The sequence below is a fragment of the Myodes glareolus genome, chromosome 4 (genome assembly GCF_982192425.1).
Source record: "Myodes glareolus chromosome 4, mMyoGla1.1, whole genome shotgun sequence".
In the NCBI taxonomy this organism is placed as follows: domain Eukaryota; kingdom Metazoa; phylum Chordata; class Mammalia; order Rodentia; family Cricetidae; genus Myodes; species Myodes glareolus.
In genome coordinates this window covers 105,049,753-105,304,963 of record NC_142029.1, presented here as the reverse complement: position 1 = coordinate 105,304,963, position 255,211 = coordinate 105,049,753, and the positions used below count along the sequence as shown (strand labels likewise).

Below are 255,211 nucleotides of genomic sequence, written 5' to 3'. Positions count from 1 at the left end.
TAACTCTTTCTGTCTCAAGGCCCGCAAAGGAAGGGAGAGCTCGCAGCATCACCCCAAAGCCTGTCCTTTGGGACTCCACTTCTTCCACAAGCCTCACCTCAGACCCCCAAACTGTCCTAGCTAATTCCCTACTCCTCCACTAGTCCACATGCACCTTGGAATTTGGAATCGAAAGCCTGGTACCATCCTTAAACTCTCACCATGGATGCCAAACACATGTCTAGCCTTCCATCCAACTTTCGTGTACAACCATGTGCTTGTGTGTGTGCATGGGGTGGGGGTGTGCACACGTATACACAGTCTCTGGGGATCAGACAGACACTGGCCGTCTTTCTCTGCCATCTTCCATCTTACCTTTTGTGGCAAGGTCTCTCATCAAACCTGGAGTTCTCCAGCTTGGCTAGGCTGGCTGGCCACTGACCCCCATGGGTCCTCTGTCTCTCCCTCCACAGGGATTGCATTCCAGGCAAGGGCTGATGCACTCCGGTTTTTCTATGGGTGTTAGGGATCTGAACTCAGGTCCTTGGATTCAAGTCCTCACGCTTATACAGCAAACCCTTGAGACTGAGCCATCTCTCCCCCTCAATCTCTATTTTTCTTTCCATTCTATGGAGTGGAGATGGAATCCAGTGCTCTTATTATATGAACATTCTACCACTGAGCCACACCCCAGGCTGTCCCCCAAGCTTTTAATCCCCAAAGAAAAAAATTGGCTTCCATCCCTCCATTCCTTCTGCCTCACCCTGAGATCATTCAAGGGAGACACCCACCCCAATTCTAAACCTTCATCAAATGAGACTTCCCAGGGTGCCCAACCCCAGAGAGCCAGGGAGCATTCTGCTCTGCAGCTGACTGGCACAGACAAGCAGGAGTCAGGGGAATTCGCCCAGGGAAAAATCTAAGAGATGAGCCTGTTTCCAAGTGCCACTCACAGGGAACTGGGAGGTGCCAGACCAGAGAGCTCACTCCCAGCCTGGGTTCCTCAGACAAAGAGTCTCTGTCTCTGGGGAGAGGGGGTGGGGCCCTGTGTGGCTGGAAGAGATGGGGTTCCCTACTGTAAAGGGAGAAGAGAATCTTCTCTCCCCAGAGACAGCCTTTTCTAAATAAAAGGTTATCACAAGACCCTAGCCCTGGCCACCTTGCTAGAAAGTTCTTCCGGTAGTCTAACTTTTTTTCAACATTTATTTATTCATCGTGTGTGCACGTGCATGCATGTTCTATGTCACAACTCTCCAGGATAGTTAAAAGACAGTTTGGGGAGTCAGTTGTCCCTTCTTCTACCATGCAAGTTCCTGGAATGGAACTCAAGTCACTGGGCTTAGCAGCAGAAACCTTTATCCACTGAGACATCCGGCTACCCCTCGTCTCACTTCTTGACATCTAACTGACATTTTGAGAGGAGGGGATGCTGGGACAAAAGCCAGGCCTTGTGCACAAGTTGTGTCTGCTCTTGCTCTGACTGACTTCTGTCAGTGAAGACTTCCAGGAGCTCTCTTTCTCTTCCCCTGAGCAACTAGACCTTTGCCGTGCAGAGACAGTAAGAAAGAGCAGTTACTCACTCCATAAGCTCACTGACACGCCATAAGAAAGCTTCTAGACTCACTTATAAGCCAAGCAGCAGGGGTATGGCCTGTGATCCCAGCACCTGAGAGGCCGAGAGTCTCAATTTCAAATCACCGAGGCTACAGAGAGGGACCATGTCTCCAAAAACACAAAAATGTTGGAGGGCTGGTGAGAGGGCCACAGGGTGAAGATGCTTGTTGTCAAGCAGACAACCTGAGCTGGATCCTTGGAACCCACAAGGTAGAGGAAGAGCGCCCCCACACCTGCCCACTGATCTCCGTGTGCCTGCCATGGCATGTGGACACTCACACTCACAAATAGATAAGTGTAGTTTTTCAAAAGGAAAATGACCGGGTACAGTGGCTGAAGAATGAGTGTGTGTGCATGAGTGTGTGTTCATGAATGTGTGTGCACTATTAGGGCTGGCCTTGAGCTGCAGCTCCATTTATGTATGTATATATGTACGTGTGTACGTACGCATTTATAGTTGACACAAGTTTGGACTAAACTGCCCAGCCTAAAGGAAAACAACCACTGTGCATGGTGATTAAAGGCGCACACCTTTAATCCCAGGACGCAGGAGACAGAGGCTGATGGATCTCTGAGAGTTTGAGACTAGACAGTCTAATATCAATTCCAGGACAGCCAGGGCTACATAAACCCTGTCTCAAAGAAAAAGAAAAAGAAAAAGAAAAAGAAGGAAGGAAGGAAGAAAGAGAGAAACAAACAAAGAAAGAAAGAAAAAGAAAACAATCAGTCTATACTCTATGTCTTAAGAAATTTCCTTTCACCGGATAGTGGAGGCACACACCTTTAATGCTAACACTCAGGAGGTAGAAGCAGGCAAATCTCTGAGTTCAAGGTCAGCCTCGTCTACAGAGTATGTTTTAGGACAGGTAAGACTACACAGAGAACCCCTGTTTTGAACAACAAAATTTTTTTTAAAAAAATTAAAAAACAAACAAACAAGTAAATAGACAACAATCCCAGACTGTCCATCCTCTTGCCTCAGTTTCCCAAGCCAGTGCTGGAATTACAGGCCCTTCAAGAGGAAGCATCTGCTAGACCAGAGTTAGAGCTGCTGAGTTTGACAGAGGCTGCTGCTGCCTGTCCAGGGCCAGCCTCTGCCAGGTCCTCCCTGGACCTCTGGGGCTTAGGAGAGAGATGAGCTGAAGCAGTAGGTCCAGTGGGGTGGGGGAGGGGCCGTGCAGGTGACGTCACAGGTTCCTGAGAAGATCAGCATGGCCTCCCAGCCTCGGAGTGTGCTCATCTCTGGCTGTTCTTCAGGGATTGGCCTTGAACTCGCTGTTCAGCTGGCTCATGACCCCAGACAACGTTACCAGGGTAAGCACTAGCTCCCTAGGACCCACAGTTTCTAGTACTATCTCTATTATCCCAGCCTCCTGGGGTAGGCTGATCCATGGGCCTGGGGAAGAGCCTGGACACACGGAGGGAAGCCCTCTATTACACTCACTTACGTAACTCTGTCATCCCATATATGTTTCTTTTTCTTTAAGATTTATTTATTTGTATTTTATGTGTATGGGTGTTTTGGCCTGCGTGTATATCTGTGCACCACATGTGCACCTGGTGCCCAAGGAGGTCAGAGAGGGTGCTAAATACCCTGGAACTAGAGTTAGAGACAGCTGTGAGCCACCCTGAGAACTGAACCCCGGACCTCTGGAAGAGCAGCCAGAGCTCATAACCTCTGAGTCATCTTCCCAGCCCCTCACATGTATTTCTTGAGTACTGAATGACAGATAGGAAATGTTATGAAGAAACTGTGTATGTGCACATGTGTGTGCGTGTGTGTGCGCGTGCATATGTGTATGTCTGTGTGTGTGTGCATATGTGTATGTATGTGTGTGTGTGCGTAAGATGTAGACCAACTGGTAGTGTGTTTGCCAAGCATGAGCAAAGCCCTGGGTTCTATGCCCAGCTGTAGTCGCAGCACTCAAGAAGTAAACAGGAGGATCAGGAGTTCAAGGTCAGCCTCAATTATACAGCAAATTCAAGACTAGCCTGAGTTTACAGGAGACCCTGTCTTGAAAGGAGAAATTAAAAAAAAAAAACAAAAAAAAAAAAAAACAAGAAAACAAATCAACCCCAAGCCAGGCCCATGACAGGACACACCTGAAATTCTACTACTCAAGGAGTTGAGAGTGGAGGATTCTGAATTCAAGGTCAGCCTGGTTCACATAGTGATACCTATCTCAAAATAAAATAAGCGCGCAAACAAAAAACCCTCAACTCTAGATAATGTGCATTAGGAGAGGGGAGAGGAGAGAAGTAATAAGATTTTAAAAAGAAAGGAAGGGAGGAAGGAAGGAAGGAAGGAAGGAAGGAAGGAAGGAAGGAAGGAAGGAAAGAAAGAAGAAAGAAAAGGAAGAGAAATGCAGGCTTGGAATGGTGGCACAGGTCTGTAATCTTAGCATTCAGAGCAAAGGCAAGAGGATCGTGGTAAATTCAAGGCCAGACTAAGCCATATAACATGAGTTTGCCAAAAAAAAAAAAAAGAGGAGAGAGAGAGAGAGAGAGAGACTGCAGCATGCCCACTGCATGCCCAGTGGTAATAGAGCCAGGCATGGTGGCACAAGCCTGCAGTTCCAGCACTCAGGAGGCAGAAACAGGGATCTGTGAGACGGAGACCAGCCAGGGCCCAGAGCGAGCATTGACTGCTCGTGCAGGGCATCCAAGTTCTACTCCCAGCACTGACACGGGCTTTCAATCATCCAGGACCCCAGTTTCAGAGCATCCAACAGGCACAATACAGACAAAAATATTCATACACATAAAGTAAATAAATAAATCTTGGGGGGGTGCTGTTGGAAAGAAGCTGTCCTAGAAGACAGCTCAAAGGAAGCAGGCTTCAGCAACCAAGGATGGTCACTGACAGTGTCTGCACTAAGCCGGATTACAGTTCCAGGATGAAACTCTTATTGTCTTAGAGTAAACCTGACCTTGGGGCCTTAAAGGAGCCTTTAACAAGTGCAGCTGTGCAGTTCACGACTGCGCCATGCAGGCCACCCCTGGATCCTCCGGCCCACAGTATGTGGGAGAGGAAGCTGGCAGGCATCATCACTCTAAAGCCAGCTGCCAGGGTGAGGACATCACCCCAGTTGGCAGAGTTGATTCTCCCAGCCTTCTGGGTTAGAGGTGGGCACAGTATGAGAGCAGGAATTTCCCCTGTGAGCAAAGCTGCATCCCTGTAGGTGGGTAGACATCTCCTAAGGGGCCTACGACGGGGCTCAACAGGTGAAAAGGTGCTTGCCACAGAGCCAACCATCTGAGTTCAATCCCTGGGATTGAACGTGTGCGGTGAAAGAAGAAAACCAATTACTAAAATTGTCCTTTGAGCTATACACACACACACACACACACACACACACACACACACACAAATAATATACAAAATTAAAACTTTTTTCTGGTTTCTTGAGGACAGGATTTCTCTGTGTAGTTCTGGGTGGCCTGAAACTCACTCTGTAGACCAGGCTGACCTCAAACTCACAGAGATCCCCTGCCTCTGCCTCACTGAGTGCTGGTGTTAAAGGCGTGCACCACCATCATCCAGCTAAGTACTTTTTTTTTTTTAAGAATAATATTGCTAAAGAGGGTTCGGTTTGTTTTGTTGTTGGTTGCATCCTCTATGTGTGCACACGCGTGTGTGTACATGTGTGTATATGCTGGAGACAGAATGCAGGGCCAGTTGCATGCTAGACAATTGCACTACCCCAGCTGCATCCCTAGTCTTTTGTTTTGTTTTGGAGACACCACCTCACTAAGCAGCCCATGTTGACCTTGAACTCAGGACCCTCCTAACTCAGCCTTCTGAATGTTGGCAGAGGAATGCTTAGCACAAAAGTCCTAGAGATAGCCTGACAGTTGTGGCTCACATCCTTAATCCTGGCACTCGGGAGGCAGAGGCAGGTAGATCTCTGAGTTCCAGGGCAGCCAGGGCTACACAGAGAAACCCAGTCTTAAAAATAAAAATCAATCAATAAATAAAATAAAATAAATTCAACAACAATAGGTCTGAGAGACAGCTCACTCAACAAAGTGCTTTCCACACAAGCATGAAGACCTGAGTTCTATCCCCACACCTGGGTAAAAAGGCCAGGCTCAGCATTGGAGAGGCAGAAGGAGGTGGAGCCCCTGCAGCTCAGCCAGTAGTGAAGCTAGCTTATTTGATGAGTTCCAATTCAGGAAGAGACTGAGATGGCGAGATGGCTCACAGGTAAAAGCATCTGCCTCTCTTCACTCTCCAGAACCCACAGTGTAAGGAGAAAACTGATCCTCAGTTGTCCTCTGGCATCTATGCATGTGTGATGGCCCATGCACAGCACACACACACACTCACACACACACACACACATACACATTTAATTTGGGGAGGGGGTAGGTGTCTTCTAAGGAATGACACCCAGGATTATCCTGTGGCCTGTACATACACATGAACAGACACACACGGACACACACATCCTACAGAAACACACAGGGTAAAGAAGCCCAGCACCTGTCCATTTCTGCTCTCTGCCTCCAGTGGTGGCCACCATGAGGGACCTGGGGAAGAAGGAGCCATTGGAGGCAGCTGCTGGAGAGGCACTCGGGAAGACGCTCAGCGTGGCCCAGCTGGATGTGTGCAGTGACGAATCAGTGGCTAACTGTCTGAGCCACATTGAAGGAGGACGAGTGGACGTGCTGGGTGAGACTTGGAAGGTCCTGGAGTCACCCACATACATTTATCAACTCAAGTATTCACCCTCAGCATGATGACAGCTTCTAGCCCTGGATAAAGGGGTAGACCAGTTGGCCAAGAGTCAGGAGTACCAATCTGCTAATTAGAGATGCCAGACTTTGGGGGAGGGCCTCCATGGGAGAGACATCCTCACACAAAGAGAAAACCATATGTGGTTGGGAAAATTACTTCAGTGAGTCACCCAGAGACAGGAGGATGATGAAGCAGTCACTCATGTCCCTATGGAGCCTGCTAAGGCGGGTGGGTCTGGCCATCTTGGTGCAATTTTGGGGCAGACGGGAATTGCTCATGGATGGATGACAAAGATTTGGTTTCCAGTAGATCTTCTACCCACTCTCTCAGATCCAGAGGCCTGTATAAAATCCAAACTGCCTGCCAGGCGGTGGTGGCCCACGCCTTTAATCCCAGCACTCGGGAGGCAGAGGCAGGCAGATCTCTGTGGGTTCAAGGACAGCCTGGCCTACAAGAGCTAGTTCCAGTACATGCTCCAAAGCTACAGAGAAACCCTGTCTCAAAAACAAACAAACAAAACAAAACAAAAAACCAAATGGCTTAATACCACCTAGTTCCACATGTCTCCTCCTAGACTTGTTCTGAGGACTCAGGTCCTGGGGGTGACCCGAGCAACACTCTCTGTGCACCCCCTTAGTGAACAACGCAGGAGTAGGCCTTGTGGGGCCCCTGGAGGAACTCAGCCTAGCTACTATGCAGAACGTGTTCAACACCAACTTTTTTGGGGCTGTCCGTCTGGTCAAAGCTGTGCTTCCAGGAATGAAGAGGAGGCGACAGGGCCACATCGTGGTGGTCAGCAGTGTTATGGGGCTTCAAGGTGAGTCTGGGGCCTCCCCATCCAGGATTTCATAGTCCAAACAAACTTGTCTTGAGAAGGATTCTTCTCTCTCTTTCTTTCTTTCTTTCTTCCTTCCTTCCTTCCTTTCTTTCTTTCTTTCTTTCTTTCTTTCTTATTTGTTTTAAGACAGGGTTTCTCAGTAGCTATGGATCCTGTCCTGGAACTTGCTCTGTAGACCAGGCTGGCCTCGAACTCACAGAGATCCACCTGCCTCTGCCTTCAGAGTGCTGGGATTAAGGACATGTGCCACCACTACCCCACTTGAGAAGAATTCTGAAGCCCAGAAAGGAAATGTTCTGGGATTGATTTATTTTGTCTGTCCTGGTGTAAGAGTAGGCAGTAATGGTATGTATGTCACAGACAGTCATCCACATCCTAGAATCAACTCCACTTCTAGATATACCTGACACATCCTTCCACTCAAACCCCTGAAATCCAAAAGACAAAAGCCCCCATTAGGCCATTGAGATGTATATAGTGTTAGAATCCTGAGACTCAGCCGAAAAGACAGAGATCAATTTGTGATGCCTGCCACCTACTTGCTATCTGTGCTCCTGGGATCTTCTGCCTCCTCAAATCCTTCTTGACTCCCTCCCTTCCTCATCCTGGACACACTCTGTGATATGACTCCTTCCCCAGCCACGCTCTAATTGCACCTGCAATGGAGAAGCAGTAACAAGTCGCTGTGTCCATGCACCGTGGGGATGCCATAAGGAAAAGAACCATTCAATAGGGAGGGAAGGAGGGGAGCTTCCTGGGAGCAGGTAGGGCTGGAAGGCGGTGACACATTATCCAGAACAACCTCGTCCTGATGCTATTGTACCCATTGCACAGTTCCTTGCATCCATGATTCTGTCCCCTTAGCCAATGCTCAAATCCTCCATGCTCTGTGTTCCAAAGACCTCATCACCCTGGGACTCACAAAGTCTCTCACTGGCACACACAACCCTGAACCCTTTTCCCTCCTCCCCTTTCAGGTGTCATGTTCAACGACGTCTACGCGGCCTCCAAGTTTGCCCTGGAAGGATTCTTCGAGAGTCTTGCTATCCAGCTGCGTCAATTCAATATCTTGTGAGTTGGGCACCTGGGCAGCCACAGGGAAAGGGAGACAGTGAAGGGGGTGGCAGGCCAGTTAGTAGAGCCAGCACTAATGAGACCCAGTCCACTCTGAGGACAGGCAGACAGTTAATGGTGGCTTGGGAGAAAGAGACATTTCTTCAGCCATGTGCTCACTGGTAAGGAGCCCACAACCCTGTGAACAGTCCCTCACCCACGCTCTATAAGCAACCCCCACAAAACTCACTGAGTCACAAAAAAGAGAAAAACATGAGAGTAAAAGGGGGCTGGGAGGAGGGAGGGGTCGGCAGGAGTGGAAGGGGGTGAGAGAGGGTGAAGACAATCAAAGTACATTATGTACATAAGATACCCATTGTTAGCCAGGCGTGGTGGTGCACACCTTTAATACCAGTACTCAGGAGGCAGAGGCAAACAGGCTTCTGTGAGTTTGAGGCCAGCCTGCTGGTCTACCCTCCTAATTCCAGGACGGCCAGGGCTGTTACACAGAGAAACCCTATTTCAAAAAAAAACAAAGAAAAAACTAAAGAAAGGGAAAAAATGGAAATTCATTATTATCCATAATTAATATATGCTAATAAAACCTTTTTTCAAAGTGGGAGGAAGAGAGAGGAAGGTGGGGGAAACATGCTGAGAGGGAGACTGGGCTGAAGAAAGATGAAGTAATACCAAGAGGCCGTGCTGAAACGTAATAACAACAGCAGTAATAATAAATATGAGGGAGGGACCAGAACTTTGGCACACAGTGTCCCAGCACTCAGGAGCAGAGACAGGCATGTCTCTGTGACTTCACAGCCAGCCTGAGCTACATAGTGAGTTCTAGGACAGTCATGGCTACACAGTGAGACCCTTTCTCAAAATACCAATAACAATGACACCTGGAGAAAAAAAATAAGTGGAAAAACCAGTGAAGGAGTTTGCTGAAGCCCTGCATCCATATCCTGGCCCTCCTCCCAGCATCTCAATGGTGGAGCCAGGCCCAGTCATCACTGACTTTGAAGGAAAACTCCTGGCTCAGATTTCCACAACGGAGTTTCCGGACACTGACCCTGACACCCTGGGCTACTTCCGGGACTTGTACCTCCCAGCCTCCAGGGAGCTCTTCCGCTCTGTGGGACAGAGCCCTCGGGATGTGGCCCAGGTGAGTGGACAGACGCTGTGGCTCAGGATGTTGGACAGTGGTGTAAGTCCTAGAACTCAGGGTCCCCTCCTACAGGTCATCGCTAAGGTCATCGGTTCCACCAGACCCCCACTCCGAAGACAGACCAACCGTCGCTACCTCCCGTTGACACTGCTGAAGGCCGTGGACCCCTCTGGAAGCCTGTACGTGAATACTGCCCACAGCCTCCTTTTCCGCTGGCCTCACCTTCTCAACCTTGGTCTTCGATGCCTGGCCTGTGGCTGCCTCCCAACACGTGTGTGGCCCGGATGAGCAGAGCAAAGCTGACCCCTTCCACCCTGGACAGCAGGGCTGTGCCCCTAGATGATACACACTGACTTTTTCACTCACCCAGGCCCATGGGGGAAGAAATGTTGACAAGGTCTCACTATGTAGTCCTGGAACTCACTATATAGACCAGGCTGGCCTCAAATTCACGGAGAATGGGCTGACACAGCCTCCCAAGTGTTGAAATAAAAGACATACACCACCACACCCAGCTAACATTTTTTTTTTTCCAAAACAGGGTTTCTCTGTAGCTTTGGAGTCTGTCCTGGAACTAGGTCTTGTAGACCAGGCTGGCCTCGAACTCACAGAGATCCACCTGCTTCTGCCTCCTGAGTGCTGGGATTAAAGGCGTGTGCCACCACCACCCAGCCAGCCCAGCTAACTTTTTTGTTAATATGTAGGCTGGCATATGTGACACGGGTGCCCTCAGAGGCCAGAAAAGGGCATTAGATCCCCTGGAGCTAGAGTACAGTCTGTGTGAGTTGCCCAGCATGGGTAGGGAGCTGAACTTGGGTCTCAGAGGAGCCTCTTAACCTCTGAACCACCTCTCCCACCCATGTGTATGTGTGTGTGAGTGTGTATAAAGGTGCTCATGTGTGTGACTATATGTGGATGTATGTGCATAGGCACCTATGCACATGTGTAATGGCTTCTTTCCCGATTGCTCTCCACCTCACACACGGAGGCAGGGTCTCCCAGCAGCACATGATCAGGTGTGGCGGTACAGATCGACAATCACAGCACTCCAGGATGTAGAGACAGGAGGACCAGGAACTCAGGACCATCCCTTTGATCTTTAGGCTTAAAGGTGGAGGTAAGACCTCCACTTGAACATCATTACCATCCCAAGGGCCTCCACACTGTCCCTACTTGACTTTATCATTCCCCACATTACCCATTTCCAGGGTGCTGTGGCTCTCCACCTGAGACCCTGAAGGGTATGTATATGCATAGGGCTGTCGGGGTGACCCAGGGCAAAGACACTTACCACCCAACCTGACCACCTGAGCTCAATTCCTGGGACCTACATGGTAGAAGGAGACCAACTCCTGTTAATTGTCCTCTGACCTCTACATATGCATCGCAGTGTTCATGCATACAGGCCCATGCATGCACGTGCACACACACACACACACACACACACACACACACACACACACGTGCACACACACGGAAGTAAAAAAAGAAAAAAGTGTAATTTAAAATTCACTGAAAAAGGAGTCCTTGCAGTTTGGGATCCGGTGGGAGGCAGAGGGGGTGAGGGGGTTCAGGCTGTAGCTCTGCATCCCTCTGGATTTCCTGTGGCTGAGGCCATGGGCCCCTGGACTCACCATACATTCCTATGCTGCTGAAATCACACTGAGTCAGACTCAGCTGCAGAGAGGGGAGAATCCTCATCGCTAAGAGTGGTAACAATACAAACAAACACACAAGGGGAAGCTGGTGTTAAACACTGGCTGGATGCTATTGCTGACCCAACAGGGAGACTGGCCCGAGTTCAGACAATGCTGGAAACAGGCCCACACTCGGTTCTGCATTGCTACACTCCAGCAGCCTTCCAGACCTCCTCAGCTTAGCCAGGGCAAACCCATCCTTCAGCCATTCAGGCTAAAAGTCACCTGAGTTTCTCCCTTGACACTGCAGCTATGGCTTCCTCCCTTGCTCTCCCTCCTTCCCGCCCTTCCTTCCATCCTTCTTCTTCCCTTTTCTACTCTTTTTTATCCACTCTCCCCACTCCCAGGAGATTCCAGCATGCCAATCTTGTGCTCTAGCACTGAGCAGCCCTCTACCAGCCTTTATTATTTACTTTTAAATGTATTTATTTATTTATTGTTTTCTGTGTATGAGTGTATGTAGACATGTATATGCACCAATTGCATGCACTGCCTGAGGAGGCCAGAAGAGGGCGCTAGATATCCTGAAACAGGGGCTACAGGTGGTATGAGTGCTGGAAACCCAACCCGGTCTTTTGCAAGCATTGCAAGTGCTTTTAACTTTAAAACTGCCACACTTTTCTGCTGTGGCTGAGTCAGGAAAACCTCTCCTAAGGAGCTGCGGCACAGTGCCAGCAAACAGCAAGAAGCTGTGATAAACTCTGTGTGTGTGTGTGTGTGTATGTGTCTGTGTGTCTGTGTGTATCTCTGTTTGTGTCTGTGTCTGTGTGTGTGTGCCTGTGTGTGTCTGTGTGTGTGTCTGTGTGTGTGTGTCTGTGTATCTGTGTGTATCTCTGTGTGTGTCTGTGTGTCTGTGTGTGTGTGTCTGTGTGTGTCTCTGTGTGTATGTGTCTGTGTGTCTGTGTGTGTCTGTGTGTGTGTCTGTGTGTGTCTACTGTGTGTGTGTCTGTGTCTGTATGTGTGTGTGTGTCTGTGTGTGTGTTTTGTCTAGAATTCCTTTTCAAGCCCTCCCAAGTCCTACATGGATTCAGTTGGCCATGTGGGTACCACTTTGTTGGGAGAGGGAGCCACCTGTTTGTCCCAGAGGCCCAGAACCAAAATAATCACACAGAAACTGTATTAATTAAATCACTGCTTGGCCCATTAGCTCTAACTTCTTATTGACTAACTTTTACATCTTAATTTAACCCATCTCCATTAATCTGTGTATCACCATGAGGCAGTGTCTTACCGGCAAAGATTCGGCATGTCTGACTCTGGTGGCTTCATGGTGTCTCTATGACTCTGCCCTTCTTTCTCCCAGCATTCAGTCCAGTCCTCCCCGCCTACCCAAGTTCTGCCCAGCAACAGGCCAAGGCAGTTTCTTTATTCACTAATGGTAATCACAGCACAAATGGAACTCCCACATCACCTCTCTTTTCTGTTTAAATAAAAAGGAAGGCTTTAACTTTAACATAGTAAAATTACATATAACAAAACAGGTATCAAGCTAGAATTACAGTTACAATATTTATATCTACTTTATCTTTTATCATAACTATAACTTTTATCATAACTAAGGAAAACTATAACTATCTATTCTTTAACTCCATCGAAGATTCCAGAAGGATATGATATTACCTAAGTAAACAGGAAGTACATTATAAACAACTTCCAAAACTCTAGAATTGACAGAGACATTTCACTGCCTGGATAGTCACCCAAAGTCCTTCTGTATCATTGGGGCATCCATCTTCAGCCCACAGGCCCATAGTATTCAGAAGACTTTTCCATAAAGCAGGAAATTTTAAAGACAGTTCAGTCACTTTCTTCTGTGTCCTGCAGAATGTCTCGCAGACTCTTTCATGAAGCAGGAACCCTGAAGGATCATCTCACCTTTAGGCAAGTTTAGCAGTCATTTCTCTACGGGTCCTGCATGTTCAGTTAAGCAGTCCAGGCAATAGCAGTTTCTTGCCCGAATGGATCACCAACACCATAAGGAGTGTCTTCGATGCCCATCTTCCTCTTGATGTAGATTGATACTGCCAGGAGCAGATGTGTCTCATTGTCATAAAATTCCTAACGTCTTAAAACATTTTAAATGCCATATTCTGAAGGTCTCTGAAAGATTTGAAGAATACCTAACTAATTGAAATATATCTCTACATATCTAGAAAATGTAACTAACATGCCTACAGTTTTGACTATTATTTAGATGACTATCTATTAACCTATTTTCTTAATTATGCATTACATTTTTAAATTAACTACACAAACACAATATCTTGATCAAGGGCAGAAATATACATATACAGCCAATAGCCTTTAAGATAACTGCCCACTGGGTGTGCCCTCTTATACTATTTATGCCGAGGTAAAGCATGCATCTGGCCTCTTTTCCAGCTGCAGGATTTGGTTGTTTTTCTCCTTCCAGCAGAGGATATTGATTTGATATAGATGTGAGTCTACCCCTAAGTAAATAACCATCTATTATTCTCAATTCTGAGCTAGTGTGGGATTTCTTTTAAGCGTCCATCTTCATCTAACCACCGAGCCAGTGGTTCAGTTGTTTGCCTCAATGCAGAAGGCCCGTAACAGCCATGTGATACTCCAGGGAAGCCAGCGTGAAGCCAGCAGCCCTTCAGGGTAGAGGCGAGCTTCAGAATGCTCACACAGCAATAGCAAAGGCAAAAATCCAAGCCAAGTTATCTCATGAACTCTGGCACTCGAGTGAAATGATGTGTTCATTCTAATGTTTATATAACAGCAAAAAAGCACCCTGGAGACAGTCCATTGATCCATCAGTAGCAAACCAGCCCCAGAAATGATTAGACAAGACGGAATGCATTGCAGGTTTGAAAGAGAATGAAGAAGCCTGTTGGGGCTTCTGCAGAAAATGCTCCAAGATGCCTAGTCAAGAAAAGAACTCAACAGACTAGCAAGATGGCTTAGCTGGTAAAGGCACCATTCACCGAACCTGAGAGCCAGAGCTCAGTTCCTAGGACTCACGCTGCAAATGGAGACAAGCAACTCCTGCAGCCGTCCTATGACTGCGGCAGTCAAGGTGTAGCAAGCTCACACCTACCTACCCCCCGCGTGAACAAACACGTTTAAAAAGAAAAACAAGAAATTAAGTTCCAAACTTGTTGTGTGGTATGCTGCTCTCAGTGAAAGGGTTTAAAAGAATGTATTGTTTTCCATTAAAACATTCTCTCCTAATAATTTTAAAAATATGATAAAATATTCACAATGTAAAATTTACCCTCTGAATTTTCGTTTCTGAGTTCAGAGTCTCACATAATTGAGGCTGGTCTCTAACTCCTGATCCTCCCACCCCTACCTATACATGCTAGGATTATAGGCCTGGGCCACCACACCCAGCTTTAATCATTTTTTAAAAAATGATTTGTTTCTGTGTGCTGGTGTTTTTGCCTGCGTGTATATCTGTGTGATGGTGTCTGATCCCCTGACACTGGAGTTACAGACAGTTGTAAGCTGCCACGTAGATGCTGGGAATTGAACTCAGGTCCTCTGGAAGAGCAGTCAGTGCTCTTAACTGGTGAGTCATCTCTCCAGTCCCCCGCTTTAGTCATTTTTAAAATTAAAAACAAAAGCTCGGCGGTGAGAGCACTCATTGCTCTTGCAGAAGACCAAGGTTGGTTTCCAAACACCCACGTTAGGCAACTTAGGATCATCTGTAATTTTAGCTTCAAGGGGACAGCACCACATGTATACACACTCACACACACACTCACTCACACACACACACCAGCCACACATACAAATACACAAATAAAATAAATCTTTTCTTAAAAAAAAAGTATATCACAGAGTAGAGTTCCTTTCATTTATTTAGTTTTGGTTTTGGGCTGTGTGTAGTGATATTTCATTTGTAATTTAATAAATAAAGCTTGCCTTAAGATTAGAGAGTATGCCAGGCGGTGGTGGCGCACGTCTTTAACCCCATCTCTAGGGAGGCAGAGGCAGTTGGATCTCTGTGAGTTCGAGGCCAACCTGGGCTATAAGAGCTAGTTCCAGGACAGGCTCCAAAGCCACAGAGAAACTCTATTTTAAGATTAGAGAGTAAAACAGCCACCCTGACCAGCCTTACACGCCTTTAAACCCAATAACCACACTAGTTTGTAGTAGTGCATGCTTTTAATCCCAGCCCTAGAAAGGAGCATAAGACGGAGGAGACAGCTCTCACACAGTCTCATTCTGAGATTCCTGGAGGCAGGATCGCCATTCCAGACTGAGGTCGAGGTCAGAGCCGGTGGCTGATTGTTTTGCTTTTCTGACCTTCAGGTTGAACCCCAATATCTGTCTCTGGATTCTTATTAGTCATGCTACAGCTGTGTGTTTGTGCGTATGTGTGTGTGTGTGTGTGTGTCCTTATACATGTGGAGGTCTATGGGAACTTCTGGCATCTCTCCTCTCCTTCTGTCTTGTTGCTGTGTGCTGTATTCGCCACGCTAGCTGCTCCATGAACTTCGGGGCAGTTCTCTCGTCTCCGCCTTCCACCTCACCATAGCCGTGCTGAGATGACAGGTGAGCACCACCGCGCCTGGCTTGTCACAGGAATTCTGGGGACTGAACTTACTCTCTAGGCTTGCAAGGCAAGTGCTTTAGCCCATGGAAACGTCTCCCTGGCCCTAGGGTTTTGGTTTTGGTTTGGATTGGGTTTTTCTTTGTGGGGAGGTGTTTTCTGTTTTTGTTTTTTCAGAGAGTGTCTCTGTGTAACAGACCTGGTTGTCCTGGAACTCAGTTCGAGACTGACCTTGAGCTCAGAGATCTGCTCTACCTCCCAAGTGCTGGGATTAAAGTGTGCACCACAAGGCTCAGCTTTTTTTTTTTTTTTTTTTTTTTTTTTTTTGGCCTTAGATTTGTAGGTGTTTGTTTGTCCATAGCCCAGGATGGCCTTGAAATGACTATATAGCTGAAGATGTTCTTCCTGTCTCCATTTCCTGGGCGCCAGGACTAAGGTGGGCACGACCATGCCTGATTTATTCAATATTATGGATAGAATCCGTTTCTTTAGCTGTGCCAAGCAAGCACTTCGCCAGCTAAGCCACAGCCCCAGCTGTTCTAGGACAGAGTCTCACTACGTATCTCAGGCTGGCCTTATTCTCATGGTGACCATACCCAGCCTTTTCTCAGGTCTTCCATTGGCAGTTACCTCAGTGAAATAAGACCACCTTTCTTCCCTCTCCAACGCCTTCACTTGACACACATGTTAGCTTTTCAGTCTTTGTATGTATAAATAAGATGTGTCTGTATGTGGGAGTGCTCCCAAGCACCACAACACACATGTGGAAGTCACTGGACAATTTCGGGTGCCAGTCCTCAGCTCCCAGCTTGTTTGGGACAGTCTCTTGTTCACCACTGCCAGTACCAGGCTGGCTGACCCTTGAGCCTCAGGGTTCCCCTGTCTCCAGCTCCACTTGGTGTAGGAGTGCTGGCTACAGACAAGCTGGCTTCTTGTCGATTCTGAGGGTCCAAACTCAAGTCCTCACGCCTGTGTGGCAAGCACTTCCCCATAAGCTTCTCCTCATCCCTGAGATGTCTCCCAGACCCCCAGACCTCCTACCTTTTTTGGGGGGAGGGAGGTGACAAGGCTTGTCTTGTGTATGTTGCCTAGGTTCAGGAGATTTCACTGCCTCAGCCTTCGCAGAGAGCTCATGAGTGTCACTTCGCCTGCTGACCACTGTCTGATCCCAACCTAAATGCTGCTTCCCCCAAGAGGCCTTTCTTGACTACCCAAGGTGCACCAAGCTGGCAGGCCCCTCTGTTCCCACCGCTTCGTACTCTGTCGTCCTGACAGGTGTTCACACCCAGAAGGACAAACGCTAGACAGACAAAGTCAGTTCTGAATCTTCCGTCTCTCTCCCAACACCAGGTCAGTGTCCGCAGAGGTGAGGCAGCCAGACCAGCAGACAAAGCCTTGAGAAAATTAAAGATAGTGATCAGATGCCCTCAGGAACTGTGTGCCTTTGTGTTATCCCAGCAGTGGGAGCTGAGGCAGGAGGATTGTGAATTTGAAACCAGTCTGGGCTCCATAGTGAGTGTAAGGCCAGCCTAGGCTACAAAATACAAATAGAGCCGTGGGGATGGCTCGGTGAGCATTTGTTGGAATCCCGAAGACCGGTATTTAGATCCCTGAACTCACACGGTGCGGGCACAGTATTAACAGAAACAACTGCAGTTCAGGAAAGAAGCAGGCACAGAGGTCCATCCCAGCACTCAGGAAGTAAAGGCAGGAGGGTCAGGAGTTCAGGGTCATCCTCAGCTAACAGAGTATGCTTGGAAACCACAGAGCACTCTTGATGGGGTCCACCTGGCAGAAACCTTTCGCTGGGCAATGGTGGCGCACGCCTTTAATCCCAGCACTCGGGAGACAGAGGAAGGCAGAACTCTGTGAGTTCGAGGCCAGCCTGGTCTACAAGAGCTAGTTCAGGACAGGATCCAAAAGCTACAGAGAAATCCTGTCTCAAAAAACCAAAATAAAATAAAATAAAAAGAAACCATGCCTTTCTGGCTTGCCTCAGTTCCTTATCTATAAGCTCAAGACGTTGCTAGGAAAGACTGCTCTGTGCTGGACCGACTAGATGTTAAACCAGTTATCAGCCCTTGCCAATTACACAGATACTGGTAATATCTTCTGGCCTCCTGAAGCCTGCCTAGCCTTTTCCTGGGAAACCCTGGGCTGAGTGCCCTGGAGGAGGCAGGCGCCCCCGGTCACTCGCGTCTGCTCAGATAAGTCTTTGCAAGGCCAATCCCCAGGTCCGGGGAGGGGAAGGCGAGCTGCAAGGCAGTCGCAGCAAGCAGCTGCTCAGGGCAGGAGGCCAGCACCGCCTTGCTAGCCAGCAGCATTCCTGCGGGACGCAGGAGCGAGGAGCCCTGCCAGTCATCGGGTCGCTCGCGCCCCCTCGTGGCCAGATGTGGACTTGACCATTTGTAACTAAACCCCACCGCCAGTGGAGAGGTTGAGGCTGGAGGACCACTGAGAGTTCCAGGCCAGCTACCTAATGAGGCCTTGTCTCAAAAATCAAAACACCAGCGAGTAAGTTGTAGGGCTGTGGCTCAGTTGGTAGGCAGCCTGCCTAGCAGGCCCGAAGTCCTGGGTTCCATGCCCAACGTCACATAAACAGCCCGGCGGTCCCAACCTACAGGAAGCGGGGAGATCCGGAGTTTAAGGCCAGCCTAAAATACATAAGACATATAGTGAGTTTGAGGACTCACATGGACTCTCTTTCAAAACAAAAACAAAGGCTGGTGAGTGGCCAAGGGGTGAGAGTGTCTACTGCCAGGCCTGAGGACCTGGGTTTGATCTCTGATCTCTGAAAGAAACAACTCCTGTGAAAGTTGTCCTTGGCCCTTACATGAGTGTGCATACACACACACACACACGCACACACACACACACACACACACACACACACCAGGCAATTCTATACCAGCCCACAGCCCGGATTCCAAAATGACCAGAGGAGCTACACCTTCACCCCCTTCCCCTCCCCCTCCCCCTCCCCCTCCCCTGTGTTCGTCCCTGCACCTGTCCCCGTCCCCCAGCCCCCATCCCTCCCCCACCCATGTGTGCGTTCCCATCATGACGAACTGTAAACTGTAAGATTAAATAAATCCTTTGCTCCCAAAGTTGTTTTTGATCCTGGTAACAGAAAACAAAGAAGAACACCTGCCCACCTCAACTCTGTGAATTCCCTCTTCAACCCAGTATCATTAAGGATGCTGTGTGGCCCTGGGCATGATGATCAACCTCTCTGTGCTTTGTTCTTACATACACAATTTATAGCAAGTACTTTATTCATCTGAGACTCAGTTCTTCCTCGTCTGTAAAATGGGTGAGTAATGATATCCTCATTCATTAAGTTGCTGAAACAACTAAAAATAGAAAAATAAAAAGAGGGAGCCACGTCTGTGTCAGAAATACACAGGACCTGGTATTTCTGTCCTGCTCAGTGCTGTCGAATGATTCAAACTTAGGTCTTGTTTACTTTTCCCATTGCTATGATGAAACATGTGACAGGGACTGTCTGTCACCTCTCTGTGGCTGTGTGAAGACATCACAACCAGATAGGGACTGTCTCTCAACTTTCTGTTGCCGTGTGAAGACATCATGACCAGACAATGTACAGAAGAAAGAGTTTGCGAGGGCCCCACAGTCAGTCCAGGACCACAACGGTGGAGGTAGCACGGCAGCAGACAAGCAGGCATGGCACTCCAGCCGCAGCTGAGAACTTACATTCCTAAGTACAAGGTGTGGTTCTCCAAACCTCAAAGCCTGCCCCCAATGACACACCCTTCCAGCAAGGCCACACCCTTAATCCTTTCCAACTTTCTACCAATTGTCAACCAAGCATTCAGATAAGGAAGGAGGGTTTAACTTGGCTCACAGCTCCCAGAGACAGTCCATCAAGGCAGAGGGTGTGGCTGCAGAAGCAGGCGGCTGGTCACACTGCACCCACAGTCAGGAAGTATAGAAGGAGCGGTGGGCTGCGTTCCCGCCTGGCTCTCGCATGGCTAGCTTTACACCCAGAAATAACAACACACAAACTATATTCATTTAAACACTGCCTGGCCCATTAGTTTCAGCCTCTTATTGGCTAATTCTCACATCTTGCTTTAACCCGTATTTAGTAATCTGTGTAGCACCATGAGGTGGTAGCTTACTGGGAAAGATCCTAACCTGCGTCTGTCTCGGAGAGGAGAGTCATGGCAACTGCCTCACTGCCTCCTTCCTCCCAGCATTCTGTTCTGTTTACTCCGCCTACCTAATTTTCTGACCTATCGAAGGGCCAAGGCAGTTTCTTTATTAACCAATGACAGTAACACATAGAGAGATGATCCTCCTCCATCATGTCCCCTTTTTCTGTTTAAACAAAAATGAAAGGCTTTAACTTTAACATAGTAAAATTACATATAACAAAACAGTTATCAAGCAAGAATTACAGTTACAATATTTATATCTATTTTATCTTTTATCATAACTAAGGAAAACTATAACTATAACTACCTATTTATTCTTCAACTCCATCAAAGACTCCAGAAGGATATAATATTACCCAATTAAACAAGAAATAAGCAACTTCCAAAACTCTAGAAATGACAGAGACATCTCACTGTCTGTACAGTCACCCTAAGTTCTTTTGTATTGTTGGGGCATCCATCTTCAGCTTACAGGCCCATAGTATCCAGCAGACATTTTCATGAAGCAGGAAATTTTAAAGGCAGTTCAGTCATTTTCTTTTGTATCCTGCAGAATGCCTCGCAGACTCTTTCATGAATCAGGAACCCTAAAAGATCATCTCACCTTTAGGGCAAGTTCAACAGTCCTCTCTCTGCGGGTTCTTCATGTCCACTTAAGCAGTCCAGGCAAGAGCAGTTTCTTACCCAAATGGCTAACCAACTCCATAAGGAGCCTCTTCAATGCCCATCTTCCTCTTGAAGTAGCTGGTACTGTCAGGAGCATACATGTCTCATTGTCATGAAAAGCCCTAACTTATTAAAACATTAAATGCCATATTCTGTAGTCTTTGAAAGATATGAAGAATGCCTATCTAACTGAAATATATCTCTATATATCTAGAAAATCTAACTAACATGACTACAAGCTTGACTATTATCGAAGATTATCCATTAACAACCTATATTCTTAATTATACATTACATTTTTAAATGAACTACACAATCACAATACCTTAATCACGATCAGAAATACATATATACATATAACAAAATTAACCTTAAATTCTTATCAGTAAGGCAAAATTTATACCAATGTAAATTATTCATATCTATATCATATCCCCCTTTAAATGTAAAAAATGGGCATTGGAGAGCATGTCCTTAATCCCAGCACTCGGGAGGCAGAGGCAGGTGGATCTCTGTGAGTTTGAGGCCAGCCTGGTCTACAGAGCAAATTCAGGCCAGGCTTCAAAGCTACAGTGAAAATCTGTCTCAAAAAAATAAAAACAAAAAAGAAACCCTAACTAAGGCGCCAAGGGTGATTCCTTGAGAGCCTAGGACTGTCTGTCAATGGACACAAATGTTCTAGAACCTCCAAGAGTAGAGTTTGACGTGCTTCAAACAATAAACAGTGCTCAAAATCCATGCGGAAGGAGAGAATGGGCTCCAGCTAGCTAGCTGTTCCCTGGCCTGTACTATCGAGAGAGAGAGAGAGAGAGAGAGAGAGAGAGAGAGAGAGAGAGAGAGCTGTGTGTGATGGCCCTCTCCTTTAATCCCAGCATCTAGAAGCCTGGAATAGGAGGATCCTGAGCTCAAGGCCAGCCTGCTATCCACCTGGCTTCTTAGGATCTAACTTGCTGTGAAGATGTAATTTGTCAGACAGCTGTTGAACCCCAGTTCCCCAAAGCTGCAGTTTGCTAGCTCATCTGTGTTGTCTCTGTGGAGTATGCAGGTGTGTGCACATGTGCATGTAAGTGGAGACCTGAAGAGATCTCATATTGCACTCTGCTTTATTTTTAAAACTACATTTCTGCATGTATTTGTTCATCATGCACACCTGGGTGGAATTCGGCGGATAGTTTGTGGGAGAGAGCTAAGGCTGTCAGTCCAGCAGCAAGCACCTCTACCCCCTGAGTCACACGATCACGTGGAGAGGAGAGAGGGACCTTCACGAGCCGATTTTCTCCTTTCACCTCATGGGTCCCAGGGACCAAGCATAGTTCTTCAGTCTTGCTGACAAGTGGCTTTACCTGTAAACCACCTCATTGGCCCTAGGCCCAGCTTCCCCAGCTTCTTTCTTTTTTGTTTTGTTGTTGTTGTTTTGTTTTGTTTTGTTTTGTTTTTCAAAACAGGGTTTCGCTGTAGATTTTAACCTGTCCTGGAACTAGCTCCTGTAGACCAGGCTGGCCTCGAACTCACAGAGACCCACCTGTCTCTTCTTTCTGAGTGCTATGAATAAAGGTGGGCGCTATCAACAGCCCTGTCTGTCTGTCTGTTTGTTTGTTTGTTTTTAAGGAGAGATTTACACAGCCCAGGCCCATCTTCTGCCTCCAGCTCCAGCAAGTGCTAGGATATGGGCTTTTTTTTTCCCCATCAACTCACTGTGAGCTGTAAGATTTAAGGAGGAAAAAATACACCTTGGGCTTTTAAGTTCTCAGGAGATGTCCACACTCACAGGCATGCTTTCATTTGTCACATTCATGGCTGCATTCCCGGCGTGCTAAGCAGATCCAGACCCAAGAGAAAATTCTTCTGGACAAATGTACACTAGAATTGTTTATGGCCATCAGACGCCATGCAAGAGGCAAGGCCGTTCGAGCTGAGACTAAACCGGCCTCAGTTGGTAGTGACCCCCATCATGCGGGGTTCTGCCCCCAGCACTACATCAACCCTTTGTCGTGGACATGCCTGTAATCCCAGGATCAGGAGTTTAGGGTCATCCTTGGCTACATAGAGATTTCAAGGGTAGCCCTGAGCTACATGATAGACAGTCTTAAAACTAAAATAATAATAATTTGTCCAAGCTGGCAGACAACACCTCAGACAGAATTTCTCTGCAACTCCAGCTGTGTCCAAGTCAGATCAGCATTCTTTTTTTTTTTTTTTGAAAGTAATTTTATTAAATTATAAAGAGTTTCCATTTACGCCCCTCCTCCCAACGCCCTCCCAAGATCAGCATTCTTTAACACACACACACACACACACACACACACACACACCAGCCAGCCAGACTTTCTGGGCCAGAGCAAGGCTTCTTCCAGGAGCGTGTCAAGAGTGCTATCTTTTCCTCCCTGCCTTTAACATACACCATTCCCTTTCTGGGAGAGGAGGATGACATAGGTCAGGAACAATGGACCTGATTCACCAAGAGCAGCCATAACCAGCAAGGAGGGGGAGCCTAGTGGACGCTTGTGGGTGCAGTAATTAAAGGCCAGCTCAGCAAGGGCGGTGTGGGTGCGCGCGCATGCGCATGTACTTATGCCCTGCTCTCCGCCTCAATCTTTTTTGGGGGGGAGGGTGCATTCAAGACAGGGTTTCTCTGTAGCCCTGGCTGTCCTGGAATTTTCTCAGTAGACAGGCTGTCCTCAAACTCAGAGATCTGTCTGCCTTTGTCTCCTGGGTGCTGGGATTAAAGGCGTGCTCTACCACCCGACTCCACCTCACTCTTTTGTTTGTTTGTTTGTTTTGTTTTGTTTTTGTGTTTTTCAAGACAGGGTTTCTCTGTAACTTTGGAGCCTATCTTGGGACTAGCTCTTGTAGACCAGGCTGGCCTCGAACTCACAGAGATCGGCCTGTCTCTGCATCCCAACTGCTGGAATTAAAGGCGTGTGCCACCACTGCCTGGCCCACCTCACTCTTGAGACAGAGTCTTGAAGCATGATCCTAATTAGTCTTATTAAATAAAAACCCAGAGTCAGATATTGAGGGTTAAAGCTGACAGATCAGAGAAGCAGAGCAGCGGCCACTAGACTTCTTACCTCGACGAAATCTCAGACCGGATGGGACCTCCTGACTCTATGAATACTCAGACTGAATCAGGGAGATCCTGTCTCCTCCTGTCTAGTGCTGGGATTAAAGGTGTGAGCCTCCCATGTTCTGGGATCAAAGATATGAGCTACCACCACCTGACTCTGTTTCTCTTTTAGATGGGTTCAATCTCGGGTAGCCCAGGGTGACCTTAAACTCCTGATCTTCCTGCTTCTGCCTCTTAAATGTGCCGGGATTAAATGTGTGTGCCACAACTGCCTTGCCTTTATGATTAACTAGTGGCTTGTGTAATACTCTGTCCCGTCCCTTTAAGAGACAAGCCTCGCCCACCCACCCCCATGTCCACCAGATCTTCCTTCCTGCCTGCAGCCTGACCCCTTCCTTACTGTCTCTCTCCCAAACCAAAGAGGCAAATGCTGCCATGGCTCCTCTCCTCTCCCCCACTCCCTCTCCTCTCTCTCTCTTTCTCTCTCTCTCTCTCTCTCTCTCTGTTTTTTTTCCTGGTCCCACTTCACTTCTCCCTCCCTCTCCCCTTCCCCTCCATAACCCACTAAATAAATATCCAACCTCAAACTCTGCATGGCGTGCCTATCCATCTTGGTCTCTCACCTGCCATGTGGCTACCTTCGTGGCTGCCATGGTCTCATGCCCACTGCCACCACTGGGGTCCTGCAGCGGGGAGTGTTTCAGCCGCTGCGCCCATCGGAGATCCACAGCATCTTATTTTTACCCTAACAGCTTAGCTCTGCCCTCTGACCTCCAGGCAAGCTTTATTTGTGTGTCTTTTGAGGCCACTCTCAGTTCCCTCAGACCCCTCGACTTTTGCACCTATTATTCTTGCCCCCTGGAGTCTCCTGCCCTCCCTTCAGCCTGAGGCCCTCCCTCTTAAACCGTACATAGTTTCACACAACCCAGCCTGTTCTGTCCTGGAGCTCCAGGTGATGATTTTGAACTTCATTTTATTTTTGTTTTGAGACGTGGTCTCCATCTGGGATGACCTTGACTCATAAAGATCCACCGGCCTCTGCCTTCTTGCTGAGTAGAGGTGCTGAGTACAGGCGATAGCCACCACGCCCACTTCCGGTGCTGCTGAGGCTGGAACCCAGGGCTTTCCGTGCGTAAGCAAGTACTCTACCTATTGAGCCGAATCTCCATCCCACAGAAGATTTCTTAAAATTCTTTATTATGCCTGTTGTGCGTGCTCAATGGCACTCATGTGGAGGACAGAGGGCAACTTTCAGAAGTCCTCTCTTTCCATCACGTGGGGCCTCAGGCTTGGTGACAAGCACACTGACTGCTGAGCCATCTCACTGAACATGGGGAGGTTTTGATCCATGTGTCTGAGGAAGTTCGATGGCCAGAGCTCCTGAGCCAAAATGTCTCTCAAGCCTGGAACTGCAAACCTGGATAAAATGCTTACTGTGTCCTGTAGGATCAGCTCCCACAGAAACATAACTGCCACCCAGTCCTGCGGGTGGGGAGAGGTGCCACTCGTCACTAACAGACAATCCTAGGAGAGCCCTGAGGTCAGTGCTCTGTCACCACATGGCTCCCTGCCCACGAGGGGATAAACCATCATGGCACTCTGACTTCCCCAGACTGGGTCTTATCTCAAGGCAACTGTCCCCAGCACACCCGGAAGGTCTCATAAGACAGAGCGGCAGCCCCTAGGTCCCTTCTGTTGGATTTACAGTTGTTACCCTACTAAGCTGCTTAGAAATTAACTCTGCCAAGATGAGCCAATGTCAACCATCCTGGGCCATGTCTTGGGTGCACCATGAACCAGCCCTGGATCCTGGACCTCTTCCTGGTCCTCAAGGGAAGCCCCTTGGACCACACTCAACCACGGTGTGTAGCAGGCAACTCACCCTGGTTTGACTCTCCAAGCACTGAGTTCCTCTCATGATGCTTCTGTCCTCTGACAAGTAGGTACCTCCTGGTGACTGACCCCCAAGTCATGAAGGTCAGCAGTTCTGAGAACCCAGTATCCATGCCCAGTCAGACTCCAGGAGACACCTCTTGAGGTGACTGTCATAGTGTAGGCTGCTCCCATGAGGAAGACAGTGCTGTCCAGGCTTCTCACTGTCAGTGGAAAATGGTTTCATGGTTCAATTGCCCACTCTGATGGCTCTTCTTGGTGGCCAGCTTGCCTACATCTGGAATTAACTAAAACCCAGTGGTTGTGCACACCTTTGAGGGATTTTAGTTCTTACTGAAATCATTTGAACTGGGAAACCCACTGCTAATCCTGATCTTTGTAATGGGAAGATCCACACTGGACTGGGCCACGCCTTCTGCTGGCAGCCTCTGTGAATTACATGGAGGAAAGAAGCTCTCATTCTGCCTGCTTGCTCTCACTGGCAAGTCCATTCCTTCGCTGACATTAGAGTCTACTTCCTCGGGATTCTGCGACACCCAGCATCATGAACTGAGTGACTACTGGATTCCTGGACCTTCCGTTCATAGGTGGCCATTGTTAGATTAGCTGGACTACAGCCTGTAATTCAATTAAACCCCCTTTCCATATAGATAGAGATTGATTCGATAAGTTCTGTTACTCTAGGAACCGTGAGTGACACACCTGTGGTGGTTGGTGACTCTAGGTCAGCAGAAAGATTAGAGGGGCAGACACTAAAGAGGGCTTCCCCCAAGGGATGCATTGTGTAATTGGTTCATAGCCTGTCCATTTAGAAATGACAAGTCCCTTCAAGCTGGCGCTCCCAGAAAGGCTGTAGCCTCCCCCTGTGACGTCAGCTTCAGAAGCTGAACTCCCTCCCCTTTGACTGAGCATCCTGTGCAATGAGTAACCCATACAACTCTGCACAGTAACCTTGTTTCCTCTACTGGCTATTTTATATATATTATGTATACAATAGTCTGTCTGTGTGTGTGTCTGCAGGCCAGAAGAGGGCACCAGACCTCATTATAGATGGTTGTGAGCCATCTTTGGAAAAGCAGGCAATGCTCTTAACCACTGAGCCATCTCTCCAGCCCCCTCTACTGGCTATTTTTGTGTCAACTTGACACAAGGTAGGGTCATCAGAGAGGAGGGAGCTTCAAACGAGAAAATGCCTCCATATGATCAGGCTGTAGGCAAGCCTGGAAGGTATTTTCTTAAGAAAGCAGATTGAACAGGTGGTGGTGGCACAAACCTTTAATCCCAGCACTCAGGGAGGCAGAGGCAGGCGGATCTCTGAGTTTGAGGTCAGCCTGGCCTACAAGAGCTAATTCCAGGACAGGCTCCAAAACTACAGCAAAATCTTGTCAAAAAAAAAAAACCTTTTCCCTTAGAGAGAGAGAGAGAGAACACTCCAACAGAACTTCAGGAAATATCTCTCTCCAGCTCCCTGAGGGACTGGTGTACCCCCACCCACCCACACAAACAAGGACAGCAATATGTCAACATCCTAGTGACCTGGAGGCCTAGCTCTAACTCCTTGTCCGTAGAAAAGATGGGGCTGGAGTTCTGCCACACTGACAGATGGGTAAGGCCACCTGCACCCCTGGACATGGGGAGGCAGAAGCTCTGTCTTAGTCTGGGTTTCTATTACTGTGAAGATGGCCACAGCAACTGTTATTAAGGAAAGCAGCTAACTGGGGCTGGCTTACAGTCCAGAGGTTTGTCCACTATCATCACGGCAGGAAGCGTGGCAGCACGCAGGCAGACGTGGTGCTGGAGAAGGAGCTGAGAGTTCTACATCTATCAGCAGGCAGCAGGAAAAGAGAGTGACACTGGGCCTGGCATGAGCTTCTGAAACCTCACCCAAAAGGCCCACCTTTAGTGACACACTCTTCCTAATAAGGCCACACCTACTTCAACAAGGCCATATGTCCTAATCCTTTTAAATAATGACACTCCCTATGAGCCTATGGGGCCATTTTATTTAAACTAACACAAATTATCTTATGTTATAAATTATATTATCTCAAATGCCCTAAAATCCTCACCAGCTCCTAAATTCTCCTTCCTCTGCCCGTACTCTAAGGGGGCTGCCCCCATCTCCCTGAGGCCTCTCTCCCTCCTGTCCCCTTTCCAACATTCAGAGTCATCCAGTCTATCTTAGTTAAGTAGCTGGTGCCTACTGTGAACCACAGAATATCCCGTATCCAGATATTTCACACTGGACATCAAGGTGGCCCCGGACAGGGAAAGAAGGGACTTATGAACTGGAACTGAGTTGTGTGCTGGAGGCACAAGCCATCGAGACCCAGCAGAGGACAGTTACAAGGCCTGGCCCTTGTACCAGCAGAACCCAGAGGGAGCCACTGTGACCAGCCAGACCCTGATGGCCAGCAAAGGCCAGCAGTTTCCACTTGCAGAAACTGATCAAGTGGGAAGTGCCCTCTATTATTTTAGGGAACTGAATGCGCACCGTACCTCATTCCTCTCCCTGCAAATGCCCTGTGATGAACTGCACATGGCAGCCTTGCTCCCAACAGACACCCCCAACTGCTTCTCTTCCCAAGATCTGGCCTAAGGCTTTGCTCCTAGGGAGGAAGACCCCAAGAGAACCCAAGGAACCAAAAGCCTTGTGTACCTCTAAAACACTTCACCATAGGAAGTCATTCTATCTTCTTAACTCTCAACTTTCTGTCACAATTTAGGGGCCTGGACCATAGAGGCCAATTACCAAAGTGCAGACAGACAGACATGTGAAGACCAGGAGAGAGATCAAGGGAAGCCACAGAGGAAGGACAGCGAGGGGACAAGTGGCATGCTTTGGGCACCATCGTTTGTATCGTGTCCAGTGTGTCCATCTTTTGAGGTCCTGTTAAAGCCAAACAAGACATAATTCCTCCTGGGCAATGAGGCATTGGTGTTGGCATCCACATCTGGTAAGTCCCCTTGATCCTCTAGAGGACCACCAAGAAACTGGACCGCGGGCTCACTACTGTTACAGTGTGACTGGACTGTCCCCCTGAGTCCCCTTGATCCTCCACCCACTAGAGGACCACCAAGAAACTGGACTGCGGACTCGCTACTGTTACAGTGTGACTGTGGAATGTCCCCCATGTGCTCACGCACCAGAATTCTGGGCTCCAGCACATCTGAAGGGAGTGGGTCACTGGGGGATGAGTTGTTCTGCAGGCTAAAGCCCCACCCTGTTTCCTGTGCAGTGTTCTCTGTCACCTGTCCACCATGACAATCTGTTCCAGACCTGAAGTCCACCATGTGCTTCTTGCCATGATGAACACATCTAAAACTCTGAGCCAAATCAACCCATTCCTCTTTAAGTTGCTCCTGTCTCAACAAGGACACCTGATTCCTGTTGCTGTGGCTAAGACAGAAATAGAGATGGGAGGAGCATGCTCTTCACTGCTGGGCCGTCTCCCCAGCCCCATAACCCCGTATCAGTTTTTAAAAGCCACCTTGGTGTAATCATGCTAGGTATGTTTTCAAGGTCAAACAGATAAATTTTAGATAGACAGGTGGTCTTCAAACACTTCAAAGACACACAGACTATGTCATTTAAGATGTTTTAATAACATGAGGCTTTTCATGAAAGTGAGATACATCTGCTCCTGGCATCACAAAAAGAGAATAATGGGCATCAAAGACCCCTATGTAGTTGCTTTTAATGTGGCAATGCTAGCCAAGTAGGCAAAGAAACTGTCCTTACCTTGACTACTGGCAGTACGTTGTCCAAACTAGACAAGCAGGACACAAAAGAAGGTAACTGCCAAGACAAGGCAGGACAGTCCTTCAAAATTCATGCTCCACAGAAGAGTTTATCAGATAGTCTAGACCTGTAGAGCAAAGATGGATGCCCCATTGCTGAATAGAAACCTTGGGTGACTGTCCAGGGAGCCCGCTGTCTCTGTTGTTTCATAGTTTTGGAAGTTGCTTGCTCTGCACTTCCTTTTTACTCAAGTAATATATGCTTCTTGGGTCTTTGATGGGGTTGAAGACAGAGTTTTCCTTAGTTTTCAGGGTAGAAAGTAAGTTAGGTACAAAACTGGACTCAGCAAGATAGGATAGTTAATGGAGTATTTTCTCTAAATTTGCCAAAAATAAATAGACTGAACATTGTGAATGTAATTCTTACCTGATATTAATTTTTTTATTGTACACTGGTGTTTTCCTGTATATATTCTGTATGAGGGTGTCAGATTCCCCAGAACTAGAATTACAGACAGGTGTGAACTGTCATGTGGGTGCTGGGAATTGAACTCAGGTCCTCTGGAAGAGCAGTTAGTGCTCTTAACCATTGAGCCATCTCTCCAGCCCTAATTATTCTTATTGCATATAGTTTCACTATATTAGAGTTAAAAATCTTTCCTTTTATCTAGAAAAAAGAGGGGAAATGTGAAATAATCTTTTTGTACAACATGAAGATATCACTCTGATTGGTTTAATAAAAATCTTTTTTTTTTTGGTTTAATAAAAATCTTAATAGCCAATAGTTAGGCAGGAATTCCAGGCATAGGAGACACTGGAAGAAGGTGAAGTCACAAGTGGATGCAGAGGGAACAGACATGCAGAAGGAGAAGTAAAAGCCATGAATCATGGGGCAATATGTGGATGAGTAGAAATGGGTTTATTTACATTATAAGAGCTAATGGGACAAGCTAAGCTATAGGCTGAGCTTTCATAATTAATAATAAGTGTCCACGTCATGATTTGGGAACTGACTGGTGGGACAGAGAAAGACTCAATACACCTTGGCCTCTCTCAAGGCTGCACTGCTACCAGGAAGCCTCCTGCCTCTACCACTTGAGTACCGGAGTTACAGGCTCCTGCTTGTGCTGGTGAAGGATCCTAAGACTCCAAGCATACTAGACAAGTATGCCACCCACAGAGCCATATCCCAGTTCCAAGCGTGCTAGACAAGTATGCTACCCACAGAGCCATATCCCAGTCCCAGGTTCATGTTTTGAATGGAGTGAGGTCCAAACATCACCCTCTGAAATCATGAGATCATAGGTATCTCCAAGCCATCAGGAGACACTCCGATCTCCAGGTGTGTCTTCAACAAGCCAGTGTACGGGCAGGAGCTGGCCATCTTCAGGATCTGAGTGGATTCCCAGCAGATTCCATCCAGAGCTCACGCTGAGGGTGGAAGTGACTGAGTACTGACCTTCTCCAGCCTCTGCCTATCACATCTCAATTCTTTAGCCATAGACCCTCTTCTCCCGGTCCTGACAGGTCAGGAGGCCTGGGCTGACCCTTTGCAGGAGGACATACTGATTTCTGTGTTCCACAGTCCCAAAAAGAACTTCATCAGGGCTGGGCAGTGGTGGCTCACACCTTTAATCCCAGCTGGGTGTGAGGGCTAAAGCCGGAACTAAAGAGTTTGAAACCTGAATTCTCCATGTACAAACTGTATTGAGTTTTGGTTCATTAACCTTCAATTCCTTATCATACGTGGTTGTTTGGGGGAAGCTGTGATATTGTATAGAGAGCTAGGAAGGAACCTAGGACCTCTGCACATACTAGGTGTGGTAGTTTGAAAGAATATGACCCCCCAAAGCGAGTGGCACTATTAGGAGGTGTGCCTTTATTGGAATAGGTATGACCTTGTTGAAGGAAGTTAGACACTATTGGCAGTAGGCTTTGAGGTCTATGATTAAGCTATGTCCAGTGATTCTGTTCATTTCCTGTTACCTGCAGATCAATATGTAGAACTCTCAGCTCCTTCTCCAGCACCATGTCTGCCTACACACCACCATGTCCCACCATGATGATAATGGACTAAACTTCTTGGTGCGGGAGAATTGTCTGTATTCTGTCAATCATGTATTTTAATAAAACGCTGATTGGCCAGGCAGGAAGTATAGGTGGGTCAACCAGACAGGAAGTAGAGGCAGGGCGATGAGAACAGGAATATTCTGGGAAGCAGGAAGCTCCCTCCGCCATTCCTGCGCAGACCACCAAAGAGGCAGCATGTAACTTGCCCAGCTGAAAAAGGTACCAAGCCATATGGCTAACATAGATCAGAATAATGGGTTAAGATAAGTCATAAGAACTAATAAGTAGCCTGACCTAATGGGCCAATCAGCTTTATAACTTATAGAGATCTCTGTGTGATTGAAATCTCTGGGACTTGCCGGCTGTGGGATACCGGGCGGGAACAGAAACCCCAACAAGCAGGCCCCTCATGTTACAACTTCTGAACTGTAAGCCACCCAACTAAATGCTTTTCTTTATAATAATTACTGTGATAGCCAGGCAGTGGTGGCATACATATTTAACCAAGACTTGGGAGGCAGAGGTAGATTGACCTCTGTGACTTCAAGGTGTGGTAGCACACACCTTTAATCCCAATGCCTGGAAGGCAGATCAAACAGGTCTCTGTGAGTTTAAGGTGTGGTAGCATACACCTTTGAGCCCAGCACTGGGGAGGCAGAGACAGAAGGATCTCTGTGAGTTCAAGGACAGCCTGGACTATAGAGTTATTCCAGGACAAAGATATACAGAGAACCTGTCTCAAAAAGTAAAAGTAAAAATAAAAGAAATAGAGATTAAAATAAAACCGCACAAAGATGGAAAATACACAGAGAATCTTGATACTGTATGTTTTTATTCTCTCTTTGAATTGTTTAAATGCGGAGGAAGGAGCAACAGCTGCTAAAAGATATTTGCTTATAAATGCTGCTGAATTAATCGAAGATAGATATATTGACAATACCTTGGCTTCAAAACTGAAGTCAAAAGGTATGCTACTTTGGAGAAGAGATTTTGCTTTTGTTTCCACAGAAAATGAGAGGCTGTGGATTCATTCTGAGTTAAGAAAAATCTAGTTTAATCAAGGAAGACCACCTGAGAAATCCCCGGTAGGAACAGATGGCCCGGATGTCTGAGTCCTACATTCAGAACTGATTCAAGACTGCTGCCTGAGATGATCAAGACTCACAGGATACTCCAGTCGGGACTTGATTATAACTCTAAATTTTCTTTAGGTCCCCATAAGATTATCAGTGCCCCCAACCAGCAGGAAGTAGCCCAAAATACTATGCCTACATTCCCAACAATTGGACTGTGGGTATTTTCCTTTGTTTAAAAAAAAGAGAGAGGGAAATGGTGTGGGAGAATTGTCTGTATTCTGTCAATCATATTTTAAATAAATGCTGATTGGTCAGGCAGGAAAACAAGAGAGGAAGTAGAGGTGGAGCAAAGAGAATGGGAGTATTCTGGGAAGCAGGAAGCTCCCTCTGTCATTCCTGCCCAGACCACCAAAGAAGCAACATGTGAGCTGACAGCTGAAAAAGGTACCAAGCCATATGGTTAACGTAGATAAGGATAATGAGGTAATATATGTTATAAGAGCTAATAAGCAGCCAGAGCTAAGGGCCAATCAGTTTTATAGCTTATGGAGTCCTCTGTGTGAAATCTTTTTGGGACATGCCAGCTGTGGGATACCATGTGGGACATAAACCCCAACAAGCAGGCCCCTCATGTTACAAACCACAGCATTTGGAAGGCAGAAGCAGGCGGATCTCTGTGAGTTCGAGGCCAGCCTGGTCTATAAGAATTAGTTCCAGGAGAGGATCCAAAGCTACAGAGAAACCCTGTCTTGAAAAACCAAAACAGCAATAGAAATTCTAACTAAAACAGAAGTTGGTACCAGCGGCTGGGGTATTACTGTAATAGGCCTGGCCATGTTTTTATTTGAAGGAATATTGGCCTTGGGACTGTAGATTAGAAAAGCAGTTGAATGTCTTAAATGCTATTTAAGGGGACATACTTGTAGGAGCATGCAGAACAGTGGTATTGAACAAGATTTGATGAACTGTGGGGGGATTGCTAAAGACATCTCAGAGAAGGAGAATTTTAGTATGCTGACTAGAGATCGTTCTTGTGGTATTTTTTTTTAAAGAAAGTATCTGCATTTTCCCCTTGTCTGAAGAGTCTACCTGAGGCTAAAGTGAAGAATTTTATATTAATTCTGTTGGCACAGGAAATCTCAAAACAGCCTAGTATAGACTCTGTCTTGTAATTATCAGTGGTAACTCTAATGAAGATTTATAATGAAAAGCAACAAACTGGGGAGGATAAATTACAAAAAAATAAATTTTGAAGAGAAAAAGAGCATCAGAAAGTGGAATGGAGCTAAGTCCTGTGTTTCAGGAGATAAACAGATTTAAAAATGAGATAAGGAATTGGTGACCTAGGGCAAGAACCCACCCAACTAAATTTCCAATTTGTGGAAAAAAGCTGAAGAAAAGCTTAGAGCTGGGGGATGGGGGATGCATACCTTTAATCCCAGCCCTGGGAAGGCAGAGATTGGTGGATCTGGGTTTGAGGCCAGCCTGGTCTACCAATCCAGTTCCAGGACAGCCATGCTTAGGCAGTGAAGGAAACTATCAAAAATAGAAAGTTGGTGAAGATGTAACTGAATGAGGGGACCATGTTCTAGTCCCAGCAAGCAGCAGAACTTGACAGCTTTGGCCAAGTGGTTCTGGCTTTAACAACAGAAGAAAGGGGGTATGGAAGATTCCTCCACAGCTAAGAAAAGTTGCTGAGGCCAGACATGTGTCAGGAGTGTCCCTGAATGGAGGCCTAGAGAGATAGACCATTGCATGAAGCTGTGAAGTGAAGTCTGTATTACTTTGGAGAACCAAAGAAGCCAGAGATGCCAGAGTTGTGGAACTCTGCCAAGGAGAGTTGCTAACAGGGAGTGGAACCAGCCCAAGAGAAAGAAGTGTGTTGCAGTCAACAAAGATGAAAAGAGTCAGAGATCTGAAGAGCGTTTCAACATCAAACATGAAGACACAAAGTTTGGAGTTAGCCCAGCTGGTTTTTGGTCTTGCTTTTTTTGGTCCAGTATTTCCTCACTATGTTCCCTTTTCCACCTTTTGGAATGGTAATGTATATCCTGTACCTTTATATGTTGTAAGTATGTGATTTTTTTATTTTGATTTTATAGGGGATTACAGTTAAGAGATTGCATGAAACTTTAAAATATTTTTGGAGGCTATTATAGACTATGGGGTCTTTTGAAGTGGACTGAATTCATTTTTACATTATATTACGGCTACGAGTCTTTTGGGTCCAGGGAGTCGAATGTGGTGGTTTGAAATAAAATGGCTCCCAAAGAGAGTGGCACTATTAGATGTGGTTTTGTTGGAGTAGGTGTGGCCTTGTTGGAGGAAGTGTGTCACTGTGAAGGCAGGTTTTGAGGTCTCAGTTCACTTCCTATTGCCTGTGGGATCAAGATGTAAGAACCCTCAGCTCTTTCTCCAGCATCATATCTACCTGCATGTCACTATGTCCCACCATGATAATGGACTGAACCTCTAAATTGTAAGGCATTCAATGAAATTTTTTCCTTTATAAGAGTTGCCATGGTTATGGTGTCTCTTCACAGCAATAGAAAAAGCCCTAAGATAGTAGGCAAGTGCTCACCACTGAGCAACACATGTAGTCAGCCATTAGCACTTTACTTAGAATACAGACTCCACCCAGACACACTCTGAGCAGCCCCTCTCCTTCTCACCCTCCCTTCCTTCCTCTCACCATTTTGCCATCCCAGCCCCAACTGGGTGCCTGAGAACATTTCAAAATTCAGGTGAGCGTCTCTGGAATGCTCCAGGGATCATCTGTGAATCTCCACACACAGAAGGGATACCGAGGCTCAGAAGCAGACATGCCTCACAGCCTTTATTCTGATGGTCCTGAATGAAGGGATTAATTTGTGTGCCCAAAGATGGTGGAGATGCAGATACTAGCCCCTCTGGATCTTCTTTTCCCCTTGAGGGATCTCTTCTAGCCTCCTCTTTCTGACTCTCTAGAATTTGATTGGCAGCATCCAAAGAGCCAGTGGCTTCCTGGAGACACAGCTTCCCACCATTCAGATAGTATTTACTGCAGCTATAACCTCGTTCACACTGGTGCTTAGTCTTCCAGCCAGCTACCACTTGGACAGCTTCACCAGCCATATGGATGACTGACCACGCTAAAAGTCAACAGGGTGGGTACAAACACGGCCTCAAATACAGCAGAATTTGAGTTACCAGTGTTTAGTAAGAAACTGTTATGTGCCAACTCAAGCTCAAACGCCAAGAGACAAAGATAAGTAAGATAAGGTACTCGCCTACACACTAATGCTTTGCACAGTGAGACAAATGGTATCGTAGAGCAGTTGATTGACAAGCGGGAACTAGGAGGTAGCTTTGGGTCCACCCAGGTGATATGGACTGGGGAAGCCAGGGACTGGGAATTAACCAAGGTGTTGGCACACGCAGACCCGCGGCAAGGCACAAGAGCTGTCCGAGGTCCTGAGCAAAGTCACAAAGTGAGTGTTAAGGCAAGGTGCCCTGTGGGAGCTGTCCGCAGTGCTGACAATGATATTGAGAAAAAGGGACTGGCACAGGTGCTAGCTCACCCAGGCTTATCTGAAGGAAGTTACCCACAGTTCTGTACAGGGCACTGAGTGGGGACCTAGAGGAGCCTGGCTTTGGACACCTGACAACCCGGTGGGGATCCATGTGCTGAGGACCTTGGGGAGAGGGGCAGGGTGTGGTAACTGAGGTGCTGGTGTATCTCGAAACTCACATGACTGTCTGTAGAGCTGAATGCGGCTTTGGGAAGTGGGGTTGGAGTTGCCAAATTGCTGAGGTTCCCAGTCCAATGTGAGGGTCTCTCTCCATGGTGCTGAACTGCGGAGAGCAAATATGGTGCTCATGTGACCCCAGGCCCAATACACACTGAGCCCTTGAGGATGCCTGACAGAGGCATGGTAGGATGGGTCACTGTTTGTGGTACTGAGCAGCTGTCTGTGTTCCAACACTCAGACCCCCATGATGGCCCTTGAAGCCTTGATCCACTTCAGACAAGCTGTCCCCTTTGAGGGTGCTGAAATCAATGTCCTTGTCAAAAATCAATGTCCCCAACAGACCCTTAAGTGCTCAGTGGACCACTGACCACAGAAATGTCTACCAGCAGTGATTAGCAAAGATAGTGTTCTGAGGGATGAACACGCGCTCCACAAAAACGTGGTACAGGGGCAGGGTGGGGCAAGAGTAATGTCCCTGCCATCCTTCCACCATAAGAGGACAAACCACGTACAATTTTATCATCTGTCAACACGTCACATCATGTACCCTGCTGGCACTTTCTGAGGCTGTGCTAAAGCCCTAATTTTGAAAATTCCCACAGCCCTTGCCCGCACAGAACATACAACCTAGAAAAGCATTACAGTCCATTATTAATAGATTCTATCTGAAGCATTCTAAACACAAGAACACAGGAGGAAATCATGTGGGTACAGGGAGTAAGAGCACTTCCATGACTTCCATGATCTGATTCCATGAAGCCTCGGTCATTTCCCAGTCTGGTGACAGGCCTGTCACCCCACCTATTTGGGAGACTAAGACAAAAGCATCACAAGTTCCAAGCCAGTCTGGGATTCAAAGTGAGTCCAAGGCAACCCTGGGCATCTCAGTAAGACCTTGCTTCAAAATAAAAGAAGCTGGGGTGTGGTTTAGTGGTGGAGTCCCTGCCTAGAATCCCCCAGTGAGGGGCTGGAGTATGGCTCAGTGATGGAGCCCCTGCCTAGAATCCCCCAGTGAGGGCCTGGGAACATGATTCTGAGAACCAACACTTGACTAGTATGATTATGATGTCCTGGGTCTGATCCTGAGCACCATCAAATGAAAAAGGGAAAATAAAAAATAAAAAGTTTCCATGTGAGAAAGGCAGAAATGAAGAAACTCCAGGTTGGGGAAACAATCAAAGGTCAAGCCCCCGTGAGGGCTTTTCTCCTCTCTGTACCTACCTTTCCCTCAGTTCTAAGCTGAGGATGAACTACAGATCGAGGCCAGTGGCAGGGGCAAAGACACATCACCATCCTGTGACACCGCCACCCCTCAGAGTGCTCACTGCCATAGAGCGCACCGTGATCTGAAGGTGAGCTCAGCACCACGTACCTGCCCCAAATCCCCAGTGCACCCTGAAAGACTTGCCTAGTATTCATGAAGGCAACAAAGCAAAAACAACCGAACAAAAACTGTCATAAACTTAGGAGGGCCGTTAACAGCAGGGTCTGTCCTCACTGCTCTATAACAGGAAGACCAAGCTGCAGGCATTGACAGTCAGTACCTGTAAGGGCTTGCTCCTCGGTTCACAGATGCTTTCATTTTCTTTTCTTTTCTTTTTATCTTTTGATTTTTTCCAGACAGGTCTCATTATGTAGATTTGACTAGAACTTGCTCTGTAGACCGGGCTGGCCTCAAGCTCACAGAGATCCTCCTGCCTCTGCCTCCAGAGTGCTGGGATTAAAGGTGTGTGTCACCATGTCTGGCTTTTTTTTTTGCTTATATTCTTTCACTTTTTAGTATTTTACACACGTGTGTGTGCGTTCATACATTTAGAGGTCAGAGTACAACTTCATGGAACAGACATTACTCAAACCAGCTACATCACCAACAACCCCAGCCAACACAGCAATGGCGCACGGTCACTGCGTCTGTGGAACTCTGCACGATGTGCAAGTGGCCGCACAGGTCGGATCATCTCTTTTCCTGCTGCTTTGCCAGCTGGTGTCCTCCCCAGCAGGTGTGCGCTGCTTCCATGCCTTTGGAAGGACCCTGGTAAATCATGTACATTTAATTTTTCCCAAATATGTGATTTGTCTGCCCCTCCCCTGCCTGAAGGGGCAACTTCAGGTCAGGGGACACTGCTCTGCAGCATCACCGGACAAATACCTGCAATCCCAGGTTGAGACAGGAGGACTGTAAGGCCCCACCTTTTCTGTGGATACCCACACCCGATCCAGGCGCGCGCTTTCCCGAACTCGGCCGAGAGAATGGACGATTGTCCTGAGGGTTAAAACAGACACACACAAAAGAGACCTTGCTCACTTACCAAAGAGTAAATGGCCACTTCATTAAACTCAAGTCGGGTATTTATACTAGTGGGCAAGAGTTCAAAACGGCAAGGCCTCCTCCCATCAGGAGCAGGAGAAGGAGATTACAGGTGCCCAGCGCCTCAGGCAGAATCAGCTGGGAGGGGCCAGGTGTGTGGGGCCCACTGCTAGAACCTTGATTACAGGTGGAATCACCATAACAAAAGAGAGCCAAATTCTTCCTAAACTATCCCCTCAAGCCAGTGCTAGTGCAGAATCTCCAGGGAGCCAGAGGTCAAACTGCCCTGCGAATTGCCAGGAAGAAGGGAAAAAGACCTTGGTACCTACAGAGGACTACTGAGAGTTCAGGGCCAGCCTGAGCTGCGTAGGGAGAGATCCTGTTTCAACTAAGAAGGGCTCAGCCACAGAGCATGACTGAGAGTCCACCTTGCTGCCATCTCACTGGGTTTCTTCTATTACAGAAAAGAAGAAAGGAAAACTTTTCACCTCTGAATAGAGACCAAGCTGGAGCCTGACCTGGGCTGGCAAAAGGATTCCAAGATCTGCTACCCGCCATCCTCCGCCTTCCCAAGGTCCTGAGAAGCAGGTAGAGTCCTGCAAATCTGCCTGCCCCACACCTGTGCCCCCACCCTGCTCTCTCTGTCACAGCCGGCACACCTCATAGCCTCACAGGTCCTGCTCCGACAGCTCTGCCCCTGCTCTCCCGCAGCACATGCTCCTGCCCTGGGATCTTCGCTATTCTGTCTTCCAGGCTTGCTCTCCCTCCAGATCTTTGTGGCTCCCTCTCTTCCTCACTTCTCTCACGAATACCTCAGAACGATCTCCAAAACCCACTGCCCTGCCCAGTTCTTTCATCTTTTTTCATCTTTAGAAGGAGTGCCATTCTCCATTCTCTCTCTCTCTCTCTCTCTCTCTCTCTCTCTCTCTCTCTCTCTCTTTCTTTTTTTTTTTTTTTTTTTCGAGACAGGGAGCCTGTCGTCCTGGAACCAGCTCTTGTAAACGAGGCTGGTATCAAACTCACAGAGCTCCGCCTGCCTCTGCCTCCCGAGTGCTGGGATTAAAGGTGTGCGCCACCACCGACTGTAGTGCCAGTCTTATTGTGTGCTGCAGTGCAATGTGGAGGTCAGAGGACAGCCCTGTGAAGTCAGTTCTCTTCCACCTTCACTGGGTTCCATCACTCAAAGCCATCTTGGCAACCTTGCTACAAGTGACTTTACCCACTGATGGCCTCTCCATGTTCTTCCTTGTCCAAGTCTGATCCCAAAAGAAGCATATGTTAAGCACCTACTGAATACCGGGCTCTAAGCAATACCTGTTCTAAGCAAGGCTCACTGCCTTTCAGGAGAGAAAGTGACTGGGGTTGGGTCCTGGGGCTCAGTTAGCAGAGCACTTGTCTAGCATGCCGAAAGCCATGGATTACACCCCAGCACCAAATAAATGGGGTATGATAGGCAGTGAACCCTTGACATCCCAGCACTTGTGAGGTAGAGGCAGAGAGATCAGAAACTCAAGGTCACCCTCAGCTACATGTGAGTTCAAAGCCAGCCTGTGCTCCATGAGGTCAAAAGGGAAAACGGGAGTGAGCCTTGCACAGCAATGGCCAAACCCGAAGATCTGAGAAGCAACGTGATTGGAAATGTGGAGAGAAGGTGCAGAGGTGTGGGAGGCCCTCCAGCCTCCCTAGCATCAGAGCAGCCTCCCTGAGGAAGGATGACAGCGATGTTTGGAGGAGCAGCCGCACGTGAGGCAAGAGCGCACTTTGGTGAGTGTGGGTGGGTAGTATGGCACAGACAGGCTCTATCAGGCCAGACAGCAAAACCATTCGCCACTCTGTGCCTTTCCCTAGAGCAAAGGTCAAGTCAGAGGCTATGGAGACCCCTGCCTTGAACCCCCACATCTCTACATACTTCAGCTCCAAGCCGTCCGCAGGGCAGGTAGATCCCACGTGTGTGGAGAGGACCATGCCAGCACTGTGTCCTGTCCAGGAGCAGACCTTGTCATGCCACACCATCGGGAGAAATTCATCACTCCCGCCCCCTGCCGGGACTCCCTAGGATTGCAGGAACAGGGCCTGCAATCACATCAGTGGGAAATCCAATCCCAGTCCTCGGTTCCATCTGTCAGTCACTGGACTGGGGTGCCAGTTCTGCCTGGAGTGGAGGCACAGGCTGTGCACTGGACAGCTCCAGGGGATCTCATGCTGGTGGAGATGATGTGTGGGTTAGGACTCAGTTATCCAGTAGAGAACAGTGAACAGGCAAAAGGGGGCATTTCCCCCAAATCTCCAGTCATAGGGGCTAGTAGCTGGGAGACCAAAGAGATCTTGTAGTGGACATACTCCATTGGTGAGTTTCTTGTGTGCGTGTGTGCTTACACGTGTGTGGATCCATGGAGCGGGGAGTACATGCGACTTTGGAGGCCAGAGGTAGGACCTTTCTCCTAACCCAGAGCTCACTGGTCCTGGCTAGTCCAGCTGGCCAGCATGTCCCCAGGATCCTACTCCTGCCTCCTGAGTTCTGAAATTCAAGGCATCTGCCATGCCTACTTCACTTTTGAGTGGGTTGTGGGGATCCAGCCCTACAGTTTCCATGCCTACTTGACAAGCCTTTTACTGGGGGAGTAAGCACTCCAGCTGGAGGAGCGGGACAGATTATCAGGGTGCGGAGGGCCTTCAGGCTCTCCTTGCCTATTCTCCCATCTCCCTGCCTCCCACCCACAGGTACATTTACTTCTTGGGCAAGAAGATAATTCCTCATGCATTGGCCAACAAAGGGGATGGGATGTGGGACCGAGGCACTGTGGACCATCTCAGAATATGTGACCACCATGACAGAGGAAAATGGGGTCCCTCTGTGAGGCTCTTAGTCTCATTAATAAAAGAAAATTAAGAGCTGGGCAGTAGTAGTGCACACCTTTAATCTCAGCACCAGGGAAGCAGAGGCAGGCAGATCTCTGTGACTTTGAAGCCAGCCTGGTCTACAGAGTGAGTCCCAGGACATCCAGGACTGTGACACAGAGAAACCCTGTTTCAAAAAAAAAAAGCTGAAAAAAAAAAAAGAAGAAGGGGGTATTTAAGAATGGGTTCAAATGGAAGCACAGGACAGTTTGTGCGAGGAGGAACCCAGTGACAGTCAGTTGCGGTCCAGAGGAGGAGGCTGGAGGAGAGAGGGGGGAGCTTCAGACGAAGTAAGGAAGATGATGCAAATGTTGAGGGGAAACTCCAAGGTCCAGAAAAGTGTGTTGAGAAAAGACGTAGAAGAAAGGTTACGTTTTTCAGAATAATCTAGAAAAATGAAGTCTTGATCACTGCTGTCTGGCTGTGAAGAGACACCACGACCACAGCTATGAAGAGACACCACGACCACGGCATCTCTCAAGAAAGAAATCATTTAATTAGGGCTGGCTTACAGCTTCAGAGGTTTAGTCTCCTCTCATCATGGTGGGGAGGATGGCAGTATGCAGGTAGGCATGGTACTGGAGAAGTAGTGAGAGCTATATTCTGATCCTTAGGCCGAAGACAGAGACAGCAACACTGGGCCTGGCTGGGGCTTCTGAAACCTCAAAGCCCACCCACAGTGACACACCTCCTCCTTCCCCAGAGCCCACTGGGAACAAAACAGGCAAACACATGAGCCTATGGGAACCAATCTCACTTGAAGGGCCACAGCCGGCAGATTTGGACCCTACGTGACTGCTGTCCATGCGCCCTAGGGGAAGGGATCCTGGGAAGGAAAAGTACTAAGTGTCCCACGCACCTCTGGTGAGCCCACCTTCCTAGGTGTGGTACCTCAGCCAAAGTGACTGAACCAAGCCAGCTGAAGTATTAGGTCTCCACTGAGGCCAGACTGTTAATACTGAGTCCTGAGGCCAGGGAGGGAGAAGGAATTGACTTGACCTTAAATAAAGACTACAACTGGTAACACCCAGTGCGGACAGTCCACTCTGCCCCAGTTTTCAGTGGGTGTCAGGTATGATGTGCCTGTCACCCATCACGGTCTCACATGGTCTGGACTTACCAGGCCTCCTCCGTGTCCTTCCAACACCCCTATTGATTTCAGCCACAAACCCTTGCACGCACTGTCCTTCTGCCAGGTACACTTCTCGGCCCATTGCATCAATGGGGCTCTGCTCGAAGATCACCACTTCAAAGTCCTCTTTCCCTTTAAAATCTAGGGCCTCAGTGGGAGAGCCCCTGCCTAGAGTCCCCCAGTGAGGGGCTGGGGTGTGGCCCACTTATAGTGTACCTAAGTAGCCTTTGTGAGGTCTTGGGTTTATACCCAGCCCTTTAAAAAAAAATGTAGGCCACACATACCTGGCTTTCTTGTTCTCTCACGCTAGATGTCCTGTGTGCTTTCTGCTGCTAATAACTCACTGGCAGAGACTGCCTAAGTTAGACCACAGATTTATTTTGGCAAGGAGGTTCTGGTCCAAGGTCAAAGAGCAGGTGCCCATCTGGTAATGGACTCTCTGTTGGCTGGATTCCCTGGTGGCTGGGGCATGAACATGTGAGAGACGGTAAAAAGGCTCGGCAGGTAAAACTCCTCTGCCGGCAGACAGGCCTGAGCACCTACACTCAACCCCATGTGGTAGGAGAAAATTGACTCCCCCAAACTTCCTGACTCTCATACTCCTGCCATGGCACACTCATAACACAGTCAATGTTGAAAACAAAAACAAAAAAACCTCTTTAATCCCAGTGCTCGGGAGGCAGAGGCAGGGGGATCTCTGTGAGTTTGAGACCAGCCTGGTCTACAGAGCGAGTTCCAGGACAGGCTCCAAAGCTACACAGAGAAAAACCCTATCTCAAAAAAACAAGAAAAAAAAAACACACACATCAGAGACCAATTGGTTCAAATGCCTCACCTGCTATAAAATAACCCATTAATTCACACACTAATCCATGAAAATCATAAAAGGATTGTCCCGCAGGGCCCTGATCCCTCCATCTTCCTCCCATCCTTCCTAAAGATAAAGATTCTCACTGAGCAGGCTAGTTTTAAATGCTCCCCCCTCCCACTCAGCCAGTTCAGTGCTGGGATGGCACCCAGGGCTCCATGCTATGCAAGGGCTTTCCCATTGAGCCCAGTCCCAGCCTGCAGTTTCCTTGTTCACCAAATTTACCTGAGCACAGACCTGTACAGGTTCTTCCCTCTCTGCCTGGAGATGCATTCCGAGAAAAGTTCGATGGAACAGAGCTGGCAAAATCCAGACCACAGATGTGTGCGCTACCAGGGGCGTTCGGCGTGTGTCTAGTTCCCAAATCTAGGGTATTCTCTGAGGAGCATAAATTAGATTCCTACTTGGTTACTCCTCACCTCGTAAGCGTCATGGACATAACATCATACTTGCTAATTTTTTCTTTTTGTCCTTTTATTTTTTGTTCTTATTTTTGTTTTTGTTTGTTTTTTGAGACAGGGTTTCTCTGTGTAGCCCTGGATGTTCTGGAACTCACTCTGTAGACCAGGCTGGCCTCAAATTCACAGAGATTCCCCTGCCTCTGCCTCCAGAGTGCTGGGATTAAAGACGTGCGTGGCTAACCACTGCCCGGCTGATACTTGCTAATTCAAAAACCATTTGGATTTGTCTCATTGAGTTGTTCTAGCTCCAAACCGAGGAATGTCACACAGAAGTCAGCTGATAAACATGTGCAGTGTGTGACTGGCATGGCAGTACACGCCTGAGATCCCAGCACTGTGGAGGTAGAGGCAGCAGGATTGGGGTTCAAGGTCACTCTCAGCTACACAGGGATGTCAGGCCATCCCAGCTTATGTGACACCCTGTGTCAATGAAAAATAAAGACATAAAAATAAAATTTAAAAGATTATAAACTCATCTGGGCAGTGGTGGCTTTAGTCCCAGCACTTGGGAGGCAGAGGCAGGCGGATCTCTGTGAGTTCGAGGTCAACCTGGTCTACAGAGTGAGTTTCAGGATGTCCAGGGCTACATAGAGAAACTCTGTCTTTCAAAAAAATAAAATAAAATAAAATAAAATATTAAAAAATAAAAGATCATGAGCTCCAAAAAGCAGAAAGCGACCATTCTGAGACAAGCCCTCACCATAGAGCCTAGGAATCTCCAAATAAACAACACCCCTTATCCAAAGCACGGAGCTGTGGCAGCCACCTGTGAGCCAATTACACTAATGTGTTTGTTGGTGGCTGCCTTGTTCATCACTTTTGGTTTTTTCAAGACAGGGTTTCTCTGTGTAGCTCTGACTGTACTGGAACTCTCTATAAACCAAGGTGGCCTCAAGCTCTGCCTCCTGAGTGCTGGGATTAAAGGTGTGCACCACCGTCTGACTCTGATTTTTGTTTCTGACTGGCACATGACTCACATTTCTTGGGCTACAGCATAATATTTGACCACCTGTGAGTATGGACTAACATGGAAACAGAGTGCTAGCCTTCACAGCAAACAGATGTTTCTTCCTGTGACCTGTGAGTATGGACTAACATAGTAACGGAGTACTAGCCTTCACAGCAAACAGATGTTTCTCCCTGTGAGTCTGCAGGCCTCTTAGCTATTTTGAAACAGTAGTCAGCACACTGGAATTTATTCTAGCATGCTAAGAGCAACACTGTAACCCGTCACCAGTCGCTTCTGCCCCCCCTCGCTACAGTGTCTCAATCATTTTTTCAGCATCCACTGACTTAAGTCGGAGAGCTGATATACTTTGACATAATGTCTACCAGTCTTGTCCCTGTTACAGCTAATAACAAGACTTCCTCTTTTTTGTGGGTAAGTAATATTACATGGTGTACACAAACCACATTTCCTTTATCCTTTACCTATTAATGGACATGTAGGTTGATTCCATATCATGGCTTTTGTGTTGTGAACAATGCCACAACGCACACAGGAATAAGCATCGGGCTTTTTTTGGGGGGGGGGGATTCAACCCCTGTACTAAAAGAGGCACAGAAGAGGGTTGCCGGAAGGAAGGGATTTGAACCTGGGAAAAAACCCAGGCCTCTCAAATCTGGGGACCCATTCTCTGCTCCAGAAGTCCATAAAGCTTGACAAAGAAAGTTTGTTTTGTTCTGGAATATTTTCCTTTTTTAAAACAGGGTCCACGTGGGCCAGGACAGTCATGAACTCCTAATTCTCCTCCCCTACCTTCCAAATGCTAGTGTGACAGGTATGTGTCATCATACCTGGTTTGCATGCCCATTGTACAGAGGAGGAAACTGAGGCTTGGGGGGACCTAGGGAGAGAGATGCCACAGGGGTCAGAGCCTCTGAGCAGAGCATAAGCGCCCCCAGGGTCCTAAGAAGCTTTGGGTTCCGAGTGGGAGGAGCATCGCGGGAGCACCGAGACCCGCGTCCACGCGGTGCGGCCCCGCCCCCACGGGGGACGTGAAGACGCGGACCCCGCGCAGCGTGGGGACATGTGACCGACTGCAGAGGCCGCGCGCTGCATCCCCGGCCCGGCCGCGCTGCTGCGCAGGACGCGGGGAGGCGCGCGCCGAGGCCTGGGAGCACCGCCCGGGAGCACCGCGAGGCGCGCGAGCAGACGCACAGCCGGACGGCCGGGGAGGGGTCCCCGCGGGGACCCCAGCTTCGCGCAGAAACGAAACCGAAAGAGGGGACCGAGGAAGGCGGAGCCGCGCCGGCGCCACCCAGCCCTGCGGGGCCCGGACCCGGGCGCGGCCAGGTGTGCAGCGGCCACCATGGCTCAGGACGGCGTGGAGGTAGGACATCCGCGCCACCGGCGACAGGCCGCGCGGGGAGGGCTCCGGGGACACCCCGACCCCCCGGGCCACCTCCCTCCTCCATCCCGGGCTCAGTGGGGCTGCAGGGTCAGAGGTCGGAAGGAAAAGGGGTAACCTGGCCTGCATCCCACCAGACCTCATATTCGCACCCGGGAGTCTTGGACGCGCTGCAGTCCCACCATCCCCCTCCCCACCAATGCCTGGAGAACTTTGGATTTTTCCAGGAAATGGCTTAAAGGGAGGGGGGATGGGGATGCAGAGGCCAGAAGCCTGGGTCAAGTTCAGGAGAATGAAGGGGCAGGCGCTGCTCCCCCGTCGCCCCCCACGTCAGAGTTCACCCCCCTCCGTCCCAGTTGGAGAAGAGCGTCAGGCGCCTCCGGGAGAAGTTTCATGGAAAAGTGTCCCCCAAGAAGGCAGGGGCTCTTATGAGGAAGTTTGGCAGCGATCACACCGGAGTAGGGCGCTCTATCGTGTACGGTGAGTCAACCCAGGGGAGAATACTGAGTGGGTGTGGTTTAAAAACCGCTGTAGCGACCCTGGCCCCCCTAGACGGAAGGCTCTTCATCACCTGGAACTCCTACACACCCTTCAAGAGCCCTTCCCATATTTTCCCACTAGGTGTCAAGCAGAAAGATGGACAAGAGCTGAGCAACGATTTGGACGCCCAGGTAACCTGTCCTCCCTCTCTCCCCCACAGGAAGGGGAGAATCCCTCTTCTCTCCAGCAGAAGGAACAAAACCACAGCTGTGAGAGCCCACCTCCCTATGTAGGCTCCTTCCTTTTCCCAAGCAGTAGGTGCTCATTCTGTGCAGGTTATCTCAAATGGAGGAAACTGGACAGTTGGATAAGGAGGTCCTGGCTGCTGAGGAAGGCTCAAGGGAATTCTGCCTTGCTCTAGAAGAAAAGCTGGGCCGGGCTGGGGAGGAAAGAGACCCCGATGGAGAAGGGGTGAACGCAGTCGCTTCTGTGGCTGGTATTCCGTGTATTGAACTTGCTTGAAAGACAGACTAGTTTTGTTTTGTTTGAGACAGGGTCTCACGATGAAGCCCTGGACTGTCCTGAAACTCACTTATAGGCTAGACTGGCTTTTAACTCACAGAGATCCACCTGCCTCTGCCTCCCGAGGCTGGTAATCAAAGACCTGCACCACCATGCTGGGCACCTAAAAGCATCTGACAGATCATATTCTTTAAGCTTCGGTCTATAAACAATATAACAAATTAATAATACTAGAAGGAAGTCACCTTCACGGAGAGCACCTGAGGGGGCAGACCTCCAGGCTTTGGTTCCTCTCATACCTATCTGTCACACAGGGTCCCTGGAGGCAATCCTATTACACAGGACAGCTCAGGGTCGTGACTTTCACCAGGGTCTGGGAACCAGCATTTGGCTTCAGTGATTCAAACTCTAGCCTTGTGTAATGAAGTTTGGGCCCCGAGAGGCCCCTCTGTGAGGACCCACGGAGAGAGAGGGGCTTGCCCACAGTCCCCATCTGGGAGCAAAAGAGCAGCCATTCAGACTTGCAGCCACATGGCTGCAAGCCCCCGAACCCAGAACCTTTTAAAGGCTTGTGGCCAAGGAGCTGAGACGTGGCTCAGCTATTAAAGCACTTGCTCTCACAGGGGACTTTAGTTCCATTCCCAGCACCCACATAGACGGCTCACAACTCCTTCGGGTCTGGGGGATCTGACACCCTCTTCTGACCTCCATGGGCACTGCACATGTGTCTCTGTACACAGGGAGACACACATACACATTTAAAAACTTGAATCTTTAAAGCCACGTGACATCAGAGGTCAGGTGTCATGTGTGGCCTCTGCAGATCGAGAAGTCATACAGGACTGAGTTGCATGGGCCACGATCACTGACTGATTTCAGATTCTGGGCCATCTCAGAAATGAGACTAACAAAAGTATTCACTTTATTTATTTATTATGTATACAGTATTCTGCCTGCATGTATGCCTGCAGGCCAGAAGAGGGCATCAGATCCCATTATAGATGATTTTAATCCACCATGTGGTTGCTGAGAATTGAACTCAGGACTTCTGGAAGAGCAGCCAGTGTGCTCTTAACCACTGAGCCATCTCTCCAGCCCAAGTATTTACTTCTTAAGGATATCTGGGACATTGTGCTTTTGTCTAGGCTTCTACTTGGGCCTTCATGCATTGTAGGCCATGCTGAGCCATGCCCCAGCCTTCGATTACCTGTTGTTCTCCTTCCTTGCCCTCCCAAGAACTTGAATGACTGGATTGTGCTACCAGACCCAGCTCTGGTGACACAGAAAAGCTCTCAACACAGGCAATAATGTTTCATCTTGGCTGCATCTATATAGAGCCAGGATCCTGTCTCCAGTCCAGGAGCCCCACGCAGGCTCCTCCCCCATTAAACACGGGGATAGCACCCGCAGAGCCTTTCCAGTTTCTAAACTCTCCTTCCGTGTCTCCCCTCAGGACCCACCCGAGGACATGAAGCAAGACCGAGATATCCAGGTGCGTTGGCGGCTGGGCTGAGGCAGGGTGTGGACAGGGAGGAGATGCAGGATGGATACCTACCCATGGTGCCCCAGTGAGAGTGTTCACAGTGGACTCCAGAGGCAGAGGTGACCCTGTCTGTCCCCATTCATCCATGTTGCAGGCAGTGGCCACCTCTCTGTTGCCCCTGACAGAAGCCAATCTTCGAATGTTCCAAAGAGCCCAAGACGACCTCATCCCTGCCGTGGACCGACAGTTTGCCTGCTCCTCCTGTGACCACGTGTGGTGGCGCCGTGTGCCCCAGAGGAAGGAGGTGCTGCCCAGACTTATCCTGATTCCCTGCTACACTCCACTCCTGATCTGACTCTGTGTGTGTGTGTGTGTGTGTGTGTGTGTGTGTGTACATCTCAAGACCAGAGTTTGATGGTGGTGTCTTTCTCAGTTGCTCTCCCCTATTTTTTGAGATGGGGGTCTCTCACTGAACCCTGCAGCTCACCAGTCCGTTAAGGGGTTTGCTGCATGGCCCAGGAAGCCTCCTGTCTCAGCCTCCCCAGCACTAGGGTTGTGTGCAGTTAGCCATGCTGCCTCTTACATGTGGCTATGGGTTTGAACTCATGGGTAAAGCTCTACCTACTGAGCCAAATCGCCACCTTTTGCGTCCATTTTTAGTTTTTTAGGTTTATTTTATGCATACTGGTATTTTGTTCACATATGTGTCCCTGCACCACAGTGACACATGGGTGCTGGGAACTGGACCTGGGTCCTCTGCAGGAATAACAAACCATCTCCCCAGCCCCCTTTTCTGCTCATTGAGAGGGTGTCCTGTAGCCCAGGCTGGTCTCAGACTCAGTGCGTAGCTGAGGATGACCTTGAATTCCTCATCCTCCTGCCTCCACACCTGGTTCACATGGGGCTGGGGGCAGAACCAGGGGCTCCCCGCGTGCTAGACAAGCCCAACTTCAATATTCAGCTGAACCATTCATTTGAGTCACTGACTTGAGAAGTCAAACATTTGACTTTGACAGCTGGGGCAGAAATCAAACCCAAATCTAGTTTCCTAACCTCTTTTCTTTTTTTCTTTAGATAGGGTCTCTCTGCGTAGTCCTGGCTGGCCTGGAACTCTCACGACCCACCTGCCTCTGCCCAAGTGCTAGGATTAAAGGTGTACACCACCACGCCCATTGGCTCCCTAATCTCTTGATAATTAGTATGCTTCTGATAAGGGCTGAGCTGCGGCTCCAGTAGTCTGCTAGCAGAGCACTCCTGAAGCCCACATATGAGGCACAGGGATGTAGCCTGGCATCCAGCTCTTGAGCGATGGAGACAGGAAGGTCAGGACTTCAAAGCTAGCCTGGGCCACGTGAGACCCTGTCTCAGCCCTGCACATTGGCCCTTCCCTGCCTTCTCAGGTGTCAAGGTGTCGCAAGTGTCGGAAACGTTACGACCCAGTGCCAGCCGATAAGATGTGGGGCCTGGCCGAGTTCCACTGCCCAAAGTGTCGACACAACTTCCGGTGAGGGTCCTGTCCCACCCCAGCCCACCCTCGGCCCAGTCCCAGCCTCGTCCCCTCCTCCTGTTCCCGGGGGAGGGCCCAGCTGCCCCCATCAGCCCCTCACAGCCCTGCTGGCCCCCAGGGGCTGGGCACAGATGGGGTCCCCATCACCCTGCTACGGGTGCGGCTTCCCTGTGTATCCCACTCGGATCCTGCCCCCACGCTGGGACCGTGACCTGGATCGGCGCAGCACACACACCCACTCCTGCTCAGCTGCAGATTGCTACAATCGGAGAGGTGAGGCCCTGATGTTCGACCTACATTCTGCATCCCCTGTGCACCGACCCCTGGCTGCTCCCTCCTTCCCTGAGTCCCCCATAGCTCCCTAGAGCTGACTGCTCCCCGGCTCCTCCCATGAAGTTCCCAGCAGCTCCATAGTGTCCAGCCTATGAGTCCCATGGTCCCCACAACCTGTGAGTCCGTTTTTGTGGCCACATTCCTACCTCCCTAAAGAGTTTGAACACCTGTAAATTGTAGGACCTCTGATCCCTGTGTCCTACGGCTCCAGTGGGTCCCTGCAGAGCCACAGACTCCCCTCACCTCCAGAATCTCAGCAACTCTCCTTCCCCTAGAGCCCCATGTGCCTGGGACGTCCTGTGCCCACCCCAAAAGCCGTAAGCAGAACCACCTCCCCAGAGTGCTGCACCCCAGCAACCCTCACATCAGCAGCGGCTCCACGGTGGCCACATGCCTGAGCCAAGGCGGCCTCCTGGATGACCTGGACCATCTCATCCTGGAAGACCTAAAGGAGGAGGAGGAAGACGAGGAGGATGGTGGGCCCCGAGAGTGACCCTGACCAGACGCACACAGGAACGACAGACACGGTGTGTGGACACCTTGTGTTGCTATAAGATACTGTCTCGAGGAGATAGAAATAACCTTGGGGGTACTAATGGGACAGTCACAACCGCACAAGCCGGGTCAGCATAACAGCCTTCTTCAGAGAGTACGCCCCACCGCGGAACTCGGCCCAGTAGACCCCGTCCTGGTAGCGGCTCCGGTAGTGACCTCCATGGTACCACACACCATTAAGGTTGGAGTGGGCACAGGCGTGGTACCACCAGCCCCCACGATGGTACAGGGCACAGTTACCTGAGGGCAGAGACAGAGTTTGTGTTCCCACCAAAATAAAGTCTCTACGAGCACTTCTTTGTGCAAAGCTTTTGCAAGCATCCCTCAACCTTCCCTATCTTATTGAATAGAAGCCCTAATCCTCCATCTCCTCGCCAAGATAAAAGGCTCTGGCTTCTCACTTTCTTCTTCAAAGTAACAGCCTTAATTCCCTATCTCCTTACCAAAATAAGAAGAGGGCTTTTCCCATACATTTTGCAAAGTAATCTATTATTCATTCCTTTGTGGGGGGGCTTCTCTTTCCAGATGGTTTATCCCAGGTGGACTGGCACACACCTGTAATCTCAACATGTGGGAGGCAGAAGGAAGAGGGTCTAGAGTTTCAGACCAGTCTGGGCTCCATAGTGAGATCGTATCTCAAAAATAAACAAACGTGGGCTAGGATATAGCTCAGTGGTAGTGTGCTTAGATTGCGGGGTCGGGCAGCTCTGTCCCCACCGAAAGAAGCTTAGCTTCCACTCAGCCCTTCTCACAGTGCATGGTCCCTAGGTCTTAGTCATCAGAGAAGGAATCGGGGCTCCCTGCACCCCTGGCCTCCTTATGCTGAAGAACTTACCTTGAGATAGGGCACCCTGTAGCCTAGGCTGGCCTTGAACTCCCGCCCCTCTGGTCTCCATCTGCTAGAGCTGGGACTCCAGCTCACCAGAAGCAAACCTGACATTTAGGTTTAGTGTAGGTACCCACAGAGGCTAGAAGTATTGGATCTCCTGGGACTAGAGCTACCCAGTGGGTGCTGAGAACCGAACCAAGGAGGAATAGTTTGTGCTTTCAACTGCTGAGCTATCTGCACCTCTCAGAAGGGAAAATTTGACTTTACCGCTTTTCACCCTAACCAGACTAGCAGTCCCATCTTCCTGCCCTCCCACCAGAATAAAAGTTCTTACCAGAATAGGAGTCTCGGTCCCTGTCCACAGTGCTGAAAGGTTTGTCGTTGTGCCAGGAGAGGGAATCTCCGGCATCGCCGTGGTACTGGCCAAGCCGCAGACGGTAGTGGTCACTCTCAGGCTCCAAGGAGAAGCTGTCATAGTGGGCACGTGCCCCACGGCCCCCCCAGTCCTCTAGGAGTACCAGCAGCTCATGGTCCCCACGGCTGGTCACCTGATGCACGGGTTCCAAGCCCAGCCAGTATTCCCCATCTGGCCGCCCAAAGCCCGCCTGAAAGGGTGGGAGGAACAGGTCAGGATGGGGTATCCTCAGCCAGCCTCCGCACCCCTGCCACAAGCACCCACCTTGTAGTGCTGCCAGTTGGTGAAGAAATTGACTGAGCCATCTTGCCGCCGCTGGATGACGGTCCAGCCTCCACCTTCCCGCTGCTGCTCACACCACACAGACACCAGGCGCCGGCCCAGCCGCAGCTCATAAACTCCGCTCTGCCTGTGCCCTGCCCCGTGAGCCTCTGCACAGTCCCTCCACGGACCTGTGACAAGGTATAGCCTGAGTCAACCAGGCCCTTGCTGGATCAGGGCCTGACTTACCAGTTCCCTTACCCAGATAAAAGCCATCTTCTGTCTCCCTCTGAGGAAGAGCCATTTCCTTACCGTTTCTTCTCTCAAAAGTCATGGTCCTATGGGCCAACTTCTCACCAAAGCAGAGTCCTAACCTCGCATGCCCTCATAGAATAAGTACCCATGCCTATTTTCTCCTCTTCCTACTTCTCACTATATTAAGAGGACTGGTTGGGGCTGGAGAGGTGGCTCAGTGGTTAAGAGTACCGGCTGCTCTTCCAGAGGACCCAGGTTCAATTCCCAGCACCCACATGGCAGCTCACAACTGTCTGTGACTCCAAGATCTGAGACCTTGACACAGACATACCTGCAGACAAAACACAAATACACATAAAAAATAAATTAATTTAAAAAAAAAAAAAAGGACTGGTCTTGTTAAGTTTTTGTACTGCTGGGAGGCAACGGAAGACCTTGGTGCTCTGCCAGTGAACCACATCTCCAGGCTGTTCTTGTCACAGGCTAACAGTCCTTTCTTGTCCCCTCATTTCCCCTGGTCCCCACACTATGAGGCAAATCCTAACTTTTGAATTTCCATCTACCCAGATGGCACTGGAACCCCTGGGTCATCATCTCACGCACATCCCAGCAGGCCTGCCTTGACTTACCCACTGGCCTGGTGGAAACAGCAAGGTGCCCAGTAGGTAGGGGAGGAGACGGGAGCTCCTGCTGCCTCAAGTTCTGATCTCTCTGGCTCTCTGGGGTTCCGTGCAGCCTCCTGCTGGTGTTGCCAGCACTGCCCACTAGATTCAGAGGAACCAAAGGCACTAGAGGCTGTGGCAGGACCTGGGACCATATAGTCAGACATAATTAACCCCTCAGCTGAGGAGGCCAGGCATCCCCTGGCATGGGAAGTAGGGGGACAGGCAGGGTCAGTAGAACAAATCTCCCCACCAGATAAGCAGAAAATCAGGCAGGGCAGTGCCTCAGATTTATCACCACCTACCAAATGCCTAATGCTGGTGAGGCCATGTGTAAAGCATGGACGGTAGAGAAGGGCATTGGTCTCATGCTCTATCCTTCCCTAGAGATGGGGTCTCTCACTGCACTTGAGTTGGCCTGGCATCCAGCAAGCCCCAGTAAACCTTCATCTGCCCACAGCCCTGGAGCACACACATGCAGGACCCCATAGCCCTGGGACACACACAGGCAGGCCTACCACAGCCCTGGGGCACACACACACACATATACAGGCAGGCCTACCACAGCCCTGGAGCACATACATGCAGGCCCACCACAGCCCTGGGGCACACACACACACACACACACATACACACACACACACACACACACACACACACATACACACACACAGAGGCCAGCCCACCACGGCCCTGGGGCACACACACACACACACACACACATACACACAGGCCAGTCCGCCACGGCCCTGGGGCGCGCACACACACACACACACACACACACACACACCAGTCCACCACAGCCCTGGGGCACACACAGACAGGCCCAAGCTTTCTGTGGTTCTGAGGATGGGAGCTCAGGAGTGTATGCTCGCACAAAGTGCTCTTCTGAACTGTTTTCCCAATCCTGCTTTGTTGTGTTTGGCTTTTGTTTCAGAAAGGGTCTCACTCCAACTGGCTGGCCTGGGACTTGCGACACCCTCCAGCCTCCGCCTCCTGTCCTAGGGATTACAGTTGTTCCACGCCTGCCTTTACTCTGTGCTCATACACTCAGAGAAAGCTGGACGATTCCCACTCTGCTGTCAGTCACAGCTCCACTGCACACACCTGCTGAGTTCCAGCACATGGACCTTAAACAATGTAGGAAAATCTGCAGAACCATCACGAATCCAAAATTCAGGGCCAACTCTGGGGGTGTGGTTGGTCAAGAGTAGAGCAGTTGGCTCACATGCAGGAGGCCGTGGACACAACAAAACCACCAGGGATGAAAAACAGCCCAAACCAGGCCTGTGGTCAAATGTTTGTCATTCCAGCACTTAGGAGGAGCGTGAGAATCAAGGTCATCCTCAGCTACCAAGGAGTTAGAACCCAGCCTGGGCTACATGAGTCCATCTCAAATCCACTTGATCTTAGCCAAAAGGCTGAGAAACGGTGTGAGTCCATCTCAAAAAAAAAAAAAAAGAAAGAAAAGAAAAAGAAAAAGAAAAAGAAAAAGAAAATCCTGATGACAGAAATGGCCCAAAGTTCAGAAGCCTCATATAGTTACAGGGCTGGATGCTGGCTCAGCAGTTAAGGGCACTGGCTGCTCTTCCAGAGGACCCAGGTTCAACTCCCAGCACTCCCAGCACCCACATAGTGACTCACAGCTGTCTGTAACTCCAGTTCCAGATCGCTTCTGGCCTATCTGGACACTACATATCCACACGTGGTGCAGACATACATATGTGCAGGCAAAACACCCACATACAGGGCTGGAGAGATGGCTCAGAGGTTAAGAGCACTGACTGCTCTTCCAGAGGTCCTGAGTTCAATTCCCAGCAACCACATGGTGGCTCATGGCCATCTATAATAAGATCTGGTGCCCTCTGGTGCCCTCTTCTGGCATACAAGCATACATAGAACGAATGTTGTATACATAATAAATAAATAAACCTTTAAAAAAAAAAAAAAACACCCACATACATTAAATTGTAAATGGCTCAGTGGTTAAGAGCACTGGCTGCCCTTTCAGAGGTCCTGAGTTCAATTCCCAGCAACCACATGGTGGCTCACAACCATCTGTAATGAGATTTGGCGCCCTCCTCTGGCGTGCGGGCATACATGGAGGCAGAATGTTGTATACATAATAAATAAATAAATCTTTTTTTAAAAAAGTATCAAAAGGTAGGTGGTGGTGTTGCACGCCTTTATTCCCAGCACTCGGGAGGCGGAGGCAGGGGGATCTCTGTGAGTCTGAGCCCAGCTTGGTCTACAGAGCGAGTTCCAGAACAGAAAGGGAGGGCTATGCCGAGAAATCCTGCCTCCGAAAAAAACAAAAAAAAAAAGAATATGCTCTCCTTGTGTATAGTGACAGTGAGCATGAGCCTCGGAGCCTGCGAATATCCTTCTGTGGGGCGGAGAAGGCTCTCCCCAGCCATTCACCCGGAAGAGCAGTGGGTGGCGCCGCAGGCACCGTTTCAGATTTAGGACCAGAGATCGCGCGCCGGAGGTACCTGCTGCTGGCCCCGGTCCGCGTCGACGCATGCGCACTGCAGGCGGCCCAGGAGGCGGCTGTGTTGGCTCACGAGCTGCGCATGCTCGCGGAGCTGCGCGTCCAGCTGCTGCAGGAGCGCCGCCGTCCGGCGCGCTTCGGTCTCGGCGTGCAGCGCGCGCTGCGCGAGCAGACTGAGCGCGGCAGCAGGCTCCGCCCCCGGGTCAGGCTCTGCCTCCACCTCCGCCTCCGGCTGCAGTTGCGCGCGCAGCTGGCCCAGGCGCGTGTTCAGGCCTTGGCTGTGCTCACGCAGCGCGCGCACCTCGCCCGCGAGCGCACCTCCCTCGGCCGCGCGCCTTTGCAGCGCGCGCAGCAGCTCCTCCTGGCGGCCCACGCGCATGCGCAGCGCGGCCAGCTCGCCGTCGTGGGAGGCGTCGGCGTTCCCGCAGACCGCGCTGGTCGCCTTCTGCGGGGTCAGTACCAGCGTGACGCGACATCGCGCGGCACCTCCACGTGCCCGCCAAGCGCCCAGCAGGAGTAGCAGCTGCAGCGTGCGCAGCCTGGCAGTGCCCATAGCCACCTGCAGCGGAGAGGGAAGGAGGCCGTAGTATTTTAGCCCAGACTGGTCCCAAAGCTCCCAAGTACCGAGGAGGATCATGAAGTCCTGATCCCCGAGCCTCACCTCCCACAGTAGTCCTTTGCTATACAGCTGAGCTGCAGCTCGTCGCGCAGATTCTCACACAGAAAGCAGCATCTGTGTACGCCCAGAATCCCTGCCACCCCCGGTTCCGGACACCTGAGCCTGGTCACCTCTGTCCTCAGAACCTTCGGTGGCTCCCATCTCAGGAGAAAACCGTGTGTGTGTGTGTAACCCTAGGCCTCACTTGTGCTGGGCAGCTCATTTCTAATTTGAGACATGCTATCACTATGTAGCCCAAGCTGGTTCCGAACTCGTTAGATGGCTGGTGTCTGCCGCCATGCCACGCTCCACATCGTGTCAACACCAGGTTAATATTCATGGCTCCCCATTCCTGCCCTGCAGAGCGCACACCAAGGTTCCCCATGCCACACCCCAAACATTCTGTCACACACACTTGCACCTACTCAGAAGATAGCAAGACTGCACAGATATTAGGGTTAGACCTCATTTTCGATTCACTGAAAAGAACAAATAGCAAGGAGGCCTGTGAGGGTGGCATAGAAGTGAAGGAGAGTGAACAGGAAGCCGGGAAAGCCAGGAGTGAAAGGCCTCTGCTCTAAAGCACTGGGAAAGATGGAGTTTCTGAGATAGAGACTGGGTGCGTGCACTAGCTACAACAGCCCCTCGTCATGCAGGAGCTCCTAAGCACTGACCAGGGTCTTCTCTTTGTCTGGCACATGTGGCTGCCTTCTCAGGCAAGCCTAGAATTAAACAAGAGGCCTGGGGACCCCCCCCCCGACCCCATATCCACATCAAGACCAGTCTAGACAACACAGCTACCCCTCACCGCTTCTACCCGGCTCTCACCTCTCACAGCCCAGACGCTGACTTCAGTGAGGTCTACAGCAAGCCCACAAAATCTGAGGAAGACCTGAAGGACTAGGAGGGCCTCTGAGCTGTGTGGGTAGAGGAGGCTGGAGGGACAGAAGAGAAGGCTTGGAAACCACCCATCCCCCAAGTCTAGGAGTATAAATATTTAGTATTTGTAGTGTGAGAACCCAGACAGAAAAGCCAGATCCCCTTGCCCAGGCCTCCAGAGTGTGATAACAGGGGCCACTGCCCTCCATGAATTTCCTCCTTTCAGAGGCTCACAGAGCATGGGAGGCCCTGTACCCCAGCAGACCTGTGGGATCCAGACTCAAACAGCTATGACAAACTAAAATCAATGAGCAGCCTGCCTGGTGTTGGGGACACCCTTAGGGAATAAAGCTTGTTCCTCCATTTAACCCTAGCAGCCAGGGCTGGGGTGTGACTCAACTGTAGAGCCCCTGCCTAGACTTTCCCAGTGAGGGGCTTGGGTGTGGGTCAGTGTTAGAGCCCCTGCCTAGAATCCCCCAGTGAGGGGCTGGGGTGTGGGTCAATGGTAGAGCCCCTGCCTAGAATCCCCCAGTGAGGGGCTGGGGTGTGGGTCAATGGTAGAGCCCCTGCCTAGAATCCCCCAGTGAGGGGCTGGTATGTAGCTCAGTGGCAGAGCACTTGTAAGGTCCTGGGTTATTACCCAGTACTGAAAGAAGAAAGCAGAACCTCAAGATGCGGTCGGTGGTACATGCTTCATCACTTTACCTGGGAGTCAGAGGCAGTTGGGTATCTGTGGGTTCCAAGTCGGTCAGTGAGCCCCTATCTAAAAAGGGGGGGATCTTAGGTCAGGATTGATGTGAAAAGAAAAGAAAGAGGAGCCCAACCTCAGTAAAAGCACACAGCCCTTACTGCAGAAGTGGAGACTGCCAAGGGACAGGGGCTCGGGGCTTTGGAGGCAGAAGAAAGACAGAAGTTTTATCTGTGTTTGCAGTCTTAGGCCGAGAGATGCCAGCAGATGCTTTTATCACGTGCTGACTTTGTCAGGTTTCTCCTGGCTCCTGACTGCAGATGTTCTCATCACTATGTAGGCTTTCTTGTCAGACAAGGTGTTCTTACTGGTATGTGCCGCGAGCTCCCAGTGCTATTATTAGTATGAGCAGGGAATTTCTAAACAATCTGAGGCTCTTCGTTTTAGATTATGAAGAGACACTATGACCAAGGCACTTACATAAGAAAGCATCTAATTGGAGGTTTGCATACAGTTTCAGAGAATGAGTCCATCATCATGGCAGGGAGCATGGTACTAGTCAGAGAGACATGATCCTGGAGCAGTAGCTAAGAGCTCACATCTGATTCACAAGCAGGAGTAGAGAGAAAAGCACTGGGCCTAGAGCAGCCTTTTAAAACCTCAAAGCCCAGCCCCAGTGACACACCTTTTCCAACAAGGCCACACCTCCTAATCCTTCCCAAACTGTTCCACCAACTGGGTACCAAGCATTCAAATATATGAGCCTTATTCAAACCACCAATCATTAACTATTTACTGGGTGTGGTGGCACAAGTCTTTTATTCCCACCACTCAGGAGGCAGTCAGGTGGATCTCTGTGTGTTCCAGGGTAGTTAGGTCTACATAGTGAGTGGGACCCTGTCTCAAAAAATAAAATGAGAAGGATAAAATCGCTCACATTCCTGCACATACTGCACACCTAAAAAAGAAAACAGCGCCAGGAGGTGATGGTGCATGTCTTTAATCCCAGCACTCAGGAGGCAGAGGCAGGTGGATCTCTGTGAGTTCAAGGCCAGCGTGGTCTACAGAGTGAGTTCCAGGACAGCTAGGGCTGTTACACAGAGAAACCCTGTCTCAAGAGAGACAGAGAGAAAGGAAGGAAGGAAGGGAGGGAGGGAGGGAGGGAGGGAGGGAGGGAGGGAGGGAGGGAGGAAAAAAAGAGAGAGAAAATAGCTTGGGCCTGTGTAGCCACACTTGCCTTAGTGTCATCCAGTCCAACACACAGCACACACACTGCACAGCACACACTGCACAGCACACAATACACAGTGCACACTGCACAGCACACACTACCCAGCACACTTTGCACAGCACACACTGCACAGTGCACACTGCACAGCACATACTGCATAGCACATACTGCACAGCACACACTGCACAGCTCACACTAGTACAGCACACACTGCACAGCGCACACTGCACAGCACACACTGCACAGCGCACACTGCACAGCACATACTGCATAGCACATACTGCACAGCACACACTGCACAGCGCACACTGCACAGCACATACTGCACAGCACATACTGCACAGCACACACTGCACAGCTCACACTAACACAGCTCACACACTGCACAGCACACACTACATAGCGCACACACTGCACAGCACATACTACACAGCACACACACTGCACAGCACACACTGCACAGCATACACTGCACAGCACACACTACACAGCGCACACACTGCACGGCACACACTGCACAGCGCACACTGCACAGCACACACTACACAGCGCACACACTGCACGGCACACACTGCACAGCGCACACACTGCACAGCACACACACTGCACAGTGCGCATACTTCTCACTCATCCTACTACAAATTCTGTTTTTCTCTCACACAGTCACATTTTCATGTCAAGCCATGCAGTGACAGACCAAGAGCAAAAAATCTTTATGGTCAGTTCCTAGAGACAGATTCCACTGTCAGGACCCAGGATCCCCCCACTGAGCAAAGTGGCTTCTCCTTGCTTAGCAAGGTCCTCAGCTCCCCCAACTGAGCACACTCCAGGGCCAAGAGAGGAAAAGACTGTTTCACACTAGAAAGCACCAGCCAGTTCTGGGCTACAGCAGGAACTGCACAGCCTCTTTGCTTCTTCATTACCAACAGAGAGAAGAAACCTCCGGAGTCACAGGAGAGGCCTAAAGGACCAGAGAGCTGAGGAGGCAGCAACAGGGCTCAGATGGACGGAGACAGGGACGGGAGAAAGAGGGAAATTTAGAGAAAATGAAAAGGGACAGTTGGGGATGCTGTTGTAAGGGGAGGGGTAAAAATAGGATGCTGGGTAAAGTGGAGAGGCAAAATAGGTGAAGAGGGAGAGTTAGATGCAGGCGCCTGGGAGGAGACAAGATGCTAAGCCTTAGGATGAGTGTCCCTCCCTTCACTGAAAGGTTATTTGGGGGCAAGGAGGAAGAAGTCAGAGTCCTGAGGCTAAGATGGTGGGTAAAAATGGAAAGGGAACTGATTTGAGATTCAGAATTCTTGGCTTCCAAAGAAAGCTTTCACACTTCCACCCATCTGCAGACAGGGACTCTAGGGAGCAGAGGTGGCCCTCAGGATCTAGGAGACAGATGAGGGACCACTCAGGGCTCAATCCATTGACTAAGCCCCATATGCCAGGGACCAGTATATCCAGGATCAGTATGGTATCTTTATCGAGGGCAGGGAGAGAGGACATTTAGTTAGGGAGCCTCAGAATAGAGGAAATGGTTGTTAAAAAACAACAGATGGGGAGATGGATGCCAGCAAGAAGCCTTACTTGGCAGGAGGATGCTGAGTGCAAGGCTAACTTGGGTTGCATGGTGAAAGAATGTGGAGGAGAAAGGAGAGACAGGAAGGAAGAAAATGGAGGAAGGAAGAAAGAGAATATGAGGGAAGAGCCAACCTAAAGATGTAAGGAAAACCATAAGGGGATTAAGGCATGTGCCTCCACTACCCAGTTCACTTGTTCTTTTAGAGGATGCAGGTTCAATTCCCAGCACCCAGCTCCCTCTTCAGGACGCCCTCTTCTGGCCTCCCCAGGCACCAAACATCGAAATGGTACACAAACATCCATGCAGGCAAAATGTCCATACACATAAAATAATAATAATTTAAAAGATTTTGAGCGATCTGGCAAGAGGACTCAGTGAGTAGAGCATCTGCCACCAAGTCTGAATACCTGAATTCCATCTCCAGGCCTCACATGGTGGAAGAAGAGAACCAATTGTTACTAGTTACCCTCTCACCTCCCAATGTGCGCCTTGGCATATGTACCACCATAGATAAATAAATGCAATTTATTTGGGAATGGAGCAGACATGGTGGTGGTGTACGCCATTAATCCCGGTGCTTGAAAGACAGAGGTCGGCGGACCTGTGTGAGTTGCTCAGCATAGGCAAGCGGATCCAGAAGGAGGTAAAAGGAGAGAGAGTCGCACACCTTGCAGGACTGGGATTCTAATACTAAAGAGACTCTGCGGCCTCACCCCGGCATGGTATCTCTCTAGCAGTCCATGTGAAGATTTCCGTCTTAACTCCCCTAAGAGACCTAGCACTAAAGCCCGCGGAGTGACGACACCGGCGGGAGCGCCGGAAGTTGGAAGATACGAGCCACGCGGCACCGGAAGTGAACCACACAGAGCGTCTTGCGTCGGAAGTGAGCAGTGTGCGCCGGAAGCAGCTTCAGAAGCAACCTCGTGGAGGAGCTGGCAGCATGGGGCAGTCGGGGCGGGTGAGGCGCCGCGGCAGCGGCGGGCATGGGGTGCAGGTGGGGTCGCGACCGAGGCCGGGGCGCTCACCGCCCGCCTGTCGCCCCTGCAGTCCCGGCACCAGAAGCGCGCTCGCGCCCAGGCCCAGCTCCGCAACCTCGAGGCCTACGCCGCACAGCCGCATTCGTTCGTGTTCACGCGAGGCCGGGCGGGTCGCAGTGTCCAGCAGCTCAGCCTGGATGTGCGGCGGGTGATGGAGCCGCTCACCGCCACTCGTCTACAGGTCTGCATTCCCCAGCTCTCCACACTCCAGTCCCGGGGTTCGACTTCGCGGCGGCTGGAGGTTGATGGCTAAATTAAGTGGCTAAATTAAGTAATGCCTGCTTTCCACGTGGAAGGCTTCGGCTGCATCCCCAGCACCGCTTGAACCGGGCATGATGCACAGCCGAAATCGCTCGGGAAAAGAAACTAGGGGGCTCTTACGTTAGAGGCCAGTCGTGGGTACATAGTGAGGTCTTATATGTAAAACACAAAGGCACAAGGCGTGGGGGCGCAATCGAGAAATAACTCGGCAGCAAAGGGCTTGCTGCTAAACCCGAGTTTGGTCCGCCTGACTCACATGGTGAAGGGGGTGAACCAACTCCCGAAGGTTGTCCTCCTGGCTCCACCTGTGCGCCCTTACACGATTGCACGCAAAATAATACTTTTTAAAATTATTTAAGTGCTGGGCTCAGGAATACAGTTAAGACTCGGTACCCCCGGAAAGTTGGGGGGTCAGAAATAACATCTTAGAAGCCCCAGTTTAAGCTTCTTTGCTCAATAAGAACTATCTGTATCCATTCGTTTTTGTAATTATCAGGTTCGAAAGAAGAACTCACTGAAGGACTGTGTGGCAGTGGCCGGCCCCCTCGGGGTCACACACTTCCTTATCTTGAGCAAAACAGACAGCAGTGTGTACTTGGTGAGTGGGCACCATGCCTTCCCCCCCTCGGCCCCAGCTGCTCCTGTCTCGTGATGAACCCCCTGCCCTGAGCTGTAGTGATGCTGGCTTCAAAGTAAACGCTCTGAAGCGATGGAGCAAGGCTTCCCCCCTGCCCTATCCAGAGCCAGAACCCTCCACCCTCACCTATCCTTTCTCTGACAGAAGCTGATGCGCCTCCCGGGAGGCCCCACTTTGACCTTCCAGATCAACAAGGTGAGGGATAGTGGTGATGGGTGAGCTCAGCTTACGGGGAGGGCCCTGGTCACACAGCACAGATGGTCCTCAGCCTCTCTACCCTCCCTTCAGTACACACTGGTGCGGGATGTCATCTCCTCCCTGCGCCGACACCGGATGCATGAGCAGCAGTTTAACCATCCACCGCTTCTGGTGCTCAACAGCTTCGGCGTCCAGGGCATGCACATCAAGCTCATGGCCACCATGTTCCAGAACCTGTTCCCGTCCATCAACGTGCACACGGTGGGCCAGATCCGGGAGTAACTAACATTACCATAAATTCAAAGGCAGGGCTGGGGTTGGAGTGAATCTGTTACTGAGACACAGGTTCTTCTGTATCTCGGATCGGATTTGAATTTCTGGCCCTCCATCTCTTGCATGTACATCTTGAGTGATGTATGACTGGCTTTGGGTGTTGGTGATCAAACTTGGGCTTAGTGTATGGTAGGCAAGCATTCTACCAACTGAGCCATGTCTTTGCCCATTTTTCTTAACTCAAGCTGGGCTTAGACTTGTAATCTTACTGCCTCAGCTGCCGTGCTAGCAGGGCTAGAGTTTCAGCTGCTAAGCCCCGGCCCCAGTGGTTCTCAAATTAAGTTAATTATAAGGTCCACTTAGAAGTCTGAAGGTTGGCTTTGATGCCTCATGTGGCCTTGACTTTTAGCCCGTGCTCCAGTCTGTAGACAACTGATTGCAGCCCCTAACACCTAGGGGCATCCCTAGTGCTCAGAGTCCCATCTCCCTCGCCCCAGGTGAACCTGAACACCATTAAGCGCTGCCTCCTCATTAACTACAACCCGGACTCCCAAGAGCTGGACTTCAGGCACTAGTGAGTGTTGGTGGGAGGGACTGCGGTGGGACACCCCATGCACTTGATGAGAGCTCTGCTGCTGAGACCATGTGATTGCTCAGACTCAAAGTAAACGCCCTGATGCATGCACTGCAGGGCGAGGGCAAGAAGCTGGCCTTGGACCCTGTGACTCTTCACTCTTCCCTCTGTTCTCCCACTGCAGTAGCATCAAAGTGGTGCCCGTGGGTGCGAGCCGGGGCATGAAGAAGCTCCTGCAGGAGAAGTTTCCCAACATGAGCCGCTTGCAGGATATCAGTGAGCTGCTGGCTACGTGAGAAAGGCTCTGGGTGGGTGGCAGTTCCAGCCCAGGGGATTTAGAGCTGGCCCGTGGAGCACTCGAAGTAACCTGCTGCCCTCACAGGGGTGTAGCACTGTCAGAGAGTGAGGTGGAGCCAGATGGTGAGCACAATATCACAGAACTACCCCAGGCTGTGGCCGGCCGTGGCAACATGCAGGCCCAGCAGAGTGCCGTCCGACTCACAGAGGTGAGGAACAGCTCATGGCAGCTTCTACAGACACAGCCCTCAGTCTTGAGGCCAGCCTGATTCTCCCATGCATGTATCTCCAGATTGGACCCCGGATGACACTGCAGCTCGTTAAGATCCAGGAGGGTGTTGGGAACGGCAATGTCCTCTTCCACAGTTTTGGTAAGGGGACAGGGTGAGGCCAGCCTTTGGGAGCAGTACTAGGTCCCGCTGTGATCTTGACAGGTATGTCTGGTCTTCCTCACAGTGCACAAGACCGAGGCAGAACTGCAGGCCATCTTGGCAGCAAAGGAGGAGAAGCTACGACTCAAGGCCCAGCGTCAGAACCAGCAGGCTGAGAACCTACAGCGCAAGCAGGAACTGCGCGAGGCCCACAAGTATGCAAAGGCCGTGGGCAGAACGCTGGGTTGGCGCCTGTGCAAGCTAAAACCCTTGTCACTCTTGTCCTCCAGGAAGAAGAGCCTGGCGGGCATGAAGCGAGCCCGGGCAAGGACCGATGGGGACAGTGATGCCGAGGACCCTGGGGCACCTCCAGAGGCAGTAGGAGCAAACCAGAATGAGGAGGATGAGGATGATGCTGAGTATTTTCGCCAAGCTGTGGGCGAGGAGCCTGACGAGGGTGTGTGCAGGGCTGTGCTGGTGATACCTGAGGCCCCTTACTTCTTGAGGACCCTGACCATTTCTCTCCCTACAGACATGTTCCCCAGAGTGGGCAAGCGGAGGCGGATGGGAAGACCTCCAGGCAAGAAGCAGCGTGGGAAGGAGCAGAGGCCTGGCTCAGGCAGGGGTCAGGGTGGCAACTGGCGGCCTCCGAAACCAAAGGGCAGATTCCAAGGAGTCAAGACCAAGCTGGGACCCAGAGTCAGACGGCAGGCCACAGGTCGGCCATCAAGAACCTGAGGCTGCTTGGCAGTGGATGAACCATAGATGCCCCAGATTGGGGCGTGAGAGCTGCCCTGGGCTCCAGTGTAGCCCGGTTTCCTTTCATAAAGGAGCTATTCAGTTCTTCCAATAAACTTGAACTTGGCACTTTTTGAGTCCACTCTCTGATTGGGGTGGGGACAGGGCTAAACAGTACTTAGTTGTGACTGGCCAAGAGACAGGCCCGGCCCAGATGGTACAGGGAGGAAGTGGGCTAGGTGGGAGGTGTCACCCTGACTGGCTATGCAAGTTGAGATGGGCCAGTGGCCACACTGCTGGGAACCCAGGAGGTGCCTGTGTAACCCAGAGCTGCCACTGTGAGGACCATGGCCTCCCTCTCAGGTAAGCTAGCACTCGGCCAGTTAAGAGACAGGTCTTTAAGCAATCTGCGTCTGCAGTAGGGGCTCGGGTGGCCAGAGCAGTTCCTCTGCACTATGTGTATTGCTTTGAAGAGGCTGAGTGTTCAGGAACAATGCAAGGCTCTGTGGAATTGGGCAGAGTTGTTGGGAAATGGTAAAGTTATGAGTGCAGCCCCAGCTGGGATTTGGGTACCCTCTGGTTGACCCCACAGCTGGTTGGTGCCAGCAGGAGGGCAGTGTGGTGAGAAGAGCCCTGGGTGGTGATGGCAGGATCTTGGGGCTACCCCAGTTTGTCTCAAAATCAGACTGAGTGTGACCCTGACCCATCCCACCTGAAGCTAGGCTGGCCCTTGCAGGTGGTGATAGGGACCTGTCAGGCTGCATTTGCAGAGCAAGCCTACACCTGCTTGCATAGGAGCTGGCATGCATGCAAATGTTACTTCTGCCTACAGATACCAAGCCCTGCCTGGACAAATATGTGGAAGCTGCCGACCAGCAGTACAGGCGCTTTCAGGAGGGCTACCTCTGGGCCATCCTGATGGCGGAGTTCCTGGTGGCGACGGGGGGCAATGGCCTGGCCCTGTACCGCTTTATCACCAAAGAGCAAAGGCCCTGGCACCCAGCTGTGGTGTTCTCCGTACAGCTGGCAGTCAGCAACCTGTGCTATGCACTCACACTGCCTCCTCTGGCAGCCTACTTCTACCCACCAAAAAACTGGAGCTTTGGGGAGGTGGCCTGCCGTCTAGAGCGCTTTGTCTTCACCTGCAACCTGCTGGGTGGCATCTTCTTCATCACCTGCATCAGCCTCAGCAGATACATGGTGGTTGTACACCCTTTCTTTACACGAAGACACCTGCGACCCAAGCACGCCTGGATTGTCACTGTTGCCAGCTGGGCCATGGCCATCCTGCTGGCTGCCCCCATGCTTGGCTTCTCCCACCAGAAGGAACCCCAGTCAGGCCTTGGGACATGTAGTAGGCTCAATCCTGAGGCCTGTGTCAAGTGCCTGGGAATGATGGAGGACAGCCAGCTAGGGACCTTCAGAACCTACAGCTTGGTGCTGGCATGCCTGGGTGGCATTCTGCCTCTGCTGCTTACACTAATGGCCTACAGTGCACTAGGGTGGGTGGTACTACACAGCCCAAGCATGACCACAGCCCAGAAGCTGCATGTGGTAGTGCTGGTGACCAGTGGTGTGGCTCTCTACGCCTGCTCCTATGTGCCCTACCATATCACACTAGTGATCCATGTGGACGCCATGTTGCACTGGATGGCTCGCTGCCCCAACTTCACTAGTGTGTCACAGGCTGTGGCGGAGCTGGACCTGAGGGCCTTTTTTGGCTACCAGACAACACGCATCCTTGTGCCCCTGGCTACATGCATGCACCCCCTGCTCTACATGGCAGTGGCACCCAGCCTAGACTGTCACCCATGCCACCGAAACCCTGAGGACAAGAGCCCTCGCCAAGACTTGCCTGTAGCAGGTACAACCACTCCCCAAAGCTAGCTGAGCCCATGACCCATCTAACTGAAGCCTCCTCGCCAGAAGATGGTTGCAGTTGCGACAACAGCCCTGAAGTAGCAAGGGTACCCCCACTACCTCCTCACCAGTGGAGGCTGCCTCCCATCCCTTTACAAGATCACAGCCTGAAGGAGGGGCCAGATCCACCCCCGACGGGAGACCCATGAGAACAAGCAAGACATAAGTGTGTTTGGTGTCTGTTTAATGGAAGCTTCCTGTCCCTGAGGGTCCGGGCGACAGCAGCAGGCAACAGGTGTCTTATTAGTTTGTTGATGGCCTGGAAAGAAGGGAGGTGGTAAGGATGCAGGTGGGGACTTGTGACCCTGAAGGGTACCTGAGACTCCACACTCATACACCAGGGGAGCCCAGGCCTTGCCCACTTAGGAACAGTAGCATCAAGTCTGGCAAAGTTTTTTTCCAGAGCACAATAAAGACTTTCCTTCAGACAGGCCTGGCAACCACATAACTAGGGCAGGACCCACAGTGGGCTAAGGAGGATGTGGGAGAGGGGAGGGGCAGGGAGGATGTCTTACTTGGCCCATTCGACATTGAGGATGAGATGGTCGTAGCCAAATCCAGACACCCCTGCAATGGCGCGGGCAGCATCTTCCCGACGGTGAAAGCTGATAAAAGCAAAACCCTGGGGGCCAGGGGCAGAGAGTTGGGGCAGGAGGATAAAAAGTGGGTCCCAGGACCCCTATTGTCCAGCCACCCATTCCCCAAACAAGTCCACCCACCTTAGACTGGCCAGTGGTCTTGTCCTTGGCCAAGTATATGCGAGAGATGGAACCAAAAGGCCGGAAGAGTTCCTGGAGGTCAGTCTCACGTGTGTCCTCAGACAGGTTAGTAACACGGATGGTGGCATTGTCATCGGCTTTGTGGGCAGGGCAGGGTGAGGTGGCAGTGAGAAGCATGCCATAGCTAGACCCCACGCCCACAAGGCAGGATAATTACAGGGTGTCTAGTTGTCTACTTGCTACCTAGGCTACTCCTAGCCTCTTACCTCTGCGGTTAGGCTGCATGGACTCCCCACGGCGACTGGCCCCATCCCGGAGACTTGGGGGCACATACTTCCCTGTCTTGTTCTGGGCAGCCTGCACAGGCTCCAGCTCTGGAAAGCAGTGGACAAAGTCACATTCATCCCAGCCCCAAGCTATAAGCATCCAGTCATCCTTTGGTGACCCAAAGGTTGCAGCCAGAAAGCTAACAGCCTTCAAAGTCTCTGCTGACTGCATGGTTAAAGTGAAGAAGCCCGAGGGCAGACGTGGTCCTGGCACCCATAGCGCAGCACGGCAGAGCCCCACAAGCTAGAGAACACCAGTCTCACAGCACAGACTGCAAGCTGCTGATGGGAGACAGGCAAAGCTCCATGCAAGTCACAGGGGCAGCTACCCACAAGACACATCAGAATTTCAACCTCCAGAGCACATGGGTACTGCCTACACACACACACGCACACGCGCACTAGACTAAGTCACCAGCCACACCTATATAGGAACCACCATGCCCCAAGCAAATGAGATGTCTATGAGGGCGCCCAGACATAGGCTGCTCAGACCTGACCACAGAGAAAGAAAACAGCACACTACAAAAGGAGTAGCTGAAGCCCCTCCCAGGTATCCTAGGTCCACACCTCCCGGCAGCTTCTCCTTCTCCCCAGTGGACAGGCCCAGCTGCTCAGCCAGCTCCTTCTGCATGGGCCCCAGTGTGTCCTTGTAAGGGCAGCGGGTGGTCCAATGGTCGCCCTTGCAGATGCGGCAGGACACAATTTTCTGGCCCTTGAGCTTGTTCATGGGATCTTCCTCCTCCTGGCAGTTTAAGTCCTGGTGGGGAATAGGGAAGGGTGGCTCAGAGGGAGCTGCTGTGCCCACCCCACCCCCACTGCATTTCTGGGTCTCCAGCTTCAGCCCTGCTCACCTCTTTGCTAGTGATAAATGTCATGGAGACATCATCACTGACTGTGGTGGTGGCCACATTGGGCCCTGGTGGGTCAAACTCCGAGTTGCCAAACTTCTTCCAGTTCTGGGCTCACAGAAGGGTGGGGAGAAGTTACGAACAAAGGAAGGCAGGACTCCACAGTGTACCCCAGACAGACAACCATATCAGGGCCTCAAATCCTGTGATAACGGTGACAATTCCCACTTCCTGAACCAGGCATGGAGGCACACAACTGTCACCCTAAGTCAAACATTCCAGGAGGCAGCAGGGAGATTCAGGAAGGGGTGGCACACAACTGTCCACTGGCAGTTTCCGGACAGGTCCATGGGCCAGCTCCCACCAGGGATGAAGCTGGAGGATGTCCAGGAGTCACGCAGATCACAGGAACCTTGAGCTAGTTAAACCCGAGACTCACCCACTTCCTGTAAAACGGGGACCACAAAGCTCCCTGCCTCCCTAGCCTGGTCTATACCTCGGAAAGCCAAGTTTTGCTAACTGCCTGGCATGGAGCCTTGCTCTCAGTGCGTGGATGTCTTTCCTCCAGAAGCCCTTGCCCCTTGGTTAAGGGTTAAGTGGAGCCTGCTTGTTCCGTAAGGTAGACAGGACAAAGGACTAAGAACCTAAGTCAGGACCCAGGAGGCTGAGGCAGAAGCATTTAGAATTTGAAAACTACACAACAAGAGCCTCTCAAAAATACACCACAATGAAAAGCTGGCCAATAAGGCATGTCCTTTTAACCTCAGTGCTGGCCAGATAGGAGGCAGAGATGGCAGGATCCCTGCGGATAGTGGCCAGCTAGCCCAATCTAGTTTCTGATGACAAAGGACCATCACAGACCAAGAGGAATGAGCTGGAGGAATGACACTCTACACAGGAGCACACAAAAATAGGGAGGGGGTGGTCTAACCTCATCTACTCCTGGGCCCTAAACCTTACTTAACTCTATATAACTCCTTGAGTCAGTCCTGGGGACCCTGTCCCCCGACACACACCAAAACGAGACAGGAGGGTCTCACCTTTCTCCTGGCCACAGCCTTTGATGCCTTCCGGGTCTCAATCCTGAAGGTTCTGACAATCTGAAAACGGAAAGAGGAGCACCTCCAGAATCTCAAGGTCTTTCTCGCCAACCCAATCAACACTCATCTCTTATGACCAATCTGACCCTGAGGACAAAGGCACGCTGACCCGCTGTGGCCACCTGAACCTCACCTTGAACTTCTTGCCATCTTCATCTATCTTGTACTCTGTCACCGTCTTTATGTTTCCGTTGATGACTTCCTTGGGAGGTGGCAGTGGGTCTGTGGGACGATGACAGAAACTGAGTCCTGGGTAATGGGGACTGGCTGGAAACAGGCTTGAGAGTAGAAAGGGAGGAGGGAGATGGCAGAGATGGATGGCGCTCACCTCCGGGCAATAACTCAGGCTCTGGACTGGTGTCACCGGTGGGCAGAGGGATTCCTTTCAGTAGCTCGCTGGTGACACACTTGTCTGTCAGAGAGAATGCAGGGAGGAGGAAAAGTGAGCCACAGGGCTGAAACTTTCAAGCCAAGGTGGGGGGACTTTGGAGACTCTGTCCACTCCGGGGACAGAGCGCGGGAGGGGCCCACAAAAGCTCTCACCGTCCTCGCCTTCCTCTTCCACCTGGTCGGCCCAGCTGGGCTTCGAGCTGCGGGGACACGAGATCGGTGAGCGGGTCCCGGTCCCCGCGCCGCCCAGACCACCAGACACCCAGAGCTGCCCCCGCACCGCCTCTTTGGAGAGCCCGGTACCACCCCATGCTCACTCAAAATCGCCAGTCGGCATCGCGAAGTCTAGCTCCACGCAGCTCCCAGCCCGGGTAGAGAGCGGAAGCACTGGGAGAACGAAGCTTCCGGTGCTGCCGGTGCAGCCTAGAGCGGTCAGACCGCGGTAGCCACAGCGCCTCCCTGTGGACAAAGGTGGACACGCGCGTCTCGTGCACGCAAAGCTGGAAGAGGTCCAGGACAGAGCATCCAGAAATTCTTAAAAATATTTTCATCCTTTTTTTGGGTGATGGGACTAGAAGTTAGTGTCTCACTCTACAGCTAGGATAGCCAATAATTCCCGCCAGTCTCCTGCCTCTACCTCCAAAGGGCTGAAATTATAGGCCTGCGCACTACATCCAGGCTGACCTTGAACCCGAGGCTTGCCTCAAACTCCTGGTGTACTGTAGCCAGGCACAAACTCCTAGCTATCTTTCTACCTCACCCTGGTAAGTGCTGGGAATACCAAAATGAAATTATCACATCTAAAGCTGGTTGGTTCTCTCCGTCCTCCAGTACTAGGGTTTCCAGCCACCAATAATCCTCAAAGTAGGGGAGGTGGAGGCAGGAAGATCCTGAGTTCAAGGCCAGGCTCAGCCACCTCCTGGATTCCAGGCTAGCCTTCTCTACGTGAGCCTCTGTCTCCAAAACTAAAACGCTGGAGTCTTGCTGTGCTGCCCGGCCTTGCCTCTGAACTCCTGAATGCGAGTAATTCACAAATAGATGGGACTACGGTTGTGTGTCAAGAAGGTTCTTGCCAGACATTGGTGGCTCAGGCCTTTAATCCTAGCACTAGGGAAGCAGAGGCAGGTGGATCTCTGTGAGTTCAGAGCCAGCCTGGTCTATAGAATGAGTTCCAGGACAGCCAGGACTGTTACACAGATGTGCACAGAGAAACCCTGTCTGGAAAAAACAAAAAGAAAAAAAGAAGAAGGCTCTTGCTCCATACTGTTTGGAGGATACCAACATTTTGGTTTGGGTTCAGAAAAATCAGACTCAGACCGAACCCCTTTGTCTGTGCTAGGGCATCATTCCTCTGGCCTCCTGGGCTACTGTGCTTTCTTTTCTCTGTAGCATTCTAGGTTTTATTATATAATCTCCGTGTGTGTGCGTGTGTGGTTTGAAGACACCACACACATGCTTGTGCCACAGCACACATGTGGAGGTAGGAGGACAATTTGCAGGAGATCTTTCTGTCCATTGTGTGGGTCCTGGGGATTAAGCCCAGGTCTTCAGGCTTGGCAACAAGTCTCCTTAGCTGCAAAGACATCTTGCAAGCTCTACTAGTGTTATCTTATTTTTAAAACTTTTTTTAAAAAAAATTTATTTATTATGTATACAGTGTTCCGTCTGCATGTATGCCTGCAGGTCAGAAGAGGGCACCAGATCTCATTACAGATGGTTGTAAGCCACCTTGTGGTTGCTGAGAATTGAACTCAGGACCTCTGGAAGAGCAGCCAGTGCTCTTAACCTCTGAGCCATCTCTTCAGCCCCTCTATTGGTGTCATCTTTTTTTTTCCTTTTTTGGTTTTTCGAGACGGGGTTTCTCTGTAGCCTTGGAGACTGTCCTGGAACTAGCTCTTGTAGACCAGGCTGGCCTTGAACTCACAGAGATCTGCCTGCCTCTGCCTCCCAAATGCTGGGATTAAAGGCGCGCACCACCACCGCCCGGCTATTAGTGTCATCTTAAACTAATCTCCGGTACTAAGCTCTTGTCCTTCCACAGAACTACACCCCTAGAACTCTGGTATAATCTTCCTTTACTTGATGCGCTGCCTATAGGAACATGCTTTCCAAGAAGTTCTTTCTTTGTTTGTGATGCTAGTAGGGATGGAATGCAGGGAGTTGGGTGCACTAGTAATGACCTATATTCTCAGCATTTAGAAGTTGTATCTTGGGGGCTGGAGAGATGGCTCAGAGGTTAAGAGCATTGCCTGCTCTTCCAAAGGTCCTGAGTTCAATTCCCAGCAACCACATGGTGGCTCACAACCATCTGTAATGGGGTCTGGTGCCCTCTTCTGGCATGCAGGCATACACACAGACAGAATATTGTATACATAATAAATAAATATATATAAAAAAAGAAGTTGTATCTTGGAGCCATGTGTGTGAGTGTGTATGTGAGTGTGTGGGTGGGTGTGCGTGTGCATGTGTGTGTGTGTGTGAGAGAGAGAGTGTATGTGGTCACAACAGTGGTGCATGCTTTTAATCCCAGCCCTTGGGGAGGCAGGGGCAGACAGATCTCTGAGTTTGAGGCCAGCCTGGTCTACAAAATGAGTTCAGAAAAGCCAGGGCTACAGAGAAACCCTATTTTGAAAAACAAAACCAACTAAACAAAAGCAAAACAAAAAAAAATACTACAGAAATACAAAATTCAGACAACACAACAAATGTGATTTTTTTTTCTTCAAGACAGGGTTTCTATGTAGCTTTGGAGCCTGTCCTGGAACTCACTCTGTAGACCAGGCTGGCCTCGAACTCACAGAGATCCTCCTGCCTCTGCCTCCTGAGTGCTGAGATTAAAGGTGTGTGCCACCATCGTCCAGCTACAAATGGGAAAAAATTAAAAACAAAATTTAAGAAAGAGTTGACTCAGTGGTTAAGGTCACTGGCTGCTCTTCCCTCCGACCTGGATTCCATTCCCAGCACACAGATGGTTAGCCATAGTTCTAGTTCCCTCCGACCTGGATTCCGTTCCCAGCACACAGATGGTTAGCCATAGTTCTAGTTCCCTCCGACCTGGATTCCGTTCCCAGCACACAGATGGTTAGCCATAGTTCTAGTTCCAGGAAGTCCAGTGACCTCACCTGGCCTCTACAGGCACCAGGCATGCACATGGTGCACTAACACACGTTCAGCAAAACACCCACACACATAAAATAACAATAAATTTAAGAATACAAACATAGGGTACTGCTAAGATTTTTCCTGGGAGTCAACTAGCAGTTTAACTTCTGAGCAAACTGTGTGCAAATCTAGGACGTGAGAAGGCTGTGCAGTGAGGTGTCAGGAGGCCGAGGCAGGAGCAGGGAGAGTGCAAACGCTGCTCGCACCGTAAAGTGAAAACCTAATCTGGGGAGCAGAGTCTTGCATAGCCCAGGCTGATATCAAGCTACCGATCCTCCTGCCTCCACCTCCCCAGTGCTGGGATGACTGGCAAACAGCACAACTGGTTTATTCAGGGCTAGGGATGGAGCCCAGAGCATGATGGAAAAGCTGTCTTAGTGGGGTTCCTATGATAAACACCATAACCAAAAGCAATTTAGGAAGGAAAATGTTCATTTTACCTTACAGCTTGCAGTCCTTCAGCGAGGGAAGTCAAGGCTGGAACTTACGGCAGGGGCTTGGCGACGCAAGTGAAGCAGAGGCCATGCAGAGTGCTGCTGCTTACAGCCTGCGGCACACACCTTGCTGAGTTAGCTTTTTGGTTTTTGTTGTGTTTTGGGGTTTTTTTTGAGACAGGGTTTCTCTGTGGAGCCCTGGCTGTCCCGGAACTAGCTCTGTAGATCAGGCTGGCCTCCAACTCACAGAGATCCTCCTGCCTCGGCCTCTTGAGTGCTGAGATTAAAGGCGTGCACCATCATGCTCGGCCAGTGTAGATTAGGCTGGTCTCGAACTCATAGAGACCCACATTCCTCTGCCTTCTGAGTGCAGGATTAAAGGTGTCTTCCACACCCTACCCTTAAAGGTTTTTTCAGGAGCTGGTTCTCGTCTTCCATCGTCTGACTACCAGAGCTCCAACTCAGGCCATTAGGATTAGCTGCAAGTGTGTTAGCCATCCTCAAGGACCCGTACCATTTTCTTCCTTCACCCTGGCTGAAGCTCACCGTCATCTTGGCACTGTGATTTATATTTGTGGAGGCAGATTTGAGGCTTGAGCTTTTTGACTCCAAACCTGGCTGCCTTTCAAACCACTCTCTTTAGTTGGCGGGGAGGGGGGGACAAAGGGAGGGGGACAAGGGATGGGACACTTTATCTATAGGCACTCCAGAAGTGAAGGCAGGAAGATCAGGAATTCAAGGCCAGCCTCAGCTACCTAATGACTCTGATAACAGCCTGGGCTACAGGAAACTTTACCTCAGAAGCAGAATAGAATTCTGCAGCATTTACAGGGTTTTTGATGATGTCTGGGATCCTGTGGCATTCCACCCACTTCTAGGTATTTGCCTTAAGAAGCACCAGCTACACTGGACGGTGGTGATACATGCTTTAATCCTAGCACCCAGGAGGCAGAGGCAGGCAGATCTCTGTGAGTTTGAGGCCAGCCTGGTCTACGGAGCGAAGAGCAAGTTCCAGGGCAGCCTCCAAAACTACAGAGAAATCCTATCTTGAAAAACCAAAACCCAAAAGCCAAGAACAAAAAACAAAACAAAGAAGCTTCATCTGCTGGCAATGCTTTGCACACTCCTCTGCCATACACTAGATATATCCTTTGGAACAGACAGAAACACACAGCTAGGAATGGAGACTCAGACCTGTAACCTCAGCACTGGAAGAGAGTCTGAGGCAGAAGCATTAATGCCAGCTTGACATCATCCAGGATTACACAAATGAACTCCAGGCTAGCCTGAACTACAAAGTGAAACCTGTCTCAAAACACCGTGATGAACTATCTCAGGCCATTGCTCACATCAATGATCCCAGCACTCAGGTCAAAGCAAGATCACTTCATGTTCAATGCCCTTTGAACTTGCTACAAAGTGAGAGCCTGTCCCATGAAAACAAAAGAAGAGGCCTCGAGATCACCTGACCTGGACAGTGATGGGAGGGAGGTCCAGATCGAGGCTCAGGATACATAGAGCAAGTGGTGGGTCAGCTATGACCAGGCTTTCAAGCCGCTGAAATGAGAGCAGGAAAGAGCGGACCAAGCAGAAGGCTTCAGTGTGCCTTCAGGACAAGACAGGCACTGCAGACAAGCTCTTGGCAGCTCTGGCAGCTAAGCTGCACAGGACTGGCCTGGCCACGGTCAGCTGTGGATGAGGAGGGGCTCCTCTGCAGCCCTGCCCTTCCCGCGGAACTACTGGCAGATAGGGATTCTAGAAGTCGCCAACTTGGGTTGTGAGCCCAAGGGTGAGCCCACCAGACTCCAGTGAATCGTCCCTGCTCCGTGGTGACAGAGATAGCCCAGGTTAAAACCAGCAGGTCACAAAATAGAAAGTCATGACAGTGGGCAGGAGAATGAGGGAGTAGTAACAAGGATGGGAGGCAGGTGACCTAGAACACATTATACATGTATGAAATTGCTGAAGAGCAAACTTGAGGATCCCAGTTCAGATCCCCAGCACCGTGTAAAAGTCTGGTCATAGCTTCCTGGATCTACAAACCCAGCACCAGGGGGCAGGCATAGGAGGATCTCTAAGACTTGCTGGCTGCCAGTGTAGCAAAACCACAGTGAGCTCTGGGCTCAATGAAAGACTGTTTCAAGGAATAACGTGGCGAGAGACAGAGAACACTTTCAGCCTCTTCTGGCTTGCAAACATGCATACCTGTAGGCACACACATCATACATGTACAAACCAAAGAGAAATGGGCCATCCAAAGCTGCACTGGAAATACTGAGTGTCCTACCCCTTTACAAGCGACCACCCCCAAAAAGGAACAGTGTGAATCAGCAAACTTAGGGTACAGTAGCAGGTTGTTATGTTAGCCAGGAGGTCCAGGCAGGAGAGGTAGAAGTCAAGGCCAGTTTGGGCTGCTTGAGACCCTATCTCAAAGTGTTTTGCTTCAGTGTATATATGCATGGGTGCTGTACCCAGAGAGGCCAGAAGAGGGTGCCAGAACCCTGGGACGAGAATTACAGGTAGTAATCCATCATGTGGGTACTGATAAGCAAAAATGGGTTCTTCTAAAAGAGTAGACAGTACTCTTAACTCCCGTGTCTCTCCAGCCTCCACCTCTGTGTTCAGTAGTTTTGGTTAGTGGACACAAGTTTCTTCAACAGGTATGATAAACAAGTTATACTTAGGGACAATTGGCAGGGTCAGGAAAGGGCTTGACACTGTTCCTCTTTAATGACGCTAAAGTAACTCGTGCACTTCTCTAATGCTGAAGACAAGTTCACTGGTTCACAAAGACTACTCTCAAGCGGTCAAGGTGACTCAGCCAGTACATTAAGAGTTTGCCGCTAAGCACAATGCCCCAGTTTGTGGTGGAAGGAAATCCCCAAGGCTGTCCTCTGAAGTCTATATGTGCACCACAGAACACAAGGACACGCTGGCACACTACGTTGCAACAGTTGAGCATGGTAACACACACCTTTAGTTCCACCTTTAGAGGGGAGAGGCAAACAGATCTGAGTTCAAGACCAGTCTGGTCTATATAGTGAGTTTCCAGGCCAGCCAGGGTTACATATTGGGGTCCCCAAAAAATGCAATTAAAAGCTGCCAGGTATGACAGTACATCTACAATGCTGTGCTTGGGAGGCAGGGGCTGGCAGATCTTCTGTGGCCAACCTGGTTTATACAGAGTTCCAGGCCAGCCAGGATGCAGTGATTTGAATGAGAATGGGCTCATATATTTGAATGTTTGGTCCCTAGCTGGTGGAACTATTTGGAAAGGATTAGAAAGTGCAGGCTTATTGGAGGTATGTTGACAGAGGTTGCTCATTTGTTCCCAGCCACACAGACCCAAAATAAGCACACAAAACTATATTTACTGTAATACTGTTTGACCAATAGCTTAAGCATATTTCTAGCTAGCTCTTACATCTTAAATTAACCCATAATTCTTGTCTGTTAGCCTCATGGCTTGGTAGCCTTTATCAGTGAGGCATTCTCATCTTGCTTCCTCTGTGTCTGGGTTGTGACTGCAGACTGAGCCTTTCCTCTTCCCAGAATTCTCCTGCTCTGGTTGCCCTACATATACTTCCTGCCTGGCTACCAGACAATCGAGTTTTATTAAACCAATACAAGTGACAAGTCTTTACCATTGTCCCACAGAAGAGGTGTGTCAGTGGGGATGGGCTTTGATGTTTCAAAATGTCACTCCAGGCCCAGAGTTTCTCTGCCTCCTGCTTGTGGATCAAATGTTAAGTTCTCAGCTACCATTCCAGCACCATGCTTGCCTGCTGCCCTGCCATGATGATCAGACTCTGAAACTGAAAACAAGCCCCCGCTTAAGAGTTCTGTAAGTGGCTTTGGTCATGATGTCGTCACCTTGTTAATAGGAAAGAAAGACATGGGGCTACATAGTAAGATACTCAATAATAAAACAAAAACCTCTGTTCTGGGGTAAGATAATTCAGTGGTTGAGTGCTTGATGTACAAGCCTGCCAACTGAGTCCCTAGAGTCAACACACACAAGTTCCACCAGAGTGTACTTCTCAAAATTGTTGAGGGTTTCTCTGTGTAGCCCTAGCTGTCCCGGCACTCACTCTAAAGACCAAGTTGGTCTTGAACTCAGATGTGCCTGCCTCTGCCTCCTGAATGCTGGGATTAAAGGTATGCACCACCACCACCCAGTTTAGAAAAATTTAGAGCTGGAAATTTGGATCGGTTGGTAGTGTGCTTGCCCACCATGGGTTCTATCCCCAGTGTCCTGTAAGTTAGAGGTGTTAGTGCAAGCAGGATCAAAGTCAATCCAAGCTATGTGACACTGTCAAACTCAGCACTATCTAGCACTGTTCTGATCAGGGATCCTAGACTTCTGGTTTCTGTTCCTGGAAACAAAATCTGAACTTGAGCTCTGAAGGGAAGAATGTTCGGTGGTTCAGCCACGCAGCCCACCTGCATGCCTGAGCTAGGCCAGTATGTGTGGAAGTGACAGCTTGTATTGTCCATTACAAGAAAGCAACATGGAGGTGACCCTTGCAACTTCACTTTCAAGGGAAAACGGCCCATGGTGTTGTTGAAAGACAGTAACTGCTCCTTAGGGGCCAAGAGGCTTTGGTTTCTATTTACACAGTTACCCCACCTCCAATTATCTTAGCCGGGTGTGGTGGCACAGCTACAAACACAGGGTTTGAGGAAGGTGAGGCAGGACTGAGCTCCAAACTAGCCTAGGCAACTTAGTGAGGCCTGAAGATTACTGCTAGATTTAGTACAGTACACCAGCACTATTGGAAGGCAGAGGCAGAAGGAGTGTCACAATTACTATGCCAGTCAGAGCTACACAGTAAACATAGTGGTCAGACATGGTTACAAAATACATCAAAAAGAAAGAAAAAGGTATGCCTAGTGACTCGGAGTTTCCGCAGACATTTCTGAGCCAGATGAGAAGGGCCTACAGGATACTCTCAGAAGTTCAGGTCATACCTGATTGCTCCTGAGGCGTTGAGTCACTTTGCCCCTTGGCCTTGGCACATTTGTGACTCATGAAGTGAATAGTAAACTGACAAACACACTTGCATTTTATAGTTGACATTTCCTAAGGATAAACTGAAGATCTGTTCTGTAGAATCAGTACATCAAGTCAGACCACCCAGGCAGGTCTTAAGCCAACTGGAGCTCTGCATAAGGGCAGACAGGTAGGGCTCGGAGGGCAGTTCAGCTGTGGTTCCTCTCACCTGGCACCCATCCAGGTATAATGTCCTCATGATCACAGGACGGCTGTGCATTACCAGACACCACAGTCAACAGTCAACTCCAAAACAAAAGGGATAAAGTAGGCATGGAGATAGGCAAAAATCAATTTTTTTAAAAGATTTATTTATTACATATACAGTGTTCTGCCTGCATGTATGTATGCCTGCACATCAGAAGAGCACAAGATCTCACTATGGATGGCTGTGAGCCACCATGTGGTTGAGGGGAACCGAATTCAGAACCTCTGAAGAGCAACCAGTACTCTTAACCTGAGCCATCTCTCCAGCCCCCAAGACCATTTTCTTTTTCTTTTTCAAATTTTTTATGATTTATTTATCTTTTTATTTTATGTGCATTGGTGTGAAGGTGTCAGGTCCCCTGGAACTGGATTTTCAGACAGTTGTGAGCTGCCATGTGGGTGCTGGGAATTGAACCTGGGTCCTCTGGAAGAGCAGTCAGTGCTCTTAACCGCTGAGCCATTTCTCCAGCCCCAAGACCATTTTCTTAAGAGGCTTTCTGGAAAGCCTTATTAGAAAGTTCCCTTTGCCTCTCACTGTCCAAAACTGAGTCACAGAAATGCATCCCGAGAGGTAGATATGCATCTCCATGTATGCCTTCAAGCCAGCGGTCGGTGGGGAAGCAGTGAGAGAAACCACCTGGGTGCTTTATAGAAGCGCTTTATTTGAAGAAATATTACAACATATAAAAACTACATCAAGTCTTGTTTGCCACCTGCACAGTGACAGATCTGATAGAATACAGAATTAAAAACCAAAAAACTTTAAAATCCAGAATGCACAAAGTACTGCACGGCTTGGTCACAAAGCAAACCTCACACAAACAGCTTAGTGTCAGCCATGGCCACAGACACTGTGCACAACATTTCAAATGCTGGGGCTCAACAGGTTAAAAACATCAGTGCATATGGGGCTCTGGGCGAGAGCAGGACTATTCCGTCTTGGCAGTCTCCTTTGTAACTGCAGCTGGAGAGAGGAAAGCAGAAGTTACCCTGAGCACACAGTGGCATGCAAGCTCACGGCTGGAGAACTTGCAGCAGCTGACAACGGCACCGAGACCCTGGTGGCTGCTGACCATGTCAGTCAGCCCTCGCTTCCACTGCTCTGTCCTCACGTGGAGCCGGGGCTGTGCCCAAGTCCCAGGGCCTAGCGCTAGCTGCCCATGAGGAAAGTGCACATACCTGAGGCGATCTCCTGAGCTCTGGCCAACATACAGAGCTTTATCTCAAGGCCAATGGCTTTGGCCAGTGGTGGTGGCACGGCGTTACCCACCTGTGGAAAGAAAGAGGCAACACCAGATTGTCATTGGATGTCACTAGTTGCCTGCCTCAGCTCTGACCAAGGCAGGACGGTGACCTGGACATTAGGGACTCAGTCTACTCAAGTGGCACAGGCCTTCCATTGTGATGCCCTCAGACCCACAGTCCACTAACAGGGAGTTTTTTGCTTGTTTGTTTACTGTTTCAAGACTGGGTCTCTCTAAACAGACCAAGCTGGCTGGGAACTCAGATCAATCTGCTTCTGCCTCTCCAGTGCTGGGATTAAAGGTGTGAGCCACCACACCTAGCCGACAGTAAGCTTTTAAAAGGCTTTAGGAAAATCTGGAAGCAAAACACAGAGCCACCCAAGCCCACTTTGATTCCCACTAAAAGCCAAACAAGGGCCTGAGGGGGCATGGGGCTGGTCTGCATGGAGCCCAGGCCAGGCCAGTATCTCTGATGTGCCTCTTTCTTTCAATAGTAGTTCCTAACTAGGGATAGCCAGCCTGGGAATGACATTTGTGCTATTGTGTTGCTGCTGATGACCCATACTCTCAGTGACACAGCCGGACTCACAAGCCCTGGGCCCCACTCCCTACATGAGAGCTGAGGCCTCTTGGCAACAAGCTCTTGTGCTGGGCTAACCTGCCGGTGTCTGTCCAGGATGTTGCCGAAGAACCGGTAGGTGTCCGGAAAGCCCTGGGAGCGGGCACACTCCCGCACGCTCACCACCCGGTGCTGTTCTGGGTGGAGCACACGGCCCTGCTTGCCCATTGGCTCAGGATTGGTGACAGTGGTGCTGAAGAAGCCATCCCACTCCAGGCGCCCATAGAGGCCGGCCCAGTGGTTGTGCCGGTTCCCAGTGTGCGGCAGGCACCAGGGGATGAGGGTGTTGAACTGCCTGGCCGCGGGGTCGCAGGACTTGCCAGCTGCAACAGAATACTGTGCTATAGCCAGGGCTGGTGCCAGGTCACAGGGAGACTCAGATTCTCTGGGGCACTTACCTCTGTGCAAAGGGGCTTCCGGGGGCTGGGGGAGCTCAGATGGCTGCCTAATCCAGGCACAGAACATTTGGTACCCCTTTGCTAAGGCACAACTGTTTAACCCCACCCTGGCACCCATTTAGTAGCACCCAGGCATGGCCAGGGCCTCTGGGTAACAAGCAGATGTGTCAAGTGGGGACTGCTAGGGAGCCCTAGGAAGCCACCCTGCTAAGCGGCCAGACCACACCACACTGTAGTCATGGAATCCACGTTTGTGGGAGACAATGAGTGAAAGTGGGATGACTTAAGCCTGGGGTCCCACCTTCCACACAGGAACAGACCCCACGCATTGCACCAGTGCTGCTGCGGCCATTCTTCTTGTCATGGAAGGTGTAGCGCAGCTTCTTGGTCGTGGTGCCATCTGTCAGCAGCACTTCTATATTGGGCAGGTCACGCCAATCCGATCCTGGGAACAGTGGAATGTTCCGCATGCGGGCAGCCACCAATGGGCTCATGTCCTAGAACACAGGGAGTCCCAGCTGAAATCCAGGTCAGCAAGCACAAAAGGGAACCAGAGGCTCAGATCCTATCAGGAGGAGACAGCGACCCAGCCCTAGCTGTAGAATGGAGCCAAGGGCATGCCTAGAGGGACATCTGAGAAAGATGCACAGGACAAGGGTCCAGTGTGAGGTCAGCCAGGGAAGCACACAAAAGGTGCGGTCCAGTGTATTAGTTCATAGGGAAAAGCGATTAGCAGGTGTATTAGGGGAGGTACTTGGATGCTTGCTGCTCCCGTGCCACCTGAAGATAACACTACTGCCCACGGGAGTGGGAGACCTGAGATGTTGAGCCTGCAGGCCTGTGGAGGTGCGAGCAAGCTCAGAGAGAAGTCGGGCCAGGCAAGACCCAAGGAAGCACCAGACTCAGGGTGGTGTGGAAGGTTCATATATGTTTTATGCAATTTTACTATGCTAAAGTTAAAACCTTCCTTTTTACTTAAACAGAAAAGGGGAGGTGATGTGGGAGTCCCTTCTGTGTGCTGTGATTACCATTAATGAATAAAGAAACTGCTTTGGACCTGTAGCAGGGCAGAATTTAGGTAGGCGGAGAAGACAGAAATAAATGCTGGGAAGAAGGGCAGAATCAGAGAGAAGCCATGGAATCGCAGGAGACAGATGCTGGGAACTTTACCCAGTAAGCCACAGCCACATGGCAATATATAGATTAATAGAAATGAGTTAGCCAATAAGAAGCTAGAGCTAATGGGCCAAGCAGTTGATTTAATTAGTAGTTTGTGTGATTATTTTGGGTTTAAGATAGCTGGGCGGCTAGGAACCGCTACCTTGCAGATATGATCCCTGAGGATGGGCTGGTAGTGTGTGCCCCGCAGCTGCCTCTGGAACCAGGACTGTGGCTCTCCATTGTAGGAAATCTCAGGTGCCGAGGCTCCATTCTGGATCTCAGGGAGGTCGGACATGGTATCCCGCACCGTGATGGTTCGGAAGGGGCCGGAGGTCAACCTGGAGCAGAGGGTGCCCTCTTAGGTATCATGCAGGCAGTCTCTGCTGGATTTTAGGATGTGAGGGGCAGCTGTAGTATGTGCTCTACTCAAGCCAGCTGCCTGCAACAAGGCAGAACTTGAGGCTGGAATGGCATAGACTTGCAATAGCATTGAGCTTCCAGATAGAGCCTGGCACAAACTTCAGTGACCCAGGAATCATGACCCACTGCCACTGTCCCCGCACTTGGTGTGCTGAGTTCAGCTCCTACCTGGTGATGTTGCTAACAAACTTCTTGTCATCCACCACAACACTCAGCTGGCAAGCACGGGGTGCAAACACATGCAGAGGCTCTGGAAACAGAGGCAGCTTCTCTCCTGGGGCTGCAGCCAAGATGATGGCCCTTCTCCGCGTCTGAGCCACACCATACTGTCCAGCCTTTAAGAGGGAAATGGAGACAGGTGGCATCAGGCAGTGTCTGCCTAGCTGGTCTCCATGCTGAGAACCAGGACTGGGAAGCAGGTAATACATCTGCAACTCATCAAGTCGACACTGCAACTGACCAACAAGAGTGGCACTTGGGCCACACCATTTGCAAAATTCCCAATTTGGTTAAATGGTCACCAATCCTTAAGACTACAATAATTTGAATTTCCAGAATTTGTAAGCTCCCTGCCACCCCAATTCTGTCAAGCCCAGCCCCCCAAAATATTAATCCACCACCTGTGTTTTTGTCTCTCCCCTCTTCTCACAGCAACTCGTGGGTTTGAAGGGGATGGAAAGACCTCTGGGTGACCAGCTGGAAAGCCCCAACCCCAAGTTTGCACTGGATTCTCGGAATCTCAGCTTCTGCTGCGGGGCCACTTTACCTTTCACTGACCTTACATCTGCGCAGTTATTGTCACTGACAGCCCCTTAGGGAACACTGCAGAAGTGGTAAAGGCAACGGGAAGCCGGGTGCCCCCACTCCCTGACAGTCACAGGCCTGCTGGCGAGCAGGTCTAGCTATAGGCAAGGGGTAGGAATGCAGCACTTGCCCCATGCGGGCTCTTGTGACTTCAGCACCCATTGGATGCTTGAGTTTGGAATCAAGGTTTCATGTAGCCCAGGCTGGCCACAAACTTGCTATGTAGACAAAGATGACATCTTAGAAGTCCTGATCCTACACCTACTCACTGCCTACTTGTTGGGATGACAGGTATGTGCGACCATATTTGGGCTAGTGGTGATGGGAAAGAAACCCAGGCTTACTGAAGGTTACTAAGTGCGCTACCAACCGGGCCCCAACCAACCCTGTTCACTTTTGGCAAATGTGCAGTTACCAATGTGTCACTTGTGAGTACACTACACTTAGTGACAGCCCAGCTCTTAATCTTGAGACACTGGCCTTGAACCCATGATCTTCTGCTTCAGCCTTTTAAAACTGGATGACAGGCCTGTGCCACCATACCTGGTTACCCCAGGGTTTTTTCTTCTTATAAGACAGGGGTTGTTCTTAGGCTGGGCAGTAGTGGCACACACCTTTAATCCCAGCACTCAGGAGGCAGAGGCAGGCGGATCTCTGTGAGTTCAAGGCCAGCCTGGTCTACAAGAGCTAGTTCCAGAACAGGCTCCAAAGCTACAGAAAAACCCTGTCTTGGGGGGAGGGGGGCAGAGAAGGTAGGGTTTCTTTGCAGCTCTAGCTGTGCTAGAAATCGCTCTGTAAAACTCGGATTTACCTACCTGCCTCTAGTGATGGGATTGAAGGCAGGCAACACCACACTGGCTGACCCTATACCTTTTCTGTCTGAGCTGAGCTGCCTCTATCCTCACCAACACACTAGTGATCACGCAGCCCTCTGCTACCCACAGCAGGCCTAAACACTCTCCCGGTTACTGATGGGGGGCAGTCCAGGTGACTGCACACAGGAGGCCACTTCTGTCCTCTGCCTGCTGTGTAATGCCCACCTGCAGCACACCAAAGGTGCACTGGTAGCCCATGCGGACCAGGCAGCGCAGTGTGAGCTTCAGCACCATGGAGCGCTTGAAGGACACAAAGTTCCTGACATTCTCCAACAGGAAGAATCGTGGCCGGTAGTAGTCGCAGTAGCTGTGGGGCAGAAAGGACAAAGGTCACAGTCTCTCACAGACCCTAGGCATCTCCCATCAGAGAGGGGCTCCCTCCCACAAAGTTGCATCTAGCCGAGAGTTGCCCCAGACAGCAAATGACAGAGGGCTGTCCGTGCTTACCTGAGGAAGGAGACTACCAGGGAGTTTTTGAACTTGGAGTAAGTACGGGAGTTGAAACGGTTCATGCCGCTGAAACCTTGGCACGGTGGTCCACCACATAGCATCTCCACATCGCCCTTCTGCGGCAGCCTCTGGCCCAGCGAGTTGGTCACCTTGCCAGACATGACCAACTTAAGCAGCACATTGCAGTCCTCTGTGAACACCGTGGAGCCAGGGTTGTTCAGCCGAAATGCCTGGGCTGCTGGGTCCCACATCTCAATGGCCCACAGTGTCTCAGAGATGCCTGGGAGACAGAGCAGAGTCTGTTTTCATTTGCTCAGACACGTCATAGGCGCCTTACCTCACTTCCCCAGAGGCAGGTCAGTGTCAGCACAACCAGCACCCACCTGCTTGGTGGAATCCTTCTGACAACCCTCCACAGCCAGAAAACACATCCAGAGTCCGCAGCTTGGGCAACTCGATGGCTGTCTCGGGCTCTCTGGGCTCGGACACCTGACTCTTTGCCTTCCCTTTCCCTGAAGGAGAAACAGGCTATCAGCTGTGAGAAGGGCCCACCAGAAGGCTCTCCTCAGAGGCTTTTTTCAGGAGACCTTGTCTTTGTGACTTAAGAGCAGCCTCTTGGGAGACCTTCCCGACTCAGCCTCCCAAACATGGGCAGAATTTGAGAGGTTGAGGCAGAAACTTCAGGGTTCCGGGCTAGCTTGGACAACGTGCAACCTTGTCTCATGAAAACCATACACATAGGGGAGTAACAGATGGACACACCTTTCCCCTTCCCTTTCCCTTTATTCCCAGGGTTGCGGGCGTGGTTTGGAGGGTCTTCAAAGCTTTTGCTCTTTGCATTGTAGGCCTGCACAGAGACGAGTCATATTAGTTAAGGAACACACGGACCCCCCAACAGCTTAAGAACTTGATCTGACAATCTTACTCCCTAGGAGGACCACAACCAATCAGTCACCAACAAAATCTGATCTTATTATTGAAAAGAGACAAGACTGCAGCCAGCTGGTCATGGTGCTGACGCTGAGGTCACTCCACACTACAGAGAGGCTGTCTAAAATCACTTCTATTAATCTTCTCATGGTCTGCACCAACATCTGCTACTTAAAGCACCCAGAGCATACATTCAAAGGAAAGGGAGGGCATTATGGGAGCCTGCTGTCCTATGTCACATAAACTTGCACACACAGAAAAATGGACACTTAACACAACATTGAAGAGTACTCCAGGTACTCAAATGGGTCTAGTACAAGAGGGTCTTGGATCCTTTCTCAAAACCATGGCCACTACCTGGTCACAAGAGACAGAGACAGAGTGTACTCTTCCCAAAGAAGGGGACCTTCCCAACACATACCAAGACCCAGGTATGGTTGGTAGAGGCCTTCAAAACAGTCCCTCAGATGAATTTTAATGTTAGTAAAATGTTACACTCTCAATTTTTACTCTTAAATCTAGAACAGCCAGGGCTACATAGAGAAATTCTATCTCAAAAACAAAACAAAAACAAAGCTAGGTAGTAGTGGTGCACGCCTTTAATCTCAGCAGTCGGGAGATAGAGGCAGGTGGCGCTGTTGTGAGTTCGAGGCCAGCCTGGTCTACATAGCGAGTTCCAGGATGGTCAGGACTATTATATACAAAAATCTTGTCTTGGAAAACAAAAACAAAAACCCCAAACCAAACCCAGAAAAGCAAAAGCTAAGCAATGAACTCCAGAACCACCTGCTATCACAGGCCTGTGTCATGTGCCGACATGGCATGCAGCTCTGTTAAGTAATGTGCCCTATGCCTTGGGCATCCACCACCAATCTCCTTCTTAACACCCAATCCTGCCTCCCAACCCAGGGCTTTGTGCATGTTAGGCAAGAGTTCTACTGGATCAAGCCATATCTCCAGCTGTCTTGTTTTCTTTCTGGTGTGGGAGAATTGTCTGTATTCTGCCAATCATATTTTAATAGAACGCTGATTGGCCAGGCAGGCAGTATAGGCAGGAAAGCCAGACAGGAAGTAGGGGTGGAGCAAAGAGACTGCAGGAAGCTCCCTCTGCCATTCCTGCACAGACCACCGAAGAGGCAGCATGTAACTTGCCCAGCTGAGAAAGGTACTGAGCCATGTGGCTAATGTAGATAAGGATAATGGGGTAACATAAGTTATAAGAGCTAATAAGTAGCCTGACCTAATGGGCCAATCAGTTTATAACCTAATGTAGACTCCGTGTGATTTTTCTTGGAGACTTGCTGGCTGTGGGGTACTGGGCGGGACAGAAACCCCAACAAACAGGCCCTGTCATGTTACATCTTTCAAAGTCAAAATCCTACTCCTAAGGTTCTACAGAGAATTCAGGTGGTGGTGGCACATGCCTTTATCCCAGCACTTTAATCCCAGTGAGTTAGAGGCAGGTGGGTTTCTAAGTTCGAGGCCAGCCCTGCCTACAGAGCCAGTTCAGGAATACACAGAGAAATCCTATCTTGAAAAACCAAAAGACTATACAGGTTGGGCAGGGCGGGTACCACAAGCCTTTAATTCCAGCAGCTGGAAGGAAAAGGCAGGTGGATCTGTCAGTTCAAGGTCAGTTTGGTCTACATATCAAGTTTCAGGGCTACATAAATATATAGCTAGACCCTATCTCAAAACAAACAAAAAGCAAACCCACTGCACATCAGTTGCTTCCTTAGTCTACCTTGTATTTCCTTTCCTAAGAAAAATCCGGGACCAAGTCTAGCTCTATCTAGCCTATTACTGAGCTCTACCCCAGACTGAGCTGCTTTCTTGGGCACCCCACTCTCGCACATTTGCCCCTGAAGTCTGGCTCCACCTCAAGGAAGTAGAAGCGGTCAGGGCCCCCCTGTGAGTAATCCTGGATGCTTTCAAGCAGGTCTTCCCCGTACTCCACAGTACAGCGGCCTTGCACATCACTGAAGTCTACCACAGCTTCCTCGTCACTCCAGTACAGCAGGTTGATGTCTGAATGGTAGGTTGCTGAGGTGGATTTGTGGGTGTTCTCAGGCCTGTAAAGTGGACACCAGGTTAAGTATTACTTTACCACTAGTTTATAATCACAGGTCAAAGCACCCTCATCTGCAATGCCCGGAACCAGCAATTGGGGAGTTGAGTGCGACAACAGGGATCTTGTCAGTCTTGTATACCTCAAGGCCTTTATTTTTTGAGACAGTGCTTCCCAGGCTGACCTTCAACTCAGTGATCTTCCTGCCACAACACCTCAAGTGCTGGGACTACTACCAATCCAGTCTCCACAGGACATCTTAGCATTTTTTAAAATGATTCATTCATTCTTATTCAGTGTGGACGGGTGCTCTGCTGGCTTGTATGTCAGTGCAACAGGTGAGTACAGTGCCCATGGAGGCCAGAAGGGGGCATCGAGTACCGTGGAACTGGAGTTAGACAATTTTGAGCCACCATGTATAAGTGCTGGGAATTAAACTTATTAAATCTGAAGCACTGAGCCATCTCTCCAGCTCTTACATGGCATTAAGTAACACTTGAGGTAGGCCCGTAAGAAAGGTCAGCTATATAATTTAAGTACTTTGGTTTGGGTATGCTCAACCTATAAACAGCATCATGGATCACACATCCCAGTTCCATCAGCATGGTGACCACCACCCTTACTTGGACCCAACCCCACAGCAGGAATGGAATTCCTAGGAACCAGATCAAGGATGCTCTGCTTCATCCTGCCCATCAACGCTGAGTGCCCCATTCTTTTCTAACCACGTTGATCATTACAAAGACTCCAGAAAAAATCAGGTGTAGTAACAGGTGCCTATTATCCTAGTACTTGGGATGCTGATACAGGGGAATCTCAAGTTCTATGTATGCTGGTAAAACAAGCACATACAGGTCATCTGGGCCAGTTTTCTTTCACCGTAGCCCCCTTTCTACTGCCTGGTTGAAACCGATCTTCAAACAAAAAAGCCATACTTTCCTGAGTGCATGCACAAGTACATAAAGTGTATGTGGAGAGTTTAGTTAAGCCAAGGGCTGGAAAAACCAACAAACAAAGAAACAAAGAAACAAAACAAAACAAAACACAACCAGTAAAGAAGGTGCAGAACAGAGGGACTGAGAGTGGTGGAGACCAAACAGGAGACTGGTTTGGGCAAAGCACCCAGACAAACCAGGACACACTCTCTGCCACTCTGCAGCTTTTGGTACTTGCAGCCCACAGTACCCCACATGCTAGACACAGGCTCCCAACTTAGCCACACCTACATGCACCCCAAGGCCACAAGTATGCAATACACCCATGCCCCCAGGATAACTAGAAGCAGCCTTCACCAGCTGAGCCTTCTTGGAAGGGCCTCCCAGCAGGCAGAACCCACACCGACCTGTAGAACTTGTTGAGCCTGATCTTGATGTCTGCTTCATTGGCCTTGCCATTCTTCTTGCCACAATGAATTGCTTTGATTCGGCCAATGCGATAGGGCTCAGGAGCATCCAGGTTGCTTCCTTTGATGTAGTCAGAATACTTGCGGTAATGCTCAGGGTACAGGTTCTCATCCACAGGTTCCTTCTTTGAACGTTTCAAGGGGCTAGCCAGCTTGATGCTGCAGAGAGGAATGAAGGATATAACTGAGTTCGAGGCTTAAGAGTCCAGACGACAGGTTGGAGTGAGCCGATTCCTCATCATGAGCTGGTATAGTCTAGTACCATTAATAAAAGATATTTCAAATGAAATCTGTTTAAAATACCGCTCATCTCCCAAATCTCAGGGGGCTGTGGCTACACGTGCTTGTCATCCCAGGATTTGGGAGACAAACTGACTGAAACAGGAGGCTCAGGAGTTCCAGGTAAGCTTGAGCTACCAATTAAATTTTAGGTACCTCCCAGCCATGTGGCACCATGTACTTACTGACTGGTATGTGACAAGGTCTGGTCAGCAAACACAAGTTGAAATGGTATAGGAAGGGACATTGTACTAGGGGAAACAGCAGCTTCTAAGACGGCACAGTTACCATCTCCCCAGGTGTCAGTCAAAAGCACAACCACTGTGTTCTGAGAAGCCCTGGGACTTGAGGACTCACTGTGGCATGATGTCACTTCCCTGACTACGGAGTATCAACGCACATGTGATGTGAAGGATGGAGTCTTGAGAAAGCTTGAATTTGGCCCACCTCATAGCAAAGCTACTCTACCCACAAGGACACAGGAGGTGATCTTCCAAGGTGGCTCCCACTCTGGCTAGCAGTTGACTTTTGAGTCCTAGAGGCACCCCTGAGTGCTTAAGTGTGGCCTAATTGGTGTGCTTCTAGGTGGTAGGTGACACCACAGGGAACAACCTGTAGAGGACACCAAGATTGGGTAAAATAACCAACACCATCAATGTAGAAATATCCACTCATTCCTTAGTTCCATGGGTCACAGCAACTAAGCAAAATTTGGGGACTTAAGGTTTCACCAGACACTAGAAAAATGGATCCTCCAACTATAGATACTGAGCTATGTTCGGAAACACAAGCTGCAATTCCAACTTGTTCTAGTGCTTAGGATGTAGAATGGATGAAAGGTGGAGATGACTTCTGACATGGAGTCTGAGGTCGTTCTGTTCACAGATCTCATCCCACAGCCCCGGATAGAGCACTGCAGTTCTGGCAGGCAGAGCCCATCAGCTTCAAGGAGAAAAAGACTCAGGGAGGAAGCCTATGCCCCAATGCCTCAGAGCTGCTCAGGCGCAGAGCTGAGGCAAGAACTGACGTCCAGCACTGCAGGTCTCAGCCAGACTCACACACAGCTCAGATGGAGAAAGACCCGAGGCAGTGTGCGTGGTAGCACTACCAGCACGTGACAGGACCTTCACAAGGAGAGGCCTAAACACTGGCTTAAGGAGAGCAGCTGGAAAGAACATAAAGCCAACTGACAGGTATGGACCATGGATGGGGGCACTCACTTGAAGGTAAAGGCCTCAGGAGGCAGGTACACACTGTCACCCACTCGGTAGACAACACCATTCTTGGTGATAGAACTGCAATAGAGCCGGCCATCCACCTCATCAAGTTGCTCCAAGACCTTGGGCATTTCTTTCTGTCTCAGCTCACCCAGCCGGATACAGGACAGGCAGAACCTGTAGAAGCCAAGGGCAGAAATTCAAGGCTCTGAGGTGACAGAACGGTACTGTAGCAGCCACTGAAATCCGAGAGGAGAAAGTATCTGCAGATGTCTGGAGAATTGCCCCTTATGACCAAAGACAGAAATTAATACTAGCCTAGCAAACAAGCCAGGGGCTGTGTACATCAACAGCAGGGTCCTCGGCCAGCACATGCCCAAGGCCCAAGACTACAACCTAGCATCACAAAATGAGTATCCCCCCCCCTTTCTCTTTTTTTGAGTCAAAGTTTCTCTATATAGCACTGCTGTCCTGGAACTCACTCTGAAGACCAGCCTGGCCTCGAACACATATCTGCCTACCTCTGCCTCCCACCTCCCAAGTGCTGGTATTAAAAGCGTGTACTACCACTGCCCAGCAGAAATGACTATTTTTAAACAGATGGTTATGCTTGCCTATGACAACCCCCAGATAGTTCATGTTTCTTAAAAAAAAAAAAAAAAACAAAAAAAAAAACAGGGTTTCTTGGTTTCTCTGTAACAGTCCTGGCTGTCTTGGAACCCACTCTGTAGATCAGGCTGGCCTCAAACTCGGATCTGCCTGACTGTCTCCCGAGTGCAGGAATTAAAGGTGTGCACCACCTGGCCACACATTTTAAACACATCCACAATGTCAGGTCTCTTTGATCAGCAAAGAACACAACTGGGGCCAGGCAGTGGTGATGCACGCCTTTAATCCCAGCACTCGGGAGGCAGAAGCAGATTGGATCTTTGTGAGTTCAAGGGCCAGCCTGGTCTACAAGAGCTAGTGCCAGGACAGGCTCCAAAGCTACAGAGAAACCCCGTCTCGAAAACGAAAACAAAACAAAAAACAATTAAACAAACAAGAACACAGCTGGGGAATAAGTAAACGTTTCCCTGGAAACCGGAGAGAATGGATGGAGCAGAGAAGGCCTACAGTTGGTGCGCACACTCACTTGTGCTTATTGTCCTCTGTTGGCTGGGTCTTGGGAGGGGATTCAAACCTTGCGTAGTCCTGGTTGTACCACAGCTGGTAGAAATAGGTCTTTCCATCATCCTCAGCCCTTGGCAGCATGGTCTCAGGATCCATGCCTCCCTGTGGAAACAAAATCTGGTCAGCCTTGGCTCCGACCGGTCGGGTGGAGTATGGAGAGGAGAGGAGGTACTCACCTCCATGGCCCAGTTTTCAGAGGGCGCTCTGTAGACGACCTTGACCTTGCTATGGATGTAGGAGAGCTGCATATTCTCACACTCGCCCACCAGGAACAGCTCCAGCGGGTCGGAGGTGGCTCCAAGGACTGTGTCTGTCCCAGCACAGAACCAGTGTGCATGAAACATCTGCCCATTCTTGTCTTCCCACAGTGCCGTGACCCTGCAGCCGCAAGACAGGACAGGGAATAGATATCTCACGTAACCAGCAGAACTAGACCACACAAACCCTTGGGTATCTTTTGGTTTCAGTCTGACATGAAAAAGCAGGCATTCAAATCTGGCAGAAGGACACACACCTGGCTAGATATAGTGGCTTGGAGGAATCATCTGGAATGACAGAGACGCAGTCCCCCACCTCCAGTGTCTCTTCATCGATGCACACCTTCTGATAGTAAGTCCTCTTCTCTTCAACCTGAAACCAATCTGAGCTTGGGTGAGGGTCATGTTCAACATTTCCCCTTTCTGTGAAATTTACTTGGGACTAGGGGTGTGGATCAGCAGTGCAAAGAGCACTGACCAGACGCCAGGCTCTGGACTCCACCCCAACCACCCTAAAAAAGTGGAAACACAACTTATTTGATAAGTCATGAGGGCTAACAAGATGGCTCAGTGGGTAAAGTTTTGTCACTAAGTTTGACCTGAGTTTGATCCCCGAGATCCACTCCATGGAGAAAGGACTCATGTAGGTTGTCTTCTGACAGTCATGCATGCTGTGGCATGTGTACATCCACAAATAAATGGAATGAAATCAAGAAAGCCGAGTGTAATGGTACACATCTTTAATCCTAGCAGGCCTACCTAGCCTACATTAGGCCCAGGCCAGTCAGAGCTACACGGTAAAACCCTAACTCAAAGAAAAAAGGTATGAGTTGCTGGGATTGCTAGCATATGCCTGTAATTCCAACACTTGAAAAGCTAAAAAAATGCAAAGGATCAAGAAGTCCAGGGTTCAGCAGTGAAAAGTACTTTTTGCTGTTACAGAGAACCTGGGTTCAGTTCCTAGCACCCACAGTGGCTCACAACCATTCATGACTCCAATTGCAGGGGATTCCATACATGCACATGGTGCATGTACATACATGTAAGACAAAAGAAAAATCTGTATAACCTTAGCTGTCCTAGAACTTGCTCTATAGACCAGGCTGGCCTAAGACAGATCTGCCTGCTTCTATCTCCCAAGTGCTGGTATTAAACAAGTACACCACCACCATCCGGCTTAAATTATTTGAAACTTTTTGTTTGTTTTTTGAGATAGTCTCTGTAGCTCCGATTGTCCTGAAACTCATTTTGCAGATCAGGCAGGCCTCAAACTCAGATCTGCCTACCATCCAAGTGCTGGGATTACAGGCGTGTGCCACTACAGTCCAGTTTAATAATTTCATCTTTTTTTAATATTTATTATGTACATACTGTTCTGCTTGCATGTTTGCCTGTATGCCAGAAGAGGGCACCAGACCTCATTATAGATGGTTGTGAGCCACCATGTGGTTGCTGGGAATTGAACTCAGGACCTTTGGAAGAACATCCAGTGTTCTTAACCTCTGAGCTATCTCTCCAGTCCCCAATAATTTCTATTAAACTTGGCATGGTGTTGCACGCCTGTAATCCCAGCACTCAGGAAGCAAGCAGATCTGCGTTAGAGGCTAGCCTGGTCTACACAGGCAGTTCCAGGACAGTTAGGGAAACCCTGTCTTAAACTAAAACTAAAACTAAAACAAAAAACAAAAAACAAAAACAAAAACACCCAAAAAACAAAACCAAAAAACAAACAAAAAAAACCCACAGAGCTGGAGAGATGGCTCAATGGTTAAGAGTATTGCCTGCTCTTCCAAAGGTCCCGAGTGGCACATGTCTGTAATCTTAGCAATTGGGAGGTCGAAATGGAACAGTGTAAAGTGTAGAAGTATATGGGCTGCCTGGGCTACAGAGGCAGCTCAGGATTTACCAGTGAGGCTGAGGTGTGGCTCAGTAGTAGAGCTCCAGTCTAGAGTGCCTGAGGCCTTGCATTCTACTCCTAAGTACGGGAAAGGGGGGAATGACAGCAGCTGGGTTGCAGCTTGCCTCTCACAGGTGAGCCTGCGGCTTCCTGGCTTCAGGGCTAGGCTCAGGCGTGCAGCAGCATGCAAGAGGAAGAGGCCTCACCTTCAAGGGCTGTCCGAGCCAGGAGATGCGATCCTTGTTCTGTTTCTTTTTCTTCCCTTGATGCATCTTTTTGGGTGATGGCACCTCTGGGATGTCATCATCAACTTCCTCGTCGTCATCTGCCTCCTTCACGGCCAAGTTGGGACACCTGCAGAACACACTCTGCCGTCAACCCCTGGGAAAGCATCCTGTCAGCCCCACACCATGTCGTTGCCTCAGCCACCCGGACTTCTGCTACCAGAATAGAACACAGCAAAGCCTACCTCCTCTTGAGGCAAGCCTGTTTACTCCGCCCAGTGCCACCAAACTTAACCATATCCTTGCAGGCTTTGCACTTCCCACACTCAGGCTGCTGACAGACCTGAAAAATAATAAAAGGGTGGATCAAGGAGCCATTCATAGGAAGGAATTTTGTTTGGTTTCTTGTTTTGAGTCAAGGTCTCTCTACATAGTTCTGGTTGACCTCAAACTCATCGAGATCCACCTGCCTCTGCAGACAAATGCTGGGTGGGAATTAAAGGCATGTGTCACCATACCCAGCCCAGAACTTTCAAACTATGCATGCTCAGGGTCAGTGAGATGTTTTGGTGGGTAAAGGTACCAAGCCTCCTAAGCTTAGTTCAATGCCCAAGACCCACAGTAAGACTAAAACTCCAAAGTTACTTCCAACCTCCACGTGCACACTGCAGCCTTTGTGCTGAGCACTTTAGACTTTTCCCGCACATTCCCTAAGCTTGACAACTACTCAGACTTCACCTGTGTCAGGTATCAGGTCACCCAGCTATGACTTAAGGTCTTGTGACAGATATGGACAAGCAGCCCTGCTGAGGTGTTACAGAGCTACCGGTGTCCCACCTGCCTCCAAGGAGTCACCAACAAAACAACAGCACGAGAGTAAGGTAACCAAAAGGACCCAGCTCCCTTGTTCAGAAAAAAAAAAAAAAGGTGAGGACGGGCATCCTGAGGAGGCCTACCATGAGAAAAGGACGATACTACTGTGGGCATAAGATCAGTGAGGCTGTACCACATCCAGGGAAAGTCAAAACAGTAAAGTGCAAAAATACACCTGAGTTGTGTCACACGGTTAGGGTGACTCCCTCTAAAGAAAAACCCAGCAGTCCCTTGGGTACTAAGAATAGCACATAACAGTCTTCTCTTCTCACTCAGAGCTCTCAGGACGCTTAAGTTCCTTTGATAGCATAAGATAAGGCATCTTCCAAAAGTTGGTGTTCGGACAACTGATCTCACAGGACTTGGCATGCAGTACAATACCCAGATGCTCAGTTCTCAGGAGGCAGGGGAAGGAGCACCAGCAGGTTCAGGACAGCCTTGTCTACAAAGCTGCCTCAGAATACACATGCAGGCCATGGTTCAGTATATGGTCTGCAGCCCAGGCTGACCTCAAACTCATTGAGAATGACCTTGAAATCCTGATCCTCACTGTCCTCACTGCCAGGATAGGCTTATGCCTCCAGCTTAATCACATTATTTGAGGGTTTTGGTTTTTTTTTGTTTTTTTTTTTTAAATATGGGGTTTTGGGTTAATGTGACACAGGTTGATTCCGAGACCATTTATACAAAAAGTATTCACAAGAACCAGCCATGGTGGCATAGGTCTATAAACCCAGCTTTTGGAAGAATAAGGTAGGATAGAGACTCCCAGGCCAGCCTGAGCTAGATTAAGACCCAAGTCGTATCAAGAGGCCTTCTGCAGCCACAAATCTAAGCCGAGAGAAACATGTACTACTGCAGAAGCTCTAGCAGAACTCCGGAGTGTGATGTGGCCTGAGGGTGACTCTGGCTCTTGAGTCAGTCATCTCTCAGCACCCACAGGACATGGAGGTAGAGCTAATGTCTCTCAGGAAACCAGGCAATGTAGCCAATGGCATCCACCCAAAAGGCCCAGGACACTCTTGTTGACTTCAACCCACCCGTCCGGCAAGGCAGACGGCTCCCCTAGAGTACTGACTCCTAAACATCTAAGGAAGAGCCAAGGATGGCTCATGGGCGTGGCTGTCCTCACCTCGCAGACGCCACAGCGGCGGCGCTTACAGGCGTTCTCCTTGTCTTCCTTGTCATCCTTCTCGATCTGCTCTGAGAAGAACGTGTCAAAGATCTGGTAGACCAATTTGGTGGTGGTGGCTTTTGTGGGTCCTTTGTCCTTCTCCTTAGTAGAATCTTTGAGGTTATGGCGTCTCTCCGCTCGCCTGAGACAGATGGCCACCATTTTAGGGAACCAGACATAGACTGCCTTCTCTGGTCTCAAGTCTCCCATCTGATTCTTGCTACATCCTTACCTCTGTCCCAGAGTGACCCCAGCCAGCTTGATCAGGGCTCTCATGCAGGGAGTCAAGAAGATGGGAGTCTCATCACTGTCCTTGGCATCATCGTAACTCTCCACCTGGTTCACCACAAACTGGGCGTGGCGCAGCAGGGAGTCCTCTGTGAACCGGTTCAGGTTAATGGCAGAAGGAGGGACAGTGGTCTTTGGGGAAGAGGAAGAAAAAAAAAAATCAGATGTTTCTAATGTTTTGCCCCCATTGGGAATTCTAGGCAGGAGCACTACAACTGAGCCACGCCCCCCAGGCCTGTTGCATCAATCTTCAATCAAGATTCTTCTAGTGGTAGCGGAAGGTTCTGATTCTGAATGCAGTCTTCTCTAGCATCAACTATGCTGTATATATGTGGATCCAAACCCTTCATAAAGAAGGTAAAGCTCTCACCTCGATCTTATTTATTAGGTCTTCATAAACGGCGTGAGGATTGCTTTGCAGGAACTCAACCACAATCTTACTGATGTATATTTTCTCCTGCATCAGCCCAAATATTGGTGCATAGTCTGGGCTGGGTTCCATCAGAATGTATTCCGCAAATGCTAGGAAGAACAAATGACTTGGTTTTTAAAGATAGTCCAATTAGGGTGATTATGAGCATTTCTATCTCCTCCAGCACCTACCACTTATGCAGATGGCTGTTTGGTTGATTTAATGGGGTCCTGTCATGCTGCCTAGGCTAGCCCCAACTCCTCAATTTCCTGAGTAGCTAGGACAGCAGTTATCTGCTATGTCCAGCAGGTAATACATTTTAAAAAGCTGTTTCAGAGCCAGTAAAATGGCTCAGCAGATAAGGGCACTTTCCTACAAGATTGACAACTTGAGTTTGATTCAGGGCCTCACCTCACATGGTAGAGCGAGAGAATCAATTACTACTGATCCCACACGTATGCTGTGGTGCACACACTCACCCACACAATAAATACAAAGAAAAATTTAAAACCATCTCAATCTGATGGCCTCCAGGCTGAACACAGGCAAGTATGTGTCTTCTAAGCTTCCAGAACAATATAAAATTTAAAACTCCACAACCTAACCCACAAGAATCCAACTTCTCGATTCGCTAAGGTTCACCTGGGCTTGCAGGAACCAGGGGAAATGAGTCAGCTGAGATCAGCACTCATCTGAGTTGTAAACACCTGACTGTCATACAACTGGAGGGTCAGCTTTCAGGCCAGTAAAGATGAACACAGGTCACCAGGTCCTCCCTGTGCCTGATGAGACCTCGCTCCAAGGTCGACCAAGCCCAGACAGGCCGCGGTTCCACAACACTTGTGACTAGGCAGACACTTACGGGTGCTAAAGCCAATGAGAGCCTTTTCTCCACCATCAAAACCAGTGATCCACCATTCATTGATCGGCCCGAGGTTTTTGCAGTTAACACCACCTGTGGAAGAAAAGTCTTGCTAAGAAACAGACTAAACATGGTGACTTCACAGTTCTCACTCCAGCTAGAAAACCCAGCCAGCATGCAGCCTCTTCACTTTGCTCAGTTAATGGCAGGACTTTGAGCTCTCCTCTCAAAACAGTACTTCCCATGGGTTCTATCTTGCCTCCCAAGTTTTGTTTGCTTCTTTAACAACCCTTGAACATTGCACATACCTTTACCATTACACGTACCTTCCACAGATGGATTTTCATCATAAATTGCTTTGGCACAACCAGAAAAGAAGAGTTCAATGTTCTTCTCAATAAGACCAGTGTCGACAGGACACAGATGACCTCTATTGCAATATACACTACACAGGCAACAAACATTACTTCACCACCCAGCTCCGTACAGAGGACCATAAATCACCGTCAGATTCAAGGTACCCAGACTAAGTGAGGGTTCTGGACTCGGCAATGTCCACCATCCAACAGTGTCTCACACCACTCTTGTGTGACAAATACCACATACCAAAAGGTCAGAGGATTCCCACATGCTGGAGTTATAGCTGGCTGGTTGTGAGCTGCCTACACAGATATCAGCAACTGGAGCTGACTGCAGATTTATCTCTCCAGACTAAAAAGAACCAGAGTACCAGTCCTAATCCTGCATAAGATCTGTTCACTGGCCACACTCAGCCAAGGGCTACACACCCTCAGCCATCTTCCTCCACCAGAAAAAAAGGCTATGCAACTGAGTGAAGGAAAAGCCTGGCTTCAGTTCTCTGAGAATGCCACAGTGGGATTTACAGCTGACTGTTATCTACAAACAGTCTTCAACTGGCCCCATAGGTCTACTGCCTATTAGGGCAAAGCCCTATAGATCACTGGCAGATAGTGATCTACCATGTTCCATTGGTAGGGAGAGAGAGATAGCCACTAACCAACATGCAGGGAGTATTGCCACAGCCACACCCAGGGATCTTGATCCAATGGTCCCAGAAACTCCAGTCCATGGTGGGTTCAATATCTAAGAGCACCCAGGAATGATGACTATTGGGACACCAATGGGTGCTCCTGAGGGGATCCCTTCCACCACATACACCCAGAAGGACTTGTGAGTTCAGCCTCATCACATCTGGTCCTGCTTCTCCATCAGCCACTCTGCCCATAGCTAGTGCAGGGCTGGCAACCTCTGAGCCCTCTCACTGGTGTTCTGTGACCAGAAAAGCAAGGGTCTGAAGTGCTATGTCTATAGACTTGGCATCCTGCACAGATCTGGTCGTTGTGTGAGCACAAGGACAAGCTTCAGAATAGCAGGAACTAAAGATTTATCATTTGAAGTTGTACCAACCAAAGCAGCAAAACAGGTCGGGGGCGGGGGGAGGGTCCAGGGTTCAGTCACTGCCTAGAGCACAGGAGGCCTGTGTTCTATCCCTAGCACTGTGAAAAAGTATTAGAATTGCCAACAGAGCTAGGCTTGGAGCCAGAGGCAGGTAGACCTAAGTTTGAGCTAGCTTGATCAATTTAGAAGTTCTAGCCAGAACGACACAGTGAGTTCTAGTTTTGTTTTGAATAAAATTAAGCTTAGTTGTAGACACATGAAATGACAGGAGGGTGTTCAAAGTCAGTTGGGCGACACAGTTAAAGATCCTATCTCAAAAAACAAAACCAGGGCTGGAAACATGGCTCAGCTGTGAAGGGCTTGCCTGATGTAAATGAAGCTCTGGTTTGCACAGAGGACTACACATCTGGGAGCATTAGCACAGAAGGCCAGGAATTCAAGGTCATTCTGACTACTTATCAAGTTTGAAGCTGGCCCAGGCTGCAAAAAAAAAAAAAAAAAAAAAAAAAAAAAAAACCCGGAAAACAAACAGCAATAATGAAGTTTTTATTTGTGGCTGAAGTCTATTCAATCTTAATTAGCTTCTTAGCTATTGTCAAAAGGAGGGCAGCTTGAGAAGCACTATGATTAGAACTAACGACTACGCTTAGATGCCTTGAACCCAGGTGTCCACCAGTAGAACACACCCACAGGGCATGGCGGTTACCTGAAGCAGGTCACCCTGTGCTGGGGAGATGACTCGTAGCTTTCAAATCCAGACGAGTTGGATTCATAGATGGACAGTTTCTCACTGACCAACATTTGGAGTTCATCCACCTGAAGGACAAGGGTCGGTGACATGGGCATACCAGGAGGCAGGAGAGGAAAGGGTGAAGGTAGAGCACGGACTCACAGCATCTGGGAGGTGTTGCTGGTACTTCAGATCAGGGTCATCTAGGAACTGGCCGCACTGGGGGCACCGTGGTGAATCCGTCTGTGGGAAGAACAGGTACGACCTCAGGGCAGCTCTCCAACATCTAGGAACTGCTGTGCTGTTGCTGGCCAAGTTCCTGGAGGTACCCTTACCTTTGGGGTCACGGCTGATTTAGTTCGAGACGCCTTTTTCTCCACTCTGGAAGAAGCACAAGGTTGCTGGCATTTCATCAAACTGGAATACACTACCCACCATCAGCCCTGCACCAGCTCTTCCTAAGCTAGCCCAGGCATGCTGGTGCCAATATCCACAGTGACCATCATGGTACTGAGGTTGCCCAGCAGAAGCAAAGTGCCTGGCTTCCACTCCGATCCACAGAAAGTTAAGGCTGGTGCAGCAGTTCACTGAACAGCCTCCTCTCACCCCTCTCTAGAACTGCCTAACAGCATCACCTGCTCTGTAAGGGAAAGTGAAGTGCTTACGGTTCTTTGGGTGTCATTTTTCGTCTCTTTTCTTCCTAAACAGGAGCAAGAAGAACAGAGAGTCAGGACCCCTTAGACTTGAATGGCACTTTAGATTAAGAACTTCCTATACTGCCAGATAGTGGTGGTGCACACCTTTAATCTCAGCACTCAGGAGGCAGAAGCAGGTGGATCTGAGTTTGAGACCAACCTGGTCTACAAAATGAGTTCCAGGACACCCAGGACGAGAAAGACCACCCCCTCTCCCCTAAAAAACTTCCTATATGTGACTGCCACAAAACTCAGGAAGAAAGCTGGTAAAGGGTCAGGTACTGAGACCCAAATCACACCAATGTCCAAATCCCATGAAAAGCCTGCCCTAACCAGTACTCAGAAACCTAAGGCAGGAGGACCATGAGCTGGAGGCCATCCTCAGATACTTGGCAAGACCCAATCTCAAAAGAAAAAAGAGCTGGGTGGTGGTGGCACACGCCTTTAATCCTAGCATTTGGGACACAAAGGCAGGCAGATCTCTGAGTTTGAAGCCAGTCAGGCAGGGCTACACAGAGAAACTGTTCTGAAAAACCAAAATAAATGAACGAATGAACAAATAAAAAGCAAAAAACCAAAAACAAGAATAAATAAGCCTACCTCTCATATCAGGGCCAGGACCCCTAGGGAGGTGAGTGAGGTTTAGCAAGGCCCCAACAGCGAGGTGCTGATCCAAAAGACATGCCATTTTTATTAGAAGGACAGTAGAGTCCAGTCTCTCCTTGTACTACACAAAGCTACGTGTGGGCAGGGCAACACTGAAGTGCTCTGGGAGCCAGAGCAGTCTCTCTAACAACTAACTGTGGGGTCCTCCTAAACATGGACGTCTTGAAACCACAAGCTTCAAAAACTACATGCATTACTGGAGATGCCTATCGTAGGTAGGCTGAGAAAGGCAACATATAGAATTACTTCCATTTAAAACAACTTTCAAAATGCAAAAAGGCAAGTCATGTTGCTACTTTGAGATAGCATCTCACTATGTAGCCCTAGCTGGCCTGGAAATAAGTCCCTATATAGTCCAGGCTGGCCTCAAACGGAAGAGATCTGCCTGTCTCCTGCCTCTTGAGTATAGAGTTGTGGCTACTCTGTAGGTTAGAACAGCAACTGTAAGTAAAGGAGCTGGAGTAAACTCTGGTACCTCCTCCCATACAATGTCAAATCTGTTAGAGCCAAGGTCTCACACTGCTCTCCCATCCCTAAGCATCCTAGCTCCAGAGCACTGACACTCTGGGTTATGGTTTCCACAGAATCACTTGGAAGCAGCACTATTCTCTCCGACACCTAAATGTGCCCCTTGTCTAGGAAAGATGGTAGGTTAGTTGATGTGTGCGCTTCAAACCAACCTCTCATGAAACTGTCAAGTCTTCAATTAAATTTTAAAGATTGTCTGGCTATATAGCACAAGGTGACATTGAATTCTAGATCCTTCAGCCTCGGCCTCCTGATGCTGGGATTATGGGTATGAGCCACCTTTCCCTGCTTCCCCTGTGCCATTTTTACAGTTTGAATCAGGACCCACACAAGAGATAGACAATGCACCGTGACAGTACCTTCAGATGGCTATGATGGCACCATGTGATAACCACAGGACCTATGTGTTTCAAATAAGTAATCCTAAATTGTGGAAGGCAGTCTGGTTTCCCAGGTTCTGGATCTGGCCAGTCCTGTCTCCTACAGATACAGAGCTGCTGGTTGTTTTTTTGGAATTTGGGAGGTGGCACCATCTAGAAGCACAGTGACCAGAGGCTGTGGGTATGTCTTACTGGCTGACCTGGGAGCTCACTATGACCTCAAACTTAAAGTGACCCTGTCTTTGCCCCTAGATGCTTTGAAAGCAGTCATAGCTCCATGTCTGGCTCCCTCTCAACCTTTCACTTTCCCTTTGCAGAGCCTTGCATAGGCTACGTGGTCCCCGGAGTGGCCTTACTAGCAACCATGGAGGTTTGACCCCAGACACCAACTATCTCAAGCAGGGAGAAAATAAACATGGCTCAAGCTGCCAAGACAGGCTACGCACAAAGACAGCAGTTTCAAATGAACTCCCATAAACAAGCAAAGGAGAGAATCGACTTCTTGCACTCCGCAACTTCTACTCAGTCTTAGACAACACTAAGACACTAGGTGAAGATGGTTCATGTCTACATCCCAGCAGTTAGATTGACACGGGACTGAGGTAAACCTGGACTACAGAATAAAACCTTGTTTCAAAAAGCCAAAAAGAACAAAAACATTGCGTTAGAACTGACAGTGTGGCTCAAGTAGCAGAGCGCTTGCCTAGCAGACACAAAGATTTGGCTCTCGTTCCAATACGTAAAGACAAATGATATGGGAAGCTGAAAGAATGGGCAATACACTGGACAAAGTCCACAGTGCCAAAGCCTGGGCTAAAAACCTCATCACAGGGGGTCACTGACTCACCACACCTCCAGAGTTCCTAGAGAGCAGCCAACAGCAAGAAACAGGCCAGAGAAGAAGACAACTAAGAAGCTCGGAAAACCCAGGACACTTTCCATAAATTGGAGCCTGTGCTGAGATCTTCTACCATTATTTGTAACAAACCTGAGCCACATAACGATGCTCCGATCAGCTATGGACAATCTAGAAGACAGTGATACGTGATCTGTGACTATATAGCAATCTGCAGCATCTTTGTTTTTGTTAACTACAGAAACTAAAGTTTAACTTCTTAGAGAAAAAGTTACCTAATGGCTAATTTCCTGGAACATATTCAGGTCATTAGGTAGCATGAAATTAATTGCATATAGTCTAGATCTTTTTTCTTTTTCCTCCCCAAAGACAGGATTTGGTATAGCCTTGGCTGTCCTGGAACTTGCTCTGTAGATCCAAGTACTAAGATCAAAGGTGGGCACCACCACTGCCCGGCTTTTGTTTTCTTGGTTTAATGTAGTTTAGATCTTAATGTAGGTCACAGCTCATGCTATAAAAAAAAAAACAGTAGACAGGAAGCAAGTTGACATGGTACACACCTGAGTTCAACACCGGGGGTGCTAGGCTATGTTTATAAGGAGACCTTGTCTCAACAATACCAATAAACCCTGGAAGACTACGATCCTAGCAGACTAGACATGTGCTGGGGTTTTATGCACTGTGGTACTGTGGGTCTATTCACAAGTCCTTCCCTCTTAGAGATTTTAAAATTACATTTGTCTATCTTGTGTGTGTATGTGTATTGTGTGGGTGTTCAGTTCATGTGTCATGGTATGCATGTAGCAACCAGAGGATGACTTCTGGTGTTTGAAGTCAGCCTGGGTTACACATGCAGATCCTGATTCTAAACAAATGTGAGGCTAAGAGTTGTCTCAGTGGTTAAGAATACTGTCTGGGGCTGGAGAGATGGCTCAGGGATTAAGAGCATTGCCTGCTCTTCCAAAGGTCATGAGTTCAATTCCCAGCAACCACATGGTGGCTCACAACCATCTTTAATGGGGTCTGGTGCCCTCTTCTGGTCTACAGGCATACAGACAGAATATTGTATACATAATAAATAAAAAAATATATATTTTTTTTAAAAAAAGAATACTGTCTGTTCTTTCAGAGGACCCAGGTACAAGTCCTAGTATCCACACCCAGTTTTAGGTGAAATGACACCCTCTTCTGGCTTCTGTGACCACTGAACAAACATGGTATACAGATATACGAGCAGGCAAAACACCTATACATGTACAAAAATTATTTTTGCTTCGTTTTTCAAGGCAGAGTTTCTCTGTAACAGCTCTGGCTGTCCTGGAACTTGCTTTGTAGACCAGGCTGGCCTCAGACTCAGATCTGCCTGCCTCTGCACCACCACTGCCCAGCTTTTCTTTTCTTTCTTTTTTTTTTTAAAGTTGAGAAACAAAAGAGCCAGGCTCCTCTTACTTACCGTTTCCTCTTCATCTCCTTCCTCAGACTCGGAAGCTATCTGCTCTGATTCTGCTTCCTTGGGTCTTCGTTTGGTGGCTCTGTGAATAAGGTACATTAGCTTTGACAACCCAACTCCAGCATAACTATTCTGAAGATGACAGATGAATACCTCCCCATCAAAGAGCAAAACACTGGCAGTTGAAATAGCTCAGAACTTAAGACACCTTACAAGTCTAAGGATCCAAGTTTAATCTCCAGCATCCACATAAAGCTGGCAGAGCAAGAACATGCCCACAATTCCAGTGCTGGAGAGGTAGAGACAAAAGGATCCTTGGGGTTTACTAGTCAGCTAATATAACCATCTATAAGCTTCAGTTTCGATGGTGTGTCAACCTCTTGACTATACACAAGTAAACATAAAAACACTACCATGTATGGTAACTCACACTTGCAATCTTAATACTTAGAAGGCTAAGGCAGAATCATGAATTCTAGGCTGGCCTAAGTAACACAGTGAGAGTTTGCCTTAAACATCCAGTCAGAGACATAGCTCAGTGGTCAAGTGTGTGGTAGCATTAGATTCTCAGTACTGAAGAAACAAAACAAAAAGCAAGAGGCTGAAGAAATTGCTTAGTAGTTGAGTCCAGGCATGGTGGTCCAGACCTGTAATCTCAGCCCTGGGAAGGTGGAAGAGGCAAAGGACCAGGAACTCATGGTCAGAATGGGCTCCATGAGACACAGTAAAACACTCCCAAGCCCCAAACCAAAAAGTCATGAAGACTCTCAGGCAGGATTCCTTTGAAAGGTCTGCAGATGGCCTGGGGGACCCCCACGGATTAATGAGCAAAGTGATGGAGCTGAGCCCCACACAGCTGGGCGGGTGTGGCTTGGCCTCTCAGACTGTCAGTCAGTTCTGTACTTCTTCCTAGCAGAGCCTTTTGGAGTTAACACGACAGCAAGACACAAGCACTTTTGACACTTACAGATCTCTGGGTTGACTTCTGGGCCTGGGCCTTCTTTTATCCTGACAGTAGAAAATGGAGGAGAGGAGGGGAAACATTATTTCAGAGGTTAAGCAGGGTGACTTCAAGCTCAAGTGTGCAGGGTCAGCATCTTGGTTCTGAATACCAGGAGACATTCTCTCCTGGGACCAGAGGCTAAGACTGTGCCCCCCATTTCCCCAATACTGGAAATCAGCAGGCACTAAAGAACTTTCTAAAGAACTCTGTAAGCTAACACTTGGAGGAAAAGCAGGAGCCTCCTTATGCCCAAGTCAACATGGACCTTGCCTTAAAACAGAAGCAAAAGAACCACAGCTGAGAGCAGTTGCATCCACCTTTAACCATCACTTGGGAGGCAGACACAGGTGATCTCTGAATTTGAAGCCAACCTGATTAACACATGAGTTAGTCTAAGCCAGCCAGGACTATATAGTGAGATTCTGTCTCAAAAACAAACAGGGTCTAGAACTCCGTGAGTCAAGTGCCTGCCAAGCATGCAAGATGTCCTGGATTCCACCCTCAGCTCAGTATGAACTGGGAGTGGTGGCACAGACCTGTGATCCCATCACTGAGGGCTGCAGTGGGGGACAGGCGAACCAAGAGTTCAAGGTGATCCTTGGCTACATAGCGAGACTGTTTAAAATAGAACAAAAAGCAAAAACAGGAAGTACACATCTAGACACAGTCCAGCAATTTCTGAGCACACAGAGTGCACCTCACTGATGTACCCATCCGGGTGAGTGGGTCTAGCACATCAACTGAGTGTTAACCTCAGCCCTCCCTTTCCACAGGGCAGCTGTGAGGCACTCTAGGCTAGGGACACACAAGCTTGAAGCCATTCTGGTTCTATAGCAAGAACCCATCCCAAACAAAGCTTAGCCAACAAGATGACTTGGCACTCGCACATAAACCTAACAATCTCAGGGCTCCATACAGTGGGCAAAAAACCAATTCCTACATGCTGTCCTCTTGAAGTCTACATGCACCCACACAGAGAAAATAAAATGGATACAAACAAAAGCTCCCTGACAGTGACCCACTTGCATCTGGGCAAAGAAAGGGAGGTACGGAAGCATTACTACACCCTGGGGTGACTCTCAGCAGACAAGCACTGAGAACTCACACTGGTTCAGTCTCCACTCTAAATCTCAGTGGAGGAAACCAGGTGGACATTTCTCAAACATCTTCTAAGGTGGAGACCCAAGACATGAGTGTGTGACCTCATCTACTGCTCTAGAGTTCCATAAAACAGGAACCACAAACTGAGTGTTGTACCCTTTCAGATGCCTTGGCACCTCGGGCAATCAAGTCTTCCATGTCCTGGAGAATCAACCAATCGCAGGTGCAAGAGGCTCAGAAAACTATCCTCAGCCCACACAGACTGTCCTTGCCATGTTCACTAAACAATACTGTAACAGTAAAGCAAACAGTATTCTGAGTACTAGGTAACACACATGCACTAGAGGAGATTTGTGGAGGTCATGAGGACCCAGGCAAACACTGGGTTGCTCACACAACAACCTCAATACATTTTACAGAGAATCCTTGCATCACCTTTCGATTGTATGCTTTAACATCAAATGGAGGATTTTTTGTTGTTTTGAGACAGTCTCCAATAGCCTAGGCTGGCCTTGATCCTCATCTTTAGCTAAGGAGATGAAATTCCTACTCCTGTCTCTATCCCCTTGATGCTAAGACTACAAGTGTGCACCATTTTCCCAGACTTGTTTTAGGTTGTGAGGGTGCTCAGGTAAGCAAGTAGAGAAGGGGAAAAGGAGGAGAGTCAAGAATTCCATTTAGGACTTAAGGGAGAGGGCTTGTTGAACTAATAAATCAAGACTTCAACTCTAGGTGGACCAGGTCTCCACAGGTCCAGGCAAATAGGCTCAGACATTCAATGACAACCAACACCCAAGGGAGACCAGGCAAATCCAGAGTAACAAGTGAAACGGATAGATTCTGCGCCCAGAAGCCTGCCCAGCATCATCTCTACCAATCCAGTAGGAGCACAGGCAAAGCCCATTTAAGTTAGATAAGGACTCTGCCTTTTCTTCTTCGTCATCGTCCATTTCCTCGTGAGTTCCTGGTCTTGCTTCTCTGTCTGGCTCCTCCCTTGATCTCCGCCTTAATGATCTGCCACATAAAACAACAGTAAAAGAAAAACTCACATGAACACTGGTGACCACGACTCTAGGCACCATCCAAGTAGGGATGGTTTAAGCGACAACCTCTCAGAGTTCAAGAAGAGGTGATCTTTCCTATCCTCTACCTGTTTATCCTTTATATGACTTTATATTATATATTTTTTTGCAGAATTGGAGCTTAAGCCTAGTTCATCATGAACTGATGACAAGTACTCAACTGGGACCCACAGGATGGCTAAACAGATAAAGGATTTGACACACAAGCCTGATGATCTAAGTGTGATCCCCATAATCCACCATAGTAGCTGTGAACTGAATCTGGAGAGCAGCCCTCTTATCTCTGCAGGCAACCTGTAGCATGAATACTTTCAAATGTACTTGCACGCACATGCACGAGTGCCCTGGATCTATGAGTCACACCCCTCAGTTCTTTAGATTAAGACGAAATCATCAGTAGGCCTCTACTGGCACTCTGCACCTGCCCTGAACACTACTGAGATGAAAAGACTGGAGTGTGGTCAGCATCAGCAAGCACAAAGGCTGGCCTCAGAGTCTAGCTGTCACCTTACTCTTCAGTAGCAACCCCACCCTCAGGTCAGATATTTTGCTGTCCTCTGGACCTGGGACTTCAATATTTGCATCACTCAAGTGGGTATTAACAGAAGCTTTAAAAACAAAAACAAGATCTAATCTACATGGGTAGTAGAAAAAGACAAGATCTTCTGAGTAAATTGGGAGCATGGGGACCTTGGGGGAGGGTTGAAGGGGAGGGGAGCAAAGAAAATGTAGAAAATGTAGAGCTCAATAAAAAATAAAAATTATTCATAAACACAAAAAAATAAAAAAATGAATTAAAAAAAACAAAAACAATAAAAAAACCCACTATCTCTGAGGTTGGGAAAATAGCTCAGATAAGGACTAGAGTTCAAATTGCCCAATACACTACACAAACACTGGCTGTGTAGAACCCATGGTTTTAGTGTTTAGAAGGCTGTGACAGGGGAGCCCCAGAGCAAGTTGACTCATTAAGGTCAGTCCTACCAGTGACCCCTAGACTCAATCAAGAGCTCCTGCCTGAGTGAACAGGTGCAATAAGGAAGACACTTATACCGGCCTCTGGCTACTACATTTCATTTGCACACACATGCCCACATGTAAGACATGTGTCAAAAAAGAAAAAGGATTACCTCTATTTGGATCTAGTGGAACCAGCCTGCAATCCCTGCATTCCAGATGCTGAGGCAGGAGGATCAAGTCTGGGGCCAGCCTGGGATACACAGGAGAGCCTATCTATTAAAAACATCCAAACAAATTCACAATGAATAAATACTAAAAGACCAGCACTACTTGCTTGTGCCTATCCACTGCCTCAAGAATATGCTCAGGTGACATTTACGTCAGCCCACTGTCCCTGTCAGGACCAGGTGCCAGCTAGCAAGCCTCAAGTGAGCTCAATGAATGCTTAGCTTTAGGCTACTGAGCTTTGAGACTATCAGCCAGCACTCTGAGTACAAGCTAACTTATATAACCACTCACTCAACCACATGCATGGAGGCAGTGTGACTATGGAGGCAAGACCTGAGTTAGAAGGTCAAAGGCGACTATGTCAGTCTTTGCTAGGGTAGTCAGACATTTTGTTGTTGAGGCATGGAGTCTATGTAGTTCTGGCTGGCCTGAAACTTTGCAGAGATCCACTTCTGTCTCTGAGTGCTAGGATAAGAGGCATGCACCACATGTTCCTATTTTCCTTTTTTTTTTTTTTCAGACAATGTCTCACTCTGTAGCTCAGGATGGCCTCGAATTCATGGCAACCTTCCTGCCTTAGCTTCCAGTCTCCCAAGAAAAGATTACAGATGTGTCCCACTATGGCCAGCTTCATTTGACTTTAGTTATCTGTATAATGTGAGTGCAGACACATATATGGAAGTCAGAAGACAACTTTCGGGAGTGGGTCTCTTTGTATTGTGTGGGTTCCAGGGATTGTCTGACTTCTGTTACAAGCACTTAGTCTGATGAGCCATCTCACTGTGCCTCATCTATGTTTCAGCTATTAATAATCTTAGGCATGTGGGTATTTTGTCAGCCTGTGTCTGACCCTGGAACCTGGAGTTAAAGGCAGTTGTTGGCTTCCATGTGGTTATCAGAACAGAACCTGGGCCCTCCAGAAGAGCAGCTAGTGCTCTTAACAGCTGAGTCATCTCTCCAGCTGCCTTGTTCTGGCTTTTCTCAGAACTTTCCACAGACCACCAAATACAACAGTGAACAGTACCAGCCCCTCACTTGCAGCTGTGATACTACAGCTGAGCATCATTACAGGGCACAGAGACACGCCAGCTGCACTTACAGTTCTCTGGTTTGACGCCGGAGTCTCCTGTCATGTTCCTAAAACAGAATAAAAGAGTTGATAAAAAAAACCAGTTTGGTCTACAAACTGAGTTCTGGTCAGCCAGATATACAACATACACTGGCACTGGTGGGACACTGGCACCACTACCACAAAAAATGCCAATTCCCCAATTTGTTCTGAATTCCTGCTATGGAATTAACACACCTGCAGTAATCCTACCGGATTCTAGTTAGTGAAGTTGGTAAGATGAACACTTAACCAAGACCACTGTTTACGACAGCTCCCTCTGGAGTCCAGACCACACTTAAGACTTGTCTTACTCTGTGACTGAGGAGTCATACCCAGGCTCTAAGGTGGTGTTTTTCTTTCAACCCTCACATTAATCCCACATTAAAGTATCTTTATAAAACCTCAATTCTGCTTCCTTAAAGACTGCTTTCATGCTTTCCCCTGAAAAAGTAAAAAATTAAACAATAAAAAAAACTTTTAAAAATAAATAAATAAATGTCCAGCTGGGTGTCAGTGGCACACGCCTTCAATCCTAGCACTCGGGAGGCAGAAGCAGATCTTTCTTGAGTTCAAGCCCAGACTGGTCTACAGAGCTAGTTCCAGGACAGCTAAGGCTGCACAGAGAAACCCTGCCTCAAAAAACCAAAATAAAATAAAGTAAGAAACAACTGTCTTTTCTTTTGGTGGAGTCAGCAGACAGCGAAGACATTCTGGTGAGACAAACCCTGGAGGGGAGGGAAGAAAAACTAAAGCAAATCCTGGACTGGAGAGGTGCTGCGGTGCACACGCACACATACATACACACAAAAGTAAATATTTTTAAAAGGCTAAGGAAATATCTCAGCAACTAAAAGGCTTGTCACAGAGGCCTAATGACCTGAGTTGTTCTCTGAACACAAGAAAGCCAAACCCAGGGCCAGTGAGAAGGCTCAGTGCTAAAAGCACTTGCTGTCTTGCTTGATGACCCGAGTTTGATATCTGGGTCCCACACGATGAAAGAGAATTAACCCGGGCTGGAGAGATGGCTCAGAGGTTAAGAGCACTGGCTGCTCTTCCAAAGGTCCTGAGTTCAATTCCCAGCAACCACATGGTGGCTCACAACCATCTGTAATGAAATATGCTGCCCTCTTCTGGCCTGCAGGGACATATGCAGGCAGACCACTGTATACTCAATAAATAAATCTTGAAAAAAAAAAAAAAAAAAAAAAAAAAAAGAGAATTAACCCAAAAAAGTTGTTTTTCGATTTTTGATATCCACATGTGTGGACCCACAGACACAAAAGATAAGTGTAAAAAGAAAATCATTTTTGGTTTTTTTTTTTTTTTTTTTTTTTTTTGCTTTTTTGAGATAGTGTCATGTAGCCCACGCTGGCCTTGAACTTGCCATGTAACGAAGAATGACCTCTACCTCCCAAGTACTAAAGAGTATAAGTGTGCCTGGAAACTTTCTGTCGTTCTTGGGGATGATGAAACCCGAGGCTGTATGTAGGCCAGGCAAGGCCTCTGTGTATATAAACCTTATCCATGTCTTACTGCTAAACCTTCATTATTATTCCTCCCAGTGCGGGCTTGATGGAAAGAAGTGAGCTCATTCCAGCCAAGGGGGCAATGTAGACAGGCTTTCTTCTTGTTTATGATACTGAAGGATGGAACCCAGAGCCTCAAGCACGCTATGCCAAAACTCTGCCACTGAACCAGGACCCAGCCCAGGAAGGCAGCTTTGTATTTGATGGTGCTATGGAACCTCCAGCATTTCCTATTGCTCAAAAAGGAGACCTCCACAGAGACTCAGTCAAGGCTTCCTAAACCAGCCGAGATTCACTGTTGCTCTCCCCACCCCCACCTCATTCCAGAAACCAGAGAAACATGCTCAAGGAAAGAAGGTGGTGCACGGGCTTTACCTGGTCGCCTTGCTTTTCCCGACACGAGTGGGTTCCTGGTGTTACACTTTCCGGTTCCACTACAGAAACTCCAGCACCACTGTTAGGCAAAGTAGACTATTATATAGGCAGGAACCAAGAGCTCAGTCCCCAGAAGCAGCTTCATGAGCCCAGCTTCCTACACCAAGAGTAATCGTACCCCAGGACAGTTGACAGTCAAATGTTGTCTCACCATCGAATACTGAGGGAGACCTTTCAACTCAGGTCTCATAATACCAGGAGACCTCAACTCCTTCTGGGATGAGGGAAAATTCTACATGAATTAAAAGATTAAATACTTTGTTTCCAAATTCAGCATCCTCAACAGGATTATAGTTGCCAAGGAAACTTACTACAGAACTCTTTAGCTTTCAGAAAGTAATTTCTATAATTGAGACAAATCAAAGAGGAGATCATAAGGATGCTTACCGCTCTGTGCTTGTAACTCTGCGTCTCTTATCCTGGGCAGAGGGAAGAACAGAGAATAAGACAATGTTGATTTGAAAGGTAGATCGGGGTTGGGGATTCAACTCAGGGGTAGAGTGATTGCCTAGCAAGTGCAAGGCCCTGGATTCTGTCCTCAGCTCAAAAAACAAACAAACATAAACAAAAACAAACCAAATCAACTCCCAACCACAGTTAGACAGAGGGATAGAGGGGTAGAGCCAAGTAGGTTAGGCTAGCCCATAACTACAACCCAGCACTCAGGCAACTGAGGCAGGGCAATCACCATAAAATCAAGGCCAGCCTGGATTATCCAGTGATATCCTGTCTCAAAAAAAAAAGAGCAGGGTGCATGGAGAGATGACTCACTCACTAAGCATGCATTCTGTTCTTTCAGAGGACCAGAATTCACTTCCCAGGACCCATGTCCATGGTTCACCACCCCAGGAACAAGCTCCAGGGATCTGGCATATCTAGCTTCCTTGGGCACCTGCATGCATGTGCCCATACCCACACACAAAAACCACAAACACACACATAAAAATCCCCACCATCTGGGATAGCGGTGCAAATACGCCATCCTAGCACTTGGGAGGTGGAGGCAGGAAGACCAAGTACACACAGTTCAAGCCCACCCCAGGCTATACAATACAAATATTTGTATACATCAAACACAGGGACCCTGTGTGTAGTTGAGTACAGTGCTTACATGGGTGAAGCCCTAGGTTTGATTCCAACATGAAAAAAACCAGAACTCTGCCTCCCGATGCCTTCAGACCAGAACCACAGCATCAGCTGTTACAGGACTCCAGCCTGTTGGGCTACACTGCTATTTTCAAAGCCATCAGGCGCTAGCACAAGAGCACACTCCATCAACAGCCCTGTCCCACAAGCACTGAACACCCCTACTACAAGGAATCTGTTTAGACAAACCAGCTTTTGCCAATAAACTCATCCAAGTTAAATGTCCAGAGTCAACAGGACGGCCCACCTGGTCTCTCTCCTCTGCAACAGACTCATCTAGGATTCTCGTCTCAGACTCTTCCTTGGGTTTCCGTTTAGTGGTGCTGTCACACAGTAAGGAGACTGTTAGTTCTGAGACACACACACACAAACCCAGCCATCCACTGCCTTCAATAACTTTTCTTTTACAAAAGAACCTCTTGAAGGCACAGTTTGTCTTCCCTGCCAGGAGAGGCCCATCTTTCCAGGACTGAAGAGTTTCTTTTAAAGTTACTTGTGTGATTTGAAATTGTGTGCATGTACTCTTGGAGGTTAGGAGAGTATCAGGTACTCTGGAGCTGAAGTTACAAGTAGTTGTGAACACACCAGTGCCCAACATCCATATATTTGTTTTTTTTTTTTAAATCTTTTCATTTCATGTGTACAAATGATTTGCCTTCATTTTTTTTTTTTTTTGAGACAGGGTTTCTCTGAAGCCTGTCCTAGAACTAGCTCTTGCAGACCAGGCTGGTCTCGAACTCAGAGATCCGCCTGCCTCTGCCTCCTGAGTGCTGGGATTAATTAAAGGTGTGCACCACCACCACCTGGCTGCTTTGCCTGCATTTGTGTCCACGCACCACACTGGGTAGTGCCTGTAGAAGAACGGAGAGGGTGCTGGATCCCCTGAACTGGAATTAGCTGGGTGCTGAGCCCTGAACCCTGATCCTCTGCAAGAGGATCAGGTGCTCTTAAGCACTGAGCCATCTCTCCAGCCCCACACATGTATTCATATACATTTATAGTGTATATGTGTTATATGCATGCATTTCTGCAATGTGATTACCCATTTTGGATTGGGTAAAGCTATTCTCTGCTTTTTGAGAGACAGTCTCTCACTGATCATAGAGTTCACCAGCTTAGCAGGACTATCTGGAAAGTCAGGGCCCAGAACCTGTCTCCGCCCTCTCCGTGCTAAGATTGCAGACATGCACTGGCATTCCTGGCTTTTAATATGGTGTTGGGGATCTGAAAACACTTTGTCTACTAGATCACTATCTCCAGCTTTATACTTGAAATTTTTTAGTGTGTATGAGTGTTTTGCTTGCATGTACATCTGTGCACTATGTGTGCCTAGTACTCGCAGAAGTCAGAAGAGGATATCATATCCCTGAGTTAAAGATGGCTATGAACCACCATGTAGGTGCTAGAAATTAAAACCAGATCTTCTGGAAAAACAGTTGCTCAGCTTTATATTTTCTGAGGCTGATTCAAAGGACAGAATCACTTTTGTCAAAAATCTGTTATATCTCTTTGTAAAATGAGAAGCCAGCTGGGTGGTAGTGGCACATGCCTTTAATTTTAGCACTCAGGAGGCAGAGGCAGGCAGATCTCTGTGAATTCAAGGCCAGCCTGGTCTACAGAGTGAGTTCCAGGACAGCTACAGCTAGAGAAACCCTGTCTCGAAAAAAAAAAAAAAAAAAACAAGAAGCCATTGCTGTCTAGACCCATTGCTCTGAGACTTGCAAAGTAGCAGGCAAAATTCTAATGTTTCAGAGAAACACTGTATGCTGTAGAGATGGTTCAGCAATTAAGACCACCCAGTGCTCTTGAAGGCTTGAGTTCAACCTAGGCCCTGGCTGTCCAGTTGGGTGATCATGTTGAAGAAAGGCATACACATAACATACCTACACTATGAATGTACACAATGTATGGATGAAGCTGGAGAGATGGCACCTGCTCGTACAGAGAACCTGGGTTCAGAGTCCAGCACCCAGCAGCTCAGAACAATGAACAACTCCAGTTCCAGGGGATCAGCACCCTTTCCTGACTTCTGCAGGCACTACACAATGTGGTACACAGACACGTGCAAAATACTCGCATACATAAAATTAAATCTTAATAACAAAACATGGATATGTCTATATAAATATGTCCATATGAAGTTGGTTGGTATAGCTTTGTGAAGATTCCAGTACTGGAAAAAACAAAAAGTTCACAAAAATCATGGAAACACTATTATGCTTTATTTTTCTATTAATGGGTGATGAGTATGAGGGTTCTTTGTTGTTTTGGTCTTTAAATTTTATGTGTATGGATGTTTTGTCTACATGTATTATCTGTGCACCACAGATGCACCACAGTGCGTAAGAAGGCTGGAAGAGGACTGGAGTTGCAGATGGCCATGAACTATCATGTGGGTGGAGGAAATCAAATCAAGGAAACTGAGCCAGTGCTCTTATCTGCTAAACCATCTCTCCAGCACTGAGCACTAAGGATTCTTATACTATATACTAGAATTTTATGTATGCTTTAAGTTTTCTCAAAAAGTGAAAAAAGACGAAGTGTTTACAAGTAATGTTTGACAATGTCTACAGGACAAAACCTGCAAAATAGACATTTATGTAGGGCTGCAGCTCAGTGGGAAATCCTCCGCCAGAAATCCCTATGGGGGTAGGGGCATGGCTCAGTGGTTCCTAACGTGAACCAAACCCTGGATTCTATCCTCAGTACTAAAATAAAGGTTAAAAAAAAAAAGGAAACGAATTATGGAAGCCATTCATATTTTTCCAAAATTACCAGACCCCAAGAAATGGCTAATAGCCCCTTCATTACATACTGACCCCTTCATGAAGTGAGATGTGATGGTGGTCTGTCTAGTGGTTCTTCTCATAGCCATGGAGCTAGATGAAGCTTCAGCTGTTTAAAAACAAACGAGAAAAAGGACATGGCATTCTTCAGTGAGAACAAATGACTACAGAAGGCCAAGGGCTGCAAGAATACACACTTCTTGGCTTTCAATCTAGACTAAATTGCATACCAGCTTGCACATGTCAACAGACAGTCCCGTAGAGCTGCCATTGTCCAGTATCTGATGATAGCATACAACCCAGGGAAAGAAAGCCCAGAATCCAAGAATAATTTATGGTGACCAAGCACCATGTCAAACCATTATAAACAATAAAATCCCTAAACTGAAACCTCATTCAGGGTCCATCTATAAGAGTCTAAGATAGGTAGAGGTGCACAGAAAATAAACCAGAGGCTCGGTGCAGCTCCATGGCAAAGAACCTGTACAGCATGCACATTGCTCTGGACTCCATCAACAACACCACCATTCCCCAAAAGAGAAAGGAACAGCTGGGGCTGGGTGGATGTGCCCTTCCCTAGCACACTGCAGGTCTTAGGTTTCATCCCTGGCACTGCGAAAGAGACAGAGACAGAGACAGACAGAGGACAAACAGATAAGGGAAGGAAAGTTAAAACACTTAACCAGAGAATAAGGGTGCAGCTGAATGTCAGCATGTTCAAGTGTTCACAGGGCCTTAGGCTTCCTTCCCAGCACCAGAAACTAACAGAAACAAACAACTAAAACACATGCATGCGGTGCATGCTCACAGGCTCCAGATGGAAACAAGTGAGACAGGCAAGGTAGCAAAAGCTTATCATTCCAGCACCCAGGAGGCTGAAGTAGGAGGGCAGAGTTTAAGGTCAGCCTACGCTATATAGACAGGCAAACAGCTGTAAGTCACGATGCCACACGTCCTTACAATCGGCCTCACTGTCCAACTCGCTTCTCCTGGGTGTCCGAGGCTTGGGCTTGAGTTTGGAGGATTGTTTTGAATCTGCCATTTCTGCTTTCCGGCTTGGCCGGCTCCCGTTGGCTGGACAATCGTTGACTTTCCGAGTGAGAGAGTGAGTTCCGTTCTCCAAGGACAAATCCTTATTTAAAAGGGATTTCACTTTAGCCAGGTAGCCCTCCTACAACAGCAAAGGAATATTTAGTAGGAAGACATCACAGTGAGACAAACAGGAGCCTCTGCCTCCCTAAAAACTGGAAAACAAACTTACCTCAGACAATTCTTCTTTATGTAATTTGGTTTCCAAGTCATATAACTGGCTCTTTATTTCTGTTTGCAGGAATTCATGCAACAGGTTCAATTTCTCTTTCACACACTCCTGTGGAAGGACACAGCTGAGGAACCCCCAGACTCCCAAGACAGCAACTAACAAACTCATAGATAAGCCACTTGGCCATCCCAGTGGCTGGGTGCCGACAGCCCTGGCTCAGCCAAAAAAAAAAAAAAAAAAAAAAAAATCAAGCTAGGCACAGTGTAGAATGCCTGAGATCTCAACACTCAGGAAGCGTAGACAAGGAGGGTTGCCAGTCTAATTTGAGGTCAGTTTAACTATCTACTAAGTTCAGGGTCAGCCCAAGCTATGGATCAAAACCCTGCCTCAGAAATGAACTAACTAGGGTCTGGGGCGATAACTTGGTCATTAAAGCACTTGTCATGCAAGCACGAAGACCAGAGATCAGATCTCCTGTACTAGCATAAAAGCTTGGCAGAATTCAGCACTCAGTAGGCAGGAAGGGGATCCCTAGGCCAAGCTTGGCTACTTAAGATTGGTTGAACCATGAGTTCCAGATTCAGTGAGTCTTCACCTTAGCAAATAAAGTGGACAGTGATAAAGAAAAACATCTGACATCAACCTCTGGTCTCTACATGCACATTCATTCACCTGATTGCATATAGGCACCATATATATGCAAGCACATGCACACATAGTACATATACAAGTGAATACTTAAGGAAGAGCAATTACCTTTTCTGTTAAACCATCTCTTTCCAAGTCTTTGAGCCTGAGTAAAGAAAATGATACAAAAATAAAATAAGCAACTTTGTTTACCTCTGAGAAGCAGAAGGGGCAGGAGAACTCAAAGTCATCTTCAGTTATACATTATGAGTTTGAGGCTAGCTTGGACTACAGAAAACCCTGTATCAAAGTAGAGGGGCAGAAAGTACAAGAAAGGAAATGGGGAACAGGTCATACATAGTCAGGGTCTTTCCTGGATGACCTACAACTTTTTTCCCAACTGGGTCTGCCACAGCATGAATGAGGTCAGCAAGAGTCATGGCGGCACTGTGAGGACCAGCCAGTTGATGCCTCCTAAAGGCCAGGGATAAAATGGGGAAAATGAGGTGTCTAGGGCATCAGGCATGCCCACTTACAGAGGCGCTGGAGATGAAATCTGATAGCTCAGATGGTGAGCTGAGAATGCAGCTCAGGTGGCCTTTGATTCCATCCCAATCACCACAGGGGGGTGGGGGGTGGGGGTAACGGACACAACACGACACCAAAGCAAGCTAAGATCTCAAAGAGCTCAACCTCCAGAATATGTACCTCAGTTTGGAAGTACAGAATTCTCTTGATTTATCTGAGATGAGTTGTTGTCAGATTACTGACTATCTTGCCTCTCTGGTCAGGGACCACTAGAAGAAAAAGCCACAGAAGAAGTGGTAGCCTGTGACCAAGCCTGGGGACAGTGGAGGGTGAACAGGTTTAACCGCCATGGACAAGAGCCAGGCCCGTGCCAACTCTGCCCCATTCCAGCAGCCTTGAAGTCTGGGTGCTCAGTTTTCAGTAGCTAGAGGGCAGATTCAGTATTCCCAGCGGCAGCTGGACCAGGGGCACTGTGGTTACTCCAGCTACTGGCAGACCCTACTTTGTTCCTGGTCAGAAGCTGGGTAAGTGGACTAATATCAGCAAAGGGGTTTTCCCTTAGAAAAGATGTTCCACACCATGCCAACGATACTTATGGTTACAGTTAACTAGAGTACAGCAGGGACTCCAGCTCTGGAGAGCTGGGGCCTTGAGAATGCTTGTCCAATATGCATATTCTGGGTTCAATCCCAGTATCCAGTAACCCAGGAATGATGGTGCATATCTGTGAGCCCAGCTCTTAGGAGTCAGGGGAAGGAGGTTCAGATGTTCAAGGCCAGACTAGACTATAAAATGAATTTAAGAAAAGCCTAGGCTCCAGGAAACTAAAAATAAAGAAAAAGGCTCTGGAATGGCTGTTTTTCCAAAGCTCAGATTGGAGTGTGGCAGAGTGCTGCCTAACACACAAAAAGCCCCGAGTTCTACTACAGCACCCAAAGGAAAATAATCCCTCCAGGCTCAGAGCCCCACACAGGCAAAAGTCATCCCACCCTACAGTCACTTGGCCAAAGGCAAGACTCAAAGAAAGGCAGCTGCACGGTGGACGTTTGTAGCCAGAGGCATAAACACAGCTGCTATAGCAGTGCATGTGACTGTCACTTTGGTGCCCCTCCAGATGCTGGGGTGGAACCCAGTAAGAGATCTACCACGAGTCACACTCCCAAACTAGTTACTCTCCCTCAAAATGGAGACAGGACACAGCGGCTGTGGCCAGCTCAACAGTCCTAGAGCGGAGATTCTACCAGGTAAGACTCAATCAAGCCTGATGGTACAGGCCTGGAATCCTAGCACACCAGATGGAAGAGTTCATAGGATCAAGTTCAAGGCTACCCTGTGCTACAAAAAGCAGTATGTCTCAAAAAGAATGAGAAAGTCCAAGTGGAGAACTCGAAACATCTTCACTCCATGTTGACCTGACAGGCCATGATCCATTCCTAACCACTTCCAACAGTTTAGCCACCTAGGGAAGATAAAATACACATAAACCTTTGAAAAAGTAGGCAGACATAGCCAGGAACAGCAGCACTGAACTGCAATCCCAACACTTCAGAGGTAGAGGTTGGAGGATGGCAAGTTCCAGGCCAGCCTGGATTTTAAGGCTCCATTCTGTCTCAAACATAATGTAGGGCCCCAGAGGAAGGTTCAGTAGATAAAGGCACTTTCTGCAAGTCTGACCGAAGTTCAACTCCAAGTGGAAGGAGAGATCCAACTCCTGAAATTGTCCTGACCTCCACTTATGTGCCCCACACAAGTCACACACACAATAAATCTAATTTAAAAAAAAAAATCTAATATAGCCAGGCAGTGGTAGCATACACCTTTAATTCCAGCACTCAGGAGGCAGGGGCAGGTGGACCTGTGAGTTCTAACAGAGTCCCAGCAGGACAGCTGCTTCAGGGGATACCCAAGAAACAGCCATTAACAGTGCCAGACAGAAAGAAGTCCGGAGAGGACCCAACAACAAAAGCTCAGCAGCATACCATTAGAAGAGCCATGGAAAGATAGGACAATATTGGAACCACGATTTTAGAAAAATTAGTCCAACATGAACTACATAGGAGTTTGCAAAGGTTAACTTATTTCAACATCCTAAACCAGAAATGCTGGTCTGAGATACAATTTGGCAGCAGAGTAGAGCCTACAAGACAAGCCCAAAGTTCTAGAACTCCACCTTTTCTGTCTGCTGCCGGGGATGAAAGCCAGGACTTTGAGATGTGCTAAAGACATAATTCTCCCTCTGAGCTATACCCCTAGCCTCTGGCTAAGCAGATGGGGGAGGCCATCTGATGATAGATAGCACCTTGAGTAGCAAAATGATGTCCCTCTCACAAGATGCTGCTGCCCTGACCCCAGGACCTGTGACTCTTATGTGGCAAGAGCAACTCTGCAAATGTGACTAAGATTCTAGAGCTTCTGATGGAAAGATGGGAAGATTACCAGGGACAATCAGCATGGGCTTAGTCTAGTCTGGGCTCCCTCAGCACAGAGCTTTCCAGCTGCAATGCAGTCAGAGAGACAAGGACACAAGGACGTGGCCCAAGAGGTTGACTTGGGGGGGTGGGGAGAGATAGGAGTCAAACAGCCAGACAGTTTCAGGAGCTGGAGACAGTCTTCAGTTTAGCACTGACAAAACAGTGGTGCACACCTGTAATTTCAAAGGCCCAGGCAGAACATCACAATTTCCAGGTACTCCCAGCCACATAACAAGTCTGGAGCAGGCTGGTGAGATGACTAAGCAAGGACCCAAGTTAGGGGCCCAGAACCCATGTAAAAAACTGTGACGAGAAAAACAACACTAGGTCACCAAATCTAGTCAAAGAGGTGAGCTTTAGGCTCAGTGAAAGACCTGTCTCAATAGAGTGGAGACAATTTTGAAAGACAACCAACATTGACCTCTGGCCTGCCACACAAGTCTGAAATCTAAGTTTGATCCCCAGAATCCATATAGAGGTGGAAAGAGCAACAAAGCCAACAATTTGACCTCTGTCTTTCATGTACATACCAAGGCAGCATAGCATCCCCCAGACTCACTATTGTAACTGTAACTTCAAATTTTTCTAAATCAAATAAAAATTAAATTAAAATAGTCCTCGGATGTCTATACCGGTATAGCTACATTCATACATACACATATACACAATAAAGAGAACTAGCCAGGTGTAGCAATACCTGTCAAAGTAAGCACAGGGTTGGAATAGGAAAACTGAGTTCAAGATCAGCCTGAGGTATATAATGAGACCCTGTCTTAAAACTTAAACTACAAGAGCTAGTTTCAGGACAGGCTCCAAAGCTACAAAGAAACCCTGTCTCAAAAAAAAAAAAAAAAAAAAAAAAAAAAAAAAGCAGAGAGAGAGATTAATCAAGTACCCCCCAGACTTGCAACAGTTATAAATTACCAGCTCCCCAGAGAGAGGACACATTCCTGCCTCAGTGTGTCCAGAAAGGACCCCAGGCTAGGAACATTTTGGTTTCTACCCCATACCTCCCTCATTTCTGACCCTCAGAACCACACAAGAGACTGATACTCTTTGGTCCAAGGTGTGGCTCAGATGCATAGCACTTGCCTAGCACGAATCTACAGCCAGTACTAAAAGCAGGTATGAGAAAAAAAATGAATAGGTCACCTCAACACCAGATAAAAAGATCTAAAACTAAACCAGTCTTGGCAGCTCATGCCAAGAATCCCAACAGCACTCAGAGGCTGAGGCAGGAAAGAGAATTCAAAGATAGTTTCAAACAGAAGGGTTAACAGGTTCAGACAAACAAAATCTAGGCAAATCATAGAAAAGGGCTAGAGCATTCCACAAGCTTGGCATAAAAAGCCGACCCAGCTGACCGCAGTGCACTTGAACAGATGAGCACCTGGAAGGCAGAAGCTCCCTGCGCTCTGCTGTGAAGGCCCAGGGTGGAGGCCTCCAGACTGCTGCTCTAACTCACTCCCACCAGGAGCTCAGCTGCTCTACAAAACTACCAGGAGTGATCAGCCTCATTTCTTAAATGGCACATTAAATGATAAAATATCTGCCCTGGGTTCTAAGCCCGGTGCCCCCCCAAAACAGATGGGGAGCCCTGGAGATAGGGCTGGGTGATCAATAGCATGTACTGCTCTTATAGAGGACCTAAGTTCCCCACCTGGGTCAGGGGGCTTGCAATGTCCCCTCCTTAACCCAAGTTCCAGGGATTTGACACCTTGTGGTCTCTATGGGCACCTGCATGCTCATGACACACACACATACATGTGAGTAAAAATAAGTCTTTAAAAAATGGACACAGACAGGGCACTAAGAGATTAAGATGACAACCACACAGCTGTAAGGGACCGCACCAAGGCCTTAAAACACCTGTCAACCAAGTGACAGTGTTCCAGACCTGTGGTGAGCTACACCCCCTCTAGCATAGAGCTGACAGACACACACATAGGTCTGGGTTCAACTTCAGCACAGCAAAAATAAAATTTAAATTACAGAAGAACTCAACACTTCCAACTTAAATGAAGCCAGGCTGTATTATCTTTCTGAGGAGTGACCTTAAGGCACTGAAGAGGGAAAGTCAGTGAGTAAACCGCTTGCCTAGCACACCTGAGGCTCTCAGTTCCATCCCCTGTACCACATAACCGGCACACATGGGTACTGCCACCTGGAAGTGGAGGTAGGAGGGTCAAGAATCCAGGTCATCATCTACACAGGGCGGCTGAGGCTAGCCTGGGCTACCCAATTGTCTGAAAAACTCAATAAAAGGACTGGGGCAACCTATGTTGGAGAGGATGTGGGATAAAGGGAACACTTCTCCAACTGCTGGTGGGAGTGCAAACTGGTACAGCCACTTTGGGAATCAGTATGGTGATTTCTCAGAAAATTAGGAAACAACCTTCCTTAAGACCCAGCAGTATCACTTTTGGGTACATATCCAAAGGATGCTCAGTCGTACCACAAGGACATGTGCTCAATTATGTTCATAGCAGCATTGTTTGTCATAGTCACAAACTGGAAACAACCTAAATGCCCCTCGACCGAAGAATGGATAAGGAAAATGTAGTACATTTGCACAAAGGAGTACTACACAGTGGAAAAAAATAATGACATCTTGAAATTTGCAGGAAAATGGATGAATCTAGAAAACATATTGAGTGAGGTAACCCAGACCCAGAAAGACAAATATATGTACTCATGTTCATAAGTGACTTTTAGACATAAAGCAAAGAAAAACAAGCCACAATTCACAATCCCAGAGAACCTAGACAACAAAGAGAACCCTAAGATAGACATACATGGATCCAATTTACATGAGAAGTAGAAAAAGACAAGATCTCCTGAGTAAATTGGGAGCGTGGGGATCATGGGAAAGGGTAAAAGGGTGGGGGGGAGGAAGAGAGGAGAATATATAGCTCAATAAAAACAAATTTTAAAAAAAGGACTGGAGAGATTAGTAAAATAACTGTCATACTAGCACATAAACCTGAGTTTGAATCCCAATACCCACAGAAGGCCAAACATGGATGGAGAACGGACCTCTGGATTTGCAGGCCAGTCAGACTAGGTTATGAGCAATCGGTCTCAAACAAAAGGTTAATTATCCCATACTCAGATACAGGTAGGAGAGTCTATAGAGTTCCAGGTAGGTCTAGTTTACATATTAAGTTCTAGAATAGCCAGGGTTACATAGGAAAACTTTGTCTCAAAATAAATAAGATTGAAAGCAAAAATCCAGTCTCAGGGATCCACTGCCCTCTTCTGGCTTCCTTAGGCACCAGGCACATAAACTGCACATATATACTCACAGGCAAAACACCTGTTCTACCTACCCCGCCTCTGCACACACTCAGCATAAGGTAGAAGGCAAGAAACCAATTCAAAAAGTTAAAATGTAATTAAGTTGGGCATGATTGCACATGCCGTCTTTAATCCCAGTATTTGGGAGGCAAAGGCAGGTATACAGGAGTTTGAGGGCAGTTTGGCCTACAAAGAGTTCCAGGCTACTAAAGGCTACATAGTGAGACTCTGTCTCGAAAGAAAAAAAAACTTAAAAGTAGATGAGATGGCCCATGAGTAAAAGCACCCGTCGCCAAGTCTGACTTCCTGAGTTGTTGTCGTCCTGACTTTCAACTCCAGGAGTCCCGAGAACTGCCTCAGGAAAGACCTTCACATGTGCGCATGAACACAGCAAATAATAACTGTGACTTGGTGAGAGGGATTGGTCGGTCTGACAAGCTCAGTTTGATCCCAAATCCACATAAAGGTAGATGATGGTATAAACAAGTCTAACTGCCACACTCATGCTGTGGTACATGTGCATATAACGAAATTAAAAAGTACAGTTGTCCTTATGCCCGCCCTTATGCTGTGGCACATGCACATTAGAGACACACCGTTCATACACGAGTTTAAAAAAATAAGAGCAGGTCAGGCATGTAAAGCACACCTGTCAATACAGTACTCAGTAGGCACAAGCATCGTTAAATTCAAGACCAGCTGAACTACAGAGACTCTGCCTTGAAAAAATGTATAAAGCTGAAAGAAATTAGAACCCCGAGTCAGTAAGGAGGTCTCAGCTACGGAAAAGGCGCCACCTTGTTCAGGAAAAGCCTGAAAGGCATGATTTTTTTGAAACAAGGCTTTGGTTGAACTCTAACTAGTGGCCCTCCTGCTTATGCCTTCTAAGGGCTTAGGTTACAGACCATGTGCCACCACACCTAAGACAACCAGCTCCGGCAGAGTGCCCTCTGACTTCCACATACAAGCGGTAACATGTACCCACACACATATAAATAAAAGTTAAGACTTAGAATCCAAATGTCGAAAACACTTCATTTTATGTCTGTCAGAACTATGCAAACCAACTGTCATTTAGGCAGGTGCCATTTAAATACAGACTAGCAGCATGGACAGAAGCTTCTGCAGGCCTAATTCAGCTCCTGACTATGCTACCAGAGGGAGACACCTCTTCACACTGTAGATTATATTTTGCTACTACATTTCCCTAAATCAAGCAAAGTTAAGCCAGGTGTGGTGTCAACAGTCCTGTAACCCCAGCACTTGGGAAGTAGATACAAGAAGATCAAGGCTAGCCCGAGCTATACAAACCAGCCTGAAGCTAGCCTACCTGGGCTAAAGGAATCCTTTTCTGGGGAAAAACCACAAGTGAGCAGATGAACAAAGACAGGAAAGACAGTAAGGGAGGTCATCTCACTGTTTAAAGAGCCATCAAGGACTTTAACTATGTATTTTTGGTAGAAAGGTTAAATTGTAAAAGGAAAAAAGTCTGTTGAGGGGTGTCACAAAAGCTGCCTATTTTTATTTATCTCTCTAACAGTCAAAAACAGATTCAACCTAAACCATCATGGTGGCACATGCCAGTAAATCCCAACATTGAGACAGAGGTAGGAAGATGGAGAGTTCCAGGCCAGCCTGGGGAACTCACAAAGAATCCTGTCATCTCCCCCCACCACCCAAAGAGAGAAAGGGCTGGAGATGTAGCTCAGTGACAGAAAACTTGCATGCACAAAGCTTCAGTTCCAACCCTGGGAGCAAGCTGGGGCGCGGGCGTCTGACAGGAAGGGGAATTTCAGACATGCTCCTTTCTCCACAGCTCGACTAGGAATGGCCTGGCATGACCGCTGTAAACAAAACCCATGGAAATCAACAGCACAAGTAGGTCGGGTTGGAATACATCCAGAGCTGGTCCGGGCACCCATGACCAAGGCACAGCGGCACGTGGGACAAGTTTTCAGAAACGAACTGACTGATGATGTTCTTCTGGAACAGGAAGCGGGATCCAGCGTTCCCGCCAATCCCTGCGCACAGAAACACCCAAAGAGGCACCATTACCCAGGGTCCCTCACTGCCAGTGACACACACTGGACCGCTGGGAGGGGTGGGGGGAGATTCACATGCACTAAAATGGGGGGTGGGGTTACTTGCCATCCCGCACTTAGAAAAGGCACTCGGAGTACGGAATACACACACGGGACAATGTAAAAAAGCTTCCTCAGTGGTGGTAGGATCGAACGAATTGGTTCACAGCGGCTACAGCCAAGGGGCTGGAGCCGAGACAGCTCACTAATGTTACCATACATCTCTCCCTCCCCATGATACACACTCTGGACAGGGTCAAACGTTTCCTCAACTGCTCGATTGCTCTGGGATCTCAGGCCCTGGTTTATGTCACTGCAAAAGTGGAGGGCCCATTCCGCACCATCCCTCTCCTGGCAGAGTCTTTTGGATGGCTCCAGGATCTCAGGGGCTCCTTTACTTTAGGATAACAGCAAAACAAAAACCCACGTGGGCTGCAAGCTGCCCAGGCCCGGTGCTGCACCGGGAAAGAGCAGCTCTGAGGACTTGACAGCGGGGTACGGAAAGAGGGGATACGCCGAGGCAGCGCTCCTGCACCAGGGCGTCCGGAGGACCCTGCGGAACGACCCTGGGGTGGGCACGGCGAGAACCACAGGGCACCGGAAGTGGAGGCCGGAGATGGGGGGCAGTCTGGGGGTGTCCACAGGCCGCGGGGAGAGGGACATTTCCTGCATACCCAGGATCCTGGCTGACCAAAGAGGAGGCACCCTGGAGGTGCCCCAAGCCTGCTCTATTTCACGAGGCTAGGAGATACTCTCGCCTTTCTCCCTCGGGCTTCCCAGTCAATGGACTCGCCAGCAAACCGGCCCCCACCCATTTTGGCGCCAAGAGCCTGGAGGACTCCCGACCGGAAGCGCGGCCCGCGCCAAGCACTGCCACGCGCATGCGCGCCCCGGCTGTCAGCGGCCGCAGGGCACCCTGAGATGCCTCCACAAACGCCTCGGCATCGGTGTAGCCCCCCACCCCCACCCCGCGTGGCACCTACCGCCTGCGGACATGATCGGGCAGCGAGCCTGCCGGGGAGGCGAGCGCGGGCACTCGGGCCGGGGCTGTTCGTGCTGGCATCTCGCAGGTCGCAGCCGACAGGACAGCTCTGAACGAGACCCCGGCTTTTTCGCGCGCGCGGAAACCAACTGGGAGGGGGCGGCGCAAGCGGAAGCAGCGTGTACCACGGGCTGAGGGGGGGGAGAGCGCGCGGGGCGGAGCGGGCGCGCGTGCGCAAGACAGGCACACCGCACACCTCCTGGCTGCAGTGGTCTCTTCCGCACCTCGGCGGGCACCCCCACACCCCCCACACCCCCACCCCCCCGCCCCCCCTACCCCCGGTGAGGTAACTCAGCCCTTGAGAGCGGGTAGAGATTTCTTTGCTTCACCCACATCCAGCCACTCAAAGCCACTGTAACTCCACTTCCAAGGGATCCTACGCCCTCTTCTGGCTTCTGTGGGCACTGCTCTCACAGGCGCATACACAAACACATAATTAAATAGAAAAATCTTTAACAAAAGGCCTCACAGCTAACCCAGTCTTCACCCCTTGCCCTTTAAAACGATCTTGAGTACACCATCTGAACTTATCCTGCGTCCTTATCTGCCAACCAGGCCTGAAAGCACCGCCTTGAAAATGGAGTTCACAAGAGACTTTTAAATCATATGCCAAGGATGTAGCATAGTGGAGAGACCAGGAATCATGTCCATAGGCAACCTTGAATAAAATAACACAGGGAAAAGATAGTCTCTTCTATTAACCTTCCACATGCTGTGAAAAGATCGGGAATTTATAGCCTAGCAATACTTACCTAGCAAACCCCAGAGCCCTGAGATCCTTCCCCACCACCAGATGAATAAACAACAGAATGAATAGGAGGAGCTGGAAAATGGCTAAGAGAACTGATCCTGACCCTTATCAGTCTTCCTCTGACTAGATATGCACTTTGACATCACACATCTACACAAAAATAAATTTAAAATTTTTATAGAACTTTTTTTTTAAACAAAGTTAGCAAACTAATTTATTTACTTTTGGGGTTTTCAAGACAGGGTTTCTCTGTGTAGCAGCTCTGGCTGTACTGGAACTTTCTTTGTAGACCAGGCTAGGCTCGAACTTACTGAGATCCACCTTCCTCTGTCTCCCCAGTGCTGGGATTAAAGGTACGCACTACCACATCCAGCCAAAGTTAGTTTTAAAGACCCTGAGACAGGCATGATGGCAGACATCTATTCCAGCACTCAGAAACTAAGGTAGGAGGACTGAGAGTTTGGGGCCAGCCTTATATGGTGAGATTTAGGCCAGCCTGGGATACATACTAGGACCCTGTCTGAAGGAGAAAAGAAAAGAAATCCTGCCAAGCACACCTTTAATCCCAGCACTCGGGGAAGCAGAGGCTCCAAAGATACACAGAGAAACCCTGTCTTGAAAAACAAAAAGGAAAAGAAAAAAGCAAAGAAAGAAAGAAAATCTGTTTAGTTCCAACATGATGTCCTTAAGAGGACACTGAGCTATGGGGGCTGGAGAGATGGCTCAGCGGGTTAAGAGCCTGGACTGCTCTTCCAGAGGACCTGGGTTTGATTCCCAGCACCCACGTGGCAGCTCACAACTGTCTGAGCTAAGTGAATAGAAAAAGGACAAATACATGAAGCTACATGAGTGAACTTCCTGGGTAGCGAGACTCTTAGAGAACAAAGATGACGAGGGATGGGGGGGGGGGGAACTAGTGTAAGGCCTACAGTGTCATTTCAGAAGAGGAAAGGTTCCAGGAACCATAGTTAAACACCACAGAACCACACATTCAGCCCTAAGGGGGAAGATGGTGCATACCTGTAAACCCAGCACTCAAGACCAGAGGAAGGAGGCAGTCCTGGAACTAGCTCTTGTAGACCAGGCTGGCCTCGAACTCACAGAGATCTGCCTGCCTCTGCCTCCCGAGTGCTGGGATTAAAGGCCTGCACCACCACTTGCCCGTCTTTTTTTTTCCTGGCTTCACAGCCATGTCTTTGCATTTTATAAAGGGAAACTTGAGGCCCAAACTGGATCAAGATGTAGAAGTAGGTTTACAATCTTGTAGTACATATTCTTCCTGCTTGATCTTGGATGGATCAGAAATATCACACAAAGGACTAGATGTAACTCAGTGATAAGAGCCTTTACCTACTGGATTCTGTTGCCAGCACACCTAAAAGAAACCAGTCTCCTCTACACACAGCACCCACCCCCACGCACACACGAAGATTCCAGTGGTAAGTTCCCAAATAAAGGGATTTTTGAAAACTGCTTTTAAGCTCCAGGCCGTGGTGGTACACGTCTTTAATCACAGCACTGGGGAGGCAGAGGCAGGTGAATCCGAGTTCGAGGTCAACATGTTCTACAGAGTGAGTCCCAGGACAGGCTCCATAACTACTGAGAAACCCTGCCTTGGAAAGCTTAAAAAAAAAAAAAAACAGGCTAGGGAGGCAGAGGCAGGGGGATCTCTGAATGAGTTCAGGCCATCTTGGCCTACTACTGAATTCCAGGACTGCCAGGACTATTAAAAGGAAAACAGTCCAGGGGCTGGAGAGATAGCTCAGTGGTCAGAGGACTCGGGTTCAATTCCCAGCACTCACATGGCAGCTAACAGCTGTTTGTAACTCCAAGATCTGACACTCTCTCACAGAGATACATGCAGGCAAAATACCAATGTACATAAAATTAAATAAATAAATAATTTTTTAAAAAAAGAATAGGAATGACCCCAACAGACTCATGTGTTTGAATACTTGGCCCCCAGGGAGTGGCACGTGGCACAATTAGGAGGTGTTGCCTTGTTGGAGGAACTGGGTCACTGAAGTAAGATTAATTTAAAAAAATAAAAAAAGGAAAACAGTTTAAAACACAGAAAACTAATCACACACCTTATCTCCAGGCTTGAGTAACTTGTCCAAGTCAGAAATCCAGAGGTAGCCAAGTCCCTTGGAGTTCGCTGGGCAGAGCCACCTCCCCCTTGAGGGCCCCTTGAGCAACCCCAGAACTCTGGCGTCACAAACAGTGACTCCAGAATCTGCCAGTTTTATATCAAAGAGTCCTTGAGTCAGCTGGCACATTGCCTCTCCAGGTGCCCTCCCCATCCCTAGGCTCCTGGCCTTCCCACTGATGCCAACATGGAGGAAGCTGTGAAAAGCCTAATGCAGAACATCTGCCCTTCTTTGCTGCACCTGAACGGCTTCTCGGAGCTCACAATCACCCCCTCAGCTCCACGGCAGCCCACAGACCTGATTCAAAAGCTAGCTACAGCCTATAGTCAGAACTCCTCCAAATTCAGTGATGGGCCTATGGGGACAGAAAGGGCTAAAGAGACATTTCACCCACAGTGATGGTAAAAGGTTCAACTGCCCAAACTCATTAGTCATCACAGAAGCAAAACTCAATGTGTCCCCTCCCCTCAAAGACACACACACACACACACACACACACACACACGCACACGCACCTGAGAATATGTCAAAGAGGAAAATTTCAGTGTTAACACATCAGAACACTTCCCTAGCCTTACAAGAAGTCAAAAACCAGTACAGCTGGGCGAGTGAGCTGACTTGGTGAGTAGGAGCACTTGCCATGGAGCCTGGAAACCTGCATTTGAGCCCTGGAACTCAAGTCAGGTGGGAACAGAATGGACTCCCGAAAGTTGTCCTTTGACTGCCACAGATGTGTGCCATGGCATATACAGCGCACACACACAATTAAAAAGTGAGGACCAGCAAGACAGCTCAGCACATAAGGTGCCTGCTGGGGCACTGGCTGCTCTTCCAGAGGTCCTGAGTTCAATTTCCAGCAACCACATGGTGGCTCACAACCATCTGTAATGAGATCTGGTGCCCTCTTCTGGCGTGTGGGCATACATGGAGGAAGAATGCTGTAAAAAATAAATAAATAAATCTTTAAAAAAAATAAAGGTGCCTGCTGCCAAGCATAAAGACCTGAGTTTAATCCCTGGAACCCGCAGGGTGGAAAGAGAGAACTGACTCCCTCCTGCTTGTGTCCTCGGACCTATACACACACATGTACACACTGACAAAAAAGTGTGATCATTTTTTTTTTAACTGAAAATTTTATTCTATTTATTTATTTTTGGTTTTCTCGAGACAGGGTTTTTCTGTAGCTTTGGAGCCTGTCCTGGAACTAGCTCTTGTAAACCAAGCTGGCCTCAAACTCACAGAGATCCGCCTGCCTCTGCCTCCGAGTGCTGGGAATAAAGGCGTGTGCCAACACTGCCCGGCAGTGAGAATTTTAAAGAGCTACTTTGGAAGCTGGTTTGGTAACGTCTGCTAATGTTCAGTGTGCTCCCACCCTAGGACCCAGCAATTACGTGCCTGGAGTACGTGCATAGGAACTGGATGATACATGCAAAAATGTTCAAAGCAGTCTCCTTACAGCAGTCCCCAACCCAAGGCGATTGCTTCATCACACAACAGAATGTGGTATCTCCGGGTGGTGATAGGCTGTTCCTTCAGCAGCAAAGGGAAACCTGGAACTCGCCATGTAAGATGCTATACAGCCAAGGGTGAGCCTCCTACCTCACCTCCCCTGTGCTTCGAGGATAGGCATGCACCACCATGCCTGGCTGATGCAGTTCTGAGGGTGGGACCCTGAACTTTGTGCCTGCTAGTCAAGCGACTTACCCACTGAGCTATAGCCCCAGTCCCACAAAATTTTTCACAAAGGGAGAAAGCAGCAAGTAATTTACAATGCGCAGGTCCCACAGGTGATGTTACAGATACTAACTCTGCCTGTGAAGACTCCAGAGCCCTGGAGGAGAGAGGGCTATGTGTCAATCAAGTTCTTCGTAAGCACCCAGACCTGCCTTCTGTGCCATCCCCAGGTGTCTTACGTGAGTGTGGCAGAGTGGTTGTTTTCCACAATGTAAAAAATGGAAATGATCCAAACAGGCTGGGTGTGTTAGTGAGTAGAGCACTTGCGTAGTGTGCGGGAAGCCCCAGGTTCCGTCCCAGCCCCACGTGACCCGTGGGTGGTGGCACAGTGCATAATCTCAGCACTGAAGGGTCGGGGAGACAGGAGAATCGGAACTTGAAAGTTTTTTTTTTGGAAAGTTTTTCTTGACTAAGTAGCACTCGGGAGGTAGAGGCAGTCGGATCTCTCAGTTTGAGGACAGCCTAGTCTACAAACTGACAGGACAGCCAGAACTACACAAAGAAACTCTGTCTTGAGGGGGAGGCAGAAAGTTATTCTTGACTAAATTGGGAGTTCTAGGCCACCTCAGGTTATAAGCTAAAGTGGATTTGACCTATGGGTAGAAGTTTGACAATCTCTTTGCAGGAGTAGGGCACAGCTTCAGTCAGAAGCACATACTGGAGACACAGCTCTGGGGTACAGCTCAGTGCTTACCTAGCACATAGGAAACCCTGATGGCGGAAATCAGAGAAAAGACATAGTCAAAATTTATGGTGCACAGGGAGAAGTTAGGGCCAAGCGCACGCCCCAGAACTGCGTTTCTGTAAGTCTCCGACACTGACCCCCAAGGTTTCCTCACCCACGCTAAGTGCGGCATTCCTTCCTACTTACACAGGGATGTTCTCTCAACACCTGGACCCAGAGCCACGGCCCTTGCCCACTTACAGCTCTAGACAACAGCAGCCATAAAGTGCTCAGAGTGACCCACCTTCTGGAAGACGAAAGACACGCAGCAGGTCTGGTTCTGAGCAGCAAAGAGTGATCGCAGTGTGAGAGCTCCGGCGTTGAGATATAAAGCCTATTCCGCTTCCGCCCTGGCCATCAAAGTAGAGGGCCTCCATCTGCTGTCAATCATTGAAATACGTGGCCCAGAAGAGATGATACTCTCTAATCAGGGCATTGGGGATGTTTCTAGAAGTTTTCTCCACTATTTTCCTCTACAGTCCCAATCTTGGCTTGGAAACCCTAGGTCATCAGAGCAGAGAGAGATAGAATGGGGACTGGAGATGCCCTTCGAAGGAGGGCTCGCCTGGAATCCCCAGGGCCATGTGTTCCACCCTCAGCACTGCTTGGGGATACATGTCCTTCCAACACTGAGAAGGGTAGACTGGCAAAGAGTTGGAAGACATTCACAGTAACATAGTAAGCTTAAGGTCAGCCTGGGCTGCATTCACAGTTATGTAGTAAGCTTGAGATCAGCCTGGGCTACATAAAATTGGAGTGGGGCTGGAGAGATGGCTCAGCTGTTAAAGGCTAGGCTCACAACCTGGGGGCACCAGGTGGGGTGATGCACAGGGGATGGGAAACACAACAAACTAAGATAAGTGTGACAGTTCATGCCTGTCCTCCTAGCATTTAGGAGGCAGAGGCAGGAGGATTATGGGTTCAAGGCCAACATAGCAAAACTGTCTAAAAAGGGGGGGAGCATTGTCAGGTGGCCTGCCTGACGCCTTCTTCGGCTGTGAAAGGCTGTAGGCAGTCTCACAGCACAAATGGCTAGAAGAAATGGATCACATGAGACCAGCTTCCTAAAGGTCAGAAAGCAACTTTTGAGAGCTGGTTCTCTCCTTCCACCATGTGGGTTCTGGGCACCAAACTTAGGTTGTCTTCTTTGGTGTCTACTTTACCTGATGAGTCGCTTCAACTGACCCATGCTAGGTTTATTCAGAGCTGGGGATTGAATCCAGAGCCTTGTGAATTTAAGACAAACTATCAGCTGAGGTACCTGCTCCTCCAGCCTCTGCCTACCAAGAACTGGGATTACAGGTGTGTGGCCGGCACACCCAGCTGTTTTATTCTATTTTCTGATTTTCTATTTATTTTTATTTTATGTGTTTGAGGGCTTTGCCTGCACATATATCTGTGTATCACATCCATGCCTGTGTCCAAAGGGGCCAAAAGATGGCATCATATCTCCTGGAACTGGAGTTACAGCCAGTTGTGGGCTACCATGTGGGTGCTGGGACCTACATCCCAGACCTCTAGAAGATGTCTTAACCATGGAGCCATCTCTCCATCTCCTTCCAGTTCTTGGTTTTGACAGGGCAAGTAGTCCCTAATAAGACTCTGAGGGAGCTATGTGGTGGTGGCTCAGGCCTTTAATCTCAGCACTTGGGAGGCAGAGGCAAGTAGATCTCTGAGTTTGAGGCCAGCCTGGTCTATAGAGCAAGTTCCAAAACAGCCAGAGTTACACAGAGAAACCCTATCTCAGGAAACACACACACACACACACACACACACACACACACACACACACACACAAAAACAAAAACAAAACAAAAAAAACTTTGGAGAGAAAATGGCAGTGTTAGTGATCTAAATTTTAGAATTTTTAACCTTTGTGATCAAGTGGGAACCGACCAGGATGCTAATCACATGATGCTAATTACCAAGAAATTCACAAATCCAGAAAATGCACATTATAGATAATCGACCGAGGGGGGAGATTCAAATGAAAAACTGACAGGGAGGGCTAGGCAGGTGGCTCAGTGGTAATGGCACTTGCCACCAAGACTGAGGGCCTGAGTTCAGTTCTTGGAATCCACAAGGCTGAGGGTGAAAATTTACTCCCACAAGTTGTCTTCTAGACCACACACATACATATGCACACACGTATGCACACAAAATAAAAAAATTGACAAAGAGGCCTCTGAAACTCTTGGGTCAGTCATAGTTATCATTACAAGGGGTAGACAAACAGACATCAATACCTTCTAAACATGTCTCCAGAACCATCTATGATAAACTGAAGCCCAAAATAATATCTGGTTCTAACCCTGCTTGGAGGGCTAAAAAGTAAACTAAACGGCATAAGGGGTGGCTGTTGGCCAGGTTCTAAACTATGACAAAGTCTCAAATTAACCTAGTCATTCCACAAATTAATTACAAGACTGGAGGGATGGCTGAATGGTCCGGAGTGTTAACTGCTCCTTCCAGAGAACCTGGATTCACCCTCCAGCACCGACATAGCAGCCCACAACCATGTACAACCCAAGTTCCAGGTATTCTTCTGACCTCTAGGACACTAGGCACATGGTACAGCTATTCATGCATACAACACATCCAAACACAGAAAACTAAACACACACACACACACACACACACACACAAATCACAAAGGGAGTGGGGAAGCTGGAAGGTCCCAGGAGCTACAGGTTAAACAGAGTCCTTGATTAAATGCTTTGTGAAGACCTTGTTTGAATTCTGGTTTGTTTGTTTGTTTGTTTGTTTTTGTTTTTCAAATTCAAATCTAAAGAAGAGAAGTGGAAACCAGAACAGACAATGATGTCTCAAGCTACATTCTCAATCGGTGGGAGGCAGAAGAAGGGGGATCAGGAGTTCAAGGCTAGCCTGGCCTACTTTCCTCTTGTTTTGTTTTTGAGACAGGGTTTCTCTCTGTAGCACTGGTTGGCCTGGAACTTGGTTTGTAGACCAGGCTAGCCTGGAACTCACAGAGATCTACCTGCCTTTGCCTCCCAAGTGCTGGGATTAAAGGTTTGCACTGCTATGTCCCAGAAAAGCCTGGGCTACTTAATAAGAGACCCTGCATCACGAGAAAGAAATGGGGAAAGACTGTGGGAGGAAAGGAACCTGACACACATGAGAGCAACTTAAACTTTTTGGGGTTTTTTTTTCTTTAATTTATTATTCTTTGGAAATTCCCCAATGCATAAATGTTATTTGATCTCTGTCACTCTGAGACCTTCTCTTTTCCTTCCCGCTCCTGCTCAGTCCCCCTTCCCAACAAGTCCACAGGGGGGTTTTTAATTCTGATATTTTAAAAAGAAATTTAAGGGGGCTGGAGAGATGGCTCAGCGGTTAAGAGCATTGCCTGCTCTTCCAAAGGTCCTGAGTTCAATTCCCAGCAACCACATGGTGGCTCACAAACATCTGTAATGAAGCCTGGTGTCCTCTTCTGGCCTGCAGACAGAATACTGTATACATAATAAACAAATAAATAAATATTTTAAAAAAAGAAATTTAATTAGGATCAAAGTGGTAGCGCAAGCCTTTAATCCCAGCACTTCAGAGGCAGGTGGATCTCTGTGAGTTTGAGGCCAGCCTGATCTACACAGTGAGCTTTAGGACAGTCAAGGTTACACAGAGAAACCCTGTCTCATAGAAAAAACAAGCAATATTTTCATTCATTAGGCTCTTTATTGTGGGAGGACATGGAGATCAGAGGAGACCCCACTAGAGTCAATTCTCTCCTCTAGCACCACGTGGGTTTTAAGGATGGAACTTTGGTCATCAACCTCCGTGACAAGTGCCCTCACCAGCCAGGTGAGTCATCTCAGTTCAGTTCTTACACACTTTTCTTTCTTTTTTTTTTTTAAATAAGTTTTATTTATTTATTTATTTTATTTATTATGTATACAATATTCTGTCTGTGTGTATGACTGCAGGCCAGAAGAGGGCACCAGATCCCATTACAGATGGTTGTGAGCCACCATGTGGTTGCTGGGAATTGAACTCAGGACCTTTGGAAGAGCAGGCAATGCTCTGAACCTCTGAGCCATCTCTCCAGCCCCTTACACACTTTTCTTTCTTCTTTTTCTTCTTCTTCTTCTTCTTCTTCTTCTTCTTCTTCTTCTTCTTCTTCTTCTTCTTCTTCTTCTTCTTTTTTTTTTTTTTGGTTTTGTTTTCAAGACAGGGCTTTTCTGTGTAGCCTTGATGACCTAGGACTCTTCTGTAGACCAGGCTGCCTGTCTTCCGAGGGCTAGGATTAGGGGCATGTGCCATGCTTGGCCAATTCTGATACTTTTGATAAGCATAATGCTGGTATTGTGGTTAAGCTTCATTTTTTCCCCCTGTGTTGATATAAAGCAAACTATTGAAAATTAAATGATCTCCCTTCTCATGTTTGCTTCTGAATAATGAGGAAGACTAGGCCTAAGCAAAAGCTGGTGAGAAAGGGTGAGAGTGAGCTGAGTCATATAGGAAGTTGCACCCTAAGGAGATCTCACCGCAGGACCCTTCACAATTATGAACAAGGAAATAGCAGCCCCAAAGGGGAGTAGACAGACAGACAGACACTGACTCAGCTGAGTGATCAGAAGAAATTGGTTTTTCTGGTGCCGAGGATGGTAAAGGACGGCAGCACACAAGGCCAGCGATGGGGCTGTCAGCGGTGCCTCTTGAGCACCGGACACATCCAGGAACTAACAGACTTCTGTTTTTCCAATGTGTCAAGGCCGTGAAAAACAAGAGGACAGTGATACTTCCAACTGAAAGAGACACTGGACACAAGGGTGACCTGATCATTAGAGAGATCATAGGTAAAATCTGATGTAGTCTGCAGATTGCTGCACTTTAGAGTTATTGGGGTTTTGTAGAAGAGTGTCTTGTCCTTCAGAAGCTCACAGAAGTATTTACATTGAATAAATAGTTGGGTGGATGAATGGCTGGCTGGCTAGATGAAAGGGTGGATGGATGGATGAACGGATAAGCGTGCAGGTGGAGGATAGAAGAATAGATAAATTGATTGTAGGTGTATGGATAGATATGGAAGGAAGGATGTGTGGGTGGATGAGTGGATAGATGGGTGAATAGAGGATAAAATTGTTAGTACTTTGAATCTCTTTTAAATATGAAAAAACTCACTCTTCCTGTCATTGAACTCAGTAGGATTTGCATCAGTAATTGTCAGTTATAGCTGTGTCTAATTTAGATGCCACTGAGAAAAAGAACTAACCTCCAAATCATGAAGCAAAATTCAGAAATTACTATGTCATCATAACCATAGCGATAGCGATAGGTGTGATAGACTCCTGTTGCTATGATAATACAATGCCAAATGACACTTGTCCAGAGATCTGTGCATTCCAATACACGGGTAAAGGTTGCAGGTGCAAGGCCCTGAGTTCCATCCTAGAACCCCGATGTTGCACCAGCCAGATGGCTCAACAAGTAAAGGCCCTTGCTGCTAACTCTGACAACCTGATTCTACTCCCCAGGGCCACTTGCTGGACGACAGTGACTACTGCTAGCTTTCCTTTGACCCCCCCCACCATGCCACTGTGGCATGCATGTGTTTGTTCACTTATCTAAACAAGTAGATGGGTGAAAAATATAAGACAACAAAAAACCTGATACAAATGCCCACACATGCTAGTTAGCAGGAGGCTGGGAGAATAGCTCAGCAGAGCACTTGCCTAGCATGCCTAACCCCTAAATACAATTGTCAGCACCAACACACGTGAGCACACAACACACACACACACACACACACACACACACTGGTTGACGTATCACTTGTAATCTCAGTACTTGGGAGGCCGATACAGGAGGATTTCTGGGAGTTTGAGACCAACCTGGGATACATAGTAAGTTTTCAGCTAGCGTGGGCTACAGAATAATAGTCTGTTTCAAAAAAGAAATTTAAAAAGTTAATTGCAATTTAAAATTCAACCTTCGCTTTGTACTAACCACACTTTAAGGATCCTTGAACCACATTGCTCAGGACTAAAGAATGCTTGTATTTGTTATTTTATGTATATGAGTGCTTTGCAGCATATGTATCATGTACATGCCTGGTGCTTATGGAAGGCAGAAGGTGCCAGATTCCCTAGAACTAGAGTTACAAATGGTTGTGAACTATCATGTGGGTACTAGGAACCAAAACTAGCTCCTCTGAAGCCCTCCCTACACCCTGCCACCTCGTGCTAGCGATGGGCCCTTGGGCCTTGTGTGTGCTCAGGGAGAGCTGTGCTATGGAATTGGAGCCCAGCCCAAGATCAGTTACGGGAGTGGCTATTATGGTTAGATACTTTTTCTATCATGTACCACCATGTCTGGCAAAGTCATACATTTTTAAAATTAAAAATCTATGGTTTTAGATGGTAGTAGCCTTTAATCTCAGCACTCGGGAGGCAGAGGCAGATGGATCTCTGAGAATTCAAGGCCAGCCTGGTCTACAGAGTGAGTTCCAGGACAGCCAGGACTACTAGAGAAACCCTGTCTCAGGAAAAAAAAAAAGTGACTTTCTAAATGTATAACATTATTTATTCGGTTTGTGTGTGCTCAGGAGCAAGCATGTTAATAAAGTCAGAGGACAGCTCATGGAAATCTGTTCTCTCATTCCACCATGTGGGTCTTGGGATTCATGCCAATCACCTTTACCTACTGAGCCATATCCCTGGAATGTGTGTTCCCTAGGCAGGGTTTCTCTGTGTTGTCCTAGAACTAGCTCTGTAGACCAGGCTGGCCTTGAACTCACAAAAATTAACCTGCTTCTGCCTCCTGAGGGTTGGGACTACAGGCGTGGGCCACCCCTGCTGGGTTGATGTGTTTGTTTTCATATGTATAGGTGTTTCACCTGCACACACGTCTGTGAACCATGTAGGTGACTGGTGCCCATGGTGGCTAGAAGAGGGTTTTCGATCCCCTGCGACCGGAGCAACAGGCAGTTGTGAGTCATAGAGGTGTTGGTAATCAAAATCCGGGTCCTCTGGAAGAGCAGTCGGTGCTCTTGGTCACTGAATCAGCCCTCTTCTGGTTCTCCTTTAAAATTATTTGGAATGTTTGGTGAAAGCATGTTTGTGGGTCAACTCAGACCTTCTGGATCTAAATTCTTCCTAAGTAGCTGATGTTGGCCTTGACCATCTGATCTTCTTGCTGCCACAACCTGAGTTCTGCAACTAGAGGCCACCATGGCCTGTATACACAGTGCTGGGGATGGAGTATCACGGCTGGCTAGGTGTGCCATCACACACGGCTGGCTAGGGGTGCAGACTCAGATCCTGCTGCTTGAATAGCAAGCACTTTGCTGAGCCACCTCTCCACCCCAGCTGCTCCTGTTCTAATGGGAGAGACAAGCAGAGGAGGGTAAGGAAGGGAATCAGGTGTGTTCAGGGACGGCTTCTCTGTGGAGGTGGCATTTGATCCGGGCCTAAATAGAGAGCACATGTGGATCTGGGGAGAAATTTCAGACTACACCGCACATTTCAGTTCAGTATAGTAAACTCACACTGTGTGTGTGTACGTGTGTGTACTAAGTGCAAAGCCCTGGGCTTGATTCCAAGCACGAGAGAGAGAGAGAGAGAGAGAGAGAGAGAGAGGGAGGGAGGGAGGGAGGGAGAGAGAGAGAGAGAGAGAGAGAGAGAGAGAGAGAGAGAGAGAGAGGTCTTTAACAAGGCTTCTAGCTGGAGGCTAGAGATCCACCCAGGACACAAATGCAGCCAGTGGAAGGAAAGACAGGACAGACATGTACAACCTGCAGGGTGCATGCATCTCAAGATAGCTACAAATGTAGACCTATGCAAAATCAGCAACAGACCTGAAGAGATGGCTCAGTGGTTAAGAGCACTTGCTGCTCTTGCAAAGGACATGGGCTCAATTCCCAGCACCCACCTCAGGCAACTCACAACCACCTATAACCCCAGCTCCCACACAAACTGTTATCTCTGGCCTCCTAGGCAGCTACATTCATATGCTCTTTCAAACACACCAAAAAAAAAAAAAAAGAAAAAGAAAAAAAGTTTTAAAAAGAAAAAATTTTCAATATCAGAAACTTACTTAAAACATATTTTCTTTTTCTTTCTGTTTGGATTTTTGAGACAGGGTTTCTCTGAGTAGCCCTGACTGTCCTGGAACTCATTCTGTAGACCATGCTGACCTGGAATTCTTGAGATCCACCTGCCTCTCTGCTCACCCCCAAGTGCTGGGATAAAAGGTATATGCTTCGGCCGCCTGTTTTTTGTTTTTTTTGTTTTGTTTTGTTTTTTGAGACAGGGTTTCTCTGTAGCTTTTTTGTAGACCAGGCCGGTCTCGAACTCACAGAGATCCGCGTGCCTCTGCCTCCCAAGTGCTGGGATTAAAGGCGTGCGCCTCCACCGCCCAGCCTTTGGCCGCCTGTTTTATTTTGCATTTTTTAACAAGTTGTTGGCTTGGTTCTAGTTCATGAACTCCGGCAACTGTCTGTCGCAATGTCAGAAGGCTAGACAAATCTGCAGGAGGACAGAGGCCACAGGCCTGCAGCCCACTGGAATTTCGCCTCTCAGGACAATTTAGAGATGACCACTGTTGGGCAACTTCAACCCTGTCTGGGACTGGAGCTGTGTTAAAGGCCTTTCTGTGTGCACATGCCTGTGCCAAAGTGCTCACGTGCAGGTCAGAGGACAACTTGCAGGAGTTGGTTCTCTCCTTCCACCGTCGGGCCCCAAGGATGGCAGCAAGGCCCTTACCTACTGAGCAAGTTCACCAGCCCGCCTTGGTCTTTGTTTCTTCCTTGAACTATCTTGAAAACACAGAACACTTTATAAACGTTCCTGTCATCCTCAAGCAGGAGCCATGCTAATCTCTTTATTGTTCCAGTCTTAGTACATGTGCTGCTGAAGTGGACACACACACACACACACACACACACACATGCACGTTTTAAACAGGATCTTGGTATGTAACTCAGGTGAGCCTGGAACTCGGTATGCAGTCTGGGATGGGCTCGAACTCCAAATTCTCCTGCCTTCATCTTCCCAGTGCAGGGATTCTAGGTGTGACTGACCACATCTAATTTAGATCCCCCCCCGCTTTTGTGTGTGTGTGTGTGTGTGTGTGTGTGTGTGTGTCTGCATACACCTGAGTTCACAGGTGCAGGTGAGTGTGTAGAGGCCAGAGGTTGACTTGGGGTGTCTTCCTCTATCCCTCTCCTATTTACTCAAACCAGGTCCCTATCACAATTTAGAGCTCACAGGCTAGGCTGGTCTGGATTAGCTAGCTTGGTTCCCCACCCCCACCCCCGAAACTGTCTGCCTCTACTAGAGATTAGAGGCAGCTTCCAAGCCCACCTGGCCCTTATTACCATGAGGGTCCTAGAGATGCAAACTCAGGAGCAGCCGCTGAGCCTCACCTCAGCCCCAGATCCAGCCTTAGAGAGCCGTGCCTCTGGCGGTGGAGGAAAGATCATCCCCTGAGCCATTTAGAGAAACAGAAAAAAACAAAAGACAAACGGAAAAAAAAAAAAAAAACCACACACACAAAGAACTAGATGGTTGAGGCTGCAGTGGACACAGCTCATGGAGCAATGCTTACCATGTGGGAAGCCCTGGGTTCCATCCTTAGTAAAGCATAAACCAGGTTTGTGGTGTAACTCCAGCTTGGGAGGTAGAGGCAAGAGGATCAAAATTTCAAGGTCAACCTCAGCTTTTGTGTAGTGAATTTAAGGCCAGCCTGAGCTACATAAGACCCGGTCTTGGCACTCGGGAGGCAGAGTCAGGTGGATCTCTGTGGTTCAAGGCCAGCCTGGTCTACAAGAGCTAGTTCCAGGATAGGCTCTAAAGCTACAGAGAAAACCTGTCTTGAAAACAAAACAAAATAATAAACAACACACACACACACACACACACACATCACAGTGGTAGACTGCTTGGCCAACAGGCTTAACATCCCCAGTAGCAGGGGAGGGAGGAATGAAAGGGGCTGAAGAGATGGCTCCAAGGTGAAGCACACTTCCTGCTCTTCTAGAGGACCTATGTTCTGTTCCCAGCATCCACAACAGGCCGATTACAACCACCTGCAATTAGAGCGCTAGAACATCCAATTTTCCTGGCCTGCTCAGGCACTGCATGCACATTTAAATACCAATAATCTCCACAAACACACGCACACACACAATTTAAAATAAAATAAATCTTATAAATAAAAAGAAGTGTTGAGTGGTGCACACCTTTATCCCAGCACTCAGGAGGCAGAGGCAGGTGGATCTCTGTGAGCTGGAGGCCAGCTACAGAGCGAGTTCCAGAGGACAGTCGGAGCCGCTACACAGAGAAACCCTATCTTAAAAAATCAAAAGAAGGAGAAGAAAGAGGTGAGGTGGCGGTGGTGGTCAGTCAGGACTTGGGAAGTAGGAGTGGCTGGGCTCCGAAACCACCTCTCCAATTCCGCAGGCTGTGCACAGACTGGGAAGGGAGAACAGCCCCATCTCACCTGCTAAGGTGTGCTTTTGAAGGAAACCATGGAGGCCCTAGGCCTAATGAATCACTGTGAGGAGCAAGACAACCTCCCAAACAGCCCCAGGGAAAAGATCAAGGCTGGTTCCTGAGTTCTCAGAAGTTACTGAGTACAGGTCCAGCTCAGCCAGAGCTAAGGGTTGGGATAATGGAAGAGGCTGAGGTGCCTTGGCAGTTGATGCCCTTACCAGACCAAGGACACCGATAGGAAGAAATGATTCTCTCTCTCTCTCTCTCTCTCTCTCTCTCTCTCTCTCTCTCACACACACACACACACACACACACACACACACAAAACCCATTAACTGTAAGCAGCAAGAGCAATTGAACTGTTTATTGGCCCAGATCTCCAGCACAAGGGGGATACTTGGGAAACCAAATGAGGGGAGACACTCCCAACTGGCTCCTTGCATCCCAAATTTCCCCTTCCTCAGCCTTTTCTTTCACAGATTTCTTTGAGGCAGAGATTTCTATGTGTGGAAGAGATGAACCAGCAATCCCCAAGGAGCCTGTGCATGGCCAGACACCCCCACCCCTATCTCTCCGACAGTTTCAACTTGGATATGAACAAGAGATGTCAGACAGCACCCACACTGGGATAGGTCACAGACCCCACACACTGGCACACAGACATATATAAATACAGTTTGTACCGTATGACTTTCTATTTCTCCACAGGATTTAGCAAAGTCCTTCAAGGGAAGGTTACATATGAGTACTCGGGAACGTCCTTGGCCACCTCACACACAGTCTCTGTTAACTATGTTATTCATGATAACTTGCAAGACAGGTGTTGGTGGTGCACCCCTGTGATTCCAGCATTCAGGAAGTAGAGGCAGGAGGATCAGAAGTCCAAAGCCTTGGCTACATAGCAAATTGAAGGCCAGCCTGGGCTATATGAAACCCTGTCACAATTTTTAAAATAACAAAGACAATTTACAAGTGGCCACATTGGTTCAAGGCTGCCCTGCCTTAAGGGACCTGGTACATGGGGTAGGAAGAAAGTGGGGAGATGGGAATAGTTTGTGGGGAGGAAGGCTAGATTTGGGGATAAGAGTTCCAAGAATGACCAATACGTCCCCTAGAGTTTTCTCACTTGAAGACCAAAACCTCCTGCCCCACATTGATTTCCCCAGCCCTCAACTGATCAGATCCCTCTGTGTACTCCAACAGAGCAAGTAGCCAGGAAGGTCTGAGGATGGAGGCTGGGATTCCAGGCTCCTCCCCCCGGCCACCACAGTGGTTTCCTTTCCCCGAACATGAAAGGAAAGGGAAGAGACAACTGAGTTGATGAAATTGGGGAAGCTGTGGATTTAGACCTCAGATAGACAGGGAGGAAGCCTTGGGTCCCCTGGGGACAGTGTTTCCACAAGAAGTGGCCTAAGGTTATCTATGGAAGGTGGCTGGAGCTGGGTGTGGTGGTACATGGCTTTAAAATCCCAGCACTCAGAAGGCAGAAATGGGTGACCTCTCTGAGTTCCAGGCCAGCCTGGATTGCATAGCAAGTTCTAGGCCAACCAGGGTAACATGGAGAGGCCCTATTTGAAAAGAAGGAGGCAGGAAGAGAGCCAGGTAGCTGGAAGGTAGGACAGGATGCTGACACCCTTTGTACCAAATGCAAATGCTCCAGCCCTAATTCAGCCTGCTGTCCCGCGAGACCCTTAACAGTCCCCAGTCACGGTGCTGCAATCTGTTTAGTCAGCGCCTCCGTTGGCCACCTGATCTGTGAGCCGTGGTCAGTTCCGCTAGGCCTGTGGCGCTGAGGGACACATGAGGTCACCTGGTCTCTCCTCACAGAGCTCTCTGTAGCTTGGTTATATCTGTCAGTTCACCCCTTCCCTTCAGACCACCGTGTTGCCCTCCAGAAACGTGGGTGATGTAGGCATATGCAAGCCCCTCTCCAGTGAGCTGGAGCTGCGGAGGGGCAGGAGCCGGTGGCCTGGGGTCCCACCTCGACGACCTGTCACCCCCTTCCCCCGCCGCCAGCACTGCAGGGGCCTCAGCACCTCCCTCCGAAGGTCCCGGCTACACCATGTATAGATGACAGGGTTGAGTAGTGAGTTGAGGGTGGCAAAGGCAAAAAAGTAATGGGCTTTGTAGAGGACAGGGCAGGCCCGGACGGGACAGGTGAAGTCTAAGAGGAGGATGCTAAAAGCTGGGAGCCAGCAGATGATGAAAACACCTAGTACGATGGTGACCGTCTTGAGCAGGGCCAGCGTCTGGGGACCAGCAATATCGGCATGGCTGGAGCGGACGACAAAGTAGATTCGAACATACAGTGCCACGATAGCCAATAAGATGACAGAAAAGATGGTGACCACACAGAGCACATACTGCTTGGCATAGAGAGGCAGGACAGTGGAGCAGTCCTCCAGATGGTCTAGACAATTCCAGCCCAGGATGGGCAAGCCACCCAGAATCAGTGACATCAGCCAAGAGGCTCCAATGAGCATCAACATTCGACAGCTTTTGTCACTGCCATAAAGCTTGACCTTGGCGATGGCCACGTGTCTCTCGATAGCAATAGCCAGGAGGCTGAAGACTGAGGCAGAGAGAGTGATGAAGGCTGAACCCTCTCGGGCGAACCACTGCAAAGGAGTCAGTGACAGAGTGACAGGACCCGAGAGCAAGGTGTTGGCCACGAAGGCCACACCTGCCAGCAGGTCGGAGGCTGCCAGGTTGCCAAGAAACAGGTACATTGCTGAGTGTAACTTGCTGTTCCTTGCCACTGCAATCAGGACCAGAAGGTTCTCCACCACGATGGCACAGCACAGGAGGATGATGAAGGCCGAGGCCACCTTGCGGGAGGATGTCTCCTGCATGTCCAGCGTCTCTTTGGTGTAATTGTAGTGTTCCACAACCTTCTCAGAATTGAGGTACTCTGAGTATAAGCCACCCATGGTGGGGCTCAGTGGCCGGCTGGGGCCATGGGGATGAGAGCTGCAGAGAAGAGGGACAGAAAAGGGACAACAGGTTAGAGCTGTGGCCTGGACTACAGAGGCTCAGGGTCTAGCCGAGTCCTCACAGTGATGCCAGGAAAGCTGCATTCATTACTGTCCCCCGCCACCATGTGACAGACAGAATGCTTAGAGAAATTAGTTCATTTTTTCTTTTTCTTTGTGTGTGTTTTGTTGTTGTTTTCGAGACAGGGTTTCTCTGTGTAGCCCTGACTGCCCTGGACCAGGTTAGCCTTGAATTCAAAGATTCACCTGCCTCTGCCTCCCAAGTGCTGGATTAAAGGCATGTGCCACTGTGTACAGCCTGAAATCATATTCATACAAGTAACATTATCTGGACTGAACAGGCTGTGTTTATATATTTAGGAATATATATATATATATATATATAGAGAGAGAGAGAGAGAGAGACATGAATTTGAAAGAGAAGAAGTGGTTGCAAGGGAAGGGTTGGAGGGATGATGGGAAGGGGGAAAATGATATAAGTTTTTATTTAAATTAATAAAAACTTATTTTAAAAACTTTTTAAAAAGTCAGGCATAGTAGTGCGCTCAGAAGGCAGAGGCAGCCAACCTGGGTTATATTACAAGACTGGGGTATATTTCTCAAGAAGAAAGAAAGGAACTGATAGAAGATTCTGGGGACTTCTAGCAACCTCTCTGCCTTCTATAGAGCAAGCCTGAGGTAGGGCTTGGGCAGCTTGTCACTTCTGTCCTACACACAGGCGCCTCAGGCTTCTTGCCACCTACTGACCTGGGTCAGCGAGATTCTTACTACCGGCAGCACCAATCCCTGGCCATTACCACCCACTGCCTGACTCCAGGATGGCTCTAAGCCTTGAAGCCATGGGCACACCCAAAGATAAGGACCTGGGGAGACACCAGGACGGCCCTGAAGTCCAAGCCTCCCAGAGCTGCACTATCTTGAAGGACATAGACTCTAATGGCAAGACAGAATTCAGCTGTTCCTACTCCAGCTCAGCTGAAGGCTCAGCCTCTTGATCTCTACATCTCAATAATGGATACCAAAAGGACCCTTTCATAAGGGACGGGGAAATCCTTTTCAAGGGTGTGTGAGACCTGGGTGGTGATGTGCACCTGTAATCACAGCACCTAGGGGCTGAGGTGAGGGGATGGCTAGAGCCCAAGAGTTCACAACCAGCCTGGGCAAGAGCAAGGGCAGACAGGACTCTGGTTACATGAGAAATGGCTGAACGGGTAGAGACACTTGCTGAGCAAACCTGACGCCCTAAGCTGGATTCCCCAAAGTCATGGTAGAAGAAGAAGATAACTGACTCCCCAAAATTATCCTCTGACCTCCACCTTGGGTGCCTGCGGCATGGGCGTGCCCACACACATATACATTATGCCCCCCCATAATAATAAACATAAGAAACTTTAAAAAGAAAAGGCAAGAAGGGTAAAAAAGGAAGGAGAAAAAAAATTGAAAGTTGCACAGGGGCTGGGGAGACAGCTTGGCGGGTAAAGCGGCGCATGCCGTCTACCATGAAGACCTGAGCTTGATCGCCACATTGAGTAAAGACAGCATGAGGACAAGTGGATCCCCCTGAAAGCTCAAAGAAAAAAAAAATTTAAAAAGAAAAGGAAAATATACATGCAGGGACTGAAGAGATGGCTCAGTAGGTAGAGTGCTTGCCTTGAAGAATGAGGATCTGAGTCCAAACTCCAGCACCTACCAAAAACAAAACAAAACAAAACAAAAAAAACCCAAGGGTGATGGCTCAGACATGTAACCCCAGCACTGGGCAAGCAGACAGGAAGATCCCCGGGGTCCACTGGTTGGTCATTCAGCCTAATCATCTACCTGGAGTTTCAAGCCATTGAGATATCTCTCTCAAAAACAAAGAAAACAGGGTGGAATGTAATCTGAGGAGCAATAGGTTAACTCGTCCTATGCCCCCACCCCATGTGTGCACACACGTGTACATGTACCTACACACACAACACATACAGAGAGCACAGGAAATATCATACAAGCTTTAGCTAATGTCTTCAGCGGCCCCTTTCCCAGCACACACAAGCTTTGGGGCTGCCTCCATCTACTCGATATTCTGAAAAGGGATGCTGACTTAGCCCCCGCCCCCCCACGGAAAAGCCCCACTCCAACAGCCGGTTCCCATCCCCAACTCACACTACCCAAGGACACTAGGTCCCAGGGGGGTGGGCAGAGCGCTGGCACCCCCTCCAGTGCCAAGATGCAATCCAGATGTGTCAAGCCTCGGGAACAAACAGTGAGGAGCCCGTCATATCCGCTGTGGACAAGTCTGGGGGTGGGAATGGAGAGAATGAGGAGGGTCTCGGAGGTCCTGGCTAAGAAGATGAGGCAGCTGCTGAAGTCACGTGAACTGTGAAGCGCCCCCACCCCCGCCCCGCAGCAGCCTGTGCAGAGGGGCCAGGAGGGGGGTTAGAAATTTGTTTCCATGAAAGTCTGAGTCACCCACCCCTCCTCTGCAAGGAAAATTGAGCTGAGCCGGGGAAGGGATAGGGGAGGGGACCTGTGTGGGCAGAGAACATGAGATGCTGAGCACACCATGGTCAGCTACAGAGGGGTAGGGGGAATCTAGGAGGGGCTGGCTCAATGTACAGAGAAGGCTCCCTTCCTTGGTTACAGGGAGGGGCCACATGCTAAGAACTCTCCCAAGTCTAGGCTTGGAAAGAGGCCTGACAAGGGCCACGTGTTTCCCAGAAAGAGCACCGTTCCAGAAGCTGGCTGGTAGAGCCGGTTCCTAGTGAGCTCTGAGGATGATGGGGGTCTTCCGGGGTCGCCCAGACATCTCCTTTCCCGGATGCCCCCTCGGTGGGACACCCTGGCCTCTGAAGGGGGTTTACAGACACAGCTGCTCCCCACCCCCTAAGCGAGGGGACATCCGTCCTACTTTGGGAACAGAGAAGAGCTTGTACGTGTCCTCGGGGACAGCTGCCCCACCCTGATCTTCACACAGAGGCCCCTTGTTTCCCCTGCCTGGACAGAGCCCCGGGTGCCCCAATGCCCTCAGCTCGTCGCAGCCGGTCCCAGGCCAGTTTGGCCCAGGCCACAGCCTTTTTTACAGAGCCAGGTCTTCAGGCCGAAGCAGCCTGGAACCTGATTGGCTCGTTTTCAATCCCAGGGTGCATCCTCAGCATCCGATTGGTCCAGCTGGGGGCGCTCTGGGAAGAATCTTACAGTGGTTCCCTTTTAAAAGCTGCTGGGACTCTACTCTTCAGAGTGATTGTCCCTGTGGGGCCAATTTGAACCAAAGCCTAACCGCTGGGTCACCCTCCCTCAGACGCCTCTGGGCTGCCCTGATCATCTGGCCCTTCTTGGGGTTCATTATTGAGAACCAACCCCCCTTTCAATTGCCAGGCTAGTGGGCAAGAAGCCCAGGGTGTGCTCCGTAGCCCCCCTCTGAGACTCCCAAGGATGGCCACCACCCGTTCTCCAGTCTGGCGGTGTAGAAGAGAAAGAATTACGGCCGTTTCCTGCAGAAATAAATGTGACCAGCCCCGCCCGAACACCCCAGGGACTGACCAGAAAGTCTATCTTCCCGGGGGCGGAAGACACTGAGCGCTATACTCGCAGCTGTGCAGAGGCTAAGACTGCACACACAAATACACAGACACACACACACACACATGCACTGTCCTAGTAAGGAGGGGGAAAAGGGGTCCAGGCTGTCTCCCCGGTGTCCTCTTCCCTTCTAGAACCTTTCTAACCAAAGGGTTTAAGCGGTTTAAGGACTCCCTGAAAGAGGAAGCTGGGCCCAAGGGCTGGAGCCTTGGAGGAAGAGTCACTCTCCAGGCGGATAGAAGTTGGCCTGGCCTCCTCCCTTTGTTCAAACTCCAAGAACCAGCTAAACCTCAAGTCTATCCTCCTGTCGCCCTCCACCACAGCGGTCCAGACGGCTTCTCAGGAACAGCGGAAGCTGCCACTAGACTCTGAACTGAAAATGAGCCTGACCAGGTGGTTCGTACCTATAATCCCAGCCGCACAGGAAGCTGAGGAAGGAAGCTGGAGAGTTCAAGACCAACCTGGGCTACATGACGAGTTGAAGATTAGCTTGGGTAGCATAGGGAGATCCCGACTCAGGTAGGAATGAAAGGGAAGGGCTGGAAGATGTTGAGATGGCTCATTGGCTAAAGGTACTTGTCACCAAGCTTGAAGACTTGATCCGGCCCCAGGACCCACATAGTGGGAAAGAGGACTGCCTCCCAAAAGTTATCTTCTGCCTCCACACTCATGCCATGAAGCATACATGCCCATATAGACATATAGACACACCCACCAAATAAATAAATGTTACCTTTAAAATGTAGGTATATTAAAAAGCTTGGTGTGGCACTTTTAATCCTAGGATTTGGGAGAAAGAGGCAGGTGGATTTCTGTGAAAACGAGGCCAGCATGATCTACAGAGTGAGTTTCTGGACAGCCAGGACTACATAGTGAGACTCTGTCTATAAATAAATAAAATTAAGAAGGGGAGCTCTGTGTAAGCCAGGGGCATAACATCATTTTGAAGCCCTGGGTTCACACAAGAACATGCAGGGAAGAGGGGCAAGTGAGAGGTTTTGGGGAGAGAGAAGAGAGCTATCCGGACATGGCTGCTTAGCTACAGATTAGGGGAGAGGAAGGCTAGAGGAAGGCCTGGTGGATTAGTGGTTCTGCTCCTCTCTCTCCCAGCTCCACAGTGTTCACCCATCCCTCCCCAGCAGAGGGCCAAGCTCAGCCAGGCACTCACCTTTTCTTTCTCTTGGTTGCTGTGTGGTTGTAGCCCCTCGCACACAGCTGCTGCCCACCATGCCTGCAGGGGAGAACTGGCTGAACTGAGACCTTCATCTTCACCCCCCACCCTAGACATTCTAAGGCTCCCTGGGGCTTCAACAATGTAGCTCCTGCCCTCAGGGATATGCCTCACTAGCCTCCTAAGGACCATTTGAGTCTCTACCTCAGGCCCTTCCCGTAGTTTGGTAGTTTCTATTGGTATATCCACAGACACCACTCTCGTACGTACGTACACACACACACACACACACACACACATACACACACACTTTTTCCAGCAAACTATCTCATCTTTGGATTTCATTTGAATGTCACTTTCTAGGTCTTCAGGAGCTTCTCTTTTGGTTTTGTTTTTAAGACGGGGTCTTAACTGCATATCCCAGACTGACCAGGAACTCACTATGTAGTCAGTCTGGCCTCAAACTAGCAAGGATCTTCCTGCCTCAGTATCCAGAGTGTTGGGATTAAAAGCATGGGGCATCGTGCCCAGCCCAGCCCACCTCCGAATCCTTTCTATCAGAGCATCTGACTTTATCATCAGAAACTATCTTGTTTTCCACGTACTCCATCTATCAAGTTCGCGCTCAGCCTCTTCGCCAGATGCAAAGTAGGCAGAAGCGAGAATGAATGAAAGGGCCGCAAGTTGGAGGGCTCCCATGTGAGCTTGGGGACATCTTAGTCCCCTAGCAGCACCCCAACTCAACCACTAGGCGAAGAAGCCAGGCCCGTCTCCATAGCAACGACGGTAAGACCCGCCCGGCCCAGGCAGCACTCTCCAGCTCCTTATCAGGCCGAGGAATGCGCGGTATCCACACTCTCTCGCGCTGGGGCGGCGCCATCTCTCTCCCGAGACCCCGACACGCGCTCGCAGGATGCTCCCTTCCCCGCACCAGGCAACAGGGGGAGGCGACACCTCTGCATCCCAGCAGAGGGCCCCCACACCTAGATTCCCCGGGCACTGGAAGAGGGGAAGACCCAAGCAGCAACAGCTGCATTCCCCGCCACCACCACCCCCACCCCCGCAGTGATGCTCCACGTCCCCGCCACAGGGGACCATGGGCTCCGAGAGTGTCGCCTTGGGCACCCAACAAGGATAGAAACAGGGGTGAGAGGGGAGGTGGAAATCCCCGGGTGAGTCAACCGGTGCCGGAGAAGGGGGCAAGGTCCCAACGCTGTGTAGCCCGCGACAATGTGGACTCCACACCACGCGTGCCCTCTTTTATCTCACGCCCCATTCCTGGGCTAGGATAGAAGAGGAGGCGCCTGGACTATTTACTACTGTTCCTTTCCTTCTGAAACAAAACAATGCTCCGGAAAGGGAGACCAGAGGAGAGGGGCAACTCAGGGAAACTGAGGCAAAAAACTAGCCTCACAGGTGGTGGGGCGACGGCCTACCCTGGGGACCCCGCCCATGGACTCCGAGCGTCCCAGCGTCCGCCTCTCGTACGTAGCACCTTTAGACCTAGCTCAAGCAGGAGACGAGAAAGGATGCTGTACCTCTCCCCAACAATCCCACTGCCCCAAAGCCTGCCTCCTGAGAACCCCATCCAGTCTTGCAAAGTCGCCAACCCAAAATACTCGGATTCCGCCTTTCTCTTCAGCACTAACTTCCTGCCCCGAAGAAGGCGGGGAGCTCCGTCTGGGGGTGCGCCACTGCACTGAGTAGGTGGGAAGCTGCCTAGAGTGGTGGATGGACACGGACGCACAGTGGGTGATCGGTCCCCTCGGTGCAGCAGAGCCTGGAGCAGAGCGTGCAACGCCTGCATGAACGCCTGACCCCGGGCTGGGCCCCCAGCTCGAATCCCCGCAGTCTCAGTGGACCGCGGCCCGCCCAGATCGGAACCTCCGCTTTGCCCCACGAGCTCACCTGGCTAGGCCAGCCGGGGTCCCTGCCCTGGCCTGAGTGGCCTTGGCGTCTGCGCCCCGGGACAGCCAGTGACTGGATTTGGAGGCTGCTGGTTGGGCTCGGTCTACGTCCCGTCCCGTAGTTGGGGACCCAGGACAAGAGGGAGGCGGGCAGAGCCGCCTCCGGCCCCCACTCCCTGCTAGCCCCGCCCTTCTCTCCTCCTCTTTCCGGCGGCGACTTGCAATGAATTCCAGATGTGGCCCGCCAGTCAGCCAGGGCGCGCGCTGGGGAAGCGCAGGGCCCCTTTGTCCGCACAACCCCCTCCCCGCCCCTCCCAGCCCCCACCCGTGAGAACCGCCGCTACATGATGTCACGACCCCGTGACATCACAGCTCCCTTAACTCAGGTGATCTAGACCTGAAACAACTGTGTTCCATTTGGAAGTCACTCAAGGCTTTGCTCCAGGCTCATGCCTGGGACCTGGAAATAGGAAATCGTGCTTGCTGTACGAACTGGGCAGTTCAGGATTAAGCACCTACTATGTATTCCTACAAGAAACAAATTCCTACTTTGTGCCATGCGCAGCACAAAAACTGTTTCATTGGCTTGTTAAGAGCCCCAAACCCCAAATGTGCCATACGGTGGCACCTGGAACCGGGGAGGTAGGAGGATCAGGAAGTTCAAGCTTGACCTCGATGTCTTAGCCAGGACAGCCTTGACAAGTGGGACCCTCTCTGGAAAACAACAGACTGTGATGTAGATTCAGGTGGTAGAGTGCTTGCCTAGCATGCACAAAGCCCTGGGTTCTGTCCTCAGCACTGCCTAAGCAGGGCATGGTGGCTTGGGCCTCTAATCCCAGTGCTTTGGAAGTAGAAACAGGTTTGTTCTGGAGTTCAAGGCCAGTCTTGATTATGTTACTTGATCTTGTTGTCTCCTTCCCTCCAAACATCTCAGAGTGAAAAAAAATCCAAAATTAAGAGTAACAGCAGGTCAGCTATATAGCTCACTAAGCAGGGGAAAGTGCTTGCCGGGAAGCCTGACCTCAGTTCAGTCCCTGGAAGCAAAGTTGACCTCTGACCTCCACAGGACACGGTGGTGGTGGCGGCATTGCTGCACCTGCATTCGCATACTGCTATATGTACAATAACAATAAATACATTTTAAAAACAATAACAGGCTGCTGAGCTATCAGCGGGTAAAGACTCTTGCTTGCCAACAGGCCTGAGTTTGATGCCTGGGACCCACAACGTGGGAGGTGGTGACCAATCCCAGCAAGCTGTCCTTGACCTCCAAGGTCAGCTGTGGCACCTGCACAGACCCATGTGCATACACACATACACAAATAACAAAGTTAAAATTAATAACTTTTAAATGACACATGAGAGACGGTTCAGTGAGCACCCACAGTCCTGACAACCTCCGATGACTCCAGTCCCAAGGGATCCAATGCCTCCAGCCTCACGGGCACCTGCACTCACTTGCACATACCCGATGCACACGCATACACACAATTACACGTAATTAAAAAATAAGCACAACAAAAGGGCAAACTGCCCACCTAAACATAAGCTTCATAAGAGCAAAGAATATCTCCCCCCTTGACTTATTTAATACCGTGACCCATAAGTGCATCAAAACACTTGTGGCCAGACATGGTGGCACACTTTTTTTCTTTTCTTTTTTTGGATTTTTGAGACAGGGTTTCTCTGTGTAACAGTTTTGGCTGTCCTGGAACTCATTTTGTAGACCAGGTTGGCCTGGAACTCACTGAGATCCACCTGCTTCTTCTGCCTCCCGAGTGCTGGGATTAAAGGCACATGAGCACTACCTGGCTGTGATGCACACTTTTAATCCCAGCACTCAGAAGGCAGAGGCAGGTGGCTCTCTGGGAGTTTGAGGTCAGCCCGGTCTACAAAGCAAGTTCCAGCCAGGACAGCCTGGGCGGCTACACAGAGAAACCCAGTCTCGAAAAACCAAAAAAGAAAAAAACTCTAAACCAAAATAAACAACAAGAACAAAAACCCAACCATTGTGGAGGCATGTGGCTCAGTGTTACAGTCTTGCCTCTCATACACAGGACCCTATGTTCCATCTCCAGCACCACAAAAAATAAATAAGTGGTGACCTGTGTGCAAGTCTTTATAGTCCCAGCACTTCAGTAGGTGGAGGCAGGGGGATCAGGAGTTCAAGGTCATCTTCTGTTAGGTGGCAAGTTGTGGTGTTCAGGACTTGCTAGATTGACTAAGACTTTTAATAGGGTGGTAGACATGGAGGTGTGGCTCAGGGCTGGAGCCCTCCCTACAATGCATAAAACCCTGGATTATGTCCCCAGCATGGAAAATAGGACAAAATGAAATAAAATAAAGAGGTACCACTTGTACAAGTGAAAGAGTCTGTGCAGTTGCCATCTGAATACTCCAGTGCTTCAAAAGCTAAAGGCTGAAAGCAGGTCGGTGAGCAGTGTGGCACTCCCTGTGCCCATGGACCTGTGATTTGTGTAAGAGTGTAAGTGGGAAGAGTCCACAACTGTACAGGAAAAAGAAAGTATTCAATTTCCTGGAAGAGGAACTGAGAGACTGAAGCTAGGAAGGGAGGAAGTCAATTCTGCCTGCATTATGGAAGTCCTTTGTGCTTGCTGGCCCTGCTGACAAGTGCATACATGTTATATTCCAGCAACAAATTAAGCTAACGAATTGAAGGCAGCCTGGTACTCAGGAGAGGATGGGAAGTTCCACTCCCAAGCTTCAGTAGGAAGGATCTGAAGCTGGACTTGGCTGCCTGTCATCCCAGCACTCAGGAAGCAGAGAGGAGGGTCAGGAGTTCATCCTAGGCTACAAACCCATTAGGCGGGCACCATCAGTCCCTGTCTCAAAAAAATAATTAGGGCTGCCTTGATGGCTGCCGATCTTGACAACCTGAGTTCTAGCCCCAGGACTCACATGGCAGAAGGAGAGAATCACTCCTCCAAGTTATTCTCTGACCTCCACACACACTAAGGGGAGACAGAGAGAAAGAGGGAGAAAAAAGAAGGGCTAGAGAGATCGCTCAGCCATTGAAAGCCCTGGCTGATGAACTTAGTTCAATTCCCAGCATCCACATGACAGCTCACAATTGCCTACAACTCCCATTCCACGGAAGCTCATGCCCTCTTCTGGCCTGCAAGGACACTTGCACATACATGGCGCATACACATACATGCATGCAAGACATTTATACACAGAATAAAAACCAAATCTTTCAAAACATTCAATCAATAAAGATGTTTTGTTTTGTTTTTAATCAGGAGGCAGGTTAAGTGTAGCTCAGCAGGGTGCTTGGCACGTGCTGTGCGGTGGGGGGGGCTTGCTTTCATCCTCACAGAGACTGGCGCATAAATAGTGAAGTGAAACTGGCATGGGGGATGATGGGGTGGGGGGGACGGGGACGGGGGTGGGGGTGGGGGACGAGACTGCAGACTAATCCGCATTGTTTCTCCTCACCCCTGAGGGGACTTACAAGGATGGTATAAATACACCCACATTTGCCTGTGAACTCATGCAAGGGAAAATGCAGCAGACACTTGTCACGCTTGTTGCCCCAGGACGGAAGCTAAGGACAGGGAAACCAGCAGAGAAGGAGCCACTTCGCCTGAGGACACTAGAGGACCTTTTCATGGCCACCTCTGTAACTCCAAACTTTACACATGTGGGCTGACAAGATGACTCAAAGGTAAAGGTGCTTGTGACCAAACCAGACGACTTGAGTTTGATCCCCAGGACCCACGTGGTTGAAGAAAAGAACCAGCTCCTGGAAGCTATCCTCCACCATCACACCATGGTACATATGTGGGCATGCACACATGCATAAATAAGTGAATGTAAAAAAAATTTAATGACAAAGACAAAGAAAATTATGAAATCATAAAAGACAAAAAGCAAGTACTAATCAGACTCCTAGTTGCAAAATATCTGCAGCAATCATGATTAAAAATAAACATAAATCAATAGCTTTTCTGCAGTGCTGGGAATGGAACGTAGGATCCACTGAGCAACCCACCAGACCTAGTAACAGTGTTCATATATTGTCATTTAACAAAGTGAGCATCCTAAAACTGAAGAGAGAGCTTGGTGCTTAAGAACACTTGCTGGTTTTATAGAAGACCTGAGTTCAGTGCTCAGTACTTACACCAGGAAGACCATAGCCACCTATGGTTCTAATCCCAGGGAACTCGGTGCGCTCTTCTGATGTCAGAGGGCACCAGCACATACTCACATACACATAAATGTGTTTAAAAAATTGAGTATCCATTTTATGTAAGGTTTTGACACAGGGTCTTGCTATAGTAAGAATATTTTATTTTATTTTTTAAAAATTTTTGCTTATTTATTATGTATACAATATTCTGTCTACGTGTATGCCTTCAGACCAGAGAGGGCACCAGACCTTATTACAGATGGTTGTGAGCCACCATGTGGTTGCTGGGAATTGAACTCAGGACCTTCAGAAGAACAGGCAATGCTCTTAACCACTGAGCCATCTCTCCAGCCCCCAGTAAGAATGTTTTAATGAACAATGAAAGAGCTGGGGTAAAGCTGATTTAGGATATGAGAAGCCCTGAGTTCTATCCAAAGCATCACAAAAATAAACAATAAAGAAATGAATATTAAGAAAAACAGTATTGGGAGATACTTACCAAGGGAATGGGAGAGAGGACAACACAGAAGAGGGAGGAGGAGGATAAATACCCTAAGAATGTTTGAAAAAGCCATAGAGAATCATACTATTTTATGTTTACTTACAATTATGTGTGTTTATATATGTATGTATATGGTTTAAATGTAATTACAGCACTTGGGGTGACAATGTTCCCCCCAAAAGTCATAGACTAAAAATTAAATTAAATTAAATTTAAAAAACAGTGCCAGGTGTGGGAAATCTTCCTTCAAATTGTTGGTCAGGGGAGTCCAAGATACCCAAAACTTTACAGGCTACTGCCATAGCCTTTGGTTGCTGCCCAGATCATGAAGACAAGTCCCTATTGTAAGCTACATTTCAGGCAGAACTTGAAGGAATCAAGCTGGAACTGACCTAAAAGCCTCCTCCCCGAGGGCTGGCTCTCACAGTGCAGGGATTGATGTGCAATCAAGAGTCCTCCCCAGCAGTGAAGCCTCTGAGCCACAGCAACGAGGGGATCCCCAAGATCTCCTGTAGGTGCAGTAGCGGCAGAGGTAAACAGTAGCCATTTAATTGTATTTAAGGATCACTCAACAGGAGAAAATTCACCTGGTATAAAACCTAGCCTATCACCTGGGTTTGCTGAGGTCACAGACCCTAGAGGACCGACTGCTAACAGTCTCCTAATTCAGTATCATTTCTAACTCCTTTCTTTTGTGGTTTGTTTTGTTTTTGTTTGTTTGAGACAGATTTCTCTGTGTGGCCCCCGGCTGTCTTGGAATTCACTCTTTAGACCAGAGCTGGCCTCGAACTCACAGAGACCCACCTGCCTCTGCCTCTTGAGTGCTGGGACTAAAGGAGTGTGCCACCACCGCCCAGCCCTAACAGCTTTCTAAACACTTGGCCTTCTACCCACAGAGAATACCTCACCTCTTTCCAAAGAAGCTGCTTCTTGCCGTTGGCAGAGACCGTCACAGAAAACCACAGCTGGTCTAAGTGCAGAGAACAGCTGCCCTCAGAGTGCCAGCCCCAATTCAGGTATCGACAGCACAATCTCCACCTCCAAAGCTCTGGGGACACTGGAGAGAGGGAGTGGGAAGACTGTGAGAGTCGGAAAACCAGGACATCTACTGAGAGATAGTGTCAGCCATATATGCCAGGGAAGCTGCATTCATGAGATCTCAGTCATAAGACTTCTAACCACACAAGGACAACCCCAGATGATAGTGTGGATCCTCCAGTAAGGTGCTAGCAACAAGGCTCAGTGGGGGAGCATCTGCCTAGAATCTTCTAGTTGAGAGAAAAAAAAGTCAAAGAGTTAGTGCTTCTAGACTTTATTTTTATTGATTGATTGATATTTTGAAACAGAGTTTTTCTATGTAACCCTGGCTGTCCTGGAAGGTTCTAGACTTTAATCCTTGCCCCGAGTGAGTTCCAAGTCTAATGTGTTATCTTACCCCAGAAACTCCAACATTCAAGGAGGCAGAAGCAGAAGGATCATGGATTTGAGGTCAGCTTGCAATACACAGCAAGATCATGAAAGAGTGTGTGTGTGTGTGTGTGTGTGTGTGTGTGTGTGTGTAAAAGCCAGTCTTGGTGCAGTACTCAGGAGATGGGGGCAGAAGAATCATTCTGGGATACAAAAGACCCTGTCTCAAACAAAAACAGGGGACTGACTGGGAAGATGGCTCAGGGGTTAAGAAAACTTGCTGGTCGTATATAGAACACAGGTTCAGTTCCCAGCACCCACTTATCAGTTCACAACTTTCCATAACTCTAGTTCTAGATATGATAACCTTTTCTGGTCTCTGCTGGCACCAGGAATGTATGCAATACACAGACAAACATGTGGGCAAAACATTAATAAAAACATTCATAAATGTTGAAAAAAAGAAAAAGAAAACAAGATGAGCCAGAAGGTGGGGGCTCACGCCTTTAATCTCAAAATTCAGGAGACAGAGGCAAGTGGACCTCTGAGTCTGAGGACAGCCTGGTCTACAGAGTGAGTTCTAGTACAGCCAGGGCTACAAAGAAAAACGTGTCTCAAACAAGGATGAAAGATAAGAAAAACAAAACAAGAAAAGTTAAACTCTCTTTTTAAATTTTATCTATTTTTTGTTTTGTGTGTGTATGTGGGTAAATGTGCTCTAGCAAGCATGTGCTACGGCATGCATGAAGGTCAGGTGACAGTTGTGCACATGTCCATCTACATGAACAAGTGCATCATGTGTATCCTCTGCCAATGCAGACGTGTTGCCAGGAGAGGATCTAGAATCCAGGTGTTAATCAGAGGGGAGAGTTATGCAAGAAATAAACAGCCTGGGTCCTGTCCTTGGAGAAAGCAATTTGAACCGATATGTCATACTTTGCAGGAACCTACAGCAGGGAGGAAGTACCCCCCCAACCATACTGTTTCAGCAGGCTCAGCAATCTACTAACTCCCTAGAGATGGGGATGGGGGTGGGGTGGTGTGTGTGTCAAGGCAGAGGACATACCTGGCTGGCTGGTTGTAGACTTTCAGACAAAGGTGATATCCCCAGGGAAAGGCAGCCATTTCTCTGGTCACCTTACCCATCTTCCACGTGACCTGTGGGTAACTCAAGGTCTCACACAAGTCATCAGGAAGAGACTTGAGGACTGAACTTCCGGGTAGTTTAAGAAGGTCAGAGAGGGAGCTGGGCCTTTTCCAGGGGCCAGAGTGAAGGAAAAGGAAGTAAGCGGGACTCTGTCCATGGAGACCTTTCAGACGGGAAACAGAAACCAAGAAGAGCTTCCAGAAGCTTCTACTAAGCCGGCACCAACAGTATTAGGAGGTAGGTTGTTAGGTATCAAAGGATGACATTCAATTCCTGATCCTTCTGCCTCCACCTCCTGAGTGCTGGGATCACTGGTGTGCCCCACCAAGCCCTGTTTATGGGGAGCTGAGTATTGAAACCACAGGTTCAAGCACTTACCCACTGAGACATATCCCTAGCCTGCCTGCTATAAATTTTACCTGCTTGCATGTCTATGTATCATCTTAGTGTTTGTTGCCCACTGAGGCCAGAAGACAGGGTGGGGATCCCCAGAACTGGAATTACAGGTGACTTTGAGCTACCACGTGGGTACTGCAACCTGAACCCTGGTCCTCTCTGAGAGTAGCCAGTACCCTTAACCCCTGAGCATCTCTCCAGTCCATGTGTTTTGTTTTGTTTTGTTTGCCTTTGTGTTTTTGGAGACAAGCTCTTCCTAGGCTGGCCTCAAACACACAATCCTCCTGCTACTTGGGAAGGCAGGTCGAGTGCCCAGATAAAGGGGTCTTATTCTTGTCTTTCCCTAATTTTATTTTAATTTATTTATTTTTCTTTTTTGATTTTTCGAGACGGGGTTTCTCTGTGTAGCTTTGGAGCCTGTCCTGGTTGGTACTCACGCTGTAGATCAGGCTGGCCTCGAACTCATAAAGATCCGCTTGCTCCTGCCTCCCAAGTACTAATATTAAAAGCATGCGCCACCACCTCCCGGGACCTAATTTTATTTTTGAGACAGGGTCTCTCTACATAACCCTGGCTATTCTGGAACTCTCTATGTAGATCAAGCTGACATTGAACTCACAGAGATCCACCTGCCTTTGCCTCCCCAAAGGTGGTTAGGCCTGAGCCAGCTCACTCAGCTTTGTCAAACCCCATTCTGCCCATCCCCACCTACTTTTTTGTTTTTGTTTTTCAAGACAGGGCTTCTCCATTAACAGCCCTAGATGTCCTGGAACTCACTCCATAGACCAGGCTGGCCTTGAACTCACAGATCTGCCTGTCTCTACCACTGAGGTACTGGGATTAAAGGTGTGCACCACCGCCCGGCTCTCCCCCATTTTTGGTTATCACTCCCCTTTGAAGATGAGGAAAACTGGGGGCTGGAGAGATGGCTCAGAGGTTAAGAGCATTGCCTGCTCTTCCAAAGGTCCTGGGTTCAATTCCCAGGAACCATAGGGTGGCTCACAACCATCTGTAATGAGATCTGGTGCCCTCTCTGGCCTGCAGGCACACATGTAGGCAGATATTGTATGCATAATAAATGAATAAATATTTTTAAAAAAAGATAAGGAAAACTGAGCTAGCAACATGGCGCACCTGGTAAAGCATTTAATCCTCATGCTTACTTACTTTAAGCCTGATGGCCTGACTTCCATTCCCAAAACCAAGATGGTGGAAGGAGAGAAACACAAGCTGTGCACTGACCCACATGTGCCCTGTGACAGGCGTGTGCCTGCATGTGGCTCACATGCACACACTGAAAATAATAATAAATAAAATGAAATTTTGAATTATGTGGTTCGGATATGTTTGGGTGAATCTTTCAGGGGTTCATTGTGAAAACTTTTGGGATTGTGTCAAAAGAGTAGACAATCCTACTGAGGTATAGGTGTGACTGGTGGGTGGTGACTAGGATTAGAGACTATGTTAGGGTAGAGTCCCCATGAGTGAATTGGAGTGGCTTTATGAAAGGAGAGAAGCAGAGCAAATATCTCAGCAGTAGAACTGACTAGACTCTCCCAGTGAGAGCTCCAGGCAGAGGCCCTGCCTAGAATCCCCCAGTGAGGGGCTTAGCTGTCAGTGCTCTTAACCTCTGAGCCATCTCTCCAGCCCCTTGTGTGTGGCTTAGCTGTGAGCAAAAGCCTAACTTGTGTTAATGCCTGGGAATTACCTGCCATATGAAGGTTTAAAAAAATGAAGCAAGGGCTGGAGAGATGGCTCAGCGGTTAAGAGCACTGCATGCTCTTCCAAAGGTCAATTCCCAGCAACCACATGGTGGCTCACAACCATCTGTAATGAGGTCTGGTGCCCTCTTCTGGTCTGCAGGCATACACGCAGACAGAATGTTGTGTACATAATAAATAAATAAATATTTTTTAAAAAAAAATGAAGCAAGAGGAGGAAGAAGAGCAACCAGTAGAATGGCGCACATTCCTGTCTCTCACAGCCAGGTCCCCATTTGCTAGGACTCCATCATTCTGCAATTCCTGTACTTGGGAGGCTGAAGAATGACTGTGAGGTGGGTCCCAGGCTAGCTACATAGGAGATCCTATCTCAGAAAAGTAAAATAATAAGGGGCTGACAAGATGGTTGAGCAGGTACGGAGTTTGTGGCCAAGTCAGACAGCTACTCAAGACTCTGGGACCCACATAGGGGAAGGACAGAACTTATTACTGCCAACTGCCCTTGACAGCTACATACGCTGTGGCAAACACACACACACACACACACACACACACACACACACACACACACACACAAATTCTGGCTTTGTAGAAGACCCAGGTTCATCTGTAACTCCAGATCCAGGAGATCTGATGCTGTCTTTTGGTCTCTGTGGGAACCAGGCACATACACGGTGCACATAGAGACATGTAGGCAGATATTTATAATATAAAATGAATCTTTAAAAAAAAATAGAAGAAGAGAAGGCCATTATCCCATGGAGAGCCTGGCTTTCACCCTGACCATGAGCCAGAATGAACTCCTTTCTTATATGGAAGAGCATCTGCATTGAATGAACAAGGCCCTATGTTTGGTCTCTAGCACTGAAAAGAAAAGTCATCCTGCCCTAGATAACCTGTTACACTAACCTCACACAGAACAATACAGTGGGTTACACAGAGGTGTTGGAGCCACGGGATTTTCTCTAATTCACCATCCCTGACTAACTGGCTGTCCTCCCGTTTACCTTGCTTCCTCACCCAGGTCTCATTTGGTGGCTCCTGTCCCTCTCTCCAGGGAGATGTAATAGGAGGGCAGGGTTTAATACTCAGGACCACATGAGGTCACAAAGAAACTATGGGATGTTCTTCATAAACTAAGTTTTATGGCCAATAAACGTATGTATTTATTTAGAGACAGGGTTTCATTGTATAGCTTTGGCTGTCCTGACACTATGTTGCTTAGTGAAAACGTTCCCTGGGAGATGCAACACATACATCACTCACCCCAGACAAGGAGTACAAAATAGACTAAAACCAGATACCACCAAAATCCAACTTCGTGCACCAGTGAGTTTTATTGGGGATATTTAGAGGTATATGGGTGAGGGGTTACTTACAGGAACAGAAATGACTCCAAAACAGCTGCATCACCAAGACCCACCCCAGCACACACAGCTGGGAACCTGGAGCACCCTGCACAGCCTGCAGGCAGCTGCACAGGTTGGAGAGCATCTTTTCCAGGTGCCCAGGTGGCCTAGACCTCTTCTAGGCAGCTGGGATGGTTTCTGCTTCTCCCCTGCGGCTGTTCTGACCTCAAGTCTTCTTTGCAGGTCAGTTTCACTTTGTCTGAGTTTTTAGTACCTGGAAAGGAGGGGGCCTGGTGAATCTTGTCAGTTTCAGGGATGTCCTGAAGCTGTTGTGAGTTGTTTATCTTCCCATTTATGGTGCTTCCTGCAAGATGGGCTGTTTCAATCTCAGAGGAAACTGTTACAAAATATGTGGAGACCAAGTTGGGCTTGAACGCTTAAAGATGGGCCTGCCTCTGCTTCCCAGTGCTAGGATCTAAGGTGTGCACCACCACACCCAGCTGGCGATTAATCAGGATCACTCAGGAGACAAACCTCTGGGCTCGGCTGTGAGGTTTCTAGGCTGGATTAATTGAGGAGGGAAGACCTGCCCTAAATGTTGGTGTCACCATCATTTGGCTGAGACTCTGAACTGAATGAAAAGAAACCAAGCTGAGCACATAGCTCTCCTGTCTTTGCTCCCTGACTGTGGTTTCCTCAAGCCCCTGCCATGGTACCTTATCCACCACCACTACAGATGCACCCTCCTGCTGGGAGTCAAGACAAAGGCTTCCTTAAGTCACTTTTGTCGGGCATTCTCCCCAGTAAGTCACATGTTGGGAATTACGTGACTTCTAAAGTCCCATCCCAGGCTCAGCTATCACGAACTCCTCCAAATCATGAGGCCTGAGCCTGTTTTCCATCCTCTGTGCGGCTCCCAGCCCTCCTGCCCTGCATTCTGTTTTTTCGGTGGGAGGAACTGGCTGGAGATGACTCTCTACTGGGTCATCCCAGTCCCAGTTTGGGGAGACAGGCCCGGGGCTGCAGAGAAACCTTCCAGATGTCGGTCTTGGCGGCTCCAAGGCTGAAGACGTCTCTCTCAGCCAGCCATGGGCTTGGTGCCCATTTGCAACGGAAGAGTGGATGGAGGGGAAGGTCTGGGTGGAGATCAGTCTGCCACGTCTGCACCAGATGTGTTCTTGGACCCGAGAGACTAGAAAGGGTGGGATTTTGTGTTCAATCCCAGCGAGGCGTGGGCAGTAGGGGAAGCAGGGACATGGTTCCCAGTAAGGCCCCACCGTCATTACACAAAAACAGTGGAACTGAAAATGGCTGGCACTCTGTGATCCCGGGACTGAGGAGACTGAGGAAGAAGGGTTGTGAGGCTGAGGCCAGCCTGGGCTACATACAGAGTTCACGTTCAGATCTTGCCTCAAAAATTGAAGAAAAAAAAAAAAAAAGGACAGAAACTGAGCATGCTGGCGCACACCTTTAATTCCTGCACTTGGGAAACAGAAGCAGGTTTATCTCTGTGAGTTCGAGGCCAGCCTGGGCTATGGCTATATAGTGACTTCCAAACCAGCCAGAACTACACAATGAGACCTTGTCTCAAAAAAAAAATTTTAAAAAGTTAATGCATTTTCAAATTTTTATTTGTGTGGTTTTCCTAGGTGTGTGGGCACTTGTACCACAGAAGAGCTTGGCTGGAGTTGGTTCTCTTTCCACCAGTGGGTCTCCAGGCTGGCAGGCAAGCGCTTTACCCGCCCGCATCATCTTACCGCCACAGGAACACCTGGCTTCCCGAAAGCTCCGAGCCTTTTAAAAGCAGCCTTGCCAGTTGCTCAGACGCAGCTAATGGAAATGATTATGCAAATAAGTGCCCCCTCCACCATCTTCGCTTCTTGGTCTGAGGGAGCACCTCCTCCCCAGGTTTGGCACCCACAGACGGAGCCCAGATCAAACCCGCAGCAGGTGTTCCCTGTGGTTGATGGGGGAGGGGAGCTTTCAGGCCAAACTGCCTCCCATCCATCAGACTCACCCCTCCTATCTAATCCTAACTCCCCAGGGTCTCATTTCTGATCTCTGGTTTTCATGTAGGCAGGATACAGGGAGCTGGGAGAGACCAGACCTTGTTGGGGGGTGCCTCAAGCTTCCAGTTAGCACCCCTAAATTGCTATGATGTCACCAGACTACACAGATGGACACTTCCTATGAAGTCAAGTAGGTTCTGACTCACACCCACTGAGCAGAGGCCATCTGTATTTGAGCCTTTCACCTCAGGTCAGGTCTGCTTGCCGCTACCTTTAACCCCTCTGCTCTACCAGGCTTGGGCCAAAGCGGTCAAACTTTGAGAAAATCTCTCTCTCACCACCTCTTGTTTTTCATTTGTTTATCTATTGATCCATCCATCTATCCATTCTGCTAGGCCAACTGGTTAGTGAGTCCTGGGATCTTCCTATCTCCACTCTCTACCAACATTGGGATTCCAATCATGTACTAACACACCAGCTTTTTACGCGGATTCCGGGGATCGAAACTCAGGTCCTCGTGCCTTGGACCAGGCATTTTACCTACAGAACCAGAACCGTTGCCTCTGCCCCTATTTAATGCTTGGTGGGTTTTTTTGTTGTTGTTCTGTTTTGTTTCCTAGCTGTCCTAGAACTCTCTATATGACGAGGCTGGCCTCAAACTTATGGAGATCTACCTGCCTTTGGCTCCCAAGTGCTGATGTTAAGGGTATAAACCACCATACCTAGCCATATTTATATGTTTTTGAGACAGGGTCTTGTGCAGCCCAGGTTGGCCACAAAAATCACTATAGCCAAGGAGAACTTGGAGCTCTTGGTCTTCCTGCCTCCACTCCCATGTGCTGGGGTTGTAGGGCTGTGTGACACAGTGTCCAGTTCATGGGGGCTGAGGATGAGCTCAGTGCTCACCTCGTGCGGGGAAGGCCTACAGTCTACCAGCTAGGACACATCCGCAACACTTACTAGTATCATCACATCTTTATCTGGTTTGCTTTGGTTTTTCGAGACAGGGATTCTCTGTGTAACAGTCCTGGCTGTCCAGGAGCTCGCTTTGTAGACCAGGCTGGCCTTGAACTCACAGAGAACTCACAGGCTCCAGAACTCAGCCTTCTGAGAGCTGAAATTAAAGGTGGGAACCACTCTCACCCAGCATTATCAATGTATTTTTAAGTGGCATTTCTCATTTTGTTCTGTTCTGAATGGATTTATCATTTGATGTGTGCATGTCACTGCGCAGGAGCAGAGCTCAGAGGATGTCTCACAGCGCTGTTCCTTTCCTTCTCCACGTGGGTCTCAGGGATCAAACTCGGGTCTCCTAACTATGCTCCCTAACACTCCGAGCCATCTTCCTGGCCCTTATTTTGGTGTTTTGAGACATCTCAGGTAGTCCCAGCTGGCCTCAAACTCACTGGGTAGCCACGGTTCTAGGCTAGGCCCGGAATTTCTCATCCTCCTGTCTTTATCAAGCTTGTGGGTACAGGTGTGCATCACCACCCTTGTTCTGTACTGAGCACCAATGGGTGCCATGCACCTGCCTTACCCACCAACGGGTACAGTCTTAGAAGAAACAAAATCCCCCATCTTGGAGAAGCTAATTTCCTAGTGGCAGAAAAAAAAAAAACAACAACAACAACACAAAAAACAGAAACAGGAACAAGGAATGGGGCAGTGGAGCCAGTAGTGGTGCATGCCTTTAATCCCAACGCTGGGACACAGAGGAAGGCAGATCTCTGAGTTCTAGGACAACCAAGATTGTTACACAGAAAATCCTTGTCTGTTCTCCTGACGCACACCTCTAATCCCACCACTCAGGAGGCAGAGGTAGGAGAATCTCTGTGAGTTCTAAGGAGGCCTGGTCTATATAGAAATTTCCAGAACAGACAGGAATAGAGACCACTGTCTCAAAACAAAACAAACAAAAACCAGAAACAAGCAAACAAAAAAACTAAGCAAATTTAATGTTAAAAAACATCATATCAGTCAGGCAGTGGTGGTGCACACTTTTAATTCCAGCACTTGGAAGACAGAGATAGGCAAATCTCTGTGAGTTTGAGGCCAGCCTTGTCTACAGAGAGAAATCCAGGACAGGTACCAAACTCTGCCTCGAAAGACCAAAAACAAAAACAAACAAACAAAAAACCATCAAATCAACCCCCCCCCCCCAAAAAAAAAAGAAATTCCAAGGCATCATTGGATAAAACGTAATGAAAATCCTGGAGAGAAATGCAGCACGAATTCCAATGAGGGCTGTAGCAGAAGGGAAGGGAGCTCTGTCAAGTTGGCGAGGTTCCAGCCATTAGGGAGATTTGGCGTGGAACTGCTCCAGGTGGAAGGACCTCATGACCAGTGTAAACAGTGAGGTCGGAATGTTAATGGCAGCGGTAGGTGTGGCTGCAGCACTGGATAATGGGCTAGAAAGTGGGAAGAGGTGACGACAGAGCCCTGGGGTTGGAGCAAGGAGCCCTGAGTGATCTTGAGGCATTTGTGGACTCCTCGAGGGAAAGGAAGGTTCAGAGTAAGGAGAGAGGGGAGGGAGGACTCCGGTCTCAGCAAGGCTCAGCAGGGGAGGCTTTGTGAGATTAGGAAGCAGGGGCTGGGGCTATGGCTCAGAGTAGTGCCAAGCAAAGGTGAGGACCTGATTTGAACCCCCAGGACCCACCTGAACATAAAGTGGGTATGAAGACCTCAGAAAGCAGCGACAGAGCATTCCCAGAGCAAACTGGCCAGGGAGATTAGACTTATCCAGGAGCTCTGGCCTTGACTGACAGATCCTGCTTCTATAAGGTAGAAGAGCCAACTCTGCATCCACAGACATACACCCTGCCCACCCACCCACACATACTTTCAAGTACCCACACACATGTCACCATGCATAAACACACTAAAAATTAAAAAACAAGCTCAAGCTTGCAACTTTTTTAGAGCCCCCCCCCAACAAGTGACATCTTCCCCACCCCAGCCCCATTTGTCTCTTTGTATAGGAGGTCAGGGCCAGGCTGGACATGGTAGCAGCGTACAGCTTTAATCCCAGGATTTGTAAAGCAGAGTCAGACAGATCTCTGTGAGTTCTAGGGCAGCCTGGTCTAAAGAGTGAGTTCCAGGACAGCCAGGACTATACAGAAAAAAGAATTGTTTTGAAAAACTTAAAAAAAAACAAAACTTTGGGGCTGGAGAGATGGCTCAGCGGTTAAGAGCATTGCCTGCTCTTCCAAAGGTCCTGAGTTCAATTCCCAGCAACCACATGGTGGCTCACAACCATCTAAAATGAGATCTGATGCCCTCTTCTGGCCTGCAGGCAGACACACAGACAAGAATATTGTATACATAATAAATAAATAAATATTTAAAAAAAACGAACTTTAGAGTTATTGTGTCAAAGTTCATTTGAGTAAGGTGCTTGTCACCAAAGCATGACCCGAGTTAGAGTCCCAGACCAACATGGTGGAAGGAAAGAACTGTCTCCTGCAAGCTGTCCTCTGACTCCATAGAAATCGACCTGCCAGTCGGGCGGTGGTGGCACACTCCTTAAATCCCAACACTCAGGAGGCAGAGACAGGCAGATCTCTGTGAGTTTGAAGCTAGCCTGGTCTACAGAGTGAGTTCCGGGACAGGCTCCAAAGCTACACAGAGAAACCCTGTCTTGAAAACCAAAAGAAAAAGAGATTGGTCTTCCTTTTTGCCTTTGAGGGGAATGCCATGAAGACCTGTATCATCACACCTGTCTTTATTTCATTCCATACATTTATCTGTATGGTGTGTGTGTGGTCTGACTTGATGTACACACATGAGCATTTATGTGAAATCCTGTCTCAAAAATAAACAAATAAGTTGGAAGGTGACTGAGGAAGACACTGGATGTCAACCTCTGCCTCTACACACTGATGTGTGCACACCTCTAAACACACAAGGGCATCTGAAGGTGTATACCTGCACAACCACACACAGGGTGCATACAGTGGTTAGGAAGAGAGACTCGTGGCTCTTTATGGTGCAATCACGAGCACATTAGAAAAGAGAGAGAGTTTTCATTTTATCGCTGCGGTGCTGGGCTTGAACCCCAGGGCCAAGGCTTCCCGCATTCTGAATTCATGTTCTTTCTATGTTGTTTGTGTCTGTTCTTTATTTGTGTATGTACGGGGGGGGGGGGGCAACATGCCAAAGTGCACACATGGAGGTCAGAGGACAACCTGAAAGAGTCGGTTCTTTCCTTCCTATCTCATGAATCTAAGGGATCAAGCTCAGACCATCAGGCTTAGCAGCTAGCTCCTGGACCTGCTGCGCCTCCTTCCCTGCCCTGGTTTCTGGTTTTTGAGACAGGTTTTCAGGCTGCAGGCCATGCTGGCCTCGAACTTGAGGCAATGCCCCTGCCTCTGTCTACCAAGTGGTGGGGTGACAGGTGGGCACCGTCACAGACAGTTTCTTTTGTAATTGTGCAGTAGTGTTCTTTATCAGGTGTGTTAGTATTCAGGCTTCTGCTCTGGCCCACCCTTGTGCTTCTAACAGGCCACATCCTCAGCTGTAGCCACGAAGAGCTCCTCCTGTGCACATTCACTGTGCTCACTTTTAAAGGGACCCTGCCCATCTCCCATCTCTCTCCCATTCTCGGTCTGTCTGTCTGTCTGTCTCTCTTCTTCTCTTCTGCCTCTCCTGTCCCCAGAAACCCCTCCCCTCCACTTTTTTTTCATTTCCTTTTCCCCAATAAAGAATCCCCTCCATGTGAGTTCTGTTGCATGGCGTCTGTCTCTCTCACACCATTTTTTTTCCTAAATTATAACAAGGTGTGCAAATAACCAATGAACACACAAAACAAGCAAGACATGCTAGTACATGACTGTATCCCAGGACTAGGGAAGTAAAGGCAAGAGCCTTTAGAGTTCAAAGCCAACCTGAGCTAAACAAGAGACTGTCCAAACATACAGACAGATAACTACAGAGAGAGAGAGAGAAAGAGAGAGAGAGAAACATACAAAACAAGTGAAATCCTACAAAATGAAGAATTAAAAAGCTTTTTGAAAAACATTTTTAGAGCTGGGTGTTGATAGTGCACACCTTTAATCCCAGCACTTGGGAGGCAGAGGCAGACAGATCACTGAGTCTGAGACCAGACTGGTCTACACAGGAAGAAAAGAAGAAAAGAAACTAAAAATACATAAAACAAAATAAAAACCACAAGATAAGCTGGCAAAAAACTATATGAAAGTGTGCTCATTGTCGGTAGTCAGATGCAAATCTAAACCACAAGCGGAAAGCATCACTCCTCAGATAGCGGGCCTTAGGAGAAAACATTAGAGATCAAGAGACCTGCTGAGGATGCAGAGAAAGGGGAACTCACCAATGGGGAAAATGCAAAGGAGCAGGGCTTCTATGGAAAACAGAGGGAAGGTTCCTCAAAACACTAAAAATAGCATTAACATATGACTTTGCTATCTCACACTGGGTACATGAGCAACCAAAGAGAGCTTGCTATGCCAAGGAGATCTCCAAACTTCGATGTCTATGTCTATTTATCTTTATTCCTTATCCTAAAATGCATTTTGTTTTTTTTTTCAAGACAGAATTTCTCTATGTAGCTTTGGAACCTATCCTGGAACTCACTTTGTAGACCAGGCTGACCTCAAACTCACAGAGATACTCCTGCCTCTGCCTTCAGAGTGCTGGGATTAAAGGCATGAGCCACCATCTCCTAACTTCTCCTTCCATTTTTATGTGGTTTCTGATGGCTGTTTTTCAGGCTGGTATAGCAAGTGCCTTTACCCCCTGAGTCATTCGCTGGTGTTCTCTTTTTCTCTGGGGATGGGGGCCCAAGGTCTCATGTAGCCAAGCCTCGCCTGGGATTCACTATGAAGCCAAGTCTGGTCATCTTTCCTCTGCCTCTAGAATTGTCAGGCTTGCATCTCACCCAGTTTATGCAGTGCTGGGCATTGAACTCAGAGCCTTCATGTATGTTAGGTAGGCACTCGAGCAACGAATTATAAACACTGTGCCAACTGAGCTGTTTCTTCAGGTTACTTTCATATTTATGGCAGCCAGTATGTGATGTCAACTGAGGTGTCCTTTGACAGATGAATGAATAAAGAAAACGTTAGCATAGGGTATGGTGGCACAGGCCTGCAATCTCAGTTATGCCAGCCGGTTGACACGGGGGCAATACAATCAGGAAGCCAGCCTGGGCTGTATAGTAAGCACGAGGCCAGCCTGAGAAACTTAAACTTTGCAAAGCTCTGTCTCAAAGTAGACATTAAAAAGGACTGAGAAACTGTGAGGTGGCTCAGGCAGTAAATTGCTTGCTGTGCAGGCGTGAGGACCTGAGTTCAGATCCCAACACCCACATAAAAAGTCAGGTGCATAAAGAAGATGTGCTACATTTACATAAGAGTACTACAGCGGTTAAAAAAAAATGGCATCTTGAAATTTGCAGACAAATAGATGGATCTAGAAAAAAACATATTGAATGAGGTAACCCAGACCCAGAAAGACAAATATACCCAGACCCAGAAAGACAAATATACTATGAACTCACTTATAAGTGGCTTTTAGACATAAAGCAAAGAAAAGCCAACCTACAATTCCCAACCCCAGAGAACCTAGATAACAAAGAGAACCCTAAGAGACACATACATGGATCTACATAGGAAGGAGAAAAAGACAAGATCTCCTGAGTAAATTGGGAGCTTTGGGGTCACGGGAGAGGGTAGAAGGAGAGGGGGGAGGAAAAGAGGGGAGTGGAGAAAAATGCATAGCTCAATAAAAAATGAATAATAATAATAATAATAGTCAGGTGTAGTGGTAATGCTTGTAGTCCCAGCATTGGGCAGGCCGAGACAAGGAGAACCTCAGGCTCACTGGCCAGTCAGCCTTGCTGAATCCAAGAGCTCATGCCTCAAAAACTAAGGTGAAGAGTTGGGCATTGGTTGCACATACCTTTAATCCCAGCACTTGGGAAGCAGAGACAGAACTCTGTGAGTTCAAGGCCAGCCTGGTCTATATAGTAAGTTCCAGGACAGCCAGAGCTTTCATAGTGATACTCAGTTTTTGCACATGCATAAACCTGGATTCAGGCTATCAAGAGGGCTCCACAAATAAAGGTGGTTACTGCCAAGTTTGACATCTGAGTTCAAGACCTAGGACTCCCGTGATAGAGGGAGAGAACCAGTTCCCACAAGTTGTGTTTTGACTTCCACCCACACGTATGTCCCAAACCCAAAAAAGTAAACAATAAAAGCAAACCCCCAAAACACTGGGTTCCAGGGCCAATGAGATGGCTCAATGGATAAAGGAGCTTGCTGCCAAGTCTCACAGCCTGAGTTTGATCCCTAGAACCTACATGGAGGAAGGAAAGAACTAACAAACCAAAGTTGTCCTTCTACCTCCACATGTGTTGTTTGGCATACACGTGTGTGCACGTGCACACACTCGCATGCACACACACACATCCCCCAAACTCTTTGGCTAGAACCAATCATTCTTTGTAGTGCTAGGGTTTGAATCAAGGACCCCATGCATACTAGCCCATCACTGTGTAATAGTCAATTAGGAAATTTAATAATATATCCTAGGAATGTCCATTAAATATATCAACGAGCCTGGGTAGGGGGCCTTGGAGTCCAGCCTTAGCACCACATACACAGGGCACAGTAACACAAGACAGCCCTTCCAGTCCTGGGGAGGTGGAGACGGAAGATCAGTTCACAGTTGTTCTCAGCTACGTAGTGAGTTCCAGGCCAGCCTGGGCTACATGAAACCAGTCTCATAAGAAATAAATTAATAATAGATTCAGAAAGAACAATCACAAACCACCACATATTTAGCTCAATAATTAAATTCTCCAGAGGCTGCCTCACCAATGTGTCCTGGCTCTTGTTTGTTTTTATTTGTTTGTTTGTTTTTAACTTTTGTTATGTGTGTGGTCGAATTTGGGGGTTTTGCTTTGTTTTGTATCGTTTGAGACAGAGTCTCTGTGTATAGCCCTGACTAGCCTGGAACTCGCTAAGTAGACCAAGGTGGCTTGAACACACTGAGATCCACCAGCCTCTGCCTTGATCTTTTGTTTCTGATCACAAGGCCTCTCAGTATTAGAATCACTAATGCTGGTTACTGAGTTTTCATCTCATGCCAAGAATTCCACCCTTGGTATCCCTCATTTCACTAAAGTCTCAGCATTTCCCCAATATTCAGGAGATGGAAAGGTGGTTGGCCCAGAGATCACTTGTTCCAGTTCTAAGCTCCGTCCAGACCTCACAGTGGCTGGCAGTGGGCCATGTGTGAGCTCTTAGCGCCCTCTGAAGGTCAAATGCAGAACAGAGACAAGATAAGCTTGAAGAGGACCTTAGTGAAGTGATACAGATCTGTTCATCCAATGACTTCTTTCTGCCGTGGGAGAGTCCTGGGAAGTAGAGGGGCAGGATCTTGGATTAGATATTGGGCGGGGAGGGGGTGGACACACAGAATTGATGTGAAGAATGGAAGGGATTCCAGAGGGTTATGATCAGCCCTGGAATCTAAGTAGGCCTAAGAAATAGTGGGTGGAAGGGCTGGCTCGGCAGTTAAGAGCACTGGCTTCTTTGAGAAGACCTGGGTTCAGTTCCCAGCACCCACATGACAGAGATGTCCATATCATAGCTTCAGATCCAAGGGATCTGATACCCTCTTCTAGACTTCAAGGGTAACAACCAAACAAACACTGACATACTTGCAAGCAAAACACCCACACACATAAGATAAAAACTAATTTAAAAAAAAAAAAGAAAGAAAAAGAAATACTGAAAGCTTTCTGTCTGGAGTCTTTAGGTTTGGAAAGAGGAGACACTGGAGGTGGAGGCAAGAGAATCAGAAGCTCAAGGTTATCCTTGACTACACAGACTTCAAGGCCAGGCGTCAGACCCTATCACACCCCAAAGGTGCGGGGTGGGCATATAAAATTAGCATTGGCAATCCAGCACTACAGAAACTGAGAGAGCTAAACTCTCAACTCAAGGTCGGCCTGGGCTACACAGAGGAGCCTTGTTTAAGGGAAAAAGAAGAAGAAGAAGAAGAAGAAGAAGAAGAAGAAGAAGAAGAAGAAGAAGAAGAAGAAGAAGAAGAAGAAGAAGAAGAGAGAAGAGAAGAAGAAGAAGAAGAAGAGAGAAGAGAAGAAGAAGAAGAAGAAGAAGAAGAAGAAGAAGAAGAAGAAGAAGAAGAAGAAGAAGAAGAAGAAGAAGAAGAAGAAGTTTTCCAGATCGCTCAACAGGTTAGGTGTCTTGCTGCCAAACCAAGGGACCTGAGTTAAGTCCACAAGGTAGAAGGAAAGCTCCAAAGCTCCAACTCCCTTAGTAGTCCTGACCACCACACACATACCCCCCCAAAAAAGAAATTTAAAAGTTAAAATATACATGGAAAAGGAAATGTTATTTTCTTGGAAAAGGAAATAATAGAAGTGGATGTTGAGACACACCCTCTTTTTGTTTGTTTGTTTTATTTTGTTCAATTTTCCAGAAAGGATCTCATTCTCACTGTCCTAGAATCCACGACATAGACTGGCTGGCCTCGAACTCACAAAGATCTGCCTGGATTAAAGGCGTACAACACTACACCCAGTCTGGCACACATCTTTAATCTCAGCATTTAGGAAGCAAAATCAGATGGCTCTCTGAGTTCGAGGCCACCCCGGGCTTCATAGTGAGACTGACTCTGAAAGACAAACACCAGTTTAGACCAACAACGGTAAGACGGGGTTAAGTTAGACGCTGAAAAAGTTGTAGTCAAAATAAGGAGCGTGGCGGGAAGTCTTGTCCAAAGTCTGTCAAAAGATTAACATTTAAGTGAACCTCATTGGTTAACTCCCAACGCCGCGCTCCGTAGGGTGGGGCTGCTGGTGTCAGTGGCGCTCACGGGCATCAGCAAAACTGCGCGTTCTAGAGCCGAGGGCCGCGGAGTCGCATTCTTGACGTCTGGCGGCGCAGCCTGACGTCATCAGTACTGGCCGCGAGCCTCCTTGGGGCTCGGGAACTCCACTGAGATTTGTCCCGCGATGCTGCGATTGTTTCGGGCCGCTTCGCAGGCCTGGCATCGACCCTCTGACTCCCGGGTAGGGTGCCAAGCTGAGGTCAGGGTCGGAGGTCAAAGGTTGTGAACTCTCAGGGAGCACTTCTAAATAAACGCCTATCATTTTCCAGGTCCTCACCTCGCTAGCGGAACACTCGGCAGGGCCAGCCGAGAGCTCGGAGTCGGGGGTTAGCGCGGGTGAGGCGGCCGGGATCACAGCTTGGCACAGAGTTGGGAGGATGCAGCGGAAGTGTTGATTTTTGTTCCTGACCCGTGCTCACTCATTCCCCGACCCCCAGGTCTCCTAAGTCCCGTGTTGCGAAAGTGCGAGCTCCGGGTCCCCGCGCACCGGCGCCCGGTGCAGGCCTGGGTCGAGTCGCTGCGTGGCTTCGAGCAGGAGCGGGTCGGTCTGGCGGAGCTGCACCCGGATGTGTTTGCCACAGCGCCCCGGTGAGTGCAGGCTGCTGTGGAAGGGCTTTGCCTCGGTTTCCCTGCCACAGGGCGGGAGGACAAAGGACGTAAGTAACCCTACAGCCACCTTGGGCTGTTACATCCTGCCATACTCTGTGGTGCTGGGTTCCCCTTTTAGCAGAACTCAGGAAGTGGGTTGATGACTAGGTAGATTAATTTAACACACACGAAGTTCTCTAGAAACGTTGACTATTAGAGCAGCAAGTGCTCCAGCTGTGCACGAGGCCCTGGGCTCCCTTCCACTATTCTACACAACTGTCATAGGAACCCACACCTCTAATCCCACCCAGCACGGTGGAGGTGGAGATAGGAGCATAGAGAAATTAATAGTCAAGGTGAGCCCCGGGCCAGCCTGAGCTATGAGACACCATAAGTAAAAATAAAAATGCTAAGTATCGTTACATGAATTAACGTTTTCAAAAATGGCTGGGAAGGAGGCCAGACTTAGCCGAGTGGTGGTGGCACACGCCTTTAGCATTCGGGAGGCAGAGGCAGGGAGATCTCTGTGAGTTTGAGGCCAGCGTGGTCAACAGATCGAGCTCCAAGACAGCCGGTACTACAGAGGAACCGTGTCTTGAAAAAAGACCGGACTTGTTGGCATGTGCCTGTAATACCAGCTCGGGAAAGGCTGAAACAGAATTTTTGCACCATCTAACTGTAGTTTGAACCAGTGCTCACTCCTGGATATTGAGCATCAGGCAAACACGTGATGCACATATATACCTATGTATGCAGGCAGGAGACACATGCGTGTCCTAGTGCTGGGATTAAAGATGTGTACTGTCAGGCCAGGCTGCAACTTCCCACCATCTCCATGATGAACTTGGGGCTTTTAATTTTTCCCCTTTTTTGGGGGGACGACAGACATGTGTGCCACAGTGTATGTGTGGCAATGAGGAGACAGCTTACAGGAATTGGTTTTCTCTTTTCCTCGTGTGTCTGGCTTCGCTGCAAGTGCCTCTATCCACTGAGCCGTATCAGTTGCCCGCAGATTGCTTTTCCCACCACATTGCCCACAGTGGACACTGGTAGCATGTGATTGGTGAAGCACAGTTAGTGATGAATACTTAAGTGACATTACCAGGCTTACTATAAAGGGCGGGGGAGCCTGGTCAGTAGGCAAAGCACTTGCACACAAGTCTGAGTTTAACCCTCAACCCACATAAAGTCAAGTGTGGTGGAATATGTGTGTAATCCCAGCACTCCCGCTCACATATGGAAGGTAGAGACAGGAGTGTGCCCAGAAGCTCCAAGGCCAAGTAGCCTGACATTAACATCAGCAAACAAGAGGACCAGTACCTAGGATTGTCTTTTGACTAGGCGCGCGCATGCGCGCGCGCGCGCACACACACACACACACAGACACACACACAGACATCTATAATGCTGGTAAATCTCACCTGTATTTCGGAGTTCTGTATTATATGTTGCTTTTGTTTGCTTAAAAAATATTTGAGCCGGGTGGTGGTAGCACATGCCTTTAATCCCAGCACTCAGGAGGCAGCGGCAGGTGGATCTCTGTGAGTTGGAGGCCAGCCTGGTCTACAAAGGGAGTTTCAGGACAGCCAGGACTACACGGAGAAACCCTGTCTTGAAGAACCAAAAAAAAAAATGAGATTTTAATTTTATATATAGTGTTTTTCTGAATGTGTATGTGTACCACATGTGTACAGTGCCCTCAGAAGCCCAAAGAAGGAAGGGGTCAGGACTGGAGTTAAAATCAGTTGTGGGCTGTTTTGGGTGCTGGGAATTGGACCTAGGCCCTCTAGAAGAGCAGCAAGTACTCTTAACCACTGAGCTGTCTCTCCAGCCTCCCTCCCCTCACAAGGTTGGATACCTTGAGCTTGAGCCTGCTGGATCCAGCCAGGATGAGAGCATTTCAGTGAGAGAGCCGGTATAGAGGTTCTGATGTTCAGCTCCACTCTTTTTGTTTGTTTGTTTTTGTAAGTTTGGAGCCTGTCCTGGAACTAGCTCTTATAGACCAGGCTGACCTTGAACTCACAGAGATCCTCCTGCCTCTGTCTCCCAAGTACTGGGACTAAAGGCGTGCGCCACCGCCACCACCACCACCACCCTGCCCTCAACTCCACTGTCTCCCGGCGGGAGATGGAGTCTTACCATCAAGCACAGCCAGGCCTTTAGCTTTCCATCTTGTTGCCTTAGCCTCTTGAGTACCAGGAGGTGAGGCATAGCCACCAAGCCTGACTGACTCCATGGTACACAGATGGGCTTGAGTTGGGGCGGTGTCCGCTGTGGTTATCACAGAGTGGAAGACATAGAGTCCTGAATGCCCAAGGAAGAGCCAGAATTCCTTTACTGGGGTGCAGGTGTGGGAGAGTTTCAATTGGGGTGTCCCTCTTAGATCTCCCTTCCCTTTTTCCAGGCTGGATGTTCTGCACCAGGTTGCCATCTGGCAGAGGAACTTCAAGAGAATCGTGAGTGTCCTGAGTAGCTGGGCAGAGCCCACTGGGCTCAGAGGTGTGCGAGTGTGCTCTCTGGAAACAGCCCGGCTCAAGCCTTGTCTGCCTGTGCCATTCAGAGGAGGTCACTTCTCAGGTCATATCTCAGCACCCATCACTGTGGGTGTTACGTTAGTGAGTCTGCAGCACAGCAGACCCCTGCCCACTAGTGGGAGAGGTGAACAGAATCAGAAGTTAGACTGGGCACACATCACCTTTCCAGAGAGAGGTCCTTAGTGCTGTGTACTGGGTGATGAACCTAGAGCCTCAAAGGTTGGGTGGGCAGCTTCTCTGTTAATAAGCGCCCCCTCACTTGCTACGTCACCAGCCCCTCGTTAGAGTTTCTAGACAGGTACTCTACTGCTGAGCCATGCTCCAGCCATAAAGGGACATTTAACACACTCTACCTACAGCCTGACTTACCTAACTGGCAGGCAGTGCAGCTGGAGTGAGGTTAGTGGGGACGGCATGCCTGAATACTCCGGAAAGGACCACACAGAGCCTAGTGTTACTTTTATCACTTTGTCAGTGAGAGGAAGAGCTTTGTGCCAAGAACATTCAGGAGTCAACAAGGGAGTCAGATGTGATGGCCAAGCCTCTAATTGCAGCACTGCCACAGCTGAGGAGGGGAAATTGAGCATACAGAGTCTGGGCTGTATGGGGAGGCCTGGGTCTCAGCCCAGCAAGCTAGCACACAGAAACGTCAGGTGCTCTGTGAACGAGGTCCCATTACTCCCCCATTCCCTCCCTAAGACAGTCTTTGCTGCCATTTGTCTGAACCTCATCCCCACTCTTGTACTCACAGAGCTATGCTAAGACCAAGACCAGGGCTGAGGTGAGTGGTGGTGGCCGCAAGCCCTGGCAACAGAAAGGCAGTGGCCGTGCCCGACATGGCAGCATCCGTTCCCCCATATGGCGGGGAGGTGAGTGGGACCCAGTTGGGAGGGATTCCCAGATGACCCTTTACATGCAGGTGCCCACAGCTGCCATGACAAGGGACCCCTGAGTGCCCAGCTTATTAGCCCACTGGGACAGGTGACACTGGACTCAAGCATGTAGAGCAGTGAGGCACAGAGATCTGAGAGCCTTGCACCACCAAGCCTGTTGGTGCAGTGCTGGGGGTGGAACCCAAGGTTGTGTGCACACTAGGCAGGCCCTCTCTAACTGAGCTACAGCCCTCACCTCCTTTAATAATGTGGTCGTGCATTTTTTCTCTTTTGAGGCTGGGTCTTGCTATGTATCCCAAGCTGGTCCTGGTATTGAACTCTTACTCTCCTTCAGTTTCTTGTAATCGAGTTGGATGACTATCTTCATGCATACCCACAGGCCCTCCTCCCCACTCTCTGTCCAGTCTTTCTTGTCCTTCCCAGCTCCTCCAGCTCCTGTTTATTGCCCACTCCACCACTCTGTCTCAGGCATCAGGCTGATTTCTGACCTCCCAGCCCAGCAGTGACCAGCACCTGATCACATGCCACACTGTCCCTGCAGGAGGCGTAGCCCATGGTCCCCGGGGCCCTACAAGTTACTACTACATGTTGCCCATGAAAGTGAGGGCACTGGGCCTCAAGGTGGCCTTGACTGTCAAGCTGATGCAGGTATGGTACAGTACAGCTGGGAGTGAAAACAGCTGGCGCCTGGCAGTCCTAGTACAGAGCCCAAAATTCTATCTTTCTCCATAGGATGACCTTCACATCGTGGAGTCTCTGGAACTGCCCACTGCAGACCCTCAGTACCTGACAGAGCTGGCCCAGTACCGCCACTGGGGGAATTCCGTGCTTCTTGTAGACTTGTGAGGGCACAGGGCAGGGTGGGGAAGTAGGGGCCAAGTTTCTTGTGTTCTGCCTTGCCAGACTTACCCTCTTAGCATCCATGTGTTCCAGGACACATGAAGAGATGCCCAAGAATGTTGTGGCAGCCACCTCCAGGCTCAAGAGCTTCAACTTGATCCCTGCAGTTGGTGAGTGATGGGCCCAGCCCTCACCCCCACAAGCCCTCACCTGAGAACCTTGGAGCAAACCAGCACAGATGCCACTGTTACTCTTGGACAGTTCAAACCCTGTACGGTCACACCATGACCGAATGTCATGCCTAAGAATTTACCATTTAGTTTTTGTGCTGGGGTGGAAGCCAGGGCTCAGGGCCAGGCATGTGCTCTGCCCAGTGCCACTCCTCCATCCTTCAGCTGCCCCAACTGAAAGAAGCCCTGGAAGGTCATTATCTGCTAAAGTCTCTTCCACACATAGCCTGCAGGGGGCAAGCATGAGCACCTGGGTGAGAGCTGGTTTCCCCTGTCCGTTTTTTTCCTCCCCTCACACGATGGTGCCTGCTGAGTCTGGTCTTCCAGTGATAGAGTATGTTTATCCACTTCCCTTGTTCTCCTCATTGGAATGTGGCATGGGGGGGTCACAGTCAAATACTGGGCTGATGTAAAGGCAGGTAGTTCCTCAGTTCCTTTTTCAGTGGGATCTAAAGACTAGCAGTATACCCTAGAGGAGGGCAAGGGCTCAGGCTTCAGATAAGAGGGACTTGGTCTGAACTAGAGGACAGCCACACCCTGACTGTGCATTCACATCCCAGGCCTGAATGTGTACAGCATGCTCAAACACCAGACTCTGGTCCTCACCCTGCCTTCCATCGCCTTTCTGGAGGACAAGCTACTCTGGCAGGATTCAAGATACACTCCGCTCTACCCCTTCCGCTTGCCCTACAATGACTTCCCCTAACCCTGCCCTGGGCACCTAGAGGCCCACCCCACTTGGGGACCAGGTCAGCACATCATCTGTCCTGCAAAAAAGCTGTTCCCTGGAAGCTGCTGGGTCCTGGTGCCAGGAGCAGGTAACTGGATAGAGCCAAGATGAATGCCTCCCGGGGATCTTTTGCCACATTAAAAGTAAACCCTGTTGTTCACAAGACTTGGAAATGGAGCTGGTCACTGCATGTGGGATTCTGTCAGCGCTTAGGCTGTTAATCCAGTGCTGGGCATCCTAGGTGCCTCTCCTCCAGGGCTCACATCCTGCTCTGATGGCAGCCTTGGGGCTACCAGTATATTACAATACAATGTCAGGAGGAACTTCTTCCTGCTGAGGCAGATGCTGGGAACATGCATGGGTGCCAAGCCAGCAGCCTGCATTCACCTCTAGGAGGGTCTGCCACCTGTGTGCCATGTGGGTTTCCTCTAACAGCTTTCTTCAGGCACAGAATCAGACAAACCAACGTCATGTGTTCTTGTGATAAAACAAACAAAAAGTTTAAAGACACCATGCCGGTATTCTCAGTTTTGCTTTTTGTTGTTTTTATTTTTCAAAACAGGGTTTCTCTGTGTAACCATGGCTGTCTTACTCTCTAGATCAGGCTGGCCTTGAACTCACAGAAATCTGCCTGCCTCTGCCTTCCAAGTGCTGGGATTAGAGGCATATACCACCACTCAGATATATTCTCAGGTTATTTATTTATTTTAAATTGTGGACTGGAGAGATAAATGGCTTGGCATTGAAGAGCACTGGGTACTCTCCCAGAAGACCAGACTTGGAGTTCCAATACCCACATGGCAGCTCACAGCCATCTTCAACTCCAGTTCCAGAAGGAGCTGGCACAAGGCATAAACAGTACATGGATATGTAGACAGAGAACGTAAAGTAAGTTAAAAATTAAAAGGGCTTAAAAGAAAAAAAAATTTTCCCCTGTGGTCTGTGTCTAGATGGGCGCTCTAACCCTAAGCTACACCCTCTGCCCCTCACTGAGTTTCCAGGCAGGGCTGTATCTCCCAAGTATAAAGACTCCAGGTACACATGACTATGCCTGACTTATTTTTAGCAGAGAACATAGGTTTGTCTATTTTTATTTATTTTTCTATTTTTTGGTTTTCGAGATGGGGTTTTTCTGTGTAACAGACCTGGCTGTCCTGGAACTTGCTCTGTATACCTCAGGGCTGGCCTCAAACTCACAGAGATCTGCCTGTCTCTGCCTCCCAAGTGCTGGGATTAAAGCTGTGTGCTACCACCACCTAGCGAACATAGGTTTATAAAGGAAAAATGAGGACTGGAGAGGTGACTCAGCTGTTCAGCTGTTAACAGCACTGGCTGCTCTTGCAGAGGACCCAGGTTCGATTCCCAGCACTCACACAGACATGCAGGCAAAACAGCAATGCACACAAATCATTTAAAAAGAAAAAATGAGAAGGAACTCCCAGAGAGAGTGGGAAGGGTCCCACAAAGAACGGTCAGCACTGTCTCTAAACTAGGACCAACATTGACTAGGACTGCTTTCTGCTGGTGTATGTACAGCTAGACAGCCCAGTCACACTGAGACTGCCAGCCCCTTTCTGAAAAAGTAACCATGGGATCTGTTACTAGAAAAACAGAAGCTTGTGTGGTATGCTGCTCTAGTGTAGCACTTGAGAGACTGAGGGTGGAGAACTACAATTTTAAGGATAACCTGGGCTACATAGTAAGGGCAGGCAGGCATGGTGGCACACACCTGTTAAGTGTCCAGCACTTGAGGCAGAAACAGGAGGGAAGGTTGGAAAAGTCACCCTTAGCTACATAACTTGAAGGGCTACCACAGACCCTATTTCAAAAACACTAACAATGCTGGGATGTGGTGGTACACACCTTTAATCCTAGCACTCAGGACACAGAGACAGCCTGGTCTACAAAGCAAGTTCTAGGACAGCCAGGGCTGTTACACAGAGAACCCCTATCTCAAACAACATCACGTGCCCCAATTCCACTGAACAGGTCACTGGAATAAGTTACAGGTATGCTGATGTTCGCCCCGTGTGTACTGGCCACTACTACAGTTAGAGGATCTGAGGTGGAGTGTTCCAGCCCAAGGGGACAATTGTACCTTGACACAGATGCAATTCCTATGTTAGAACTTTAAGGAAGCAATAAGACCCACCACCACCCACAGGGTTTCCACAAGGCCAGAACCTGTCCCTCCACACTGGAGACCCTCCACAGCTGTAGGAGACAAAGGCATCCTAAGAAAGCAGTGCGATTCCTAGAATGAACTTTGAAGTCATTAGGATGTAGCCAGGCAAGCTGCTGAGTGCACTTGGGAAGTTGAGGTGGGAGGGCCAGGAGTTTAAGGTCACCCTGAACTACATAGTCTGAGTCTAGCAGGAGCTACATGAGACTTTGTCTTAAAAAACAAAGCACCAGAACTGGGGAGCAAAAACTGGGCTGGCTCAGGCTCCAGGTAGGAGGACAAACCGTGTTGGGGTGACTGGGGAAGCATGGTAGGCTGAGGGAACTGCAAGGTGTCCCCAGCAGAACTCGGAAGATAACGTCATGGACTAAGGCTGGAAGCTTCAGTACATTCCTTGGTTTGTGTGAGAACATTGGCACCAGGGAGGAAGTCATGCCCTTCCTGCAGACTGAGGCACAGCGCAGGGAAGGAAACTACAAAAGAAAGTAATTGTAGAATGTGCTACTCCGAAGTACGTCCCTATCGCCACCTCGGCAAAAGGCCCTCCCAGGATTTCAGACTAGGACCCAGGAATTGCCCTTGGCTCTACTCACAAGCACAAATCCAGTGGCTCTAGCCTGGGAATAGATCTAAACCCAAGAGATGTTCAGTGGACCACACAGGCAAGGTCACATATATGCCAGATTTGCTTCTAACTGTCCCCCCTACCCCGAGACAGGGTTTCTTTTAGCCTCGGCTGTCCTGGTACTCGCTCTCGTAGACCAGGCTGACTTTGAAGTCATGGAAATGTGCCTGTCTCGGCCTCTCCAGTGCTGGAATTAAAGGCATATGCCACCACCGCCCTGGATTTTTTTGTTTTTCTTAAATGTGAGTGCTCTTGTCTGCATGTGCACAGACCTGCCAAAAGAGGGCACCAGATCTCATATATGGTTATGAGCCACTGTGTGGTTGCAGGGAATTGAACATAGGACCTCTGGAAGAGCAGCACTGTCTCTCCACGCTCACACCTGTTTTCCTTTTTTCATTACAGGGTTTCTCTGTGTAGCCCTGGATATTCTGGAACTTGCTCTATAGACCAGGCTGGTCTTGAACTCAGAGATCTGCCTGCCTCTGCCTCCTGAGTGCTGGGACTAATAGGTCTGTGCCACCACACTGGCCCAAGGCTTTGTGATTGTTAAACAGTCACTCTACTGAGCTACAGCCCCAGAAATACTTTTTTAAATTATTGTATTAGATTAATTCTATTTCATATGTGAATGCTTTGCCTGCATGTGTATCACTGTCACAGTAGAGTTGTGTTCTGCTTGTCACCGCTCAGCTGAGCATCCCAGCAGGATTTTCCAATATTCTGTTCAGGGAACGATGGTGCCCTGCACACAGTAGACACCACTTAAACAACTATACTCTTAGGGCTGCAGATGGTAACTTGGAGAGCTGGAGGCTCATGCACATGAAGTAGGGGCACCAAAAGAAAGATCCACTCCGAGGGTTTTCCCAGACCTCCCTAAGGTCACCCTGGCAACTCTGCCACGGTTGTTCCGGGGCGGAGACTGAATGCCCCCTCTCCAGCCCCCCAAGATCAAAAGATCCCCGTGGAAATTCCTTAGGAATGCCCAGGCCGGGGGCGTGGGTTGCGGAGTGTCCCGGGAGCTGCGGTGGCAGGAGGAAGAGCACGCTCATCTAGACCTCTCCCTTCCGCATCTGCAGCACGACCTCCTGGCCTAGCTCAGGTCTCCACGGCAACTGTACCCGAGTCCCACAACAGGAAGCCTCCTCGGGCGCCTGAGGTCCAACGCAAGCCCCTGAGTTGGAAGACTGGGGTTCAAGAGTTCTCTCTTCGTCAGCTTTGGAGTTCAGGGTCCGTCTCAGTTTCACTGAAGAGAACAAAAGTTAAAATAACCAAGTGTGATGAAGCACGAGGCAGAATCCGGAGTTCAAGATCTTTCTCAGCTACGGAGTGTTTGAAGCCAGCTTGGGCTATTTGACGCCCAGCCTCAAGAAAAGAGATGGTTTTGTAGGGGAGAGATGAGAGGGGAGGAGGGAGAGAGAACGAGGAGAGGGAGAGAAAGAGAGAGATTGGAGAGAAAAGAGAAAAGGAGGGGGAGAGGAAGGAGGGGGGAGAGAAGACTCAGTGGGGGGTTGGGGGTCAGGGATGAAGGGGAGGCCAGGTCCGTCTCTCTGGGAGGGGCCACCTCTCCCCTTCAGTTGCCATCAGTTTCTCATCCAGCCTGGGAAAGGGCGGCGCAGGGCTCTATGCCACAGGACCAGACTTCTTCCTTCCTTCTAGGGGAGCTGTCAAGACGCCACAGAGGTCAAAGTAGAAAGGGGAAGCGAGGCCTCGGGGGCGGGGGCGCCCGTGGGTGGGAGGAGGGACGCGAGGACTGCACTACGCCTCTCTGGCAGGACTCACCACGCCGGATCTGTCCGGTCCTGCTTGGACCGTTGCTCCGAAAATCTCTAGTGCCAACTAGGTGGGGCATGGCCGTAAGGAGAGGGGCGTCTCTGGATAGACCGCGTCCCCAAATGGTTCCAGGGAGCTCTTACCCTTGGCTAAGGATGTCTGATGGGTTAAAGGGGCCTGTAGGAGCTGGAGGTTCGGGATTTACCTGCCCAGCACCGAGCCTCAGTTTACCCCCTCGAGGGGACAGTCCTCCAGGGAACTACGCATTAGTTAACCAATTAACCTGGAGGCATGACTCCAGGAGGCCCGGAGCCTTCTCTCCTGAACGCACCTTCAGTTCGCTGACACCCTCTCCCTCACACACACCCCGCCCCCAACATGTCATTGCTTCAGTTTGGAAATTCCTGGGCCACGAGAGCCAGCGAGGCAGGACCACCCCTCTCGGTCAGGGCCAGGGCACTGTCTCCATCCGGAAATACCGAAGTCCTCGTTCAAGAGGGGAAGGCGCGAGGTTTCCGGGAAAGTGGCCCCGCCAGCACCGCCCCTCGGTCCCCCGTGGCCAGCGACTATAAAGGACCGCACGCGGTGCAGAGCCTCAGTCTGCACCCTGTGCTTGTGCCCCGGACGCTGCTGCTACCTGCGCTCTGCCCTGGCCTTGCTATGGCTCCCACCCTGCCTCTGCTCCTGGCCCTGGTCACCGTTGTGATTCCAGGTGAGTCCGAGGTGGGGTCGCTTTTAGGGATTAGTCTCTGGACTCCGGGTGGAATCTGCTCTCCCTGGCCAGCGGAACAGCAAACCGGTAGTAATTAGGTGGCTATTAACGGGAAGTGGGAGTGGAAGTGAAGGGTTGAAAACTAACAGCTTGGAGTTCGAATCCCGCGAATGGGTTACAGAACACAATTCTGTCTGTCTGTCTCTCTCTCCCTCTCTTTCTCCTCTTCTCCCTCCCCTCCCCTTCCCTTCTTTCCTGTTTTGAGAATGCCACCAAGACATTTAGCCTAGGCTGGCCTTGAACTCTCAGTCTTCACACACACACACACACACACACACACACACACACACACACACACACACGTTTCCCCCTTTAGTCTGGGATCATAGATAGGCTCGAGACACACCACTCCTCCATAAACTTGTCCGTTTAGAACCTGGATCCTGGTCTGTGCAATGGGAACTGTGGTCACCGCCCTTGTCGTGGGACAGTTAGAATGTGGCCCAAGTGGGGAACCAATAGTTTGTGGAACCACCAATACGAAGCTGAGCCTTGAGGTCCGGTTGCTCCCCACAGTTACTCTGTTCCTCATCCTCACCCTTGGGGAAGTCCAGGCTGCTTCTGCGCTGGGGAATTCCAGGGTTTGTGTACTCAGGAGGCAAAGGCTGAGAAGTGAGGTGGCTCAGGACTCCCCACTGTTGCCCTCCCCTGCGGCTACCTGGGGGCAGCACCTACCTCCTCCAATGAGAGGAAGATTCAGAACTTGCTCTGCAGCTCACAGGAGGCTACTGATCTGGACTCCCAGAATCCATTACTCCTAGCTGGATCTTTTTAGCCTCAGGGCTCTCCATGGAACCAGAGGTGCCTGAGAGAATCTCCAACTGGATGGAATACCGCCACCCCAGACTGCTAATCACAGCACTGGAATCTTTGGGGCGGAGGAGAAGCTTGAGCTCAGACACTTTTGTTTTAATTCCCCTCCCCCAGGCAGGGTTTCTCTGTGTAGCACTGGCTGTCCTGGAACTCACTCTATAGACCAGACTGGCCTCAAACTCAGATCTTCCTGCCTCTGCCTCCCAAGTACTAGGATTAAAGACATACTACTTTTCAAAGAAAGAAAATCCAGTGCTTGGTGTTGGGGGAGAGGGGAATTTCTGTAGCCAAGGCCACCCTTGAGCTCCATCTGTAGCCTAGGATGACGTTCAACTCCTGATCCTCCTGCCTCTACTTCCTGAGTGCTGAATTACAGATGTGTGCTGCTACACCCATGTTATGGGTGCTGAGGATGGAACTCGGGCTTCAGGCATGCCAGGAGGGCACTCTGCCCACTCCACCCAGTCCCACCAGCCCCTCAGCACCCATAATTAGTTACCTTGTATACTCAAGCATGGCTGCATCAAGGGCAAAATCCTGCCTGACTCAAGGCTGCATATCTAGCACCTAGCTCTGAAGTTACATGGCTGAACCAGTTTATCATCTCTCCTTTTTGTTCCAGGGCCTGGTGGCGCTCAAGTATCCATCAACCCCATAGAAGTTTTCCTGCCGCGGGGTGCATCCCTGCAGGTGAACTGCTCTTCCTCCTGCAGTGAGAACCTCAACCTGGGCTTGGAGACTCAGTGGCCCAAAAGAGAGGTAGAGAGTGAACTCAGGTGGAAGCTGTTTGAACTGAGTGACATTGAAGAAGACAGCAAGCCCCTGTGCTTTGAGACCTGTGGCACCATCCAGTCATCAGCCTCTGCCACCATCATCTTATACTGTGAGTGACAGGGCCAGGGGTGGAGTATAGGGAGACCCAGTGGGGACATGGCAACTGGCACCAGCAGACAGCCCTGGAAAGTCCCGCTGTCTCTTAGAGACCCTTTTAAACTTCTGCAAGGAGAGTGTACCACAGGAATTTAGCACATTCCAAAACCCCACCATTTGATGTCCGGATTGTTCTGCTTTTTTTTTTTGTTTTGTTTTGTCTTTATTTTTAATTATTTCTAATATTTGGGGTTTTAAAAAGTAATTTTTTAAAGCCAGGTGGTGGTAGCTAGTGGTGCATGCCTTTAATCCCAGCACTAGGGAGGCAGAGACAGACTGATCTCTGTGAGTTCGAGGCCAGTTGGTCTACAAAACAAGTTCCAGGACAGTCAGGTCTGTTACATAGAGAAATCCTGTCTCAAAAAACAAAACAAGACAATATTATTTCATGTTCATTGGTGTTTTCCCTGCATGTATATCTGTGTGAGAATGTCAGATTCCCTAGAACTGGAGTTACAGACAGTTGTGAGCTGTCATGTGGGTGCTGGGAAATAAACCCGGGTCCTCTGGAAAAGCAGCCAGTGCTGTTCATCTCTGAGTACTCTCTCCAGCTCCTGACATCTTGCTCTTCATGTATGTGCCTCGCAGGCACCCAGATCATAGGTGTGTGCTTCCAAGCATGGGGGCTGGATGTCAGTTCTTTACACAAGATCCGTATGTGTCCTGTGACCTTCACAGTCTTGGAAATCATTGATGCATGGATCCCTCCTACAGGGAACAAACGGGTCAGGCTCTAGGGTTGTTCTGTCCCTTTAGGCTGAGGATGGAATCATCAGGCCTTGGCACTCAGCCAGGTCTTTACTTTGTCGCTGTGCTCTACCTCCAATCTGTAGTACAGTTGTATCTGAAGGTCAGACAATCACAAATAGAGAGATGGTGAGATTAGTTTGATTTAGACGGACCATGGAAGAGTATGCAACTCTATAAAAGAATGCATAAGCACCTTCCTGCTCGAAGGAATGGTGTACCTCAGAAGGAAATGGGTGCTGAGGAAGAGCGCCGTGACGGTTTCTGTGTTCAGGAGCAGTGGGGGCAGAATGGCAGAGGCCATATTTATACATGGAACCCAGTGTTCACAGGCTAGGCTAGCACTAACCACCAACCCAGCTCCCAGCTCCTCTGGGTATTCTAGGCTGGGGTTCTTTCCCTAAACTGTGTCCCTACCCCCTAACTGGGGAATTCCAGGCAGAGGTTCTACCCAACTGGCTCTGGAATTAGCACCAAGGAACTGGGTGACCATTGGGCTCTTGGCGTCGTGGTTTATTTGTTGACCCTGTCAGTTTCCCTTGGGTAGCTCTGACATGAAGAAGCCTAAAGGCCATAATCCTAGCAGTATCAGGACAGAAGCCTTTGGGAAATCTCAGCGTGTGGTTTGGAGGATGGGGGAGTATGTGCCAGTGCTGCCCTGGAAGAAGGGAAGTCCCCAGGCTTTCCTGGTGGTGGCCTTAGGAAGTTCCTTTGAAGAGCTTTTCCAGGGTACCTGGTCTTGGAAACCCAAGGCTGGGGCTGGAATTCTGTCTCTGCGACCTTTCTGTATCTGTTACTTTGGCTTACTTTTCAACTGTGCCTTAATTTCTACCCTGTGATCACAATTAATTTGAGCCAGGTGTGGTGGTTGCACACCTTTAATTCCAGTACTTGGGAGGCAGAGTTCAAGGCCAGCCTGGTCTATATAATGATTTCCAGGTCGGTGGGGGGCACCAACAAACAACTACAAAACCCAACTGCACCAGGCAGAGGGAAGAGCCCAGAACAAGGCTGGAGTGGGGGAGAGAAGACTGTGCATGGGTAGGTGAGTCAGGTGCTCTCCGGAGCTAGCACGCACTCCCAGGAGAGCCATGAAGGGTGTGGAGCAATCTGGTTAGCAGAAAGCTGGATTACTGGAAGCTGGGCAGCAGTTGGCATCCAGCCTCAGCCCGTCTGCACTTGCTGCTTGTGATTGCAGTATCCAAGATGGGAAGGGCAGACAAATATTTGAAGAATGGAACAACTAGGCCTTGGTGAGAGACTGAAGCTCAGAGTCAGGAAGTAATGTACCTTTATGTGTATGGTTGTTTTGCCCATAGGGAAGTCTGTGCACCAAGTAAGTGCCTGGTGCCTGAGGAGGCCAGAAGAGGTCGCCAGATTCTCTGGCCTTGTGAGCCACCATATAGATGTTGGGTTCCCTGCAAGGCCTGCCTGTGCTCTTAACCACTGAGCCACCTCTCCAGCCCTCAGAGTCAACCTTTGGGAATCTATTTTCTCTTCCACCATATGGATCCCTCAGATTGAATTCAGATCGTCATGCTTGAGTGAGAAAAAAACCCTTTACCTTCTGAATAATTTCTTGGCCCGTTCCTCTTTGAGATAATATATGACGTAGTCCAGGCTAGGCTCCAGCTTTATAGGTAGCTGGATGACCTAAACTTTTATTTGTCGTATTTCTTGTTTGTTTATTTTTTGCTTCATTTGTTCGTTTGTTTGAGACAGGGTTTCTCTGTGTTACTGCTCTGGCTCTCCTGGAACTCAATTTGTAGACCAGGCTGGCCTCAAACTCACAGAGATCCACCTGCCTCTGTCTCCCGAGTGCTGGGATTAAAGGTGTGTTGTTCTTGTGTATGATGTGTGAGTGTAGAACTGTATGCCATGTGCACATGTGGAGGTCAGAGGACAGCTCTGTGCAGTTGATTCTTTTTTTTTAATATTTATTTATTATGTATACATAATTCTGTCTGCGTGTATGCCTGAAGGCCAGAAGAGGGCATTCTGGCCACCAGACCTCATTACAGATGGTTGTGAGCCACCATGTGGTTGCTGGGAATTGAACTCAGGACCTTTGGAAGAGTAGGCAAAGCTCTTAACCACTGAGCTATCTCTCCAGCCCCCTGAAGTTGAGTCTTTCTGTTCACCTTTACATGGGATTCAGGGGTTGAACTCGGGTACTCAGGCTTGTGTGGCAATCAGTTTTATCCTCTGAGCCATCTCCCTGGCCCATTTTAATTTATTTGTGGGACTGGGAATGGAACCCAGGGCCTCCTGCCTGGTAGGCAAGCCCTCTAAGACTGACTCACTCCCCCCCCCCCCCCGCCAAGAGTCTGATCAACCTCTAGCACACCCAGGTGCTTAGATTTCTATTTATTTGCCCAATGTTCTGATGCTAGAAACTGGAATTTATCTCAAATATTGCTGGGAAGGTTATTGTCCCTGTGCAAACACTCCTGGCCTCCTCCCTAGCTTTCCCCAAAGCTCTCTGCATTCCCAGCTGCTTAGATGGTAGGGTGTGTTTTGGGGAGACTGAGGTCATCAGACAGGTGTGGTCTGCAGTGGTTCAGCTTACAGGATTTCTAACCCCTTGTCTCCCTGCAGCGGTCCCAAAACATGTGGAGCTGGACCCTCTGCCCACCTGGCAGCAGGTAGGCAAGAACCTCACCCTGCGCTGCCTGGTGGACGGTGGGACACCGCGGAGCCAACTCTCAGTCATGCTGCTCCGAGGGGAGGAGGTGCTGTACCGGCAGCCAGTGGATGTGGACCGCAAGAACCCCAAAGAGATTACAACCACGGTGCTGGTGAGCAGAGATGACCACGAAGCCAATTTCTCATGTCGCACAGAACTGGACCTCAGGCCACTAGGGCTAGCGCTGTTCACAAATGTCTCCATGACCAGGCAGCTCTGGACTTTCGGTGAGGCTCTGGGACCCAGGGTTCCTACACAGGGTGCAGGTGGGACCTTGGGAAGAAGCTGACCCTCGGTGAGGCTCTGGGACCCAGGGTCTTCCTACACAGGGTGCAGGTGGGACCTCGGGGAGAAGCTGACCCTCGGTGAGGCTCTGGGACCCAGGGTTCCTCCACAGGGTGCAGGTGGGACCTCGGGGAGAAGCTGACCCCTGCAGTGGTGCTGAGAAAATGGTGATCTTGTCAGTGGAAGTTTTGGGACTGGCGAGATGGCTCATTGGGTGAAGGGTTTGCATCCAAGCTAGATGACACGAGTTCAGTTCACAACTTCCAAAGGAGACAACTGTGATTTGGCCTCCTCAAGTGAGACGTGTCCATGTATACACAGTAAATACATTAAGTAAATATAAAGAAAAATGGGGGACTGGAGAGATGACTCAGCAGTTAAGAACACTGCTCTTCCAGAGGACCCAGGTTCAATTCTCAGCACCCACATGGCAGCTCACAACTGTCTGTAAACTCAGGTTCCAGGGGATCTGACCTTCACACCAATGTACATTAAAGAAGGAAGGAAGGAAGGAAGAAAGGAAGGAAGGAAGGAAGGAAGGAAGGAAGGAAGGAAGGAAGGAAGAAAAATGGGTTTGTGGGTGGCCATTGCTTTCCCTTATGTCTGTGTTCTCTCTTAAGATCTTCCTCTGACCATCCCGAAGCTTGACACCCCTGACCTCCTGGAGGTAGGCACCAAACAGAAAGTGCTCTGCTCCCTGGAAGACCTGTTTCCTGCCTCTGAAGCCCAGATATCTCTGGAGCTGGGAGGCCACACACTGATCTCCAAGAGCAGAAACCACGGAGACTTGGTGTTAGCCACGGCCTTGGTGGAGGTGACTGCAGAGCTGGAGGGAACTCAGCAGCTGCGCTGTGTTTTGGAGCTGGCAAACCAGACCCTGATTGCGGAGAGGACCTTGAACATCTACAGTAAGAAGGGGTGGGCTTAGTCCAGAGATAGCTTGAGACTTGATACCAAGAGTAGGGCCCAAAGCAGAGGATGGACCCAGTGTAGGCGCCCAGGGGTGGAACTTCTGGGGCCGCAGCCTAGCATAGGTTAGCCCACATGGGAGTCAGGACTGGGACCAGGGGCACGACTAACGCAGGTGAAAGCATTTTCAAGAGAAAGACCTGAGGCAGGGAGTAGTGACACACACCTTTAATCCCAGCACAGGAGTAGCAGAGGCCGGTGGGTTTGTTATGAGTTCGAGGCCAGCCAGGGCTGCACAGTAAGACCCTGTCTCCAAAAACAAACAACAACAAAAATATGCTAGGCCTTTCAAAAGGGGGAACCCGGTCCACGAATGTCCTATGCTGGAGGTTGGGGCTGACACTAGAGGGGGCCAGTGAGCCATCAAGGGCTGGGTTTGCATTGGGCGGGCTCTCGGTGTGTCCTTCCCACACAGGCTTTTCAGCTCCTGCCTTGACCCTGAGCCAGCCAAACGTCTCAGAAGGGAACCAAGTGACTGTGAGTTGTGAAGCCAGTGGTGGAGCGCTGGTGGTGAATCTGACTGGTGCTCCGCTGGGGACCCCGTCCCCGAAGGTCGAGTTCCCGTCCCCGAAGGTCGAGTTCCCGCTGACAGCCAGAGCTAAGGATGACAAAGAACAGTTATCTTGCTCTGCTACCCTGAAGGTGGCTGGGCAGGTGCTGTTTAAAACCCGGACCCTGGAACTACAAGTGCTGTGTGAGTGGGACTGCCCGGTGGTAACTGCGGTCCCCTAGTGAGTGGGCCTGCCCGGTGGTAACTGAGATCCCCTAGTGAGTGGGCCTGCCCGGTGGTAACTGCGGTCCCCTAGTGAGTGGGCCTGCCCGGTGGTAACTGAGATCCCCTAGTGAGTGGGCCTGCCCGGTGGTAACTGCGGTCCCCTGGTGCCCCAGGTGCCTTCTGAGCCCTTCCTGGCCTGTGTCCTCACATGATCATTTCTCCAGATGGTCCCTACCTGGATGACAGTGACTGCCGGGGGAACTGGACCTGGGAAGAGGGGTCTCAGCAGACTCTGAAATGCGAGGCCAGGGGGAACCCACCCCCCCACACACTGAACTGCAACCGGAAAGGAGATGGAGCCCCACTGCCCATCGGGGTGGTGAAGTCTGTCAGTCGGGCGATGAATGGCACCTATGTGTGCTATGCTGAAAGCTCCCGTGGAAATGTCACCAGGGACGTGTTCCTAAGAGTGGTCTGTGAGTGTCCCGGGGTATAGGGCTGGGTGAGTGGTGGGCAGGGTGCCAGGTGCTTAATCCTTATCATCCCCTTCTGTTGTTACTACACAGACTACGACCCTACCCTGATCATCATTTTGGTGGTAATGTTGGTCACTGTGGTCCTTATAAGCACGGCAGTCATATACTTCTATAACCGCCAGAGAAAGATCAGGATATACAAGCTACAGAGGGCGCAGGAAGAGGCCATGAAACTCAAGGCACAAGCCCCGCCTCACTGAGCCACCAAGGACACCAACACCTCCCTGGCCCCCCTCTGCGGGTAGCAGCTGGTGCTGCTTTTGAACAGAAAGGTAGACAGATAGTGTTGACCCACCTCCTCTGGTTGTGACAAGACAAGATGGTGGCCTGGACATGCACCAATCAGACCTCCTTGGCCTCACACTTGGAGAGGAGGGAGCAACATCAAGGGCGTGGATCTGTGACCTGGACACACCCACAGCCTTGCGGGCCTTCAGTAAGGAAATGCTGACCTCATTTCTATTGCCTATGCTGAGGCCCTGCCTAAGGAAGAGTGATATCCAATAGACACAAGCCGGAGTTGAAACAAAACCATACTTCCTCTGACACAGGAACTCTTCATGATGATGTATTTATTAATTCAAAGTTTTACTTGCTATTTATTGAGTACCCTACACAGATACTAGAGCAGTGAGCAGGTGATCACATAGGTTCTTGTCTGGATCCTATTGCAGGGGCTGTGCACACAACAGAGCCTGGAGAAAGACTCACATGGGGCTAGGGCTCCTCTGTTGGTCAGGATGCGTTTCCCAAAGGAGCTGTCACAAAAATACTAAGTGGACTAGCAAGGGTTCCCTGCTCATAGGCCCACCCACATACATTCCGGTCTTTGCTCCCCATGTCAGCCCCCCATACCTAAATATGGATGCCTACCCTTGGCAGCTGAACACTGGAGTCTCATGCTCATGAAACTGTGGTCAATCCCTGCATGCCCCACCTGGCTCCATCTCAAAGGGAAAGCCTGGAAGAAAATGCTGCAACCACTTAGGAGGGTCCTTCCTGCAAGCTGGGGTGGGACAGTAAGCATCCCTCCCAGTTCAGAAGGCTTTCCTTTGCGGTGATGAAGTTTTATGTTGGTCTTAGCCACTTGTGAGTTTGAGGACAGGTGTCACTTCAGTTACCTAGAGCTCCCTCTAAGTATTCCTGACTCCCCACTTCTTCAAAGTTACCTGTTACCCTAACCCTGAGTCTGCAAACTAGCTTTTTGTTTGTTTTTTTCTTCGTCTTTGTTTTTTGAGACAGTGTCTCTGTGTAGCCTGAATGTCCTGGAACCTGCTATGTGGAACGTGCTGGCCTCTAATTCACAGAGATCTGCCTGCCTATCTCCTGAATGCTGGGATTAAAGGCCTGAGCCATTACAACAGCCACTGAAATCTATTTAATGACCTTTTGGAGCTTAAGTGAAAACTAAAGCCCCAGTTCAGAAAAGTGCAATGACTTCTGGTTAACTGTGGGGTCTGATGTGTCATTTGGGAGGCGGTGTCTTCAACAGCGCTGCTGGGCCCACTCTGGGGCGTGGCCAGGGAGTCTTATCTCCAGGGCCAGCTGAAACTACCCTGGTCTCCCAAACGGCACCGCGGGTTTTGTGCCATGGAGTCTGTCCTGCTCCTGTCGCTTTTGCTGGTGGCCGCCTATCCGAAGGGTGTGAGCTCCCACCATGAGTGGAGGCAAAGCCCTCCCACGCCTTCCGGGACCTCAACGCCTTTCTTGGTGCGTTTAAGCCCGGAGCTGGAGGCTGTGCCTCCCGGGGGCTCGGTGTGGCTTAACTGCAGCCACAGCTGCCCCCTGCCGGTGCGTTCCAGCCTGCGCACGCAGCTGCGGCAGGGAAAGACACTCAGTGGATCGGGTTGGGTATCTTACCAGCTGCTGGATGTGAGGGCCTGGAATTCCAAGGTGCGTTGCGTCGTCACTTGCGCTGGAGAAACGCGGGAGGCCACCGCCATGATCACCGCTTACAGTGAGGGATACCGGGGTTCAGGCCGGGGTGGGGAGAGGGGAGAAGGGTGGAGGAATGGGATAGTTGGCAGTTACTTTAGGAGGTGTCTGCGGGTCTTACCCTTCTTGCCTTAGAACGGCCGAGAAGCGTGATCATGGAGCCTCCGGTCCTAATGGGCCACAAGTACACTCTACGCTGCTATGTGATACACGTATTCCCCGTGGGGTTCTTGGTGGTGAGCCTGAGAAGAGGTGGCCGGGTGGTTTATTTTGAGAGTCTGGAGCGCTTCACCGGTTCAGATCTGGCTAATGTCACTTTGACCTACGTGATGCGGGCAGGACCCAACGACCTCTGGCAACCACTCACCTGCCATGCACGCCTCAATCTCGACGGGCTAGTCGTGCGCAGCAGTTCTGCACCTGTTATGTTGAAGGTCCTCGGTGAGGCACCCTGCAAACTCGGGGAATTGGTGCTGGGAAGGGGATGTTGCCACCCCAAGAGGGCCAGCAGAACAGGGGTGGGCTCCATCCACGCTTGGAGGTCCTCAGACCTCCTCGTTCCTGATTTTCACTCCCGCTCCCAGCTTTGAGTCCAGTCTCCAAAGCCTTGGCTTCTGCCTCCATCGCAGCCCTGGTGGGGATCCTCCTGGCTGTGGGGACTGTCTACGTGCGCAAGTACCTGGCCGTTCAGACTCAGTTATAGACGGGTGTTCGATGCCTGACAAGAGGGAGGAAAAAGAAGCCCAGAGCAACTAATTCAGATACTCTTGTTGTTGAATCAATAAAGCCTTCTTCCTCAGTCTTTGTCCTACGGTTCTTGGAGGAAGTGGTTTCATTTTTAGGGAACCCTGACGTCTCCGAACTACTTGTTTATGGGCTGAAGATTTGTAGCCTAGCCTTGGTTTCAATACCCGGTACCGGAGGAAACAACATCTCGTGTGTCTCAAGGCACCTGAAGTTTTTCCTTCAAGACCGGCTTGAGGTCCCAGAACCCGAGTTCCTCTCCGCGTTCAGTCTAGCTGGAATTATCCCTGCAGGGCAGAAGGGCTAAACTGGCCTCTCCTCCAGGCCCTGAGTTGGGGAGGGAGGACAGGCTCTTAATATGGCCTTTTCTGATTGGCTCTGCGGATACACACCATAGCTCTGATTGGAAGCTAAGTTTCCCTTCTCTTCTTCTCCCTTGCAGATCGTGCGCGTAACTGAGGCCAGTGGGTGGAGCTAGACCTGGTCCCCCGGGTTACCATTAATGAAGGGGGAAGGGAAACAAGATTGGGCGGGGTCTCCTGCACCGAGTAGAAGAAGCAGATACCCAGATTGGAAATCTAGCATAGCAACAAGTTTGAGATGATTGCTCAGGCCACATGGACTGTCACAGACTTCCATCCTGGCAACGCGTTTGTTGTCACCGAGCCAGGCATGCATCAGGGGAGGGGTGTCAAAGCTTAAAGACAGATGCGAAGTCACAAGTGCCCCCAGTTGATCTTCTGGTTCAGCTTGGATTGCAGAATCTCGAGCACTGGTTATCCAGCAGGGGCTGCGGCGCCCATGGCGAGGAATGTGCAGATGCTCTCCTGAGAGACTCGGTTCACAACAGCATTGTAGACACATTCCCGCTGCACGCTGGGTAAATACAGATCGTGTGCCGAAACCGACTCTAATTTAGACGCCCGCGAACGCGGCGCACACGCACACGTGTCTGCGATTCGCGGGCACTTGATCCCCCCCCCCCCCCGCCTCGGTCGCCGCGTGCACGGAGGAGGTCCTAGGCTCCCATCCTCAATCTGCTGGAGGTCAAAGCTAAGCCTCAGTTAAGGGAGGCTTCCCCACACCCTCCTCTTAAAACCACCTTTTCGGCATACTACGACTTCCCAAGATTTTACAAGCAACCCACCGTACACCTGCTCCAAGGGGCGCTGGTGGGAGGCCGGAGATGGGCGTGGCCTGGAACCCTAGCGCGTTATCCCAGAATCTATACCTAGGATGGTGGAGTTTGGGCAGGGCCTTATAGCATTCCTCCCCTCCTTCGCCACAGATGACGCGGGAGAGTGTGGTCGCCCCCAAAAGGCTTTAGACCATCAGATCGCTCCACGCAGACCCCCTCCTCCTACGGGGGACCGCTCCTGCCTGGTCAGCTAGTGTGCTCTAAGCAGAGAGCAGCCCGGTGCGTGCTCGCCTCCCGGCAGTTCGCCCCCCATCACCGCCTCTGCCACCGCCCCCTCCTTGGAAACCAAGTTACCAACGTTTAAACCAATCCCTGGGCGCAACTCTGCCACCCCCACACTCCACCCGCTGCGCTGCGCCGTCCTCCCAGCCCGGCTCTCCATCACTCGCTCTCCCCTTGCCTCCTGCGTTCTCCCCTCCCCGGCAGCGGCGGCGATGCCGGGGCCTTCGCCAGGGCTGCGCCAAGCGCTTCTCGGCCTCTGGGCGGCCCTGGGCCTGGGGATCCTCGGCATCTCAGGTAAGAAGAGCCGGCCCGCGGAGCCAGGTGGACAAGGCGGGGGCGGTTTTGAAGGACCCGAGAGGGCGGCCGGGTGTCCCTCCAGGCTCCGCCCTCTTCATGCTTCCCACGCTTCTGCCAAAACTGGAACCCGGGGCTTCTCCCCATCCCTCCTCCACCCCAAGACACCTCGATCTTTCAGATCCGAACCCAGCACCTTTTCTGGATTCGGGGTTTTGCACCTAACCCCGCTCAGGAGACGCTGTGACTTTCCTAGTCTTTCCTGCTCTGTCGTGCCCTATGGTTCACGGACTGGCGTCATCCCTATTCGTGATCCTCAAAGACCCCCATCTCCTCAACTGTTATGACTCAGAGGCTCTGTAACCCCTCCACTTGTAGCCCTGGCAACCAGCTTTTCTGGGGCTTTTCCCGCGATTCTTTCCAGGAGTCCAGCCTTGAGGCTTTCTGTCCAAGTTACTCAAGTTTGGGGACAGTCTCGTTTAAGCCTTTGACTCAGTCTCCACGCTTTCGCCCCCAGCCTCAGTGTGTCTCCCCACCCCCATTTCCTGACGATCTACCAGAGTCTTGAGACTCAGTTGGTTCCCCATCCCCCCCAACTGGAGTCTCCTCCTCCCCACTACTGACGTGTGCATCCGAGACCCCATTCTCCCCGCACCGAGTTTCCCCATCTGTGCCTTAGAAAGCAAGGCTTCCAGAAATGCCCCTCTCAGAGTGTGCCAGCCTCGAAGCTTGAGTGGGATGCGGGACTCCCGTGCTGTTTCTTGGCGGTGGCCTCTCCTCGTCCTTGCTGAGACCCCTGATTTGGGATATAGGGGCGCTAAGATTTCAGAGAGGGGGTCCCCAGGCTGAGCCCGCGTTTTCCCGGGCAGCGGTCGCGCTAGAACCTTTCTGGGCGGACCTTCAGCCCCGTGTGGCGCTCGTGGAGCGCGGGGGCTCGCTGTGGCTCAACTGCAGCACTAACTGTCCGCGGCCGGAGCGCGGTGGCCTGGAGACCTCGCTGCGCCGGAACGGGACCCAGAGGGGTCTTCGCTGGCTGGCTCGACAGCTGGTGGACATCCGAGAGCCAGAGACCCAACCCGTCTGCTTCTTCCGCTGTGCGCGCCGCACACTACAAGCGCGTGGGCTCATTCGAACTTTCCGTGAGTTCTGGGTGGTCACGCCCCTTAGGTCTCTGGACCTCCCATTCAAGCTCCGCCCACCGGCCCTCACTCCCTCCTTTCCACGCGCAACCGGGTGAGTGTTGCAGCTCACTAGAGCCGAAGTTTCGGTCCCTTTCAGAGCGGCCGGATCGGGTAGAGCTAGTGCCGCTGCCTCCTTGGCAGCCCGTGGGCGAGAACTTCACCTTGAGCTGCAGGGTTCCGGGAGCAGGACCCCGAGCGAGCCTCACGTTGACTCTGCTGCGGGGCGCCCAAGAGCTGACCCGCCGCAGTTTCGTGGGCGAGTCACCCCGAGCGCGCGGCGCGGTGCTCACCGCCACAGTCCTGGCGCGCAGGGAGGACCACGGGGTCAATTTCTCATGCCTCGCCGAGCTGGACCTGCGGCCACACGGCCTGGGACTCTTCGCAAACAGCTCCGCCCCCAGACAGCTCCGCACCTTTGGTGAGTGTAGACCCTAACTGACAGGTTTTAAGAAGTTTAGGGGCAGCCAGGTGTAGTGTCGCACGCCTTCAGTCCCAACACTTGGGAGGCAGAAGCAGAGGTAAGTCAGATCTCTGTGAATTTAAGCCCAGCCTGGACTACACAGCCAGGGCTGCCTGAAGTTTAGCAACTACCCCTTACTTTCAACAGGATTACTAGCTTAAGTGTTTACCTCTGTGGGCTTTTTTGTTTGTTTTTTATTTATTTATTTATTTACTTATTTATTTATTGAGAGAGAGAGAGAGAGAGAGAGAGAGAGAGAGAGAGAGGGAGAGAGAATACACTCCCCACGGTGCATGTGTGGAAGTTAAAGGACAACTTTAGTGAAAGTTGGTTCTCTTCCCCAATATGGGTCCTAGGAATCGAATCAGGTCGTTAGGCTTGGCGTCTGTATTCGCTGAGCCATATCGCTGGCCCTTTTGTATTTTTGATGAAACCAAACAGTGCTTACAAATTGCTTGGTCCACACTGAACGCCTAATATATAAGCTCGAGCTCCGGTTCTTTGTCTCCCCCAGCCCTGCCTCCAATCCCCCCGAGCCTAGTTGCTCCCCGATTCTTAGAAGTGGGCTCAGAAAGGCCAGTGAGCTGCACTTTGGATGGACTGTTTCCTGCCCCAGAGGCTGGGGTTTACCTCTCACTGGGAGATCAGAGGCTGCATCCCGATGTGACCCTCGATGGCGACAACCTTGTGGCCACTGCCACAGCTACGCCAAGCGCAGAACAAGAAGGCATCACACAGCTGAAGTGCAGCGTGACCCTCGGGGGCGAAAGCAGGGAGACCCAGGAAAATCTGACTGTCTACAGTAAGGAGAATCGAGGATGGGGTTCAACTGCCGGGTCTGGGACCAGAGTCTCACGAAGGCAGAGCCTGTAAAGTGGGCGGGGCCTCCACACCCGAATTGGCAAGGCGGGAGAGTTCCCGGGCAGGAGCTGAGGGAAGCTAGAAAGGAATAGATGGGGAGGTGTTGAATTACCTGAGGAGGCGTGGCCAGTGAACCCCTCCCAATGCTTCACCCCCCCAGGCTTTCCTGCTCCACTTCTGACTTTGAGTGAGCCAGAAGCCCCGGAGGGAAAGGTGGTGACCATAAGCTGCTGGGCTGGGGCTGGAGCCCTTGTCACCTTGGAGGGAATTTCTGCTGCAGTCCCGGGGCAACCCGCTGAGTTCCAGTTAAATGCCACAGAGAACGACGACAAGCGGAGCTTCTTCTGCGACGCTACCCTCGAAGTGGATGGGGAGACCCTTAGAAAGAACCAGAGCACTGAGCTTCGTGTCCTGTGTGAGTGGGTATTCACCCTTTCTTTATGATCTCCAAGGACAATACCGTGGGCCCCATCTTTAACCGTACTGTATTTCCTCTGCCTCTTGCTTGCAGATTCACCCCGACTGGATGACTCGGATTGTCCCAGGAGCTGGACATGGCCCGAGGGTCCAGAGCAGACCCTCCACTGCGAGGCCCGTGGGAACCCAGAGCCCTCGGTGCACTGTGCGAGGGCTGATGGAGGGGCAGTGCTGGCGCTCGGCCTGCTGGGCCCAGTGACTCGAGCCCTGGCAGGCACTTACCGCTGCACAGCGGTCAATGGCCAAGGCCAGGCAGTCAAGGATGTGACCCTGACTGTGGAGTGTGAGTGGGGAGAGGTTGGCATGCGCATCTCTTTCGGGAAGCTGGCCTACAGAGAGGGAAAGAGGTCCATCCAGCTCCAGCAGGGATTGGGAGAACACTGGAGGGAAGTGGTAGGGTGTTCATAAACTTGGTTGTAGAGCCTGGCACAGTCTGGCAGTCAAAACTGGGAAGTGTACCTGGGAAGGTCCCATGGGCACTTTGTGGGAGTCAGTCAAACTGCACCCTGAGACCTCAGGAAAGGGGCCTGACCACCTGAGTTTCTCTCCAGAACCCATGTAAAGGTGGAAAGAGAGGACCGCCTCACACCTCCATGCATGGGCTGGGTAATGCTTTCCCATACAAATATCAAACAGAGTAAACAAATAAACAAAACAGGACTAAGGAGACATGGGGGAGCCAGTAGTGGCAGAAATCTTTAATCCCAGCACAGATCTCTATGAGTTCGAGCCCAGCCTGGTTTACACAGTGAGTTCCAGAACAGCCAAGACTACACAGAGAAACCCTATCTTCAAAAATAAGAGCGAGAAAGAGAGGGAGGAGAGAGAGAGAGAGAGAGAGAGAGAGAGAGAGAGAGAGAGAGAGAGAGATCTCCCATGCAGGGTATAGCTTGTCAAACCCTTTGTGGAAGCAGATGGCAGAAAGAAGGCTCATTGGGGGAATTCGATGAGTTTCTAAAGCAATAGGTAGATTGCTTTCTTAGCATGTATGAAGTTCCACCCTCTGCATGGCATAAAACCCAGAACTTGGAAATAGGAGGCAGGGTGAACAGAAGTTCAATATAGTCCCCAGTTACATGAATGTTCGAGGCCAATCTGAGCTATAGGTCATCCTGCCTTACAAAACAAAATCCGTTCCAGATGCCCCAGCGCTGGACAGTGTAGGCTGCCCAGAACATATTATTTGGCTGGAGGGAACAGAGGCATCGCTTAGCTGTGTGGCACACGGGGTCCCACCACCTAGCGTGAGTTGTGTGCGCTCTGGGAATGAAGAAGTCATGGAAGGGCCGCTGCGTGTGGCTCGGGAGCACGCTGGCATTTACCGATGCGAAGCCATCAACGCCAGAGGATCAGCGGCCAAAAATGTGGTTGTCACGGTGGAATGTGAGTAGGGGTGGCTGGAGAGAAGAGCAAACAGGTATTCTCTGTCCTCAATGTGAACTCCCATTTCCCTGCTTCCTAGACGGTCCCAGTTTTGAGGAGCTTAGTTGCCCGAGCAACTGGACGTGGGTAGAAGGATCTGGAAAGCTGTTTTCCTGTGTCGTTGATGGGAAGCCAGAACCACGCGTGGAGTGCCTGGGCTCCGAGGGTGCTAGTGAAGGGGTGGTATTACCCCTGGTGTCCTCAAACCCTGGTCCTAGAAACTCCATGACCTCTAGTAACCTGTCACCGGGCATCTACCTCTGCAACGCCACCAACCGGCACGGTTCCACAGTCAAAACTGTCGTCGTGAGCGCGGAGTGTGAGCGGGGAGGGGGGGGCAGGTGGGCGGGAAGTACGGGGTATCCCACGGTCCCTCCCTTCCCTGACGCCCCTTATTTTGATGGTTGTTCTGCAGCGCCGCCACAGATGGATGAGTCCAGCTGCCCAAGTCATCAGACTTGGCTGGAAGGAGCTGAGGTTACCTCGCTGACCTGCAGTGCCAAGGGCCGCCCTGCTCCTCGGGTGCGCTGCTCCAGAGAGGGTGCCGCCAGGCTGGAGAGGCTGCGTGTGTCCCGAGAGGATGCGGGGACCTACCACTGTGTGGCCACCAACACGCATGGCACGGATTCACGGACGGTCACCGTGGGTGTGGAATGTGAGTGAGGATAGCGCTGAATGGAGGCGACTCAGACCACTAGCAAGGCGCCCGGAGGGCTGGGGATATAGTCCAGTGGATGAAATGCTCAGTTAGCACACACAAAGCTATGCGTTCTACTCCCTGTACTCTTTAGTTCTAACACTTGAGAGGGAGAGGCAGGTAGATATCTGTTCCAGAACAGCCTGCTCTCTGTCCAGGACAGCATGGTCTATGTAGAGGCTACACCCTCCCCCCTGCCAGGATTACATAGATTCTCTCTAGCTCTACCTCTCTCTTCCCCACATCAGCCATGGGAGGGGAGAATGGCAAACCCATGGGAATTCAGAGGGACTGTTTTCAGTACCGCTCAGTAAGAAATAAGCACTTATGTTCCCACAGTAAGGTAGGTAGGTGGTGCGAATGGGACTCTCATAGGAGGCAGCGGTTTTGCCCACCCATCCCAGGAGGGGTGGTCTCATACTGATTCTGAATATCCCCATCCCGAGGATGCTTGATTAACGCCCAGTGCTGAGCAGCCTCTTTGTGCCCCTGCAGACCGGCCTGTAGTGGCCGAGCTGGCGGCCTCGCCCCCAAGCGTGCGGCCTGGTGGTAACTTCACTCTCACCTGCCGTGCAGAGGCCTGGCCTCCAGCACAGATCAGCTGGCGCACGCCCCCGGGGGCTCTCAACCTCGGCCTCTCCAGCAACAACAGCACGCTGAGCGTGGCAAGCGCCATGGGTAGCCACGGTGGCGAGTATGAGTGCGCAGCCACCAATGCGCATGGTCGCCACGCGCGACGCATCACTGTGCACGTGGCCGGTGAGTGGAAGGTTCCTGGGGTGGAGGTGGGGCAAGGGACATGCAACACGGAGTGACCTAGGCCTTGGGGTGGCTGACCCTGACTCTACCTCTCGGTATGCAAGACCAAAGAGGGCCAAATGTGGAGGCCAAGGGCCCTAATGGATGGGGCTATTGGTGACAGGTTAGGGGAAAGAAGTGGAAGCAGAGAGAATGGACAGGAGGCAGGACAATGCTGCCCACCTGTGTGTGGTGTCCCATACTGGAGGGAAATACAGGAAGTGGAGGCAGAATGATTCCAAGGTTAAGGTCGTCATCCTTAGCCATACAGGGAGTGTAAGGCCACATAAGACCTATCAAACACACAAAAGGAAGAAAAAACTTCCAAGGACAGACCTGGGGGTGGGGGGAGTCGCATTAGAGTGGGTGCTAGTTGCTAAGAAACACTTGACCCAATTCACTCTCCACCATGTCACTGCGGAGGAACTGGGGTCAGAGATGTCCTCAGATGGTGACCCCAATTCATGTCTGTCCTGGGGCTGGGGTCTATCAGAGCTAGAGGAAGGCTGAGCTGGTCTCTCCAGGTTGTCCCCTTAGGGGAATGGGAGGAGCTGAGTAATGAGGACAGTGTAGGTGCTTCAAGGGCTTATAATCATATGGCTTAAGAGGGTGTACATTGGCATTTTGGGGTTCCCCAATGCTGGAGAGGCCTTCTTGGGCCCCTTCTGTCAGGCTGCAGTAGCAGGTGCATGGGAACTGGGGGAGAGTAGAAGCTTGCCCACCCTGGCGAGGGTCTGCACCCACAGGTCCGTGGCTGTGGGTCGCTGTGGGCGGTGCAGCAGGGGGCGCGGCGCTGCTGGCCGTGGGGGCAGGCCTGGCCTTCTACGTGCAATCTACGGCCTGCAAGAAGGGGGAGTACAACGTCCAGGAGGCCGAAAGCTCTGGCGAGGCCGTTTGTCTCAATGGCGCGGGCGGGACCCCGGGAGCTGAAGGCGGAGCTGAGACTCCAGGCACTGTCGAGTCACCTGCAGATGGCGAGGTCTTTGCCATCCAGCTGACAGCCTCGTGAGCCCCTGGGGGGCCTCCCCAAACACCAGGGTGGACGTATGTATTGTTCGCTCTCTTTAACTATTTATTCAACTCCAGGGGCATCACCTCCATTTTCTACCCATTCCCCTCAGTAAAGTTTTTATAAAGGACTCTGGATCTCTGTCTGTAATATATAGCAATGGAGGTTGAATTCCAATCTCAAGGGACATATTAGATACATATTAGATATATGTTATATATGTGTGTATATTTTTTTGAGGTTGGCCTGAAACTTCTCATGTGGCTGAGAAGGTCTTTGTGAGATCCTTCCGACTGCAATTCCAGTGAGCACCACCACGCTTGGTTTTTGAAGTCCTGGGAACAGAACCATTAGCTCCCAACATGCTCCATCAACCAAGCTCCGCTACATCCCCAGGTTTTTTTTTTTTTTTTTTTTAAGACAGGGTCCTATGTAGTCCAGGTTGGACTGGCACTCCCTCTCTAGGTGAGGATGACCCATCCTCTCTTGAACCCATTCTCTCTCCTCCACCTTTTGAGTCAGACCTCAAGAGTTATTCATTAAGCTAATCATGGTGGTGCACACTTTTAAACCCAGCATCTGGAGGCAGAGACGGGATCTCTGTAAGTCTGAGGCTAACCCGATCTACAAAGCAAGTTTCAGGACAGCCGAAGCTATACAGAGAAACCCTGTCTTGAAGAAACAAACAGACAAGCAAACAACAACAAACAAAAAGAGAGTTTTTGAGGGACTGGAAAGATGCTCAGGTTAAGAGTGCATACTGCTCTTACAGAAAACCCAAATTCAGTTCCCAACTCTAGGGGGGGTCCAACGCCTGGCCTCCACCTGCACTGCAGTCGTGTGCCCTCCATAGGCAAACACGTACATATACACATAGATAAAAACTAAAAAACAGTTCTTCATTCGGAGGACTTCTTTTATTTTTATGAATGCCCATGTTTCCAGTATATTCCAAGCCATCTCTGCATCATGAAACCTGGAGCTGATGCTTGACCTCCTATACAGCCGCCAACAACAAAAGGACACTTGGGTAGGGTGGGGACCAGCTCCTTTTCCGTCCCTCCCACTTATCTCTTCCGCCCAGTGGCTGCCCTCTGATCTCTCTGCTCTCCAAGGTGGGACTGAAGGTAGCTCCACCAGGCCTGGTTATGGTCACAGCCAGCTTCCTTTTCCAGCATCTGCGCTGCCATCTCACCCCTTCCCAGTGGCCTGTAGATTTCCGGCCTGAGTAAAAGACTAAAGGTGTCCGTGCAAGTGTGAGTGACAAGCCCCTGTATCCCTGGCACTAGAGACTAGAGACAGGTGAATCACAAATTCAAACTAGCACTTGGGTAAGTATCCAGTTGAGGCCAGTCTGGGACAAGAACCTTACCTCAGAAGCAAACCAATGGAAAATGTTACAGGGGCTCAGTAAAGTAGTTGCCACAGATCTGAGTTTAGTTCCCAAACCTCAAGTAAAAATCAAGGTGGATGTGGGCCAGTCACACAGTTTGGTGGGTAAAGGTACCTGCTGCACAAATCTGGCAACCTGAGTTTGATCCCTTCTACCATAAAAAGGTAGAAGGAGAGAACAGACAGCACAAAGGTGTGCTCCGACCTGTGAACACACTGTGGCACTCATGTCTGCGTGTGCGCGCGCGCGCGTGCACACACAGCAATGACACAGGTTGTTTCTCCTGCCTGTGTCCACCTGTGTCTCCAAAGTGTCTCTCGGACTTGCCCCTCACAGTCCACAGCAGATGAGCACGCACAGTTATCGCTGCCACCCCCACAGTGCAGCTCCTCCCCTCCCCCTTCCGGAGCAGAGGCAGAAGGCAAGAACAGCTGGGCCTTCTCCAGCAGCCTCCTCCTCAGTTTCTGCTCCCTGAAAAGCAGGAACACAGCTCTGGTGAGGGAAGTGGTCTAGGCAGCTCCTATCTCCATTGGTTGCGCAGATGCAAACATTTAATCAGCAAAGATGAGAACAGGAAGCAGGGCAGGAGACAGCGAAGCTATGCCAGGGACACAAGAAAGACAGCACAGGCTAAGTGAGAGCCCCTGCCAGGCTCTCCTCAACCCCTGAATTAGCTATTCAATCCTAACTGCCTCCCTAAGCTTCCTTGAGTCCTGTTGTCCAGGGCAGTTCCTGTTGGCCTTTTTTTTTTTTTTTTTTTTTTTCTCTGAGACAGGATTTCTCTGTGTAGCTTTGACTGTCCTGTAACTTGCTTTGTAGACCATGGTGGCTTTGAACTCACAGAGATCTCCTGCCTCTGCCTCCCAAGTGCTGGGATTAAAGATATGCACCACCATGGCTAGGGAGCTGAAATTCCTAAGCAAAAGACTGACAGAGACAAATTGTGTGCTGAGGAGCTTCTGGAAGGCTGTAAGCCCGAGGAACAGTTCACTGAACCGTGATGGAACAAGACAGGTGAAGACGGTCAAGCCTGCCCCAGGGGTGGGTGATTATCCCCCCCAGACTAAGGAGTGTACATTTCTCTCCAGCAAAAGGTTATGTTAGGGGTGGAAATGGTTTGCCCAGTCAGGAGCTCCCTGAACAGCCAGGAATGATGAATGGGGAGGCCACAGCCACTGTGCCAACCCAGGAGCCTGCGGGTGCAGCAGGGGAAACCTGGACCACATTCACCTTTGGTCCTGAGTAGGTCTAAGCAGATTAAGACTTGGTTAGGGTGGAGAGATGTGGTGGCCCTGTGGAAGAGCTCTGGGCTATGGAAAGGTAATGGCTCAGCGAGAGTGACCGAGGGTTACAGAGCTAATTAAGTTAGTGTCTCCTATCCATGCTTTGTACCCAGCCTTGATCTGTGAAGGAAGCAGCTGATAAAAATGGATGATGGAACCTTTTTTTTTTTTTTTTTTTTTTTTGCTTTGTTTGTTTTGTTTTCGAGACATGGTTTCTCTGGAGCTTTGGAGCTTTGGAGCCTGTCCCGGAACTTGCTCTGTAGACCACGCTGGCCTCAAACTCACAGAGATCTGCCTGTCTCTGCCTCCCAAATGCTGGGATTAAGGTGTGCGCCACCACCGCCCGGCTTGGATGGAACCTTTCTGTGCTGTTGTAGACCTTGCTTATGTTTGACTTTAGTGTATTCCTAGGTGTGAACTTCTGAGATCACCTGACACTTGCTGAGAACAGGTGACAGCAGACTTCCAGAGTGCTTCACCACGGTTGTCTTTGTAACCCCGCTGTTTATTGTGCGACGGGGGTTCGGGATGTTGCCTTGTCTCTAGAGGAACAGAACTTACGTGTGCGTGTGGCTATATATAATATACACACATATATAAAGGAAATTATTGGAATCCAGCTAGTCCAGCAATGGCCATCTGTCTGAAAATAAGGTCCAAGAATCCAGTAGTTGACAAGACTGGACATCTCAGCTGGTCTTCAGTATATTCTGGAATCCCAAAGAAGTAGGCTCTAATGCTAGTGAAGGAATGGACTTGCCAGGGAGAGTGAGGGCCAGCGGGCAAAGACAGCAAGCTTCCTGCTTCCATGTCCTTTATAGAGGACATGGCCCAGATTAAAGTTGGATTTTTCCTACTTCAAAGATCTGAATTAAAATTGGGTCTTCCACTGGGCAGTGGTGGCGCATGCCTTTAATCCCAGCGCTTGGGAGGCAGAGGCAGGTGGATCTCTGAGTTAAAAACCAGTCTGGTGGGCTGGAGAGATGGCTCAGCGGTTAAGAGCATTGCCTGCTCTTCCAGAGGTTCTGAGTTCAATTCCCAGCAACCACATGGTGGCTCACAACCATCTGAAATGAGATCTGATGCCCTCTTCTGGCCTGCAGGCAGACACACGGAGAGAATATGGTATACATAATAAATAAATAAATAAATATTTAAAAAAAAAACAGTCTGGTCTACAGAGTTCCAGGACAGAGCTGTTGCACAGGGAAACCCCTGTCTTGAAAAACCAACAAACAAAAAATCCCTCACAGGTGTGTCAGTCATTTAGGTTTTAGTTGACTTCTAAGAAAGCATCACAAGTTCACTTCTTGTCAAACTGACACAATCATATCTCCTTATGGCTTGCTTGATTTTCAAATAAAAACAGTAACCATGTCATAATTATGCTTAATATGATATAGCTATCCCTCATACAACCAAAAAAGTATAAATTTAGAATGGGTGGCAATGTACCTTGAGGTACATTTTTTTTTTTTTTAGTATCTCAAACTTAAATGATATTTATTGATATTCTCTTAAGTGTAGTGCTACATTACATAATAAATCATGGAAAGAAAAGACAGATATCTACACAAACACAGTCTTTTTTTTTAGACCAGCAATATTTATTATTTAAATAAATATTTAAATTATTCTAGTTCACAAACACAGTCTTAACAAAGTGCAACAGAAACACTCATGTCAATTATAATCCTCTTTTCTGCAACTGGTCACGTGGCCTTGGGTGGTGCTTATAACTACCTTCCTCTGTTACCCACCTGTATTTCCTCCAGTCTCAGCAAGCTCTTTCTGAGGAGTGACCCACACCGTCATCCCTGATGGATCCGTGTGCTTTGCCATCCTGTCTGCATTAGGCTGTTGTAGTTTCTGATTGACTTTAGCCACAGGATGGTAGCACCAAGACAGGCCGTCAAAGATCTCCTGCGCTCCAGACATAGTCTTCCGTACCTCCATTGTGTGGAGAAGCAATCCATTTTCCCCGTGGTAATCTGGATCTGTCACCCGGTCCTATTACTGCTATTCCTTTCTTAGCTTGTTGGCTTAAGGGCCTCAGAAGTCCAAAGTGGTCAGGGGAAGTTTGAGCTTCCAGCTCAATGTCATGTTTGTGTGGCTGCCCAGGCAAGAGTGCTCCCCACTCTGGAAACAAAACTTCTAGACCTACAGAACTTCAGGACCAGGAAGCAAAAAGTTTGCTAGTGTAGTGGGTCACTAGGGGTGGTAGTGAGTGGGATCCTTCCCTTTGTTACCCTTGATTCATGGACCTGTGAATCCTGCTGTGGAAGAAACGATACCATGTATTAGATGCTGATTCAAAGAAGCCTTCAAAGAACCCTGCCCCAGCCCTCCAGGCTGCTGCTAGGGTTGTAAGTGTGGTTTGTTTGTTTGTTTGTTTTGTCTCTAGGTTTTTTTTTTCCCCCAAGACAGGGTTTCACTGTGTAGCTCTGGTCATCCTGGAACTATCTCTGTAGACCAGGCTGGCCTGGACTGCTCAGAGATCCCTCTGCCTCTGCCTCCTGAGTGCTGGGATCAAAGGCATGCGCCACCACTGTCCAGCTGAGTTAATATTCTTTTTTTAAAATATTTATTTATTTATTATGAATACAATATTCTGTCAGTGTGTATGCCTGCAGGCCAGAAGAGGGCACCAGACCCCATTACAGATGGTTGTGAGCCACCATGTGGTTGCTGGGAATTGAACTCAGGACCTTTGGAAGAGTAGGCAATGCTCTTAACCTCTGAGCCATCTCTCCAGCCCCTGAGTTAATATTCTTAAAGAATTCTTTGTTACAGGCCAGGTCATTATGGACATTGCTTTGTCTATACTGCCCATTATGATAACAACAATCCTTTGTTTATCTAGTGCTTCCAGCTGCCCCCTGCTACTTCATGGCCCAATTAAACCCATGGTACTTAATCCATCCGACCCTAAGGTCTGGTACAAGTGGATGGGCAACCACAAAGCTCTTCAGACATGCTGGTGCCCCCTCACCATTTTATGTCCTGTGGAATTAGTGAAACCCATGTCTTCTGGACCTTCCCATTGTGGAGGACTAGGTTTTACACAACGAATCCACTCCAGCATTGCAGTGCTGCAGTTATCCTGAACCTAAAATCCCCTCATCAATGCTAAACCAAGGAATATCAGGCATCTCCAACTCCTTTTCAGTAGGCCATCTTTTGGCAAATGCTTCAGCCAACCATTCAAGCAGACTTTTGACACCTTCTTCAACTGTGGGAGCTTCCATATTAAACCTAGAATCTCCACTCAGGATGCATATTAATAAACTCAGCTCAATCCAGTCCCATGTTCATTCTCTGGAGAAGTCTTTGTTATGCAGATGACATGAAGCTAACCACTGAGTGTTTCGCAGATTAAGGAAAGCCATGAGAGACAACCCAGCACAATGGTGTTTCTGACTACCTTGCAACCCTACTGGGGCTGGATTAATTAAAAGAAATAAATCCAATGCTGAGCATTGGTGGTGCTCTTGGAAGGTAGACGCAGGCAGGTCCCTGAGGTCTGAGGCCAGTTTGGTCTACAGAATGAGTTCCAGGACAGCCAGGGATACACAGAGAATACTGTCTTGAAAAACAAATGAGAAAAGAATCCAAAAGGTACCCTAAAAGGGTGAAAAGGGACATGCCTAAAGGGCCCAAGGTTATTGAATGGAAACTCCCAGGGCCAGGAGTGGACTTCCTGTAAGGGTTACAACCCTGAGGGGAAAGGTATCCCTGGCATAGGGAGCCAAGGATGACCACAGCGTCACCCTTGCACACAAACCTCGCACACTCAGGAGAGTGGCTGCCTCTGCTTGGGGAAGAAGCAGCAAGGCTTATATAGGGTTTCTTGGGACAGAGAGTTCAAGGGTGGAGATTTCCAGGGTGGGAATTGGTAGGATTTCAAGTCATGCGCTTGGGACAAGGCCAGGGACTGGTGGAATTTTGAGCTCAGGGGTTGGTGGGTTTTTTTCGTGGGTTTTCAAATCTTGAAGTAAGTTCAGACCATTTACCCTACACTCTTTCCCTGTGAGTTGTTGGTGGGAAAGCCCCTGAGGTTCCACAAGCCAAAGTCTTTGCTCCTGCTGTCCGTTGTATGCCAGGACTAAACATGACACCGTGTTGCTGAAGACACCGCACGTCCGTGCTCTGACTGTAGGCCATGGGGAAACTAAGCTGGGACTGGACTGCAACCTCCCATCTGCTGCTTGGCTCACAGAGAGCCAGAAGGGACCACATGCAGGCTGCTGGTGGGGTACCATCCCCAACACTCCTGCGTGGCCCCAACACTCCTGCGTGGCTGTGGACCTGTGTACTGAAATACTGACGTGCGAGGCAGGATGGGCCTGATTGTGCAATAGTTGCTCAGTCAATATGGGCAAGAACAATAACCATTCAATTGGATTTAAGGCCAGCTCTACAAGAGATGTACAAGTATGTCTGGAACTGTAAACCAAACACCTGTGGCTGGGGAGGTCATAGGTCCCAGTGGGGAAGTGATGTTTTTCTAGATGGATGTGATGTTCCTGTCAGATCGCCTTCTAAACATGTGTGGTGACACCCATAGATCACTGTTGTCACCCTTCACTCATGACTGTGAAGCTCCTGAGAACAAGTGACTTACTCTGGCGTGGTGGCCTGTTTCTTAGCCACAGGTGGACACCTACAGTCACCCCCACCAAGGTGGAAGAGGGGCAGAAAGAATGGAAGAGCAAGAGGTCAGATCGTGTTACAGTTTTCTCAGAGATTGAAACATTCCATCCTGCTGCTAGTTAAAAAGGAAGGTAAACAACTCAAACTAGCCTCAGGAAGTCCCTTAAACTGACCAGACTCACTAGGCCCCTCCCTGCCAGAGGAAGCAGAGCCATGCAGCAAAGATGTCTCTGACCAAATGGCTTCCAGAAGTATCAACAAGCCAAGCTGCCTGGAAGAGGTTTAGACCAACTAAGGTACCTGGAAAGGACACTCTCTGACCTGTTGAGGTTCCTGTAGGCTGTGCAGTGTGAGGAAGGGAGGGAAGGAGGGAGGAAGGACAGACCTGAGTTCCATCCCCAGCACCACATAAAGGTCCAGGATGGATGAGTCTGCCTATACTTAGTCCTGGGGAGACAGAAACTGAAGGATCCTGGAGTTCATTGGCCAGGCAAGCCTACCCAAACAGTGAATTCCAAGTTCAGTGAGAAATTTTATCTCAAAAAATAAAGGGAAGGGGCTGAAGAGACGTCTCTGTGGTTAAGAGCACTTACTGCTCTTCCAGAGGACCCTGGTTGATAACTCCAATTCCAGGTGATCCAATACTCTCCTGGCCTGCGCAGGCTCCTGTGTACATAAACATGTACATATAAAAATAGTGAATGTCTGGGGGTGGTGGTGCACACCTTTGATTCCAGCATTTGGGAAGCAGAATCATGATCTCAGAGTTAGAGGTTATCCTGGTCTATAAAGTGAGTCTCTAGAAAGCTAGGGCTTTGTCGAGAGACCCCGTCTCAAATACAAATAAAAACAAGGAGACAAAACCAGGGAGGAACAGGAAGACAGAGACGATGAGAGCAACTGAGACAGACAGCGTCTGGCATCTAGGAACATAGTGGATTGCCATGAGTACCCAAGGCTTTTGTCACTTGCAACCCATGTAGCCTCTCTCTTGGGCTAGACCCATAGTGACTGTAGCTTTTCTGTGCTCTCGGCATCATCCAACACCCTGGGTGGCTTTGCTGCCGCCTTGACTTCCCTCCCCCTGCTTCACGTGGCATCTTCCCTCTCTTGGTCACACCAATTCCCAGACTTTCCTTTTAGTCTCTGTGATGCTGTAGTCCTTGCTGTGTGCATCCTGTCCAAGCCAGCATGCTGTGGACCATGCCAAACACTGGCACTGGCTTGAACAGAACCTTCATCCCTTGGACCATGGCTGTATCAGCCTCCAAGTGTCTGTATAGCTCAATATTCCTCTGGGTGATGCTTGAGTACAGGGCATCCAAAGCTCTGGTCTCAAAGTAAAGCATTTCAACTGAATTAGAATTTTTTTTCAAGATTTTATTTTCACTTGTATGTATATATCTATACAAGTATACGGCACAAGTATGTCTTAGGGTTAATATTGCTATGACGAAGCATAACAAAACATGACCAAAACAAGTTGGGAAGGAAAGGTTTATTTGGCTTACATTTGCACATGGTAGTCCATCATTGAAGGAGGTCAGGACAGGAGCTCAGACAGGGCTGAACCTGGAGCCAGGAGCTGACATCAGCAGAGGCCAGGAGGGGTGCTTTCTCATGGCTCACTCAGCCTGCTTTCTTTCACTCTCTGTTGTTGTTTTATTTTTGAGACAGAGTTTTTTGTTTTTGTTTTTGTTTTTCTGTGTAGCCCTGGAACTTGCTCTGAAGACCAGGCTGGCCTCAAACTCGGAGATCTGCCTGCCTCTGTCTCCTAAGTGCTGGGATTAAACGTGTGTCCCACCACTGCCTGGCTTCAGCCTGCTTTCTTATAGAATCCAGGGTCACCAGCCCAGGGATGGCACCACCCTCAATGGACTAAGTCCTACCCAATCAATCATTAATTAAGAAAAATTATTACAGTTGGATCTTATAGAGGCATTTTCTCAATTTAGGCTCCCCCTTTTCAGATGACTCTATCTTTTGTCAAGTTGACATAAGACTAGCCAGTAAGTGTGGAGGACAGAAGGGGTATAAGATTTCCCTGGAACTGGAGTTACAGGCAGTTGTGAGCCACTTGAACACCGCAGGAAATGCTCTATAACTTCTGAGCTGTCTATCTGGCCCCAAAGTTTAAATGCAATTTTTACTACACGTGCGTCTGAGCGCATCTGTGCTGCATATACATGTGGAGTAGGCGTATCCCTGGAGGTGGGTTTTGAGGTTTCAGATGGCTAAGCCAGGCCCAGTATCTCTTTCTTCTGCTGCCTGTTGATACAGATAAAGAACTCTAGACTCCTTATCCAGTACTAGGTCTGCCTATATGCTACCATGCTTTCTGCCATGACAATAATGGAGTAAATCCTTAAGCGTAAGCCAGTCCTGGCTAAAAGTTTACCTTATAGAGCTTCTGTGGCCATGGTGCCTCTCACAGCAGTAAAATCCTGAGGCAGAAGTTGGTACCAGGGGTGGGGGTGTTCCTGTGATAACTGGGTTGGTACCGGGAGTGGGGTGTTCCTGTGAGAGCTGGGTTGGTACCGGGAGTGGGGTTTTCCTGTGAGAGCTGGGTTGGTACCGGGAGTGGGGTGTTCCTGTGAGAGCTGGGTTGGTACCGGGGGTGGGGTGTTCCTGTGAGAGCTGGGTTGGTACCAAGTGTGGGCTGGGGCATGATTTTGTTTGGGGGAATGTGGAACACTTTGGGACTCTGGACTAGAAAAGCGATTGGACATTTTAAGCATGGCTTAATGAGCCATCCTAGTAGGAACACAGAAGACAGTGGTACTGAGGATACTTCGAACTGTAGGGGTCAAGTTCAAGATATTTCAGAGGAGAAGAATATTTGTATGTGGCCTAGAGACAGTTCTTGTGTTATTTCGGTGACGACTGTTTTTCCCCCCATGATATTTATTGAGCTCTACATTTTTCTCTGCTCCCCTCTCTGCCTCTCCCCTCCTACCTTCAACCCTCCTCCAAGGTCCCCATGCTCCCAATTTACTTTTTATACTTTCTACTTCCCATGTAGATTAGATCTATGTAAGTCTCTCTTAGTGTTTTCATTGTTGTCTAAGTTCTCTGGTATTGTGGTTTGTAGGCTGACTTTTTTTGCTTTATGTTTAAAAACCACCTACGAGTGAGTACATGTGATAATTGTCTTTCTGTGTCTGGATTACCTCACTCAAATAATGTTTTCTAGTTCCATCCATTTTTCTGCAAAATTCAAGCTGTCGTTATTTTTTTTCTGCTGTGTAACACTCCGTTAGTAAATGTACCACATTTTTTTTTTTTATCCTTTCTTCGATCGAGGGACAGTTAAGCTCTTTCCAGGTTCTGGCTATGACAAACAAAGCTGCTATGAACATACTTGAGCACATGTCCTTGTGGCACAATTGAGCATCCTTTGGATATATACCCAAAAGTGGTATTACTGGGTCTGGAGGAAGGTTGTTTCCTAATTTTCTGAGAAATAGCCACACTGACATCCAAAGGGGTTGTACCAGCTTGCATTCCCACCAGCAATGCAGAAGAGTTCCCTTTTCCCCACAACCTCTCCAGCATAAGTTGTCATCAGGGATTTTGATCTTGGCCATTCTTACAGGTGTAAGATGGAATCTCAGAGCTGTTTTGATTTACATTTCTCTGATGACTAAGGATGTTGAACATTTCCTTAAGTGTCTTTCAGCCATTTTAGATTCCTCTGTTGAGAGTTCTCTGTTTAGGTCTGTACTCTTATTTTTTTTTATTGGATTATGTGATCTTTGGGTGTCCAATTTCTTGAGTTCTTTGTATATTTTGGAGGTCAGACCTCTGTCTGATGTAAGGTTAGTGAAGATCTTTTCCCATTCTTTAGGCTGTCGTTTTGTCTTGTTGACCGTGTCCTTTGCTTTACAGAAGCTTTTCAGTTTCAGGGGGTCCCATTTATTAATTGTTTCTCTCAGTGTCTATGCTGCTGGGGTTATATTTAGGAAGTGGTTCCCTGTGCCAATGCGTTCAAGTGTACTTCCCACTTTTTCTTCTATGTGGCTGGCTTTATGTTGAGGTCTTTGATTTTGTTCATGATGATAGATAAGGATCTATTTTCATTTTTCTACATGTTGATATCCAGTTATGCCAGCACCACTTGTTAAATATGCTTTCTTTTTTCCAGTTGATATTTTTTGCTTCTTTATCAAATAGCAGATGTTCGAAGATGTGTGGATTGAAATCCAGATGTTCGAAGATGTGTGGATTGATATCCAGGTCTTCTATTCGGTTCCATTGGTCCTCCTGTCTGTTCTTATGCCAGTGCCAGGCTGTTTTCAGTACTGTAGCTCTGTAGTGGAGTTTGAAGACAGGGATTGTGATGCCTCCAGAAGTTTTTTATTGTACAGGATTGTTTTGGCTATCAATCAATTGTTTGGTTTTTTTGCTTTTCCAAATGAAGTTGAGTACTGTTCTTTTGAGGTTTTTGAAGATTTTTGCTGGGCATTGCATTGAATCTGTAGATAGTTTTCAGTAAGATTGCCATTTTTACTATATTAATTCTGCCTACCCAAGAGCATGGGAGGTCTTTCCACTTTCTGATGTCTTCTTCAATTTCTTTCTTCAAAGATTTAAAGTTCTTTTTTTTTAAATATTTTTTATGGTTTATTTAACTTTATTTTATGTGCATTGGTATGAAGGTGTCAGATCCCCTGCAACTGGATCTTCAGACAGTTGTGAGCTGCCATGTGGGTGCTGGGAATTGAACCCGGGTCCTCTGGAAGAGCAGTCAGTGCTCTTAACCACCACGCCATCTCTCCAGACCCCAAGATTTAAAGTTCTTGTCATACAAGGAAGACTGGTTGTTTTGAAGAAAATCCTTGTCTGAAAAGTCTTAGGATTAATTGCTTTGGAAGAGGAGATTTCAAAACAGCCCAGTATTGACTGCGTTGTGTGATTATTAGTGGCCAGTTTTATGCAGATCTATAATGAAAAGGAACAATCTGAACAAGGGAAACTAGAAAATGTACAGTTTGAGCAGGAAAGAGGCACCAAGAAGTGTAATTAGATTAAAGAAAAGGCTGAGGCTAAGTGGAGTAAAGGGAGTGGTAACCTCAGGGCAAGATCCCACCCAGCTAAGTCTCCAGTTTGTGAACAGGAAGTAAAGAAGGGCTTCCGGCCAGGTGTGGTGGTGCACATCTTTTAACCCAGCCCTCAGGAGGCAGAGGCAGGTGGATTTCTGAGTTTGAGGCCAGCCTGGTCTACAGAGTGAGTTCCAGGACAGCCAGGCTTAGGTAGTGAAGGGATACATGGAAAACAGAGAGCTGGTGAAATGTCTTTCAAAGAGGGGACCATGTTCCAGCCCCAGCAGTCAGAATTTAGCAGCCTTGGCTATGTGGTTCTGGCTTAAGAGTCAAGGATACAAGAAAGGAGTTTTATGGAAACACCCTGTTCCCTTCCCCCATGACTAAGGAAAGCCACCTGAGGTCAGGCATATGTCAGGGGTCCCTGCATGGAGACCTAGAGAAGTCATTGCATGAAGCTGTGAAAGTGAAGCCTGAATTGCCTTGAAGACCCCACAATGTAGGAGATTCTGAAGTTGTGGGATACCTGAAAAGGAGAGATGCTAACAGGGAGTGGAACCAGCCCAAGAGACAGAAGTGTGTTGCAGTCAACAAAGCTGAAAGGAATTGGAGAGGCAGAGTTTGGTGTTTGCCCATCTGATTTCCTGTCCGGTATTTCCTCACTGTGTTCCCTTTCCACCCTTTGGAATGGTAATGTATATTCTGTGCCATGCTATGTTGAAAGTATGTGATCTGGTTTTTTTGTTTTTTTGTTTGTTTGTTTGTTTTTTAAAAACAGGATTACAGTTAAGAGATTGCCTTGAGTCTCAGAAGAGACTTTGAACTTTTTTAAATTTTTTATTTTTCTGAGACAGAAAGATTTCTCTTTGTAGCCTTGGCTGTCCTGGAACTTGCTCTGTAGACCAGGTTGGCCTCCAAGTAACAGAGAGCCACCTGCCTCTGCCTCCTCAGTGCTGGAATTAAAGGCATGCGTCACCACCTCCCCACTTCCTTTCCCTTCTTAATATAATCTTGCTGTCTTGAACAAGTTGGTCTTAAACTCCTGGACTTAACCCATCCTGCCTCAGCCTTCAAGAACTGGGAATGCATGCAGGCACCTCCATCCCTCCACCAGAGATAAGAGGCCTCTGCACCCCAGGGCCCACTTCCCATAAATATGCAGATTTGTATTTTAGTTTTCAAACATTCCTGCTTGGCCTGGAACTTACTGTGTAGACCAGGCTGACCTCAAACTCACAGAGATGCACCTGCCTCTGCCTCCTGAGTGCTGGGATTAAAGGCAGGTATCACCTGCCCTGCCTTCATATGTACGCATGCATGGGAGCTAGAGGTCAAGCTGGGTGTCTTCCCCAATGGCTCAGCCTTCTTATTTATTTATTTATTTATTTATTTATTTATTTATTTATTTATTTAGGTGTGTTGGGGAGGTGGAACTAATGCCAAAGTGCATTCATGTGGAGGTCAGACACAATTTTTCAGAGTCTGTTGTTTCTGCTATGTTCAGGGAGAGACCTGTCTCAAAAACTAAGGTGGAGGGCCAACAAGATGGTTCTGGGAAGAAAGGCCCTTACTGCCAAGCCTAATGACCTGACTCCATTCCTGGAACCCACACAGTAGAAGGAGAGTGCTGATCTCCAAAGCTGTGTGACCTCTGACCTCCACAGGCATGCTATCGCATGCACCTGCACACACACAATTATCAAAATGGCTAGGCGAGGAATGGTGGTGAGTACCTGCAATTTTAGCACTGAGGAGGTAAGGAAAGCCAGTCTTAAAAAATAAAAAAAACCAAGTATCGAGACAGGGCCATGCTGTGCAGCCCAGGCCAGTCTCTAACTTGTAATCTTTCTCCCTTAACCTTCCCAGCTCTGTGTCTGTAGATGGCCTCATGTGAGTGTGCAGGTATGTGGGTCACACTACAAGTTACCTAGGGGAAAGCTCAGATGGCCAGGTCGTGTGTATGCGCCTTTCCTAGAGGAGCCATCTAGCTGGCTGGCTTGTTAAAAAAATTACTTGCTTTTCTAAAGTTAAGCTGAAATTTTTTTTTAATATTTATTTATTTATTATGTATACAATATTCTTTCTGTGTGTATGCCTGCAGGCCAGAAGAGGGCACCAGACCTCATTACAGATGGTTGTGAGCCACCATGTGGTTGTTGGGAATTGAACTCAGGACCTTTGGAAGAGCAGGCAATGCTCTTAACTGCTGAGTCATCTCTCCAGCCCCAAGCTGAAAAATTTTTGTTTGTGTATGTACATGGGTGTTTTGCCTGTGTGTGTGTCATATGTATGCCTGGTGTCTTTAGAAGTCAGAAGAAGGCATATGATCCCCTAGAACTGGAGTTGGTGATGGTTGTGAGCTGCCATGTGAGTACTGGGAATTGAACCTGAGTTTTCTGGAAGAACAGAGCCAGAGTTCTTGACTCCTGAGCCATCTTTCCAGCCACCCTTCTCCCTTCTAAAATGTGGTTCATTCTTGCTTCAGACTGACTATATGTACAATCCATGTTGGTTTTGTTTGTTTGTTTTATTGAGACAGGGTTTCTCTTTTTAACAGTCCTAGCTGTCCTGGAACTCAATCTGTAGATCAGGCTGGCCTTGAACTCACAGAGATCCTCCTTCCTCTGCCTCCATAGTGCTGGGATCAAAGGCCTGTGCCACCTCTGCCTACCTACAATCCACCCCAAAGAGGAAGCGCCTCTTACCTTCCCAGGCTCAGGGAGGGATGCAGAGATACTGAGGGTGGCTCAGCCGTCAGCACAGTGTTAGCAGTATTAGTGAGAATTTCCTCAGGTTTGTCGGATAACCCAGCAGGTAAGGATGTTTGCAGCCAAACCCGATGACCTGAGTTCAATCCCCAGAATCCACACACAGCTTGTGGGAGGTGAGAACCAACTCCTGAAAGTCGTCCTCTGTTTTCTGAAATCACGCCATGCCCGAATGCACACACATGCACACAAATAAATGTAAAAGAAAATCTAAAGTAAAACATAATTAAAAATAACCATTTCTGCAATGATTTCTTTTTATTTGGGGTTAAGAATGAGTGGAAAAGGGGGGCTCTGGACATAAGGCTGACTCTCCAACTGGAATTGCTGGCAGCAAGACAGGCTGGGCGCTTCCAGGGGCTTGATTCTACCTTCTCTCCCCTGGGAAACTGAAGCGAAACTGACTTGGCTAGATAAAGAAGGGCTTACAGTTCCTGAGTTGGGTTGAGGTGGGAGTCCTGGGACACCCCACATCTGCCACACAACCTCCTGGGTTGGACGTTCTTCCTTGGAACCAGCCAGCAACTGGAACAACGGGTTCCATATTTCTTGTACCTGGAGGTAAGAGAGAGGGAGTAGGGTGTAAGAAACCACCATTTAGGATGCAGTGGGGAACTAGAAACCACCAAGAGGAAACCGTTTTCCTCAATAGGTGGCTGTTTTTCTTTCCCTAGTTCCCACACCAGCCGAGTCCAGTCTGCCCCACCCCCAACACCTCTGGGTTGAGGACCTGATGCCACAGGCATTGCAGAGAGGGGTCCCATCTTCGGCATCTCTCCAGAGTGGAGTCCTTTGGGTTCTACAAGAAGCACAGCGCCTGGGCTCTGGAGTGTCAGAAGTCAAAAGGCACAGGGTCAAAGGTCAGAAATCAATTTCAGAGGCCTGTGTGGGGTGAATTCCAGGGGTGGTCTCTGTTAAGGCTTCAGTAGCTCTGCGTCTGCCCTGGGTGTTGGCAGAGAGAAAATGGGGAGAGCTGGGCACCGGGACAGATGGTGAGTCAGATGGCAAGTCTCTACCGAGGAGGAAGCTGGGGGTGGGGTGACTCAGTGCTGGGGGGGCTCTGAGCAGGTCTAAATGAGGAACTGGGATGAAGAAGGGGGCATGGAGAAAGACAGAGGATGTGAAGATAGCACCCTTGAGATACTTCTAGCTCACACCATCTTTGCCTCTCACCAAGGGCCTCGTTGCCTCCTGAGTTGACAAGGGCTTTGGAAGGGCTTGCAGGGAGCTTTTGTAAACAACTTCTGCCAGGCAAGCTGCAAAAAGAACAAGACGTAGCATTGAGTGGATCTGTAAGGTGGTCCCCGAAATGAATACTTCCCAGGGCCTCATAAGCCCAAGCAAATGTCACCTTTGCCTGTTTTCAGTCCTCTCTACCTTCTTTTTAAAAAAAAAAAATCAAGGAATTTTATACACTAATTTTAGATATATTAAATCATAATAAATAAATTTAAAAGTAAAGTAACATTGTCATAGAAAAAATAAAAATTAAATTCTTTCTACTTTTATTTTTCTGAGACAAGGTTTCTCTGTGTAACAATCCTGGCTGTCCTGGGATGCATTATAGACCAGGCTGGCCTCGAACTCAGAGATCCACCTGCCTCTGCCTCCTGAGTGCTGAGTTTAAAGGCGTGCGCCACCACCCGGCCTCTCTGTACTTTTGAAACAAGGTCTTAGTAACCTGCCCTGCCTCTTGTTTTCCTTGCTGTTAAGACAGGGTCTCTCTATGTAGCCGAGGTTGTCCTGGAATGTGCTCAGCCTCCTAAGTGCTGGGATTGCAGGTGTGTGGCATCACGCCTGGCTGGAGATAACGGTCTCTCATGGATCCCAGGGCTGTGTGCATGCTAGGCAAGCACTCTGCCCACTGAGTCACAGCCCCAAACTAAGATACATTATAAAGGTTAACACGCATCCCTCAGGGGCATCTGATGTCAAAGGGCTGGTTTTATATTCCACAAGCAGCAATAAAGTAATTAATATTGCATTTAAGTCAGGTATGTTATATGCCTGTAATTCCAGTCCTAAGGCGCTGAGGCTGCAGAATGGTAAAATTCTGGGTCAGCCTAGTCTACATAATGAGACCTTGTCTCAAAAATTAAAGAAAATAGAAAAAAAAACCTCAACAACCAAACCAAGTAATTGAATAAAAATAAGCTGGATGTAACTCAGCAGTGTGGTGCACGCCGTTAATTCTAGCACTCGGGAGGCAGAAGCAGGTGAATCTCTGTGAGTTTGAGGCCAGTCTGGTTGGTTTACAGAGTGAGTTCCAGGACAGCTTGGGCTGTTACACAGAGAAACCCTGTCTCAAAAAAACAAAACAAAAAAAGCTGGATGCAGTGGTGCCCACAGGTAATCCCAGCACTAGGGAGGTGGAGGTGGCAGGATTAGAAGTTCAAGGTCATCCTGGATTATATGAAATCCTGTTTCAAAAAACAGCATTAACAGAATCCAATTCAGGGCCTTTGAAGTAGCTCAGTAGATAAAGGGACTTGCTGCCAATAACCTGTTTGAACCTTGGAACACACACAATGGAGAGAACCATCTCCTGCAAGTTACCTTCTGACCTACACACACACATACATGCGCGTGCGCCATGTGTGCCCCCAAATAAATAAATTAATAAAAATAAAATTTTTGCACGAAGATGTATGTAGGTTCTAAGCAAGCACAAACAATAAACCTTTCCGTATTTATTACGTCTCTGTGTGTGTGTGCGTGTGTGTATGAAGGTCAGAAGACAACTCTTGGGAGTCAGGTCTCTTCTACAACATTGGTCCTAGCGATGGACTCAGGTCGTCAGGCTTGGCTGCAAGCTCCTTTACCCACCAAGCCAGCTGTGTAGACCAGGCTGACCTGGAACTTGCAGAGCTCCGCCTGCCCCTCTGCTTCTCGAATGTTGGGATTAAAGGCGCCCAGCCAACTGTGTATTTTTTTGAGCTGGGTCTTCAGGCGAGGCTAGCCAGCTTCCAACTCAAGGTCCTCAACTTCAGCATCCCGGGTTCTAGGATTACTAGTTTTTCTCTTTGGAGTGTGTTTTTGTTTTTTTGCTTGCTTTTTTTCCCAGACAGGGTTTTTCTGTGGCATCTGGGTTGTCCTGGAACTAACTCTCTCTCTCTCTCTCTCTCTCTCTCCTTAAGATTATTTGATTTGTACTGGTGTTTTGCCTGTATATACCCTATGAGGTGTCGGATCCCCTGGGGATAGAGTTACAGACAGTTGTGACCTACTATATGGGTGCTGGGAATTGAACCCAAGTCCTCTGGAAGAGCAGCCAGTGTTCTTAACCGCTGAGCCATATCTCCAGGCCCAAGGTGTTTTGTTTGTTTTTTTAATTTTTTTCTGAGCTAGGGTCTAGCTGTGTAGCCAGGCTGGCTTTAAATGTGCTTCGGTTCTTTCCCAACATGCCTTTGGGATATTGGGAATGATACGTGGTTCCCAGCCTTTTTTTAATTCCATCTTGAGGCAATCTCGTTAAGTTGCACAGACTGGCCTTGAACTCACTCTGTAGCTCAGGCTGGCTTTGACTTTTCCCTGTCTTTCCTCGGTCTCCCAAATAGTTTGGATGACAGGCATCTAATACCAGCCCTGTCCTGTACTGTAAGTATACTGTTATTATACGCAGGCATATATTATCATGGCTGAGAGTCCCTACCTGTAGGTGGATACAATCAGGAGGCTAGAATCCGGCTGTATCTGAAACTTCAGAGTCACCCCCTTGAACGTGGGGTCCCCCTTCTCAATGCCCTTTCGGGGGTTCAGCTGCTTCCGTGGTCTTCTCTGGAGTGAAGTTGGGGGAGCAGCACTAGACGGTTCCGGGTTGGGGTATTGTGTGCTCTTAGGATTCCTGGCCATACTTAGAGGGTCTGACATCCCTATGACCATCAGCTCCCAGCACGGCCCCAGGGCCTTGGAGGCCAGCGAAGGGGACCCCAGTGACCCGTTTTCTTTCTCTTGGAGGAAAGGCAATGCTGTGCTGACAGAGTCCTGGCACGCAGGCCACAGGGACCTGGGGGATAAGAAGCAGTAAGGCGTGGCCACCCCTTTCCTGGGGGCTTGGATTTGATAGGTATGGAGGGGGTGGTGGAGCGCCACCCAGTTGGTGCCTCTGCTTTGGTAACCCTGTGCTTCACCTGGGGCCAGAATCCTGGGTTATTAGGTTTAAAAGTTGCAAAATAATTGTTAGCAGAGACCAAATCCCCCGTGGCTGGCTATCAGTTCCCATCAGCCACCCCCACCACCACTAACAAAGCAGGGACCCACCCTAGGCAATCTGCCCAATTCAGGCTTCTGTCAGTAGCAACCATTAGTCAATCACCCCATCGACTGTTGTTTGTTAGTAGGTTACCCTCATCACTCCACGGATGACCCTTCATTGGCACCTTTTTGGGTCACACAGCCACAGAAGGGTGGTTAGGATGGAAATCACCTGTCCCTTCCTGTGTATAGGGGCTAAAACTTCATCCTTGCCGGTAACTAAGAGGGGGAAGACTGGGAAGCTGGGGATCGTGACCCCGTAATCTCCGGGACTGGTGAGACATTGGCTAGGATGGGCGGTGGAGGAGTCTTGCCCCACGCACCTGCCATTGGGAGTGAGGCATCTCAGGGCTCCAGGCTCCCGTGCGGGGGGTCGGCTCTTACGGAGCGACTCGGTGTCCAGACAAGGTGGCGCCAGAAGTTCCTGCCGGCGGCGCTCCAAGTCACGGGCTGATGCCGCCTCCATGCCCACTCCAGGCCCAGCAGCAAAACGTCTCTGCCCTGCTCCCCCTAGAGATAAACCCGAAGGGTGAGGGTGATGACGATGGGCGCCACCTGGGCGGAGCCGGCAGGCGCAGGTCACGTGGGGGCGCTGTTTGCACCTGGGAGCACTTTTTGCAGTGGCTGCCAGGAGCCTCAGCTGTGTGGCTCGTGATCAGGAAGGTCCCCTTGGGTCACCCCCTCTTTGCTAGCTATCTTCTGATCACTTAGCACAGCCTTGAAGGTCAAGAGGCGCTGTGGATCCCTTCTCTGTGGCTAGGGCGGGGCCTAGTCACGCAGGAGCGTCCCCAGGAAGAATGAAGTCGCGGGTGCTGCTGGGGTGGGGTTGTGGGCACAGCCAGAGCCCCTGCACTAGGAGCTGGAGAGACAGGCCCCCCAAGGACACGAAACATGCCGCAGATGTGTATTACTTTTTATTGCAGCTCTGGTTTGAGTCCATCCCTAATTTATAGTTCGATTCTCCCTGGTGGACTGACACACCCAAGATGGAGACCCACCCCCCTCAGTCCCCAGACACGGCCTGTACCCGGCAGCGGCTCTGGTCTCACACTGTGCTTTCAGCTTCTCTTTCCTGGCCAGTCCGTGCACTGGGGCCAGAAGCATGTCTTTTCTTTTCAGTTCAGTGGCCCTGGTTGGTCCAGTGACCTCCTCTCAATGGGGCTTGGGGATGTGGCCATCCACGTAGAAGTTCCTGGTGACCTTGGGAAGAGTAAACTCGACTCCTTCCAGCTCAGGGGTCAGCACAATCTGGCAGCCCAGTCTTGAGTTCTCCTGGAGCAGCGGGGCCATGTCCAGCATATCGTCCTCCCTGGGATAAAGGGGTGGTCAGAGTGGTGTGGGTGGAAGAGTCCTGGACACAGGGAGGCAGTATAGCTGGGGCTGCCCACTCACCTCTCCTCAGGAGGAGGCAGGAGATCCAGGTGGGTCTCACTCACGTACACATGGCAGGTGGAACATGCCAGGGAGGCTTCGCAGGCCCCTGGGGACAGGAGGAAAGAGACATCCTTAGTGAGGAACACGCTCCACCTCAGCTTCCTAGCCCTAACCTTCTCAGTGCTGAGAAGGTTTCTAAGTCGTCTGTAGGCTTTTTGTTGTTTGAGACAGTCTTAGCCCAGGCCACTATGCCTAGTTCTACACTAGTCACTCCCACCTCAGGGCCTCTGCACTCCTGTACCCGCGGCCTAGAATGTTCTCTGCTCTGCTTAGCTTCATTCATTCAAGACTTCATTCAACTCAGGGGTATCTCAATCCCCCACTTTCCTTTCTTCACTTTTCTATGGCATTTATCACCATGTAACTTTAAAAAAGGGCATTAAGGGTTGATTGACTCTAGGATCCTGAACAAGCAAGAGTGGTCCACACAGTCACACACTTTGTTATTGTGTATGCAAGCTGGGATGGGGATGCAGCATGCCACAGCATCCCTACGGAAGTCAGAGGGCGGCTCTGTAGGGCTGCTGCTGTGCACCAGGAGGACTGAAAATAGTCATCAAACTTCTGCTTCAAGTGCCTTGACCCCCTGTACCACCGCATTCTCCCAAATCTGTAATTTTTTTCTTTTTTGAAACAAAATTTCTCTGCATAACAGCTCTAGCTGTCTGGAACTTGCTCTGTAGACCAGGCTGGCCTCAAAACTCAGAGATCCACCTGCCTCTGCCTCCCAAGTGCTGAAATTAAAGGCCTGTGCCACCACTACCCGGCTAGCCAAATCTGTAATTTTTGAGACAGAGACTCTTGCTATGTTATCCAGGCTAGTTCTGAATCTGGGCCTGTGACTAAAGGCGTGTGCCATTAGGCCCAACCCTTAAATGCCTTTTAAATATTTATTTATGGATGTGTGTATATCACAGTACACATGTTAAGGTCAGAGGACATCTTGAGTTGCTTCTCCTTCCAAGTCAGTTCTAGGGATTGAATTCAGGTCATAAGGCTTGGCGGCAAATGCCTGTGTCCTTTAACCAATGAGTTATCGTGCCAGCCCAGATCCTGAACTTTCCATTCTCCTGGTTCAGCTTCTCAAGCAGATAGGGTTATAGGCCTGAGCCAGTAGGTCTCACTTGTTTGGATTACACTGGGCTTTTGTTGCACTGTCTGGTCTTGAACTCTTAGATTCAGGTAGTCCTGATGCTCAGCTTCTGATGCAGCAGAGGCCACAGGAATGCCCACCATTGCCCAGGTAATCTATAGCCACCTTCCTATCCTGGAGTTGGCTTGTTGTCTGCTGATTTACATTTCTTTCTGCCAAGTATTAAATATGTCCATTCCCACAGCAAGTTGTTGAGAGCAATGCTAAATCACCCTTTCATAAAGCAACAAAAGGCTCAGATACTGAGCTTGAGCTCACACACTGGTGAGAAATCAGACAAGGCCTACTTGTTCGAAACCCTGTTCCAAACGCTGCTCTGCACAGCAGATGCTAGACTCACCAGCCACCTCCCAACAGCTCTATCCATTTTCACTGGATTTTTGGTTTGTTCCGAGAAAAAGTCTTCACTGTGTAGCCCTGGCTGTCCTAGAACTGGCCATGTAGAACAGGCTGGCCTCAAATCCCAGAGATCCACCTGCCTCTCTACCAAGTGCTGGTATCAAAGGTGTGCGTCACCATGCTCGGCCACATCTGCCAGCTTTAGTCAGTCCCTATTCCATTAGCCCAGCGCTGACCCTTCCAGCTCATCTGCCAATGAAATCCTAACAGTTTCTTTTATTTTTTAATTTTTTTGAGACAGGGTTTCCCTGTAGCTTTCGAACTCACAGAGATCCGCCTGCCTCTGCCTCCCGAGTGCTGGGATTAAAGGCGTGCGCCACCACTACCCGGCTCCTAACAGTTTCTTTATTACTTGGCTCCTAGATCCTGTAAGGCTCAGGCTGGCACAATATGACAGAGGGCCTGTCACTTCAGCACACTCAGTAGATAGTATTCACACAAGGACTCTCGTCATTTTTTGAGATGTATTTTTTCATAATTTCATTATTTTTGAGACAGGGACTCTTGCTAAGTTACCCAGACTGGGTATGAATCTAAGCAGACATTGTCATTTTTGTTTTTGTTTGAGACAGGGTTTCACTATAGAGCTCTGGCTGTCCGGGTACTCGCTATGTACACCAGGCTGGCTTTGACTCAGAGATCCGCCTGCCTCTGTCTCCTGAGTGCTGGAAGTAAAGGTGTGTGCAACTACATCAGGCTTCATTTTTTTTTCTTCTTTTAAAGACAGGGTCTCACCAAAAATCCCTGCCTTGCCTGGAATGCACTCATTGGGTAAAGGGATTGCTGCCAAGTCTAAAGACCTGAGTTCAATCCCCAGCAAAACAATATGGAAGGAGTGAATTGCATGCCTTAAGCTGTCCTTTAACCTCTACAGAGGAACATGTATGCACATAAATAAATTCAATAAAGAAAATACCCACTGATATTCGCAAAGAGCAGCATGGGAAGACTAAATGTCCCATGTTTAAATCATGTTTTGCCATGCTTCTCTTGCTTCTGAACCCACCTACCATCTGGTGCAGTCTCCCTGTCTGCAAGGTGGAATCACTGCCTGCTCTATTCACAAAGCTGCATGAGGAACTGGCACTCAACATACGCAGAGGACAGGAGAGGCCACAGGTGATAGGAATGAGGCAGATGGCAGAGAGCAAATGAAGCACAAACTCTGAGACCCTGAGATACATGGACAAACATGGGCATGGGGCTTAAGCTGGGGTAAAAGGATGTCAGGCCTGGAGGAAGAGGAGCCGAGCCAGCAATGTGCTGGGAAAACACTTCTGACACAGAGTAAGCACAAAGGTCTGGGGATAGTCCTGAGCTCTGCGGCCTGAAGAAGGGACAGAGCAGAGGGACAGAGTCACACACATATGATCCCAGCACTGGAGGGCAGGGGTCAACGGCAAGAATCCACAAGCTACAAGAGAAGGCATATATTCTAGTAGCCTATAGTAAACACTCAGTAAGAGCTGCTCCAAGACCAAGTTTTAGTTCAGTGTTAAGTTTTTAATTTTAAGCATTTATTTGTATGTCTGTGTGTGCTGTGCATGAGAGTGCAGTGGCCACGGAGGTCAGGTGAGGGTCTGAGCCGTGTAGCTATTGTTATAGAAGGCTGTGAACTGCCTGGCGCAGAGCGAATGGGAGGGACAGAGCAAGGTTTTTTGCAAGGGCCATATGCACTCTTCAGCACTGAGCAACCTCTCCAGTTCTATGCTTGTCTCTAATTTGAGTGTATTATTACTGTGTACATGATGTGTGCGCCTGCCGCAGCCAGCTTCTTTCCTGCCTTTACATGGTCTCAGGGAACTGAACTCAGGTTGGTAGGCTTGTGTAGGAGCCATCCTATCAGCTCAGACTCAGAGGGGGCTAAACAGTGGAGACAGCCTGTAATCCCAGAACTGAGAAAGTTGAGGCAGGAGGATCGTCCAGTGGGTTTAAGGCGAAGGCACAGAGACTATCTTAATCTCAGCACCCAAGAGGAGGAGGCAGGAGGGTCACTCCCCTGGGTTTGAACCTAGCTTGGTTATATAGTTACTTTCAGAACAACCTGAGTTACACGGAATCTATCTCAGCTCTTCCCACCTCTTCCCCCTCTCTGCATATGGAGGTGTGGTAGCACAGTCTTGTAGTCTCAGTACTCAAAAAGTGGAGGCAGGAGCATCACTGTAATAAGGTGCAGACTTATTAAAGTTGCTGGACAGCCTGAGTTAGAGCGTGAGGCCCTGATTACAGACCCACTAATCCACACCAAAACAAAACTACCGGGTAAGGTGTTACTGTGGGGCACTGTCACGCAGCACTCGGGAGGTGGAGGCAGGAAGATCAGAAGTTCCACGCCACCCTCTGATAGTAATTCGAGGCAAGTCCGAACTATTATGAGACCATCTCAGAAATGCAAAAAGGATTTGAAAGAATAGCAAGGTCTCCAAGTAATTCCCTATGACCTACCTTCCAGGTCCACCCCGTGGCGCTGGGCCAGGTGAAGAACATTGTCCCCAACTTTGCCCCTCACGGGGATCCGCCGACCAGAGCGGTCCACGAAGACCACGTTGACCCTGGGGACAGACAGGGTGCAGGCGCTGAGTGCATGGCCCTGCGGCTGAGTGGCAGGGCGGGGCAAGGCGTGGCGGGCACTCACGAGTCCCGGGGCAGCTCCGGGCCGTCCGCCTCGTCCTCGCCTGCGCGCCGCTCTCCTGGAAAACACGAGTGGGTGAGCGGCTGCGGTCTCGCTGCCAGCCGCGGCCCGGCTCGGCCCTAGGTACCTGTACTCCGGAGAGTCCTGGATGTCGCTGCCCCGTGCCCAGTCCAATTACCCCAAGATCCCCCGGCGGCCCGCAACAGGACCCGGGCACTCACGCCGCGGGCCATGGAGGCGGCCATGATAGGCCACGTGACCGGAACAGCGAGCATGCTCAGTGACTATGCTGCAACTTTAACCGTAGCCGCATGAGGTCAGAGGTGATGTACCAGAATTCAGTCTGACTTCCGGCCTGGCCCTTTGGTTGGATTCCTAAACCCCCTTACCCCGGCCTGTGTGTTCTGCTTTGTATATATGAGCACCGAGGAGTGGGTGCCTGGTGTCTGCAGAGCCCAGAATTAGCGGGGTGTGTGGGTTTGGGAACTGAAGTCCGGTCCTCTGCCAGAGCAACAATTGGAACCAAACTCTGAGCCCTTCTTGAGACAGGGTCGCACTCTGTAGACGAGGCTGGAATTAAGTCTCTCAAAGAGAGCGACTTGCCTCTGCTGGTATTAAGAGTTATGTGTCACCATGCCCAGGCTTTAAAGAAAAAAAAAAAACCACAACTTTTTGGGGGACAGATTCTTTCTATATAGACTAAACTGTTGTAGAATTTGCTATGTAGTCCAGGCTGACCTGGAACTCATCCTCTTGCCTCTGCCCTCCCAAGTGCTGGGATTAAAAGCTAGTGTCACCAACACCCAACTTAAATTTTAGAGATCATGTGTGGGCACACACTTGCCCATCTGTGTTACATGTGTAGGTCAGAGAACGACTTATGGGAGTCACTTGGGCACCAGGGGTAAAACTCAGGTGGTAGGTGTTGTTCCTGCTATCTTGCTGGGCCCACAGTTTATCTGAAGAACCAGCCAGCTCTGATTTTTTAAAACCGTTTACTTACAAACTTTAATTCAGCAAAGGTCTGTGTGGGAGGAAGGGGGGAGGGGATACCCCCCTGGAGTGGGTTTGGGTCATCAGATTTGGGGAGGGAGGCTGGTGGCTCAGCTGGCCAGGGGCAAGAATCCCTGGGTCTCCTCAGGTGGGCAGGCTGAAGTAGAACTTGTATGTGTGAGCAGAGAGGAGGCCAGCTCCAGTGATCCGGCCTGGGGATGGTGGTGGTGATCTGGGTTTGGAGGGAGGATACGGCAGAGGCCCAGTGACCTGGGTACAATGGTCAACTTTCGCAGACAGCAGCAGGGACTGTTGAAGCCAGCAGAAAACACTGGTTTCTGTACTAAGGGGGTGGTTTGCCAAGACCAAGGCTTTTTGGCCTTCTGTCCACAGGGCAGACACCCTGGAGAAAGGACGATCCCTAGGTCAGAGCTCTTTGGTCCTGAGTCAAGCTTCCAGAGCCTGGCATCTGAGAAGCTCTGACCTAGTAGGACCTGTGGCCCAACTTTAAGGCATCAGAAGGCAAGAAGAGTATGGCAGGGGGGTGGAGATCCTGGGACTGGGGTACTGGCCAGAGCAGGCAGGCAGGGGCATGAGACAGCTATACCTGCAGCAGATGATTGGGAAAAGAGAACAGAGTTAAGCTGTTGGAAACCCAAAGTGTGGAATGGAGGCCCAGGTAGGCCAGATCCTGAAGGAATAAAAGTTGGGGTTTTCCTGGGGTGGGGGGGGTGGATGTGGTCATCATCCTGGTTGTCTTAAAAAATAAAAATTAGAAAAGGAAATCAAATTCAATTGTCTGAGTTTAAAAAGGGGACTGTCCCTGATCCTCACAGGTCAGGGACACCTCCAAAGGCACTCGAAAGGCCAGAACACAGGAGTGACGAGGCAGGCGAGGAGGCCTGGAGAGCCGGGCACAGGAGACCAGGAGTTGGGGGGGAAGAGAGCAGGCCGGGCCCCTCTCTCTTAAGGCTGCAGGGTTTTGACTCCAGGAGCAGGCCCACAGGTAATGGTGTGGCCCCCAGACCCCCACAGTCCTTGAGCTCCTGCTGGGTGGTCAGCAAAGTCTTTTTCAGAGATTTCTCTATTACCCAAAGAAAGGACATAAAAAATAATAATAAAAATAAAATCCCACAAAACACAAATACCAGAAAAAACCCAAAAGCAATTTGGTGCAGGCCCTTGGAGCATCTCTGGCGCCGACCCCTTAGAAAATCCTCTTCCGCTTCAGGTAGGAGTCCGCGTAGTGGCCACCGAGGCCCTGGGAGTGCTGACCCACGTAGCTGCCCTCTGGGCTGGGCTCAGGCGAGGGCAGCAGATGGGAAAAACTGCGTTTCTGGCCGCCCAGTGGGGTCTGGAGACAGATGGCAGGGGAGGCTGGGTCAGGGGCCTCCTAGGGGCCGGGGCTCCCCAGCCCTGAGCCTCCCCTCCCCTTGCCCGTACCTTTAGCAGGTGGCTGTGACCGTTGGGCCCAGGGCCAAGGCCCAGGAGCCCTTCACTGGAGCCCATCGGGGAGGAACCAACCGCCTGGGGAAATCAAAGAGGTGGGGCAAGTCACCCCTGGGGGAAATCTTGAGAGTCCAATTCTAGCCTTGTGTCTGCCACCCAGAGCTACAAGACCTGGTAGTAATTAAACTGTTTCTCCTATGTCCTCTGGGGATAAGACCACCCACATCTTAGGTGAACTTGAGATGAGGGGAAGCTGATCAGTGTTGAGCTCCACACATAGCAGGGAGTCAGAGCAGACCACTGCCACTTCAGCAAGCAAGTCTGAGCCCTGCCATGAATGGAGCCATACCTGAGACACCTTGGATGACAAAACCCTAGAAACAGACATAGATACACAGGACCCAGTCCTCAGTGGGGCTGGCTTCTTACCTTGTTGAGGTGGCTCTGCTTGAGGCCAGCCTGTAGGCCACTGGTGAAGTAGGAAGTGGGTGAACCAGAATAAAAATGGGAAAGGGATCCCCCAGTGCCTCCACCACTCCGAGGCTCATTGAAGTTGCTGGGTGGCGGGGACATCTGCAGAGAAAAGTTCAGCCGAGTGAGGAAGGTAACAGTGGAAACCCTACTCCACCATGGCCTGGCTTGATCATGACCATCTTCAGGGACCTATGGAACCACCTACTGTCCCAAGGTGAAAAATAAACTTTTGAGCCTAGAAATTTGAGTTGGGCAACAGCAAGATTGCCTCAAAAGTTTGTGAAGTCAGGCAAAGGTGGCATATGCTTTTAATCTCAGCACTCAGGAGGCAGAGGCACGTGGATCTCTGAGTTTGAGGACAGCCTGGTCTACAGAGCAAGTTCCAGGACAGCCACAGTTACAAAGAGACCCAAACTCAAACAAAAACAAAAACAAAGAAAAGAAGTTTGTGGAGTTCAGTTACATTTAGCAACTTCAGTTACACAGCTAGAGCTGACCACCATATTCACTGTGGGACACAGCCAGTATTTAGGCTGCAGAAGATGGCCAGTGTCTTGACTCTTACCTTGTGTCGGCTGGGTCCATGAGGCCCTAGGGCTGGCTCCCGAGGGTGAGAGAAGAGACGTCGAGGTCCCACATCCTAAATTAAAGGGGCAAAAGCATAGGGTGTGTGTGTTGGTGTTTGCCATTCTTACCCTGAGTCAATTTAACACTCACAATTTAACACTAGGGACCTGTGACCCACAGTTGGGCCTGCATGGGCTTCAGTGGGATAGGGATAGCACACCAAAGCAGGTAGTGTGTGCGTGAGCTCCGGGATGTGTGTGGTGAATTGACTAACTGTATTGTGCTCAAAATGGGACGGACAACATGCTAAGGCCTTTCTCTAGGGAGAAAGCATGCCATGGGACTTAGGCTACACTTAAGTGCCTGCCAAGCTAACATGTATGAAGGCTGGTTTTCCATCCTCAGTACCATATAAACTGGGTGTGATGGTGAATGCCCGAGATCCCAGTACTCAGGTGGTAGAGATAAGAGATAAGTCATAGGGGGGAGGGGGAAGCAGAGAAAAATGTATAGCTCGATTGAAAAAAAAAAAAAAAAAGACATTCAGAGCCATCTCAGCTATTTAGTGAGTTGAGGCCAGCCTGGGCTACATAAGCCCTGTCTCAAAAAAAACAAAAACAAAAAAACAAAACAAACAAACAAAAAAAACCCAGTAAAAAGCCAGCAAAGTCTAAAGTCTAAAAGACAGACATGGACAGGAGACTTAAGAGAATGTGTTAGCCACAAGCTCCTGACTGCCCACCCGATACTAGTCTTTGACAGAAGTGTCTGTAAATAGGAGTGTTTCTGACACGAGTTGCCTTGGATTTTGAAATACCACATAAAGGAAGAAACGTCGGGGGGGGGGGGGTCCCCTAAGTCCAGCGAGAGAAATTCAGTGTCTCAGTTGCAATCCACACACATTTTATACTGTGTGAATTGTAGCCCTGGCGATCCTAGAACTTGCTTTGTAGACTAAGCTGAACTCACAGAGATCAACCTGCCTCTGCCTCCCAAGTGCTGGGATTAGAGGCACGCCTATGTGTAGGTGAGAGGACAACTTGTGAAAGCAGGCCCCTCTACCGTGTGGGACCAGGAGCGGAGCTGAGGTCTACAGGAGATAAGCACCTTTGCCAGCTGGGAATCTCACCAGTTCATACCTTCATTTGAATTTTGTTTTTCAGTCTCATGTAACTGGGGCTACTTTGAACTCCTGATCATCCTGCTACCACCTTCCAGTGCTGGCACAGTGCCCAACTGACAGGATATGACCTGCTTTGTCCTGTGACTTACCACACAAGGACAGATGTGGAATGTCCCACCTTATTTTCTAGTTTTGGGCCTGTCTGTTCATGTGTGTGCACACATATGTATGGAGGACAGAGGATGACATTCAGGATCTTCTCCACCTTGTTCACTGAAGTAAGGATCCCCACTGATATTCATTCATCTAGCTAGCCAGTTCCCTCCAGAAATGCTGTTTCCACCTCATACTCACTGGACTAGAGGTAAACTGCCACACCTGCCTAGCTTTTACACTGGTTCTGAGGATCCAAACTCCAGCCCTTACACAACACTCTATATACTGAACCACTGATTGGCCAAGCCCTGTCCCCCTTTTGGAGACAAGGTATCACTATGCAGCTATGATTCATCTACAGTTTGCTGTGTAAACCAGGCTGGCCTTAAACTCAGAGCAATCTTCCTGCCTTGTGAGCAAACCCAGTTGAGACAGGGTCAACACTGGCCTGGAGTTTACCTACTGGACTAGCCCTCTTCAAAACTGGGGTCACAAGCATGCTAGTCCTCCTGGCTCTTTTTATGTGGTCTCTTAGAATGAGACTCAGGTCCTCATGCCTGTCATGTTTTGGATGTTTGGACCAGGGAAGCTCACTCTGCATGGTTTGTAGATGGACATGCTCTTCAGATACAAAGGGCCACCCCCAAGACAGGCAGAACTCAGGGCAGCCTGGTACTCACCGAGGGGTAATCAAAGCCATAGCCGTCAGGCAGTCCTGGCTCAGGGGGCAGACGGTTACTGGCAATGGGGCTGAGCAGGCGGGACTTCATTTGGAAAGCTTTGCTGCCACTGTTGTTACCATTGCCTCCACCAGGAACTGCAGGGCTGGGCAAAGGGGGTTCAGCCGGGCGACGGCCTCTCCCTGAGCCTCCCCAGCCCCGGGTCTCCTTGCCTGCCAGGTTGCTGGATGGAAGCAGGCTATGTAGATTCAGGTAGGGGTTCAAGGGGATGCGGTAGTCCTTTGGGGGCTCCCCCAACAGTGACACCTGTAACAGGAAGGTTGGTTTTGCTAGGGCCCTGGGCAGAAGGGACCTCAAAGGGAAGGGAAGCTGGAAACAGAGTGGTACCTTACCCCAGGGGGTGTTGGCAGGGGCCCACTGTCCTTTGGGAGGCCTCTAAGACTGGAGCCTCGGAGCCCCACAGGGGCTGGAGGTGGAGTGAGCTGGGAGGCTGGGGGACCCAGACTCATGGGCTCCCGGTCACTCCCAGAAGGGCCCAGCAGTGGTGGTAGTAAGGGTTGTGGCTTCCCTCGGCGGGGTGGCAGTTCCGGGGCCAGGCCCCCCCCTAAAGAGAGAAGGAAGGTGTCAGCTAAGGGCCCAGACCTGAAGAGACACTCTACCCATGGTCCTGGGACAAGGAACAACCCTGTGCCCTACAGGCAGTTAGCGACTCAAGGTCTCTTTGGGCATCAGCATCCTAAGACACTCCCAGCTGTCCCAGGAGGTGGGCACCAAAGCAACAGGAGAATGACCCAGACAAATTAGGTCACCTGTCCAAGGCTACACAGAATTCACTGGGGAAGCATCTCTAGAGAGGTGGGTGGCAGGGTTCAACTTTACCTGCAGACAGCTCCCCAAGGAGGGAATTGGCAGGTTGGGCCCCGGCCTGGAGGGTACCCAGAGGTGAGTCTCCCAGGATCCCAGGCTTCTAAAACAGAGTACAGTTAGCTGAAGGTGGGAACAGTGTGGTCTGGACAGCAGATACCAGCCATCCACAGTCCTGGCAGTCACAATACCCAGCACTACCAACTCCCAAGTTAAGCACAGGCAGACACACACGGAGCCCTCCAGCAACCCTAACCCTACTCATGTGGTCTATAGGCTCCTGAATGCCAGTCCCTGTTCTATGCACTGGGGATTATATGGGAAACACTGAGCATGTCAGGGCTGTCACTCCACTTTCTACCATGGTCACACATACACAATGACAGTCCTTAGCACCCAGGCCCTTGTTCACCACAGAACAAAGCTGACCACGGGTGACTACACCCCAAATGCCAAGGTCAGGCTTTCTTAGCCACATTCATTTTGGAAACAGATACGGATGTCCTGGCCACCAGAGCAGTCACCTCTCCAGAGCAGAGGAAATATAACTTCTGACATAAGGGGTGGTCTAGAAAAGGCGCCTGGTGAGGTAGCCTTCACTGTGAGGCTGTTACCTTTTGGCTCTGGGTCTGCAGGGCTAACTGGAGCAGTGCAGTGGACAGGGCAGGTCCACTGAGCAGTGGCATGGCAGGGGGCGCACCCAAAAGGCCTGGAACGAGACATGGATGCCTTGTGATAAATGCACCACCCAGCACAACCCCAAATTTTCAGAAGTGATGGATGGGCCTGAAGGATCCAGTCAGAGAAGGGTGGGTCTTTTTCTGATGCAAGTTCTGCTCCCTTTAGGGACCTCCATGCTCATATCACAGATACCAACATAGGAGGAGTGGTCTCTGCATGATACCCTACAACCATGTGTGGCCCATCTTACCCTGTTTGCCACTGGCACCTCCATGCAGCAGAGGATTGAGCAGCAGCTGGAGGGAGGCAGATGGGCCCAGATTGTTCAACAGCTGCAGGATGTTTGGCTCAGGCAGGAGTCCCTTGCCTCGATTGAGAGCCTGAGAAGGGGATCAGAGGAAGGTTCAGAGCAGAGGCCACAAAGGGGAGACATTGGTGGCCAGGGGTACCCCTACTCACCGTGGCCTGGGCAGCAATGAGTGCTGCCAGCATGCTGCGGCCAGGAGGACCTGGAGCACAGAAGGACACACGAAGGTGGCTGCCACCCAGGGCCAGGCCATCTGCCCGCTGTTGAGCAGCCTCTGCCATCTCTGCTGTCTCATACTCCAATACTGCAAAGCCCTTCAGCTGCCCATCCTGGCCACACGCCAGCTGCGGGAGATGCACTTATTAGCACCAGGCAAGTAACCATAAAGACCAGACACTGACCCCAAGAACTGACAGTGAGCCCTTGGAAAGGGTGACTACTTGCTACTCACTGTTCCCAGCCTTGTGCAGTGGCTATAGGAGGCCCTAGAAGGTCAGCTTGCCCAAGGCCACAGGGCAGAGATAGGACCCACCTCAACTGAAATCACTGTGCTGGTATTTGTGTTGACATGCTGGGAACCGATTCTGACAGGAACATCAGGAAGTAAGGATGGCTGCAGAGTGTGCCCTGAACACACTCTTGGGCCATAGATACCGTGGCAGGGGACTGACTTGGGAAGAGGCACCCAGACCTGCCAGGTAGCCAGGGCCTGACTATTCAAGGCTGCTGCCAGGTGGATGTCGAGGTCATGGTGTTAGTGCAGAGAGGTTCTAATCACAGGCAGAGCTATGTCATTATACCAGCTTCCTCCATAGCAGCCCCGTCATTGGTTGGGTCCATATTCCCCCATCCAGAAGCTCATACTAGGTGTGTTCCAGCAGTGAGATTGGATGGAAGCTAGACTGGTCCAATGCTGCCCATACTGTATTTTAAAATTCCTATTAGACAGGATCTTACTGTATTGCTGGCTAGCCTGAAACTCATAAACCAGCATGCCATTGAACTCACAGGTACCTGCTTGTCTCTGTCTCCAGAGTTTTGGATTAAAGGCTTATGCACCACACCCAGTCCTTCAAGAAAATAGGTTTTTGGTGTTGTGTGTTTATCTCTCTCACTAGTGTACAGAGAAGGACAAGTGTTCTCTATCCAGTCTTCATCCCTTTGAGATAGGCTCTCTCCTGAACCTGAGGTTCACATTTTCTGGGCTAAGCTGGAAATCAGCAAAGAACCTTCCTGTCTTTACCTTCAGTGTTGGCTGGCTTTATAAAGTAAGACACTATTTTGAAAGACGCTGTCTCAGAAAGAGAAAAAAAGGAATAAGGAAGGAAAAAGGATGGGAGGAAAAGGCTACATATGCTGGCGTTCTCTGTAACCATAGCACTCTGTAAACATAAAGTCAAAAAAGCCAAGAGTTCAAAGCTGGCCTGGACTACATAGCAAATTTCAAAATAGTTTTTGCTATATCGTGATAACTTCTCTCAAAAGAAGTAAAATATCAGCCCTTGCTCTGCCAAAAAAGAAAAAGTCACTAGGTGGCGGTGGCGTACACCTTAAACCCAGCATTCAGGAGGCAGAGGCAGGAAGATCTCTGGTTTTAAGGCCAGCCTGGTAACACAACACTAGTTCGAGAATAGTCAAGGCTGTTACACAGTAAAACCCCCAAACAAACAAACAAACAAAAAAGCAACTTAAGTCAGTAGAGCTGGAGAGATGACTCAGCAGGTAAACACCAGCCCGTAAGACCCAAGTCTAGCTCCCAGCTCCCAAGGAGAAGCCAGGCAAGAAAAACAGTGAAAATCTAAGCATAGAATTGGGCACAGTAAACATGTGACATGTCCCCAAGCTGTTCTCAGCTAAGAAAGACTGTTCCTGAGTGTATTTTTTTTAAAAGATTTATTTATTTATTATGTATACAACATTCTTCCCATGTATGCTTGCATGCCAGAAGAGGGCACCAGATCTCATTATAGATGGCCGTGAGCCACCATGTGGTTGCTGGGAATTGAACTCAGGACCTCTGGAAGAGCACTCAGTGCTCTTAACCTCTGAGCCATCTCTCCAGCCCCTTCTGAGATTTCCACAGCAACCCTCCTGCCTGTGTTCTAGGCAAGTGAAGCCCTCACCCAGTTTTCTTACCTTTTTTAAAAGATAGGGGTCCCACTATGTAGCCCAAGCAGACCCTGAACACAGAGAACTTTCTGCCTCTACTTCTGCAGTGCTAGGATTTAAAGCCATATATCACAGCCTGGTTTGGTGGCAAACGCCTTTAATTCCAGTACTCAGGAGGCAAAGTCAGGTGGCTCTCTGTGAGTTCAGTGCCAGCATAGTCTACACTGTGAGTTCCTGGTCAGTCAGGGCTATGTAGAAAGACCTTGTTGGAAGAAGTGTGTCACTGTGGGAGTACTCTCAGTGTCACAGTTCACTTCCTGTTGCCTTCTGATTAAGACGTAGCCAGTACCATGTCTCACCATGATGACAATGGACTAAAACCTCTGAAACAGAAACCTACCACCTCAAGTACATGGTTTCCTTTATAAGAGTTGCCATGATTATGGTGTCTCTTCACAGTAACAGGAACCCTAACTAAGGCAGATACCCTTTTTTTTTTCTTTTTCTGTTTTTCTGTAGCTTTGGAGCCTGTCCTGGAACTCGCTTTTATAGACCAGGACAGCCTCGAACTCTGGGACTAAAGGCATGTGCCACCACTGCCCAGGTAAGACACTTTTAATATTTAGCTTCTCTAGGCAAAGTACTGTGATGCATGTCTTAAAGACAGCACTTAGGAGGCAAATGCAGGTAGATCTCTAAGTTCCAGGCTAGTCAGGGCTACAAAATGAGACCTGTCACCAGGCAGTGGTGGCCCACGCCTTTAGTCCCAGCACTTGAGAGGCAGGTGGATCTCTAAGAGTTCAAGGTTAGCCTGGTCTACAAGAGCTAGTTCCAGGACAGGCTCTAAAACTACAGCGAAACCCTGTCTTGAAAAACAAACAAAGAAACAACAAAACAAGAGACCTGTCTCGAAAAAGGGTGTGAAAGGATGAGAGAGAGAGACAGAGAGAGAGAGAGAGAGAGAGAGAGAGAGAGAGAGAGAGAGACCAACGACCAATGTGTAGACAGAGGGACTTGCTGAGAGCACAGAAGGCCAGAATCTGTCTGAGCCCTGGCTTGCTGCTGGGAGCCCACAGAGGATCATGAAGTCTTTGATGAGAGCTGGGGCTGAGCAGGTAGAACACTTGCCTAGAATGCAGGACACCCTAGGGAATTACAACCCCTATACCACATAAACAAAGCATGGTGGAGCATGCCCTACTTTTTAGGTAGAGCCAGGAGGATCTGGAATTCAAGCTCATCCTCGTTCCATACCAAGTTCAGGTCAGTATGGGCTACATGAGATGCTGTCCCAAAAAACAAAGTAACGAACAAACATAAGTCAGGTGGTGTGCCACATTACCCATAATTCTGGCAATCATGAGGTTTAGGCAAGAGGATGGAGTTTTTAAGCTAGTCTGGGCTATATGGCATAAGTACTGAGTGTGTGAATGATGAGAGGAGCAAGACTCCCACCCAACTTACAATGGATGAGCTGAGGATTGCAGTCAGGCCTTTGGAATACATTTGGGCCCTCAATCACCATACCCCAGAGACCCTCTCTCAAGAGCTGCATTCAAAACTGTGACGGCTCCATCAAAGGGCCCAGGACCTACCTGACAGAAGGTGGGGGTATAGACCGCTGATAGTGCCTGGCGCAGGGCATCCACATCATTGAAGCCAGGTGGCAGGTGGTCCACACAGAGGCACCGGGAGTGCAACAAGGCAGGGGTCAGCTGCCCAGCATCTGTCCAATGCACATACAGTGTGCGGGGGCCCAGTGGCTTGCCCAGCAGATCAGACTTGGCCCTGGCAGCCGAGTCTTTCTTCATGTACTCTGCAAAGCCATAGCCCTTAGAGTGGCCTGTCCGCTCACTGTACACTAGGAAGCAGCGCTCTAGGCTGCCAAAGGGCCGCACCAGCTCCTCAAACTGTGCCTGGGTCAGGCTGGGTGGCAGGTTGGCCACACACAACAGAGCATCGGTAGGCTGCAACTGAACTGACAGCTCCCGCTCTCGAAGGCGGCTCTGGTGGAAGGCGTTGATGGCAGCTTCAGCCTGCTCCCCATTCAGCAGGGTCACGAAAGCTGCAAGGCACAAGAGGACTTGAGGTCAGAGTGGACTTCTGATTCCCTAGCCGAGGCCCTCTAACCAGTAACACATCAACTGCCACTGGCAAGCACAAACTGGCCAGCTGGAGCCTTGCATTTCCACCAGCTCCTCTCCCTGACATCTCCCCACAGCAGTTCATAACCCTGAGCAGTTATTCACTGTGCACATGGCTCTGCCAGTGTGTCACTCAGGTGACATCCAAGTTAATGGTTACCTTAGCTGTCCTGCAGTTCTCTTTGTAGAACTCACAGAGATCTGCTCACCTCTGCCTCTAGAGTCCTGGGATCGAAGGTGTGCGCCACCACTGCCTGGCTTTTTAAGTTGTATTTTATGTGAATACTTGCCTACATGTATGCCTGGTGCCTGTGGAGGTCAGATGAGGGTGCCAGATCCCCTGTAACTGGAGTTACAGATGCTTGTGACCCACCCTGTGGGTGCTGAGCACTGACCTGGGGCCTCTGGAAGAGCAACCAGTGCTCTTAACCATTGAACCATCACTCCAGCCCCACACCCTTAAAAGTTCTGGCACCTCAACTTTCTCCTCTGTCAAATGAGAGCAGATTAACCCTCACATCTACCAATTTTGGTAGAGTAAACAGGCCCAGATTAGCAGCCCAAGAGTCAGGTTGTGAATGGGGAATAGTAGCACATGTCTGTGATCCCAGCATTTGCAAGACTGGGGACAGAGTTCAAAGTCATCCTGGGCTATAGATTCTGTCTTAAAAAACTCTGGGCTGGAACTGAAAAACACAGGTCAGTTGGTAGAGTGCTTGCCTAGCAGGCATGAGGCCTTGAGTTCTGTCTATAGATTAGGTGCTACAGAACTCACCTACTTCAGTGTTAGACTGAAGCAGGAGGATCAGAAATTCAAGGTCATCCTTGCCTTCCTGACACATCTCAAAAATACGAACTGAGAGTTGGGGATTAGTTCAGCATTAAGAGTATTCATATTCATCTTTAGCACCACAAAATAAAAATTAAGAAAGAGGCCAGTCCGCCTTTAATGACAGCATGGTCTACAAAGTGAGTTCTAGGACAGGCTCCAAAGCTACACAGTGAAACCCTGTCTGGAAAAATCATTGAGAGAGAGAGAGAGAGAGAGAGAGAGAGAGAGAGAGAGAGATCAGGACTAGATAATATTTGCAGTGGAGAACTTTTCTGGCATACGTAAGGCCCTAAATTTATTAAGGTCCAGCATCACATTCACACACCGAGCCCTCACAAAATCAAGTAAAAAAAGTTAAAAATACAGGCTGGGCGGTGGTTGTGCAGGCCTTTAATCCTAGCACTCAGGAGGCTGAGGCAGGCAGTTCTCTGTGAGTTCGAGGCCAGCCTGGTCTACAAGAGCTAGTTCCAGGACAGGCTCCAAAGCTACAGAAAAAAACTCTTGAAAAACAAAAACAAACAGCACTCCATAGCCAAGGAAACTGAACTTCTGATCCTCTAGCCCAACTCTCAAAGTGTTGGATCTTCTCCACATTACATGGTCAGAGAAGGTTCTAGATGCTCTTCACACCTGGTCCAACACTGGGAAGCACATACATTCACTGATGGCCTCACACAGGAAACCAACACTGCCAAGTCTTACCCCATGGACCTAGGGCTGAGCATTCCATGCACGTGCAAATGTGCCAACTTCAGCCTACAATGACAGAGTAGAGTGGCCAGTGGGTCTGGATTATGAAGGGACACAAAGAACAGTCCTAGAGCCGAGCACAGTGATACATGACTTTAGTCTCGTTTATGAGACCTGATTTAAATAAAACCAAAACTCAAAAATCGGAACTGGAGCTGAAGCTATGCCTCAGCTGTTAAGAGCACTTATTGCTCTCACAGGACCTGGATTTGGTTCCCAACATCTACATGGCAGCTCACAACCTTCTACCACTTTGTTTCCACAGAATCTGGTGTCCTCTTTTGGCCTCCATGCATGCAAATGGTGTGCAGGCAAAATACCTATACATGTTAAATAAAGATAACTTAAAAAAAAACCACAAAGCTCAAAGCCGTGGTAGAAGCTAAGAAGGATTACTACTACACACTTCATGTTAGTTGGGATGACCTCAAGAACTCCAGGATAACCTGGGCTACTGGGCTACAGAGTAAGTCCATGCCTTAAGAAAAAAAAAGGGAAAAATAAGGCTGGGTAAAGGAGCCTGCTGCCATGCCTAACCAATCACCTGAGTTCTATTCCCACACTCACGTGAGTTTATGCATACTCTCGTATGCACCTATAATCCTTGGCTTCCTAGTCTACAATAGAAGAACTGCCCAGAGTATACAGCAAGACAGAAACAAGAGATCCTGCCTCAGCAAGGTGGAAAGAACTGACTTCAGACAGTCTTTGTCCTCTAACTTCCACATTTGTTCCTCGTGTTCACACCTACACACACTAAATAAATAAGCTGCAATGAAGGTGGATCTCTATAGTTCAAGGCCAACCTGATCTAGTGAGTTTCAGGTCAGTCAGGGCTATATAGTGAGGCCCTGTCTCAAAAAATTAAATGGACAGCCAGGACAAGGATCAAACAGGTGTTCCTGTTGAGTGCATCCTCTGGGACAATATGGGACCCACAGACCAGGAGAACAAATGCTGAACCAGGTCCCTCTTATCACCACTGGGGACTGTCATCCTTGCCCTGGTCCACCCATGGCCCACAAACCTGTCCCTTTGTATTTGTCCACGAAACAGTACTTGAGTTCGTAGTCGCTCAGAAGATCGTGTACTTCCTGCAGAAACACAATCAGAAGCGAGGAGTCACTAGCCAGGCCTGCCAGTAGGTGGACCTGCCTTAAACGAACATCTCCATTTTACTGTAACAACTATCTTCTACCCAAGGCTGTGCAAGGCAAGGCTGAAGATTACATGCTAAGAACACCAATAACTCAAACAAATGCCTTCAGGGAAGTTACCCAACTTATCTGATTCCCTATGGAAGGTCCCAACAATTTTACAGCTAATCGCTTATCCATTTTGTCTGCAAGGAAACTGAGACTGTAAGAGGCTAACCACACAAGTTATCAGGCCAACAGGAGGCATGTTACCTGGGATATCTGAACAGGGACTCCATGCATTTCACGACCATACACTGTGCGGTTGGTTGCACCGGCCACCCAAACACCCTCATGTTTACAGGGCCGCTGTTAACAAATGCTGGCTTCCTGGGCAAGTTGCCCAGCCTGTTTGGACCTGATGACCTATGTATGAGCCCAATGAGATAGGGCCAGCAGTTCCAACATGCACCAGACCATGCACACTGATGTCTACTCCAGGTCTGTCCCATACAATGTTCCCCACACCTCTGGAGCTGCAACAGTCATGTGCCCACACAGGAGTAGGTACTAGGGTGAGCCAGTGAGCAAGATTCTTAGCAGCAAGGAGAAAGGGCCTATCCCACCACCACCAGGCAGGGCAACATAGATACCACTTTCTTGGGTCCAAAGAGCATTGCACGCCCTGCTCCATGTAGGTCCCCATAAGAAGGGCACTCCCGGCAGACAAGATTAGCCATAGGGAAGTGCCACAGCATACACAATTCCACTGGCACCCCACCCCCAGCCGGTTCCCATCGAAGGGAGAAGATTTCATTTTTTCAAATCAATTCTAGCCGGGCGGTGGTGGCGCACGCCTTTAATCCCAGCACTCGGAAGGCAGAAACAGATGGATCTCTTTGAGTTCATTGCCAGCCTGGTCTACAGAGCTAGTTTCAGGACAGCTAGGGCTGCTACATAGAGAACAAGAATCCTGTATTGAAAAAGAAGTACTATCAAATCAATTCTAGTAGGCCTTTCTGAGGGATGCAGCTCCAACTTCCGGGTCTACCTCTTAAAGGTGTAAAATCATCCTTAATAAGAAAGGCCATATTCTAATCCTGAAATCCAGATCTGAGCTCCTGTCACCCGATGGCAGAATAGGGAAAGTACCCCTCTAAGTATGCGTGGGCCAGTTGGATTCTCTATTTCAATCAATCCATTCAGTCTCCCGTACACAATTCAATAAGGGCACAGCTGCCCGCCCCCTGAAACTACCCGCTCCCTTCAAACACTTGGTCTCGCCCAAGCCCGGTAGTCACCCCTAGCAACGTTGGCCCGTACTTGGGTTTTTGCCCTTCCTGACCATGCCCTTTCCACCTCGTTCTTAATGTCTCCTGAACCCGGGAGAGGATACAGTTCTGGGGAAAGCCCTGGGACGCGGCAGCTTTGGTAGTGCCTGGTATCCCCCTGCGCACGCGCACCGTGGTATTTCCCGCCACGCTCTCAGCCCCCCCCCCATACCTGGTTGGTCACGTCCCCCGGGAGGCCTCGGATCAGTATCTTGCGGCGGTTACGGAACTGGCGCTCAGTATGTTCTAGGCGTTTCCGGATCTCTTCCGGATCGAGCGGCGGCAGCTCTTGTTCAGGCGCTCGGCGATCGGCGGTCTCGGAAGTTTCCGCTTCGGCCTCCGCCTCCGGGCTGAGCGGCGGCCGGTGAGTAACGGACACGTCGGCCGCCATCTTGGGAAACCCGGCGCCTTCTGGGACCAGCGAGCTCAGGGCGGAGCGACATAGAGCGGCAAGGAGAGCGCGCGTATTGATTGGTTGATGGAAGTCCCGCCTCTATCCCAGCCCCCTTCAACCTATTGGCTGGATCGAGTGCCGCTCTCCTCATCCATTACCCTCCACACTCTTGGCCATTGAGGGGAAGGGCGGAACTGCAACGACGTGGAGCTCCTGGAAGGCAGTGACGAAAATCCATCCTAAACCTGGCGGTGATGGCACACGCCTTTAATTCCAGCACTCGGGAGGCAGAGACAGGCGGATCTCTGTGAGTTCGAGGCCAACCTGGTCTCCAAGAGCTAGTTCCAGGACAGGCTCCAAAACTACAGAGAAACCCTGTCTCAAAAAGAAAAAGAAAAAAAGAAAATCCATGCTATCCGCAGCACCGCCGAAAGAGCAGATGAGGCACACACCTTGAATCTCAGCCCTCGGGATGTAAAGGCTGGCGATCTTCTGATGTCATCCTCAGCTACACAAATCAGCTTCATAGATCTCTCTCTCTCTCTCTCTCTCTCTCTCTCTCTCTCTCTCTCTCTCTCTCTCTGGTTTTTTGAGACAGGGTTTCTCTGTAGCTTTGGAGCCTGTCCTGGAACTAGCTCTTGTAGACCAGGCTGGCCTCAAACTCACAGAGATCCACCTGTCTCTGCCTCCCAAGTGCTGAGATTAAAGGCATGCACCACCACTGCTTGGCGAGCTCCTGTCTCAAAGGGAAAAGCAAACAAATCAAACCTAGGTGTGGTGATGTACACATGCAGTTCCAGCACAAGGGAAATAGCGGTAGCAGGAACAGAAGTTCAAAGTCATGCTCTACTTACTACACAACTCAAGTTTGAGACCAGACTGATTCAAAAGAAAAAACAATCAAACAAAACAGCCAAAAGCCAGGCAGTGGTGGCACGAGGTCAGTCTAGTCTACAAAATGAGTTCCAGGACAGCCAGGGCTGTTACATAGAGAAATCTTGTCTCGAAGAAAACAAACAGGGAGCTGGAGAGATGACTCAGTGGTTAAGAGCATTGCCTTCCAAAGATCCTGAGTTCAATTCTCGCCAACCACATGGTGGCTCACAGCCATCTGTAATGAGGTCTGGTGCCCTCTTCTGGCCTGCAGACATACACACAGACAGAATATTGTATACATAATAAATAAATAAATATTTTTTAAAAAAGAAAACAAACAACAACAAAACCCTGGCATTATCCCATCACTCTGAAGGCCTAGGCAGGTGAATCTGTGAATCCCAGGCCAGCCTGGTCTACATAGGAAAACACAGTCTCAAAAACGTAAAAATAAAAAATCACCTTTTGCTAATCTTGGCAACCTGAGTTTGAGTCCCCATAGTACATGGAGGTGGTGCTAGAGATAGCTTAGGAAGCAGGAAGCATCATATGGTCAGGGTACTGGATACAGACAGCCTGGAAGCAGGCGGTATGATGTGGTCGGGGTACTAGAGACAGCCTAGGAAGCAGGTGGTATCACGTGGTCGGGGTGCTGGAGACAGACAGCCTAGGAAGCAGGTGGTATCACGTGGTCGGGGTGCTGGAGACAGCCTAGGAAGCAGAAGGCTAAGCAGTAGCTTGAGAAAGAGCTGGCAACGTCACACCAGGAGAGAAGATGAGCAACTGATAATGACAGACATGGATCTCTAGCAGCAGAAAGCAGTTTCCAGGAGTGTATGCGCAAGTGCTAACAAATAATAATTACACATGTTTCTCAGACATTTTTCTGGATTCACTTACTGAAATAAATTGTTGTGGGTTTTTTTGTTTGTTTTTCAGAAAAAGAAATCAAACCATAGACCATGCAATTTGAAGGTTTTATTGATGGGGAACCTGATACATCCCAATCACCCATCAATTTGACCTAAGAATCCCCTAGCTCAGAACAACTCTTCCAGGGCTGTGTTTTCAGACTGCAGTGGCCTGAGAGACACACAGGTGCTTGTGTTTCTCAAATGGTAGCTGCCACTCTGGTTCTGCATCCTGGAGATGTACAGAAAAGCCACTGCAACAATCACCACCTGTTGCCGCATGAACAGCCCTATTAAGATGCTGACCAACCCGGGGCTCCTATCTGCACAGAGAGACCCAAGTAAATATGTGAGCCCTGGGCTCCTGCTAAACTTCCCCTGCTGAGTTTGCAGGGTCCCCTCTTACCTTGAATGTTAATCATTATGAGAGGTGTTCCTGCCTCTTGCCGTGGACTGGCTGCCTGGCAGTGATAGGTGCTATCGTGGCTAATGTTGACAAGGAATGGGGTCCTGATGGGCACCTCATGTCTGGAGCCCTCATGCTGGGACTTTGGAGCTGTATTGCCCAGGGCATGGCAATTTAAGAGGTGGCTGTAAGCCCCTTGTGGTATAAGTGGCCAGACCTAACCCCTCATGGTGTGTGAATGGCCAAGCCCTGCCCAACCCCCAGAAAGCCAAGTTCTGCCCTACAAAGAAAGCTCAAGATCAAGTCACAGAATCCCACCAATTCTCAACACATCTTGGAAAGCCCACCCCCCGCCCAAAAAAATTACATAAGCTTGTCTCAGTTCTTTCCTACTTCTCTCCTGAGCAAAGGCAGCCACCCTCCTGTGCTTCTTCCAGTAAATCACTTGTGTGAGTCTGCTCTGCTGTATGATTTTGTGGTGTTACTTGGCTCCCAGCTGTCAGCACACCATCCCCTCAGAGCTATAACACTGATAGTTGGTATTCCTGTCTTCCCACACAAAGCACTGGGGACATTTAACATAGTCAGTCTCGGAGCCATCTGTAGAACAACCATGTCATTAGACAGCCCAGAACTTCCCGGAAGGATAGTAGGCAAGGGACTTGACAGGGCTCCCCAACCAGGACAGGGAGATGAGGGCTAACGGGTCTGGATGGTCAACTCAACAGGACACACAGGTGGGCAGCGGGGCTCCTGTACAGAGTCACTCACCCACCTCCAGAGCATTTCAGAAGTCACGCCTGCCGGCAGGTGGTGACACACACCTTTAATCCTAGCACTTGGGAGGCAGAGGCAGGTGGATCTCTGAGTTTGAGGCCAGCCTTGTCTACAAGAGCTAGTTCCAGGACAGGCTCCAAAGCTACAGAGAAACCCTGTCGAGAAAAACCAAAAAAAGAAAAAAAAAAAAGCCACTCCCATTGTCCCTCTTGGTGGCCTGGCCAGTGTCTCAGAAGAAGCAGGATCACCTTCCAGCATGACCAGGACTTGGAGTCCATATTCACAAGTCACACTGACTGGGCAGCTCTGCTCAGCCTACAGCAGGCCCTAGGAAGCCTAAAGGAAAGGCACGACCCAGGAACAGACTGACCCCAGGCTTCCCAGGGTCAAGCCACACCTTTATGGCCTGGCCCACCTACCCTTAGTGCAGCTCAGTCTCTTTCTTCGTGCCCCCCACCAGAAACCCTGTCCCATTCTTTCTGTCAAGTTTTCCCAGATGTCCGCACTTCCACATCTGAGGCTCACACTGCAGAACATTTGCTGGATAGCCTTCCGGTTCTGGGTAGCTGCGGGGATGGCTTTAGACTGTAGTGTTGAGCATCTTGACCCTCAACATCGTATGGACTGGACCCGGAAACTGGGAACAGCCCATCCAGGAAGGCCTCCGTGTCCCTATCTCTAAGATTGGGGGCGGGGCTTGGGATGTTTAGAGGCGGCACTGGCTGGACGAGGGATATGAAGTCAAAAGCAGAGGAACCTCAACCAGGGTCCTCCTCTGCACAAGTTCTTCCATCCTGCACCGTGCACTCCTCAGCACATCTGCCGCGCCTTGACAAGGACCTTCTCACAAGTCCAACACAGTTCCGCGGCCACACTCATTCTCCACTCGCATCTAGAGCCACCGTGCCCAACGGCATGCACAAACCTTCTCAACTTGGATAGCCAGTGTTCTGGCTCAGCTCAGCCTTCCCTTACTGAAAGTTCAAAGCTGTCTTGGGGCTGAGGTCCCAGCCCTGTACAGCAGGTGAAACTGATCCCATGGCTGTGACCTCTGTGAGGTCCCTTGTGAAGCACTACTATGCCAGTACGCTCTTACTACGCCAGTACGCTCTTACTATGCCAGTACGCTCTTACTATGCCAGTATGCTCTTACTACGCCAGTACGCTCTATTCGCACTACATGCGGTTTGCGAGCCGGGCAGGGGGCTGGAGATTGAAACACACACAGACACACAGACAGACAGAGACGTGGGTCATCCTTGAATTTCCCAAGAATGCCAACTTCATTATGTTCCGGGGCAGCTTATATAGTGCCTTTCCTGCCCACACCCTAGCTCTTGAGAACCTTCAGCTGCAAGGCACCAGAAACCACTCCCCTGCCATCAAGAACTCCTGAAGGTCTTGTGCTCAAAGCAGCTGCAAGCACAACAAGTTGTTTACTCTGGCAGTCAAGGGGGTCACAGCCCCCAACATCCCCTCATCTTCCATGAGCTGTCAGGTTGTCTCTTCCTCCCCACCCACGACAGCAGTGCAGGGTAAGGTTTCTGCCCAAGGGAGTGGGGGTGGGCAGCTTAACGTGTTCAAGAACCCTGTAGAGAAGGGCAGGCCCAGGCCGAGACCAGTGCCTTGAGAACTGGCCCTTCCTCACTGGGAGTTCTTCCTCACTGGGAGTTCTAGGCAGAACCTCTTACTGCTCCGCTATATCCTCAGCCCCTCGCCAATTAGTTCAGAAACATTCAGAGGGCAAAGGGGAAATTTCCTTAGTCCCTGCAGCAGGCACTAAGATAAAAAGATATTTAGTTTTCAAGGATATTACAGTTGGAGGAAAGATGATCATTTATGGTATTACCATCTATCAATATAAGAAACAAAAAAGAGCCAGAGGGAACCTTCATCTGACGATGGATGGCGATACAGACGGAGACCCACATTGGAACACCTTGGGGGACTGAGCCCCCCAAGGTCCAAATGAGGAGCAGAAGGAGGAAGAAAATGAAAAATGAAATCAGCCCGCGAGGGGTGCCATCACCCACTGATACAAGGGGACTGATCTAATGAGAGTTCACCAAGGCCAGTTGGACTGGGACTGAACGAGCACGTAATCCAACCAGATTCTCTGAATGTGGCTGGCCCGGAGTCTTTCTGAAAAGCCATTGACAATGGCACTGGGACTTGTTTCCTCTGCATATACTGGATTTTTGGGATCCAGTCTGTTTGGACACTCACCTTCCTGGACCTGGAGGGAGTGGGGAGGAACTTGAACTTCCCACAGGGCAGGAAACCCTGACTGCTCTTTGGGATGGAGAGGAAGAAGGAGAGGGAGTGGGGGGAGTGCGAGGGTGTTGGGAGGAGGGGCGGAAATGGAAACTTTTATAATTTAATAAACTTTGAATAAAAAAAAAAAGAAACAAAAAAGAGGCCAGCCTGCCTGGTCTACAGAGTGAGTCCCAGAATAGTCAGGGCTACACAGTGAAATTCTTTCTCAAAAAAAAAAAAAAAAAAAAAAAAAGGAAGGAAGAAAAGAAGAAGAAAAGAAAAAGAATAAACAAAAAAGAGGTGGCAGGGCACGCCTTTAGTCCTAGCACTGTCCCAAAAAAACAAAAGAAAAGAGAGAAGAGAGAGCAAATGTTGCTCACTGCATTTGTGCGCTCCTCTCTCCTTTCTTTACGCTTTTCACATGCTGGCCATCGTCAGGTAGCTCGTGAAATCTTACTCCTTTTTCCCTTTTACAGATGGGGAGACAGACCAGAGAAGGGAAGTGATTATCCCAAAGACCCACAGCCAGCCAGAACTGACAGAGCCTGAGTTAGAGTGTGTGTCAGGCTAGCCTGGGCTACATAACAAGACTGCCTCAAACTGGAAGGAGAGACTAAGAATATGGCTTAGTTGGTAGAGTGTTCGCACTCACAGAGATCCGCTCCGTCTCTGTCTCCCTAGTATTTGGAGAAAAAATTCCTTGGTGTTCTGGTGTCAGAAAAAAAGAGGCTCCTCCTCAAGCCAGATTTTAAGATTTCCTGCCCTCTCCAGGTGGTGGTGACGTGTACTTTTAGTTCCAGCAAGCAAGAGGCAGAGGCAGGCAGTTCTGTGAGTTCAAGGCCACGCTGGTTTTCAGGGTGAGTTCTAGGCTAAGGCTACACAGAGAAACCTATCTCTGGGAGGAAAAAAAAACAAAAAACTGACCAACCTGCCAAACAAACAATAAAACAAACAACAACAAAAGATTCCCTGCTCTGTAAGACAAATCCAGCGAATCCAGCCCGGTGGCAGCGGTCTGGGAGGGGCTGAGGGCAATAGCTCAGGAGGCTGAGAAAGCTTCTGATGCAGCCTCTGAGAGAAGGCAGGTCAGCTGGGCTCAGCGGTTCACAACTTTGATCTTAGTGCTTGGGAGGTAGCAGCAAGTTGTTTGTGAGTTTGAGGCCAGTCTGGCTCGCATAGACCAGGACTATATGAGACTCTGCCTCAAAAGTAAAACACTTGAGGCCGGGGGCTTCTGGAAGAGGAGAGGCAAGGAAGGCAGGCTTGGAGGATTAAGCAGTTTTGCCAAGTGAGCCAGAGCATTTTGGCAGAGGGGACTGCAGTGGTAGTTGTGGGGTGTGTGGAGGTAATTGGGAGAGAGAAAATTTCAGGTGAATAGACTCCACAAGCAGAGTGGGAGGCCAGGGAGCTAAAGCTTTCTCCTGGAGAGCCGTTTATCAGAGGTACTGGAAGACCTCCACAGGGACCAGAGTTGCAGGATGTGGGAGGTTCTGCTTTCTTCAACCCCTGAACCCCAGCCCTGCCCAGGGGACCATTCTCACCTAGGGACAGCAGATCAGCAACTGGAGGGGTGTCATGGTGACTAAACTGTGAGAGAAAGGATCCTGTGAGCTGCCCACAGGGCAGTGGGGACAGCAGGGAGGCAGGAGGCGAAAGCCCGTGAATAATATTTCACAGGTCCAGGGTTGAATCTTGTTTTGGAGACCCTAGGATTAGGACCAGGGAAAGTGGAGAGGGTTCTCAGTTGTACAGCTATGTCCCAAATGTGCCCATAGGAAATGCTGACTGAAGAGGCTGATGGCACGGAGTGGGGGGTGGGGAAGAGTGGTGGGGGGCGTACATCTTCCAGCACAGCTTAGGTACAGTGGTGACTTCATGGCCCAGACAGGAACTTAAAAGGAAGCGGCTACACTGACCTCAGGGAAGTAGGAGCCATTTCTTTTTCTTTAAAATTTAAACTTACAATGTAGAAAAGGCTGGTCTTGGGCTGGAGAAATGGCTCAGCAGTTAAGAGCACTGACTGCTCTTCCAGAGGACCTGGGTTCAATTCCCAGCACCTACATGGCAGCTCACAACTGAAAATCCAGTTCCAGGGGATCTGACACCTTCACACCAATGCACATAAAATAAAGATAAATAAATTATAAAAAAATTTAAAAAAAAAGAAAAAGAAAAGGCTGGTCTCAAATTTACAGCCATCTTCCTGCCTCTGCTTCCTGGGTGTTGGATTATAGGTAGGCACCATGCCTGGGTTTTTTTCTATGGCTTTTTTTAAAAATTTTTTTTGGGGGGGTTGAGACAGGGTTTCTCTGTAGCTTTGGAGCCTGTCCTGGAACTTGCTCTTGTAGACCAGGTTGGCCTTGAACTCAGAGATCCGCCTGCTTCTGCCTCCCAAGTGCTGGGATTAAAGGCGTGTGTCACCACCGCCAGGTTTAAATTGTTTTTAATTGAGCTTTTTTCTTTCTTTTATTTATTCAGATTATCATGTAACCCATGCTGTCTTCAAATCATTTGAACTGAATCATTGAAACTGAATTCTCACATAATGAAAAATAATTTTGAATTTCTGGTCATCTTGCCTTCAGCTCCGGAGTTCTGGGAGCACAACAGTGCACCATCAGCACAGTTTATAGACTCTGGGGGATCAAACCCAGGGCTTGGTGCATTTTAATCAGGAAGATTACCCAATGAGTGAATGGTCTATATCCCAACCTCTTTTCTCCTTTATTTCTTTCTTTTTTAAAAAATATTTATTTATTATGTATACAATATTCTGCAGGCCAGAAGAAGGCACCTCATTACAGATGGTTGTGAGCCACCATGTAGTTGCTGGGAATTGAACTCAGGACCTTTGGAAGAGCAGGCAATGCTCTTAACCACTGAGCCATCTCTCCAGCCCCCTCTCCTTTATTTCTTCTTTCTCTTTCTCGCTCCCTCCCTTCCGTTTTTTAGTTTTTTGAGTTTGAATGTAA

The 255,211-nt window shown here is 49.3% G+C and overlaps 15 protein-coding genes and 3 non-coding genes across 26 annotated transcripts; 10 read left to right on the top strand and 8 right to left on the bottom strand.

The window, feature by feature from the left end:
- The first annotated feature begins 2,804 nt into the window (after window positions 1–2,804).
- Window positions 2,805–9,898, top strand: Rdh8 (retinol dehydrogenase 8). The gene is made up of 6 exons (XM_087905099.1): window positions 2,805–2,907; window positions 6,107–6,268; window positions 6,972–7,151; window positions 8,150–8,243; window positions 9,204–9,387; window positions 9,463–9,898. Exons 1-6 carry the CDS (start codon window positions 2,805–2,807, stop codon window positions 9,676–9,678), a joined length of 939 nt encoding a protein of 312 aa, XP_087761225.1. The 3' UTR covers window positions 9,679–9,898.
- A 35,982-nt stretch (window positions 9,899–45,880) lies between these two features.
- On the top strand, window positions 45,881–51,599 carry Shfl (shiftless antiviral inhibitor of ribosomal frameshifting). 2 transcript variants are annotated; one of them, XM_085689868.2, is made up of 9 exons: window positions 45,881–46,034; window positions 46,409–46,532; window positions 46,674–46,723; window positions 48,508–48,546; window positions 48,692–48,841; window positions 49,938–50,041; window positions 50,163–50,317; window positions 50,653–50,904; window positions 51,458–51,599. In XM_085689868.2, the coding sequence occupies exons 1-8, from the start codon at window positions 46,014–46,016 to the stop codon at window positions 50,868–50,870; spliced, it is 861 nt and encodes a 286-aa protein (XP_085545994.2). In that variant the 5' UTR covers window positions 45,881–46,013; the 3' UTR covers window positions 50,871–50,904; window positions 51,458–51,599. The 2 variants fall into 2 exon arrangements, with proteins under 2 accessions (XP_085545994.2, XP_085545993.2); XM_085689867.2 differs by lacking the exon at window positions 51,458–51,599 and having other exon boundaries at window positions 50,653–51,225.
- Angptl6 (angiopoietin like 6) lies at window positions 50,908–57,465 on the bottom strand. Its single transcript, XM_087905823.1, has 6 exons — window positions 57,332–57,465; window positions 55,847–56,404; window positions 53,322–53,499; window positions 52,441–52,628; window positions 52,096–52,366; window positions 50,908–51,172 (listed from the first exon to the last, which is right to left on the bottom strand). The coding sequence occupies exons 2-6, from the start codon at window positions 56,396–56,398 to the stop codon at window positions 50,982–50,984; spliced, it is 1,380 nt and encodes a 459-aa protein (XP_087761949.1). The 5' UTR covers window positions 56,399–56,404; window positions 57,332–57,465; the 3' UTR covers window positions 50,908–50,981.
- Window positions 57,466–61,727: 4,262 nt separating this feature from the next.
- On the top strand, window positions 61,728–65,389 carry Ppan (peter pan homolog). 3 transcript variants are annotated; one of them, XM_048446429.3, is made up of 12 exons: window positions 61,728–61,832; window positions 61,922–62,092; window positions 62,669–62,770; window positions 62,954–63,004; window positions 63,098–63,268; window positions 63,778–63,854; window positions 64,039–64,146; window positions 64,237–64,360; window positions 64,444–64,522; window positions 64,608–64,737; window positions 64,813–64,979; window positions 65,055–65,389. In XM_048446429.3, the coding sequence occupies exons 1-12, from the start codon at window positions 61,815–61,817 to the stop codon at window positions 65,258–65,260; spliced, it is 1,404 nt and encodes a 467-aa protein (XP_048302386.3). In that variant the 5' UTR covers window positions 61,728–61,814; the 3' UTR covers window positions 65,261–65,389. The 3 variants fall into 3 exon arrangements, with proteins under 3 accessions (XP_048302386.3, XP_048302385.3, XP_048302383.3); XM_048446428.3 differs by having other exon boundaries at window positions 62,957–63,004; window positions 64,608–64,979; XM_048446426.3 differs by having other exon boundaries at window positions 64,608–64,979.
- Window positions 62,811–62,893, top strand: LOC125408379 (small nucleolar RNA SNORD105). Its single transcript, XR_007234449.1, has one exon. It is a non-coding gene; the product is annotated as a small nucleolar RNA SNORD105 (small nucleolar RNA).
- LOC125408375 (small nucleolar RNA U105B) lies at window positions 63,888–63,967 on the top strand. The gene has a single exon (XR_007234446.1). It is a non-coding gene; the product is annotated as a small nucleolar RNA U105B (small nucleolar RNA).
- Window positions 65,390–65,564: 175 nt separating the features above from the next.
- P2ry11 (purinergic receptor P2Y11) lies at window positions 65,565–67,346 on the top strand. Its single transcript, XM_048446374.3, has 2 exons — window positions 65,565–65,623; window positions 66,093–67,346. Exons 1-2 carry the CDS (start codon window positions 65,608–65,610, stop codon window positions 67,145–67,147), a joined length of 1,071 nt encoding a protein of 356 aa, XP_048302331.3. The 5' UTR covers window positions 65,565–65,607; the 3' UTR covers window positions 67,148–67,346.
- Window position 67,347: 1 nt separating this feature from the next.
- On the bottom strand, window positions 67,348–70,998 carry Eif3g (eukaryotic translation initiation factor 3 subunit G). Its single transcript, XM_048446430.3, has 11 exons — window positions 70,884–70,998; window positions 70,720–70,766; window positions 70,505–70,588; window positions 70,310–70,398; window positions 70,117–70,176; window positions 69,080–69,184; window positions 68,796–68,985; window positions 68,166–68,273; window positions 67,900–68,036; window positions 67,696–67,802; window positions 67,348–67,439 (listed from the first exon to the last, which is right to left on the bottom strand). The coding sequence occupies exons 1-11, from the start codon at window positions 70,901–70,903 to the stop codon at window positions 67,424–67,426; spliced, it is 963 nt and encodes a 320-aa protein (XP_048302387.1). The 5' UTR covers window positions 70,904–70,998; the 3' UTR covers window positions 67,348–67,423.
- Window positions 70,999–80,064: 9,066 nt separating this feature from the next.
- On the bottom strand, window positions 80,065–127,950 carry Dnmt1 (DNA methyltransferase 1). Of its 2 annotated transcripts, none has more exons than XM_048446431.3 (39): window positions 127,800–127,950; window positions 118,569–118,605; window positions 117,813–117,920; window positions 117,512–117,722; window positions 116,585–116,660; window positions 114,013–114,088; window positions 113,007–113,038; window positions 112,560–112,638; window positions 110,647–110,684; window positions 108,204–108,291; window positions 106,141–106,181; window positions 105,177–105,255; window positions 101,264–101,298; window positions 100,934–100,979; window positions 100,761–100,841; window positions 100,575–100,684; window positions 98,758–98,894; window positions 98,450–98,542; window positions 97,546–97,697; window positions 97,120–97,307; window positions 96,846–97,029; window positions 95,086–95,183; window positions 94,823–94,970; window positions 92,977–93,092; window positions 92,639–92,840; window positions 92,425–92,564; window positions 91,293–91,466; window positions 89,734–89,952; window positions 88,203–88,395; window positions 86,156–86,240; window positions 85,777–85,905; window positions 85,391–85,673; window positions 85,109–85,250; window positions 83,433–83,599; window positions 83,005–83,182; window positions 81,985–82,180; window positions 81,325–81,608; window positions 80,602–80,692; window positions 80,065–80,386 (listed from the first exon to the last, which is right to left on the bottom strand). In XM_048446431.3, the coding sequence occupies exons 1-39, from the start codon at window positions 127,877–127,879 to the stop codon at window positions 80,352–80,354; spliced, it is 4,851 nt and encodes a 1,616-aa protein (XP_048302388.2). In that variant the 5' UTR covers window positions 127,880–127,950; the 3' UTR covers window positions 80,065–80,351. The 2 variants fall into 2 exon arrangements, with proteins under 2 accessions (XP_048302388.2, XP_048302389.2); XM_048446432.3 differs by having other exon boundaries at window positions 98,776–98,894; window positions 127,800–127,949.
- Window positions 127,951–141,993: 14,043 nt separating this feature from the next.
- Window positions 141,994–142,097, bottom strand: LOC125408377 (U6 spliceosomal RNA). Its single transcript, XR_007234447.1, has one exon. It is a non-coding gene; the product is annotated as a U6 spliceosomal RNA (small nuclear RNA).
- Window positions 142,098–144,017: 1,920 nt separating this feature from the next.
- Window positions 144,018–159,067, bottom strand: S1pr2 (sphingosine-1-phosphate receptor 2). 4 transcript variants are annotated; one of them, XM_048446437.3, is made up of 3 exons: window positions 153,302–153,473; window positions 151,391–151,453; window positions 144,018–146,638 (listed from the first exon to the last, which is right to left on the bottom strand). In XM_048446437.3, exon 3 carries the CDS (start codon window positions 146,596–146,598, stop codon window positions 145,540–145,542), a length of 1,059 nt encoding a protein of 352 aa, XP_048302394.1. In that variant the 5' UTR covers window positions 146,599–146,638; window positions 151,391–151,453; window positions 153,302–153,473; the 3' UTR covers window positions 144,018–145,539. The 4 variants fall into 4 exon arrangements, with proteins under 4 accessions (XP_048302394.1, XP_048302391.1, XP_048302393.1 ...); XM_048446434.3 differs by lacking the exon at window positions 151,391–151,453 and adding an exon at window positions 148,807–148,939; XM_048446436.3 differs by lacking the exons at window positions 151,391–151,453; window positions 153,302–153,473 and adding an exon at window positions 158,864–159,067.
- A 16,820-nt stretch (window positions 159,068–175,887) lies between these two features.
- Mrpl4 (mitochondrial ribosomal protein L4) lies at window positions 175,888–181,843 on the top strand. The gene is made up of 9 exons (XM_087905821.1): window positions 175,888–176,044; window positions 176,133–176,199; window positions 176,301–176,451; window positions 178,856–178,907; window positions 179,737–179,854; window positions 180,420–180,526; window positions 180,611–180,720; window positions 180,812–180,888; window positions 181,509–181,843. The coding sequence occupies exons 1-9, from the start codon at window positions 175,988–175,990 to the stop codon at window positions 181,652–181,654; spliced, it is 885 nt and encodes a 294-aa protein (XP_087761947.1). The 5' UTR covers window positions 175,888–175,987; the 3' UTR covers window positions 181,655–181,843.
- Window positions 181,844–186,810: 4,967 nt separating this feature from the next.
- Window positions 186,811–196,081, top strand: Icam1 (intercellular adhesion molecule 1). Its single transcript, XM_048446441.3, has 7 exons — window positions 186,811–186,973; window positions 188,469–188,729; window positions 192,122–192,436; window positions 193,115–193,402; window positions 193,879–194,157; window positions 194,403–194,654; window positions 194,745–196,081. Exons 1-7 carry the CDS (start codon window positions 186,922–186,924, stop codon window positions 194,912–194,914), a joined length of 1,617 nt encoding a protein of 538 aa, XP_048302398.3. The 5' UTR covers window positions 186,811–186,921; the 3' UTR covers window positions 194,915–196,081.
- Window positions 196,082–196,222: 141 nt separating this feature from the next.
- Icam4 (intercellular adhesion molecule 4 (Landsteiner-Wiener blood group)) lies at window positions 196,223–197,448 on the top strand. 2 transcript variants are annotated; one of them, XM_048446443.3, is made up of 3 exons: window positions 196,223–196,424; window positions 196,578–196,671; window positions 196,785–197,448. In XM_048446443.3, exons 1-3 carry the CDS (start codon window positions 196,305–196,307, stop codon window positions 197,237–197,239), a joined length of 669 nt encoding a protein of 222 aa, XP_048302400.1. In that variant the 5' UTR covers window positions 196,223–196,304; the 3' UTR covers window positions 197,240–197,448. The 2 variants fall into 2 exon arrangements, with proteins under 2 accessions (XP_048302400.1, XP_048302399.1); XM_048446442.3 differs by having other exon boundaries at window positions 196,223–196,671; window positions 196,785–197,090; window positions 197,234–197,448.
- A 1,487-nt stretch (window positions 197,449–198,935) lies between these two features.
- Window positions 198,936–206,142, top strand: Icam5 (intercellular adhesion molecule 5). The gene is made up of 11 exons (XM_087905820.1): window positions 198,936–199,107; window positions 199,977–200,246; window positions 200,386–200,706; window positions 201,263–201,550; window positions 201,770–202,024; window positions 202,121–202,369; window positions 203,227–203,469; window positions 203,549–203,827; window positions 203,924–204,163; window positions 204,701–204,964; window positions 205,750–206,142. The coding sequence occupies exons 1-11, from the start codon at window positions 199,026–199,028 to the stop codon at window positions 206,010–206,012; spliced, it is 2,754 nt and encodes a 917-aa protein (XP_087761946.1). The 5' UTR covers window positions 198,936–199,025; the 3' UTR covers window positions 206,013–206,142.
- A 15,248-nt stretch (window positions 206,143–221,390) lies between these two features.
- Zglp1 (zinc finger GATA like protein 1) lies at window positions 221,391–226,193 on the bottom strand. Its single transcript, XM_048446446.2, has 5 exons — window positions 225,729–226,193; window positions 224,804–225,157; window positions 222,325–222,407; window positions 221,882–221,975; window positions 221,391–221,706 (listed from the first exon to the last, which is right to left on the bottom strand). Exons 1-5 carry the CDS (start codon window positions 225,869–225,871, stop codon window positions 221,577–221,579), a joined length of 804 nt encoding a protein of 267 aa, XP_048302403.1. The 5' UTR covers window positions 225,872–226,193; the 3' UTR covers window positions 221,391–221,576.
- Window positions 226,194–226,306: 113 nt separating this feature from the next.
- On the bottom strand, window positions 226,307–231,629 carry Fdx2 (ferredoxin 2). Its single transcript, XM_048446447.3, has 5 exons — window positions 231,151–231,629; window positions 231,027–231,081; window positions 230,837–230,943; window positions 226,798–226,885; window positions 226,307–226,714 (listed from the first exon to the last, which is right to left on the bottom strand). Exons 1-5 carry the CDS (start codon window positions 231,296–231,298, stop codon window positions 226,558–226,560), a joined length of 555 nt encoding a protein of 184 aa, XP_048302404.1. The 5' UTR covers window positions 231,299–231,629; the 3' UTR covers window positions 226,307–226,557.
- A 372-nt stretch (window positions 231,630–232,001) lies between these two features.
- On the bottom strand, window positions 232,002–247,043 carry Raver1 (ribonucleoprotein, PTB binding 1). Its single transcript, XM_085689862.2, has 13 exons — window positions 246,792–247,043; window positions 245,180–245,246; window positions 242,022–242,491; window positions 238,470–238,661; window positions 238,261–238,390; window positions 237,944–238,038; window positions 237,345–237,432; window positions 236,858–237,069; window positions 236,466–236,771; window positions 234,505–234,579; window positions 233,895–234,038; window positions 233,460–233,543; window positions 232,002–233,370 (listed from the first exon to the last, which is right to left on the bottom strand). Exons 1-13 carry the CDS (start codon window positions 247,008–247,010, stop codon window positions 233,224–233,226), a joined length of 2,229 nt encoding a protein of 742 aa, XP_085545988.1. The 5' UTR covers window positions 247,011–247,043; the 3' UTR covers window positions 232,002–233,223.
- Window positions 247,044–255,211: the final 8,168 nt, after the last annotated feature.

Bases quoted from the DNA above. Each gene is read 5' to 3' on its own strand.
- Icam5 (XM_087905820.1), top strand. From the start codon at position 199,026: ATGCCGGGGCCTTCGCCAGGGCTGCGCCAAGCGCTTCTCGGCCTCTGG. The intron at 202,370-203,226 runs GTGAGTGGGGAG...AATCCGTTCCAG, and splicing joins TGTGACCCTGACTGTGGAGT to ATGCCCCAGCGCTGGACAGT. The intron at 203,828-203,923 runs GTGAGCGGGGAG...GTTGTTCTGCAG, and splicing joins TGTCGTCGTGAGCGCGGAGT to CGCCGCCACAGATGGATGAG.
- Mrpl4 (XM_087905821.1), top strand. From the start codon at position 175,988: ATGCTGCGATTGTTTCGGGCCGCTTCGCAGGCCTGGCATCGACCCTCT. The intron at 176,045-176,132 runs GTAGGGTGCCAA...ATCATTTTCCAG, and splicing joins ATCGACCCTCTGACTCCCGG to GTCCTCACCTCGCTAGCGGA. The intron at 178,908-179,736 runs GTGAGTGTCCTG...TTGTACTCACAG, and splicing joins AGAGGAACTTCAAGAGAATC to AGCTATGCTAAGACCAAGAC.
- Ppan (XM_048446426.3), top strand. The intron at 63,269-63,777 runs GTGGGCCAGATC...CCCTCGCCCCAG, and splicing joins CGTCCATCAACGTGCACACG to GTGAACCTGAACACCATTAA. The intron at 63,855-64,038 runs GTGAGTGTTGGT...CTCCCACTGCAG, and splicing joins GAGCTGGACTTCAGGCACTA to TAGCATCAAAGTGGTGCCCG.
- Icam4 (XM_048446442.3), top strand. From the start codon at position 196,305: ATGGAGTCTGTCCTGCTCCTGTCGCTTTTGCTGGTGGCCGCCTATCCG. The intron at 196,672-196,784 runs GTGAGGGATACC...TTCTTGCCTTAG, and splicing joins CGCCATGATCACCGCTTACA to AACGGCCGAGAAGCGTGATC. The intron at 197,091-197,233 runs GTGAGGCACCCT...TCCCGCTCCCAG, and splicing joins TGTTATGTTGAAGGTCCTCG to CTTTGAGTCCAGTCTCCAAA.
- S1pr2 (XM_048446436.3), bottom strand. From the start codon at position 146,598: ATGGGTGGCTTATACTCAGAGTACCTCAATTCTGAGAAGGTTGTGGAA.
- Zglp1 (XM_048446446.2), bottom strand. From the start codon at position 225,871: ATGGAGGCGGCATCAGCCCGTGACTTGGAGCGCCGCCGGCAGGAACTT. The intron at 225,158-225,728 runs GTGCGTGGGGCA...CTTATCCCCCAG, and splicing joins TGCCTCACTCCCAATGGCAG to GTCCCTGTGGCCTGCGTGCC. The intron at 221,707-221,881 runs GTCCTCAACCCA...TCTTACCTCCAG, and splicing joins TGCAATGCCTGTGGCATCAG to GTACAAGAAATATGGAACCC.
- Shfl (XM_085689868.2), top strand. From the start codon at position 46,014: ATGGCTCAGGACGGCGTGGAG. The intron at 46,724-48,507 runs GTAACCTGTCCT...GTCTCCCCTCAG, and splicing joins GCAACGATTTGGACGCCCAG to GACCCACCCGAGGACATGAA. The intron at 48,842-49,937 runs GTGCTGCCCAGA...CTGCCTTCTCAG, and splicing joins GTGTGCCCCAGAGGAAGGAG to GTGTCAAGGTGTCGCAAGTG.
- Icam1 (XM_048446441.3), top strand. From the start codon at position 186,922: ATGGCTCCCACCCTGCCTCTGCTCCTGGCCCTGGTCACCGTTGTGATT. The intron at 193,403-193,878 runs GTAAGAAGGGGT...CTTCCCACACAG, and splicing joins GAGGACCTTGAACATCTACA to GCTTTTCAGCTCCTGCCTTG. The intron at 194,655-194,744 runs GTGAGTGTCCCG...GTTACTACACAG, and splicing joins CGTGTTCCTAAGAGTGGTCT to ACTACGACCCTACCCTGATC.
- Rdh8 (XM_087905099.1), top strand. From the start codon at position 2,805: ATGGCCTCCCAGCCTCGGAGTGTGCTCATCTCTGGCTGTTCTTCAGGG. The intron at 7,152-8,149 runs GTGAGTCTGGGG...CTCCCCTTTCAG, and splicing joins CAGTGTTATGGGGCTTCAAG to GTGTCATGTTCAACGACGTC. The intron at 9,388-9,462 runs GTGAGTGGACAG...CCCCTCCTACAG, and splicing joins GCCCTCGGGATGTGGCCCAG to GTCATCGCTAAGGTCATCGG.
- Fdx2 (XM_048446447.3), bottom strand. From the start codon at position 231,298: ATGCTCGCTGTTCCGGTCACGTGGCCTATCATGGCCGCCTCCATGGCC. The intron at 230,944-231,026 runs GTGAGTGCCCGC...GTCTGTCCCCAG, and splicing joins CCGGAGCTGCCCCGGGACTC to GGTCAACGTGGTCTTCGTGG. The intron at 226,886-230,836 runs GTAGGTCATAGG...TCCTGTCCCCAG, and splicing joins CCACGGGGTGGACCTGGAAG to GGGCCTGCGAAGCCTCCCTG.
- Angptl6 (XM_087905823.1), bottom strand. From the start codon at position 56,398: ATGGGCACTGCCAGGCTGCGCACGCTGCAGCTGCTACTCCTGCTGGGC. The intron at 53,500-55,846 runs GTACCTCCGGCG...ATATGGTCCCAG, and splicing joins CGGACCGGGGCCAGCAGCAG to GTCCTGCCACAGCCTCTAGT. The intron at 52,367-52,440 runs GTGGGTGCTTGT...CCACCCTTTCAG, and splicing joins CCAACTGGCAGCACTACAAG to GCGGGCTTTGGGCGGCCAGA.
- Eif3g (XM_048446430.3), bottom strand. From the start codon at position 70,903: ATGCCGACTGGCGATTTTGA. The intron at 70,399-70,504 runs GTGAGCGCCATC...ATCGTCCCACAG, and splicing joins GCCTGAGTTATTGCCCGGAG to ACCCACTGCCACCTCCCAAG. The intron at 69,185-70,116 runs GTGAGACCCTCC...CTGTGAGCCCAG, and splicing joins AGGCTGTGGCCAGGAGAAAG to AACTGGAAGAAGTTTGGCAA.
- Dnmt1 (XM_048446431.3), bottom strand. From the start codon at position 127,879: ATGCCAGCACGAACAGCCCCGGCCCGAGTGCCCGCGCTCGCCTCCCCG. The intron at 118,606-127,799 runs GTAGGTGCCACG...TTCTTTACTCAG, and splicing joins CCCGATCATGTCCGCAGGCG to GCTCAAAGACTTGGAAAGAG. The intron at 92,841-92,976 runs GTGTGTGTCCTT...TTGCGGCTGCAG, and splicing joins AAGCCACTATATCTAGCCAG to GGTCACGGCACTGTGGGAAG.
- Raver1 (XM_085689862.2), bottom strand. From the start codon at position 247,010: ATGGCGGCCGACGTGTCCGTTACTCACCGGCCGCCGCTCAGCCCGGAG. The intron at 245,247-246,791 runs GTATGGGGGGGG...GTGTTTCTGCAG, and splicing joins CGGGGGACGTGACCAACCAG to GAAGTACACGATCTTCTGAG. The intron at 234,580-236,465 runs GTGAGTACCAGG...CCTTTAATTTAG, and splicing joins ATGGCTTTGATTACCCCTCG to GATGTGGGACCTCGACGTCT.